The 259,048-nt window shown below is 47.8% G+C and overlaps 7 protein-coding genes and 2 long non-coding RNA genes across 22 annotated transcripts; 5 read left to right on the top strand and 4 right to left on the bottom strand.

Moving 5' to 3' along the window:
* The first annotated feature begins 2,572 nt into the window (after nucleotides 1–2,572).
* On the top strand, nucleotides 2,573–39,791 carry MED26 (mediator complex subunit 26). The gene is made up of 3 exons (XM_090289882.1): nucleotides 2,573–2,887; nucleotides 36,597–36,671; nucleotides 37,089–39,791. The coding sequence occupies exons 1-3, from the start codon at nucleotides 2,816–2,818 to the stop codon at nucleotides 38,739–38,741; spliced, it is 1,800 nt and encodes a 599-aa protein (XP_090146008.1). The 5' UTR covers nucleotides 2,573–2,815; the 3' UTR covers nucleotides 38,742–39,791.
* Nucleotides 39,792–41,713: 1,922 nt separating this feature from the next.
* On the top strand, nucleotides 41,714–54,050 carry SLC35E1 (solute carrier family 35 member E1). Its single transcript, XM_090289881.1, has 6 exons — nucleotides 41,714–42,189; nucleotides 42,498–42,568; nucleotides 44,616–44,753; nucleotides 46,252–46,377; nucleotides 50,253–50,498; nucleotides 50,975–54,050. Exons 1-6 carry the CDS (start codon nucleotides 41,784–41,786, stop codon nucleotides 51,203–51,205), a joined length of 1,218 nt encoding a protein of 405 aa, XP_090146007.1. The 5' UTR covers nucleotides 41,714–41,783; the 3' UTR covers nucleotides 51,206–54,050.
* A 97-nt stretch (nucleotides 54,051–54,147) lies between these two features.
* On the bottom strand, nucleotides 54,148–58,954 carry LOC150000053 (uncharacterized). Its single transcript, XR_016513625.1, has 3 exons — nucleotides 58,652–58,954; nucleotides 56,100–56,189; nucleotides 54,148–54,683 (listed from the first exon to the last, which is right to left on the bottom strand). It is a non-coding gene; the product is annotated as an uncharacterized LOC150000053 (long non-coding RNA).
* A 91-nt stretch (nucleotides 58,955–59,045) lies between these two features.
* On the top strand, nucleotides 59,046–78,244 carry CHERP (calcium homeostasis endoplasmic reticulum protein). 3 transcript variants are annotated; one of them, XM_090289877.1, is made up of 17 exons: nucleotides 59,046–59,135; nucleotides 59,443–59,616; nucleotides 63,458–63,642; nucleotides 64,722–64,859; nucleotides 65,141–65,292; nucleotides 66,892–67,003; nucleotides 67,090–67,179; nucleotides 68,398–68,677; nucleotides 69,431–69,606; nucleotides 70,779–71,214; nucleotides 72,557–72,795; nucleotides 73,802–73,935; nucleotides 75,134–75,220; nucleotides 75,632–75,781; nucleotides 75,875–75,991; nucleotides 76,462–76,556; nucleotides 76,815–78,244. In XM_090289877.1, exons 1-17 carry the CDS (start codon nucleotides 59,111–59,113, stop codon nucleotides 77,006–77,008), a joined length of 2,784 nt encoding a protein of 927 aa, XP_090146003.1. In that variant the 5' UTR covers nucleotides 59,046–59,110; the 3' UTR covers nucleotides 77,009–78,244. The 3 variants fall into 3 exon arrangements, with proteins under 3 accessions (XP_090146003.1, XP_090146004.1, XP_090146002.1); XM_090289878.1 differs by having other exon boundaries at nucleotides 66,859–67,003; nucleotides 76,513–76,556; XM_090289876.1 differs by having other exon boundaries at nucleotides 66,859–67,003.
* On the bottom strand, nucleotides 74,537–91,933 carry CUNH19orf44 (chromosome unknown C19orf44 homolog). 2 transcript variants are annotated; one of them, XM_090289879.1, is made up of 9 exons: nucleotides 91,482–91,933; nucleotides 87,677–88,442; nucleotides 85,683–86,007; nucleotides 84,205–84,278; nucleotides 83,138–83,552; nucleotides 82,218–82,307; nucleotides 80,422–80,588; nucleotides 78,752–78,830; nucleotides 74,537–76,053 (listed from the first exon to the last, which is right to left on the bottom strand). In XM_090289879.1, exons 1-8 carry the CDS (start codon nucleotides 91,529–91,531, stop codon nucleotides 78,759–78,761), a joined length of 1,959 nt encoding a protein of 652 aa, XP_090146005.1. In that variant the 5' UTR covers nucleotides 91,532–91,933; the 3' UTR covers nucleotides 74,537–76,053; nucleotides 78,752–78,758. The 2 variants fall into 2 exon arrangements, with proteins under 2 accessions (XP_090146005.1, XP_090146006.1); XM_090289880.1 differs by lacking the exons at nucleotides 74,537–76,053; nucleotides 78,752–78,830; nucleotides 80,422–80,588 and adding an exon at nucleotides 80,913–81,114.
* A 237-nt stretch (nucleotides 91,934–92,170) lies between these two features.
* On the top strand, nucleotides 92,171–116,254 carry CALR3 (calreticulin 3). 2 transcript variants are annotated; one of them, XM_090288882.1, is made up of 9 exons: nucleotides 92,171–92,323; nucleotides 92,441–92,542; nucleotides 95,236–95,439; nucleotides 104,669–104,763; nucleotides 107,702–107,878; nucleotides 112,918–113,025; nucleotides 113,115–113,246; nucleotides 114,391–114,483; nucleotides 115,655–116,254. In XM_090288882.1, exons 1-9 carry the CDS (start codon nucleotides 92,233–92,235, stop codon nucleotides 115,796–115,798), a joined length of 1,146 nt encoding a protein of 381 aa, XP_090145008.1. In that variant the 5' UTR covers nucleotides 92,171–92,232; the 3' UTR covers nucleotides 115,799–116,254. The 2 variants fall into 2 exon arrangements, with proteins under 2 accessions (XP_090145008.1, XP_090145009.1); XM_090288883.1 differs by lacking the exons at nucleotides 92,171–92,323; nucleotides 92,441–92,542 and adding an exon at nucleotides 92,847–93,043.
* A 4,598-nt stretch (nucleotides 116,255–120,852) lies between these two features.
* EPS15L1 (epidermal growth factor receptor pathway substrate 15 like 1) lies at nucleotides 120,853–219,061 on the top strand. Of its 10 annotated transcripts, none has more exons than XM_090289866.1 (25): nucleotides 120,853–120,923; nucleotides 148,554–148,595; nucleotides 148,794–148,883; nucleotides 149,369–149,416; nucleotides 152,850–152,945; nucleotides 154,116–154,178; nucleotides 156,781–156,906; nucleotides 159,782–159,841; nucleotides 163,288–163,521; nucleotides 167,705–167,862; nucleotides 170,182–170,338; nucleotides 170,597–170,682; nucleotides 173,512–173,584; nucleotides 177,087–177,248; nucleotides 177,841–178,038; nucleotides 179,491–179,655; nucleotides 184,322–184,445; nucleotides 185,393–185,443; nucleotides 186,565–186,701; nucleotides 191,516–191,576; nucleotides 192,344–192,426; nucleotides 201,218–201,350; nucleotides 203,760–203,807; nucleotides 213,266–213,471; nucleotides 218,426–219,061. In XM_090289866.1, exons 1-25 carry the CDS (start codon nucleotides 120,891–120,893, stop codon nucleotides 218,570–218,572), a joined length of 2,781 nt encoding a protein of 926 aa, XP_090145992.1. In that variant the 5' UTR covers nucleotides 120,853–120,890; the 3' UTR covers nucleotides 218,573–219,061. The 10 variants fall into 10 exon arrangements, with proteins under 10 accessions (XP_090145992.1, XP_090145991.1, XP_090145993.1 ...); XM_090289865.1 differs by having other exon boundaries at nucleotides 120,853–120,968; XM_090289867.1 differs by lacking the exon at nucleotides 203,760–203,807 and having other exon boundaries at nucleotides 120,853–120,968.
* A 6-nt stretch (nucleotides 219,062–219,067) lies between these two features.
* Nucleotides 219,068–222,497, bottom strand: LOC150000048 (uncharacterized). Its single transcript, XR_016513622.1, has 3 exons — nucleotides 222,293–222,497; nucleotides 221,491–221,534; nucleotides 219,068–220,777 (listed from the first exon to the last, which is right to left on the bottom strand). It is a non-coding gene; the product is annotated as an uncharacterized LOC150000048 (long non-coding RNA).
* Nucleotides 222,498–239,611: 17,114 nt separating this feature from the next.
* KLF2 (KLF transcription factor 2) lies at nucleotides 239,612–242,121 on the bottom strand. Its single transcript, XM_090288881.1, has 3 exons — nucleotides 241,941–242,121; nucleotides 240,876–241,692; nucleotides 239,612–240,283 (listed from the first exon to the last, which is right to left on the bottom strand). The coding sequence occupies exons 1-3, from the start codon at nucleotides 242,013–242,015 to the stop codon at nucleotides 240,108–240,110; spliced, it is 1,068 nt and encodes a 355-aa protein (XP_090145007.1). The 5' UTR covers nucleotides 242,016–242,121; the 3' UTR covers nucleotides 239,612–240,107.
* Between the last annotated feature and the right edge of the window lie 16,927 nt (nucleotides 242,122–259,048).

Below are 259,048 nucleotides of genomic sequence, written 5' to 3'. Positions count from 1 at the left end.
CCAAGCACAAAAGATCTTGTCCTCTTAGGATGGTGGAGCCAGTGCTCTCTGTATCTAAATAATTTCAGGAACATATCGCCCAAGATATTACAGCAAGAGGATTTACCTTGAGTCCCACCTTTGCTTAACATTTCAAGTCTCTCTTCTTCAAAGCAGAAAGTTGTCTAGGTGAACTGCAGTATCTCTCATGGACTTAATCTGTGCACTAACATTTTCAAGACTGTTCAGTGGTGATCTTTACCATGATGATCATACTTTGTATATCAGTAAGTCCTCAGTGTTGTTGATAGGTTCTGCAACTTGAAACGATGTAAAACAAAACCAAGCTTATCGTAGGCTAACTGATAAAAAGTTCCTATGGCATCTCATTGTTATAGTGAAAACATTTTCATTATACACATGCATCTTCATGTGTATATTTAATAAAATACTTTTTTTTCAATTTATTAATTATTGAGCCCCTACTCTGTGCTCAGGTCTGTGGAACTGAACTGAATAAATATGTCTGGGTGTGCGTACTTGTATACAGCTACCATGTATCTGATGCTATTCACTTATTTCACAATACTTAATAGCACTTTTCTATCTACCGGGGACATGGAGTTGAGTCATTTTAATGTTTTAGTTTTAAAAAGAGTAGGTAAGTTGAATGCTTTCCAGTTTTCTTAAATAACCTGACCCATTGCAAAACATTGCTTATTTCAGTATAATCTTTTTTTTTTTTTTTTTTTGGTAAAGAATTTTTACGAGTTTATTTGAGCCAAACTGATGACATTGGCAGGAAGGAAGATCTCAAATGTTCCCTGGTATAATCCTTGATTAAAAATAAGATACTGTACGTCTACTTAGAAATTAAAAGGAGAGGCAGGACTAATTATACTTTGGGGAGAGTTTATTTTGCTTATCTGAAGTGAGATAAAGAATATTTTAAAGTGGGCAGGTTTCCAACTTGGACCAAGTACACAAAGCACCTCATTCTAAGAAGGATAACTGAAAGAGAAGTATTTTGCCTATGTTTATTTTCTCCCACAAGTGTGATGTAAAACTTTTCACATCTGCAGAAGCAGCCACAACCACGTGCTGAAACAGCCGTTTTTACAAATAAAAATGCTTTCCAGAAGCATGACAAATTCAAGACTAACAGGTGTAGCACAGATCCAAGGCCCACATGTGGTTCTCATCAGCTGCCCTTCTCCTGTTTTAAATCTAGGTCTTCCTGTAACAACCAAAAAAGTTATTTCTCCTGAGGCTGCAGCTACTAATCCATTCAGTCTGCCTTTCCACCCCTTTTCTCATAACAGTATTTCTAACAGCTTCCAGAGAGAGAGGAAGACAGGAATGAAAGGAGGCTGTAAGGGGGCCGGAGATTGGGAGCCCTTAGACTTTATTAGCAATTCTGGGTTTGACCTATACTTTTGGGTGATCGTGGGCCTCAATTTCCTTCTTTGGGAAGTGTTTGGTTCAGAAAATGAGGGTTTCAGTTTTCCAGCCTCCACACCAAGCAGAGTGGAAGGGTCTTTTTTATTTTATTATTTTTTTAGATTTTATTATTTTTAGAGACGGGAAGGGAGGGAGAAAGGAAGAAAGGGAGAGAAACACCGATCAGTCTCGCACACCCCCAGCTGAGGATCCGGCCAGCAATGCAGGCATGTGCCCTGACTGAGAATGGAACCGACACCACACCAGCCAGTGCTGGAAAGGCCTTTTGAAACCAGTGGTTCTCAACGGGGAGATTCTGCGGGGTGGGGGGTGGGGTGGGGACATCACAATGACTGGAGACATTTTCGGTTGTCACTGGAGAGGGTGCCACTAGTATCTAGTGGGAAGACCAGGGATGCCCTGGTCAACACCCTACAACGAAGAGGACTGCCCTACAAAAGGGCGATCCAGTCACAAATGTCACTGGGGCACAGGTCTGCATCCGTGGGATCGGCTCAGGCGGCTGGGTTTGAAGCTTTTGCAGCTGGTGTGGCGGCTCCTTGGAGAGACACTTTCTCACATTTTCAGGATTCGGACCAGTGAGGAGCTGCAGGCCGCGCCCACCCCACACCCCCGGACTGGACAGGAACCGTTCCGCGCCCATCACAACGTGGACGTCCGTCTCCCTCGCCCCCAGGAACGCCGAACAAGGGACTTAGGAAGGACCCCATGGCTCTGAAAACCTGGGCGGGGAAGGCTTTCCTTCCCGAGGAGGCGTCCTGCCGCCACCCTCCTAGCACTGCAGCCCTGAGGCAGTGACCGCAGCTCTGGGTTCAAGGACTCCGCGCACACCTCGTTTCGGTCGGGAACCTCCGCCTGAGACACGGGCGGGGGCGGGGCCTCCAGGCAGCAGCCGTTGCTCTGCCCAACCGCCTCACAATGGCTCTCCGAGAGGGGGGTGGGGCTGGGCGGGGACAGTGAACCTGCGTGCGCATGCGTTCAAGGGCGGGGTGGGCCCTCGCGTGGCCCCGCCCAGGCCTGGCGTCTCCGCCCGCCTCATCTCCCAACCTCCTCAGCGTGGCGCCGACGCTGCGTGCGGCGCGGGCTACCCAGAGTGCTCCGCGCGGGGGCAGCTCACTGGAGTTTGGTTCTCGAGGCGGCGGCAGCGGCGGCGGCGGCTCCGGCAGCTCCTCCTCCTCCTCCGGTGGCGGCGGCGCCCCGGGCCCGAGCCCCGGCTCCGGCTCCCCTCTCCGCCGCCCCGCGCGCCCCCCTTTCCCCGGCGCCGCGGGGAACATGAGGCTCCGCTCTCAGAGGCCGGCGAGTGAGTGACCCCCGTTCCTCGCCTCAGCCCGCCCGCCCGCTGGCCCGGCCGCTCCCCCCCCGCCTCGCCCAGGCAATGACAGCGGCTCCGGCGTCTCCGCAGCAGATCAGGGACCGGCTGCTGCAGGCCATCGACCCCCAAAGCAACGTAAGTACTGGCCGCGCAGGCCGGGACCGAGGCCTCGTGGGCCCGTGACCCTCCCCCTCCCCAGTATCCCTCACTCTCTGGGCTCCCGGGGACCCGTCCGAGGCCCCCCTTCCCACGAAGGCCGCTGCCATCTCAGTCTCTCGCTTTCCGTGCCCGGGCCGGGGGCGATCAGTACGTGAGGCCGAGGCTTCCGTGCGGCCTGGGCGGAGGGAGCAGACGGATCTGAGGACCGAGCTTTCCATACCCTCCCACTGCAGGTCTACGACCCTCGCTGTTCCTGACGGAGCTTACCCGCCTCTCCCTTCCTCAGAGACCCGACATCCCGGGGAAGCCCTCCTGGCGGGGGGGAGGGGAGGAAGAAAGGCTGAGAGCAACTGGTGTCTGGGGTAGAAACCGGGGAGCCCTTGTGCCACCCGTGTCTCGGCCTTCTGGATGATAAGAGAAGTCCTTCCTCCTTCTCCTGGCTGGATGCATCTTGGCTTCGGAGGGAAACCCCCGGCCCGCCTTGACCCTAGCTGGGTGCCCAGGGTGCCTGGAGAGCCCCCTGGGTTCTGCGTGTGGCTATGCCTTCGCCGGATCCCTCTTGGGGTCACTGCCGACGGAAGATGATCTTGGGGAAGGTGGGATCCTTCCTGTTGCCTTTCTGGGCTCAACTGCCCATTGCGTCTCTGACCAAGTAAGAGCCACGCTCTTTGCTAGGGAATTAGAGGTGACTCTTTTCTATATTTACCCCCAAGAACCCTGTTTCCGCTGTCCTTTTTCCCTACCTGGGGTACCAGCCTGGTGGTTTGTGACCTAGAAGGTCAGAGTTAACCCCAGGGTCTTGCTTTCTCAGATGTTACTCCATCGAGGCTACTGTTTGCAGAGTGATCTCCCTTGCCCCTCTGTGTATGGGTAGGGGAAGACTCATCCTGTTCTCACATATTCTCCAAGGGGTTGTTGGCGATAGGGGTCATTTTCCCCTGTGGCAGAAGCAGGTTGAGCAATGGGAAAATGGTATCCAGGTATGAAGTGAGCCCCTGCATTTGCTGGGAGACCAGAAAGTAGCCATTGAGATCACTTTTTAACATGCTGGGGATGGAAGAAAACATCACCTTGAGCTTGGCCAGGTAACTTGGGTTTCTCTCACTGTTGGGACTTTTGCTTTTCCTTTATGTGAGCTTGGCTAATTACTCTTAGTGAGCTTTACCTTTTTTAAAAATTCACATTGGATTGTTCAGTTTTGGTAAATTGAGGAGTTATGATCTGCTCTGGTTTCTGTATCATAAATAATTCTCTTATCCCTGATCTTCAGGCCTTATTAAGATTGACTTGGTGTAAATTGCCTTTAACAAATGTTGTATACATTTTTGTTATGATCTGGGGGGTGGAATAGGCACAAGCTATATAAAATCTTAGAGAATTTTTGTGGTAACTGGTGCCACTACAATTCTCAAGACTGAAAAATTAGAGGATAAAGCAAGTGACATGAAAAATGTAAGCCTTGACAACTTCTGCATCTTTTGTGAAGTCTTAGTGCAGTTTCTTGAATTCCATGTGTTTGTTTGCCTTCAGGAGAATCTGAGAGTGGCTGAGATGTGAGCACTGATCCTTAATGCCACCTAGGCGAGTTCTGGAATCGGAAGGTGCTTTGACGGGTGGTCTTGATTTTATAGATTAGGTGAGGCAGTGACCTCAGGGGTTTCAGTGTGTATAAAGGTCTAATCTAGAGGGTTCCTAGGTGTAGGGGAGGAAGCGGGGCTAGCCAAAGCAGGAGGGAACAAATCTCAGCTTCATGTATCCTGGTGCATGCAGGAACATTACATCAGTTTGAGCCAATGACTGTTACATGGCCTAGAGTTCACATTTCATGTGGCTTGCTTTGGGGGACTCTAGTGATAGGTGTGCATATAGTCCTACTGACATAAGTGATGAATGGAATTGGGAAATTGTCTCTTTGAATATGAGTGATGAGTAAAGTACCTTCTTCTTTAAATGCTGCCATTGTTGGTATTCATGAACATTATTAATAACCATTTGACTTGGAGCAAACTGCATATGGAATCTCAGCCATGGCAGAACAGGTTGCCAGTGGAGAACATGCAGCAGTACAGCCTGGTTGTAGTTGACCTGGGCCCAGGTGAGAGTGAAGTGGCTTCAATGAGACATTGCTGCCACACAGCTGCTTTTCTCTCCCTTGCCCTATTATGAACTCCAGATAGTTAGTTGACACATATTTAAGATGCTCATGGAAAAAAAAAATGGGGACAGAGTTGAAGAGCCAGCACTAAAATTAAATCTCTTCTGAGAGAAGCGACACAGAATTGTGTCATGTAATGCTTACCTTTGTAGACATGCAGTTATGGTTAACAAACGGTTTTTGCTTGAAAAATCAGTGTCAGGCAGTTGACCTAATATCCACAAGGATCTGAAAAGTTAGGGAAGTAACAAAGTAACGTTTACTGACATCCTCTTGACAAAGGAGTTCTTACCAGGAAAGTTTCTTGCTCTAAATTCTGGCCTCTGGGGTATTTGAATTTCTGTTGCAGCAGTCTCTGAGTTAATAATTTCTACCAACCCAGTGCTGAAGTAAATCCTTTACACTCCTTTCAGAAAGCTACTAACAGTTTTTTCAGAACAATTGAAGCTTTACTCTTCTCATGGTGTGTTAGTCCAGAGTGTTGACAATCTCTGACGTGCAGTGTGGGCATTTGTTCCATCTTAATCTTGCTTCATTATGGATAAAGTTGAGGGCGGTGTCTTCTCCCACTCAGAAATCAGAGTCTGTCCACCCCAGCACAGTCTCCTCAGTAGGTGATTAGGTTCCTGCTTGTATGGGACTTTTATTGTTTCATGTAAGTTCAGGCTTTGTCTTTCTGACCAGAATGCAGGCTTCGTGAGCATGATTCATTTATCTGCTCTCTAGAGTAGAAGCATTAGAAGTGCCTTCCAAGTGCTGGTTAAACTGACTGACCTCCTAGAATCCTACTTGGACCTATGACTGAGGACCTACATTGGAGTCCTCTTTTCCAAAAAATGCCTTTTGACAGTTATAGGCCCAGGGATTCAGTCATGAAATATTCTAATGTAGAACTCTGTAGAGTCATCAGGAGCACGGATGTTCATCTGGAATCTGAGAAAAGGTGTGACTGTGATGGTGGAATGTGTATTGCAGCCCCATTCGTCGTCGTCGGCAGCCGTCCGTCTCGAGAGACGATGGTGTAGCTTCTTAAGAGTCTATCTGCACCGCCGAGAATGGCTGTGCAGTCCGACTCGGGAGTGACACGGTATCTGTCTCCTCCCGTGTTGAATCGACATCTTGCGATGGCGCTGGAGTGTCCTCTCCCGTGAAGCTGAATCTACAGAGCCTGGGCAGGGTGATATGGAGGGTCTGCTGTTGCCCATGCAGCAGACCCCCCCTCTCTTTGCAGCTGAAGGGTCCAAGGGAAAGACGGAGTCAATACAGCTTGGCTTCAGGTGCGCCGCAGGAGTTGCTGGTGTTGACTACAACGTCAAACCGCCTTAGGGACTCCGGCTCCAGATTTTCTGTCGGGGTTAACTCCCTTAGCCTTTTCCCTGAAGAGGTATGCCGCAAGGCAGCCCCATTACAAGTTGAATAACAGCACAAGGCAAGCCTTGATCAAAGCAGGTGAGCGTTCCTATATACAGAGCAAGGAGAGGCCAGAGACTGCACTACGGGAAGAGGGACTTGAACTTGCCCTGGACGCCAGCATAAATGCCTCCCAGAAGTCAGGCCTTCCAGCAGGAAACTTCAGGCATGACTTTCTTCCACACAGTTCTGCAGACATCAAGTGCTAAGGAGAAGTGACCAAGGGGCCTCTGCAGAGAGACATGCAAGAAGGATAATTTTCCCACCTAGGAATTTGGGAGTTAAAATGCTGCTTAGCTTCCCTGGGCTTGCAGATTCCTCACCTACAAAGTGGAACTGGATACTGGAGTATGTGCCCGATAAAGCTCCTTCCTGATCCATGGTTCGGGTTATGGAAAGGGCAACCAAGGCTAGTGTGAATTGTTTTAAATGTTTTTTTCTTTTAATGACTTGTGTGAACTTTCTAAAATAGCAAAGTTCTACAGAGATACACTTCACATGACTGTACGAACTTCAATAGTGTCTCTTGCTTCCCCTCACCAGCCCTGTAAGGGAGGTGGGCTGAGCGACCCATCTCCCTTTTCTGCACAGTGACAGTATGTGCTCTTCAGTGTGTCCTGTGTCCAGGAGAGGACAAGATGCTTTTGTTTCTTACTGACTTTATATGAGATGACTGCCTCAATGTTAGGGTCTTACCCCAAGTTAGTAAGTGACATACTTCTAACTCGAAATGCCACTACACTGCTCTCAAAGATGGAGCAATGACTTCTGAAGAGACCCAAGAAGACAGCATCCTTGAACTAATAAGAAAAGAAGTGGGAACCTCTTTTCTTCCACACAGGTTTATATGTGACTCCCAATTGGGTTAGATTTGCCTGTTGACAATATCAGGCAGCCTGTCCCGAAAGCATCTTAAGGTTTCTATCAGAGACAGAATCCTGGGCTAGATGACATCATGGTGTGGCAACTGCCCGCTGACATAGAACTTGTAGGAGTTTTGTTCTAGCTTTGTTTTCTGTTTTCAGAACAGCAGTTTTGATGTTAACTTAAAATACCCAAATTCAGTGACATTCCCATCTTTGCTCTTTATACTGTAGCCAGGGTCAATGAGGAGAGCCTTGTGGTGTTTTATGAGTGTGGGAGATAGGTTATAAGTGTCTGTTGTGAACCAGATGTGTGTCCTTGTTGTGACACTCCGTTCCTCAGAAGAAGGTGGACTTTACATTCCATCTTCACAGAGGTCTCTGGGTGGTCCTCAGAGGTTTCCATATGGGAAGGGGTTTTTGTCCTGATATAGTTTTAAAAGGCACCACAGTCACCTTGCCTCCTGGGCTTAAGATGTAGTTGTGTGTGGCGAGACACACACCTCAAACATTTCAAGCTGTGGGGCATCTGCTCAGATAGAGTTCCAGATTAACCAGAACCAGGCCCCAGTCTCATCTTCAGTGACTGCAGTCCAGTGGGTGGGCCTCCTGCCCAATCCCCCACTATAAATTGTCATTCTAGAAGCTGGGCATTTTGTCTCTGTCAGTAGAAGTTGTTCCTTTTTATTTCTGGTGGTGGGCTCTCCTGTGTCCACATGGGCCTTTTGAGGCCCACTAGTTAGTTGTTGTAGTGAGTGACTGAGATTGTATTTCAGTGGGTGGCAGTGTAGACATTGCATTTTCAGTCCAGCCTCAGCATGCCCACGCTTAGAGACCCCTTCTGAAACAGCTTCTTTTCACTTTCAAGGCACACGTGTAGAATGCAGCAAGAATTGACATAGGGATTCCATGAACTGGAGAGCATTTCCTGCACAAGGAAGGCCTATCGGTATTCTGTATGTTGTCTTTAAAATTATTCTCTGAACACATTCCAGGTTTTGGGAGGCAATATACTTATATCTCAATCACCAACTGATACACACTAATTATGGACAGATATGGTAAAACTGGAATTAGGGGCTTAGTAGTTGAATAAACATTTCTAGCAAGTGCTTATGTGCTGGGTGTGGAAGGTGCAGACATGCTTGGCCATTACCTTCCAGGGACCTGGAGCCTCCCTTGTCGGGGAGGAGGGCAAGCATAGAGTGTGCACATGGACTGTTTGGGCTGGGGGTATGGATCTGGGGTCAAGGCAGCCTTACAGGGCTATAGCTTTTAGGTCCAAATGGAACAGTTCTTCATGCATCTTATCCAAAGATTGTTCAGCGTTAAGAGCATGAGAAATGGCTTTCTAGGATACTTCATCATTTGACTTTTCATAATGAAAAGTTTTACAGGTGCCAGAAGTCAGTTCTTGGTTTGTCTCTGATCCCAGGGGAACAGAAAGTTTGGAGGAATAGCTGCCAAATCTTAAACAGTTTGCCCCCTCAGCAGTGGGATGGGAAAGGGGTAGAGGTTCTGTGAAGGGTCTGGGGATTGGTTTCAAATATTTGAAGTGCTGTTGTACTCGAGTGTTAGGTTTGCTCTGTGTGGCTTTCCAGGAGGGGGTGGCTAGGGTTCCTGGGAGGGAGGCATCACAGCACTTCGGGAAAATCTTAATTATTGTCAGAGCTGCCTGGAGACAGTTCAGGACCACTGTGCCAGGTTGGGGTGTAGGCATACCCAGGCTCTGCGTGTGGAGTCCACTAAAAAGGAGGTGGGGTCCTGTCAGGTGAGGTGCTACTGCCAGTCAGATGGGGTTCAGAGCCTTGGAATGTTCCTAGGATTGCAGTGAAGTTTTCTGTCTTCATCCATTGGAGGCTATGAAGTGAACAGCTGCTGTTTACTGAGCACTTACTGTGGGTCAGGGACGTTGTGGAGCGCTATGCATCCTGGTTGCTTCTCCAAATTTCATTTTAGGGGTGATCCGTCCATTGTTGCAGAGGAGGCTCTTGGAAGCTTGAGACCTTTAAACCCCATGCTGGTTGTCTCAGAAGCCAGCAGACTTAACTGCAGCAGTCAGTCTCCCACCTCCCACACAAGCAGCACCCAGCATGAAAGTTGGAATGTAGTGCATCTTCTGAGGTTTAACCTTGCACACACAAAGTTTTTTGTTTTTAATTTATTTTTAGAAAGAGGGGAAGGGAGGGAGAAAGGGAAAGAAACATCCATGTTCGAGAGAAACATTGATCAGTTGCCTCTCACATGCCCCCAACTGGGGACCTGGCTCGCAACCCAGGCATGTGCCCTGACTGGGAATTGAACCAGCAACCTTCCGGTTCGCAGGCCTGCACTCAATCCACTGAGCCACACCAGCCAGGGCCGAAGTGTTTTAAAATGTTGAGTTTTGTATTTCCATTTCCTGCCCAATTCCTACAGCCTTTTCCCCTTTAAAATCTTCTAGCCTAGCTGCTCCTAACCTTTTGTCTATCGGGATCCATTTTTATGATCAGAAATATTCAAGGACTCCTGCATAATGACAGTTGTACTTTGAGAAAATTCAAGGACAGAAGGTAATGTAGTCATGCTTTGAAATGAAGTGATATCTTGTCATCCAAGCAGCATCTACTTAATCTGCAAGCTGTCCTTACTTGTCTGTGTGTGACACCTAGGGTTGGAACCTTTGCACCACCTGTTTGTCACCACCTCCCTGCCACCCCCCCCACCACCACCACCACACCTCTCTCTTTCTCTCTCCCCCACTCTCCCTTTTCCAGAGAGCTTTCCTGCTTTAATCCAAGACAGTTTCCCTCAGGCACCACATTCCTGCTGATAACATGTCTTGTTGATCATGTTCTCCTTAGATTGTAAACTCCCTGGTACTGGGCCATGAGTAGGGAACTCCTGATTATGTATCTAGAACTTCCCATGTGTCTAGAACTTCTGTAGCAACTGGGTGCTCATATGCTTGTTGATTTTCCTGTGAAAAGGACTGATCTTGGGAACTGGCTGTCAACACTGAGTAGCTATGAGGTGCTGTACTTTCCAGCATACCTCTTGTGTTCAAAACTTAATCTATACAGCAACCCGGGGAAGCAAGTACTGTGCCAGTGTGGAAACTGACGCTCAGTGGGCACACTGCTAGAAGAGATTGCACTGGATTAGAACCCACCTTCTGTGGCCTCCCATGTCACTGTGACAGTGCAGTGGGTACAAGGTGGGATTTGGATTGTTACGCAGGATTTCTTTGTGGACATTTTTATTTGGGCTGGGAGGAAATGCTTTGTACTTCTCTCGAACTGGCTGAGGAAAAGGTATGAGGCAATTCTTCCTTTTTGTTTCTTGGCTAGCATTTTTTATTCGTGACATAAAAGATGCCTCATGATCTTAGATCCCTGCCTGCAATATTTCTGGGTGACACTGTTCAAATGCCACCTTGGGACATTTTGGCCTTTTCTGGTCATGTGACAGACTAGACCCTTTCTGGACATTCCTATCCCCTGGGTTTCATTCGTCAGGGTCAGGAAATAGGTGATGCTTTCTCCAGGACACAACTGTGCTGCTGTGGAGACTCTGGTCATTCATCTGCTATGTTCTCAGAGTGGTGGCTGGCCTTGAATCTGTGGTGCAGATGTCAGGTCAGTTACCGATGGAAGACTCAGGTGTGTGTGATTGTGGCTCATACTGAGGGCCCAGTAGGTGGCCTTGCTGTCCTCCTGGTATCTTCAGCTCCATCTCTGACCCACATCCCTGGTCACACATGGCTCTCTGGATAACAGCCTGACTCACCAAACCGACTACAGCTCTGCCTGCATACACTGGGGGCTGGGTTCTTATCCCCTCAGTGGCTTACTTTGATATCCCTTCCCCCCATCCCAACCTCTCTTGACCCCATTTGCCTTCAGGTTCCTGGCCCAACCCAGGTAGGGTGGTGGGCACATCCTCTTTTCCCCCAGGTGATCCCCAAGTAGCTAGCTAACTGCCCTCCTCTTCTTAAGGCCAGCTCTTCTAGAAGCACTTCCCAACTTTACCCCGTCAGTTCATCTTGCATCTGTGCTGGGCATGCAGTTGGCAAGCTAGCTTTTTCGCATGTCTGTTGGAGTGAATGACACTGGTATGTAGGTATGTACTATAGGAACAGTTGACCCTCCCCGCCGATTGTTTGACATTGTTCACCTCCAGTTTTCAGTTAGATAGTTGCTGGCAGAGCACCTGTCCTTTACTTCCTTTACTAATTTTGTTGGCAGATCTCCCACAGGGGGAGAGTAGCCCTGTGCTCATGACAAGAGCTTGAAAGCAAAGGAGCTCATTGGCTTGTGTCACACAATATGGTGTCTTCCCTCCAGGCTTTACAGCTGTAGGATTCACCCTTGTGGAACATCATCCAAGGGAAGAAAGAGCAAGTGATTCTTTCCTAGAAACTCCAGCAGACATTTCCTGGTGCCTTCAGGCTTTGTTGTAATGAGCAGGCTGTGTTGGTGGGATGCGTCTGGAGACATCAGGGGCCTCTTTGTAGATGAAGGGGGTAGTGGGGCAGGGAGCAAGCTGCCAATGTCCCCTGGGTGCATGCTTGTTTAATCACTTCTTTGGTGTGATAGCACCATCAGGTAGTTGGGTGAAGTGCTGGGGCTGGGTCCAGATGGTAAAATGGCTGTAACTGAAGTGTAAGGTCCAGAGTAATCAATGGGGTGGTTTGGATGATGTGAGGTTTGCAGCACAGGTGTCTGAATAACCCATTACTTCTGGTTGAACCTATAGACTCTGACTTGCCTATAGTCACACTTGAGCACCTTGTTGTTACCTTGTGTTTGCACAGGTTCGGGTTGAAACTTCCTGATTCCCATCATAGGCTGGGGAACACTCAGTAGTCCAGGAGAGTTTTCCACAGTGCTGCTTGTTCCCCTGTCCCTATCAGCTCTCCTGGTGCTGCAGTAAATGCCTGGCCTAGTCCTGACCAGGGGAGGTGGTGCATTCCAGGAGGCCTAGACCACCCAGGCCTCCTGTAGTCTTGGGAAGGCAGTGCCCATGATCCAGGCAAGAGCTTTGCTTTGGAGACTATGTCCTCTGGGCTCAGAGGCATGGACAGGCCCTGGTTGGGGTCTGATAGGTCTGGTCTGATCTGACTGTCCTGCCCATTTCCTCTTGTCTGTCCCCTCCCCCGGTTAACCTGGGTAACCATATCCTGGCCTGGCTTCTTCCTCTTAGGTAACTAAGAGGTCAGGTGATTTTCGTGGCCTTCTCCACTTTGCCCACCCTGCTCCCCTTTGCTGGATGCTGACAGCCTGGCACTGATAGAAGTGGACCACATGTTAAGTTTTAGGGAAGGTTGGGGAAAAGGGTTTGTGAATGAATATTTCACTTCACTTCTATTTTAAAGGAAGTTTTTCAAGCACTTAAATTATGACTTTGAAGGTTGATCAATAAGCCAGTGCTGCCTTTGAGTTTAGGAGCCTAACTTCTTACCAAAGGACAGAAACATCACTGCCCCCCTCCCACCCAGACACCACCAAGGTGTTATGTGAACTCATTCTGCCTTTGCTTGTAACTTTTCCCTTCCTCTCATAGCTTAGTCAAAGTGCCATTGGGATTGAAATTGGGGTAAGAGAGCTGAGAGGGAAACAGCATTTCTGTTTATCATCCTCAGCATCCTGTGTGTGTGTGTGTCTATCTTGTGGACAGACTTCTTTGATGTGGTGGGAAATGCAGCAGCTCCCCAATTTGACCTCTTGAAGGCTAGGCCACTGAAGATGAAGGGATTCACTCACTTGTTTCCAGTTTGAAAACTGGAGAATCACTCCGGGTTGACCTGAGAGTGGGGTGAAGGGAGCCTTATAAGAAAGTGGCAGTGCCCACAGGAAGTCAGAGAGGAGCTTGCAAACAGAAGTAGGGTCTCCTGTGTAGACAAAAATAATAGGTGCCACCAGCTGCTGTAACCCTCCCATGTGGGAGGACACTGGTCTGGGGTTAGGGGTAGGCTGTCTTAGGGCTTCTGGTGAACTTGCTGGTTTACCCTGCTCAGAGTTAGGGGAGTGGGCACCTGCTTGTGCCCTGAGAATGACACTCCTGTATTAGGAACATAGTGGACATGGTTTTTTATCTGGTCGGTGGTGGGCTCTCACAGTTTGGGAAATAGGAAGTGGCATCTGCTTTATAAGATGAGCCAACCTTGGGCACATGGATGTGCTGTATTTGACATTCCAGGCTGTCTTTCTGGGTCACCGTGTCATCCTTAGTGCCTGCTGCACAGTCATGCTGAAGGTACTTCCATGGAGTGAACGAGGCCTGAGGCCTAACACTGAGGTGTACCTGTCGTCCCATGGCACCCCTGCAACTTGCTGTGTTTGGCCTTTTTGGTCTCTCCAAACCCCTTGCCCACAGTACCTCTTTCCCCTTGAGCATTCTGGCTTTGCCCTGCATGGCTCAGGCCCCAGTATGGCCTTTAATGTTTTCCGCAGCTGCTCTCATAGCCGTTGCTGCCAGCAGCACCCCAACCCTTGCTCCTAGCTGACTGCTGTCCTGGATGTATAAGCAGTCTTTTCCAAAGTGGATGCATCTTCCCTCCTGCCCTTGGTGTGCTGCGCTCTGTCAGTTAGTCATGCCATGGCTCTTCTGGCTACCTCAGAGCCGCCCTGGAGTTCCCTTTGCACAGTGACTCTCTTCCCGCAAATGGGATTTCTAGGGAGGTCTAGTGCAGCCGCTTACCAGCCAGTCTCCTGCCTCCTGCTCTCCATGTAGGCTGCAGAGTGACTGTCTGAAAACACAGACTGGGATGTTTGGTGCATTCCCTCTGTTGGGACCATGTGGTTAACTGGATAAAGTTTGAGTTCTTTAAGTGGCATATAATGGAGAAGACAGTCTTTCTCTGAGTCGAGAACTTGGACGTTGTTGTCCTGTATACAAAAAGGTTGCAGGTTCAATTCCTGGTTGGGTTGCATACGGGAGGCAGCTGATCAATGTTTTCTCTCTCACACCAGTGTCTGTCTGTCTGTCTGTCTCTGTCCCCCTTCCTTTCTCTCTAAAAAATCATAAACTTATTGAAGGTGAGGATTAAAAAAACACTTGGGCTTTGTCATTGGGCAGAACTGAGTTGGAATCTTGACTCTGCTATTCACCATGCAGCTCTGGATGAGACTAGGTTTGTGACATTAGTTTACTCAGGAGGATGTACATATGATCCTTAGGAAGGCTGTGGCCCTGGGCCTGATTTGACCTGGGTGCTGACCTGTATAGCAGGCAACAGTTCACTGGCTTGGTGCATCCAGCTTGCATTGCCTTCCTGACCTCTCTCTCTGGTCTATGCCCAGTGGATGGTTAGTGGCTGGGGACTAGCCAATCATGGGGCTGCATGTTTCTGGTCCGTACTGGTTTTAGCACTTTGCTGGGATAGTTGAGCAGACTCGAATGGGAGAGGGTATGTCACTGTTGGGTTCTGCCTGAGGACAGCTTGCTTGGTAGTGAGACTAGCCCAGAGGGGTGGGGAGTACTAAGTCACCAGCAGAACTAGGTGAGCCAGCAACTTCTTTTCTTGATGCAGCCCATTCGAGCTGGCTTTCCTTTTACTTGCAGCCAAGAGAGTCTAGACAGAATTAGTGGAGCACATTATAACACATCCTTTGGCTCAGCTGTCCCCTGTACCCTCTTCCCCTAGCCATGTTCAGCTGCTCATCAGTCAGCTCTGACCTGCTTGTACACTTCCTATCAGAATGACCCACCCTCCCTCCTCTCTTCCCTTCCTATCTGTCTCCAGGTTATGGGCCAAGGGTGCCTCCTACATCAAGACCAGGGTCAGCTGTCCCAGGAGCACTGTCTTTGACTGTTTCTGGCATCTTGGTTTGGTTTTTCTCACAGCACCTTTAACCTGTCTGATATGCCTGTTTCCCACCCCACTTGGTCTTTTCTTGCTGGAACTTAGTGAGCCTGTTCATTCTGTTAGGGCCAGTAGCCAGTTTACAAACAGATGTGGTTCAGCTCTGATTTCAGGCTGCATGTGAGCACTGAGGTGGATTTGGGTAAGTTCAGTTTTGGTGGGGCTGGGTGGCTGGTTCCCCTGGAGGATGCCCACCCCCTTCTGTGATGGCTGCTTGGTCTTCTCCACACTGTAGCCCTTCCTCCTTTGGTTTGTGGGTTCTCTTAGAGCCATAGCGGCATGGTCAGCACTTGGGCACCAAGTCTGTCCTGAGTGTATTGCTCAGTTCTGGGGAGTCTGGAGGTTCTTGTTGCTGGTGACAGGACTCAAGGAAGGAGAGTGGGCAGCTATAGGTGTAGCAGCACTTGCCTAGCCCCTCTCAGTTGCAGGGCCAGCCCCAAAGGAGCATATAAGCCTTCTCCCTCCCTTGGGTCAGGCCTGGGCCGGGGCTTAACCGGCAGGGGTGGAGGTGGGGGGTGGGGTCTGAATTGTGAATTCCAGATGTGCTGTGGCCTTGGAATGAATCACTTAATGTCTCTGAGCCTTACTTTATCTGTGACAAGGAGCTGTTGGAGCCCTCACCTGGTGGTGTCATCCTGAGGGGCTGGGGCATGTTGGGTGGCTGATACAGTGTCCAGGTATTGTTTAGTCACCAAGATGACCATAAGGGAGCTGGTTCTGTCTCTGTTACAGGTGAGGAAAAGAGCACGGGTTAGGGGGTGGGGGGTGGTGATTGCTCTTGCCTTAGGTTATGCAGCTGGAAGGAGCAGAAAGGGGATTTTTTAAAAAATTGTTTTTCTATTACAGTTGTCCCACTTTTTCAACCCCATTGCTCTCCCCACCCCACCCACACCTTTTCCCACAGTCAGTTCCCACCCCATTGTCCATGTCCATGGGTCATTTATACTAGTTCCTTGATTAGACCATCCCCCCCCCCCCACGTCCCCCGTCCCCCTACTGTCAGTCTGTTCCTTGTTTATATGCCTCTGGTTCTATTTTGCTCATTTGTTTGTGTTGTTCATTAGTTTCCTGTATTAGGTGATATCATATGGTATTTGTCTTTCACTGCCTGGCTTATTTCAGTAAGTATAATACTCTTCATTACCATCCAAGTTGTCACAAATGGTAGGAGTTCCTTCTTTCCAGAAAGGGGATTTTAATGCTATCAATTGTTAATAGACCTTTAGGTGGAGTTCAGCCTGTATCTCATTGAATCTTCTGACCAACCCTACCTAAATCAACTGCTCAGTGTCTTCTGGTTGCATCTTCATGAGGGCTGTCTCTCTGCAGGGTCTTTATTTTTCGTCTATAACAAACAGGTGGACCACAGTATCAACTCTCAATGTGCTCACTCTGTGCTAGGTATTACCCCTTTTATAGATGAGACTGGGGCTTAGCAAGGTTAAGTAGCTTGTTAGCTGACCTCAGAGCCTTTGTTTTCGGCATGAGGCAACACTGTGCCCACTGCAGACAGAAGAGGGGTATGCAAGAATCCTGCAGAGCTCTTTCTCCCCTCCCAGAGCACCACGTCCTGGTGCAGCTGGTCTTTGTACGTGCTGTCCCGTATGGTAGCCACGAGCTGCATATGGAATAGTGAGCACCTAACACGGCGCTGGTAACTCAAGAAATTGATTTTTAAATTTCTGTTTTAATTGTAATGCCCACCTGAATTGGACAGTGCACTTGAAGGGCCTCAGATCACTTGGGCTTTGTGAGGGTGAGAGCTCTGGGCTGTACTTTCTTTTCCACATGGAAAGTGGGGGAAGAGGTTGTGCCTGGGTTGACATAGGAATGTAGGATGGGGCTCCTGTCCCATCCCAGTCACCCTCTGGTCCCAACCCCTCCCTGACCAGACAGCCCTGTTTCTCCCACGTCTCTGGAGCCTCTGAGCCGTGTCAGCTCCATTGATGATTCTGATCTTGTGAGGAAGAAAGCCTCCTTCTCATTTCTCCAGTGTTGATTGATGAATGTGGTTAAAGACAGAAAGGAAGGGAAAAAAGAAAAGTATTTATGGGGGGAAGGGGGTACAAAGGGACTAAATGGTAATGGGGAAAAAAATACAATAAGAAATAAAAGAAAAGTATTTAACGGGCAAGGATTTTGAGATAGATTTGTGTTCAAATTACTACTGGGGCCCTTCTTTACTTTCATATCTCAATGTCTCTGAAATGTTTGTTCTTGAACAAATCACATCAGTTCTTTGCTGTCCTGTATAAAATGAGAAGAAGCCCTACCCTACCAAAGTGTAAATAATGTCTGAAGGGAAATTTCTGGGTACATAGTAGGCACTGAACACACATCAGCCTTCTCCCCATTTTTCTGGGGGTGGGGGCAGGGAGGCCATTTCCTTGGAGTTTGTAGGTATTGAACTTAAGTTTTCACAGGTGCCAGCCATTCTTTCTCAAAGATATCTTCCCTAGTGTGAGCAATCAGCAGTTACTGGACAACATTGTATAACTTTACATATTTCTAAAAGCTCTCTAGGGGGGAAACAGGAAGAATTGGTTGTAGAATAAAATCGAGGCTTGTGGAGAAGGAAAGGCACACACCTTTGGAAGAGGTGCTTGGGTTGGAACTCCCCTGAACTATTCCAAGTCTTTCTGTACTGCAGTTGCCGATGGGGGTGATCAAAACAAATTTGTGCAAAATTGCCTTTAGGAAGCAGTATCCTTTCTGGATGCAGAACATGCTGAAAACTAACAATTGGAAGATCTCAGACATCACCAGAGAAATGTTGATATCATTAACAAAAATGTACACCTTGTACTCAAACATGTGGGAAGAATGATATTGACAGTTAATCAAAGTTGGGCCTATCTTCCACCCTACCCCCTTGAACCCACACCATCCCACCCTGCTGGCAGGACCCAGGAGCTACTTCATACTTAACCCTTCCGGATGCTGTTTATGTAGCAAGAGGCATAGCCATGTTCATGTCCTTTGATCTAGTCATTTTACTGTTAGAAATTATTAACAGTGTTAATGGATATATTTATGTAATAATAATTGTTAATGTAATTAATTAAAAGGCATGGGAGAGGCTTAGAAAGCAGAGTTGGGTAGCACAGAGCCTGAAGAACGATCCCGAGGCTCTAGAGAAATGAACAAGCCATGCCGTGATGAAGAAAGAAGCATTATCGTCAGCCAAGCACACTAGGAAGTTTTACACTAAAACTGTGTAAAATGGAAACCACTTTCTTGGGGCTGTAGGAACAGTTTTTGGTTTTGTTTTTCCTATGCTCCATTGTCTTTTCAATTAAACAGTTAAGAGAAAGAGAAAGGAAGAAAGAGAGAAAGAAAGAAAGGAGGGAAGAAAGAAAGAGAAAGAGAGAGGAAGGAAGGAAGCAAGAAAGAAAGAAAAGGAAGAAGGAAGGAAGAAAGAGAAAGAAAAGAAAGAAAGAAGGAAAGGAAGGAAGGAAGGGAAGGAAAGGAAAGGGAAAGGGAAGGGGAGGGCAAGGGGAAGGGAAGGGAAGAAAAGGAAAGGAAAGGAAAGGAAATGAAATAGATTGCTTTAGCCTGAGAGCACTTGAGAACTATTAAGAGCAATCAGGTGTGGAGGGCATAGCAGCCAGTGGAGAGGAGAGAAGTATTTCCTCTTGTGTGTTTCTGGGAGGTTCAGAGCAGGGGTGTGCAATGCTTTACTCCAGGACAAGTCCACCAGTTGTGGACCCATATTCTTCATGCTCTCAGGGGACTAGGGTCTAGCCCACCAGGACTGTAAGTCGTAGTAGCTATACTGCCAAAATGTAAGTTCTCTATTCATTCTCTTTCTTCCACCTCTAGTCTAAGCCTGGTCATCTCCCTCTTAGAAAACTTTCCTCTTGTCCCTTCTAGACCAGTATACACTACTCTGTACTTAAGACCCTATGCACGTAGAATAGACATCCCCACTCCCTTATGTCACCGTCCACAGATGCTCTGTGATTGGGGCCCTTCTTTCCTTTCCGTTCATATCTCAATTTACACTTCCCTTTCCTTCATTCATGACTGTCCAGGCCTCCTCCTCACATCTGTGATCATCAGACTTCTTCAGGCCTCTGCTAACCGACCACCCATTGTAAAGAGCCCCACCCCCTCCCTGCTGTCACCCTACTGACTCCAGATTCTTTCATGTCAGGTACACATGGAGATTATGGCATCTAGACAGTGCCCAGGGAAACTAGAAGTGGGACTGGAGGGAAAGACGAGCATCATATTTCAGTATAATTATAAGAAAAGGAAAGTATAAAGTGGACTTTCCAAATACCATTACTCTTTGTAAAAGGGAGTGATGAGTCCATGAACATTACTTTTATATGTTAGGTTAAATTTTGCTCAACTTTGGTAATCACTGGAGAAATTCTATTTGCATGCGGAGATGATAAACTTAGAACTATTTTTAAGTAAACAGTGCTTTACAATCCAGATTCTTCCTTCTTTTCATTTTTACGTGATGCTGAAATACACTAATGCAAATGGGTTCTAGTTTCATTTAAATGTTATTTCAAGTACTTTGAAATAATGAAGAACTCTTAATTTATTGTGCAGTGTGTCAGTAAGTGTTTCTAGGAAAAAGGTATGCATATAGATACACACATGTTTATAAATTTTACGGATATAAAGAATGTTTTTAGCATACAGTTTACAAATGAAATGTACAACACTATCGTCAGTTCCATGTAGCCAGTTGTTTCTCACAGACTGCTTTCATTGATTGTTGCTGAACTTTTGTATCTATAGTCAAATTATGAGTGTAGGTCTGACTTGAAGATCAGTTGATATTTTTGTTTATGTTATTGAGTTAAGTGATGTCTTTGCTGAATCAGGTAATAGTTTTCAAACACTGGCAAAATATTTCTTCAGTTTTGCTAGTCTTAATGTAACAGCTACAGGCATGACACACTGTTAAGTTTAATCTGTGTTATTAACATTTTCTCCATTACTTTCTTAAAATCTAAAACCCAGGGATTGACAAACTATTTCTGTCAAGGGTTAGATAGTAAATATTTTTCACCCTACAGTGTCACAACTCTGCCTTTATTTATAGCACAGAAGCATAGTTAAACAATATGAAAATTAATGGATGTAGCTGTGTTCCAATAAAAATATATTTGCATGGTTAATTGTATAGCATGTGAATTTCACCTCAGTAAAAATATACATAAAATGGAAAAAAAAAACCCATATTTACAAAAACAGGCATTGGATTGTGTAAAGCCCACCAATCTGACAATAAATCAAACCCTAATTTGTAGTATTTGTCAATTTCCATAGTCTAAATACTTCCATCAAGACTAATTTCAAGCTACTAACATGATGTCACAGAAAGTTTTGTGAAAGCTTAACCCTAGAATCTCATGGGCTGCTGTGAGCTGGCTCCAGTGGAATCACTACTCTTGGCCAGCTGGGACCCTGGTGCAGGGTACAGCAGCCCCAGGAGAGCAGGAGTACTGCTGTGGGTGCAGGCCACAGGCTCCTTGTCCAAGATGGCATCAGTGCCTTTGCAGCTGGGTGCTAAAAGGTTCTCTTAGTTTGAGTATTTTGTGGGCCAGGCTCAGAGTCCTTTGAGGGTACATGATGAACCAGCTGCCCTGAAGGTGGGGCTGGACCACTGTGCTCCAGATCTTCTGCTGCCCATTCCCTGGAGCTCTGGGGCTGAGGTGACCACCTCTCTGGGGCTAGTGGTTGGGAGGAAGTCTTTCTCTCACATGCCACACTGTTTATGTTCTTCAAAGTTTTCAGAACAATCACCTTGTGCCTATTTCTGATTTTTCTGTGAGATGAATATGGCATCTCTTTGGAGGGGCAGAGAGACACTCAAGCTCATCGGTGAGTTGAAGAGGCTGCCAGTGCATCACACAAAGGCTGTGGGCTAGGGGCTTAGTGTTGCCTGCCATGCAAAAGGACTTTTACTCACTTGGAGGGGGTCCCATTTTATTTTGATAGCTATGCATTTATTTTAATGGCACTAAAGAAAAAGATAAAACCTGCTCTTCAAAGCCTAGGCACTATTAATTAAGACAAGAGTAAAGTGGGAAAATGTAAAGGGCTGACTTTCAGGTGGCATTTGGAGCCTGACTAGCAACCTCTCTCCAAGGCTTATTCTCACCTCAGGACCCAGGGGAGCATCTGGGGATATGTATTCCTCATGCGTGTGGGGGCAAAATCAGAAAGTGTGAGTAGGACCCAGGATTAGGTATCAGTTGTTTTCCCACTCATTGTACTGTATTGTTTATTACTTTCGTTTACTTACTGTAGCTGTTAGATTTATATTCAGTAATGTTTTTTCAGTTTTCAGCTACTGGTGAACTTATGTTTATTTGTCATCCTGGCACATTTTATCTCCCTTCTAGTTAGTCCTAACACTTATTATAAATGATGGGCATGGCTTAGCAGGCCTGATGCACCAGTGTCAGAAGTGAGATTGTCTTCATTAGTGTTGCAGATGCCCCGGGGGCTGTGGACCTGTCAGGTGGCAGGGTGGCAGGGCGGCAGGGCAGCAGGCAAGGTGCCCAGCTCTGGAGTAGTCCAGGAGACTTGCAAGTGCCATGCAGCTTGCACAGTCTAGCAGCCATTGGAGGGTATGCAGGGAATAGTTGTTGATGTGACTTTTTAATGGTAACAAGTTTTGTGGATTTTATTTGCTCCGTTGGTGAGAGAGAAAATCAGGGTTCTGGACCCTTGAACAGAGCATGCTTCCAACAGGTGCTGCTGGGTTAATGAGGATGATAAGGCGTGTGCGGGAGGCAGGCTGGGCTATCACTGTTGTGTCCCCAGAACCCATGTGGGACCTGGGCTAAAGGAATAGTCCATTAGGTGGTCAGGCTCCCAGCAGGGAAAGTTGGGAGGAGGTGGTTGCTTTGGTCCTTGGTGGTAAGTAGCCTCAAGCATTTGGGACCTTCCACTTTGCCCTCATCCTCTACCCGCAACCTGTCACTCATCTGCCATGCCAAGCAGTGCTGCCTGTCATTTTGCAGATAATTTGGTCACCAAGTTACCATGTGGATTGTGAGGTTTGCTTTCCACATTGCTTTTCTGTCGGCTTTGCAAAAACTTCCCGTGGTTCCTCCCCTTCTCCCTCCTTATATAACTCTGGAATAATTTCAGGGTTGCCAAGAAGGTAAGTTGGAGAAAATATTTGCGGTGACTTCCAGGACCACTGTGTTGAAAATGGAAGACTTTCCCCAAAGCCATTGGGCCCTGCTGAGCAAACATGTTTGCCTGGATGAGTAACAGAGCCTGTGCCACTCTGGCTGCAGCCTCCACCTGCCCTGGCCATGACTTTTCCTCTGCCTGGCTGCCCAAGTGTGGCACCCTTGTCCTTGTCCTTGTCCTTTTGGGGGTGTGTTTGGACCACTGAGAATCATCACCCTGTTCCCATGACCCTCAAGGTGAACAGTGCAGGTACAGCTGGAAACAGGTCAAGAAATGTTTGCTTTCCAGATACTAATTTGGTGGCTGCAGATCCTGAGTTGGAGTAAACATGATAGGGCCTAGGCCTAGCTCAATAAGATGGGACCGCATTCATCTCTTCATCCGTCTGTTCATTTGTTTGTTCATTCATGCTTTCATTCATCAGTTAGCATTTATTGAGTTTATGCTCTGTGCCAGATACTGTTCCAGGCACCTAGGAGGTGACAGTGAACAAGACCAAGGTCCCTATTCTTGTGATACATACCTGCAGGTGGTAGGACAGACAACAGTGAAAGAGCTGAGTGGAGTGTCAGAGGTGGTGAAGGCACGGAAAGGCAGGGCTGGGACAAGGGCATGCTTTCCAGAGCTCTTGGCCAATGTAAGGGAGCAAGCTGGTCTTTCTGCACAGCATTGGAGGGGATCCCTATGAAATTTGCCTTGACTTCCAGGTGGGCTCCTTGGCACCAACCTCTTAATCTGTGAAGGTTGCTGAGGGCTGTTGAAGTCTTCCCCTGTTTGGGGAGTTGTGCGGACCACATTGCAGGTGCTGTGCTATTGGCCCTGCCGAAGCCCCAAGGTGGAGTATGGCTAGGTATGAATCTGGCAGAGGCAGCACCAGCCCAGGCAAAGCCAGCTTTGGTCAAGTCCTGTGGAGTGCTTGGCTGTGAGTGTAGGGTGTATGTGTGAGTTTTTATTTCATTTGACTTGTTTTATCAAAACAGGGTTTAGTGATGTCCCAACAGCTGCTACCATTTGAACAGTTGTGTTCCAAGGTAGTGGTTTGTATAGGTAGTTGACCAGAAAATGGGAAAGCATGGTTTCCCCTTAGAAAAACATCGCCAGTGTTGTAACAGTCATCAGTTTGGTCCTTGTTGGAACTGAAGCAGAATTATCTTTAAAACCCTGGCTTTGGAGTTTGGAAGAGGAGAGGTGCCTTTTGGGCAGGAACTCTGGGAGAGAATGAGGCCGGGGTCCTGGCAGCCTAAGTTGTAGAGCTGGTGTTGGGGGTGATGACAGACTCCAAGTGTCAAGGAGTGAGGCTTGTTGCAGTTGGGCTTCTGTTTGTAAGGGATGCGTGTGGCACAATTTGCTAATAACAGCTGCTGGGAGGGGCTGCCAGGTGAGCAGGGCTGAGAGCGGTGGAGCCTGCGTTTGCTAGGTGCCATTGTTCAGCATCCACCAGCCTAGCCATTAACTGTCCTTTTTCTGTCCTGTGGTGGTTCATCTGGACCTGTTACACCACCATCTCTGGGTGAGGCCCTCTTCTGGCTTGGCAAAGGATGGGCAGGGTCCCATAGCTGGGGGCATGGGACTCTGTAGCCCACCTCCAGCAGGACAGCACAGTGACCTATCTGGCCTGCAGACATTCAAGCTTGGGTACATCACATCTGTGGATTTAGAGTTGTCATTGGAATTGGATGAGATCAACCAGGAAAGGGCTCTGTGCTCTGGATAGCAAGTTGAAGGTGGCGATGGTGGCATTACTGCTGGGGAGGATCTGAATTGCCTGGGCACAAGGTGCCAAGCAGAACCCATGGCTTTGGTAAGAGTGTTTTGCCCACTCTCTCTCTGTGTGAATCTCCTCATACAGCTGGGCTGGAGCTGAGATTGTGTGAGTCCAAGTGGCTCCTGGGGACACTGGTGTGCTGAACCCTAGGACACACTTGAGAGTACTTCAGCTGTTTGGGAGGGGGCCAGGGGGGAGTTGGGATTTTAGACAAGTTCAGACACAGGAGCTTAATTTCTATTGGAGAAAACCATGCAGAGGTCAGAGGGGAAAGAAGTGCTGAAGCTATTTACATGTCAAGAGGATTGGCCATTTGCCTAAGACTTTGTGCAGATGTTTGTGGGTGTGCTGGCCTTCCCCATGTGGGCATGGGAAGTTGGCACCCTCTTCTGGGTCTCCAGTTGAAATGTGATGAAACCCCGCAGGCAGACTTAGAAGAGTTTATCTCCTTAAATTCAGCCCTTGATGTTTGGTGAGCCTTTTATAAATATTTTACAACCTATGGGACACTGTTACCCAGCTCCATCCATGGTGAGTCTCCAGTTGTTGGCTACACAGGTGTTTGGGGGCATGCAGAACATCCCAGAGGGAAAAACTGATGTCTACTACTGCCTCCCAGAGTCCTGTCTGCTATGAGGAGTGTGTTACACACACTTGGCAGTTGTTGTTCATCCTTACTATACCCTTGGGATGCCCAGGTATGACAGTCCTATTCATTTCACTGACGGGAGAAGGAACTTTCTGCCCCACTCTTCACCTCCAGGAAGGGCCAAGTCTTCTTGGGAGTCTGATGCCTCACCTCCAACAAAGAGCCTTCTTTCTCTTTGCCTACCACCTTCCTACTTGTTCTAGGACCTTTTTGCACCTATCACCTCACTCCACAGTTGTTTACAGCTTTATCGAGGTGTAATTGACATGAAGTAAACTGTGCACTTTTAAAGTGTACAAATTGCTACAGTTTGACCTATAAATACATCTAAGAAACATCACCACAAACAAGGTAATAAATATATGTCAGTCCCAGAAGTTTCCTCTGGCTTCTTTGACTCTTACAGCCCACCTCTGTCCCCAGGCAACTGCTGATCTGCTTTCTGTCACTGTAGATTAGTCTAGAATTTTGTGAAATCATGCAATATGCATATACTCTTTTTAAAATTTTATTTCAGTCTGGGCTTTTCTTTCATTCAGCATATCTATTCTGAGAATTATGCATGTTGTATGTATCAATAGTTCTTTTTTGTTGTTGTTGTTGAGAAGTATTTTATTTTATGGGTATTCTACAATTCATTCATCCATTCACATGTTGATGGGCTTTGAAAAATCTGCCAAAATGTCTTCTGAGGTGATTTTCCCACTTAAACTCCCACCCAGTGGGATATGAGAATTCTAGTTGCTCCATGTCTTGGCCCTCACTGGGTATGGTCAGTCTTTTTTACTTTAGCCATTCTAATAGGTATGTAGTGGTGTCTCATAGTTTTATTGGGTTGGCCAAAAAGTTCGTTGGTTTTTTTCTGTATGATAGCTCTAGTAGTGCTTAGTTTTCTTTAACTTAATTTGAAACAATTTTGTTAGATTGTATTGTGACAGCTGTCATATCAGTGTGCGTTTAAAAATAAACATCAAAATTAGTGAGTTTGTATGCAGCTATTTTAATATTGAAGATGAAAGGAAATATGTAACATTTTCGGCGTATTACGCTTTATTATTTCAAAAAAGGTAAAAACGCAAAGAAAAAAGATTTGTACAGTGTATGGAGGAGGTGCTGTGACTGGTTGAACATGTTAAAAGTGTTAAAAAGTGGCTAGCAAAGTTTCTTGGTCTTATTGACATTTTGGTCAAATAATTCTTTGCTGTGGGGTTGTCTTATGCATTGGAAGATGTTTAGCAGCACCCCTGGCCTCCACCATGAGAGGCCAGTAGTGGGCGATAGCTCACATACTCAAATATCCAAATCAATAAAGTTACGGGTGAAATCTTTGCCTATCTTTATTATTGAGTTGAGAGAATTTTTATGTGTTTTAAATACAAGTCTTCTCTTAGATACATAGCTTATATATATATTTCCCTGTCTGTAGCTTGCCTTTTCATTTTCATAACACTGTCATCTTTTGAAGAGCAAAGATTTTCAATTTTGGTGAAATCCAATTTATGTTTTTTCTATAGTTTATGCTTTTTGTCATATTTTATGTCTTTGCCAAACCCAAGATCACTAAGATTTTCCTATGTTTTTCTTTAGATGTTCTCTAGTTTTAATTCTTATACTTAGGTTTATGATCCATTTTGTGTTAATGTTAATCTTGTGAGATAGGGGTCAAGGGTTTTATGTTGTTTTTTGCAGATGGCTATCCAATTATTCCAGCACTATTTGTTGAAAATTATTTGTTCTCTATTAGGGGAGTAACACCTTTGTTAAAAATCAGCTGACCATGTTTGTGTGGGTCTCCTAATGGACTGTTCTGTTTCATTGATGTTTGTCTCTGCACCAATACCCCACTGTCTTGATTATGTCTTTGTCAGATAATGAGAGTCTTCCAATTTAACTTTTTTCCAAAGTTTGTTGGCTATTCTAGGATCTTTGTGTTTCCATATAAGTTCTGGAGTCAACTTGTCAGTTTCTCCCAAAGACCCTGATGGAGTTTTGCTTGAGATTATATTGAATCTACAGATTAGTTTGGGAGAGAATTGACATCTTAAAGATATCGACTCTTCCAATCCATTAACTTGCTGTATCTCTCCATTAATTGAGGCCTCTTTTAATTTCTCTCAGCCATGTTTTGAACTTGTAGATTCTGTAAGAGTTTCCATATACACTATTCTGTTATTTGTGAATAAAGACAGTTTTACTTCCTCTTTTCCAAGCTAGATGACCTTTTTTGTTTCCTTCTTGCTTTATTGCACTGGCTGGAATCTCCTGACAGCACTGAGCAGGAGTGGTGAGCTCACATACTTGTCTTGTATCTGTTCTTAGGAAGAAAATATTCAGCCTCTTACCATCAAAGTATAGCATTAGCTGTGGGCATTGTAGAAGTACTTCATTAGCCAAAGAAATTTTCTTCTATTTCTAGTTTGCAGAGAGTTCTTATTAGGAATAGATGTACAATTTTGTCAAATGTTTTTCTATATTGATTGGAATGATTATAAGGCTTTTTCATTTTTACCTTTTATTTTGGCAAATTACATTGATTTTTAAATATTACCTGCCTCTCCACTTTTAATTTCTAGTCTCCCTTTCTTTGCTGTCTTTTTCATGGTGTGGGCATGCAGACTTCTTATCCTAATTGTCCCATTGCTTTCCCTTGAGCCACCTACCCATTTCTGCCCTTGTCACCAGTATGACTTGCTAATGGCCTGTTGCATGGAGGCAGGCCTGGGCTGACTGCACAGGTTAGGTCAGAAATGTACATGTGTCCAGGTATGTAACAAATGTCTTGACTCCCTTGTGGAGGTCTGTGGTCTCAGAGAAGACCACTGTATGTTAGGGAACAGATGCCCAGGCAGTGGGTGCTGCCTGCCTGCCTGCCTGCCTTGCTCTAATAACCTTAGACTTGCTCCTCTTGGGGACACTGAGTTACTTACCGAGTGCTTCTTTTCTGGAACCTTCAGAGTGCCCTTGTCCTCCCCAGACTGACCCCTATGCAGGGCAGTAGCATGTGGACATGTTTCTCTGTGAGCTGTGAAGCATAGTGCATGCTGCGTTTCTCAGAGGTAGTCTAGGCTTATGGTGCAGCAGGTCTCAGGCCTTATTATGCAGGGACTTTCAGAGGGTTTATGCCTCTGTGGGGGAGGGGAGTGAAGGACTGGCTCACCAAGCCTCTTCCTCCTCTCAAACGCAACAGCTCTGGCATTTGTTTTTAGGACAGGGTGGCTTCTGTACAAGATCAGCTTCTAATTAAAGTATAGCATACAGCTAGAAAAGTGCTTGTGTCATAAGTTATACATTTCAGTGAATGTTTATGAAGTGAACACACCCAAGTAACCTCCACCCTGGTCAGGTCAAAAAATAAGAGTGTTTCATTAGAAGCCACTCTTATTCTATCTCCTGGTCACTCCCCACCCCCTACTTCCCTGACTTCTGTCACCACCAAGGAGTCTTGCACTCCAGTACAGAACGTATTCTTGTGTATCTGGCTTTTTACATGACAGTTTTGAAATTTATCTTTGTGTTTAGCAGTAGTTCCTTCGTTCCTTCATTCTATTTTGAATGGCTAAACCATAATTTAGTCATCACCTACTCTTTGGCCCTGAGGGTGTTTTTCACTTGGGCTGTTCTGAATACAGCTGCCCCCCACCATTCTTGGTACTCCTGTTTCTATTAGTACGTACCGTGGAGTGAAATTGCTGGGTCGTGGTGTATGTGTGTCCATCCTTATGTGATGTCTGACACAGAATGCCCAGGCTCACCCTCCTGTTTCACAGGTGACAGTGTCCTTGGTTTTCCCCACTGTTTCCCCTGTTGCAGGAATGCCCACTGAGATGGTCCTTTTGCACACTGCAGGTGTGGCCTCCTGGCACTGCAGTAGGGCCATGGAGCAGCTTGGTAGTGAGTGTGCCAGGCATGCCTGGCCTGGCCCCTGAGGATACAGGGTGTCCTAGTGCAGTGGTCAGTGCACCATTCAGAACCTACAGACATGATCTGAGCTTGCCCCAACATTCTGCCCAGGCTTCTCGGCACACAGAGAAGCAGGGCCCAGGTTGGTGACTGATCTTGCTTCAGAGTTGGGCCCTGCTGCGTCTGCCCAGCCCCACTGGCGGGTATTTTCAGTTGGCAGCACAGGAGTGTACTGTTTTCACCTTGCTGTTTTACTTATCAGACTCTTGGAGATTGGTGCTCATCAGTTCCTAAAAGGCTGGCTCATTCTTACTCTGGATCACCCACTTTTCATGTGCATGTGGGCTGACCACTGTGTGTGCCCCTCCCATGAGCGCCTCGTCATTCTGTCTTGCACAGCTGGTATTCTTACTGCTCCTACAGGAGTGAGGCTGGGAGGGAGAACCCCCCCACCCGGCATGCTGTCATCGGATACTCTGCTAACCAGCCCTTCTCTGAGCATGTCTGGCAGAAATAAATGCTCTGCTTGGCTTTCAGACCTTCCAGTTGTGTCAGTGTAGTAACAAACTAGTCCACAGATGACATATTAAGAGTTCTGAAAAAGAACTGAATTACAGCAACAGTTGTACATTCTGCTGACCTAATCAAGGGTCAGGACAGTTTAAGTTTATAGTTTTGTTGAGAAGAGCTGGTGAGATATTCAAGAGAGAGGGTGACAGCTTAGGGACTGGGGCTGCAGGAGGAGTAGTGCCTCCCTTCCCTCCCCTCCATGCTCTGCCTGCTGCCTGGGCACAGGCGGGAATTTCCATCCCCTGGGCCAAGTTACAGGGGCAATTTCATGCTCTGGCTGTAGGTGCTCTGCAGACAGTCAGGCTGTGCAGGCGGTGGGCATGCTCCAGCTATAGATGCTCCTGGGGAGCAGATGGGCCACTGATGAGGAAGTGCTATTGTGCTTTTGCAAGTGTCGCGGCTGCACCTGAGACACACACACACAACCCCACTCTGCACCCCAGTGTTGTTCTTCCTGTGAGACTTTGTTCCTGTGGCTATGAGGTTTATACGGGGTCCTGGTGGAGGATGGTGCCTTCCCCAGACAGAGTGCTAGCATGGCATGGCATGTGCCCAAGGGAGGTTCCCCTCGTTCCTTCTGTCTGGCTGTGGGACCAGGCAAGGCAGAGCAGGGCCAAGGAGGCTACATCTTCCAGAGCCAAGGAGGAGGATCAAGCTGCACTGACTTCTTTTCCTCACTCAGGAAGACTGGGTGAGACATGGTCTCTTGCACAAAATTGTGACAGAGGCAGTTTAAGTCACAGAACAGCATCAGCCAGGGAACATGTGTGGAGTTTTCAGAAGGAGGAAGACTTGCCATGGCTGAAAATGGTGCTGCTGGGACAAAATTACAGGCACACCCTCATCCAGCAAAGCCCTGTTTCATGCACCCTGTGCAAACACCCTCAGCAGACATGACTGGCACCTGCTGTGTGGCTGGCAGGGGATGGTGACGCAGCTGAGGATGGCATTAGAATGCTCAGCACATTGAAAGGCTCAAAGTCTGGTTGCCTCTGGGTGCCATCTGTGGCATGTTTTGTTTTGGAAGGACAGCTTGCTTGCTGATGAACACTTCCAAAGTCTTTTGAGCTAAGTGGTTTTTGTCAGTTGTCTAGACTATTCTGCATTTTAATAGAAGAAAAAAAGATGACTTTTGCCTTGAACTGAAATGGTATTTACTGCTAACCAGTCCTCCCTGAGCCCACTGAACAAGTTGGTATGGGCTGCCCTGCACAGATGCAGGCCCACAGGGTGGTCAGGGTACTGGCCAGACAGTGAGGCGAGGTGAGTCCACCCTCAGTGTGTGCCATTTAGAGTCAGGAGGAGAGCAGACTCTAGTGCCACCATCGTTTACTAAGCAGCTTGCGGCTCAGGGTGAGCTTGGGTGGGCTGAAGCCTCCACTTTGGTGGGAGGGTGTGGGTTTCCCTGGCTCTAGAGAGGAAAGCCAAGGCAGCCTGAAGATTGTCCGAGAATACTGCTGGGCATGAAGCTGCTGGCCCTGTGTGGCTTCAAGGAGCTTTTGTAACCTATTTCCCTGCTGTGGCAGGTTGGCAGGAGAACATATGGGTGGGATGCTGATGTAAGGCCACAGTCTACCAACCTAAAGCTGCATGATGAGCCCTGGACCCTCAATTTCTGTACCTGTAAAGTGGGGTTTCAAGGATGAAAAGACAGAGTTTGTTTCCTGGAGGGAGCCAACAAGTAGTGGTCCTGTGAGGGTCAGGCCTGCTGGTCCCACTGGTGCTCATACCACAGGGAGTGCAGGGTTTTCCCATTTTCACCATGGCTGCATATGTCCAGCTTCATGACCAAGAGGTTGGGAATTTCTGGTGGAGTGGTACCCCTTGATGCATGGAGAGAGCTGTGAACCAAGGGCTCACAAACTCTGAAGCCTGGTGTCTCGGTTCCTTGTTTCACATTAGGGTGGAAATCCCCCCCCCCCCCCCCGGTGGCAATTATTCAGAGCTTGGGGTTTACCTACATATCCCCTGACATAGAGCGATGGCACCCACAGATGGACAAGACTTTTGGTGTGGCTTGTGGTTGGCCACAACATCAAAAGCCAGGGACCCATCTTGCCATCTCCTCCCTCCGTGGCCAATGTCCTCTGGAGAGCCCTTTGTGGACCCTGTGGCACGCCCTCCCTAAGTAATGGCTATGGGCAGGAGGGCCTCTCCTGCATGAAGGAGCTGCACAGCCAGCTTCTGGCCTTCTATGCCCAAGCCCTTTTCTTCCCTAGGAGTGCAGGCTGTTTTGGCACCTTGTACTGAGGTTAAGGGAGCTGGAGACAGGCTCACTGTGGAACCACCCAGCCCTTGGCCTTCTCCCCATGCAGGCACCAGGTGGCACAGCACAAAGCCATTGTGAGGAGCTAGAAAACGGGTATCTGCTCACCACATCTCCACACAGCTGCTTTGTCATTCTAGGTCTAGCGAAGTGCCTCATCCAAATGTAAAGAAATAGGTGTATTTAATAACTGGTGGTTGTTTTTGTTTTTGATTTTTTTAGACTGTGGTAACTTTCAAACAAAATTAGAATGTAACCTCCTGGCATCAGTAGATACCTACTCAAAACCCTACTTAACCCGATCAACATTGTTTCTTCTACCCTTCCTCCTGCCCCAGACATGCAAGTGGGTTATTTTGTATCAAGTTCCAGGTGGCATCATTTCTTCAGTAAAGAGTCTAAAATGTGTCATTAAAGATTAAGATGGGCAGTGTACCTTGAGTGTTCATATGGAGCATGGCGCCCTGTGGAATTTTGCAGAGGCTCCTTCATTGCTCCCACATGACCCAGGGTGTGGGAGGATAGGGACATCACCTGAGCAGGAGTGGTAGCCTGCACTGCCATGGTCCAAACTCTTGCCCAGTCTGCTTCTGAGGGGTGCCGTCCCCTCCTTGGGGCTGTCGTCTGTGTGTGTTCAACCCCATTCTTCCTGCTCCCTGAGAGGCAAGCAGCAGACGTCCTCAGCTAAGCTGGCTGGATTAGTGACTTAGGGACTGAGTGGCTTTCTGAGTGGCTTTCGCTTCCTTTGTGCCCGCTCTTGGTTTTCATGTGATGAGAAGACTCCATAAGAGCACTGGGAACTGGGTCAGCAGGGAGGAGTATCCCTTTCCTGGCCCCTAGTGAGGATGTGCTCAGTGAGGGTTCTTTTTCTCTCCTCTGAGACGAGAAGATGCCTGCGAGTTTGATGTCGGAAACACTGGCTGCCCAAAATGTACATCCATGTTCAAGCTGTCTAAGTATACCTGATTATGCCCCATGAGTCTTCAGTATAAGAACTATCAGCAAAATGGTTATGGAATAATCATGGGTGAGTTCGTAGACACCTGCATCACACCTGGGGTGACTTCCTGCCTTGCTTTTGCAGTGGATATCTGAGGGTCCTCTCTGACTGTTCCCCATTGCCTGGCCTGCCCTGCCTGTTCTCTGCCATTCCAGAGTAACTTTGTCCTGTCTTGCACCTCCCCTGAGGACATTTAGGTATCCATGTGTATGGGACAAATGCCACCACTCTGTGGGCTCCATGGCTGGGCAATATTTATTTCCAATAAAGAGACCAGTCAAATACTGGAAACAATGGGTTGAATGAGTGGGCTGGGGTAGTGAGCAGTTCACAGGAAGTCATCATTGGTAGAAGGGGGAGGTGATTCTAGTCTCACTAATTGTTCAGGAAATACAAATTAATCTGTACTATTGAGGGAGCCCTAATGAAGAAATGAAAGGCTGCAGGTGCTCAAATTCCCTGCTGTGTGGATTCTGCACCTTTTGGGAAAGCCACTTGGCAGGTGGTTTTGAGGTGTTTTTTTACTGGGAAGAATCCCAAGGGAGACAGGCAAAGGGGGTGGGGGACTCATGGAAGTGCTGGGCTGTTTCTGATAGCAGGAGGCTGCATGGGGACATCAGCCCTGGTCTTCAGAGTTGGCCGAAAGCTGTCCAGAGGCTCCCTCCCCGTGCAGGATGGAGCAGTATGTATGCTGTGGTGATGAGAACGTGTGTTTTCATGCAGAAAGGTAGGTTGGTCTGTTGGGGTGGTGTCAGCAGTTAGCTCCCACTGAAGCCAGAGTTGATAGAAGGCAGGTTGTGTTCTCCTGGCATTCCCGCTCATGCCACTGTCTTCACTCTGTTTCTGTCTCCCCTCACTAGGGCTTTGTTGCCATCTCACCATCTCCCAAGGCCTTGCGACAGGCGTGTCTGCCCATCTTCTAGCTGACACCCATCTCCTTGCCCTGAGGATCGATGCTGGGTTTTGCAGTCATGGAGCCTGGATGGGAGGCTCACCTTGTTGTTACCAGAGAAACCCTGGTTCTTCTCGCCCATGCAGTAAAGAATTACAGATCAGCGAGCCTATTAGTGTGCACACAAAGTTTATTAGTGAATGGGAGAGCAAAAGCAAGGGTGGCCAAAGGCCCAGTGGCCAGAGAGCCAAGAGAGTGAGTCCTTTGTTTTGAGGACTTACATAGTTGGCAGGGTGGAGGTGAGAAGTTACATATTGGTTGACGGACAATGTGACTACCCAAAATTAGGTATGTGTGGGGGTCTGTTAGTCCAGATACTTATCTCGCTCCAGACTCCATTTGTTCGTCTTGTTGTAAAACACGTAAGTGAAGGGAGGCAGTTAATTAAAGTTGGGACAGTTACCCAGAGTTATTTATGGGTCTTTTCTGTAAGCATTAAGGATTCCCTGATAAAACAGATAGTGACCAGAGGTAGGCAATTAACTATGGGCTTCTTCTTTGGGCACTGTGGACCCTCTCCTGCCTTTCTGGCCTTGGGATGAGAGCAGTTTCAAAGACTTTCTTTCCCAGATAGTGGAAAGGATACATAGAATTTCAAGGACTTTCCTCCTCTCATGCTATCATAGTGTTTCTTGTGACGTTGGAACACCTGGCAATATTATCAGACCAGGCCCAGGACTGCTGAGTTAGCAGGTGAGGCATGTCTCCCTCTGCTTTTAGCCGCCTCTATTCAGTTCTTTGTTAGATTGCAATGGTGAGGGTCCTGCCTTTATTTCCCCTCTGCTACTCATTCTACCCACAGGCTCTTTCATCTAGAGTGGGAGGCCTACCGCTCCTGAGTGGGTGGGTGTGTGGATTGGTAAGGCAGGTTCAGGAGCCTTCTGTCTGGAGTCGGCCAGACTCCTGAACTTCCATGCAGCTCTGGGGCAGAAGGAGGGAGACAGAGGGCAGCATTTTCCACAGGGCCAATGACCTCTCTGTATACCATCTGAGTTATGGCAGGGCCTGCCTCAGCTCCTCTGCAGCTTCCAAAGAGGGTCCTAGCTGTGGGACGTCTGTGGCACCAGCTGGCTGCCCGGGTGTTCTGCTTCCACCTCCTGCCTGGCAGTGGGACATTGTCTGCCTAAGGACAAGGACACCGTGCTGCTGGGCTTGCTCTGCAGGGACTGTTGGTTCAGGAATGTGTGGGGACCCAGAGCTCTAAATACACCAGGGAGAGGTCACTGGGGTAGAGACAGGCCATGTGGCAAGCTTAGGACCCTGTTGGGGCTAGAATCCCAGGGCTGGAAACAGGGAGCTGGTGGCCTTGCTCTCCCTGTGGGACTGGCCTCCTTGCAGCAGTCTCCTCTTGCCATCCCTGCTCACAGCACGTTGAAGGTATGTAGGGTGTTGATTGTGTTTTCCCCACATACCCGCTCCCTCAGTCAGCTTGGAGTACCTTTCTAGAGCCATCTGGATGTGTTCGCTGCCACATCCCCAAATGAAAACATTAGATGAGGCAGTTGTTGCCAGGGTGCAGGTAGGCCCCTGGCAGAGGGGCAGCTTTGTGAGAGCTCTGTCAGGCACAGTGAGGGACAGTGTCATTGCTCTGTGGTCACTGTGCTACTTTCAGCTGGAAATGGGGCAGATAAGAAAAGCTAGGAATACACAAGGTCAGCAGAGTAACAGCCGCCAAGAATGTCTCCCCTTCTGGGGAGAACCTGGGCATGTGGCACCATAGCAGAAGGGACTTTTGTGATTAAGGGTATACACTTAGATTGTCCAAGTGGGTCCAGCCTGTTGGAATCTTTACAGAGACCATTTCCTGACTGGTCAGAGGTGTGATGTGAGAGTTCCACACAGTGCTGACTTTCAAGTAGGGGTGGGGCAGCAAGCCAAGTAATGCAGTGCCTTCCAGAAGCTGGGGATAGCCTTCAGATAACAGCCACAGAGAATGGGGACTTCAGCTGTGCAGCACCAAGGAACTGCATTCTGCCAGTTTCCAGTTTCTCCATATTTTTTCTTGGCTAGTTAGTGCTTTAGGGCTCCTAAGAAATCTTTGTATACTCAAGGTGGCAAAGGTCTTGTTTCTTCTAGAAGCATGAGAATTTTCACTTTCATTTAGGTCTGTGGTTCATTTTGTATTAATTTTTAATATGCTATAGTGCTTGGTGTATGTGGAATAGGCCATATATGTGTTCTGTCATGCTTCCCTCCCTGTGGTTTGAGCTTCATCTTGTTGGTGCACAAAAGCTATGGTTTGCTCATTTCTATGGCTCTTGAATTTCTCCGTTCCTTCAACTCTTAGAGGACACTGGTGTCGTCATAACATTTGAACTTTTCATGTCATCTCTTATTTGTAAAATGTAATAATACTAGTATCTACCCTGGGGTTGCTGTGACAACTAAACAAGGTGGTGACATACGGAAACACATACTAGTAGGATAGGGCCCAGCTTGCAACAAGTATCCTAAAGGGACGTTAATTGCTTGGTCATAAAATATACACACATATTTGTACCAGACAAAGCCCACTGCTCCCCAGTCAGCTGTTCAAAGAACTCCCTGGTATTGTCCGGTACTGTTTCTGCCAGGTGGGCGTGTGCAGTGTGTCCACTAAGGGCTCAGTCTACACTTCCTGATTACTAGGAGACTTGAGCCCTGGTGCTGCAGCCTCCTGTATTTTGCTCAGGGTCTCTGTGTGGTCCAGATTTGGATCCTTGGGGCTCTGTGGCATCTGTCTTCTCCCACCATGTGACTTTCTGCTCTCTTTATGGTGTCTTTGGATGAATTCTAAAGGTCTTGTTAATGTATCCAAATCTGTTGGATTATTATGTATCAATCTTTTAAGCTTGGTGCATTTTATTTAATAAACACTTTAGCCTTTCACCCATCAGATGGCAGAGTAGAGTGCATCTCCTGGGTCAAGAGCAGATCTTGTTTTGTAAACATCATGAGTTTCAGTTGTGTAATAGCCACTCAGGCATGTGGGTATATATATGAATGGGAGGGTAGGTGCCATGTTATCCCTGGGAGCAGATGTGGAGAGGAGGCTTCAGTGATGCTGGCAACTCCACTGGCTCTTGGTGTGGAAGAGGTGGAGTGGCCTAGGATAGGGAGAAGGGCAGGGATGTAATGAATGGCTCTTGTCTTGCAGATCCGGAACATGGTGGCGGTGCTGGAAGTCATCTCCAGCCTGGAGAAATACCCCATTACCAAAGAGGCACTAGAGGTGAGTATACCCAGCCTACAGTACAAGGAACCTGAGGTTGGGGGCGGGGGGCAGGGGTCAGTCCCAGAGCTGGGGCTCCATCCTTCACAGGATGCCCTGCATACTCGGGTGAGGGGTGCGTACCTGGGGTAGGCTGCAGTGGGTGATACTGGCCCTGGGCTCTTTGTTTGCTGTTGCCTTTGCCATAATGTGCTCTCACCCAGAAAGCTTCCTTAACAAAGTGTTCTTGTAGTGGCCTTGGAGCCAGCAGCCTACAGGATGGTGCTACTGAGAATGCTGCCTCTGGCCTGAAACCCTTGGGTCTGAGGACTAGATTTGAGAATTTAGATGTCACAAAGGACCCATTTTTCCTGTGGGTTGTGTCTGGGAAGCCAGTAGTTTAGGGGTCACAGGGTGTCATGGTCTCTCTGGTTGTAGGAGACGCGACTTGGGAAGCTCATTAACGACGTCCGCAAGAAGACCAAGAATGAGGAGCTCGCCAAGAGGGCCAAAAAGCTGCTGCGGAGCTGGCAGAAGCTCATCGAGCCTGTGCACCAGAATGAGGCAGCGCTGCGGGGGCTAGCAGGTGCCCCTGGCTCTGCTAATGGGGGTGCCCACAATTGCCGGCCAGAGGTGGGGGTGGCTGGTGCACCCAAGAGCATCCATGACCTGAAGAACCGTAATGATATCCAGAGACTGCCTGGGCAGCGGCTGGAGAGGCTGGGCAGTCGCAAGCGCCGGGGGGACCAGCGTGACCTCGGCCACCCTGGGCCGCCTCCCAAGGTCTCCAAAGCAAGTCATGACTCTCTGGTCCCCAACTCATCACCTCTCCCCACCAATGGGATAGGTGGAAGCCCCGAGAGTTTCTTGGGCCCCCTGGACAGCAGCAGGCATGTGGGCTCTGAGGGTAGCCGCCTGGAGCAGGGTGAGAATGACAAGCACAGCGGCAAGATCCCCATCAATGCCGTAAGGCCGCACACGAGCTCCCCAGGCCTGGGCAAGCCCCCTGGGCCCTGCTTGCAGAGCAAGGCTGCAGTGTTGCAGCAGCTGGACACAGGAGATGAGACTCCAGGACCCCCCCACCCCAAAGGGCCACCTCGCTGCTCCTTCAGTCCCCGGAACTCACGACACGAGGGCTCCTTTGCCCGACAGCGGAGCCCATACACACCCAAGGGCTCTGTGCCCAGCCCCTTGCCTCGGTCCCAGTCGCTAGATGTCACACAGGTGCCGTCACCGCTGCCACTGGCCCAGCCACCCACACCCCCTGTGCGGCGACCTGAGCTGTTGCCCAGTGCCACTGAGAGCCCGGTGCACTGGCTGGAGCAGCCTGAGGGCCACCAGCGGCTGTCTGGGCCAGGCTGCAAGGCGGGACTGCCACTGGCTGAGCCCCTCCTGCCCCGGGCTGGCTTTTCCCCAGACTCCAGGGCAGACAGTGACGCGGCCTCCTCTGGTGGCTCGGACAGCAAAAAGAAGAAGAGGTACCGGCCTCGTGACTACACCGTGAACTTGGACGGCCAAGTGGCTGAGGCAGGCGTTAAGCCTGTCCGGTTAAAAGAGCGGAAGCTCACCTTTGACCCCATGACAAGACAGATCAGACCTCTGACCCAGAAAGAGCCAGTGCGGGCTGACAGCCCTGTGCACACAGAGCAGCCCAGGACAGAGCTGGACAATCCTGAGGCCAAGGCCAGCCTCCAAAGCCCCTTTGAGCAGACGAACTGGAAGGAGCTGTCACGCAATGAGATCATTCAGTCCTACCTAAGCCGACAGAGCAGCCTGCTCTCTTCATCAGGCGCACAGACCCCCGGGGCCCACCACTTCATGTCTGAGTACCTGAAGCAGGAGGAGAGCACCCGGCGTGAGGCCAGGACGCCACATGTGCTACTGCCTCCAGGCTCACCTACTGACCTCCCAGGGCTGAGCCGTCAGGTTACACAGGACGATCTGGACAGAATCCAGGCCCACCAGTGGCCTGGGGTGAACGGGTGTCAGGACACACAGGGTAACTGGTATGACTGGACACAGTGCATATCGCTCGACCCGCATGGCGACGACGGGCGGTTGAATATTCTGCCTTATGTCTGCTTAGACTGACTGGCCCCTCGGCCTCTAAGTGCATTCCCACCTTGCAGTTAGCGGGAGGGCGGCTGGGGCTGGAAGCCTCCAGTGGTTTGGAGCCCAGCCGAGGCAGAAGGGAGGGGCAGGGGTCTAGAGGTCTCTCCGAGCTCTTCCCTCAAAATTTCCCTTCTTTTGTGAAATGCTGCTACCAGTTTACTAACAATATTACAAAGGAAGGACCGTGTGGAAGGAAGGCCGGCAAAGTGAGTTCAGAACTCTATAGCAAACCAGCTATAAAGAGCATCACTCCCCAACCCCAGAAGAGGTGCGGACATGTCCCAGCACCCATGAGCTGGGATCTCGGTTGCGGGCAGGCACAGACAACCTGTGGGAGATGTTACCTTTAAAACAGCAACAGGAGCACACATCTCATCTCTGCATTTTCTGTTCTCTTAATTTGGCCCTGAGTGCCTGAGGCAGTGGGCAGTCCTATGGCCTCTGCACTCCACCCAGCCAGTGTTTCTGTCATGGTGCCAGAAGCTTCTCAGATGTAGAAATCTACTGGCAGCAGGTGGGCCACCTGGCCAACCAGTTTGACCCATACTCCATGGGCATCCACACATTAGTATCTGTTTTCAGTTCAAACCCAGTTTTTAAAGAAATGCTGCAGAAATTTAAGTTTTCTAGAGTTTATTTTATTCCCCCTTACATCTCACCACCAGCCAAATAATTTTCCTTTCTTCCTTTTCATTTATCCTTTCTTGCACATATCTAGAAAACGTCACCTTTCTAGAGGCCCATCCCAAAATAAAGTTCCCGCAGGTGCTACTGGTGTGTAAAGCTGTACTCTTGGCAAGGAGACCTGTCTGTGCGCTGGAAACACTCATGACCATTCCTTTAGATTTGTTTGCCTTATGGTTATTGTCATAATGCGATTTGCAAAAACAAGGAGCCTTAGTGAATGTACAGTACCTAGACTTCTGTGTTCTCAGGATGCAGAAGGGAGCAACTTTGCTATATGGTCCAGTAAGTGGACACCTTGTGATATAAATGTGGAAATAAAAAAAAACAAAACATTTGCACAAACCAGTCTGAGAATCATTTCTAATTTAGTCCTTTACACCCAAATCAGCCCATCGTGGAATCTGGATGAGCCAAGAAAACCTGGACCCTGTGTCCAGGGTTTGGGCCCCAAAGCCAGACTGCAGGGAGGTGGGCAGGCAAAGTGACTGAGTCAGCCTGTTAGTGTTCTTCATGAACACTGACCCACCTACCTTTCATTCATTTTGGGCCACCATGTTGCCTCCCAACTCCAGAGTCACCTACTAGCTTTGGGTGACAGAGACCAAGGGTCCACATCAAGGAATGTTATCCTATCTCCATCCAGGCTCACTGCCCTCCCAAACAGGCTCATAACCTGTTTTACCCTGTAAAATATTTGTAGTTTTTATATAGCACAACACAGAGTTGTGTCTAGCAGCTTACCTCTTGGCCCTGGTCCCAGGCTGCCAACTCCCCATGCAGGCCTGGAGCTTAGATCTGATTGGTGCTGACATTTTTTTTAAATAAATTTTTCTCTCGACTATAAAGTGATGATAATTTAATCCTCAACCCTTTGTCCCTGGAACCATAAGCTGACTTTGGTTTTCTAGTTTTTTCACTCCAGGATAGGTCATCTTGGACATACCTACTTAATTTCACAGATAAGGAAGCAGCTACCGCTTAAGAGAGGCAACCTTACATATTGAGCCAAGAGGTCCAAGCACATTCAGTCAATCCGGAACAGTGGTTCCAGAGCCTTGGTGCAGTGGCTTTGAAGACAGTCTGAGATTGAAAACTCCAGTTCTACCTTCTATTAGCTGTGTGTGTGGTTCACTTTATTCTTGTGGCCTCATTTGGGAGATACAAGTGTTTACTCCAGAATGGTGAAGACTTACAAGTTTTTAAAATAAACACCTCACTGGAACCATCTGTGCTGTAGAATTAACGACTTTCCTAACTCCACTGTGCCTGTTTTTTCACCCTTAATGTGGCCAGCCCTGCTGCTGTGCTGGTGTCTCAGGAAGTGACATTACTCTGTGACAAAGGATGGTCCGCACAGCTGGGTAATAATAGTAGGACGCAGGTTTGTGTCCAACAAGTATCTCCTTTTCTCAGGCCTGGGCTTAGGGACAGGTCTCTGCTCCCTGCCCCAATGAGGGACCGACCATCTCTCCTGTCCGAGTATCCAATAAGCCCCAGTGTAGATAGTGACTACATTTGAGAAACCAAGTTTAAGCTAAGGTTTCTTTGGGAGACCGATGGATTTCCACTAAGTAGTTTGCCAAGTAAGGACACTAAAAGAATTTTTTAACACCCTTCCTCCAAAAAAGTTGTTAGTACATGACTTATGGGGCAAATGAAAGCCCTTTAAGTAGCACAACACCATCTTGCTGAAAACACCCTATTTTCCTCCGCTGGGGCCTGGGGCATCAGCAGTCGGGGCACGGCACCTCTCTCCCACAGAGTCCTGGAGACAGTGCCCGAGGAGGCTGCCATGTCTGGGCTTCGCTCTGTCCGCCTGTGAAATGGAGAGGGTCCTACCTACTGCATAGAGTACGTCGCCGTGATTCCCAGGACGTGCTTCCGAGGACCGGCCACGGGATTCCGCTCCCAGTTTGCAGAGGATTTAGCTTTTCACAATTTGGTCTTTCACCCTCAGTGTCCGTTGCTGCCCGGTGTAGCACGGATGTCGAGGCGTGCCCCACGAGCTAAATGGCTGGCTCATATACTCCGGCGCTGCGAGACTTCGCGCGCGCCCATCTATCCCACTTGGTCTCTGGTTCGAGGGCCCGGGCTCAACACACCGCTCTGCCGCCCCGCTCGCCCCTCCTTCCGCTTCCGGGGTCCGGCCCCCCACCGGATGTGCGCTTGTGGGGAGGCGGGGCCTGCGCTCGCTCCGTGTTGGCGGGAGCGGCGGTGACGCAAGGTGGTGGCGAATGGGGAGCAGCGTTGGCTAGCGTGCCCGCCCCTCCCGTCCCTGCCCCAGCTCAGCGTCTGGCCATCGAACGGGCGGGAAGGGGTGGCTGCTGGGGTAGGATGGCGGCGGCGGCGCCGGGTACCGGGGGCCCGAGCCCAGCTGGCGGCGGCGGGGCGCGTGAGGGTGCACGGGTGGCGGCGCTGTGCCTGCTGTGGTACGCGCTAAGCGCTGGCGGCAACGTAGTCAACAAGGTGATCCTGAGCGCCTTCCCGTTCCCCGTTACCGTGTCGCTATGCCACATCCTGGCGCTGTGCGCAGGACTTCCACCGCTGCTGCGAGCTTGGCGTGTACCCCCAGCGCCGCCCGTCTCGGGCTCCGGGCCCAGCCCACACCCGTCGCCCGGCCCGCTGCTGCCGCCACGCTTCTACCCGCGCTACGTGCTACCGCTCGCCTTCGGCAAGTACTTCGCGTCAGTGTCGGCGCACGTCAGTATCTGGAAGGTGCCAGTGTCCTACGCTCACACCGGTGGGTGCCGCGACCGGTCGTGGGGTGGTGTCCCACCTGGAACGCTGGGCTGGGAGTCGCCAAGGCTGTTGGCAGGGGAAGGACAAGCACGGGGGTCTCAGGGAGGGGTGGGGCTGAGAAGGGAGCTGAGGGCCCAACAGGGCGGACCACAACTGTTGGGTTAGGGGGAAGCCCCACAGAAAGAAAAGGGCTGAAGAGATCTGAGGGGCTGCCACGCTGTCCCAGTACTCGGAGGAGTGGAGACAGGCTCCCAGGGTGGATCCCAGGTCTAGGGCGGCCACCTTAGCGCCCCCTGCTTCTCTTTGCAGTCAAGGCCACCATGCCCATCTGGGTGGTCCTCCTGTCCCGGATCATCATGAAAGAGAAGCAGAGCACAAAGGTAACCCAGGAGGGCTCTGGGCAGGTGGGGACTCCAAGGGCTTCTTGAAGTTGCCCAGCTGGTGACGTGGTCCAGTTTCCTGGCTTCCTGTCGAATAAGGAAGTCAGCTTAGATGCCCCTGGTGGCCCTTTTGCTGCTAATTTTCTCAAATCACTCTGCCAGCAGTGGTGTGTGGGGTGTGTTGCTGAGTTGTCTTTCCTATGTGGTCTCATAGATGCTGCCCTCTTTCTCTGGTCACATTTTTCTCCCTGTCTGGATTCCCTACCCAGAGTATCTGCTAGACAATGACTTGGTCCCATCTTGGCCAAGCACTCATTCCCCATCCAGTGGAACCCTTGTGCTGGAATGGCTTTTTATTTCTTTGCAAAAGACAGCATGGTTAGGTTGGAGGTTTCGGGGGTCGAAGTGAGATGGTAGTCAAATGAGTCTGATTTTGGCAAAATTCATCAAAACAGCCAATAATTAAGAATGAAAGTTAAAATAACACATAGAATCCAGAACTGCATAAGGAAGATGCTTTGGGCACAATCCAGGGTCTGTTCAGTATGCCAAGCCAGGGTATTTCCTGGCTCATGGTGAGAGAAGCTGTGGCTTTAGCCAGAAACAGCCTTGCCCATGTCTTGAAGTGGAAGTAGAACTCCTGTTGTCCCAGCTGGAATCCATTTCATGCTGGACAGAGCTCCTCTTTTCTTTGTGGTTGGTTTTTGGCATCCTGTGTTTTATGTAACTCAGAGCAGCAGTACCCTGGATCAGCTTATAGAAATTGGGCCACCTCTGGCTGATGTTTATTTCAGCCTTTTTCCCTGCAAAACCTGGGTGTGCTCTGCTGCTTACCTCCAGGGTTATGTCAGATGTGACTTGTCTCCTGACTCGGAGTTGCCTGGGAGGTGTGCAGCCGCATCACTCGATATCACAGCAAGTTTATCAGGTTTCCCCGTTGTACAGGACATTGGACCCGGCTTGGGCAAGGAGCCGGAAACTTCACCCAGTGAGGGAACAGCAGGGAATGAGTTGAGCAGGAGTCTTAATAATGAGGGAATAAGTATGGATCCACCCTGTGAGCGAGATAAGGCAAGTCATTCCAGATCTTGGGGGAGGAAATTGGACTTGTAAGGGGAGAGTCATGTGGCTGAGGGCTATAGCCAGTAGTGGGGAAGCTGGGATTCAGAGCCCTTGCTCTGCCTGGGGAGCTGAGTGGGAGGGCCTCACCACCCTATCCTAAAATTTCCATAGTACTTTAAGCATGTTCTTTGTCAGAGAGATGAGCTGGAAGTCAGAAGAGCTAAACATCAAGAATGGATTCCATTTCTCCAGAAATTGGGAGCCATGTAGCCAGCAGAGCTCGGGAGCCATTCCACGCACCAGGCCCTAGAAAGCTTGGACCTTGTAGAAGGCCTCCTATCACTGCACATTATTCATTCAGTCAGCAGTTACTGGGAGCCTGCTGGGTGCTGGGCACCAGAGTAGAGCAGTGAACAAGAACCTGCCCTAAAGGAGTGCAGGTACACAGACGATACACTTACAATGGGTGGAGACCTCTGTGCCCAGGGACACTCAGCAGAGGAACCTGACAGAGTAGAGGGGTGCAGAAAGGTGAGGGGGGAAAGTTTTCTTGAAAGGCATGTGAACTGAGACCTGAAGGGGAGTGAGCTCTCCAGCTAGAGAAGGCATTTGGGGGAGTGGTCCAGCCAGGGGCAAGTACATGTTGGAAAACGGACCCTGCCAGCCTCATGGAGGACCAGGGTTTCAAACTGGTGTGTTGGTGGCTGTGGCTGAGTAGATCTGTGAGGAGCAGCCCCAGTTCGTGGCCCTGAGCAGGGGCTGTTAATGGGGGTTATAGTATAAGGAGTAGGTCTGCCCACAGTGACAAAGCCCTGCCCAAAGTACTCTGATAACCATCTGCCTTCCCCCAACCCCCAGAGTGTCTCTGTCACAACTAACACTTGTCCAAAGGGATAGTTGGTGTCTCTTTGATGAGGGAGGAGAGAGCAGCTGAGGCTTTCCCCTCAACTCCAGCCAATCAGTCCTTCCTGCCCTCCTCCCACAGGTGTACCTGTCACTCATCCCCATTATCAGCGGCGTCCTACTGGCCACTGTCACTGAGTTGTCGTTTGACATGTGGGGGCTCATCAGTGCTCTTGCTGCCACACTGTGCTTCTCGCTTCAGAATATTTTCTCCAAAAAGGTATTTAGACACTGTCTGTGGTATGCTTGGTGTTTTGGGGGTGCGTGGGTGGCATTTGAAAAAGTGGTGAAATAGGGATTTCATTGGTGTTGGAGTGAAAAAAATTGTGCTGTCCTTCTGCTGGTTTTCTATTTGTTGTTTAATTTTTAAAAAGATATTATGGGATTTTTTAATAATTTATTTATTTTTAGAAAGAGGGGAAGGGAAGGAGAAAGAGAGGGAGAGAAACATCAATCAGTTGCCTCTCATATGCTCCCGACAAGGGACCGAACCCACAGCCCAGGCATGAGCCCTGACCAGGAACCGAACCTTCAGCCTTTTGTTTTGCAGCGACAATGCCCAACTAAGCCATACCAGTCAGGGTTTTTTTTTGTTTTTTTTTTAATTAATTATTTATTTTCAAATACAAGCAAAAGTTTATTTAGCAAGACACAGAGGTAGGAAAAGTGAACCAGCTGGGCTGCGTGGGCTCAGGAAACAAGTTACAGAGTCAAAAGCAGGGCCCATGGAGCTTAGGTGAGAGAGGGAGAGCACAAAGGTACTCACCTTGTGGGAAGAAGAGTGGAAAGGTATGAGTGTGCTTCCGAGAGGGTGGAGAGAGAGAGAGAGAGGGCCTCCTTGAGTGGGGTGGAGAAAGGTTTGGGTGTGAGAGAGAGAGAGCATGCAAAGAGATAATATATTTTATTATACAATTAGCATATGCTCATTGGGAAAAAATAGAGAAAAGCGCAATGAAACAACCAAAATTGAGCACCTATTATGTGCTAGGTTCTGTAGTAGGTGCTAGAGATGAAGAATCAAGAGATGTGCCCATCTGCCCAGGGGTTTCCACCCTATTGAGTGAAGTCCCAGTACCCGAGTACTGTCCCCTAAAAAAGAACTATTAATGCTAAGGGTATTTTCTGCACAGTTTTTAGAGTTGTAATATTATAGCTACATTTTAGAATTTTGCTTTGTTCATTTACTGTTGTGACATTGCATTCTCCCGTATCATTAAAAAATATTGCTCTTAATTTCTGGAGTAATCACGCTCTTTTCAGGTACCACAATTAATGCAAATGCAGGTTATTTCCAACTATTCATTGTAAGTAACGCAATAATTCAATGTTTTTCTCTCAGGTTACTTCCTTATGATTGGTCTATAGTTCTTGGGTCAGAAGATAAGAGATCTTAGTGACTCTTGATATACTTTACCTGGTTGTATTCTGAAACAGTAATATACTAATTTAATGGATGTCAGAGTGCCTATTTCACTGCAGTTTCACCAGCATTGAGTGTTGCTGCTTTTGTTTATTTTCTTTACTAGGTCTTTTATGTATAAAACATTGTTTGTTTTGGGCATGAGCTGCATGTCTCATCATACATACACTTGGAGGTTTGGCAGTCAAGGTCGGATGTCAGAGTTAATGTACAGTCACTGTGTTTGGAGCCTGGGTAACTGGAGTCCTTTTGCCACTTACAGTGTTAGTTGGCCCTTAAAGAGATTTTCTCTCTTTAGGTATTGAGAGACTCACGGATCCACCATCTTCGGCTGCTGAACATCTTGGGCTGCCATGCCGTCTTCTTTATGATCCCCACGTGGGTCCTGGTAGACCTCTCAGCTTTCCTGGTCAGCAGTGACCTGGTGAGTTGGCCAGCACCGAGAACACACCCTTTTCTTGACTGGTTCCAAAGTAGGTGCTTTGTCAGGGAGTTACACCTCTGTATTGACTTTGGGGCATTGAAGGTCTTCAATGGCCAGATCTTTGAATACACAGCTCTCTGTCATGACTCAGGTTGTGTGCAGCTGAGGAAGTCAAGTGGGCTTCCTTTGCATTTCCTTTTCTAGCATGCTAGATTCCAGTTGCAGATAATAGTCACAGGTACACCAGTGGCATGAAAGAAAACAAAACTACCAGCATGGGGGACTTCTCTGTCCTGATAACTTGGTTCAGATGTCCCTTTGACTATTTTAAACTGTGCTTATTTCCTTTCTTGGTGTCATTTCTGTACATATTTCTGTGTACTCCAGTTGTAGCTGTAGCTTTCTGAGCACAGGACATAGTGTCTTCCCATCACCTGTGCAGGCCAGCCTCCAGAGAGTACCCTAGAAACTAATTCAGGTGACAGTGATAAGGAGGTGTGTGTTCTTCTTCAGGCCGGAGTTAGGGAGGAGTAAATGTATACTAGGGCTTAATGAGGTCTGACTGGATTCTTGACATTGGTCTTTAATCCTTAACACCACCTGTGAATGCAGTGGAGCTTATTTCCGGTTACCAGATAAGGAAACTGTGGCTCCATGTTCTAACTTCCCTTCCACATTGATTAGCTTTGATTTTTCCTGTGAATAACGTTTCATCATCAACCAGGACTACATAGTCTGTTACCTTGAAGTACAGGGCACGAGAGGCAGTTCAATGCTTCTTTCCTTTTAGTTACCATTTTCAGAGTAAAGAGTTAGAGCTGACTGCAAATATTAACCAGTAAATAAAGGGTTTTTTCCCTTTTGAGGGGGTGAAGGATGGTTGTTTTATTATTTTTTCTTTTTAGTGTCATTATGAAGTAGTGTTAATTGTACATGCTATTATTTTCATATTCCTGGCTGGGGTCCATTCTCTTGGCTCCCTGTCCTTCTAACAGCACATGACAGTCTTAGTGGCTTTTGATCCACCAGAATTTCCTCCTTTATATGTGTACCTTCAGTCTTAGACCTGCCATCAGCCACTCCTTGGGGAACCCGGTTGCTTTTAGTGGAAAGTGGTGTTTAGAAATGCAGTCTCAGTACCATGTGTGGTCACTGCTGTTGGGCTGTCATTGCTTTAAAGCCTTTGCAGTGAAATGCTTAGGAAAGAAGTATTTGGGGGCTGAAGGGAGAATTCATACCAACTTTCTAATTTCCACTTAACATCACAGAACTTATTACTGCTTTGATTTTTTAAATTTATATCTTTTCTAAAACATTTGGTTCCTTGTACCACTTCCTATTCACTTATCCTACTTCCAATTATCCACATACATGATTCTACTGTACACACACATAATTGTCTCCGAGTGAGAATCCCCAGGGACAACTGCAGGTCAAGCACTGAGAAAAGTTTAAGATTTCTGGGCAGCTCTGCTTGTCCTTAGAACATGTTCCATTGAAAATATACAGTGGGTCCTTGAATAATGTCATTTTGTTATAGCATTGATGAGATATTGGAACTTCTTGTTAATATGTCTTTTCACTTAAAGTCTCAGAACCTGTTGATGACATGAGAACTTACTGAAATACTGTGTTCTAAGGGCACTTGAAATAATTATTTTCATAATTTGTCTGTGTCAACAACTTATATAACTGGGTTCCTTGTGTTTCTTTAGTTTTTAAGCATTGCTTTCTTCCTCCTCACCCCCATTTCCCCCACTGAGTATGTCAAGTCTTTATACGATATGATATACTCATAACTTCCCTCCTCCTTACATAAAAAGCGACTCTTTAGGTATTTATAAAAGAGCAACTTGCTTTTTTTTCTACTCAGTAATATTTAGGTTTCTCTCATTCCTTTCACTGGCTGCATCATATTGTCGGTAGGTTTAGTATCCATTATCTTACACTGTCCTATGTTACAGCTCGTTGGCATCTCTGGGCACACACACACACAAACATGTATGTATAAGCTTTACTCTGATCTCTTTTCTTGGCTTTTTCTTGTATTGAGGGCATTTTTCAGTTTTCTTCTAGTGATCACCCTGCTCATGCTAACAGCAGCCCTAGGAGCACACAGTATTATACAGGAGCCATTACCCCAACTAGAAGCAAATGTCTGCACGACTTCGTGCAAGTCACCTAAGTGTATCTTGCTCACCTTTGAGAGGACGGCATGATCCCTCCCTCTCAGAAGGTGGTAGAGATGGAATCAAGCAGCCACCCTAAGATTGTTCCAGCTCCCGTCCTGGCAGGTCCACTGCTCTGGTGGAGCTAGCTGTGTCCTCCCACAGCCAAGGCCGGTGTGGCTGGGGAATTGGCCTGCAAAGAGTAGCTGCCACCAAGCAGCTGTGGCTTTGCTGCCTGACGGAACCTTGCTGGGTCTGGAGACTGCTCTGCCCTTGGAGCACTGGGACACAGTCGTCCCAGCACTGCTGTCTAGGGCACAGCCTGGGGCTGTCCGTGGCTGGTGTGCCATCTCCAGAGGTCGTTCACTGGCGTGGCAGCTCTACCTATACAGCATCGTGGTTCTCCTGCCTGGAGGACTGGGACTGAGGAGGGTGGGGAAGTGTGGAGGTTGTGCTATGTGGTTTGTGGCATCCAGCCCTGAGTAGATATAAATTGATATAGTGCTGGATATCTCCTGCCGCCTGGCCACAGTAGGGCCTACCTAGTTCTCCCCCATCTGCTGTCTGAGGGTCAGCCTGGGATCTTTAGGGTGTTCTATGATACACATACATGTCTGCTAGTGGTGGGTGATTGACTTCTTGGCCCCCTTAATCTGAGTGCATCATTCCAGTGACGGTCAGATGGTAACTGCAGTTTTGATAGTATATCACCTTCTTCTCATGTTTGTGTGGCTTAGAATTGTTTTACACCACTTTGGGAGCTATTACTGCATTTGATTCCCACAGCAGTGGCGTTGTGCAGACTCAGCAGGCATCATCCCCTGTTGCAGAGACAAGAAACCACGACCAGAGAAGTCAAGCAGCTGCCCAGGGCTTCCAGTGACAGGGCAGATGCAGAGCCTCTGGCTCCCCACCCAGGAGGTTCTTCATACCCTCAGGGGCTGCCTTCCCCAGGACCAGGACACACTGTAGAATGCACTGTGTCTGCTATGGTCTGAATGTTGGTGTCCATCCAAAATTCACATGTTGAAACCGAACCCCAATGGGATGGTATTAGGAAGTGGGGCCTTTGGGAGGTGAATAGATCATGGGGGTGGTAGGGCCCTTACCAGTGGGATCAGTGCCCTAAAGGGACCCCAGAGAGTGCCCTTGCCTCTTCTACCACTTGAGAACACCACAAGAAAACACCCCCTGTGAACCCAGAAGCCCACACCAGACATGGAATTTCCTTGATCTTGGGTTTCCAGCCTCCAGAATTAAGAAATAAATGTCTGTTGTTTGTAAGCCCCCAGGCTATGGTGTCTGTTACAGGAACCCTATCAGACTGAGACCAGGTCCAGAGAAGCAGACCTTACTCTGCTAACCCCAGAGCCCCTCACTGTCCAGGGATGAGGGAAGGATTTGGTTTACACCACACCCTGCACCCTTTGTACACCTGACTTCCACTCTCCAACCTCCACTTTCTCGGCAGACAGGGAAGGTGGTGATGGCAGTGATGACAGTAATGAGGATGATTGTAATTGTGATGATGGTGACGTTTAAGGTAGTGATGGTGGTGGTGGTGGTGGTGATGGTGATGACTGTCCCGTCATGTAGTGTCATGAGGATTAGAGGCTGTGTATCACACTAGAATCTACCTGGGTCTGCTCCCCATCGAATGACCCTGAGAAGCCACTCTGTGCCCCCAACCTCTGCTCCCATCTGTAGACCTACGTGTCCCAGTGGCCGTGGACGCTCCTGCTTCTGGCTGTCAGTGGCTTCTGTAACTTTGCCCAGAATGTCATCGCCTTCAGCATCCTCAACCTCATCAGTCCTTTGAGCTACTCAGTTGCCAATGCCACCAAGAGAATCATGGTTATCACAGTGTCCCTGATCATGCTGCGGAACCCAGTCACCAGCACCAACGTCCTGGGTATGATGACAGCCATCCTGGGGGTCTTCCTATACAACAAGGTGAGTTGGGGGTGGAGGAGGCAGTCTGTCCCCTTAACACCCAGGGAGGCACCAAGATATGATGGAGGGGAGAAAAGGGGCCTTGCCAGGAGCTTAGAGGCCCAGATTCTAGCTCCCAGTTTTGCCATACTGGTTTATGATTTTGACGCAGCCCCTCCCATCCTGGCCTTTCTTTTCCCACATTGATGACCTTGGCCCTTGCCTCACTCCAGCCATGGCTCTCGGGTCTACTGAGGTTTTGTAGGAATTTCACTCTCTCCCAACGTAGGCCCTGTTCAGGCCTCTGTAAGGACACAGAAAGGTTAACAGGGAAGACTGGTCCATTAACTGTTCACTGGCCATGTCTAGCCCTGCATGGGTCAACACTTGCGTCAGCCTTGAAGGGCTGCTTGGCTGTGGATCTTGAGCTCCCCTTTGTCTCATGTGCGTGTCCTGGAGAAGGAGCCAAGTGTTCAATTGCTCTCTTGACCCTGCAGACCAAGTACGATGCAAATCAGCAAGCACAGAAGCACCTCCTCCCTATGACAACAGGGGACCTGGGCAGTAAGGAGCACCACCGGAGCCCCCTGAAGAAGCCCCACAATGGCGTCCTCTTCCCCCAGCATGGGGACTATCAATATGGCCGCAACAACATTTTAACTGACCACTTCCAGTATAGCCGGCAGAGCTACCCAAACTCATACAGTTTGAACCGCTATGATGTGTAGAACCTAGAGGATGGGGGGGCCATTCTGCAACTCCCCCCACCCCAATCCCAAGCAGTACCAGAAACTTCTGCCAACCAGTGAATGTAAGCCTAGCCAAGGAGACAGTGCACAACCCTCAGAGGACCCTGGGGTTCCTGGCCTCCTGGAGCATCAGGATGCCCTCCATGCAGTGAGGACCACCACCCTCATGTTACTTCATGCTCTTCCTACCTGGAGTCAGTCATCTGAGGGCGGCAGCACTACGGAGATCTTGGCCAGGTTTTATTTTTCTGTGTGGACTTATTCCCCAAGTCATGTATTTCAGAGTTCTTGTTCTGCTTCCCAGATAGCATTTCCAGATGACCCCCTGGAAAGGTATAATCATGAATACAGACCCTGGAGTGGGCAAGATAGACTTAGTTTCCCCATCAGCCCTATGGCTGTTTGCAGTTACTGGCAAGCACTCCCAAGTGAATAGCTATTGCAGTTGGCATTAAATTCTTAGATGCTGATTCTTTGACCTGTAAGTCAGAGCTGTGTATTGGGATCCAGAGGGAAAGGTGTAGCAGGGCATTGCTCCTCTCAGAGCAGTAAGGAGACTGCAGGGCTGGGAGAGGGGTCATTAGAAAATCATGTTCAGTGTTTCAAGTTCTACTTCTGCCTTTTTTGTCTTTTCTAGTGGATCCTCACTGCTGTGATGATTTCAGAGGATGTTGGGGAGATGTTGATTTCAGGGGGATCTCATTTTTGTAGGGAATGTTTTATAGTTGTGTGTATTTATACCTTGGTCCCCAGGAGGGGATGTAGAAGGACTGGCTTATAAATTGAAAACTGTTTAGTTTTTAAATGTTTAAAAATGAGCAAAGTTCCACTGCTGATGCCTGTCTTGACACATACCAGCATTTGGTAGAAAACAAGGTGTTGAGAAGCACCTCTCAGATGACCACAATCACTGAAAGCAGAATAAATCAAGTATATCATCTCAGTGGTTTGTGACAGATGAGAGCAGTGCTTTGATTCCATGGCCTGTTCTTGTGGTGTTTACACTAGGGTCTGAATCATGTCCTGGTGAAGAGGAAAAAGAGGCAAGCACCAAGCTGGGATCTGGTCAGGTCAGATGCTTTGGTCAAGAAAATGTTGGTTTTTGCAGGTTCACATCATGATGACCTGCGTGCCGAGGTCCAGGTGGGGGTCTCTTTCCTGGCATCATGAAGGACTGAGCCCTCCCTCCTAGAAAAGATTACTGGCTGGGTTGGTGGGTCCTTGGTGATGGTTGCTTTCTTCCTTTAGCACCGTCCCCAACAGATGGGACAGGGGTCATACTGTACCTCCTGGTGAGCGAGACATTTTCCTGCTCAGGGGAAGTGACGTAGCTTATGCTTGATGCTTGGTTTGTTGTTGATCATTGGGATTTTACATTTAAGAGGTTCCATTTTGTCAGCTCACATTGGGCCACTCCTGGAGGGGTCTCAGATGCATTCTGGCGTGAGTTTATGACCACCAGCCTCAGGACTCCCTGTTTATTGTCTGCTGTTCACTTGCTTTCTAATTACTTTGGCCCCTTGTTTCAAGATGATTGCTATGTGAAATCCAAAAAGGCAATCCTGAAGGGCGTTACTGGTGATGAGCTCAAGAGTGCCTTCGCCAGAGATAGTCAAGTCTATAGTTGAATTTTTCTGTTGAATAACAAATGGGGATAATTTTGCACTGCAAAGATATTATGGTGGTTGTCTTTATAATTATAGTAACTGGCTCCTTGAACATATAATTGAACTCCAAAATGAATTATGCCTCCATCTGGGTTTAATGAAATTTCCAGTATTGCTGAAATTTGTATATTGGTTTGTTTTCCTTTTCCAGTGCAAGATCTGCTGGTGAGGGGAAATGACTGGTTTTATTATGGTTTATAAATTAATAAATAGGATATTTAATTCTGTACATAAATTCACAGTAAGTACATACACTGGAATAAATGAGACAATCATAGTAGATCAAAGCAAAAGACAAAGACATACTTTGGAGACTTGACAGTTCAGAGGTGACAATGACCCATAAGGGCTGGTTTTCAGCCACTTAGCAGCCTGGTCTGCCACCCCTGTCCCACACTCCCACATTCACATTTGCAGCTGCTCTTCTCGCACTCCTCACGACTGGGATTTGTGGCAGAAAGTTCAGTTTGCCTGTTTGTAGTGTGGTATGGTCTGCAACATTACCCCAACTCCTTCATTTTACAGAAAGGGAACCTAAGGCTCAGAGGGCATTTTTGAATAGTGTTTTGATCACTGTGTTGAGACTTGGTATAGAATTTTTAAGCACCATATTTTAAGTAATTCGTCATAGGGAAAATAAAACCCCTATTACAAAGGAAAGAAGCCAGAATATGTTCCAGTGAAGAAGCACTTGGACTTTCCGAATTTTGCTGTGTATTTGGCACAGTATGCAATAGGCCCTTTATTATCACTGGGACATAACCATACCTGGTTTGTTAAGGGCATAACAGCCTTAAGGGCAGAGAACATTAAATTATTAAAGGATCTGAAAATTGTGAATTTTTAAAAATTGTCATGTTTTCAAAACTTCAGTGCTACCAACTTCTGTGGGAATGACACTGTATGTTCATTGATGGCATTTACCAAAAATAAATGATGGTGTCCAGGGAATTGAGACTGGTCCCAGTTTGTCAGTGAGAGTCTCTTTCTGAGTGACCCTGTCTTCAGTGTGCCCAGCAACAAGACGAACAAGAGGTAGAAAGAGCAACTGACCTGGTTCTCTTATCTGGAGTATTGCAAACTTTTTTTCCCTGAGCCAAATATAGCACCTGTGATTTGTGAATTTATGAAATAGTAGAATAAAACTATAGAAATCACGGTGTGACAGTTAATGACATGCCTTTATTGAACATTATAACCTGGAAAACCAAGGAATGTTGTGGCAGCTTGTGCTTATCGAGCATATTTATGGTAGACACAGTAGTGGGTTTTCACACACAATTCTTTTTGTGTTGTTTTATTACTTTATAGATGAAAACGAGGCCCAAGGGGGTTAAGTCACTTGTCTTTGATCACACCGCTACTTAAGTCTGCCTTCAAAGCCCAGTTCCTCCATATGACTTGGAAACCGTTCCCTTCAATCACAGTTAAAAGTTGTAGACTGAGCACAAGTCAGGAGGCTTTGTCTAGAAATAAATGACAAAGATCTGTAGGGTCTCAGGATTTGCAAATGGAAAATACAACTAGGCGCTACTACCTAGAGTGTTCCAAAGAAGAAAGAAAAAGTTCTTGCAGTAAAAAGTACTTTCTTGAAAAGAATCAGTCGGGCATTTAAAGTCCAGATTGGTGTGTGCTGGCGACCTTCTAGAAGTCATGTGGTCTGGACAATGGATGTAAGTTTTCCAGTGTGCTTCATTCTTTTCTAACTTCTTCAGAGGGTTATCTATTAGAATGTATTTATCTCCAGGCATTGATGCACACCTGAAAAGTCCAAAAGTGTAAGTCTTCACCTAGTTAAAGCGAAATAGAATTGTTTCCTCATGTTTCAGCCTACTTAATTTGAGTAATTCAGCAGCTTGACTATACTGGCTCATATGATTTCTTCAGTCTTTCTTCAAAGGGTGTATGTTTCTGCTAAAACAATTACCCACATCTTTTTAATTCATAAACCTCTTCTGTTCAATGGTTTACTGAGCATTTAATTTATGCCAAGTACAGGAAGCACACAGGTGCTATGCTGGAGGTACACGAAAGAAAATGTGAAAGTACCAGGTAATATCTGAGGGGCATATGGGACTGTTTTGACTTGTATTTATAATTTACAAGGTAATTTCTGCACATTTTGTATTGTACATGCCTCATTTAACCATCAGATCCCAAGTGGGATATATTAATTTTATTTTATAGCAGGAAATAGAATGGCTTCGCCCAGGGAGTAGGTCTGGAACCCAGGAGGTCAGACTCTAAGCCCAAGGTTCTGCTCAGCAAAGCAGCCTTAATAGTGAGCTTTGTTTTTCTTCACCTTTGTCATATACCCCTAAGAGGAGTCAGTGTGATCAAAGGTGTAGCCTGTCACTTCACTTGCCTGGACCACATTGCTACAGTGAGACCCCGAAAGAACCCTCATGCCTGGCTGACCCAAGAGGCTTTACAGTCTCCCACTGCAATTTCAGCAAGGCCTCGAGCAGTTCTGATCTGGAATGGGGTCACTGCTGTACGATTCAGGGCCAGGTTTAGCGATGGCCCTATTTTTCAGACATCAGAGTCTGAACTCCTACCCAGGAATGTCCTCTCCCAGACACTGGAATACCTATTGGTCTCAGGGCAACTCCTCTGTGACCAGAGGTTTGCTTGGTGACATAATCAGGCCCAAGGAATGCTTTGTGCTCCAGCATGGGACAGGACCTTTGTTCCCACATCATTCCTCCCACTATGGCTTCAGCTAGTTGACCATATGGGGTTTAGTTACTGCAGGAGATGAGGTGACAGCCACACCAAGCTCTGGCTTTATTGAGACTATAGGTCTGGATATGGGCCTGGATTTCTTCAGTAACCCCTTAGTTTTTAAATAACAACTTTTATTGTCTATATATATTTACGTTTGAAAAAAACTGTTAAAGCTAAAATGTCAAAAATAATAAGATCTGTATATAGAGGGAACAATTTCCACAATGTCATTGAGATACATAATATAGTTTATCTCTTAAGCTACAGAAGGAAACTGAACACAGCAATTGCATCTAGGGCAGGGAGGAGAATATATACACTTTTTAAAAAACTTGCATTACTGTGCATATATTATTTTTTAATTCTCACCCGAGGACATGTTTATTGATTTTAGAGAGGAAGGAAGGGGGAGAGAGAGATGCATCTGTGAGAAAGAACCAAAAGGTAGTAGTCAATTGATTCCCAGTCAGGGCACATACCTAGGTTGCAGGCCAGGCCTCTAGTTGGGGGTGTATGAGAGGCAACCACACACTGATGTTTCTCTCCCTCTTTCTTCCTCCCTTCTCTCTCTGAAAATACATAAAATCTTTTAAAGTAAATAAATAAACCCAGGGATAAGTTTGCAGTGCAGAGTGTAAAACACACTTCTGATTCAGGATACATTCTTTATGACACATTCGCCAGGACCAAAGCAGGCATGCATGTGGTTTTAAACTTTCCATTTTTGTCCTTAGGTAGGTCCCTTCAGTAAGTTCATCTCACCCAGGGGTATGCAGATAACTTGTTTACTTTAAGTCTTGTTTCCAAGTCCTTCAATGGATTCTGATTGGTCCACTGAAATAAGTCTGGGTGAGGCCCTGTGGTGCTTCAATTTTTCAGTCTCAGATGATGCATTTTAAACACTATGAAATGAATTATGAATGTAGTGGTCATGGTTGTACAGTCTTTCTGGGAGGCAACTGAGGAATTACCAGTATTAAATGTGCACACCCTTAGATTAAATAAGCACTGTATATATATATATATATATATATATATATAAAGATACTTTTAAAAGTTGTTTAAAATGGAACCAACCCAAGGGACTCCATAGTCTGGCTTCAATAAATTACCATAAATCCACACCCCAAAGTCACATGCAGTCATTAAAAAGTGACAATACAGATTTAGTAACTTGTTTTGGTCCACTTGTTAATCTAATAAATGCTGTGTATCTTCAATTCACAAAAATGCATATATGTATGATACTGTGCTATTTCTAGAGTCTGTCCATGGCTGATCACAAGTTAAAACTTCCTGATATAGACCTTTATTGGCATGGGAAAATGCCCACTCTCTTCAGATCACTGAGCATCACACTAGACAGAAAAAAGTCCCACAATGTGACCTTTGGCACAGAGTGTTCACATGGCTACCTCCTGACTGGAATCTCTACTGGATAACCTTATCAGTACAGGCCCTGCCCTCTTCCCTTATCAAGGTCTCAGCACCCTGTTGTTTTCTCTAATAACACCTTTGTGCTATGTTTACTGATCTATGGGTCTCTGATCCCCACCACCACCGCACAGACTGTGGCCTCCTAAGAGCAGAGCTTAGATTTGACTTGTTCATCCATACGCCACATCCAGCCCCCATTTTTGTGAACCAAAACCAGTCATTACAGGTGAACACAGATGACAGGAAAGACTAACTTGGCACTCAAAAAAGCATTTCATTCTTCTCATTAATAGACCTATATTTTAAAAACTGTACTTGATTACATTTTGAATTCCACCAGTAAAAAAAATGTTATGGACATTTTTCTTTGGGGTTATTAAAGTACCTACATAGCCTCAATTTTGCCTCTTGGCCCACAAGGCCTAAAATATTTACTATCTGGCCCTTTATAGAAGTTTGTCCACCCCTGGCCTGAAGCAATATCTGGCATACAGGAGGCCAACCCTAAGAGTCAAAAGGAGAAATTTCTAAGAGGGTCAGGTGACAGGGGATATCCACAGTCTGCCTTAGTTTGCTGCTCTTTATTTCCCCCCACAATTAGCATGCATTAACTTCATCCCTGAGGATAAAGAAGGAGTCACATACTAAAGCTGACAAGTTCAGGGGAGGCCTGCCTGGTGGACCTTACAAACTCAGAGACTGAAAGTAACCTTACAGAATGATCTGAACATAAAAATTCCTAAATAAAGGCAGGTCATAGCAGGTAATTGTGTCCCATACCCATAACATCCCTGTCAAAGGTCAATGTTTACCTTAAATGGGCCTATTTTTGCATCTAAAATAACATACCTTCAAAATGTCAGAATAATCTGACCAACCCCACAGGGCAAGACCACACCACCATGAGCCCACAGAACTCCTTATTGTTATCTTCTTCCCCACATACCATCTCTGTGTGCTATAAATGTTAAGTCCTGTACCCACCAATATAAAAGTATATGTTTCTCCATTTTCCTTTTTAAATCCAATCCCAGATATCTACCCCCACTCCGCTTTGCTTTCTCTTGTTCCCTTTATCACCAGTGGATTACATGTAACCCTCCTTACCTCTCTTCCTTTCTTCAACATATAAAATAGGCTGCAAAGCTGCCATTCTCCAGAGCATTTTCTCAATTTTTTGAGATTTTGTTTCCACACAATTTTCAGTTTGGCTCAAATAAACTCATAAGAATTCTCTACAAGTTTGAACGTTTCTTACGTCCACACTCGTTTTAGAAGGAATATCATCCTTCCTTTTAGGAAGGTGGCCAGTCTTGCAGGACAGGTACCAATGGTCGTGGGAGCTCCTTCCAGGTGGCTTTGAATGACTGTGAGCAAGCCACGCGAGCCCTACAGTAGCGCAGTCTGAGGCCAGCGGGAGTGGAAAGTCGACACCCCACAGTTTTAAGCGCTTATGGCCTCTATCGCCTTTGGGTCCAGCGAAAGCAACAAAGCCGGGGGTCCTTGAAACCTCACTGGTACGATCCTCGCCAAGCCCGGCGATTCGAGATACTGCTTCTACAACGGGGCTAGCCTGAGAGCCTCCTGGACTCACCTGATCTCGCAGTCTCCTTACTGCAGCTCCCCCTGAGAATGAAACGCAGGTCCTAACCCAGGCAAAAACTCTGCAGTCCCCTGGCACCGCGGAGAACGCGGCCCACAAGGGATCCAAGGTGGAGAGAGGAGGAGCCCCGGCCACAAATAACGGCCACCCAGGCAGTTAAAGACATTTCAGGGCGGCAGGCAACAGGGACACAACTGCACGCATGCGTCATAAGGCCTCTGCGCCTGCGCATCACTGGTCCCTCCCGCGTGCTTGCCTCCTCGCGGCTTCTTCCCGCCCGTCTCCGACCCTCACTTCCGGGGTTTCCGGGCGACGGCCGTAAGTGGCGGGAGGAAGCAGCACACGAGGCCCGCCGTAAACGGCTCCCTCGCGCCACTTCCGGCCGGCTTCCGCAGACGGCGCTGGTGGGGGATCCAGAGGCGCCGGAGGTCGTTCTCGGCGTCAGGAGCCATGGAGATCCCGCTGCCACCCGACGGTGAGGCCCAGCCTGGGTTTAGAAACCGTTTCTCTGTCCCCCGAATCCCCTGTTGGCGTACCCCGCCTCCCGGGATCCCCGGGCCTAAGAGGGGGCGGGGCTCAGCCTCGGGTTCGCCTGCGGCCTCTCCCGCCGCTCCTCGCATTCCTGGTGCGCTTGTGGCCCCTATCAGGACCCGTACAAGGACGGCCTCTTTGGGGCCCACCCCTAGGGACCCCGACCAGGCGAACAGCGGCTGGTATGCTAGGGCCCCCGGATTTGGGCGGCCCTCGCTGACGCCTCGCGTGGCCTTTTCTCCATTCTGCAGACCAGGAGCTTCGAAATGTCATCGACAAGTTGGCCCAGTTTGTGGCTCGCAACGGGCCCGAGTTTGAGAAGATGACGATGGAGAAGCAGAAGGACAACCCGAAATTTTCGTTTCTGTTCGGAGGCGAGTTCTACAGTTATTACAAGTGCAAGCTGGCGCTGGAACAGCAGCAGCGTGAGTCCTCTTCAGCTCTCTGGCCGCACCCTCGAGCGATTCCTTTCTCTGATTCCAGTGCGGCTCTGCCACAAGCCGCCTTCTTTTGGGTCGCATGCTCTTTGAAAAAGGGGGCAGCTCGGCCTTTATGATCCCATCCTCTGTTCCCAGGCTTGCAGCGAGCGGTTGCTGAGTCCGAGTGTAATGGAGAACGAAGTTATCGATCTTCGTCTGGGCTCAAGATCAGGGATTTTTCTGTTGTTTTGCAAATGTGATGACGGAGGTCAGCAGAAGCAGAGTGACTGCTTCAGTATTTTCCAGAAAGGAAGTGATAGAGGCTGTACTGGGACTCTTTTCAGGCACTGTCCTGCCCGCTTTTGTGGTCTCTTCCTGGGTCCAGCAAGGATTTTGTGCATTTCAGTTGCTTGTGGTCCAAATCAAAAAGAATTGCCCCTCTGGGTTTCATTTCTTGGCAGATGTTTATTGATGTTCACCGATTTGAGCATCAGGATTCTGGTCCCGCCCTCAAAGTTTAAGATGGAGTTAGGAATCACAGCTGGCGTTTGACTAATGAATAGCCACCAGGTGGCAAGCTATACATCTGTCTTGTTCAGTAGTAAATTCCTGGCTTCTAAGTATGTTTTTTGAATGAATAGGGGATTGCCTCGTTGAAGGGCACTGAAAGCTAAATGTTCCATATTCTACAAGCATCAGCCTTTGTTTTGGGTCATTGATATGCCTTAATACATAATGCATAGTAGGTGTTCGATAAAGAATCTGTAAGAAACTGCAAATGTGCAGTGGCTTGAACAAGCCTGGGGTGTTTAGGTATCCATGAGAAAAGCCTTGAGAGGCCCGGCATCGCTGAACTGTAGAACATGTGGAGGAGGGAAGCATTTGGTCTGGAGTGGAAAGGGCTAGGGAAATGTTTGGATTTTCTCCCTCAGTTCAGGGGTTGTTGTGCCTAGTTACGTTTGAGATGGGGGTGAGGGAGATCAGCTCCCTGAAATTGTAGGCAAAACAGTGTATGTGCTTACGTGTTTCTGGAGCGATCACTCCTTAGTTCAGGCACAACAAGTTTAAAACCCCTTTTACAGGCAGTGTGAAGCCACAAGAGAGTTTGAAACAACAAAGAGTTGGGTCAGATTCGTATAGCCAGCGTGGCAAGGCTGGAGGGAGCAGGAGTGGAGGCTAGGACCAGTGAGGCCGGCAGGGGAGTGAACCAGGCATTTGATGGTAAGGTCTGGATTAGGTCAGTGGATTGAGTCTGAGGGACTGGGGCTGGGGGGCAGGTGGGGTTAAGGGGCTGAAGTCATGAACTGGGGCACCAGGTGGATATTGTTGGCATAACTAGGCAAAGGAGGACAGTGCTTTAGCTGGTATGACCAGGAGGTGAGAGCTGCTTCCTTTGCCTGAGGAGTCCAATCACCCCACCCTGCAGGGTCAGAAATCCAAGGCTGCTTGGGACTTAGTGCCATAACCTGGGAAGGGTAGCGTGTTTCTAACGGGAAGACTGGGGCTCATGAAGTGCTTTCTGCAGGTGACAATGTCTAGCTAGGACTAAAGAATGTGTCAGAGTTAGTGAGATGGAAACTGAGGAGAGAAGAGTGTTCAGGCAGAGGAAAGCACCTTAGGGGAGGGGCTGGGGAATGGATGGGAACAAAAACTGAAGCTCAGAGGAGGGCTTCTTAGAGTGGCCCAAAGTGAGGGTGCAGACAGAGTAAGGAGAGCTGGCTTGCCAAGAACTTAGGAATTCTCCTGGAAGCCTTGGAGGTCTCTTGAAGGGTTGTTTTCAGGTCTGTGTTCTGGATCAGTGTTAGCTACTATAAAGACTGAGGCCCAGGACTGTTCTAGAATGGCGTTTTGCAAACTGGTGAAGGGCCAGTTTTTGTTTTTTAAAATTTCCATTCCTTTGTAGAAAGTACACCTTGGTAAAATACACTAAAAATATGAACTATGAAGTGTCAAAGTACTATGAAAGCGCCAAATACTCCCTTACTACTTCTGTATTGGTTTAGTCTTGGTAGCACGTGACTCTGAGCAGCAGCACTATAGTTGCCATGTGGAGAAGCAGCAGAGAGGACAGGACTAGATGCAGGGAGACCAGTTTCAGGGGCCATGTGGGTGACAGCAGAGTTGTGGCAGTGACAGCAGGGACACAGACCAGAATGTGATGTAGGAAGCTGACTTGACAGCACAGGTTGACTTGTTAGTGTGAGGTGCAAGGGAAAGAGGAGGGTACGTGCCTTGTAGGCTTCGAGCTCGGGTATGTGGGCATAGCAATGCCACCACAGAGGTCACGGGTAGGGCCTGGTAGTGGTGGAGCAAGAGGAAATGTGTGCCTTTGGAAAGCCATGGGCTGTTAAAGCTGTAATTAGGTCCAAGGATGGAATCCAGGATGGACATGGTAGATTTAGGAATCATGATGAGCAGATTGTAATTGCAGCCACAGGAACATATCAGACTCTCCTGGGGGCTTCCGAGTAGACAGCCCAGACCTCCACCATTTAATGGCTGGAGAGAAGGAGAAAGGGGCTGAGAGGGCAGCCACATAGGCCAAGTGAGATGGGGGCCATGGGGAAAGGGGTGGGGATGGGTGGCCAAGCCAGACTTGCCCTGGGCTGAGATAAAGATTAATTGAAGCAGAATCTTGGCTGTAAAAATGTTGAGAGGGGAACACGGGACTAAGGGAGAATTTTTTAAGACAGAAGACAGGTGTGTTTAGGTGCTGCTGGGAGGAGTCAGTAAAGAGGGAGAAAATGGTGAAATGAGAGCGAGAGAACAGGTTTGCTGAAGAAGTGGCTTTGAGAGGGCAGAGGAGGGTGTCCAGAGGCAAGTCAAGGAGGTCATCCCAGAGGATGTCCTTGGGTGCAAACACAAGAAGGCTCAATCAGACCTAAGAAGCCACTGGGTGCCCATGGTGGGCCCTGGGCAACACCCTCTACCCCATTCGCTTGTCTTTGTCCAAAGGCCAGGTCCCCTTGGTGTGGGACTCAGGAGGGCTCTCCAGTGCATGGTCATGTTCAGACCAGACAAGGCCAAATGGCTGATGGAGAGACCATTTTATCCAGTGACCCTTCACATCAGAAACCCCGCTATTCAAATTTCTATTCCTTGTCATCTGACCAGATTTGGAGCACACATGCACCTGACCCAGTCTCCTACCAGCAGGATGGGCATCCCACACTGGCTGAATATGGATTGACTCCAGAATGCTGAGCAGTCCCTTTCCTCAGAGTCAGGATAAGGAAAGCTAGGGGCTAGGGGTGGTGGGCCATAGCCTATGCTCAGGGGTGCTGGCCTGCTTCTGCTGTGGGACCACAGGTTTTGGGGCTTGCTGGGCAGAGGTCAGGTGGCTTTGATGTCCTGGAATTGAAGAGTAGCAGAGGAGGCTGGGGGACTAGGAGAGACACCCTTCGGGGTAGGGCTATGGCCTAGGTTTAGCATCAGTTCAAGCCTAGGTGAGGTGAAGATGGTGGAGGGGTATGGGCTCAGGCTTGGTCTATGTCAAAGGACACTGGGCAAGACAGATGGTATTGGCAGGAGAGGCAAGGTTACAGTCCTGACGCCTCTGAGGAGAAGACTGGTACCACAGGTGGCAGATGGGACCCCAAAAGGGGGCTGGCTCTGGGGAAATGGGGATGAGGTGGGAGGGCCAGGCTGAGAGTGAGAGAAGCCTGGCAGACTTTGGTGGGGTGCTGAGGCGGGCTATGTGGCTGCAGCACAGCGCAGAAGTCCTCTTATGGATGGTGAGTATAAGGAAGGGAGCTCCTGTGACCTGGAGCTGCCCAAGAGGCAGCCAAGGAGACCCCTAGACCCCAGCCACCTTCTCACGAGGCCACCTTTCCTCCTCTCCTGCCAGTCATCTGCAAGCAGCAGGCCCCAGAGCTGGAGCCGGCCACAGCCCTGCCACCGCTCACACAGGCCCCCCTAGCTCCTGCTGCACCCATCGAACCTGCCCAGGGAGCCCTGTCCATGGATGAGCTCATCCAGCAGAGCCAGTGGAACCTGCAGCAGCAGGAGCAACATCTGCTGGCCCTCAGACAGGTACGGGGCCTGCCCTCTTCCCTTCCACTTTGCCAGCCCTGAGACAGGTGCCCTGAGTAAGCCTAGGGCCCTCCCCTTTCCTTAGTCCTAAGGTGGATATCTGGAGCTTACCCCTATGCCTTAGTTTATGCACCTGCACACTGGGACTCACAGTAGCTCTGAGGAGGACTCATTACCAGCATCAGTGCTGAGGACAGTGCCTCCCAGAGCTTGGTGCATCACCCAGCGCTGCTACCCACCACCCATGGCTGTGTAGCCCAACCCCAGATTCTGGGCAGAGGTTGCTTCTCATTCCAGTAAAATCATTGCTCATGCTGTTTGCCGGGGTGGCCACCTATAAGTGGGACTGCGTGTAAGAAATTGTGAGTGCCAGGTGGCTTTTGGTGCCATTGGCACCAGTTCTTGCTAGCCAGGTCACTCCAAGCTGTTGTAGGAAGGACCCTTCTGTCCCGATCCATCACAGTTCTGATACAGCAGCATGAATCACTAGGAGGTTGAGACACACCAGCCCCAGTTTTATTATTAGATTTAAGATTACTGTCATATTGCTGACAATAAAACATGCCAGATTATATATCCTCCATTTCTGGATAGAGCTCCTCAGAGGCTGGGTGGTCTGGCCTTGGCCAGCCCTGAGCAGACCGCCTGTCCCCACAGCAGTGCTAGATTTCAGTGAGTCTCTCAATTTGCCAAGCTCATGGGCGCACCTCTGGCATCCTGTTTTAATTTCCGATTACCTGGTTGCTAGTGGGGTTACTCTCCTTTCTCCTGATAGGGACCATTTATACATCCTCTCTGTACTGTCTGTCCACATCGTTGCTCATTTTCTTTTTGTGTTGAATTGGCCTGCAGAGGTTCCTTTTTCTTCTGGGTCTTAATCATTCCATTTGTCACCTGGAGGGTGGGAGGCAGACATTGTTTTCCCCCGTGTCTTGTCTTGTTCTGTCCTCTGCCTGCTCTGTCTTCCATGGCCGTGACTGCCCCAGAAGTGGGTGTGAGGCTGCAGACGTGAAGAACAGGGCCTCTCGGTGCTGTGCTGGAGCACTGATGGGCAGTCTTGGTCTCACCTGGCCTCCCAGGAGCAGGTCACAGCAGCCGTGGCCCATGCAGTAGAACAGCAAATGCAGAATCTCCTGGAGGAGACCCAACTGGACATGAATGAGTTTGACAACCTGCTGCAGCCCATCATTGACACGTGCACCAAAGATGCCATCTCGGTGAGGGCAGGTGGGGCCGGTGGTGTTGGTGCTCCCAGAACCTGGTGCTTTTGACGGGTGGGAGCCCACTGGGCTGTGGTTGCTGTAGAGGTACTGTGTCTACTACTGCCTTTCCCTCTTAAGCCACATCCAAGAGGGAGAAGGAAGGCAGGCAGAGGCTGTAGAATGCAGCCAAACCGTTGGGCACCACACCCTCAGCTGTGCCCTGACCCCCCTGGCACCTGCCCATACTCTGGCCGGGGAAGCCAAGCCCTGCTCACCCATTGCTCTGGCTGTTGCAGGCTGGGAAGAACTGGATGTTCAGCAATGCTAAGTCCCCTCCACACTGTGAGCTGATGGCAGGCCACCTCCGGAACCGCATCACAGCGGATGGGGCACACTTTGAGCTGCGGCTGCACCTCATCTACCTGATCAATGACGTGCTGCACCACTGGTAAGGGCCCCTCCAGCCCAGCCCGCCTTCCCTCTCCTCCTGGCCCTGTCATGGCCGCTGCTCTTCACCCAGTAGCTTGGCCTGTCTCAGGATAAGGGTCACTTGTCCAGTGATGCTGGAGGATGATCAATCTACGCCATAAGCCCCCCTGCACGCACACAGGTGCACATGCCTTGGCCCATTCCCGGACCCCTTTTCTCACCTGGGGCCACTGTTTCTTCACTCCTTGCTCTCTTGGGGCAGCTTCTAGCGTCTTTCATCATTTCTCTGTTGGCTGCCAGCTCCCCCTAAATGACACACATACACACTCCCAGTTATCTAACTGCCGTGTGTCAGGCAGTTAGATAATTTCCCCTGCTGACCGTTCCACACCTCCGAGACCAGTCCCCCACCTCCACAGCCCTCCCAGACCAGGCCAATGTTTATATCTGCACTTCCTCCTTGGGGCCTTATGAAAAAGGTTAACTTAAGGAATTAGATGGCTGGGCCAAGGCAGACCCCAGGAGAAAACAGGCAGAAGGAAACAGTGCTAGTGAGGTTGGTGTGTGGATGCCATGTTTGGCTTTGAGTTTGGCTGGCTGAAGCGTTCAGTGCCTGTAAGGGCAGCAGAAACTGACTTGCTCCCTTCGTCCTTTGCCTTGCCGTGTCTTCAGCTGTATGCGCTACCTGGGTACCCACCCTCCCCATGCCACACTCAGCCACTCCCTATGTTGTCATTCCCTTAGTTCTCTGGTGTGGGGAAATAGCCGCCCAGAACCTTCTCTTCCTTCCTGCTTTACCCCTCTTCTAACTCCAGGGAAGCTCTGCAGAGACAGCCCTGTCCTACCTGTCCTTCCACCTGGACTACTCTCCCTACCCTGACATTAGGCACTCCGTCCTGTCTGTGAGCTCCTCTGGTGAGCTCGATGTTGGGAGGGGTTTCAGCCACTCGCGACCTGTCTCTTGTCCTCCCCGGGAAGCAGCAGATATGCCATCTGGTCTCTGTCACTATCACGCTGGGGGCCCTGTGCCACCTCAGTGTACAGCTGTCAGGGCTTGCACACCCACTTGTACTCTTGAGTGCCTCCTGAAGAATGTGAGGGTAGGTTGCCTTGCCCGGCCAGCCTCTCGTCCCCAGCATGGGGCACACCCAGCACACTCCTGTCTCCTGAAATGCGGGGACCAAGTTGGAGATTTTTTGTGCACAGGGGACGACAGTGTTCAGCAAGGCCACGTAGACAAGTCCCTGAGCCCACCGCAGCACCGGCTTGTCCTTTGTTGACAGTGGGGCTCTCATTGGCCTTGTTTCTGTCCATCGTCATACCACCCCAGGAGGAAAGGATTATTTTACTAACAGGGAGACCAGGATGACAGGCTTTGCTCCGAATGTCCCCAGCCTGTGATATTTTTTTCCCTTCTCCTACTGATGTCTGTCTGTCTTATCAGTCGGACCCAAGTGCCAACACAGCTCTTGTGGGAAGCCCAGCCCTCGTCCCAGCCGGGTTGGGGGCCCGTTCCCTGAGAAGGCAGAGGGTGCCATGGCTGGAGCTGCAATGGTAACGGGTGCGTGGCTGGGTCCCGCCCCAGGGCCCTGATGCGCGGAAGGTCTCTCCCTCACAGCCAGCGCAAGCAGGCCAGGGAGCTGCTGGCCGCCCTGCAGAAGGTCGTGGTACCCATCTACTGCACCAGCTTCTTGGCCGTGGAGGAGGACAAGCAGCAAAAGATTGCCCGGGTATGTGGCGCAGCCTGGAGTGGGAGGGGGACAGGGGCCGGGCATGCTATTAGCCCCTGACGTAACCTCATCCTCCCCACATCCAGCTCCTGCAGCTGTGGGAGAAGAACGGCTACTTTGACGACTCCATCATCCAGCAGCTGCAGAGCCCGGCCCTGGGGCTCGGCCAGTACCAGGTGAGCACTGCTACCCTTCAATCACACCCCAAGGCCTAGAAGTCAGCAGCCTCTGCAGCCTAGGCTGGGAACAGCCGGGGGAATGGTGACCTCAGAGCCCAGGTAGCATTTTCTAACCTGGGATCCCAGGCATGCCTGTGGTGAGCGTTGAGGGCCGGGTCTGAGCAACAGTCTTGGCGGGGGGGGGGAGATCCTCATGCCATGTGCAGTGAGGGGCAGACCCTCCAGGTGAGACTTGCTGGTGTACTTGTGACCCAATTTCTCGATTTAGACTTTGTTCTCAGGGTGTCATTGGCCTGTTTGTTCTGGTCTTCCAGCCATGCACTCACACAGTGGGAACGTGAGGAGATCCCAGTGTAGTCTAGGCTTCTGTGGCCATCACCTCATGCAGTTAGTGCTCCCCATTCACGAGTCTGCCTTTGCCCAGAAGACAGGCACTGGGTGGGGAGGGTCTTCTTGGTCCCCTCTGCCATGGCACATGCGCAGCTACTGGAATAAAAGGCACAGCTCACACCTGTTCTCTCCGACCGGAAGGCCTGGCTGAACGTCAGGAGCTGTGTGCAGGCTTCTTCCTTTGGTGATGGTCCTAAATGCCATCCTCCCCACAGCCCACAGGCTCTTGCTTAGAAACAAACGGGGAAAGACCACTTCATACTTTGTCTATTAAAAATGGACTCATTGCCACCACATAACAGTTATGCCTACTGCTTTTTTCCTCCCGAGTTTATGATAGCCACTCGTGTTTACTGAGCCCCTGCCTCACTTGTCCCTTTCTTTGTGTTATTCACTGACTTCTCCCGGAAGTCCTCGAAAGTTAGTCTCAATGTTGTCCCATTTTGCAGATGAAAAACACTGAGGCTCAGGGAGCTGGTGACGTGTTCAAAGCCAGGCAGTAAGCACAGCTGAGCGTGTCCTAGAATGGTTGACAGCAACATGTGTTTAAAGTCTGTGTGGCCATCTAGGGCATAGCTATCATTGTTGGATTCCATTATCAGGGAGTTCTGAATTGCTCTGCACGTCACAAAGGCTGCAACCAGGTTCAGATGCTCTGGTTGTCAACACCACGTTGATTGTTTTACATGACAGTCACCTGCCTGCCTCACTGCCCATGGCAGCACCTGGACTTCCCAGTGCTTTCCCAGCATTTATCCCCATGCTTTTCCAGTTGTATGGGCCCCAAGGCTCGAACACTGAGTACCACCTCCCATTCTCTGCTAGGCAACGCTCATCAACGAGTACTCCTCGGTCGTCCAGCCAGTGCTGCTGGCCTTCCAGCAGCAGATACAGACCCTCAAGACGCAACACGAGGAGTTTGTCAACAGCCTGGCCCAGCAGCAGCAGCAGCAGCAGCAGCAGCAGCAACAGCAGCAGCAGCAACAACAACAGCAACAGATCCAGATGCCACAAATGGAAGCCGAAGTCAAGGCCACGCCACCACCACCTGCCCCACCGCCGGCCCCCACACCCACCCCAGCCATCCCGCCAACCACCCAGCCTGGTATGTGGCCTCGTCTGTACCTGCCTATGGGGGCCAGCCCCATAAAGCACCTTTCTCCAGAGAAGGACTCTGGTTATATAGTCACAGGATAGATTCTAGTCAATTTAAAGCACCAGGCTGGGGGATTTCACATATAAATGTAACAAAACTTCTACAGCTCAGGCAGTTCTTGGCTAAACTGTCCCAGAAAATGATAGGCAGAGCGGAAAGCTGCCCAAATCATTCTCCAAGACCAGGATAACTTTCTCACCAGGTGGACAGGGTCAGGGCAAGAATTAAAATATACTCTAATGTTACTTCTAAATAAAGATGCAGAATACTAAACAAAATCTTAGTAAATGAAATCCAGCCAAGTATTTTAAAAATATATTATGACCAAAAAGAACATGTCCCAGGAATGTATAGAAATGGTTTAACACTAAAAAAAATCTATTAAAATAACAGATGAGAGGAAATGATCTTCCAATTAGATACAGGAAAGTTAATAAAATTGAGTGGTGATAAAAATTCTTCAAACTAAAATTAACATGGCAGAACTAAGATACTTACTATAAAGGTTTCAGAAAAGAAGTGTGTGTCCTGTGTATGGGCAGTCTCCCTTCTTCCTGCTGCCTTCCTAGCAGTGATTAGTTTTTGGTGGGGTCAGGAAGCAAGGATTTATTGGAAAATAAAGCCCAATCTGGGCTGCCTGGGTGTTGGCTGAAGATTGTTTGGGGTTGGGCCTCCACTAACTGCCTTCTTACCTGGCTGCAGATGACAACAAGCCTCCCATCCAAATGCCCGGCTCCTCTGATTACGATGCCTCAGGAGGGGTCCAGGACCCTGCAGCCACTGGCCCCCGGGGCCCTGGGCCCCACGACCAGATCCCGCCTAACAAACCCCCCTGGTTTGACCAGCCTCACCCCGTTGCTCCTTGGGGTCAACAGCAGGTATGTCTTCTCCTTCTCTGGCACTTTAATCATTTGGGGTTCTCAGTAACAGGTCCCCACTTTCCTGTGAGTGCTGGGAAAGTCCACACAGTTAAGTACAAGACGGTGTTCCCTTTCCTTCCCCTTTTTTGATTGGTTCAACTAGCAGAGTGTCCACATCTTGTCACCCTGGAAAGAACATTGTGTTTTTATAAAGAAAGGAAGGTCACAAGTGTCAGGCTGGCAGCATTTTCTGGAGCTGAGACACTGGTCACTTCTTTCTGATTCCTTGGAGTCAGAAACTTCTAGGCCAGGGCAGGATCACTTCATCCAGTACAGCAGGACTGGGAGGCTCCCAGCAACAGGACCCCTCACTGAGGGTCTGCCCTGGTTTGGCAGTCCACAGTCAGCCATGGCCTGGCGATGTGCTTGGCCTGCCAGCCCACGTGGTGTCTTACACGGTTTGAAATCGTTTCCATATTTAAAATCTGGTTTCCTGGCTTCCTGAGAGTATGGTGACTTGGCCCGCCCTCCCAGTGGTGGTGGTCAGTGGAGCTAACCAACCATGACCCTAGAGATGGGCCCTCTGGTTGGCCTCATCTGAAGACATCCCTCCCTGGCTCTGAGTTTGGGTTGCAGTCCAGCTTTAAGTGTTCACTGCAGCAGCTGGGTGACATCAGAGCTTATGTTGTCTTTAGCCTACAGAAACACTGAGACAGGATTTGAGGGCAATAATTGATGTGGGAGATCACCCAAGAGAGGAGACAGTGCACGGTAGAGGGGAAGTTATAAAATGGGGTGTCTTTAGGGTAGGTGGTCACCATGGGCCCCTGGGGTTCAGTCACTCCACATGCTCTGGACATGGTTGGGGAGGCACCTCTGCACTGTCCACCAAGGGGCACAGGGGTAGGGGGTGTCTAGATCCCCTGTTCCTGGGGCTTGTGTGCTGACCCAAAAGAAGTTCTTGGCCAGGATGTGGGTGCAGCAGTTGGTTGACGGGTTATCTGCATGGACATGAGGTGGTGGGGCAGGTACCACAGCATCTACTGCACGTCAGTCAGTGAGGCAGCTTGACCTGCCCAGGACAGTGCCCAGTGCACCGTCAGCATACAGCACCAGGCATTGTGAAGTCCAGAGGTCTGTAGGGTACTGGATGGACCTCATGAGTGGCTGACATCTGCTTTGTCTTGCAGCCTCCTGAGCAGCCCCCCTTCCCACACCACCAGGGCGGGCCACCCCACTGCCCGCCTTGGAACAACAGCCATGAGGGCATGTGGGGTGAGCAGCGCGGGGACCCAGGCTGGAACGGCCAGCGTGATGCACCTTGGAACAGCCAGCCCGACCCCAATTGGAATAGCCAGTTCGAGGGTCCCTGGAACAGCCAGCACGAGCAGCCACCCTGGGGTGGCGGCCAGCGAGAGCCACCCTTCCGCATGCAGCGACCACCACACTTCCGCGGGCCCTTCCCACCCCATCAGCAGCACCCGCAGTTCAACCAGCCGCCACACCCCCACAATTTCAACCGCTTCCCACCCCGCTTCATGCAGGATGACTTTCCCCCAAGGCACCCCTTCGAGCGGCCGCCCTATCCTCACCACTTTGACTACCCCCAGGGGGACTTCCCTGCTGGTGAGTGCTCTGCACATTCAGAGGCCCAGTACACACACCCCTTTCTTGCCCCTGGTTCCTGGAGAAGTCCAGGTTGCCTGCCTAGAGGAGGCACCTGACAGATCTGCCTCCTGAGCAGGCTGATGGCATTGTTCTTGGTCTGGTGTGGTTCCCGATGTGCCCTGAGTCTAGGTTACAGGCAGAGGGTCATGTAATGACAGAACAGGCTGTAGTAGACTCAGGTGTCAGTGACAAGTGTAACATCCTGGTTCTTCTCCCCACACTCCCAGGAAAAGGGCACTATGTCTCTGTCCTGCAGAGAAGGGAACACTGATTCCAGAAGGAAAAGTAACCCCTGAGTGCCCACAGCAGCAGGCTGTCAGCAGGCCCTGAGTCCAGGGCCCACACTGCTGTCCCTGTTCCTTGTCTCAGTTTTCTTTAGTTTCTCTATTGATTTTTTTCAAAGAATCTTTATTTTTCTTTTTAAAATAATTTCATTCCTACCATATTATAGTCTCTACCTTTACTTAATTTTTTTTTAACATATCAATTTTAGATAACAGAAGGGAGAGAGAGACACATCAATTTGTTCCACTTTACGCATTCATTAGTTGCTTCTTGTATGTGCCCTGACTGGGGATTGAACCCACAACCTCTAATCATGGAGCTAACAGGCCAGGGTACCTCTACCTTTATTTTAAAATCCACCCTTGGTTATAAATTCAGCTCAGAAATCACTTAGCACTTTTATTGCTGGGTAGCTCCAATAACAGGCATTTACTGTATCCCAGTCTGGAGAGAGGACTAGTTTCTTCTGATGCGTCTCTCCTGGGTCTGTAGACAGCTGCCTTCTCCCTGTGGCCTCACATGGTTGTCCCTCTCTGCCTGTCTGTCCTAATCTCTCCTTAAGTCATACTGGATCAGGGCCCATTCATATGACTAAGTTAATTACCTCTTTAACGGTCCCATCTCCAAATGCAGTCATATTCTGAGGTACTAAGGGTTAGAACTGGTGGAGAATTGGGGGTGGGGGATACAGTTCAGCCTGTAACATTGCTGTTTGGAGGTTCTGTGATTTCCCTGTGGTTTTTTAACCTACGAGGTTCATCAGGTGCTGCTGTGGGTGCAGGACAGGCCTCTCCAAGCCTTGCCACCTCCCTCCCGCGCAGCATTGCCTGAGCAGTGAGTGAAGTAGTGTAGTGGGAGAGAAGGTGCCAGGCAGGGCTGCCCAGAGAGTGGGCATTAGCATCTTTGCCTCTGAGTCTTTCTGCTGTCCTTGTCACCTAGGAGATTGTGCCTGAGCCCTTGGCACCACCCAGCTCCTAACTTCCTTGCAAGGCTGAGACAAGTTTTTGTTTTGCAGAGATGGGACCCCCTCACCACCACCCTGGCCACCGCATGCCACATCCTGGGATCAATGAGCACCCACCCTGGGGGGGTCCCCAACACCCCGACTTTGGCCCTCCTCCCCATGGCTTCAACGGACAGCCCCCCCATATGCGGCGACAGGGCCCTCCCCACATCAACCACGATGACCCCAGTCTGGTCCCCAACGTTCCGTACTTCGATCTCCCTGCTGGGCTGATGGCCCCCCTTGTGAAGGTAAGGTCTGTGGTGAGTGCCAACCTTAGCAGAACATACTGGAGCCGGTACCTCTGTTCCCATGTGAAAAGTTCACAGGTGGAACCCATTTCCCATAGGCTACAAAATGGTGCTTCCCAGGCTACTTCCCTTCTCATTTCCCACTCCCCAATGAACGTGACCAAGCCAGTGAATGCACCTGAGCCAATGAGGCCCATTCTTGGTTAATTCTTGCTCCCTCTGCACCTCCCTCCCAGTGCTGCAAGTTTGGTGCCACTTGGAGCAGGCTGGGTTGGGCGTGAGGCACAGGTCCTCTCTGTACTGGCCCTTGGAAGCCACCTTGTCCAGGGGCTGACAACTGAGGGATTTTTCAGGAAAGGGGCAGGCTCTGAGGTGGGCCTTCAGGGAACTCAGGAATTTGCGAAAGTGAGGCAGGGCATGTGAGGGGTGAGCTGAGCAAGGAGGGGCTGAGGCTCCAGAGGCCCTGCTGGTCACTGCCCCTTCCCATGCCCTCTGAGCCACCAGATTAATAGAGAAGAGTCCACCAGGGCTTAGGGAGAGGTAGAGGCAAAGGAGTCAGTGGATGAGCTGGTTCCTGAGAAGGGGCTCCTGGGTCCATCTCAAGCTGCTGTGATTATGGGAGGGCCTACGAGGGAGATGACAGAACCCTGGGTAGAAAGTCGGGGGCACAGGGTGGCATCTGCAGATAGGGCATCTGGGGTTCACAGCATGATAAATGAACCAGGGGCTCTCCATTTCCTTAGCCTGAGGTCACATCTGTGTACATTTTCTGGAGAAAGAATTCTGTAGCTATTATCAGCCTCAAGGGGGAGCCCTCAACCAGGATGTGGCTGAAGCCCTACAAGAGGGTGGGCCTTAAAGAAGGGCAGGATGAGCACTCTGGTGCCTGGGGCAACCTGCACACCAAACTAGGGCCCTGTCTCCTACCCACTTTGCCTGCAGCTCTCTGGGTGGGCCTTATGGGGGCTCCAGCAAGGTGCAGTGACTACTGTGTTCTCCACTGCAGCTAGAAGATCATGAGTATAAGCCTTTGGACCCTAAAGACATTCGCCTTCCACCCCCCATGCCACCCAGCGAGAGGCTGCTGGCAGCTGTGGAGGCTTTTTACAGCCCTCCTTCCCATGACAGGCCCAGGAACAGGTACGGGGCTTGGGGAGACCCAGCAGTGGGCCAGGTGGTGGGAGAGGAGTCTCTGTCCCATCTCCCAGCCTGTCTTCCCCTAAGTTTGCCTCACAAGAAGACTCCCACCAGCCTTACCTTCTGACTGGTGTGGTGTGAGGCCCAGGTGAGGAGTGTGGTGTCTCTAAGAGAAATTGCCAGTTCGAGTTAGAGGGTCCATTTCTTCCCTGGCAATGGGTGATGTGTGTCACACATAGTGGCCCCTTTATTTTTTTTAAAGACTCCATTTATTTTTAAAGAGGGGAAGGGAAGGAGAAAGAGGGAGAAAAATATCCATGTGAGAGAGACATCGATCAGCTACCTCTTACACCCCAACTGGAGGCCTGGTCTGCAACCCGGGCATGTGCCCCAACCAGGAATCGAATGGGCAACCTTTTGCTTTATGATATGACACTCAACCAGCTGAGCCATGCCAGTCAAGGCTACATAGTGGCCCTTGATAAAAGGCTTTCCTAGCTCTGGCTGGGTAACTTGGTTGGTTAGAGCATCATCCTGATATGCCTGGTTACGGCATATAAAGAATTAACTAATGAAAGCATAAATAAGTGGAACAACAAATGAATAAATAAAAATTGAAAGATAAAGGTTTTTCTCCTTGGGACACATTAAAACAAGAACTTATCGCAGATGTGGCACATTTCAAAAGCAGCTTACTGCTGCACCCCCAAGTTTTGTCACAGGTTCCTTTCATTATACCCTCCCCCAATGGCCTTTTGGCCAGCCCAGCTGAAATTGCTTCCTGTCCTGTGCCAGGTGCAGGTGTGCCCATCTATGAGTCAGAGCCCCTGGTCCCCAGTTACAGTATGACCACAGGCCCTAAACCCTCCTCAGCTCTTAAAATAGCAGTTCAGAAAGGCCAGGAGCTGGGTGGAGGAGCCTGCTTACAGCCCAGTCCCTCCTCTTGCCAGATGCCTGACCTAAGCATGCTTCCTTACCTGAGAAAGGGTGCCATCGAAATGACCACCCAAGTGCTGTCTAGGGTGGCATGTGGTCAGCTACATAGTGGCCCTTGATAAAAGGCCATGAGGGAATGGGGGGAGGGGTGTACACCTCTGAAGGTTTGTGGGGGGGTGCAGGGAGGCCTACTCAAGATGAGCTTTCCCCGGCACCCCGTGTGGGAGGCTGTTGTGGTCACATAGGGATTGCCCCTGTCCTACAGCGAAGGCTGGGAGCAGAATGGCCTCTATGAGTTCTTCAGAGCAAAAATGCGGGCCCGACGGCGGAAAGGCCAAGAAAAGAGGAACAGGTAAATCGTCGCCTCCCTGGCTGCATCTTGTCATGAATTGGCTTAGAGTGAACCAGACACACTGTTCTGTCACATCCTAACGTGTCATAACATGTCCCAACACCTCACATCATGTCCAAACATGCCATCACCCCCCAAACACAGGCAGAGGAAGTCAGGTCCAACCTCCACCTGGGTCTGGGGTCTAACCTCTTCCCTCAGCCCGAGTCAAACCTAAAACACCAGCACAAGAAGTTAGCTCTGGTCTTATTCACCAAGCTGTTTAGGAATGCAACACCCTGGTGTGACTGCTGTGTCCTTACCCTGACATGCATCCCCAGGGTCTTCCCAAAATCTGGGGTGAGGGTGGCAGGCTCAGCCTGTGTGGGAGCTGGGTGGTGTCAGCTCTAGCTCACCAGCCTCTCCCTGCAGCGGGCCCTCACGGTCTCGGAGCCGATCCAAAAGCAGAGGGCGTTCTTCCTCTCGCTCCAACTCGAGGTCCTCCAAGTCATCTGGCTCATACTCGAGGTCACGGTCACGTTCCTGCTCCCGTTCCCGCTCCTACTCCCGTTCCCGCTCCAGGTAGGCAGGCATCGCCTCCCAGGGATTCGGGCCTGGGGTTTCCTCGCTGCTGCCGAGCTGACCCGCAGAGCTCTCCCTTCTCTTCCCCAACAGGAGCCGTAGCCGATCCCGCTCCTCAAGGAGTCGCTCGAGGTCCCGCTCCCGCTCCAGGTCCAAGTCTTACTCCCCAGGGAGGAGACGTCGGTCGCGGTCCAGGAGCCCCACTCCGCCGTAAGATTTCTGTGTTAACTGTCCAGTGATCTGCTGGTAGCACTGGAACCTCTGAGGCTTTGCTGTGAATGTTGAAACGTGTCATTAGAAGACATGCCCGCAGTGGCCCGTGCTGGGGTAGCACCTCAGGGACACCCAAGCACTAATGCAGTGACATGGGCACCTCGTCTCACACTGTGGTCTTGTCACATTGTAAAGCCTGAGGCGGTGGCTGGGCTCCGTGTTTCTAATCGTTTTTGGGTTTGGTGTGACCCACCCTTGCTGTACAGTGGGGGACAGGAGCCATCATCTTAGGGAGCCCCCTTATTTGGCTGACGAAGAGGATGAAGAAGAATGGTACAGACACAGTATGTGTGTCCATCCTGCGCTGCGACCATTCATATAAGCCACACCCTGTAATATTCTAAGAGTTCTCGTTCCAATAAATGTACCAGCTCTTTTTTAAAAGACGTAACCTGTCTTAATTTTAGTTCCTCAGCTGGTCTGGGTTCTAATTCAGCACCTCCTATACCTGACTCCAGGCTTGGGGAAGAGAACAAAGGACATCAGATGCTGGTGAAAATGGGTAAGGCTCTGGGATTTCAGGGTTTGGGATAATGGAGTCGGAGGAAATTCCGACTCACCACCGTATCTTCAGAAAAGGGCAGGCCTGCAGGATTCTGCTGGGCGTTCTTTCGTACTTTCATTAGCTTTGTGATAATAAGCACATTTATGCATGTTGTCCACCTCCCTAATTGCATTCCTGTTTAATGTGGTGCCAGGGCGAAGGCACCAGGCTACAGTTTGTGTGGGTTGTAACCACTCGCCCCTCTTTCTTCCTAAGGCTGGAGTGGATCTGGCGGCCTCGGCGTGAAAGAGCAAGGGATCCAAGACCCCATCAAGGGGGGGGACGTGCGGGATAAATGGGACCAGTACAAGGGTGTGGGCGTGGCCCTGGACGACCCCTACGAGAACTACCGCAGGAACAAGAGTTATTCCTTCATCGCCCGCATGAAGGCCAGGGACGAGTGCAAGTAGGAGTGGTGAGGAGCCACGCCAGCCACCGGCAGTTTGGCCGTTGGGACCTTCCTGGCTTATTAGCTGTGGGAGAGGGTAGGGACAGCTCAGTCCTCACACAGCCTCCATTTTTGGGGAGCAACAGAAGAAAGACAACCACAGCATGCCTAGTGATCAGTGCCATGCTCGACTGCAGGGGAGGCACAGGCCCCACCTGCACACCAGCTCTGATGTAGAAGTAAGATGCACATGAGAAGACACCCTGAAGTCATTCCATGGACAGTGAAGCAAGACACATGAGCCCCTCTCCCCTGGACAAGAATGCTTGACACCTGAAGGAATAGATGTTTCGAATCTCTACTATCAGATGTGAGTCTCCACCTAAACCAGCAGGTGTGTGTGGAGGAGGCCTGGACGAGAACACTGGCCACCCAGACAAGGGTGTGGCAGGCCAACTCCACTGCCTGCACCTGCCATGTATGTTGGTCGTGACAGCTCAGGCCAAGCGCTAGTGCTGCTCTTTAAAAATGGAAAAACAAAACCTTGATTTGCAGTTAAACAGGGTTTTCATTTTTACTCCAAATGGTTTAGTTTTTAAAAAGAAAAGATTGATTTAAGATGATCCCCAGTGAGATAATTTGAAACTTGATTTCTCCAAGACATACTGGCCCTTAGTTAATTTAGTTGATTTTTTTTTTTTTTAAAGTTAGCTCTTTGCTGTTACCTTCAGAAACAAAAGGATCTACAGAGATGGATCTGAGGCATCTTCAGGTCACAGAATGATGCTTATGGAGGACCTGTGACCTTAGTATCTACTTGTGTTTTTCACTTAAAAGGAACCCCAACACCAGCACTTGCATGTGGTAGCCCACTCAGACCAGCCATGCCTCCTGCTCTGTCACTTCCTTTTCCTACACAGCCCCTCCCACCACGGAGGTGAGGCCTGGAGGGAGCCACCTTTGCAGGGAGCCACGGGGTGACTGCACCACAATCGGCTGTGCTTGGCGTCTTCAGGCGGCAGGGTGCGGTGCCGTTTATTTGTACAGAAACATTTTTGAAAAATTCTTTTCGATAAGATGCAAAATCCTCTCCAACTTTTCAACCTGATGTGATAAAATATTTGATTTTGTTCTAGGTTTCCTGTAGCTGTGTATTGTTTAAACGCATCTGATTCAGGATAAAGTATAAATACTTGCTGTTAACAATTTCTTGTGGGTTTTACTGTTTTGCCCTCAAATAAAGACTTTTTCATAAAGACCTTTTTCTCTGTGTTAACCTCAGATGTGTGCTCAGGCTCAGTATGGAGGGAGATGTTCTGACTGATTTTTGTCTGCACTTTGTAGGTGTCTTACACCAGGGTCCTCAGCGTGGACCCCTGGCCCTGTGTCCTTGTTAGTGAATGGAACTTCTTGTCCCCTCCCCCACATTTACCTCAGCTTATTAGGAAGGCAGTGTCTGGCCAGCTGGAGCTGGTCCACGGGGCTCCACATAGGCTGGCACCCTATGTCTGGCCATGAGCTCCACCTGGGTTCCATTTCCACTGGTCTGTGGTCTGTCCTCTTGGGTGCTGGTCACACTGAGGAGGTGGGGGCTGGGAGGGATCAACTGCTCAGCTAGAAAAAGACTGCAGCTGGCATTTCACTCAGGTCTAAGTCCTGGGTGTCACCTGCCCATCTCTGACATTGAATGTGCCCTGGACACTAAGGTGTCATGGCTGGAGTACTGGACCAGCTCCTTAGATCAGACCCACAAGTCTAGCCTCACCTGGTGCTCACAGCTCCTCCTTCACCTCCTTCAGAGCGTCCTCCATGGTCAGCTGGGCGGGCCTGTGGTGCCTGATGTACTGTGGGGCAGAGGACAGACAGACATGTCACCACAAGGGCCTTAACCTACTGGGGCTTTGGGTGCTGAAGACAGTGCCTGTCCCCAGCAGTTTCTGGTCAGGCTGACCAAAATGACTGTATGCCATGTGATAATGCTGTGGAAACAGAAGAGAGGAGCCCTGGCTAACTGGCTGAGTCTGAAAGGATGAGTGACAGGGGTTGGAAGAGCTTGGGTGTCCCTCCCAGGACGCCGGTCCAGAGCAGGCAGCGAGGAGCCATGGTGGACTGCAGGTTGGCGACGTGATCAGATCACTTCAGCCTGCATCCTGCTGACATGGCCATCCAGCAGAGGCACAAACAGGCCCCGCAGGGGTGTATTCAGCAAAGTCCAGAATGTGGGATACTGTCAGACAACCTGTTTTCTTCAACAATTGAACTGCAAGAAAGCAAGATGGAAAGGGGGACTGCAGAGCAGTGGTTCTTAATGTGGGTCCCCAGTGGACCACCCTGCTGCCAACACCTGGGTAGCCACAGCCTTGGGGGTCAGATGCTGCTCACGGCAGAGCACCACTGCTCCTGATTAGGAGGCTAAAAAGAAGACAATCTTGGTGTACAAACTGTGTCTGGATCCTGATGAAAAAATAGGAATAAAATGTTCAATATTTATGAGACGAGTGGAAATCTGAACCCTGGATATCCAGTGATATGAAGAAAAGTTAATTGGGTTTGGTATGATAATGGTATTGTGGCTGTTTTTTAAAAGTCATTTTTTAGAAACATACTGAAATACTGGTAAATGATAAAAATACAGAACAGTTCATGTAGTATGCCATTTCTATAAAGAAATTATATATACTTTACATTGTAATATAGTTTATATATTGTATAACATGAAATGTAATGCAATATACAGTAGTCCCTTGCTGTATCGCAGTTCACTTATCGCAGCCTCACTGTATCACAGGATTTTTAACAATATTATATTTATTTATCGCAGATTTTTTGCTATATTGCAGGATTTTGCGGTACTGTATATGTAGTTAAAGTTATATAGGTTTAAGAGTGTAGAATAAATGTAAGGTTCCTACTTTGCGGAGGGGTCTGGAACGTAATAACTGTGATAAGTGAGGGAATACTGTAGTTCATATTTCATATAAAAATTAAAGAATATATCAAGCTGGTAACAGTTATGTCTGAAATTACAAAGGACTTTATAAGTTACACATCTCTGTAACAGTGTTTTTATAAAATAACACATTTTATATATTCAGACAAAAACTTTCAGAGGGAAAAGGTGAGTGTGACATCCCTTGAGCTTTACCCCTTGGGACAGAAGAGCAACCCCAGCTGGGTGGTGCTGGGCAACAGTCTGGAGGGACACAGCACCCCTCACCGAAGTCATTTTTGGTCCAAGGTCACTCAGCTGCACCACCCTCAGCACAAGGCGGGCTGGCTGTCCCCCACCCCACACGTGGACAAGGAGAGAAGAGATTCCTTTTGATAGGACAAAAGGTGCCTGGGCCCTGCCACCCGGGGCTGAGTGCTGTCCCCACAGTCAAGAGCCCTGCCTGCCCTCCCTGTCCCAGGAAGGGATAGCAGTGCTGCAGTCACCTTTTTGGCTTCCTCCAAGGTGTGGTAGTGGAACACATCTCGGTCCAGGGACTGCAGGAGGGACCCATGCAGGTGCCGGGTGGCCTCGATGAACTGCTGCGTTAGGCTCAGCTGCTGCTTCAGCATGTCATTGAGAGCGAACACAGCTGGGCTGTAAGCTGTCAGGGCTGCCCCAGCACTGAGTTACTAAGCGGCCGCTGGGCCCACTCCCCCACCAGTGCCTCCATCCCGTCAGGAGTAACTGCTCTGGGCCCCACCCCTTCAGCTATGTCTGGATACTTTCCAGAAGTGATGCTACCTTGGGAAGTAGTGAAGGTCTTGCTTATTTAGTGTCTGTCTCTAGTAAATGAACTGCCTTCTACTGATATGTCTAGAATGCTCAGCTCTTGGCAGAAATGGAAGTCTTTATTTCCACATCCAACACAAAGAAAGGTTAGTAAATTGACACCCAAAAGTGCAACGGCTCGATGTAAATCTTGATACTACTGAACAATTCACTTAAAAATGAGAAAGAGCCCTGGCTGGTGTGGCTCCGTGGATTGAGTGCCAGCCTGTGAACCAAGGAGTTGTCAGTTCAATCCGCAGTCAGGGCACGTGCCTGGGTTGCAGGCCAGGTCCCCAGTTGGGAATGCACAAGAGGCAACCACACATTGATGTTTCTCTTCCTCTCTTCCTCCTTCCCTTCCCCTCTCTCTAAAAATAAATAAATAAAATCTTTTTAAAAAATAAATACTTCAAAAAAATGAGAAAGGGTAAATTTGACATGCATTTTTAAACATTTAAAATAAAAACAAAATTTTAAGTAAATAAAAATACAATTAGAAATAAAAACTGCAGTGTTAAAAATTATCATTATTGCCCTGACAGGTGTGGCTCAGTGGGCTGGGCATTGTCCCGCAAACTGAAAGGTCGCCAGTTTGATTCCCAGTCAGGGCACATGCCTGGGTTGCGGGCCAGGTCCCCTGTTGGGGGCGTGCAAGAGGCAACCGATCAAGGTTTCTCTTGCACGTGGATTTTCTCTCCCACTCCCTCCCTTCCCCTCTCTCTAAAAATAAAATCTTTTTAAAATTAGCATTACCAAAACCATATAGTCACATGAGAAAATCTTTGAGGTTAATGTTAAGCTTTAAAAAATTTTCTTAAACATATAAACATTTCATTTGTTATGATTAGTATATTTTAATATCGTCTTTTAAAAAAAGAAAACTAAAACGGGGAAAAAATAGAAGGTACTAGATGGACCCTTGCTGGGGTCATGAGAGCCATCAGTAGCCCCGTGGGGACCTGGCAGAGTCTGGGCTCCCTAAGGAAAAGGCTTTCAGGTGATGGCTGAGTGCCGTCCACCCACCCCAGGCAGGCTGGGCCTCCGTAGGCCCCGTAACTCCCTCAGACTCAGCAAGGAAGCCAGGGCTGCCCACCTGGCTGGCAGCCTCGAAATCCTGGTTAAGTGTCTTCAGAGGAAAAACAAATACAGATTCTTGATTAAAAGGCTCAGAGAGGAACACACACAATAAAAATAGCCTTGTTGGATGGAGGGGCTTAGAGGTGTGTTATTTATAACCTTCCTCCTGTGTCCGACATTGGTGTCCTTGGGTGAGAGAGACCAAAGGTTTCTGGACACTCAGTCTGCTATCCAGGATCCTAGAAACTCGCAGCTGACTGTGGCCATGATAATCCCTGCCAATGGATTCCCCAAACCCAGCGCTAAAGGGGGTGCTGCACATCCAAGGCTGGGTGGGAATTTGCAGGTAAAATTCATCTACTTCACTGCAAGGACCCCCAAGGTGGGCTGTTACCTTCTATGGCATCCGCACTGACCACGTGACTGGCGATGGGTGCAGGGTCCACATAGGCACCTCCCAGGGCTGGCCCAATGGTTGCCATGCCTGCCATTGTCCCAAGGGAAAGGGGAGGGGGTGAGTGGCAGGATTTAGAGCAGTGGCTGTTGTATGGCTAAGCCCCCCAATCTAAATGAGCCAACTGGGGGGGGATTACACCCCCTTGGACAGTCCAGGATGTCATCTAGACGAGACAGGGAGCAAGACAATGTGTAAAGGAACGGAAACTTTCTGCCCAGAAAGGCCAAAGCCAACACTGAGGACAAGATAAATGTCTGCAAAGTCACACTAGGCATGATGAGAAGGGGCCCCTGCACCCCAAAAGATAATCTACCAAACACACCAAAGTGAGACAACCAGCTGGACTGGCAGTGCGCAGCCCCCAGAGACCCTGCCCTGGGCCCCATGAGCCGCTTGCAGACACTCTGTCCCAGAAGGTAGTTTCTGTCTCAACGCTGTCCCCAGGCTCACTGACATTTGGTGGGCCACCCTGGGCACTGTTATGTTGAGCAGCATTCCTGGCCTCCACCCACTAGACTATCACCCAGCTGTCACAGTCAAAAATGGCTCCAGGCCTTGCCAGTGTCCCCTGGGCCCAGAATGCCCCCAGGTGAGACCCACTGCCTTGGCCTCCAATTCTGGGCTCTTTCGTAATGTTTGAGAGCTCAGAAGCGAAGAGGACACCCAGGGTAACTGCCCCTCATCTGTGGAAGAGAAAGCCAGGGCACCAAGGTCCCCCCCAGCTAGTTAACGATGACACCCAGACCTCCGGACCCTAGAGCTCCTTGTCACGCTTCCGAGGATGCCCTTAGTGCACACCCTGAGTGCCTGTCACCACTGCCATGGCCTATACAAGCCTCCCCAGGCCACATGCTCACCCTGCGCCCACTGATAGCTGAAGGCAGGCTCGATGGTCTGCACAGCCTTCTCCTTCACCATGGCTTCTGTAACATCCCGCGCCCACTTGTTCTGAGACACACATGTTGGTGAGGCATGGTCCATCTTCAGGCTTACAGAGGGTTCAGACGAAGTGGCCAAAGTCCTGTCCAGAGACTCCCCAGAATGGGTCATTGGCTCTGATGCTGTCAAACTTGGGGATTTTTCAAAATCTTCTGAATAAGCCAGGCCCATCATGCTGGCTGTGGGTTCCTCAGACGTAGGCCTCGGGCTGGGAGCATGCTGGGGCCCAGCAGAGGAGGCCAGTGGCTCACTCAAGTGCTCCAAGACCTCGCTTCCAGTCGGGGGACCCCAGGTCCAGGAGCTTTTGTGGGGTGCCTTTTCCCTCTGACCTTTCTGAAACAAAGCACAGCAGAGCTAATTGGGAAGTGTTTTCGAATGATGAACATGCTCCAAATACCACTGCCTTGGAATGAGGTGCTTGGTATCCCTGGGCGCCCAGCAGGCAAGGGTGCACACTGATCCTTCGTTAGATTTGGACAGGCAGAGTATTTGAGCAGAATACTTGAAATGCTTTAGCCGGGGCTGCTGCACTTAACAGTGATGGTCTGAGTATGTGAGGGGAGAACACAAGTGAGATCTGTTCAAGTGTCCTTATTGTGGATTATTAAAACGTGCTTTTGATAGTGAGGTGGCCATTAATATGGCAGGAATCACAACGGGGTCCTGGAACAAGTCAGGCAGCTACTGCTATGGGGAAGTTTAAGTGGGACCCACTTTAATTGTCTGCTGTATTATGTAACTTCACCCTTTGAAGTGGCACTGAGCAGCGTCCAGCCTAGCCGCCACCAAATCAAAACCAGTAGCACACCCAACCCCAATCATGACAACTGAAAAATGTCTCCAAGTATCCCCTGGGGACACAATCACCCCCCCCACCCCGCCCCATCCCCTCACCAGTTAAGAGCCTCTCATCTAAATAAAGTGTCACAGTTGCAAGCCTTTCTATGTAATGACCTTCAATGGAAAATTAGATAGTTGTACTTACTTTCTGTTCCAAGTCTGATTTCTCACTGACAACTGGAGCCAGATCATCAAGGGATAAAATATTTACTCTAAAATCTGTAATTAAAAATGTAACATGACAATATTTACTCACTTAGGCAGTCTATAAATGCTTACCATCACACTGCAGGCAACGTGCTGGGGACAGGAAGATGAGGAAGTGTGCTGTCCCTGTGCTCAGGAAGCTAGTGTAGAGTCTGCATACTTCCTCTCTGAAGAGAGGGTAAATGTTTTTGTCCTTGCAGGCTACACTGTTTCTGTCCCAACTAGTCAGGGCCATCCTTATGGTATAAAGCCACCATGGCTGTGTGGATAAAAATGTATTTATAAAAACAAACGCTGGGCCACCTGGGCCCTGGTTTAGACAGATGAGCTCTAGATGAACCCAATGCAGTGAAGGGTGCCTGGTGACAAGTGAGCTCGAAGTGTGAGGGAGGGCAGGGACACGCCAGCCTCTGGGGCAGATGTGAGGCTGAGCCGATGCACCCTACGTTCTCATTTAAAGCAAGTGAAGCACACAGGGGCTGACACTGAATGAACACTTGGCGTGCCAGCTGGCCCAGCAGCAAGGCCCGACGACGTGGGTGCTAAGGACTGTTAGCAGGGTATTCCAGGCAGGAAGCAAGAGCTGGAGGTGGGCGAGAGAAGAAGCTCGAGCTGCCCATTTTCTTCGGAAAGAACAGCTGAGGGGCTGTATCCTGTGCCCTTCCCCACCCACCTATTGCAAGACCAGATCCAATCCAGCCTGTCATTGTGGTCCGAGGGCTCACCCCTCCGACAAGCTCCTCTAACACTGACTGTCACCTTAATTCACACGGCAGGTAGGTCCAAACATGTGCTCATGGACAAAACCTCTAACCTGAGCCATCCCAGGTGACCCAAGGGAAAGGCCTCAAGGGAGACTACAGACTTGAGCACTTGACTGAGAACTAACATTATTGTCACATCAGCCCACCCTTAAATGCACGTGCTTATTGTGAAGCAGGGCCAGCTGAGGCGCATCACATGCATTATCTCACTGACCTGGCCCTGCCCCACTTTACAAATGAGGAAACTGAGGCAAAGAAAGACCAGGACTGCACAACCAACAACCGGCGGGGACAGGATGTCTGCACCGGGCATGTCAGACCCCAAATTCAGACTTGGATTCACCATTCCCAGCTGCCTCCCACCCTGGAGACTGCATGTGGATGACGGAGGGTGGAGTCTGGCCACTAGGAGAGGCCCCTCCAGGCCAGCGGTGGGGCTACCCACTTACCAGCCCCTCAGGCCCCAGGATCCTGGCCAGTACCAGCCAGGCACCCCTGGAGGGGCCCAAGAAGGAGTTCATATCTATAGCCTAAACCCTGTCCACTGCATTCTCTGACCCTAACGAGGACAGGTGGCAGTGGTGGGCTTTGTTGGCGGCCCTTTTTCCTCCCTCACCCTTGGGGTGGCGCCTCTGCACAGGTAGTGGGTTACCATGTAGGCTGCTGTCGGAGGCATCCGAGGGCGGCTCCCACGCAGGCCCAGCCTCACCCCTCATGTGAGAGGATGAGAGCTTGCCATGTGCTGTCCTCGAGGGCACCAACTTGGACCCACTGCTGGTGGTGGAAAGTGACGACACTATGCTGAGCGCTGTGTCCCCTGGAATGTGAGTCTGTGGGGAGCGCGCCCTTGAGTGCACTCTGCGAAGGGTCCTGTCTGCTGACTGGAAGGTTGGCAGATGTGATGTCCCGGGTGGCTTTGGACTAGGAAGTTCCTCACTGGATAGTGAAAGGAGTTTTGGTTCAGTTCGAATCTGATCCTACTTTGCAGAAATTAAAGGAACAGAATTACCAAACATGTGAAAAAGAAGTCCTTATCATTCGACAATGTGGCTAGTAGGATGCAAGACACCAAGGCTTCCTGGATCAGATATTCATCCCTCAGCGGCCCTTTCTCTCCTCTCCCCTCAGTTCTGGAAGTCAAGGTACAATATTTAGACAAGATAATGTTGGAATTAGAAATACTCCAAAAATAATCAGAAATATCACTTTGCTTTCAAATACATGCTGTTAATTACACATTTCTAAACGAAGGCCTCTGAGTACATGATCTATGACAGCTCAGATCTTCCAAAGAACCGAAATGAATACGCTGAGAGTTTCCCTGTAAAACTCAGCCTTTCCAACACCTAGCATCCACTAGGATGGCTATTATCAAAAAACAGAAAGTAGTATTGGCAAGGATGTGGAGAAACTGGAACCCTCATGTGCTGCTGGAGGGAATGTAAAATGGCACAGCTGCTGTGGAAAGCAGTTTGGTCATCAATAAGTTAAACATAAAATTACTACTGGACTCACTATTTCTACTCTGAGGAATATACCCAAAATAACTGAAAACAGAGACTCAGGTACTTGTACACAAGTGCTCACAGTGGCAGGATTCATAATGCCAAAAAGGTAGAAAAAACCAAAATCCCCATCAAGGGATGAACGGATAAGTAAAATGTGGTCCATCCACACAATGGAATATTACTCAGTCATGAAAAGGAACAAAGCACTGCCACAGGCTACAATGTAGATGAACCCTGAAACCACCATGCTGAGGGAGAGAAGAGAGACACAAATGGCTACATGTTGTCTGATTTATATAAAATGTCCAGAACAGGCAAATCCATAGAAACAAGAAGGAGATTAGTGGTTGTCAGGGGACGAGGGAGTGATTATTTAACAGCTAGAGACTCCTTTGGAGGTGATAAAAATGTTCTGAGATTAGATAGAGGTGTTGGTTACAAAACATCATGAAAACACAAAGTGCCACTGAACTGTTCGTTTGAAGATAGTTAATTTTATGTGAATTTAATCTCAGTTAAAAAAAAAAAAAAAAAGGAAATACAATCCTGGCTGGTGTGGCAGTGTTGCTCAGTGGACTGACCACTGGCCTGTGAACCACAGGGTCACTGGTTTGATTCCCAGTCAGGGCACATGCCTGGGCTGTGGGCCAGGTCCCCTGTTGAGGGTACCCGAGTGTCAACCACACATTGATGTTTCTCTCCCTTTCTTTCTCCCTCCCTTCCCTTCTCTAAAAATAAATAAATAAAATCTTTTAAAAAAATAAATAAAAATTAAAAAATGGAAATACTGCCTTTCCAAGTTAATGATTCCTGTGTGGTACAAATAACAGAGGCTGGATTGCCCATGGCATTAATCACTACTGGTGTTCAATCAGTCATACAAAGTGCTGTCCTGTGGTGTACACAGTTACAATTAGTGCAAAACACAGTTACAATTAGTGCAAAGCTACCCAAATTCCATCCCTTTCAGAGGAGGCCTGCAGCCAGTAGCTGTGACTGTCTGAAACCCAACATTTCCTCGTCAAACCCTTTCCTCAGGTATCTTCTGGGTGATGGCTGCTATCTAAAGTCTTTAGCACTGTGACATAAAGGTACAAATGCAAAGGCTTTGTTGAAAATAAATGCATGCAGACCTTACCAAGAATAGTTCTGTTTGTTCTTTCTCACTGTCTCTGGTGCGAGTGAAACCCTGATTCATGCATGTTTCTTTTTCTCTAAAAGATTCCATGAAGCTTCCCAGCAACTTCTTCATTTCCTCTTCATCACTGTCTGGAGAATCCAATTTTCTAGTAGGTTCTTTCTCTTCGGGTATTGAAAAGTTCCTCTCTTTCCCAAAATGGGCTTCAGGGGATAGCTTTTCAACAGGTGGCTCTGTCTTCTTTAGAAACCTACTGTTCTTCCCACTCAGCATGCTGCTCCGGGGGACAGGCATTTCCCAGGCCTGCTTCTGGGAGGGCGTGTGTGCATTCTGTGAAGGAGGCTCAATTGAGCTCCTGGGAGGAATTTCGTCTGCTCTCCTGGGAAGACTGTCCTCGGAGGTCTTCGGGTCAGATTCCATGTCAGACAAGTCCAGCTGTACCTTCCGATTTATGATCTTGGACTCAATCTGGGCCAGCTTCCTGAGCGCAGCACTGGTCCTGAGATTTGAGGCTGTGGGTGGGGGTCTACCAGAGGACAGCCAGGGCCCACTCCCCCGGCCAGCATCCTCTTTCAGGGATAAGTGGTTTTCATCCATAGTTTGGCTTCTTTTTAGAAATCTGCTATGACCAGGAGTTCTTTTGGTAAGATTCCTACTGATTTTCAGGTTTCTCATTTTTTCCATCTTTGAATCTTCTAAGGAAATATCACTGAAATCACCAAAGATATCATGCATGGGATGGCTATTTTTTCTTGTTGAAGCCATTCTAGGAAGGCAAGAAAGAAAAGTTATAAGACTACCTGGTGTTCATATAATTCATTCAAATCTCTCAGTGTCTCCTACCACCCCAGGAGAGATCAAATCCCCCTTTGCAGCCTAGCCACACAGAACCTTCCTTCAAGCCTGATGACGACAAGGAAAATGATCAGACACTTGGTACCACTTAATGAACTACCGTCCAGTGCCAGGTCTTAAATGAGACATTACATATGAACACAAGAGCCAGGATTTCTCAGGCTCCAGCAATGTGCCCGGCACTCTGCCCAGAGCTACATTATCTCATTTAAGTCTCAGGCAACTCTGTGAGTAAGTTACTGCCATTCCCCCCCACCCCTTTCATATAGGAGGTGGAGGAAATAAAAGCCCCCATGAGTTAGGTCACCAGCCAAGGTCACCTGGCTGGTGAGCACCTGAACCAAATTCAAAGCTCAGGTCCAATTCCAGAAAACCCACTCTTCTTAACTGGGCTTCACTGCCTTGCAAGTTACTCTTCTCTACTCTGAGTACTGATCTCCAGTTGCACACAAGTCGGGGCTCCTCTTTTACCCAGGTGTTCTCAGTTCTCTCACAAAAAGCTGTTAAAACACAATCTAGCTCTGGCTGGTGTGGCTCAATGAATTAGGCGCTGGCCTGTGAACCAAAGGGTTGCTAGTTCAATTCCCAATCAGGGCACATGCCTTGGTTGCAGGCCGGGTCCCCAGCTGGAGGTGCCTGAGAGGCAACCACACATTGATGTTTCTCTACTGCTCTTTCTCTCCCTTCCTGTCTCCCTAAAAATAAATAAAATCTTTAAAATTAAAAAAAAAAAGAAAAACACAATTTATATATCTGAGCTCCCCAGAAAAATTATTATTTCACTTAAGTGTGAGAAGCACTGCCCTGGAAGGAGGGGAAGGCTATGGATGGACACAGCACCCCCACCAAATGTCAGCCATAGGTTGAGTGCACATGCTGGTGTACAGTTTTCTGGGGGGGAAGGGCTGGAGCTTTCATTATATTCTGAGTTCCTCTTTGTCCCTGAAGAACAGAAACAGCCCACTGCAAGACTTACAAAGGTTTCAAAATATTTAAAGATATAAAAAGGTGGAAAAATATGGCGTGGGTAGGTGTGTATTTGCTGCAGCCCTTTAGTGAGACACTCGGCAACAGCAATGAAAATGTGAACTTCACAGATCTCATGACCCAGAAATTCCATGTCTGGGAATTTACCTATAATTACATTCTCAAATGTGCAGAGACATATCATGGAATGTCACGGCAGCGTTGTTTGTACTCATCAAAAACCAAACCCATCTATCTATAGAGGCCTGGTAAAGCCCAGGAGACGGCATTCAGATGACGGAATGCTATGCAGCTATTAAAAGGAATGAGGGAGATCTGGGTGCATAATAAAGTCTCCAGCATAATAACAGGTGAGGCAGAAAAGATACGATGCGGAACCATGTGTCGTCTCCATACTGCACTGTAACAATGGGAGCAATTATTTTTTTAAACAATTTTTTCTTAATCCTCACCCAAAGATATGTTTATTGATTTTAAAGAGAGACAGAGACATCAATGTGAGAGAGAAATATCAGTCAGTTGCCTCCCATACATACCCTGACCCCCAACCAGGGATCCAGCCTGCAACCTAGGTATGTGCCCTGACCAGGAATCGAACTCACAACCTTTTGGTGTATGGACAACATTCCAATGAACTGAGCCACCTGGACAGGATTCAACAGCTATCTTTTTCTTTTCTTTTTTTTTTTTTTTTTTAAGATTTTATTTATTTCTTAGAGAGAGGGGAAGGAAGGGAGAAAGAAAAGGAAACATTGATCAGTGGCCCCATGCGCTCCCTAACCGGGGACCTGGTCTACAACCCAGGCATATGCCCTAACTGGGAATCTAACCAGTGACTTCTTGGTCCACAGGCCAGCACTCAGTCCACTGAGCCACACTAGCCAGGTCTCAACAGCTAACTTTATTAACATTTTTGTAGCTGAGGCTCAGGAGATGACTCAGCCTAGGCCATTCTGTGAGTCAGAGAGGAGGCCCCACCCATCACCAGGCCAGGTTTTCTTTTCCCTAGGTTTAAAAATAAGCCAATGGAAAAATAGTTAAAATGGTAAATTTTATGTTATGTACATGTTACCACGACTAAAACAGACGTATTTAAAATACACACAATTAATACTGGCTGGGTGCCTTGGCTGGTTAGAGTATCCTCCAGATGTGCTAAGGTTTCAGGTTCCATCCCCAGTCGTGGTGGTGAGTACAGAATCAATCTGAATGCATGGATGGGTGGAACAACAAATTGATGTTTCTCTTTCTCTCTCTCTCTCTCTCTCCTCTCAAATCAATATTTAATTTTTAAAAAAGGTATAAAATACACACAATTAAAAAATAAATTGAACATTAAAAATAAGTCAATGTCTATTCGTGACCAGGCATTTCTCCAAAAAGGACACACAAATAGTCAACAAGCCCATGAAAAAATGTTCAACATCACTAGCCATTAAGGGAATGAAAATCAAAACAACCATGAGATCCCACTTCACACCCACTAGGATGGCTATAAACAGAAAATACAGATAATAACAAGCACTGGTGAAGATGTGAAGAAACGGAAATCCTCATAAAACTGTTGGGAGGGGAGGAGGGTGCAGTCAACAATTTAGGATACAGTCTGGTAGCTCCTCAAAAGGTTAACCATAGTTGCCAAATGATCCAGAAATTCCACTCCATGTGGTCCAAGATAAATGAGATATATGCAAATATTCATGTTATTATCCATAATAGACAAAAAATGAAAACAATCCAAATGTCCATTAATTAGAGACTGGATGAGAACTGAAGCCCACTCATAAATACTATTTAACAATAAGAAAGAACAAATACCAATACACATAATAGCATACATCTCAAACATATTACACTAAGTGAAAGTAGCCAGATGTAAAATACCTCACACTGCATGATTCCATTTATAAGTGCTGTCCAGAATAGACAAATCTATAGATTCAGAAAACACACCAGTGGTTACCTGGGGCTGAGAGTGGGAGCCGAGATGGACTGCAAAGGGACAAGAGGCATCCATCTATCTCCTTGAACTGATGAGTTCTACAGCTGGATCATGGTAATGGCTGCAACACTTGGTAAGTTTACTAAAAATAATGGAGTTGTACACTTAAAAGGCATAAACTGTATGGTATGTAAGTGGATCCTCAATAAAACTGTTAAAGATAAACAAACTTTGAGAACACTGACGTCCCTTAGACCACCGGGGTTTTTCCCTAGGGCTGGAGCGATCCACATTGGACCACACTCCCTAGTAAATCCAGCTAGGGAAACCAGGGACCCGCAGGTAGGGGTTGCCCTCCCGTCGCCCTGCCAGTTCAGTCTCGGAGCGCGTCTCCTTTCCCCGCCACTCTTCTCCCAGGCCCCGCCGCCACCGTCCAGCTAGGCCTGCCAACCTCCACTCAGGATGTCCATCCGCGGAGGCCCCCACTGCTCTCCGCCGGACACTCTGACCCGAAAGGACCGTTGCCCCCGGCAACCGCATCTGGACCGAAGAGACTACATCTCCCGGCGTGCCCCGCGCCCAGAGGACCAATAGAGCCTCAGGTCACAATCGCGGGGTGTCTTGGGAGTGGCACAATCGTGCGCCGGGACCAGTGATGCCTTAGATCACAATCGCAAGGTGTGACGGGTGTTGTAGTTCCGAGACAGACCCGGCGCTGTGCAGACACCGCTGGGAGCAACGGGGTGGCTACTGCAAGTTCCGCACGCTTTCCATGGCCACGGCTCCGGTCCTGCTCTGTGCGGTCTGCGTGCTGCGTGTGACGCTAGCCACCGTCTACTTCCAGGAAGAGTTTCTAGACGGAGGTGAAGAGGGGTCGTAAACTCCTCCATTTCCTGCTGCCTAACGGATGGCCCGAGTCGCTTTTGGCCCACGACACAGATTAAGTTTTCAGCCCTAACCGGTTTTGTTTTCCCCCACAGAGCGCTGGAGGAACCGATGGGTGCAATCCACTAATGACTCCCAATTTGGGCATTTTAGACTCTCTTCGGGAAAATTTTATGGCCATAAAGAGAAAGACAAAGGTTAGTTTAGGGTGCCTGAGAAAATTAAGCTAAATGTTAAATCCCCCAAAGCAACCGTTCAATGTAGGTTGTGGCTCACCCCTAAGAGTTCTTACTCACCTTCACAGGTTACGAAACTAAGGCTTGTGTAGGGTGTAGCGTTATTTCTCGTTTTAGCGCGCGCGCTCTCTCTCTCTTTTCTTGCCTAGAACACCCCGTTTTGTATGCACTTCGGAAACTCCAGGCACTTACCCTGAGGAGGAGGAAAAGAGGATACTTCTATCTCTTTCTCTCTCTTTTTTTTTTTTTTTTAGACTTTACTTATTTTTTCTTAGAGAAAGGGAGGGAAAAAGAGAGGGAGAGAAACATCGATATGCAAGAGCTACATGGATTGGTTGCTTCTCACTTGCCCACAACTGGGGATCTGGCCTGCAACCCAGGCTTGTGCCCTGAATGGGAATCAAACCAGTGACCTTTCGGTTCGCAAGCCGGCCCTCAATCCACTGAACCACACCAGCCAGGGTGAGGATATTTTTCATTTTAATTTTCACTTTAAGAAGGAAAAAAAACAAAAACGAGGAAAAAGTTAAATGCTGTCAAGTGTAACAGATCTAATGGTGTCCAACAGGATGAATGTTTACATCTGTACATGCAGGTCAAGCTAGGGAACATTTTCAGTTCTTCACAGAAGCCTCCCTTATTACCCCCGCCCTCAAAGTCAGTGGCCTTCTGGTTCCAAGATAACCTCTATTCTGGATTCTCATACCTGATGATCAAAGGTAGACAAAGTACAGGTCGTCTCCGCCTGTGGTTCTTTTGTTTTTGTTTTTTGTTTTTTATACATCCAGCAAGCTGAGAATGGTTTTTTACTTTGTTGGGGGGAAAGTGAAAGGGGAATAGTATCTCATGAAACTTAAAAATTATATAAAATTCAATGAAATATACAGAATTTAGATGTCCATAAAGGTTTAAATTTTTTAAATTTATTTTAGACAGACAGAGATAGACATTGATTTGTTGTTCCACTTATTTACGCATTCATTGGTTGATTCTTGTATGTGCCCTGACCAGGGATGGAACTTACAACCTTGGCGTATCAGGACAACTAACTAACTGATCTACGCAGGCTGAGCTAATAAAGTTTTAATGGAACACAGTCATGCTCATTTGTTTGCGTAGGGTTTCTAGCTGCTTTCAATACTACAAAGGCAGAATTGAGTAGTTGAGACAGACACCAAATGGCTGACAAAGTCTAAAATATTTATTCTTTGCCCTTACAGAAAAAGTTTGCTGACCCGTGATTTAGATGAAAAATTTCACCTCTTCACCACCTTCCATTCAACTTTTATCTTGGCCCTGTTACTCCAATGTTGCCCTGTCTGGCAGCTGCTGGTTTTCAATTTTGCATGCATTGTTTTATAAGTTACATGTTGATCCAAAGAGTTGGTCAAATTTCAGGCTATATGACAAAAAAATGGAGTGAAAACAGGTGATTCTGTGAGGCTTGTTCAAGGAGAAGGTGCTCCCACTTAGAGTCACTTGGGTTTTTCCACAATGTTTTTCTTTCCTTCAATCTGGAATCCTGAGGTTCTGTGTATGGTTTTCATTCTAGCACGTGTCTACTGAGTGGGTGGGTGGGGCACTGAAAATACAGGTTAATTTGGCCTCTTCTGTTGCAGCCTCCTGGGACCATGATATAGAAGCCATTGTTGGAAAAAGAAACAGAATTTAGCCAGACAGAGATGGGAAGTGGTGAGAGACCATGGAGGTGGCTGAGGAGGGTGTTAAGATATGGAGGGGATGGTGAAGCATATGGTCTTAGGAATTGCCTCAATGGAAAAGGCCAAGGGAGGAAGAGGGGCTACAAATCTGAGAAAGGGAAAGGTAAGGAAAGAATGGAAGACACCAATAGAGGTGTGTTAGTAGGGAGTTCAGCCATGAGTTCAGGATGTATTGATACAAATGCCAAGTTCATTTATGGTGACTCTCAGTATAGGCCAGAGTATGGAGCAAGGAAGGGTGGGTTATAATAAGACTGGCTCTGTTTTCAGGTTTGTTTGATGGATTCCAGTATAAGATAAGGATTAGGTACAGAGCCTAGGGGCTACTGAAAGGGGGGTTATAGTATTGAAGTGAACACTTACATTTATAAAACAATTATGAGATGATTCACATGACAAAGGATGGTTGCTCCATAAAAAGATGACACCCATGAGCCAGCTCACCCAGTGCAATGAAGCACTTTTTTACAGCTCAGCACTCTGTCCTCCACATGCTATTGTGTCTCTTAAGTCACTGTTTTAAGACAAGAATTAAGGAAAAGAAGTAGAATGCTTTGTTTTTTAATTCAGTTGCTACACAATCTTCCTTGTATATTCCCACCCCTTGGAAGATGAATGGAAGCAAAATTAACCTTTTATTTATAATTAGAATACACATTTGTCATTCAGAGCTGAAGCATTTTTACAACATAAGACAACAGTGGTATATTAAGTACAAAAACATCTGAGTGTGTCGAATAGAGGTTCTGGGACATCAGAGAACCTGTTACTGGTATGCACATAGTATGTTATTGTACAAATGAGCTACAGGTACTGGATGGATGTGAACAATTTATTATTATTGGGAGTAGGGGGAAAACGGTCGTTTTAATTCCCTACGTCACTGAGCAACCTGTCATTCTTAATCTTTCATGAGCGTTTTTTTGTTTGAAGGTCTGCAAACCACTCAAAACAGCCGATTCTATGCCATCTCTGCACGGTTCAAACCATTTAGCAATAAAGGGAAGACACTTGTCATTCAGTACACAGTGAAACACGAGCAGAAGATGGACTGTGGAGGGGGCTACGTGAAGATCTTCCCTGCAGATGTGGATCAGAAGAACCTGAATGGAAAGTCTCCATACTATATCATGTTTGGTGAGTTCAGGTAGTCCAGTGCAGTAATTTCTGGTGACTTGGAAAACCCTTCCACCTTGTAGGATCTTTAGACTAAGATTGCTAAAATAGTAATATTGAGTATATCTGACCAAAGGTTTTTAATACTGCTAAATTTATTTACTATTATAAAAATGGAACTGTACCATTCTATTATGCTTTTGAGAAAGTTATTTATTTAACATTAATGTAGACCTAAGTCGGCAGCCGTCCGTCTCGAGAGACGATGGTGTAGCTTCTTAAAAGTCTATCTGCACCGCCGAGAATGGCTGTGCAGTCCGACTCGGGAGTGACACGGTATCTGTCTCCTCCCGTGTTGAATCGACATCTTGCGATGACGCTGGAGTGTCCTCTCCTGTGAAGCTGAAGCTACAGAGCCTGGGCAGGGTGATATGGAGGGTCTGCTGTTGCCCATGCAGCAGACCCCCCCTCTCTTCTCAGCTGAAGGGTCCAAGGGGAAGACGGAGTCAATACAGCTTGGCTTCAGGTGCACCGCAGGAGTTGCCAGTGTTGACTACAACATCAAACCGCCTTAGGGACTCCGGCTCCGGATTTTCTGTCGGGGTTTACTCCCTTAGCCTTTCCCCTGAAGACGTATGCCGCAAGGCAGCGGAGGTTTTTTGGAGTCAGAGTTTTCCTTCTCTGATGTGCCCTGACTGGAAGATCAAACCAGTGACACTTATCTCGCAGGCCGACGCTCAATCCACTGAGCCAAACCAGCCAGGGGCAATGTAGACCTAAGTATTCTGAACATATCAGGAGTCAGAAAACCTTGTCCGTGGGCTTAATCAGCTCACTGCCTGTGTCTGTTATGGCCCATGAGCTGAGAATGGGTTTTAACATTTTTGAATGATTGAAAAACAATCTTAAGAAGGATAATATTTTGTACACATGAAAACGATATGAAACTCATAGTTCAGTGTCCACAAATGAAGTCTTACTGGGATGTAGCCTCACTCAGCTTATTAGCATTAGTCTAGAGCTTCTTTCAAGCAGCAATGGCAGAGTTGAGTCATTGTAACAGAGACCATACAGCACCCAAAGCTAAAAATACTTACTGTCTTGCCCATTACAGAAAGAGCTTGGCAACCCTGGGATAACATGAAGTGTCTCCCGACACCAGGGGATCTTGATTAAAATTTGTGCTGGAATGAGAAGAGACCACATTGCGTCCCAGGAACTAGACATAATTTAAGTGTGTGGTTTATAAGCTTTACAAATTAAGAGGATTCTGGGAATATGGCAGAGTAGGAAGCACCAGCAATCTGTCTTCCAACCTAGATAACAATTGTACTGGCAGAATTGCCAGATTTAAATATTTTGGAACTCCGGAGTCTGTGGAAGTATTGCAGCTTCCAGGGGAAGACTGGGAAGGTCAGTATCAGTCCATTTCAGCCTTTAGCACAGTAGCATCTACCCATCTCCCACCCATAACCACAGAGAGTTGTACAAGTGTTCCTGGAATGGCAGGACCCAGGGTGGGTAAAAAGGACTCTATCCTCCAAATATCAAGGCTCTAAGCTTTGATCACTGATTGCTGTTTCTGGTCACAAAGGTGCAGACAAAGTGATAGGCAGTCATTGCACCTCCCCTTACTGTTGTAACCTTCTCCCGTCCAACCAGAGTGACTTCCAGGGGAATTAAAGGGTCAGCGCCCTTCTCCCTGTCCTCATTTTGTACCTTTTTCCCTAAGGAAGCCAGACATTAAAGGACATTAAAACAAACAAACAAAACAAAAAAAAAACTGCAGCCCTGGCCAGGTAACTCAGTTGGTTAGAGCATCGTTTCAATATGTCAAGGTTGCAGTTTCAATCCCCGGTCAGGGCACATGCAAGAATCAACCAATGAATGAATAAAGAAGTGGAACAACAAGTCAACGTATGTCTCTGCCTGTCTGACTCTCTCTTCATCCTTCTCTCTAAAAATAAATAAATTTAAAAAAGAAAAGTTAGTTAAAAAAACTGAATATGCAAGGAAAATTAGGAAGTAGTTACACATGTTCAGGGAAAGATTCAGAAAAGACCCCAGAAAACCTTAAGTTTACACCTCAGGATGACCCTTGGCACAGAGACAGCCTACAAAAATCAATTAAAAAAAAAAAAAAACATTAAGCCCTGGGGAAGGAGTAGAGTCTGATTTCCACAGCTATCACATTATTAGATTAAAATATTAAGTGCTCAACAAATAATCACAAGGTGTACAGACAAATAGGAAAGTGTGATTCGTTGAAATGAAAAAAAAAAAAAAATCAACACAAACTGTTCCAGAAAAAGACTTGATGGCAGATCTATTAGACAAAGACCTAAATAACTGAAAGATGCACCCTCCCCCACCCCACCCCCTAAAAAAACTAAAGGAAGATGTGGGTAAAATTAAGAAAATAATATGTAAACAAATGGAAATAACAAAAGGATACAGAAAACCTAAAAAGAAATTCTGGAGCTGAAAAGTATAACTGAAATTTTAAAAAAATCACTTCAGGGAATCAAAAGCATATTTGAACAGGCAGAAGAAAGAATCAGCAAACTTGAAGGTAAGACAATGGACATGATCAATCAAGGCTGAGAAGAAGAAAGAAAAAAGATTGAAGAAAAGTGAACAGAGTCTAAGGGACTGCTGGGACACCACCAAACAGACCAACATGCACATTGTGAGAGTCCCAGAAGGAGAAGAGAGAGAAAAGGGGGCAGAGAGAGAATATTTGGAAAAAATAATTCTTGAAACTTCCCAAATTTGATGAAATACATACATGTAAACATCCAAGAAGCTCAAGGAACTCTAAGTAAGATGAACCTGAAAAAACCCACATTGTGACACATAATATAATCAAACTGTCAAAAGGTAGAGAAGTGAATAATTACATACAAAGGATTCTGAATAACATTATCAGCAGGTTTCTCAACAGGACCTTTGCAGGCCAGAAGACAGTGAGCTGATATATTCCAAGTGTTAAAAGAATCTGTCAACCAAGAATCCTATCTGGCAGAACTGTCCTTCAAAAGTGTGAGAGAAAGTAAGACATTACCAAGTATGCAAAACCTGAGTGAGTTCATGACCACTAGACTTGCCTTGCAAGAAATGCTCAAGGGAGCCCTACGAGGTGAAATGAAAGGAAACCAGACAGTAACCAATCCTCAAACTTTTCCAAAAAATTGAAGTGAAGGACAGACTTACTAACTCATTCTGTGAAGCCAACATTACCCTGATACCAAAACCAGACAAATACTATAAGAAAAATAGCTTTTATAAACCTTGAGGCAAAAATCTTCAACAAAATAATAGTAAAGGGAATTCAGCAGCATATTAAAAGGATTGTATGTATCCCATGACCTGCCAGCATTTATTCCTGGACTGCAAGGATGGTTTGACATACTAAAATTGGTCAAATATAATATCCCACATCAACAGAATGAAGGGGGAAGAAAAGCATGATCCTTGCAATTGATGCAGAAAAAGCACTTGATAAAATTCAACACCGTTTTTTGATAAAAACTCTCAATAAACTAAAACTACCTCAACATAATAAAAGTCATGTGAAAAACTCACAGCAAACATCTTACTCAATGGTGAAAGAATGAAAGCTTTCCCTCTAAGATTAGGAACAAGACAAGGATGTTCTCTTTCATTTTTACTCAACACAGTACTCAAAGTTCTAGTCAGAGCATTTGGATGAGAAAAAAAAAAAAAAAAAAGACATCCAACTGGAAAGGAAGGGGAAAAGTTATCTTTGTTTTCAGATGACATAATCTTATATGTAGAAAACCCTAAAGATTGCGCCAAAAAAACTTTTAGAACTAATGAATAAATTCAGCAAAGTAGCAGGATACCAAGTCAATGTGGAAAAAAAAAGTTGTATTTCTATAGACAAACAATGAACAATCTGAAAAAGGAAATTACAAAAACAGTTACACTTACAATAGACTCTAAAGGAGTAAAATACTTAGGAATTAATATACCTAAGGAGACAAAAGACATGTAAAATGAAAACTACAAGATGTTGCTGAAAGAAATTAAGTAAATGGAAACACATCCTACATTTATGGATTGGAAGACATAATATTGTTAAAATGCCAATATTACCCAGAGCGATCTATAAATTCAATCCAATCTCTATCAAAGTTCCAATTTTTTTTTTTTTTTTTTTTTTACAGAAATAGAAAAACGCATCCTAAAATTCATATGGACTCTCAAGAGACTCTGAATAGCCAAAGCAATCTTAAAAAAGAAAACTGGACACAGGAGACTTCCGGCCAAGATGGGGGCCTAGAATGACATGCTCCATCTCCCTCCACAACTAGGAAGGAATACAACAGAAAAAACCAGAAGTTCCAGAAAAATAAATAGAAGTCCAACATATGAAGTTGTAAAGAAGTGGTGCTCATCCGGATGGGTAGGAGGGGCAAAGCTGGGGCAGAGAGGTCAAGCTGTACTGGCAGCGGGAGCGGGACAGTGGTAAGTACAGACACCCGTATTTAAGGGGAGGCAAGGGGCGCCTGGGGAGCACCCCCGGCTGCAAACCACACCCATCAGCTTGTGGTTCCAACACCAGGGAGGGCAGACCTCCATTGCCTTGGACTGTGAAGCCCAGAAGGTGTGGGGATGGAGGAGGAGGCTCCCAGTCTCTCAGCAGAGAGTGAACGGCAGGAATCCATCTTGGACCCCCACCCCCACAGCAAACGCCACAGCATGATGTGAGGGGTCACCCGGTTGTGACGAGTGCACGGGGCTCCGTCCCCTATAGCATAGGAGGTGTGACAGCCCTGTCCAGGAAGCAAAGGTAAACACAAAACTGTCAGGATGGCACAGATCATGATGAAGATCCTGGTGATGCAGCTGACCAGACAGCAAATATCTAATCTAACGAAGCAGCAGATAGGAAATCTTTCTGAGGCACAGTTCAGAGCTTTTGTTATACAAATGCTTACAGACCTAACAGCAGAACTTAAACAAGACAGGGAAGGAATGAAAGCTAGTCCTGCTGAAATGAACAAAAACACATATGAAACTAGTGGTGAGGGAAAGAAAACCAGGGATCAAATCAACAAATTGGAACATAGGGAAGGAACAAACAGTCAACCAGTGCAGAAAGAGGAAACAAAAAGTGAGGAAAATGAGGAGAGGTTCAGAAACTTCTGGGACAGCTATAAGCGGGCCACCATTCGAATCATAGGGTTGCCAGAAGGTGAAGAAGAAGAACTAGAAATTGAAAAAGTATGTGAAAAAATAATGAAGCAGAACTTACAGGTCCAGGAAGCACAGAGAGTTCCAAAAAAACTGGACCCAGGGAGAACCACACCAAGACACATTATAATCAAAATGCCAAAAATTAAGGATAAAGAGAGAATCATAAAAGCAGCAAGACAGAAGAAGACAATTATGTACAAAGAGATCCCAATAACACTATCAGTTCATTTCTCGAAAGAAACTCTGCAGGCAAGAAGGGACTAGCAAGAAATATTCAAAGGAATGAAAAGCAGAAACCTACAACCACGATCACTCTATCCAGCAAAGCTGTCATTCACAATAGAAGGGCAGAGAAAGCGCTTCCAGGAGAAAGTAAAACTGAAGGAGTTCATCAGATCCAAACCACTGTTATATGACATGTTAAAGGGACTTGTTTAGGAGAAAGACGATCAAAACTATGAACATTAAAATGAAAACTGTATCACAACAACCAACAGCAGAAGCTAGGGAACCGAAACAAAGGCAAACTAAGTAGGCAACGAGAGTGGGAAAAGAATGATAGGTATGGGGAACACATTGTGGGGAGGTCAGCAGGGAGGGGGAAGCGGGGAAAGGGAGGGAGATGATGCAGGAATTAAGAAGCATAGTAGGAGGGAGTGGAGTAGACAGGAAGATGTTGAGAAGAACTATGTGCACAACCAATGGGCATGGACTAAGTGGGCAGCAACTTCAGGGAAGGGGTTCACTGGGTGGAGGGGAACAAAAGGAAAAGAAATTGGGACAACTAACAGCGTAATCAATAAAGCATATTTTTAAAAAGTTAAAAAAAAAAAAAAAGACTGGAGGACTCAGCCCAAGTCCATGACAGATGAATGGATAAACAAAATGTGGGTATTCTTACATTGGAATATTACTCAACCTTAAAAAGGAAGGAAATTCTGATACATGCTACAACATGGGTGAACCTTGAAGACATTCTAAGTGAAAGAAGCAAGTCACAAAAGACTACATATTGTATTATTCTACTTAATATAGTTACTTAGATTCGTCAAGGTCATAGAGACAGACTGTAGAATAGTGGTTGCCAGGGTCTGGGAAAGGAGCAAATAGGGACTTAGTGTTTAATGAGTATAGGGTTTCCATTTTACAAGATGAAAAGAGTTGTGGAAATAGAATAACAGTGATGGCTGCACAACAATGTGAATATTTTTAATACAACTGACCTGTATACTTAAAAATGGTTCAGATGGTAAATCTTTTGTGTTTTACCACAATAAAGTGAAAAAAGCTTTAAAAATGGAAATTATTTTAAAAATAACCATCTACAATCAAAATTGGGGACTCATTCTTTAAAATTCTTTCCCCTCATCTGACACATTTGTCTCGCAAAATTTTTCTTCCCTGTAGTTTCACCATGCCTATTTTTCAATTTGTCACGATCAGCACCAGGCTGCAGACACCTGGTGATGCTGGCCTTATATTTGTATATACAGCTGGTCATGGTATCATATTATTTATATTTTGTTAGATATCAGATTATTTATCAGGTTTAGATATAACTGCTCTGTCGTTTTGGAGAGCAAGGTGACTCCTCCAAGGTCCCAGCATCAGGTAGACTCAGTTTCCTCAGATTGCACAGTCCCTAGCTCCCCTCCTAGACTCCGTTCTACTCTGCCATACCTTGCATTTACTCTTGAATTTAAAATGTGGAATGGTAAAAGTATTTTGATTTAAAAAGAAATCGAACTGTGTTGGTTTAGTTATTGTTATTCTCTCTAAAATGGATGGCAGAGATGGCTGGCAAAAAATATTACCTATTGAGTTAGAGCTGATTTCACAAACATTTGATTTAGTTTTGGTAACCAAAATATCCACCACAGTACTATTTTTAGATATCTATAGCATGTCTACTATATCTGAATTGTGAAGCAGGATACTTTGGAGTTGAAAAAAAGAAATTTTAATGAAAAAATGTAATAAAAAACATATAAATAATAAAAATAGAATTAAAAAAAGAAATTTCTGTATTATTTTTGCTTTTAACTCAAAACCAGTTTCATTTTACCCAAACCCACTATGTCACTGTTAGAACACTCCTCTGTGACGTCTCAGCTCCAGCCTGGGCTGTGAGAGCCGCTTGCTGAAGCTCGCAGTGCTGAGGGGAGGGGGGAAGTACATTTTATTGGGCTCTTGACAGGGACCTTACACATGCAATCTTAGATTATGTATAAAGCCCTGGGAAAGAGGGAACACAGCCCCCATTCTGCAAATGAGAAAACTGGCCCTCGGAATCATTACACTACTTGCCCAAACTCAGATCAGCCTGTTCAGAGTCCATCTGTCTACCCTATTTACTCAAAAAATAATAAATAAATAATCCATTATGTGTGTAAAATTTATGATTGCTGTTAACAGAAAATGTCCAGATTTTCAGGGTGTATTCTAAAGCTTAATTTAATGTTAAAAGCATATAGGTGCTTAGGAACACAGTGGGAATTTCGAAGGAAAAATAAATTTCATGTTTCAATCCTGAGGTAGTAGACTTTCATACAAATAGTTCACATAGCTTTTGTTTTAAAAATTGAACTGGAATGTTTTCCAGGGAAAACAAAACAGGAGATTACATAAACACAGTCCCCTGAGAACTCAGCTGGGAGAGGGACACGGTGTTCTTTGTCAGTCCCTCAGTGCACCACTTCCAAGCTCATTGTCTCATCTTCTCTGGCAAATTGATAATATTCTTTAGTTACATGCAGCCCGGATCTCTTTAATTTATTCTGGAGGTTCATACTGCAAGTTCTAGAAGAGATGGCAGTCATCTGCTTGTGTTTACACAGGTTTGCCTCACAGAATCCCCAGGCCGGGTGCAGGACGGGGTCAGTGGTAGAATTCAATCTGAGACAGATAGCTGCTTTAGTACCTTCCGAAGGCTTAAGGTCCATAAAGCCGTGGTAAGAGAATCCACAAAGGTCTGATGAATTTTCTCCATTCCTTCTGCAAACCTTGTTTTGTATATTCAGAAATCCTTAGTCTCCAATTGGGGAATATAGTGTCCTACAATGTTCCAGTTCCTGGGTGACTGAAACTGAACCATGTACCTATTTTATTTTATTGATTGATTTGATTTTGCAAATATTTTTAAATGAAGCTTGGCACAGTGAAACCAGGAAGGGCTTAGCACAGAAGAAGCAACAGGAGTGAGCCTAGGTGGGGCTGCTCTGGCTCACTGGGAAGTCAGAGAACAGGGGCCTTGGAGATGGGTGCAGGGGGTTAGCTGGGGATAAGCTGCTGCTGCCCATTGTCCCCCTGGTTGCAAATCTCTCATGGGGTCCCTTAGAGTTTAGGAGATGCCCGCCTGTTGGGGGAAGAAGATGGGGAAGAGAAAGGCATGCTGAACCTTGTGCCAATTAAAAATCGGTAACTTTTGAATAGGACACTCTAGATCTTACAGTTCATCAGAACCTACCTACTGATCACAGTCTCTTTTGCTTACAATTTGGGGTTATCATTGATAACATGTGTGTTGTCTTGGGGCATAACGTTAATAGCAACAAGTATTTTAAAATAATACATTAGCCCATTTAATTGGCAAAATAGCTTTGTGAAGTCCAGATTCACACTGAGGCATGGGAGGCTGCATAGTTGCAACTATATCTCAACACAGTGAATGAGAGCTTGGATTAGAGCCAGACAGTCCAGCTCCGAAGCCCTCACCTGGGCACAGGTACACCGGTCAGAGCTTTGGAGCAAGGGCCCCTGATTCAGGCAGCATGTCAGGAATGCTTATTAGCCTGTTAAACATTCCTTTTCTTACTCATGTGCTGGTTTACACTTGAGTCCACAGTAGCTGCGGGGAACAGAGAGGTGACCATCCATTTAAATATTTCCATGTACAGATCTGATTATTCCTGGACATGCAAACTTCCTGTGCCCTGGATGTGATTTCGGGAGAATGGTTGGGGTATCCTGTGGTGATGCATTATGCAAGGAAACTGAGAACAGCTAATGTTTTATTTTCTTTCTGTAGGACCTGATATTTGTGGATTTGATATCAAGAAAGTTCATGTTATTTTACATTTCAAGAATCAGTATCACTCAAACAAGAAACCTATCAGGTGTAAGGTAAATGATTTTGTATGCAAATCAGTGATTGTGTTATCTCTTGTCAGATGATAACATAAGTTTAGAGAAAATAATTTTGATCTTAAAATATTTAATTAAGCCAGGGATGGGCCTTAAAAAACAATCTCTGTCCCTGCTTTCTAGTTTAGCGGACCCATTAGAGATACTTGTTCCCTACTTTGGTTTGGTTTCTGGAGTTTTTCTCCATCAGGAGAACATACTTTTTATTGTGAGCAATGACATCAATTTATAATTTGCCCCATCAGGGTTACAACAGTATGGTCACATTTTAGCTATACCCATCATTATTAAGGAATGAAATATTCCTGATTTCATTCCTTTATTCCTGAAAATCAACCTGGAGAAATTAAAACATTTAAAAATAGGAATGTTTCTAAAGTGGAAGCATACACTCTTACCTTTTTACCCAGGGATATCTGTGAAATGAACTCTTTAGGTCTTAGGGCACCCTTTATAACTCAGTGGCCCAGCCTAGGGCTTCTCCAGAGAGGCAGCTTGTGTTAAGTGCCTAGCATGTGGGTCTGTGGAAGGGAGCTATGTTCCCCAATGTCCCCTCTTTTGACTGTACGCACCAGGAAGCAGGGACTTGTCCTCTGAGGCACCCCAGGGCCCGGAGCTCTGACATCAGAGGCCTTTGTGAATCTGGATGAATCAGGGTAGGAGGCCCCAGTGTGTTTCAAGATCATTGACAGCATGGAGTGAAAGCATTTGTAACTGCCTCTTGTTTAGTCCTAACCCAACAGGAGGCAATAGATCTATTCACAAAACGCCAGTGAGTCCCCATGGGCAGCACAGTCCCTCTTGGGGCCCCACCTACTGATGTTGTTGGTCACTTGGATTGTGAGCTCCCCTCACCCCATGCACACCATGGTCTGTTAACCCTCCCATGGAGTGATGGGAAGCTCACAATTCAAGTCTTCCTTCCCCTACTTAGCGCTTGAACCAAAGGGCAGGTCTTTACAATTGATTCCCAAGAAATTGTTCAGTTTTGCACATCAGAGTGAGGCATAGACACTCTGGAGGCTGTGAGGTCCAGCCCGGATCAGGCCTGGGAGGCCAGAGCATGACCACCTGGGGCCAACAAGACTCCAGGGCCCTGAGGGACACCAGCAGGCTGACGACTTCCTCAGATGTGTGCTGCTGTTTCTGCAACCTGTTAGAAAAATAAGGTGCATCTTCTGAAGGAGCACTTATCTGCAGCAGCTAGTTAGCATTCTGGTCTTCTCAGTGAAAAGTACCATTATTTTCAAGGGGGTTTTGATTCATTCTGTGATGCTGGAAAGAAAGGGCAAGAAGCTGTCCTGCAGGAAGTGAACAGCCCCCAAGGGGTCTGATCTGTATGTTAGAAAAACAGCTCAGCCCTGGCTGGTGTGGCTCAGTGGGTTTAGCACTGGCCTGTGGACCAAAAGGTCTCTCGTCTGATTCCCAGTCAGGGCACATGCCTGGGTTGTGGGCCAGGTCCCCAGTTTGGGGCGTGCAAGAGGCAACCAACTGATCGTGTTTCTCTCGAACATCGTTTCTCTCCCTCTCTAAAATTAAATAAATAAAATATTAAAAAAGAAAAATCGCTCAGATGTTCTGGAGAGGGTGGGTGAGTTTGTCAGGCCAAGGCTCTGGTGCAATGCAGACCATAGGAGTGTTTTGACAGATAACTCAGAAGTGGGGTCCAGAGGACTTTGTGGTGCTTGGAATGTGCATACTGAGGTTGTGGACAATGACTCTCAGCAGCATTGCTATTAATCAGGAGGGAAAACAAAGGCCAAACGGGACCAGGGCAGACTGGAGAGTTGTGTTTGAACAATTAGGTGTGAAATCCTGGCAGACATCTAGGTAGAGGTGCTAATAAATTGTTGGAAATTGGAGTCTGAAGCTCGGGCTGGTGGTTGGGATTAAAGATGCCTTTTTGCGCTGTTTGCATATATGCGTGGGAGTGGATGTGATCCCTAGGAGGCTATACCCTGGTAGCCAAATCCAGCAATGGGGCCAGAGAGCCTAAAGTGTAAATTAGGAAAAGAGGCTGAGAGAAAGGCCAGCAGAGAGCATTGGGAGAAGTGGGTGCTCAGCTGTCACATCAAGTGGACTGTAGTGTTGATCCTGGACAGAGCCATGTGTTACTGTGTGGACAGCAGTGGCCTGTCCAGTAGGGCAGAACAGACAGGAGCTGAAGAGGCCTTTAGCTTTGGCTCTTGGCAGGGAGAGCATCCCACTGCCACAGACCTGTAAGATGCTGGGGCAATGGCTGCTACGCCTGAGCAGCAACAGAGTCCCTGGAGGGACTGTGAAAACGACTGTAGAGTCTGATGCAGCAGGTTGGGGCCATCTGGAGATGTGATGCTGATGCTGTGGGGCCGCACTTTGAAAACCCCTGCTGGAGTATGTGCTGCAGCAGTCCCGTCCACTGCTGACATATCCTGGGCACCCTTGGCCTCCCAAGCACCCATCACCCACCTCCCACCCCTCCCTAATTGCATGTTTGTTAAATGCTTTCCTTGTGTCTGGCCTGGGGCTTTAACCATGACCCAGAGAGACACTGGGCCTGCCCTCATGGAGTTTCAATTGTTGGACAGCTCAGAGCATCAGCGTTTGGAATCTTTCAGAATATAGAACAGGAAGTTGTTTTACACATAACTTTTCATAAACAGCTCCATTGTCCCATGGTTTACAACAACCACCCCATCATAACTCCGGTGGGATTATAGTGGAAGCCAGTACCTTTGCACAAAAGGGAACCAGCAGTGCTCCAAAAAGGGGTGAGTCCTCTGCAGGACACCCTGTTATAGTCCAGTCAACCCCTACTCCTGGAACCTCTCCTCTTGCTGATAATAGCAAGTCTTTTTGACTGATGATAACTTCAACTCCATGCGTCACCTGCTTGAAATATCTCTTTGTCATCCTTTTTCTCCCCTAAAATGTGCAGGTTGATGGCTTTACACACCTCTACACTCTGATCTTAAGACCAGATCTCACTTACGAAGTGAAGATTGATGGCCAAACGATTGAATCCGGAGGCATTGAGTATGACTGGAACTTAACATCACTGAAGAAGATGGAGAAGTCTTCAGCAGAGTTCAGGGAGAGAGAGGACAAACCCCAGGTGTGGATTTTCCCCAAACAATTCTAGAAAATGTTCAAGTGAATTCTGTAAGTACCAGGTCCTGTACGATGCTGCATGACTCGTCGTCATGATGAAAACATCATGATGATCAAAATGCTCTCTCCAGCGCATATGTGCTGAAACCAGCCACAGATCTGCATGCTTAAAGGTAGTGTGAAAGAGTTTTAAAATATCTGAGATCAGAGCAAGTAGGGTTTGTTCTTTTTAACCAAGGTTAAATGCATCCAAAAAATGAATTTATTTTTTGTTATTCTGCATTTGAACATGAAGTATTTTTTTGAGCCTCACTCTTGTGACTGATGAGCAAGATTAGTTAATGTAACAGTTATGTATGAATTTCCTAGGGCTGCTGTAACCAAGCATTTTTAAAGATTTTTATTTATTTATTTATAGAGAGAGGGGAAGGGAGAGAGAAAGACAGAGAGAAACATCAATGTGTGTGGTTGCCTCTCCCACGCTCCCAACTAGGGACCTGGCCCACAACTCAGGCATGTGCCCTGACTGGGAATTGAACCAGCAACCCTTTGGCTCGCAGGCCGGTGCTCAATCCACTGGGCCACACCAGCCAGGGCTCTTTTAATTCTTCTTGAAGCCAGAGTTAGAAATCAATGTGTCGGCAGGGCCGCACTCCCTCTGAAGGCTCTAGGGGAGGGTCCTCCCTGTGTTCTTCCAGCTGTCTGTTCCCCTGAGGCATTCCCTAGCTAACAGACACATCACTCCAGTGTCTGGCTTCATCTCCACATGGCCTTCTCCTCTTGTGTCTTTTTTTTTTAAATATGCTTTATTGATTATGCTGTTACAGTTTCCCAATTTCTTTTCCCTTTGTTCCCCTCCACCCAATGCCCCCCCTCCCTCCAGTTGTTCCTCCACCCCAAGTCCATGCCCATTGGTTGTGCATATAGTTCTTCTCAACATCTTCCTGTCTACTCCACTCCCTCCTACTGTGCTTCTTAATTCCTGTACCATCTCCCCCCCTTTCCCCGCTTCCCCCTCCCTGCTGACCTCCCCACAATGTGTTCCCCATACCTATCATTCTTTTCCCACTCTCGTTGCCTACTTAGTTTGCCTTTGTTTCGGTTCCCTAGCTTCTGTTGTTGGTTGTTGTGATACAGTTTTCATTTTAATGTTCATAGTTTTGATCGTCTTTCTCCTAAACAAGTCCCTTTAACATGTCATATAACAGTGGTTTGGATCTGATGAACTCCTTCAGTTTTACTTTCTCCTGGAAGCGCTTTCTCTGCCCTTCTATTCTGAATGACAGCTTTGCTGGATAGAGTGATCGTGGTTGTAGGTTTTTGCTTCTCATTCCTTTGAATATTTCTTGCTAGTCCCTTCTTGCCTGCAGAGTTTCTTTCGAGAAATGAACTGATAGTGTTATTGGGATCTCTTTGTACATAATTGTCTTCTTCTGTCTTGCTGCTTTTATGATTCTCTCTTTATCCTTAATTTTTGGCATTTTGATTATAATGTGTCTTGGTGTGGTTCTCCCTGGGTCCAGTTTTTTTGGAACTCTCTGTGCTTCCTGGACCTGTAAGTTCTGCTTCATTATTTTTTCACATACTTTTTCAATTTCTAGTTCTTCTTCTTCACCTTCTGGCAACCCTATGATTCGAATGGTGGCCCGCTTATAGCTGTCCCAGAAGTTTCTGAACCTCTCCTCATTTTCCTCACTTTTTGTTTCCTCTTTCTGCACTGGTTGACTGTTTGTTCCTTCCCTATGTTCCAATTTGTTGATTTGATCCCTGATTTTCTTTCCCTCACCACTAGTTTCATATGTGTTTTTGTTCATTTCAGCAGGACTAGCCTTCATTCCTTCCCTGTCTTGTTTAAGTTCTGCTGTTAGGTCTGTAAGCATTTGTATAACAAAAGCTCTGAACTGTGCCTCAGAAAGATTTCCTATCTGCTGCTTCGTTAGATTAGATATTTGCTGTCTGGTCAGCTGCATCACCAGGATCTTCATCATGATCTGTGCCATCCTGACAGTTTTGTGTTTACCTTTGCTTCCTGGACAGGGCTGTCACACCTCCTATGCTATAGGGGACGGAGCCCCGTGCACTCGTCACAACCGGGTGACCCCTCACATCATGCTGTGGCATTTGCTGTGGGGGTGGGGGTCCAAGATGGATTCCTGCCGTTCACTCTCTGCTGAGAGACTGGGAGCCTCCTCCTCCATCCCCACCCCCTCTGGGTCTCACAGTCTTAAGGCAATGGGGGTCTGCCTTCCCCGGCATTGGAATCATAACTGACAGGTGTGGTCTGCAGCCAGTGATGCTCCCCAGGCGCTTCTCACCTCCCCTTAAATATGGGTGTCTGTGCTTACTGCCGTCCCGCCGCCATTGCTGCTGCTGCCGCTGCCAGCACAGCTAGACCTCTCTGCCCCGGCTTTGCCCCTTCTACCCGTCCAGATGAGCACCACTTCTTTATATCTTCATACGTTGGACTTCCATTTATTTTCTAGAACTTCTGGTTATTTCTGGTTTTGCAGTAGTAGTATTCCTTCTTAGTTGTGGAGGAAGATGGAGTGTGTCAGTCTAGGCCTCCATCTTGGCCGGAAGTCTCCTGTCTGTGTTTGCCTCTGAGTCTTAGGTAGAGCTGTCCCTCCTGTGACGTTGTAAGGGGCGGAACCTTAGGGATTCATCAGTACAGGGTGACCGTTTCACCACGTTGTGGCACTATATGTGGGGGAGGGGTCTGAGAGGGGACAATGCCGCTTGCCCAGCACTTGCTCCTTTTCCAGGCACTACTCCCATTTCCGTATGGGACTGGCGCCTCTCTAGCTGTTGCCCAGGCCGTCGTTCCCAGAGTGGATGGGTCTGCGGACGTTCTAGGACCGTGGGGGCCTTTTAAACAAGTGGACTCCGTTGAGGGACTGGCAGTTTCTGCCTCTGCCCCAACCACCACTGGTTTGTACAGTCAAAAGCAATGAGGCTTGATTTTCCCCGGTGCTGGGACCGTGAGCTGCATGGTCTGGTGAGGAGCTGGGAATGCACCCAGGTGTCCATCCTTACTTTTTAAAACATGTAACTGTGCTTTCCGCCGGCCTGGCCACTGCTGCTGCTGCTGCCACCACCACACTGTATCCTCTCCGTCCCAGCTCCGCCCCTCCTACCTGTCTGGATGAGTATTTCTTCTTTATATCTTTGTTTGTTCGACTTGCACGCAGTTTGATTTTCTGGAACTTCTGGTTGTTTCTAGTTTTGAGATAGTTGTATACTCCTTCTTAGTTGTGGAGGGAGACGCAGCATGTCTGTCTACACCTTCATCTTGGCCGGAAGTCTCCTCTTCCATCTCTTATAAAGACATATATCATTGGATTTAGGGTTCACCTGAATAATCCAGTTGATCTGCCTCAAGCAGATTCGATTCCCAGATTTCCAACTTTAGGATACGGACAAATCTTTTTGGGAACTACACACTACAGCTACTTTTTTTTTTCAGTCTACGTTTCTTTATTGTTGTAACATTTTGTTTTGAACATCAGATACTGCACCAAAACATGTGCCATTTATCTGAAGACAGTTATTTTTGTCATAACTAGAGTACTAGGTTGATGTTGACAATTTCTGACAACTTATAATTTATTAGTTGCATTGCTATCTAATAATCAAATACTTCATCACAGACTGAATATAATTATTAAACCAAAATGGCATCTTGTTTAGACTATTAAATTATGTGGCAATCCTTTTTTTCATAGGTAATTGAAAGTTAAGTGCCATGAATTTGGAATCCATGGTGTGCAATCAATGAGAATGATTTCAGATTAGGGTAAATCCCCTATCATATAAGGTTTTAACATCATTTCTCAAGAAAAAAAGCAAAGTTTTCTCCTCCTTTCTTACCTTAAAAACAAACCCAAAAAGGTGTTTTCACCTGGAAAGAGCACTTACTTTAAACAAGGCACAGAATGGCAAAGAAACCCTGCACCCCACCCCCCACCTGCCCCAGCAGTCAGGGGGCTAATTGGTCTTTCAGAAGCTCCTTCCTGAACTGTGTTTTATCCCTATGCTCAGTGCTTGTGAGCTCCTAAACATATTAGTTCACTATTCTACTAGGGAGCCTGCTACTCATATTAAATTGTAACCATTTTCTGTATCCTAACACAGCAGGGGTTCATCATTGCCATTTGGGGTCTGGTCAAAAAGCAGGATAGGTGACTAACTCCCATGTGTGAATTGTTGAGAAGTTACAGAATATCATACAAAAGCTGCTAAGTGAAAAACATTTACAATTTCTCAGTTCTAAAAAAGAAAACACCATTGTAAACGACTTTGATGCTTTTATGTGTTTGTCTGAATATTAATCCATAACAACTTTTTCTCATCCATTCACTTACTCAACAACTGTTTACTCAATACCTACTATGCCATATACAGATGTATATAGAAATGTATATATAGGTACATATATGTGTATAACTGTGTATATTTTTATATATTATACATAGATGCATATATATATATAAATATATGCATGTGTATAAACGTGTATATCTGTGTGCGTATGTGTTATATATGTGTGTCTATATGTGAGTGGTTACATATCTATAAAAGGACTCAATAATAATTTCTTTTCTCATGCTACCCAGGTAAGTGTTGGGACATTTTTTACTTGTCCAGCCTCTCTGGAATAGTCTGTGTGTGACTATGATATAGGACAGGCTTAACCTAACCATCAGTGAATGTGTGGCCCCTTTCCCACCATCACTTTTTGCCCACCATTTTACCTTTAGCCACTGTTTCAAGTTTTCCATGTTGCCATGTGTCTCCACAGCATGGAGAAAGTGCTGCAGTCCCATGGGTTGGGGCATGCGTGGGGGTTAGATAAACATCCGGCTAGTTCATGGCCCTGAGACCCTCGGTGGGATCTGGACCTTGATCACTCAGCCCATTAACCACCAAGTTGAGGAGATGAGGAAATAGCAACCCGGCTCACAGGCCTGCCCCTGCCTCCTGGTAGCTAAGAATTTCCTTTCTCAAATCTGAGAATCCTTTTTTTTTTCTTACATGTATTTTAAGGATTGGGAGAAGCATTTTCTGGATGCCAGTGCCAGCAAGCCAAGCGACTGGAACCACAAACTGGACGGGGACTGGCAGGCATCAATGCTGCAAAAGCCTCCATACCAGGTGCGGATGTCTTCTTCCTGTGACACTCTTAGGCTGCCGCCTCCCCTGCTGCATCACTGGGGACCACCATATATGGTTTGTTGTTGCAGGATGGCCTGAAACCAGAAGGTATAGATAAAGACGTTTGGCTCCATCAAAAGATGAAAAACACCAACTATTTGACAGAGTATGACCTCTCAGAATTTGAGAACATCGGTGCCATTGGGCTGGAGCTTTGGCAGGTCACTGGTTTCTGTTTTGTTTATTTAGAGAAAGGAGAAGGAAGAGAGGGAGAAGGAGAGGGAGGAGGGGAGGGAGGGAAGGAGGGAGGGAGAGAGAGAGAGACATCAATTTGTTTTTCCACTTATTTATGCTTTCATTGGTTGATACTTGTATGTACCCTGACCAGGATCAACCCTCAACCTTGGAATATCAGGATGATGCTCTAACTGACTGGGCTACTCAGCCAGGGCAGGTCACTGGGTTTTAAATTTGCTTTAGCTTAATTACTCAGAACTTCAGCATAACCTTTTTTAAAAAAGATTTTATTAATTTTTTTAGAGAGAAGGGAAGGGAGGGAGAGAATCATCAATGTGTGGTTGCTTCTTGTGTGCCCTCAACTGGGGACCTGGCCCACACTCTAGGCATGTGCCCTGACTGGGAATCAAACCAGCAACCCTTTGGTTTGCAAGCCGGCATTCAATCCACTGAGCCACACCAGCCAAGGCGAACTTCTTAATTTATATATCTGGTATTCCTTGAGCTCCTGCTGTGTGCCTGGCACCCATACCTGGACTTGAGACATACAGCTGTGGCCAAAACAGATGACCTTCCCATCCTCTGAGCACTTCCTGTCTGCCTCCCTGCACCCTGAAAATTGGTCACTTTTCTGCTCAAAGCTGATCTGTGGATCCATCAGCTCTAGGACAAGATTGCAGATCCTGATGCAACAGGTCCAGGGTGGAGCTTGAGACTCTGCATTTCCACCAAGCTCCCAGGTGGTGCTGGTGCTGCCAGTCCACAGCCCACAGTTGCACAGTAAGGTTCTCAAGCTGCAGTTCTCAAGCTTCTCTGAGTGCTCAAGGCATTGGGGCACTCTTCAAAGCTGGATGCTCAGGCAGCTCCCAGATCATTTACATTAGTATCCCTGAGGCTAAGACCAGGCATGAGGAGTTTCAGAAATGTTCTTGGTGATCCCGATAGGCAGCTGGGTTTGAAAACCAGTGCCCTGGAGGGAGTGGGCTTTCTAGAAACAGGTTTAAACATGTGCTGCCTCTGAGCCCTAGTCTAGTCGCTCTCACAGTACTGAGCAAAACACAGTTGTTTCTTGGTGGAAAGTTGTTACATTTCTCACATCAATAAGAAAGCCCTAATTTGCATCCCCAGGTGAGATCCGGAACCATCTTTGATAACTTCCTGATCACAGACAATGAAGAGTATGCTGAGAATTTTGGCAAGGCCACCTGGGGTGAAACAAAGGTATGATGCACTCAATCGGGTCAGGTCTTCTTTCATTATTTATTTATTTCTGTATTTGAGTCTAATATATAAGAAAGGGCTTGATAAGCTTTTACTAATGAGCACTCCACCCTGATCAAGACACAGAATGCTATCACAGGTCCAGGAGCCTCCTCACATCCCCTCCCAGCCAACAACCGCCCCCTACAAAGGATCTATCACCATAGATCAGTTTGACCTCCCTTTGAAATTCATATAAATGGAGCCATTTAATATTTACTCATTTGGACAGTGTTATGAGATACATTTATATTATCACATGCAGCACAACTGCTCATTCTTCTGTGAGAATATTCCAGAAGGTATGTATCCATTCTCTGTCACTACAGCTTTGGGTGGCTTCTAGCTCGTGGTCTCATACTTGAGGCTGTTAAAGTCATTCCTGTGTGTGTCTTTTCAGTGAACACAAGCCCAGGGGTAGACAGGCTGGGTCAGAAGGTCCCTACCAGCCAAACAGTTTTCAATGTGTCATGCAATTTTACATTCCCTGGATTTTCTCATTTAGGCTCTAAGGCCTCCTTTTATCGCCCATTCACTGGTCAGCTGGTTGAAGGACAGGGACCCACATGCTCTGGTAACAGACAAAAGGGAGTGTATTCATTTCCTGGGGCTGCCATAACAAATTACTACAAACTGGCTGGCTTAAAACAACACAAGTTTAGTTTCTCGCAGTTCTGGAGGCCAGAAGTCCAAAGTCAGTATCCATGGGCTGCAATCAAGGTGTTGGCAGGGCCACACTCCCTCTCAGGGATCTAGGGGAAAATCCTTTTCTTGCCTCTTCCAGCTCATCACTCTAATCTCTGCCTCTGTCTTGATGTGGGCTTCTCCCCTTCTGTGTGAGTTTCAAATCTCTTTCTTATGAGAATATTTATGATGGAATTTAGTGCCCACCTGATAACCCAGGGTAATCTTAACAAATTTAATTTAATCCCATTTGCAAAGACCTTTTCTCCACATAAGGTCACATTGACAGGTTCCAGGGATTAGGACCTGATAGCCTTGGGGGCTCTTCTTTAGCTGCCCTCGATGGAGGGGAGGCTTTCAGTGGAAGGCACAGGCTGTACACGAATACCCAGTTCAACCCCCAGGAAGCATAATCCCTGGCCACCTGGATCTCTGTTTCTCTCTGCAGGGCCCAGAAAGGGAGATGGATGACATCCAAGCCAAGGAGGAAGTGAAGAAGGCCCATGAGGAGGATGAGGAAGAGCTGCTGATGGGCAAGTTTGATGGGAAAGAAAGCAACTTCAGGAGATTTCACAGGAGGGATGAACTTTAGTCACCCCCGCTCCAGATAAAGATGACTGGTAAACCTTGTTTCTACTTTAATGTACATTTAAAAGCTCAAATGTCTACAAAGGTGGTAATTTGTCCAATTTTCTTGGAAAAATGTCCTACGCTTCTCAGTGGTTTCCTCAAGCCCCCACGCCTGTGCACAGGATGTTTCCTCTGTACAAACCTGAGTGCTGGAAGGCAGTGGCCGGGGAGAGGCTGGCTAAAAGCCTGACACTCTTTTCTTTCTTTTACAAAAATATTTTATTTATTTTTTATTTTTAGAGAGAGGGGGAGGGAGGAAGGGAGGAAGGGAAAGAAACACCATAGTCATCCTGTCCAGGGACTGAACCCACACCCCAGGCATGTGCCCTGACCAGAAATCGAACTAGCGACCTTCCTCTGTGTGAGATGACACCCAACCCACTGAGCCACACCAGTCAGGGCCTGATGCTCTTTTCTGAACCCCCCCAAAGTTTTATAAATAAAAGTTGGTAAAATTTATATTGACAAAGGGGAAATGGTACCTTATTTCTTCAGTTGGTAAATTACTAATAACATGAGAAAAATTTCCAATATGAAATATTTTAAAATATATATTTATTTATTTTTTAGAGAGGGGGAGGAAGGGAGAAAGAGAGGGAGAGAAACATCTATTGGCTGCCTCTCACAGGCGCCGTGAAGGGGGACTGAACCTGCAACCCAGGCATGTGCCCAACCAACTGAGCCACACGGGCCAAGGATTCAATGTGAAGTCTTTACACAACATCCTCAGCATGAAAAGGTTTTGTGTGCTCCCCTGGTGTCCTGGTTATTTTGGAGAACCTTGGCATTGTGCACAGACATTTGAAGTGCCATGAAGAAGCTGGTGCTTTTTCCTTCCTACCCTGTGACCCATTTCTGTGGCCATTAGTTCTCTGTAAGACAGAGGAATGAAATTCATTTTATTAAGTGAAAATAGTGATTACTTTCAGTTTAATGTTTTTCTTTCAAATCAAATAGCTTGCTTTTTTAAAGTCACACATAGCAGTCTTCTATTTTGAAGAGACATGTATTTATGCAGAAACTTGTCTTAGAAACAATCAAATTTAGGATACCAGAAATTTGGAATCCAATGATATTACAAATAAGCTGAATAAATTGGAAATTATATATGGCATATTGGTAGATGATCAGTGTGAAAGTCTGTTCAGAAAGTGAAATTCTGGTAAGTTTTGTTCTTGCTTTGGCCAAAGTTGGCAGAGCTTTGAACTTGGACTTTTTTAGCTGATGCTGTATTTGGTCTTCATGGTTCATCAGGGGTTGATTATCAGTCTCAGAAACTAAAAACTCCCTCTCTGTGCATGGGTGGGATTCAAATACTGCCTACCTTTTTTATCTCTGACAAGTTAGGAAGGTAAGGAGAGCCAGGTCTCTGTAGACTGCTGGAAACAATTGTATAAAGATGGGTGAGACCAGCAGAGACCCTCAGAGCATCGCTTGAAGCAGCACTATTATGGAGAAATTTCCATGAAGATGGGTTGTCTTCACCTGTGCTAGCCAATACAGTAGCCACCGGCTGCATGGGAGCCCCTGAGATGTAGCTGTGGGAGTGAGGAATGAATTTTTTTTAATTAATAAATTTTTTTAGGGCAGTTTTAGGTTCACAGAAAAACTGAGTGAAAAGTAGAGAGAGTTTCCATATACCCTGTCCCCAAATCTGTACAACTTTTCCTACCAATGACATCCCCCACCACAGTGGTACACTTGTCACAATTGATGAACTGACATGTCATTATCACCCAGACTCGATAGTTTGTATTGGGGTTCACTCCTGGTGTTATACATTCTATGGAGAAATGAATTTTTAATCTTATTTCATTGTAATTAATTAAAACTTACATAGCCACACATGGTGAGGGGCTGCCATGTTGGGCAGCACAGCCTTGTACTCTAGTGAGAGTCCCCAGGACAGTTGATCATTCCCAAGCATGGAGGCCACAGCAGTGGAGGGAATCCTAGGCCACTCAGGCTAGCTATGTGGGACTCACACAACCAAGCCTCTATTTTCAGCCAAGAAGGTGCAGGAGAGTTTGTTGTCATCATCCTTGTGAGCTCTGACAGCCAGACTGGAAGCCGCACACATTTCCCAGGTGCCCTTACCCACCAGTTTCCCATGTTCTGTTAAAAGGAGTTGGGAGGCAGGTGAAGAGAAGCCATTATTTTCAGGCTTTTGCCAACACCTTAAGCAGTGGTGACTTTAGCAACAATTGCAAAACAGCTGTGAATGGTGAGAGCCCAGTGATGATTGGTTTTGAGTAACACCTAGTTTCCTTTTGACTTTTAGCCCTATAGGGACTTGCAGCTTCCTTCAGTTATTAACCTTAGGCAACCTCACACACCCCTTCTTTTTTTCCAATAGTTCTGCATTCAATCTCCTATGTCAAATGTCTTCTGTTTGAAATATCTAGAATGACTTCTCTTTTCCTCATGGAACAGGGACTTGATAAAGTACTCAAGGTAGCTAAAAAACCTCCATCATCTCTACCTGGACCACTGCTACATCTTTTCCGATGGCCCACTCACTTCCATCCCTCTCCTCTCAGTCCACTTTGCCTACTGCATCCAGACTCACTGTTCTAGAACACAGATCTGATCATGTTTAAAACCCTCTGGCAGATTCCTGTTGTTCTTTGCACAGAGTCAAAGGAATACGGTAAAACTAGGAACTTGGAGCTCAGAGAGCAAGACAGTTTCAAGACAAGGCTGGATCACATATGGTCTTAATTCATTGCTCTTCAAACAGCAGTACTATCCCATAAGACCTATGTGATCCGGCCTCATCTTGAGACTCTCTTGCCCTCTGAGCTCCAGAGCTTCAGTCTCACTGTGTTTCTTAGTTCCTCAGCTCCCTCTGCCTGCTGTGGTCCCCAGCTCCTACCTCTGTCACCTAATGCATGTTCTACTTTCAAGCATCACACTCATGGAGTGCTCTGTAGAACCTATCCTGTCACTGTTTATAGTGGTCTGTTTGCTTATGTGATTATTTAATTGAAGTATTTTTTTCTTCACTTAGACGAGTGGTTCTCGCCATGGGGGTCTGGGACCAGATGCTTCAGCATCTCCTGGAGATTTGTTGGAAATGCAAAAATCTCAGGCCCTACCCATATCTATAAATCAGAATCAGAAGTCCAGTCTGTGTTTAGCAAGCCTTAGGGTGGTTCTGACGCAGATCCTGGGCTAGACTTCCACTCTAGTCTGTTAAGGTGAGTAGAACTTGTGTCTTCCTGGCCACCACTGGATCACCTGTGCTGAGACTAGGGGTGCTCAAGGGGCATAAGGAGCATTTGATGGGTAAATGGTTGTTGAACGAGTCACAAAGCACACTATACCCATCTGGATAGCATGAGGTACACCAAGTCCCTGAAGACACTGGAGCAGCAGTTCTTGAGACTGCAGAATGGAGCAGATGGACAAGAAGCTGTGCCCCACCCTTGAGATCACATGGCCTTCTAGCTTGCCTCCCTGAGAAACAGTGTCCAGGCACCATCACAGGGGACCAGGTAATGGTAGGGGGGCAACCTGCCCTAAAGAGAGCTTGGGCCACATTGGTCAGCTGCCTGGTTGGCCCTTCCTTCTTTTCACCCTGTTAGTGGAAACCCACCACAGATGACTGGGTGTCCAGAGCCAATGGAGGGCAAAAAATGTTGTTAAACAAAACTTTTAACTTTCCAAGGCTGAAATTCTTTTTATTTTTTAAAAAGATTTTATTTATTTATTTAGAGAGAGAAGGGAGGGAGAAGGAGAGCAAGAGAAACACTGATGAGTGAGAGATACATCGATTGGTTGCCTCTTTCATGCCTGTAACTGGAGGTCTGACATGCAACCCAGGCATGTGCTCTGAACAGGAATCAAACCAGCAACCTTTTGGTTTGCAGACTGGCGCTCAATCCACTGAGCCATACCAGCCAGGGCATCTTTTTAAGAGAAAGGGTTTATTGGGCCATTGCTAACAAGAAAAAATAGACAGGTCCTGGAGCATGGAATATAAACCACCAGTAGCAGTGACAGGTGGAAAAGGTAACATGTCCACCATCCTGGATTGGATAAGCGTTTTTTTACATATCAAATAGTGGGGAGAAAATGTAAGTTATTTTGAAAAAGTTTACATTGGCTATTGATAAAGGAGATGGGAGAAGGTGCTCATTCTGGGATAGGTGCAGAGTCCGGAAAGTTCATGTGTAAACAAGAAGCAAAGGCTCCTGGGTTTGAAGTCAGCCCAGGGCTTCAACATACACTCAGGCATGTAAGCAGTCTTGTTAGCTGACCCCCAGCTGTAACAGCCTTTTCTCTCTCTCTCTCTCACTCTCCAGCTTGCTGTAATTTAATTTAGATCACCTCAGAAATTTTATCATGTCTAAATAAATGCCCGTCCAGGAATGGTCCTCCAGTAAACATCGGATGCCTGTTCCACGCTGGGCACAGTGTGAGGCATAGAGATGGAACACCACCGAACACATATTACGATTCCCTCTTTTCAAGAGCCTAGAGGCTAGAGAGGTTACTTAAGAGGAGGCTGGGAATTGACGCCAGGCGTCGTAGGTGCACAGACGAGTTGTGTCGCAATCCAGTTTAGCCAAAGCTCTAAGGCGGCAGTCCCAGATTCGAACACTGACAGGTATTCCAGAACACAGGGCACCGTGTCTGGCACGGCGAGGGTCTCGACCTCTTGCGGGGTGGGCAACAGATCCACATAATGCATTTGCCAGCCGCACAGGGAGGCGAACAGAATCCCTAGCTGAAAGCCGGGCATCGGCAAGGGCCAGGAGTAAGAAGATAAGGTCAGGTAGACATCCGGAGGGATGTGAGGCACGGCACAACCCCCGTTAGGATTCCTTGAACCTGCGCGCTTCCCAGGCCCCGCCCCCTAACAGCCCGGCCAAGGCGCACGTGACCCTGCTCTCGATCCGGCCCCTGAAGGCGCGAATACGCGTGCGCGGCCGTGCTTTGGTCCCGCCCACTCCCAGGCCCAGCTGCGCGCGCACCGCTCCTCCCACTAGTACGCACGCGCGGTCCCGCCCCCCAGTTCCCCGGCGCTCGGAGCCGGAGTCCGTGGGAAGATGGCGGCGCCGCTCCTCCCGCTCTCTCAGCAGGTACTGGCCTGGCGGACCCGCAGGGGCGCGGCGCCAGTTCACGAGGTGGGCGCCGCGGGGAGGTCGAGGAGTGGGGGCAACTGGCTGAGCGGTGGCGGCTTGCGCTGATGGGCCCTGGTGGAGGACGCGCGAGGGTACAGGCTGTTCTGAAGGTGACAGGCCGGCTCGGGGCCTCCCGCGCCCCAGCGACCCTCGGCGTGGGGCGACCAGGTCGGGCTGCGGCGCGTATCTCCTCGGCCTGGGACCCGAGCCCGACAGCCCTCCGCCACAGCTCCCAGGCCGGGTGAGGCCCGGTGGTTTTGGACTCCCTTTTGGGGAGGTGGGCGAGGGAAGCGAGCATCTGTGCCGGTGCGGCGGCCCCGCGAGTCTTTGTCTCCTGTCCTCTCCCAGCTCCGGGACGGACAGTGTCCCCCGCAGGGTGGAGGGAAGAGCCGCACCGGAGCCAGGACCTGCCAGTAGCGGGATCCTGGACTCATCTCTCCCTCCCTTGGGAGTCGCTTCGGTTACACCAGAGCCGTGAATGGGGGGATCTCAGGTCTCCGGGCGTCTTTCTGTGTCTTCATGTCCGCCTGATGCTCTTTCTAAGGGGCAGTAACTGTGGAAAAAAGAGCCATGCGCAAGCAGCCCTGCTTTCTGGGAGAGACGTTCATTCATTTATCCTTACGTCTGATGTGCGTTGTACCAGGTGCTTGGGAGCACAGCAAGTCACCCAGACAGACAAGGTCGCTGCTCTCCTGGAGGTTACACTTTCGTGGGAACTAGAAACTACCTCTGTCTTGCTAATAACAGCCGCCTTTATTTGCTGAATATCTGTGTTCTATTTGCTGTAATATCACCGTATTATAAGCACTTTGCAAGAATTACCTAGGGATTAAGAGTGAGGACACAGGGTCACATCATCTTGTGTTCCAATCTTGGCTCCAGCACTTATTCTTCTGAGTGTCCTTAGATGAAGCTCTTAGCCTCTTCAGGCTTCAATCACCTCATTTGGAAAATAGGAAAGAAAATACTGAGATAACGTGAAGAATAAGCACGTAAAGCCCTTAGAATAAGTGCCTGGCACATCGGAAGCACTCAGTGATACTATAATTGTCATCATTTAATTCTCTGGCAGATTTGGACATGTGGGAATAGAGACCACAGCAATAAGAATGCCAAACCCTAGTAGAGCTGATAAGCAGGTTGATGTGAGTGGTCCGCCGATCCAAGGAGAGACTCACACATACCTGCTAAATCTTGCAAGAACTGCCAATTTGTAACTGTCATTAAATTGAAAGCATTAAAAGCCAGCGGTTACTAATCAACAAGTTCTTGTAACAGATATGAAAGTGCTCTGTAAACATAAGTGCCCTACAGATGTTGGGTATTACTATTAATAGCCAATTGCTACAGTTTGGTGTGTCAGGGTTGAAACTTACTTAGGCTTATTTAATGAGAAAACGCTGCTGCTGCTTTTTTTTTTTTAAGATTTTATTTATTTTTAGAGAGAGGGGAAGGGAGGGAGAAAGAACAGGAGAAACATCGATCAGTTGCCTCCAGCAATGTGCCCTGACAGGGGGCTGAACCCACAACCCAGGCCTGTGCTGGGACCAGGAATCAAACTGGAGATCTTTTCATTTTGTGGGACAGTGCTCAACTGATTCAGCCACACTGGTCAGTGCCAAGCATTCTGTTTTTTTAAGGGGAATCTTTTTTCAAATTTTGCCACTAGCCTTAATTTGAACTTGGATCACAATAGCTAATGTTTATTGAATGCTTTATTTATTTTTTAATCCTCATCCAAGAACATGTTTCCATTGATTTTAGGGAGAGAGGAAGGGAGAGCGAGAGAAACATTGATGTGAGGGAAAAACACCAATTGGTTTCATCAAGTATGTGCCCCATGTGTGTCCTGACCAGGAATTGAACTGGCATCTTTTTGGTGCACAGGACAACACTCCAGCCAACTGAGCCTCGGTCAGGACAGAGTGCTTTAGAGTTTATTAATGGCTTTCTAACATGTTGGCACTTATCAGCACAACAAAGAGGGGATTCTTATTTTACTGATGAAGGATTAGCTTCAGAGGAAGGCAGTGACTGCTGCTGGGAGGTAAGGCAAGAAAACCTGAATCAGGTCAGTCAGGTCATGTGATTCTCCTGCTTAGTACCTTTTCGAATAAAATCCAGTCACATGCGCCCCACCCCCACCCCCCAGGAAGTCCTGCTGGTGTCTGCTAGCCTCTGTTGCCTGCTATCTCTGGCACCACACTGCAGTCATACTTTATACTTGCTGCCTTTCCTTTCCTCTTTCCTCAGGGTGTCTCCACAGGTAGTTCATTTTCCCTGAAGCGCTCTTTCCTGCTTCTTCCCTTGATAATCCAGTGCCTGGCTTCTTTCTCTCCTTCAGGTGGCAGCTCAAATGTCATTTTTTCCAGAGACCTTTGCTGGTCACATCTCTTAAGACCTCTTGATCCTGGGTGCTGGGCATGGATTCAGGGACATGGGATCAAGAAGCCTGTGCTTGCTGTTATTGGGTGCCCAGTCTGCTGGGGAGACAGATAGCAAACAGACCCATAGCCACCTGAGGACTGTGACTGATGCTGAGGGGTGGTGTGAGGAAGACACACTGCTGGGGGAGGGTCCACTTATGACAGGTGCCATGAAGTAGGGAACAGCTACTTGTACTACCCAGCTCTGTTCACAGGTGGCTCTTCTCTATGTGTGGCGTAGGTGCTGAGGGCAGGAGCAAAATTGAACAAGGATTTGTAAGAGACTGACATCCTGGATCCTCTGGCCTCTGACAAGGTCAGGTCACTGACTTCTGTGCTTTTTCCTCTTGCTTTCTCTATATGTTTGTTGAATAAAGACATGGCCAGGTTTTCTTCCATTGGGTAATTATGTTATCATTGCTCTATACCTGTACTTAAGTGAAGCGGTTGCGCCAGGTGTTCCTGTCAACCCAGGTGTGAGGCACAACCCTTCCAGGCACTTCCATTCTGGCTGAGGAGATCGCATGGTTAATAGATAATTACAGGGGAAGGATGGATGTGATTCTAGGATAGTTTCTGGTTGGGGCAATTGGGGCTTAGGAGGCTGTGATCTGATTGGATTGAGGTGTAAGGCATACTTGCAATATGGGTGGCCAGTTGAAGGTGAATAAGTAGGGTGGTTAGCTAGTGGTTTTGTAGAGGGACAGGGAGGGTGTTTTTCCTCTGCCCCCAGCACTGCCTAAGCTTTTCCCATCAGCAGCTTCCTGGTCTGTTCCCTACTTTCTGATATCTTTGTGGCATCTTCCCTGTACCCTGAATATAAATCTTGTTAGTTTGAAGGGTCTGTAGTTCTTTCTCAGGGAGCGGGTTTTTTCTCCCCCTTCAACATCTCATTGATTTACATCTGTCTCGGCACAGCTTTCCTTCACCTCACCCACACTGGAAACACACCTGTGTTACCCTTTTGTACCATGTGTTCTCATAGGTTACCAGCGACTTTGCCATTCTTAACCCCAATGGCTGTCGTTGGGGTTGGTCCCCCTTGAAACACTTGTCACTATCGTCTACCCATAGGCCTTCACACACTCTCTTCTGCCCCCAAATGTCAGCCTTCTCTGCCTGCATCCTTTCTCTCTGTCCTTTGTCTTTGGCATGTTCATGCACCACACTCTAAAAACCTGCCTTCCCCCATCTTCTGGAGTCTAACCTTCTGTTTCTCCTTCGCTCCTGCCAGCCTGCTGGACTCTGGAACTGGCCACCTCCTTACCACGCCCACAAGTTCGTGAGCTAGGGCTGTTTCACTTCCTGCTAAGCCTCTCCCTCCTAGTTCATCCCACATCACTGCGGAATTCATCTTCTGAAACGGATCCTCAACCACCTGCCTGTTCCAGAAACCACCTAACAGCTCCCATTTCCCTCCTTCCAGTATGTCCGGCTTGATTGTTTCTGGCCTGGCATTCCCACGCCCCCTACTCCCACTCCACCTTACCCGTGGGCTTGTTCTCCCACTCTTCTATCATCTGCACACAAACCCCTTGTTCTTCTCAGTGCTTCTCCCAACCCCCATGGCTCTGTTACTGGAACCTCATGCTGTAACCTCCTGCTACATCCTGCCTGCTCAGCTGTTCTCAGAGGCCTCTTTGGTAGTATCTTCCCTCAGCCCCATCTGAATGAGAGCTCTTCCTCCTGTCCATCCATTGGGTCCCTTGTGTGGCCCGTGGACCTAGGAAGTACATGGTAACTGAAGGAAAGCATTGGGCTCATTGGTAAGGAGAGCCTTCCCTGTGCCCAAGGAGTTTTGTCTTCCTTCACCCACCCACTCCAGGCCACTGGGCTCCTCCCCACTTAGTCATGTGCTCCCTTTCCCGTTTTGCAAATGGGAAACAGACCCATAGAAGTTGCAGTAACTTGCTGAAGTTTCATAGCTGGCGGATGCAGAGCTGGGGTTGACCCACATCCATCTGTCTGAAGAACTCTGCTCTTTCCACTCTCCAGGCAGCCTGCTGGGCACCCCGCCCAAACAACACCCGGCCAGTGTGTCTGGAATGAATGCCGATTGCTTGGGACACTTGTCTGTCCTTCTGTCCCCTGATTTTTTTCTCTAAAATAATTGCTAGTCTCTCTATCTTACTAGAGTGCTAATGGTAATGCGGCATAAATTGGTGGGCAGAGAGCCAGGTTTGAGAGGAAAGTTTGGCCCCACCCTGTAAAATGCAGAATTACTTGGCCATCTATCTGATTGACCTGCATTTGCCTGTTTTTTGTTGACGAAGTAGCTCCAGATCAAGCAGGAACATCTAAATTTCACCTCCTCTGCCCCAATTTTGAACTTTAAAGCAACTTTCCCACTCCTGGTTCTTAACCCCAGTCAGCTGATCCGGGAAGTGGAGTGACTGTCTTGGATCAGATAATTCCCTAGAGCTAAGTGTCCACTCTAATGCCTCAGGCTGTGCCACATTATCGTGCTGACAGACAGAAACACTGCCAACACCCAGGTGAAAGGCACCTTATCAGTCCCATTCTGGGTGGTGCTTTCAGGTTATCGCCATCTGAGTAGCCAGCATCCACGCAAAAAGCTACTACATATTCTTCCTCCTAGATGACTCTTAAGTCCTGTTACCATTTGAGGTCTGTTCAGGGTACCTGTGTTTTAGTGTTAGGGTCCCCAGGTATTCTTTTTCAGTGCCCTTAGTTGTGCAGTATTTTGTGCACCTCAGTTTTCTTATTGGCAATTTGGGAATAACTCAGTTTTATATATCTGCCTCACAGCAGTAGAGTGTCAGGATCCTGCAGGGTGACGGGTGTGCTGTCAGTGTGTTTATTTATGTATCATGTTTCTCTTTCAGCGAGTATTTACTGGGCATCTTATCTTTGCTGGGCACTTTATGGGCTGTGGGATATAGCAGTGAACCTGAAGACAGTCCTTATCCATGGAGCTGAGGTTCTAAGGAGTGAGACAGAGACATAAGGAAATGAGCAGGTGTGTGCTGAGTCTGTCCCATGGCAATGGGATCGTGCTGTGAGAACTGTGAAGCGAGACCTCATATGTGAGGTCCAGGAAGGCCTCACCACAAAGTTGCCTTGAGCAGAGAAGGTGTTTTGGATTACTCAATTTATCCTCCTGGTTACTCTGGTCGGTCTTATTCTCACTTTATAAAGGGTAAATTGAGGCCAGCAGGCGTTACAGCATTTGCAAAAGGTCGCATCCAACAAGCTCTGCTCACATGGTTCTTCTGACCCGGGACTGGGCTCTGCATTGCACTGTAGTTTCCTATTTTTTTTTTTTTTTTAATTCTTATTTACTGATTCTAGAGACAGAGAGGGAGGGAGGAATACTGATCTGTTGCTCCACTTATCCGTGTATCCACTGGCTGTCTCCTGTATGTGCCCTGACGGGATTGAACCTGCAACCTTGGCATTTCAGAATGATGCGCCAACGAACTGAGCACCCAGCCAAGGCTGTAGTTTTCTTGTTTTTGAAAATTTTTTAAAGCTGCTAAGCCTTACAACAGTGTGTGATCTCATTTGTTTTTAAACACTGGTTGTGATGCCCCAGCTGGTGTGGCTCAGTTGGTTGGGTGTTGTCCTGCAAACAAAGTGGTCACCAGTTCAATTCCCAGTCAAGATACATGCCTGGATTGTGGATTCAGTTCCCAGTCAGGGCATGTGTAAGAGGCAGCTGGTTGCTGTTTCTCTCACATCAGTGTTTCTCTCCCTCTATTTCTCTCTCCTCTCCCCTCTCTCTGGAATCAATAAAAGAAAAACAAATTTAAACACTCATTGCGTTACCTGTTCACTAGGTACTATGGAGTCTGGTGGAGAGAAGATCACTTGTTTACATTTTTATTTTGTTGTTTTAATCTCATCTCATTGGAAGGTGGAGGGGAAATGGAAAGGTCTCATCGACTTGACAAGGGTTCAGCAGGTTTCCCTGTCGGAGTGGGTGCTCAGTCCTTCAAGGCTGATGCACAGTGGGTGGACCATACCTGGCCTACAAGGAGGGTCAGGCCATGAATTGGGGGAGGGGTGGATAACTTGCTTCCACTTGGGTATATTGGAGATGTTGCATGGGGAAGAAGGGGCATTTGGACTGGATTGTGGGGATGCTGGGAAGGGAGGGAGGAATGGCATCTCAGACAGGCAAAGCAGAATGAGCAGAAGCCAAAGGTCACCATTTCAGCTTAAATGGCCAAATGCAAGGCCAGGGCTAAGATTCTGGGGTCTATGTCCCTCTTTTAATTAGGGTAACTTAGGATAAAGGTTTTCTAAATGAGACACAGGAGTCTGGACCTGGCCTACCAATTAGCCTGAGACAAAAGGGATTGACTGAGTGTCTGCTTGCCCAGACAGACGTGGGGGAGGGAGACCTGCCAAAGGCTACTCCTGTGTAGGATGTTTTGCCTGCCATTGTAGTGCCAGTTCTTAGTGCCTCGAGCCATTGGAGAGAAAAGTAGAGGCACAGGTAACAACAAACAGCCACGTGCTGGTTTCCTTCTGGCGCTTGCTGGGTGGAATTCTTCTAACCTTGCTAGCAGAATCGATTTATTGATTTGATTACATTTCAGATCGGCTGCTAAAAAATCAATTCTCCTTTTGTATACACTGGTTGAAAGCAAGGAGCTGTGGTGCCAGGAAACCTGGCTGTGCTTCGTCCAGCGTGTGGCACACCTGTATCCTGCAGCTTCTAGATTTGCCCTCCCTGTGCACTCAGCTGTGGCCCCTTGGCCCTTCTTTCAGTTGCTTGCCTAAGTGACATTCCCTCTTGCCTCAGGGCCTCTGTACTTGTTATGTATTGCCTCTCTTTGGGATGTCCTTTTCCCTTTCATCTCTGGGTTAGTCCTTACTCCTCTTCACTATCAGCTGACACATCAGTTCCTCATGTGAAGCCTTTCCTGACAGACTGGCCCAGCCCCTCTGTTACTGCCTGTGGGGATGCCCTGTACTTTTACAGATATCAGTTTGTAATGTTATTTTGGGATCATTTGACTGATGGTCTCTTTCCCCCACCACCTTTATGGATTAGTTCCATAAAAGCAGGGGCTCTGCCTGTTTTAATTTATCCTTGTACCCCAGGTGCTTAATACTTATCTGTTGAATGAATGGCTGAATGGAAAGGCAGGTCCACATTATGGGAGGCAGTGAAGAGCTGTGGCAGGTTCTTGAGGTGTGAAGTGACACATTTAGACTGACCACTTACACAGGGAATGCCCGGAGCTTGCTGTGGTATGGGCGTGAAGTGATAAGAGCAACCTGGCCTGAGAGTGTTTCTGGAAAAGCAGAGGGGGCTGGAGATGGAAGGAATATGCAGGATGGTGATTGGTCAGGGGCCCTCTAAATGGGGGGAGGAAGCAGGAGAAAGAAGCTGGTGTGTGTGTGTAGCCAGCAGGATAAGACAGGCCTGCCAGGTGGGTGGCTGTGTTAGTTGAGACAAGACCCACCATCTTGCAACAGGCCTTCTGTGCTGGGTGAGATCCCCCCATTCAGGTGCAGTGGAGAAGCAGCCCAACTCCTGGTGGGAGACTCTCATGTTCTGTTGACTCGGCACCTACCGCCTGACCGAGTGAGTAAAACTAGGGCCCTCCCTTCAGATGGGCTCCTCTCTGCTAGGCACAGACACAGTGTGGCATGCTCCCTCAGCCACACAGGTGGGATGAATCCCTCCACTGCTCCAGCAGGACGGGGGGAGGCAGACGTGTGCAGCCTTTCAGACCTCTCCACCATCTGTACAGCTTCCTCTGCCTATTCAGAGCCCCTTTCTCTGCCTGGTAACCCAGGGCCCCCCAGAACAGTGTTGGGAGAGATTTGGGCCACAAGTCTTGAACAGAAGTAAGGAAGTGTGGTTGCATACCCAGTTTACATGTTTTTATCATTGACCACTCTAGGTGTCACTGTCGTCATCCCCGTGCTCGTTTCTGAACAAGGAAACTTAAGAAAGTGAGAGGTAAAACTACTGGTTTCAGGCCTTCCGGGAGGTGTGGTGCCTGATGATTCTCTTCTGTGGATGCCACACCATGGGCTCCTGGGGAGGGCAGGGGCAGGTTTGTCTCTGCTGCATCCAGCAGCTCCTGACACAGGCAAGTGAGAGTAGCATGGGGTGGGGTGGGTGGAGCAGTCTGTCTCTGGCTGCCTTCGTTGGCAGTTGGTCTCTGGGAATGTTTTATTTCTTGGGTGAAAAAACAGGCTCAGGGCAGGATTCTGCTTGCCCAGACGCACTCCCTTAGTGACCACCCATGTCCTGGTGCCAAGCTCCTACTCTTCCCCTTGGGGCTCCCACTGTCTCTTCTGCTCTCGGAGGGTGAGAAAAGAGGTTCTTTTATTAGTGATTTACCAATGACCATAATAATCGTACCTGTCCATTATTGATCAATAGAAAATTGGCTTTTCTTAATCTGCATAGGATGTGCTTTTCAATTTTACATTATCCAGTGGAAAAAGAAAACACTTTTGTAAAGGGAAATGATTAAACAGGACAAAAACTGTTGACAATGAGGCTCTCACATTGAGAACTTAACCAGGATTAGTGTTGTGGAGGTGGGCTTGCTCTCTCTATCCCGCCTACCCTGGAAAGGGCACAGTTTGTGGTGGGGGTCCCAGAACCCCATAGACCCAGGTGTGCATTACTGTAGACATTTCTCCCTTTGGTGTTTTCTGGATAAAGACGAGAACTGCCTCTGTGCTGTGGCACAGCCCTACATCTGTTTGGACACTTTCTCTGTGGAAAAGAAGATGCCAGAGGGGCTTGGCCAACATCATGGTTGCTGACTGGGCAGGTGAGCCTGGTGGTTGCCGTGGTGCCAGTCAGTTATTTTGCTCCTCGCACACTAGGCTATGGAATTGGCATTTCCTTTCAGGCCAAACTGTTAGTGTTGGCATTTGACTCTGTGGATTTAATTTTTTTGGTTGACTTTTTGCCACTAGAAAATACTCATTTTTTGAAAAAAGTTTTCTTTATTTTCAGAGAGGGAGGAAGGGAGGGAGAAAGAGGGAGACAAACATTAATGTGTGATTGCCTCTCGTGCGTTCCCAACTGGGGACCTGGCCTGCAACCTAGGCACGTGCCCTGACAGAGAACTGGGAATTGAACCTGTGACCCTTTGGTTCACAGGCTGGCACCCAATTCATTACGCCACATCAGCCAGGCTAATTTTTTTTTTTTGAGAGGAAGGGGGAGAGAGATAGAACCATTGATTTGTTGTTCCAATTATTTATGCATTGTTTGGTTCATTCTCGTTTGTCCCCTGACTGGGGATTTAACTGCAACCTTGGCACTTCAGGATGACGCTGTAACTGACTGAGCTACTTGGCCAGGGCTAGGAAATATCCTTTAATTTAGCAGTCCCGACCTTTTTGATTCCAGGGACCAGTTTTTCCACAAACGGGGGCCGGGGCGGAGCAGAGCTCGAGTGGGGTGGGGGTCAGAAGGCGGAGCTCAGAGGAGCTTCCCTGGAAGCCCAGTTCCTAACAGGCCACGATCTGGTACTGGTCTGCGGCCTGGGGGTTAGGGACCCCTGCTTTAATTCACAATCACCTAAGTGGATTTTTATAGGTATGCACTTAACCTACTGTGTGTGAAATTGTACATTTTTAAAAATTGGCAACCGAGAACTGGTAATAGACTGTTCTATTCTGGATGTTGGGCACAGCTCAGCCAACTAGATGAGAGAAAAAACTGAGTACAACATGTACTATAGTGTGTTCACTGTTTGGTGAAATATTTCATTGTTTGGCAAAGATCGTTTGTGTGGCAGGTGTAAGGACCATAATTTGACACCTGCAGCACAGTCCTGGTTAATAACCTTGCCCAACTTCCCTCCCCACCCCCTTGATTCTTTGTAAATAAAACCTGTTCCTCTGCCTCAATAGTAATAACAATAACAATCACAATAATAAATTTATAATGGCTTCCTGTAGTCTAATTTGATGTTTACAGTAATCCTTAGGGTGGCATTGCGTTATAGTCATTTCCATCCCTGAGAATACGGTCCAAGACCCCCAGTGGGTGCCTGAAACTGCATAGTAGCAAATCCTATATACACTACATTTTTTTTCGATACATGCACACCTCTCTTCTCTCTTTTTTTTAAAAAGATTTTATTTATTTTTAGAGAGAGGGGAAGGGAGGGAGAAATAGAGGAAGAGAAACATCGATGTGCAAGAGATACATCGATCGGTTGCCTCTTCACATGCCTCCAACGGTGACCTGGTCCACAACCCAGGCATGCTTCCTCTCTGGGACTAGAACAGGCAACCTTTTGGTTTGCAGGCTGGCATTCAGTCCACTGAGCCACACCAGCCAGGACATCTTTTTTTTATTTTTTTTATTTTGAGAGTATGTTTGTTAAAGCTGGGGACAATGAAACAAGGAAGTGCTTAGGATAGAAGAAGCAGCAGGAGAAATCCTAGGCAGGGCTGCTGTCAGCTCACCAAAAAGTCAGAGAAAAGGGGTCTTGGAGACAGGCTCAAGGGGTTAGTCCGGGACAAGCTGTCACTGTCCATTGCTCCCCTGGTTGCTAGTCTCGTGAGGACCCTTAGAGGTGAGGAGATGCATGCCTGAGCGGGAAGAAAGGTGCAGTTGTACTCCCGGAAGGAGGAGCCCCACACTTCTCTTAAAGGAAGCACTTGATGGCTTCTCTCTGGCACATCCAAATTGCAGGCGTCACTATTCTTGCACTTTGGGGCCATTATTAAGTCAAGTAAGGGTGACTTGAATACAAGTACTGCAGTACTGCAACAGTCAGCCTGATAACCGCGACAGCTAAGCGACTAATGGAAGATAACGTGTACAGCTTGGAGATGCTGCACAAAGGTATAATTCATATCCTGGTGGGACAGAGCAGGGATGGTGTGAGACTTCATTATGCTACTCGAAATGGCGCAAAATTTAAAATGTATGAATTGCTTATTACTGGAATTTTCCATGTAGTATTTTTGGACCAGGGTTGACTTCAGGTAACTGAAACCACGGAAAGTGAAACTGAAGATAAGGGGGACCACTGTATTCCCACTTTATGAATGGAGAAACTGAGGCCCAGTGAGGCTTTGTGGACTGCTTTTGCTCTGCTGCTGAGTGGTGGTGCTGTGTCTGCCCAGGCACTGACCACTCTGCGCTCCTCTCACCCTCTCTCTCCTGAGGCTTCATCTAAATCTTCCTCATTCCAGGAACAAGCATTTACGAAAGGCTGCTTCTGGGCCCTGCAGTGCACAAGGTGGGAAAAATGTGAAACCTCCACCCCCCCCGGAATTGAAAATGTAGGGAGAGGCAGTCATTACAGTCCCTTTTGCAAGTTATAGGCTATGGGAGTGTAGGGGAGAGAGATTTGTTTCAATTGGGAGGAATTGGGAAGTCTTCTTAGAGCAGGGTCCTGGAAGGTAATTGGCTTTCAGCAGGCAGAGCCCTTCCCACCCCCAGGCATAGGGAATAATTTGTGTCAAAGCGAGTGTTGAAAAGTGCATATTATGTTCAGTAGAGTGGGAAGGAAGGTGCGGATTGACAGCTGTGTGTGTGAAAGTGTGAGTGTATGGGCAAACGTGTGTGTGTTGTGTGCACGTGTGCGTGGAGTGAAATTTGCTTGGCAGGGGCAGGAGATGGCTGTGGGGCACTTTGAGGGCTAGGCTGAGGGTGTGAATTTCTCACTCCTTCAGCAACCATGGAGGGTCTTTTAGAGCAATGGAGTGACCGGGTGCCAATGGAATGGAGAGGGGAGTAGGCGAGGAAGGTGGGGTCTACCTGTGAGGCTGAGGCTGGGGCTGGGCCAAGGTGCGTGCAGAGTGAGGAGAGGATTGGAAGGCCAGCCCTCACTACTCTGTCTGCCCAATCTCTCCTTCATCTCCCCAGCAGGACAAAGCTCCATTCCTCTCCCTGTCTACCAGTGCCTTTGCTCTTCTCTTTGTGTGTTTCTTCCCTGACCAGACCATGATGCTCCACTCTGTGGCAGCAGGGACTGGCTTTGCTCACCTGGGAATCTGGGAGCCTAGTTTGGTGCATGGGCCACAAGGATCCCCACGCTCTATAGAAGAGCAGTGGATGCTGGGAGGCTGAGGATGCCATCCACAGAGGGGAGTGGGGGGAGGCAGCAAGCTGACCTGACCTGGCTTCAGGGGACCTGGGGGTCTTTGGCACAGAACTGCCTTGTGGCCAGGAGCACCGGAGTCCGGGTGGGGTGCTCTGTTAAGGGATGGTGTAATGTCGGGCCAGGGATCAGAAGGTAGCAGGGACATTGAAACCCTGGGGCAGCTGATGTAGGAAGGGAATTTTGGGGAGGTTCAGGATATACTTGGGGAAAGTTAGGAGCATTGTGGGTAGTGAGTGTACTGCTGTGTAGAGGCCCTTACTCCTGAGCCATTGCCCCCAGGAGTCTCCCCAGGGCCTTGCTCAGGACCTGTCTATCATATGGAGGAAGGAAAGACAGAATGGAACAAGGCTGTTCTCTGAGACACCTGGAGTAACTGTGTTCTGGGAGAGGTGTGGGCAGCCCTTGGCCGCTTTTCATCTTCAGCAGCATTTTCAGAAGAAAGGGCTGGAATCTGCTCCCTGCTCGGCCTAGGCTCCCCAGGCAAGGTCCTGGGAGCTTCTGATTGCCTGGCCCCTTCCAGTGCTATCCACTGGCCTTCTGCATGACTGCATATGACCCTGCGCCCCTCCCCCACATGACTGTCCCCATCCGTCTGGGACCCCCTTCCCCCCTTTCCATGGTGTTTTCCTGCCAGTGGTACCTCCTTCCATCTCTACTGTGGGTCTGTCCAGCACTTCAGCATGGCTCCTCAGCCTTGGTGTCTCCTGTCCCCTTGGACAGGCTCAGCTGAAGCAGTGGCCACCTCCCTGCCCTCGCAGGTATGCCTCTGACCTCGTCCTGTCTTTTCCTCACAGCACTTGGCAGCCCTCCGTGTGCGTTGTCATTGCCAATAATACTCTCCTGGCAGGGCTGGGGCAGGAGTCCCTTTATTCACTGCTGCACCTTCACAGGCCAGTGCCTAGGACTAGGCAGGTGCTCAGTAAATGCTGCTCAAGTGGCAATAAGATTTCCATCTCGATGACCCATAGGGACACCCCAGAGAAACACATTTAAAGGTGAACTGTCATCCTCTTCCTTTCTCTGCGTGTTTCCACACAGTGAACCACTGCGTTGCTTGGGCCTCATCCTCCTGGAGGACTGCAGCCTTCTCTTCCTGATCACTTCCTTCTTGGCCTGCCTTCCTGTGTCCCCTTTTGTGTAGCCGAGTGCATGTTCAGGTCATCTTCTCATGTGCTCATTTCCCACGTCACCTTCAGGATGACATTCCTGGCTTCTCAGCAAGGCTCGCACAGACCCTGCCTGGCTGAAACCGTGCTGAGTGACCCAGAGTCCCTGCCTGCCCCTCTGCCTCAGAACTCAGCCTACCCATCCCTGAGCCTCACCCACGCTCTGGAGGCCCCAGCTGTCTCTTGCTGTCATACCCCTGGGCACCCTGTGCTATAGTCCACTCTGCTCTGTAGCTGTGGGCTCACCTTACCTCTCTGTCTCTTTTTTCCTGAGCCCCAGAGCACATCCCACATATTTTTGTGTCCTCTATGCCTTCTCATAGCGTGCAAGTGTGTGTGGAATGAGAATGAATGAATTCACAAGTGCACAAGGTGAGAACTGGTGAATCCAAAGGCAGATTGCCGTTTCAGGAAGTTTCCTGTGCAGGGTAGAGGGAGGCAGTAGCTTGGGGTGGAACTGGGATGGAGGAACATTTCTCCTGCTAGCACACACTTTCACATGGAGATGTGGAAGAAGAATTACCAGGAAGAGAACAGGACTCGAAACAGCCAGTGTTTGACCAGCAATTACCCTGTGTCAGTCTCCAGTGATGGAGATGCTCATCCTCATTTTCCCAATGAAGAAACCAAGGCACCAAGAGGCTGCTCGCCCTCCCCAGGCTTGCATAGTGTTCCCGGGGTGGGGTAGGACTCGAGCCCACACTTGTCTGGTGGTACTGATGACTTCTGTGTCCTGCATCCTGCATCCTGCATCGGGGCAGTGTGTCAAGGTGGCCTCTGTTTCTCCCTCACATTTCTTTCTGGTAGATGGGGCTGAGAGTGATGGTTTCCCCAGAACACTGAAGTTTTCACACCTTCATTCTGTGTTCCTGTTCCTTCCTGGCCTTTCCAGCTCCTCCTAATGGCTCCTGGCCCTGAACTCCTTCCAGCTGTCTTGTTTATAGTGATATTTCATTGCTCACCTAAACTTTGATCTGTGGTTCTCTTGCTCCTTGGTTCTCCTTGGGGGGCTACAGGTATTCCTCCCCTGCCCCACAATGTCCCGTCCCCACTGCAGGCCCTGAATTCTGCATGGGTTGGACAGGGTCCTGTGCTGAATGATGGGCACACATCTTCAGCCGGTCCCTTCACATGGGGTCATTTGAATCCCGGGAGAATAGTGTATCTTCTTTCAGGTCCCTCTTGTGCTTCTCTCTTTTCGTTTTCTGTTTTATTTACAAAAGCAGTGTGTGCTAATGTAGAACCCTGGATAGCTCAGAAAGCCAGGAGGAGGTAGCGGTTTACCAGTCAGAATCCCTGGCAGTACACGGTATCTCTCCAGCTACATTTAAATCCACTTTGTGCTTACCAGCCAGGTCATAACTAGGAGTTGGTTTGGTCCCTCCCTCCCACTTAGCAAATATCTGACAATCTTACTCCACAGATAAATGTTCTGCCTGTACCATTCTCACTGCTGTGTGGTTTTCTATTCAGTGGAAACACAGCAATTCATTATTGGCTTCACTAGTCTTCAAAGGTTTTCAGCTCTTCACTGTCACCTGCAGTCACACCCTCAAACTGGGTGAACTGATGAAACCCTCTTGCCCTTCCTTCTCCTTCAATGCTGATCACTTCTTCAGGAGGAGACCTCACAGTACTGGGAGGGTATGCATGACGTGTGTTACCATGAGCATGTGTTTTAAAGAAATGCTAATTGTTTGACAGAAGCACAGTCCAAGTGGCGACAGAGCTGCTCTTTGTTTATCAGACTTGACTCTGAAGCAGCTTGTACCTTAGGATCCTTGCCAGAGCAGAAACGTAGCAAATGTTGGTCTTTAATTATGTAGAAGTTTAAATACATAAAAGGCACAGGAAGAGTTTAATGAGCTCCCATTTACCAGAGGCCAAAATTTTAAAAATTTCTGCACCCATGTCTATTTCCTGACCTCCCCATATTAATTTTTATTTCCAGGTTTTTAAAATCTCAGAAATCGTATTTCAATATACATCTCTAACAATTAAGACTTTTTCTTTCCATAGCCATATTGCTATATGACACCTTACACAATTAGTTTTCCTTAGTACTGTCCGATACCCAGTTCATATTAAAATTTCCCTGATTGTCTAAAAATGTCACTTTGCATTTGGTTGTGAGGTCTCCTAAGTTGTTTATTTTTTTTAATTTTGAAAATTTGAGAGGATTGTACAATAGATTTACATACAGTTGCAAAAAATAGTGCTGAGACAGCTGTGTATTCTTTACCCACTTTCCTCCAGTGGTAATGTCTTGGAGATCTGTAGTACAGTATTCCTTCACTTATCGTGGGTATTACATTCTAGACCCCCCCCGTGAAGTAGGAACCTTACATTTATTCTGCACTCTTAAATCTACGTAACTTTAACAACATACGTATACAGTACTGCAAAATTCCACGATATAGCGACAAATCCGCGATAAATAATTAAATATAATATTTTAAAAAATCCCATGATACAGTGAGGCCACAATAAGTGAACTGCGATATAGAGAGGGACTAGTGTATACTGTCACAACCAAAACATTGACATTGCTACAGCGAGGTGCAGAACAGTTCCATCCCCACAGGAATCCCGCAGTTGCCCTTTTATAGTCACTCCCACATCCCCCCCACCCCACCCCTTCCTTAACCTCTGGCGTCACTAATCTGTTCATTTCTATCATTTCAGTGTTTTAGTAATGTTATAGAATAATTATACAGAATGTGTCCTTGGGAGATTAGCCTTTTCAGTTAGCATAATCCTCTGGAGATTCTTCCAGGTTGTTGCATGCATCAGCAATTTGTTCCTTTTCATTGCCAAACAGTATTCCATGGGACCACAGTTCATTTAACCAGTCCCAGTGAAGGACATCTGGGGTGTTTTCCAATTTTGGGTGATAATGAACAAAGTTGGCACTAAGCATTTGAGTAAAGCATGTTACGGTGAATCCAAGTCTTTGTGTCTCTGGATGAATACCCAGAACAGTTGCTGGGTCGTGTGATAGTTACGTGTTTAATTTTTGTTTGTTTTTAAGAAACTGCAAAGTTGTTTTCCAGAGTAGCTCTACCTTTTTAGATTTCCTCTAGCAATGTGTGTGCAATCCAGTTTCTCTGCCTGCTCACCGATGTTGCTTTATTAGCCATTCTGATAGGTGTGTGCTGGCATCTCACTGTGGTTTTAATTTGCGTTTCCCTTATGGCTACCAGTATGGTGCCATCTTCTCTGTGCCTCTTTGCCATCCGTATATTCTCTTTGGTGAACTGTTCCTTATGTCCTTTGCCCATATGAATTGGACTATTTGCTTTTCTTGCTTTTGAGTTTTGAGAGTTGTTTATGTATTCCAGATACTAGTCCTTTGCCAAATATGTGATTTGAAAGCATTTTCTCCTAGTCCTTAGCTTGTCTTTTCATCCTCTTATCAGGGTCTTTCTCAGAGTAAACATTTTTAATTTTGATGAGATTCAAATTATAATTTAACTTCTGGTATCAAGTACAAGAACTCTGTCCAGCCCCTTGTCCTGAATATCTTCACCTACATTTTTTCCCTAAAAGCTTTATATTGAAGCCTGTTATACATTTGGAGTTAATTTTTGTATAAAGTGAGACTTGAGTCCCATTTTCTTCCTCTGGTTGGATGTTCATTTGCTCCAGCACCATTTGTTGAACAGGCATCTTTCCTCCTGAATCGCTTTTACATCTAGGTCAGAAGTCAGTTGGACACATCTGTGTGGGTCTGATTCTGGGTGCTCTATTCTGTTCCATGGCACTGTGTGTCAGTGTCTCTATCACTGCCACACTGTCTTGATTATTGTAGATTTATAGCAAGCCTTGGAATCAGGTAGAGTGATTCCTCCTACTTTATTTTTCTTTTTCAAAATTGTTTTATTCATCTTAGTTTCTTTGCCTTTCTATTTACATTTTAGAATGATTTTATTGCTGTCTACAAAGAATCTTTCTGGAGTTTAGTAGGAATTGGGTTAATCCAGAATATCAAGGGTGTGCACATTTTCCTCACCTTGTTGCATTGACCTTCAGAAAAACCAGTTAGTTTATCTTCCCACAGGCAGGGCATAAGACGTGTGTTTCCACCTTGGCTAGCCCTGTGGAGAACCTCTCTATGACTTTGCCAATCTGATGACAACCACTGGCATTTCATTTCATTTTACTTTTGCAGTACATAAATTGAACATTTCCCCCTAATTTTCTGCGTCTCTTTTTTCTGAATTGCCTTTCTCTTACCCTTTGCTCATCTTTTAATTGGCATGTCTGTCTTATTCCTTGAGCTTTGTTAAAACTCTTTCTCATATTCAAGTTCTTTTCCTTCTCTTGGTAATGCTTACCTTAGCTATGGTTTAGGGACCTCTGACTGGGCAAGCAGAGAGAGCTGTCTGTTCCAGAAAGGCTTGAGATCCGCCAGTGTTTCCTGATGATTTTTGAGTGGTGTTGAGTTAAGTCCCAGTTTCCTTACCTGCAGAATGTGGCTGGGCATACAGCCTACTTGCAGCAAGGGGAACTGTCTAAGTGAAAGGCAAAAATGCAAGGATTATTAAGCAAGCACTTCTCCAGGCCCTGTTTTTGTGTCAGTATCTGGTTTTCCACATAGGAACTCAGACCAGCATGTCTTTTGGTGTCACATGCCTAACTTCCTGCAAAACTTGGCAACAGCATTGAAAACCACAACTATTGGCTGTCAGTTTTCCTAGGAAACTAGCAGAATGCCGGTTTTCGAGTCAGTGTATATGCTCGTTGTGTCTTGTTTTTTGACCTCATCTGTTGAATAAAATGCACCATCACGTGATCACATGTGTGCATATTCTCAGGGTGAGTATGTGCTGGAGGCCATGCTGTGGCCCAGCACTTGCCTCTCTCATGTCAGGACTGCTTTTGCAGGGGACACAGTAGCTTAGGGCCACATGGCCTGACTGCTCCTCTGGCTCTGTCACTCATTGGCTCTGTGACCCTCAGTCCCCCCACCTCAAAGTTGGGGCTACAATACTACCTGCCCGTAGCGTTGTTGGGAGGATTAAATGAGTGCAGGATAGAAAACCATGAGTGCTCAATGAATGTGATTAACTATTTATTGGAACAACAAATTACAAATACTTTTCTAAATTACAGTGATAACTAATTTGCTTTAAAAATGTCATTTTGAACTGAGTGAAGTCAGCATCACTGCTTTGTTTTGCGTGAGATAGCATACTTCTGGCAGACTGGGAATTGTCCTGGTTCCAGACATAAGGATTTAGGAGTCCTGCTGTGGATGAAAGTGAGGATCAGAGCTGGGTGGACTCAATCCTGCGGAGATTAGGAGTGGCTAGAACCCCAGTCACCAGAGGGTTTTTCCTCCATAAAGGTTCTGCTGTGCCCTCATCTCCAGCATTAAAATTACATGCACTAGCCCTGGCTGCTGTGGCTCAGTGGATTGAGCGTCGGCCTGTAAGCCAAGTGTCACTGGTTTGATTCCCAGTCAGGGCACGTGACTAGGTTGCACGTCAGGTCCCCAGCTGGGAGCGCAAGTGAGAGGCAACCACGCAGTGATGTTTCTTTCCCTCTCTTTCTCCTTTCCCCCCTCTCTAAAAATAAATAAATAAACAAAACAAAATAAATAATTTTTAAAAAATTACATGCACTCACCTAACTGTGGTGTTTTAAGCCCTCCCAACAGAAGGATGTGAACTTGTTTTCTGATGTACCCTCTCTTGTCCCCCCAATTGTAAATTGCATCTGGGCTGGAGAAACTTTTCATATTCTCTCTCTTTTGTATTTTAAAGCAGGAAGGCAGCTTCTGGTCAAGGTGACGGCATAGATAAATGTGGTACTTAGAACCTCCCACAACCACATCAGAATTATAACTAAGCTATAGAGGTAGTCATCATACAGAACCGTCTGAAATCTAGCTGCATAGAAGTCCTATAACTAAGGATATAAAGCAGCAGCCACATTGAGACTGGTAGGAGGTGTGGAATGGGCTGGTCCCACACCCATGTGTAGCAGTTAAAAATCAGGAAGAATATCTTGGCCTCAGAGGTTCCCCGAAGGGCCAGGGGTCCCAGCCCCACACTAGGCCCCCCAGCCCAGGGTTTCAGTGCCAGGAAGAGAAATTCCCTTAACTTCTGGCTGTAAAAAACAGCTGAGAATGTGGTGAAATGGGGGGCTCCTGGAAGCTCAGGTGTTCCTCTTAAAGGGCCTGCACAAACTTACTCAAACTCACTTGCTCTGAGCCCCAGTGCTGGGGCAGCAGCTCAAAAGGCTCCAGGGACATGTGGAGAGGAACTGAATTGTCTGGCAACAGGGCAAGGGCTAGAGGGGAAGCTTTCTCCAGACAGAAGTGCTGGCAGAGGCCGTTGTTTGTTTGCTGAGACCTCCCCCCATAGAGCTGACAGGTGGGTGTCATATCTGAGATTCCGTCAACCTGGCTAATACTGTTCGCCCAGCCCTGGTGATTCCCTGAGACCAGGGTCCACCCAAGTCCTTTTCAGTGGCTGTTCCATACAAATGGCCTGTCTTGGCTCATGCAGCTAACATTCCTAAAATCTCTCAATAAGCAGCATCTGGCCTCTGTGTCCCCTGTACCTCTTGCTAAGTGGCCTGAGGCCTGGCACTAGCGGCAGCCGGTCTTGGTTCGCAGCTTGACCTCTCTTGGGTACCTGCAAGCCCAGCACAAAAATGCAGATTGCTTTGTAGGTCATGCCAGGTGGCCCTCGACAAGGCACAGGTGGTGGCTGATTTTGGCCTACACCTCCTTGGAGGCTCCAGAGCCAGTGCACCTGGTGGACAGCTTTAGGCCACACTGAAGCACCACCCAACCACCACCATTAGCAACAAAGTTAAGGAATGGACTTGGCGGATACCTGAGCCCTGCCAAAGTGAGTTCTGCTTTATGGGGTTGGCACCTGCACAGCAGATCTCCACAGTGGTTGCAGTCAGTTCTCACAGCTGATTGGCATGGGAATAAATCCTCCTTCCACCCCCCAATTGATGTGTCAATAGCAATCAAGGCTCAACTATAACAGGAGGGTGCACACAGCCCACACAGTTGCGGGGTGCATCTGGACACCCAGCTTGGGTGACTGGAGAGGCTTTGCCATTGAGCCCTACAGGACACCTACTACATAAGGTCAATTTACCAAGACCAGGAGACAATAGCAGCTCTTATCTAACACGTAGAAATAAACACAAGGAGGCAGCCAAAATGAGACAAACATGTCCCAAATAAAATAATAGAACAAAACTCCAGAAAGAGAACTAAACAAAATGGACACAAGCAATCTACTAGATACGGAGTTCAAAACACTGGTTATAAGGATGCTCAGTGAACTTAGGGGAAGAGTAGAGGAACTTAAAACTTCAACAAAGAGATAGTAAATATGAAGACAGAGATAGAAAACATAAAAAATAACCAGTTAGAAATGAAGAATACAGGGAATCAACAATAGAGTAGATGAAGTAGAGGATCAAGTCAACAATTTGGCAGAAAAAGGAAGCAGAAAACACCCAGTCAGAACAGCAAAAAGAAAAAAGAATCCAGAATATGAGGATAGTGTAAGGAGCCTCTGGGGCAATTTGAAGCATACCAACATTCTCATCATGGGGTTGCCAGAAGAAGAGTGAGAAAAAAGAAGTTGAAAACCTATTTGAAAAAATAATGATGGAACACTTCCCTAACCTGGTGAAGGAAATAGACATACTACAAGTCCAGAAAGTGCATAGAGTCCCAAACAAGATGAACCTAAAGAGGCCCATACCAACACACATTATAATTAAAATGCCAAAGATTAAAGACAAAGAATCTTAAAAGCAGCATGAGAAAAGCAGTTAGTTACTTATAAAGGGAATTCCCATAAGACTGTTAGCTGATTCCTCAACAGAAACTTTGCAGGGCAGAGTAATTGACAAGAAACATTCGAAGTGATGAAAAGCAAGGACCTACAACCAAAATTATCCAGCACCGCTATCTTTTTAGAGTTGAAATACAGATAAAGAGCTGCTCAGACAAGAAAAAGCTAAAGGAGTTCATCACCACCAAATCAGTATTACAAGAAATGTTAAAGGGTCTTAAGAAGAAACGAAAAAAAGAAAAAAAGAATATGAATAATAAAACGGCAATAAATACATATATGTTAACAGTTACTTTAATGAAAATGTATTAAGTGCGCCAATCAAAAGACATGGAGGCTGAATGAATAACAAAAGAAGAACCTTTCATGCTGTTTATGAGAGACTCACTTCAGATTGAAAGACACACAGATTGAAAGTAAAGGGATGGAAAAAGACATTTCATGAAAATGGAAACAAAAAATCTGGGATAGCAATACTTATACCAGGCAAGATAGACTTTTTTTTTTTTTTTTTAAAGATTTTATTTTCAGAGAGAGGGGCAGGGTAGGAGAAAGAGAGGGAGAGAAACAAAAGTTGATTGCCACTCACATGCCTCTAACTGGGGGCCTGGTCTGCAACCCAGGCATGTGCCCTGACAGGGAATCAAACGTGCAACCTCTTGGTTTGCAGGCTGACACTCAATCCATTAAGCCACACCAGCCAGGGCTTAAGGTAGTCTTTAAAACAAAGGCTATAACAAGAAACGTAGAAGGACCAAGCAATTCCATTTCTAGGTATTTATCCCAAACCCAAAACACTAAATTGAAAAGACATATATCCATATGTTTTTCGCAGCATTAGTTACAATAACCAATGGAACTGGCCAATGGAACTAGCTAAATGTCCATAAACAGATGAATAAAGAAGTAGTAGTGTATATATACAATGGAATATGATTCAGCCATAAAAAGATGAAATCTTGCCATCTGCAACAACATGGATGAGCAAAATAAGTCAAAGACAAATGCCAGATGATTTCACTTATGCATGGAATCTAAAAAACAAAATAAGCTAGCGGAACAGAAACAGACTCAGATTCAGAGGCCATTTTGACAGTTGCCAGCGGGGAAGAGGTTGAGGGGATGGGTGAAAAAGGTGAAGGGATTTAGAATTACAAATTGATAGTTACAAAATAGTCATGGGGATGTGAAAAGGGAAATAGTTAATAATATTGTAATAACTATATGATGTCAGATGGGTATTGGATTTATTGGGGTGGTCATTTTGTAAATTATTAAATTTCTAATCATGGGGTTGTACACCTGAAACTAATTTTATATTGTATGTCAACTGTAATTAAAAGTAAATTATTTTAAGGAAGAACAACTAAAAGGTTGAATCAAAACTTATTGAAGCTCATCAATAATTCAGACATTGCCAAGTTGAAGATGGCATTTTAGTACATCAGGCTGGTGAAGGAGAATGCTGTTTCTGGCTGGCTCTCTGCCTTGCTTCCATTCTTGAAGCCATCACCAAACCCTCTGCAGGCTCTTACACTGAAAGACTTACCCCTGGTCTGTTCTCTTTCTGCCTTTGCCCTGGGCTTGGCCCTGGGCTTGCTTTGGGGTCAGGCAAGGGCAGGCAGCTCAGAGGGGTTTGTCCCAGTACCTTTGATGTATCCTCTGGGAACTGCTGCCCCCTCAGCGAGCTAGATGTGGCCGAGGTCTCTGGGCAGGAACTGGCCACACAGACTGCCCATCATTTGAGAGATCCATGGCATTAGCAGCATGTGTCTTCAGTTTTGTCGCAGTGGTATTTCGGGCAGCTTGCAGGTGTGACCACTGTCCCTGCGAGCAAGTAGTGTGTTAAGAGGAAGTGCCTGTTAGATCTGGTGTTTTCCCTTCTTTCCCCCATTCTACTTTTGCAGTAGCTGAAAAATGTGTAATTAAATTCAAACCTATGTTTGCTTCATTGCCTCAGTTTACCCAAGTTGATTCCTGTAGTTAGGAGTGGCAGAGTCACACTCTGATTTTCTGTCAGTTGAGATGATTTGGGATTGACACCTGGCCCTAGACTGTCGATGGGGTAAGCCCTCAGCACAGATGGGTGGCGTTTTGGGTCTGGTAGCCTCAGACGCCTTTCTGGTCTATTAAGGGTCTTGTTTGTCTTGATCATGGATCTTGTAGCTCAGAAGCATTTGTGAAATTTAAGACAGCTGTTAATGCTGTCTGCCCCAAATACTGTTAACTTTTTCACTGGACTCATAGTAGCTTGGAAACCTTTCTTACCTGCCATGAGATCTTAAAAAAAAAAAGTCCACAAAAACCCACGGGAAATGTACTTCATACCTGCGCCTTTCTGGTTTTTGGTGGAAAGGAGACCTTTGTTGTCATAGTGGGGGCCTCTGGAGTCTGTGCATTCTGCTCTGGTGAGTCAGTGACAAGTGGTGTGCTGTATTGGCCCGGCCACTGTCACCTTGACTGAGAGAAGACAAACAGCCTGCTTGACTTAGTTCCTCTGTTGGCCTTACTCCTCTGGGGAGATGGGAGTGTTTTGAAAGCATGCAATTTTAAACCTGGGAGGCCACGCAGTGTGATGGTGGACACTGTCATCTAAGGTCATGGGGAGCTAAGGGTGACAGCCTCTCCCAGGGACAGTGTCAGACAAGGGCTCTGGGCAGGCAGCTGATGCAGCAGCATACTTATCTCTTAATCCTCATGTTGTCATCACCTTTTCTTAAGCCATTTATTACTCCTCACCTTCCAACTTTTCTTGCTTAGTTTTTTTGTTTAGTGTTTTCTGCCTTTCAGGATTTCCACCTTTCTCTTCCCTTTTTCTTTTTGTTTTGACTTTCCTCTCTTTCGTTTCAGATCTCCATGCTCTTTTCCTTCTATTTTCTTTCTGCAGTGGTATTGTTCTTGGTACTTTTGCTTCTTCGAATAATGGCTGGTGGTGCCCCCCCATCCCCACCCCCCAGAGAAGCTGACCATAATCCAGGCATTATTTTTAACCTGAAATGACTCTTTATGGCACAGTGTATGCAAGTGTTGTGCTGATTCAAATCCAGTGATTGAAACTGGAAGGAACCCACCTCCCCCCAGTCTTATTTGTTATGAAAAATCACACAATAGCACTCAAAGACTTTTTAATAAACACTGTAATCCCACCCCTCATCCAGTCATCTTTCCCACTTTCTTTTTTTTTAAGTATATTTTATTGATTATGTTGTTACAGTAGTTCCCATTTTTACCCCCTTTGCTCCCCTCTGCCCAGTACCCCCCTTCCCTCCAGCAACCCCACCCCCCTTAGTTCATGTCCATGGGTCGTGCATATAAGTTCTTTGGCTTCACCCTTTCCTGTATTATTCTTAACTTCCCCCTGTCTATTTTGTACCAACCGATTATGCTTCTTACTCCCTGCACCATATCCCCATTACTCCCCCTTCCCCTCCTTCTGGCACCCCCATGATTTGGACATTGGCATGTTTAAAGTTGTCCCAGAGGTTCCCAAGCCTCTCCTCATTTATTTCAATTCTTGTTTCCTCATTCTGTACTGGTTGACTGTTTTTTTCTTCCTTAATGTTCCAAATCATTGATTTGAACCTCTGTTTTCTTCCCTTCACCATTGGTTTTGTGTGGATTTTCTTCGTTTCACTTAGCATAGCCTTCACTTCTCTTACGCGTTTGCTGTACTCAAGCATATCTGTCAAGCCTGTGAGCATCTTTATCACCAGTGTTTGGAATTCTGCAGTCTGTTAGGCTGGCTATCTCCTTGTCACTTAGTTCTCCCACTGGAACCTTGATCCGTTCCCTCTTTTGGGCCATACAGTATTCCCTCACTTATTGTGGGTATTACATTTTAGATACCCCCCCCGCCCCCCCCCCCCATGATAGGTGAAAATTCGTTAAGTAGTAACCTTACTTCTTTTTTTTAGTTTTTATGTATATTTTAAGGCTTTATAAACCCTTCCCACACACTTATAAACCATTCCCAGTCCCTTATTAACCTTTCCCACTCCCTTATTAACCTTTCCACACTTTTATAAACACTACTTATGTTCTTAAACATATTCTACACTCTTAAACCTATGTAACCTTAACAACATACGTATACAGTACTGCAAAATCCCATGATATAGCGAAAAATCCAGGATAAATAAATATAATATTTTTAAAATCCCACAATACAGTGAGGCTGATAAGTGAACCGTGATATAGGAGGGACTACTGTACTTCTCTGTCTCCTCTTTTTGACAGGCTCCTGTGTGTGTTTGCCTCTGTGTCTTAGGTAGAGCTGTCCCTCCTGTGACGTTGTAAGGGGCAGAGCCTTAGGGATTCGAGTACAGGGCGACTTGTTTCACCACATTGTGGCACTGTATGTGGGGGAGGGGTCTGAGAGGGAACAATGCCGCTTGCCCAGCACTCGCCCCTTTTCCAGGTACTTCTCCCACTTCCGTATGGGACTGGTTCTTCTCTAGCTGTTGCCCCGAATGTCGTTCCCAGAGTGGGTGGGTCTGTGGACGTTCTAGAACCACGGGGGCCCTTTAAACAAGTGGACTCTGCCTCCACCCCAACCCCCACTGGTCTGCACAGTCAGAAGCAATGAGGCTTGAATTTCCCCGGTGCTGGGATGGTGAGCTGCGCAGTCCGGTGAGGAGCTAGGAACGCTCCCAGGTGTCCCTTCTGACTTTTTAAAACGTGTAACTGCTTTCCGTTGGCCTGTCACTGTTACCACCGCTGCCACCACACCGCGTCCTCTCTGCACCGGCTCCGCCCCTCCTACCTGTCTGGATGAGTATTTCTTCATTATATCTTTGTTTGTTGGACTTCATGCAGTTTGATTATCTGGAACTTCTGATACTCAAACTGCATTGAGATAGTTGTATTTCTTCTTAGTTGTGGAGGGAGAGGCAGCATGTCTGACTAGGCCTCCATCTTGGCCGGAAGTCAGCAGCCTTTTTCCCCACTTTCTTCTTTTTAGCTGTGCTCACATTTGTTCATCTGTATTACCATATATGTAATGGTGCCATCTTCACATTTCTTTGCTCACTAAATCAACAGGTTTGCATACTGCTTTCCTCCCTTAACGTAGTAAAATGCCAATACATGTCAGCGTTTATAGACCACATATTAGTGGTTGCTGCCACTTCCCCCAGTTGCCCTCTCCTTTCTGCTAGGGGGTAACTCACTGGAAGAGGTCCTGGACATGGTGGGGGGAAGTATAAGGGCTCAGCTGCCAACCTGGCTGGATCCATGTGTGGCCTTGACTTGCCACATGACACTGGACAAGGCACTTAATAGCAATGCCTTGGGGAACTGATGGACAGAATTTGGGGTGTCTTGTGCTGAGCTGAGGACTTTGAACTTCCTGCCTACCAGAGTGAGAGTGGTCACTGGCCATCTCTTTTCCATTAGGGGCCGGTCATTGTGTATTTCTGCGTAATCCTTTGGTGGCAGGTGTGGACGAAACCTGGGGCTGGCAACCTGGTCTGAAGCTTGTGTGTCTGGTGATTCATGATGATGTACAGAGACTCCTGTTCTGATTCTGGAGCCAGAGAACAATCTCAAAGGTTAAGGCTATGTTTCTCTGAGCTCCCATACACATTGAATCCCATCGTTCTTCACATGGAAATTGACTCTGGGCTGTCACTCCTGCCTGAACAACCATGTCGTTGACGCAGAAATTCGAACTTATTAAAGTACATTAGCATTTTGTTTTCCTAAATCGAATAAATGTAGTATCTATGTCTGAAAATAAACTTCAGTCTGTATATAGAGGACGTTTAAAGTGCATATATTTTATTTTTTATTATTGTATATTTTAGTAATGACAAAATTGAGGGATGTGTCCACTTTTAACCAATATCTATTTTTTTAAAGATTTTATTTACTTATTTTTAGAGCGAGGGGGAGGGAGGGAGAAAGAGAGGGAGAGAAACATCATTTGGTTGCTTTTCACACATGCCCCAACCAGGGAGCGGGCCCACAACCCAGGCATGTACCCCAACCAGGAATTGAACTGGCGACCTTTAGCTTTTGGAATAACAGTCAGCCAACTGAGCCATGCTGGTCAGGGCAACTTTTAACCAATATCTGGTTTTGTTTACAGATTCCCACTGGAAATCCATTATATGAATCTTATTATAAGCAGGTAAGTTTCAGTGGTATCTCTTTGGCCTGGAACTAGAGAGTGAATGACCCAGAAACCACAGGCCCTGTATTGAAGCCTGGTGTGGCCTCTGCTTCCTTCTCTTCTCTGGGTTATCAGTCCCAGTTAGTGCGGCGGGTGTTGCCTTACCTGCTGCTCCGCTTCCTGAAGCTGCACCTCAGTGTCGCTCCCCCTTTGCAGGTAGACCCAGCATACACAGGGAGAGTTGGAGCTGGTGAAGCTGCACTTTTTCTAAAGAAGTCTGGGCTCTCAGACATTATCCTTGGAAAGGTATGTCAAGACTGAGGCTGATTTCTGTGGCCACCCTTGGGGCTCCCTCAGCAGGTGGAAGGCTGCCCTTTGCAGACACTTCTTGGGGATGGGCCTCCTGGAGTGGGCGGGCCACTGCCAACTTCTCAGGGCTATAATTGGTGGGTCCACACACTCCAGTGGCAACTACCACCTGCTACTTAGGAAGCAGACAAGAGGCCCAAGTGTTTTAGGGGTCTTAACAGCTTAGGGATTTATGTCGGCCTGGTAGCGCAGTGGACTTGGGTGTTCTTGGGGCTCTGCCATGGGTTGGCAGAGGGAGGGGCACAGGTCATTCACCTGCTCCAAGTTGGAGTCTGTTCGAGCCTACCCCTCCCCTTTTTCTGGTGGCAACAGTGGGATTGACCTACCTTTAAGGCCTACATATAGTGGTGGTGGCTCCTGTTTTGTGAATAAATGGTCAGTGATTGGCGGTTGCGCTCATGAGAATTTTTGTGTTTCCACAGATATGGGACTTGGCTGACCCAGAAGGTAAAGGGTTCTTGGACAAACAGGTATATACATGCATGTATGCTCAGAGCAAGTGGAGGGTCCAGGCCAGATCCCATGCTGGCCACCTCTGCACTTCCTTCCTGTTTGTGCTATGACATATGTCACTATACAAAAATACAGTTGTCAAATTTTTAAAACGGGAAGGTTTTCTTTCTAAATAAAGGCCTTTTGTTGAACACTTGGAGCCATCTTTCATGGTTAGTGTATCTTTTCATATTTTGTGTGCTTACAAGTTATTAAAATGTTTTCAAAAATTTTATTTTGAAGTAACTTCAGACTCTTGTGGAAGTTGCAGAAACAGTTCAGAGTTCCCGTGTCTCCTTCTTCAGCTTCCCCAGTGAGAGCAGCTTATGTCACTATTGCACAATGTTCAGTGCCAGGGCAGCACTAAACCAGAGGCCTTACTCAATGCTAACAAGGTTTACATGCACTTCTTAGTGTTTTTTTGGTGTGTGCAGTTCTGTGTCATTTCATCACTCACATAGATTTACATAACCATCACCATAGCCAGGACACAGAACTGCCCCAGCACCCCAGAGAATCCCCTTCCTGCTGCCCTTGGTAGTCACACCCTAGCCCCTGGCAACTGCTGGTTCCTTTTCCATAATGATTTTGTCACTTCGAGAATATGCTATAAATGGACATTTATATTACTTACAAATGATTTTAAATGGTCATATTTTAATTAGTTCAGCTTGTCCCTAAGCTACATTCCGAGGGATGTCATTCCCGGTGTCACACTGTCAGTGATCTGATCCATTGGGAAAGTACCATCCAGTATTCCTCCCTTTCTTGAGATTTATACTGTGCATCTGCCTATATAAGGTTCTGAGGATCCTCATGGGAAAGAAGCTTTTTACCTTTGCCTAACTGAGTCCCCCTAAACTTATATCCCTTTTACTCTACATGCTATGTGGGCATTCTATGGACAGCAGCCTGAGGAAGACTAAATCTGTTGCTTATTTCTTGAAAGACATTTTTATTTGTTTATTTATTTTAATATGTTTTATTGATTACACTGTTAGAGGTGTCCCAATTTCTTTTCCCTCTGCTCCCCTCCACCCAGTGACCGCCCCCCTCCAGTTGTCCCCCCCTTTTAGTCCATGTCCATTGGTTGTGCATATAGTTCTTCTCAGCCTCTAGTTCTTCTCCTGTCTACTCCATTCCCTCCTACTATGCTTCTTAATTCCTGTACCATTTCCCTCCCTTTCCCTCCTTCCCCCTCCCTGCTGACCTCTCCCCAATATGTTCCGCATACCTATAATTCTTTTTTCACTCTCATTGCCTCCTTAGTTTGCCTTTGTTTCGGTTCCCTAGCTTCTGTTGTTGGTTGTTGTGATGCAGTTTTCATTTTAATGTTCATAGTTTTGATCCTCCTCCTTCTAAACCAGTCCCTTTAACATCTCATATAACAGTGGTTTGGATCTGATGAACTCCTTCAATTTTACTTTGTCCTGGAAGCACTTTCTCTGCCCTTCTATTCTGAATGACAGTTTTGCTGGATACAGTATTCGTGGCTGTAGGTTTTTGATTTTCATTCCTTTGAATATTTCTTGCCAGTCCCTTCTTGCCTGCAGGGTCTCCTTTGAGAAATCAGCTGACAGTCTAATTGGGACCCCTTTACACATAATTCTTTTCTTCTCTCTTGCTGCTTTTAAGATTCTCTCTTTAATTTTTGACAATTTGATTTTAATGTGTCTTGGAGGGGTTCTCCCTGGCTCCAGTTTTTTTGGAACTCTCTGTGCTTCCTGGACCTGTAAGTCTATTTCCTTCCCGAAGTTTGGGAAGTTCTGCTTCATTATTTTTTCACATAATTTTTCTATTTCTAGTTCTTTTTCTTCGCCCTCTGGCAATCCTATAATTCGAATGTTCGTTCGCTTATAGCTGTCCCAGAAGTTTCTGAGCCTCCTCATATTCCTCACTTTTTGTTTCCTCTTTCTGCACTGGTTGACTGTTTGTTTCTTCCCCATGTTCCGATTTGTTGATCTCTGGTTTTCATTTCCTCACCACTTGTCTTGTATGTGTTTTCGTTCATTTGAGTATGACTATCATTCATTCCTTCCCCATCTTGTTCCAAATCTTTTGTTAATTCTGTAAGCCACCTTATGACTATAGCTCTGAACTGAGCCTCAGAAAGATTTCCTATTTGTTCATTGGTTAGGTCCCTCATCTGCTGCCTGGTGAGCTGCATCACAGGGATTTCAATCATGGTTTGCTTCATCCTGACAGTTTTCTGTTTACCTTTGCTTCCTGGGAGGGCTGTCGGGGGCGGAGCCCCGTGCAGTCATCACTACCTGGTCAGCAACCTTGCTACCTTTTTCACCACTCTGTGGTGGTTTGTGTGGGGGCGGGGCCCAAGATGGATTCCTGCTGTTACTCTACATTGAGAGACCAGGAGTCTCTTCCTCTGTCCCTACACCCTCTGGGGCTCACAGTTGGGGGCAATGGGGGTCTGCCTTTCCTAGCGTTGGAATCTCGAGTTGCCAGGTCTCCACTGCAGCTGGGATTGTTCCCCTGGTGTTTCTCGCAGTCCCGCCACTATCCCTGCTGCTAGCACAGATAGCACCGCCCAACTTTTCTGCTCCAGTCGCCCCTCCTACCCATCCCGATTAGCACTGCTGGTTTATAACTTCATACGTTGGGCTTCCATGTAGTTTTATTTTCTGGAATTTCTGGTTATCTTTGGTTTTGAGGTAGTTGTATTCCTACTTAGTTGTGGAGGGAGACAGAGCATGTCAGTCTAAGCCTCCATCTTGGCTGGAAGTCTGAAAGACATTTTTAAAACTGTAATTGCAGCTTTAAAACAGTCCGTGGTCTTAGTTCAGTTGATCATTTTTTAAAATAGGTGATGCTGCATGAGTCCACTGAAACTGTGGTGTGACAGGTTCAGGATTGGGAGGATCCAAGGTTGCTGATGGCCTTGTTCAGGTCTTTTGTCCCTGCATAGGAGGTGAAGTTCACCTTGGGCAATGATGGTAGAAGTGGGTGGGCAAGGCATGCCCTATTCAGTGAGGCCATCCAGAGGGATCATAGTGGACCCTGAATGTAAATTCTCAAAGAGTTGTGTCTATTTCAAACTATTTTTAAAAAGTGACATATGTGAACCATAATGAATAGTGTTAAACATGTTAAGCTTGTACAGTGTAGCATTTCCTGTGTTGGGAGCTCATTATATTTGAAAATATATTTATTTGAAATTTTATAGCATTCAGAATGCAAATAAACTAAGTATATTTTAGCATATACATTTAAACATTGTCCCCAGGGTGAAATTAGTTCAACTTGATACTGTAAATGACTTTGCACATACAGTCTTCTTGGTAAAGTGAACTGAAATCCCTCTTTCCCTGAAGCCTGCTGCCACAGGCAGCTCTTCCTCTGCTGCCACCTCTGGCTGGGTGAGAGTTAACACCTCATCCTTTTTTGGATTTGCAGGGTTTCTATGTTGCACTGAGACTAGTGGCCTGTGCACAAAGTGGCCATGAAGTTACCTTGAGCAATCTGAATTTAAACATGCCACCGCCTAAATTCGTAAGTGATGAAATCCTTCCAGTTCACCTTGTAATATCTCCCATCTCTTTGTCTATCTTTCTCTCTCCATGTTTTCTCTCTCTTTTATTTTTTGAGATGAAATTCATATAAGCTAAAATTAACCATTTTTAGGGGGTGCTGGGTGGAGGGGAACAAGGGGGAGAAAATTGGAACTGTTGTAACAATATAATCAATAAAAAATATTAAAAAAAAAATTAACCATTTTTAAATGAACAATTCCGTGACATTTAGTGCATAAGCAATATTGTGCAACCATCACTTCTATCTAGTTCTAGAATGCTTTCATCACCCCAAAAGGAAACCTTCTACCCATTAAGTAATTACTCCCATTTCCTTCCCCCTCCCACCCATCCCCCGACTCCCAGCCCCTGGCAGCCAGTATTCTGCCTCTGTTTCTGGATTTGCCCATTCTAGACATTTTATGGAATCATACATCTGGCTTCTCACTCAGCATAATGTTTTCAAGGTTCATCCACATTATAACATGTGTCAGTGCTTCATCCCTTTTCATGGCTGAAGAAGATTGCATTGTATGGCCCACCCATTTTGTTTAAACTGTTCATCTGCTGGTGGACATAGCATTCATATACAAGGATTTGTTTACACCCCTGTTTTCACTTCTTTTTGGGGGCATGCCTCGGAGTAGAATTGCTGGGTCCTATGATCATTGTGTTTAAACTTTTTGAGGTCTTCTCCCCATTAAAATGCTTTAAGATTTACTTGTCTAGAGAGTACGTTTATTAAAGCTGGGGATAGTGGAGCAAGGAAGGGCTTAGGATGGAAGAAGCAATAGGAGAGAGCCTAGGCAGGACTGCTTTGGCTCCCTAGAAACATTATGGGAAAGAAGTGAGCCAAGGCAGGGCTGCTGTCAGCTCACTGAAAAGCGAGAGTAAAGGGGGCCTTAGAGACAGGTGCAGGGGTTAGCTGGGATGAGCTGCTGCTGCCCACTGCTCCCCTGGTTGCAAGTCACACACCTTAGAGGTAAGAAAGGCATAGGTGTGCTCTCGAAAGGGGGAGTGCACCAGTTCTTTCCCCTTCTCCTCCATTTTGAAAGCACTTTGAAATGTGTGTCCTTTCTGTAAACACCTCCTCCAGTAATTTGATTCTGTGCCAGCCACAGCAGAATGATTCTCTCTCTTTTTTTTCCAGCATGACACCAGTAGCCCTTTGATGCTCACGCCACCTTCTGCAGAAATCCATTGGGCTGTGAGGGTAAGTGATATGGTGGCACCCCTTGGCTGTCCTTCACATGCAGTTGTTTTAGAAGTTTATGATATCGATTCAGACATTTTATAGGATGATTGTGTCACCTTTGTTTCACAATCAGTATGCCACAGAATTTGGACAGAATACTTTTTCAAATCAAAGTCTTTGGAATACCTATGGCCTTTTACTGTAATTGTGTGTTGCCTATGAAGGCAATCAGCTAAGATTCAGGCATTAGGTTCTGAAAATTTTGGAGTTTAAATCATGCATTTTTAGGTCATGTTCTGTGGTTTCTGCTGCTTAGGTTGGTTAATCAGAATAGAAGGGAAATTGAGAACTTGCAAGCATGAGGACCTTCAGCATGTCTTTGCAGCTCTTTCTGTCATTTCCAGCTAGCCTGTGTGGTGTTATTCTTCCTTCGCTGATGCTCTTGTTGCTTTTTTAAAATCCTCACCCAAGCATATATTTATTGATTTTAGAGAGAGAGGACATTGATGTGAGAGAGAAACATTAATCCATTGCCTCCTGTACACGCCCCAATCCGGGATGGAACCCACAACCTTCTGGTGTACAGGATGACGCTCCAACCAACTGAGCCACCTTGCCAGGGCTCTTATTGCTTTTTGAAAAGTTTTGGCACATGAAGAAAGAGATGTTATGTTTCTTTTTTAGAAACAGACGTTATGGCTAGAAAACTGTTACCATTTCTAGCAAGAAAAAAATGAAGTGGCATCTTCTAGTAAGTGCAGAATTACTCCTAAAGGAAATGCACATGGGGATGCAGAGATGGTCCCCCAGATAAGGAGATCTCCTCACTCCCACTCACTGTAAGAAGATGGTCACATTTCCTTTTATTTGGCTTGAATACTGACATTAAAATGATCTTGCTATAAAATAAAGACCACCCCCCTCCCTCCCAAGTGCTTCTTTCCTGTTTTTATGTGGGTAGTTGTTTTTTCCTTGGAAAGGTTTGGATGGAGGAAGGTCTGTGCAGGGACAGGGCAGGAGGAGGCCTCATGTGACCAAGGAGTTGCGAAGTTGCCTTTGTGAGCCATGGAGCAGTTTGCTGGTGGCAATCACAGTAGCAAAGGACTTTTTCTTTGTTATCCAGTTGCATGGTGCCTAGTTTGAAAAAGGGATGTTTTGTCATGAAAAACTGCACCCAAGAGATCTTAGTCCTTGAACATTTACAGCCCCTTCCTGGTGGGGGCTGTATGGAGGCCTCAGGGGATGGGCTGGCAGTGGGGGAGCCTGTGAAGCCTTGCAGAGGGCAGGAATGGGGTACACTGTTTTCACGAGAGAATCCATTCAGAGAAACAGTGACAAACAAGCCTGAAGTGCCAAGTGTTTTTTGTTGTGGAAGTTTTTGGGCTTGAAGCACTGAGTCAGCGAGCCTGACAGATCAGCAAGAGAGGCCCAGATGCTTGAGGCGGACATTGGCTGTTCGGCTTCTTACCGCTCACAGTGACAGATCAGTGCATCTTCTCCTTTCTGTTCTTTTTCTTTTTTCTTTTTTAATTGTGGTAAAATACACAATCTTAATGATTTTTAAGCCTACAGTTCAGTAGTATTAAGTAATTCACATTGTTGTGCAACTGTCACCACCATCCCTCTTTAGAACTTGTTCATCTTCTCAAACACAAACTCTGTCCCCAGGAAACACTGACTTCCCCACCCCCTCCCTCAGTCCCCAGTCCCCACCCTTCTACTTTCTGTTTCTGTGAGTCTGACCATTCTCGGTGCCTCATATAAGTGGGATTACGCAGTATTTGTCCTCGGTGTCTGGCTTATTAACTCAGAATAGTGTCTTCCAGGCTCACTCATGCTGTAGCATGTCAGAATTTCCTCTTCTTTTACACTGAATGATATTCATTATAGGAATGGACCACATTTTGCTTCTCCTTTCTTCTTTTGATGACCATTTGTTGAGGGTGTTCTCCTGGGGCGCCCAGTGGCTTCAGCTTCTGGTCAGAGTGGACGGTGAAAGGTCTGCTGGTTCCAATTGCCATGGGCTCTATTTCTGCAGGAGGCAGATTAGAGTCCCCTACCCAGACCTTCCTCACCAGCACCTCCCTTTACATGCTGTCCTTGCATCATATTTCACAATAGCAATAGCTGTTGCCTGGCCCAGACCTTCACTCTGTTAATGAGGAACCTTTATTATTTATTCTTTCACTGTTAGACACAGGGGATTTACTAGCTTAAAGCTTATTTGGATAATTAGTTACTTAAGTCTGGCTTACTTTTATATATGATTCTTTAGTTCTGTTATTTCTGTAGATTGATATCCAGGTTTAGTTCTTTGTCTTAAAGAACTAAAACCCATGCATGCTCTTGTCCCAGGGCATAGGTGGAGTGACCTTTGTCTCCCAGGCAGTCTCTGGGATCAGATCAGTTCTCTCCTATTGCTCTTGATTGCTAGATCCTTGAGTACCAGAGGGAGGTTTCCTCCAGGGTATAAGTTTATCATGGAACTGCTATAAGACTGTCCTGTGCATTTAGATGAGGCCAGGGGCACATTCTCGCCTTTTCATTGAGCTTCCAGCTCGCTTTGGACTCTCCCACAGGCCCATGTTTTTACCTACTCAAGCTATTTCTTTCTAACCAGGTGGAAGAAAAGGCAAAATTTGATGGAATTTTTGAAAGCCTCTTACCCATAAATGGCTTGCTCTCTGGAGACAAAGTCAAGCCAGTCCTCATGAACTCAAAGCTGCCTCTTGATGTCCTGGGCAGGGTAAGTGGTTCTCTTACTTCATGCAAGGTCATTGAATTCTGCTGGCCCCCTGTTTGCTCCCCACAGACACTCTAAGCTTCACACATGGGTCCATCACGGGCCTTTGTAAGAGCCCATGTGAATGGAGCGCTTGCTGCAGCCAGGCTGGCTCAGGGCCTCATGGCTGTGGCTTACAGCTTCCCAGCCTGTAGAAAGACACTGGTATGGCCCATTGCAATGTGGGAAGGCAGCCTCAGAAATGGATGCGCTGCCTGGGACCCAGGACGGGCAGACATGGGACTCAAACCCAGACCCAGAATTTCCCTCTCTTAGTTGTGCTTCTGGGGACGAGTATGGGAGTGTGTATCTATATCTTTCTTTCCTGTTTTTAATTACTGTTTTTCCCCTTAAGGTAAAGGTAATTTCAATTCTGCAAGTTTAGAAAAAAATTTATGTGTTCTCTTTTTTTAAAAAAAGCCTAAATTTTGTTCCAAGTGAAAATACAAGTTTTTTAGATATAATTTGTATCCCACATTGTTTTCCCTCTACCAAGGCTTGTGTTTTGGCCCTAGTATTTGCTCTGTGCCCAAAGTCTGGTTCCGTGTAGCTGCCTCTGCTGAGTTTCCTGCTCTGGACTCAGAGGGGACAGTTGTTGTGTCTGTTTGGATGGGATTGCTGTGACTTGGCAGATGCAGGCCCAGAGTAGGAGGACCAAGTATGGCCCCTGCTTCCTCAGGCCCTTGCAGGTGCCATCTCTAGACCAGGCCTTTGCTGAGCACTGGTGAGATGAAGATGAAGTTAGATAAGTCCAGGAGGTCAAATAAATAAATGATGGTTAAGATCCTCATATGTATTTATCGATGGCTTAGTTTGCGCCAGGCCCTGTTCTAGTATTTTGTCTGAATGAAGTCATTGAGTACTTGCAACCACCTGTTTTAGATGGTGTTACCCATGTCTCCCAGATGAGGAAATGTGGGCCTTCAGAGTGGCCAGTAAAGTGCCCAGGGTTGCCCAGAGAAGGGAGTGAGGTCCTGGGTGGTCCCCAGAGCTACTACTATTTTCTGGTGCCCCTCACTCCCCACTGCCTCCCCATTATAGTCACGCCCAGTGAGGACAGGAGTAGAGGGAGCTGCCTGACTTACCTGAGCAGAGGGGTACAGAGGGATGGTGTCCTCCAGAGTGAAGAGAGGGGTGGCAGACTACAGGTTGAGAAGGCCAGACACATGACAGCATAATCAGAGGCAGCCTGGCATGCTGGGTAGGGCAATTTGGCCCCCAGGGGGCATTGAGCAATGTCTGGAGACAGTTTTGGTTGTCCTGCCTGGGTCAGGTGCTGTTGACATCAGGTGGATGGAGTCCAGAGAAGCTGCACAACATAGTGCCTAGGATGCCCTGTGAAGAATGATCTGGCCTCACGTCAGCGGGGAAACCCTGGGCATGGGGAGTTCTGTGGAGGGAGGGAGGCCCATTCCTGTCCTGGTTTCCCTGCACATATACTATATCTTTGGGGAAGTTACTTTTCTGATGCCTCTGCTTCCTAAATTGAAAAGTCATAGAGCACTCAGCTCAATATTGAACACCTTTATTTTTTTATTATTTTTACATTTCACTAACGTTTAGAAATTCTACCAAGTCATCAACACTAATTATAGTGAAGCTTTAAAATTAGCTCATGTCTTATGAAAATAGTTTCAATTAAAGTTTCTTATAGCCATTTTTCATAGACTTTAATGACTTCATTGTTTTTAAGGCTCGTAGCATGGCTTTACTATTGCCAACTTTTCCTGAACACCTTTAAAAAGGCATCCATATGCTTGAAGGGACTATGAATACTTCGGGATCCCTAGAGGTCAAGGTGGAGTTGCAGGAGGCTGGGCTGGGTTGCAGGACCTTTTAAGGGTACCAGGGGCTCTGTGTGCCAGGCTGAGGAGCTGTCTGCAGGGTAGGGTATGGTCAGAGCTTATTCTAGAGCAGACCCTGTGGTAACCCAAGGGATAGGACTAAAGGCAGGGAGGCCAGCTGGAGGCTCTGGCCTCCAGAATGTTTGCGAGGTCAGAGCCAAGGACACAGCAGGGTGGAGGAGGACCCACATGTGCGAAACATCCCTGAGCTGATGAAGTCCTTAATGATTGATGGGGGTGGGGAGGGGTACCAACAATGAAGCATCTCAGATGGACCCCTGGGTATCCACTTAGCTCCGGACACTGGTGCTGTGCCCAGTGTTGTCTGAGGCAGGCAGGCCCGCTGGTCCAGGGGAGCTGACTGGGGTCAGAAAGATAGTGTCTCGGTTGTGCTTTAGAAAATCCAGTGCACAGCCTTTTCTAGGAACCCATGCCTGTCTGCCTGGTCTTCAGGTGCTAGATGGGCCTAGCACATTCCGTGGCACCTGAATCACCATCTCCTGATTGGAGAGGAGATGAGACACCACAGACCTGCTCAACTGCATGGTCATGACCCTGTGCATTGAGCATGGGGGTGGGGGCTGGTTTGTGTGTGTGAGCGTGTATTGGGGGGGGGGGGTCTTATGTTTAGAGCAACACCTGTGCCAAAACTATCTTTTCTAAGATTTCTTTGTAAGGTGATAGAGAGAAAAGGGAGGATGTGATTATAATCATGATCATTTGTTAGAGAAAATCAACATAATATGATGCAATTGTTCTTGGAACTCATACTACTTCATTGGATGATGGTTTTTCAGAGAACCTGCAGATTGGTTCTTAATGTTTTCATTTAACTCCAACATGCACTCAGTCGGAGTTCTGGTGAGCTCCCTTGCCACACAACAACCCTTCCTCCCCAATAAGCCTTGGTACCTGCCCCCAGTAAGCCTTGGTACCTCCCCCCAGTAAGCCTTGGTACGTCCCGTCAGTAAGCCTTGCTGGTCTTTTCCTTGCAGGTGTGGGACCTCAGTGACATTGACAAGGATGGACACCTGGACAGAGATGAGTTTGCTGTGGTAGGCCCCACTGTGGTTCTCTTTCCTCATTCTGTTGTGCCTGTCATGGGGCGGGGTTGGGGAGGGTTCCGGCCTCACTTTTTTTCTTTTTTAATTTTTAAAAGTTTATTTTGGCATAATTTAGATTTTAAAAAAGTTACAGTAATACAGAGAATTCTTTTGAGTACCCTTCACTCAGATTCCCCAGTGTTAGTATTTTATCATATTTATTTTTTTCCCTCCCTTTTTCTCTCTCTTTATGAGTATATGTGTATATATGTACACATACATTAATTTTTTGGAACCATTTTGGAGTAGGTTGCAGACACTGTGCATTTTAAACCCAAAATACTTCTATGTGTGTTTCCTAAAACCAGGGAATTCTCTTATATAACCACTTTCCATTTCAAAATCAGGAAATGAACTTTGACATTATTTAATTTAGTATCTACTATAGGTTATATCTTATATATGACTGTATCTATTATATCATCATTATCTAATCTAAGGATATTATTCAGATTTTGCCGTTTATCCTCAAAGTGTCCTTTGCAGTGAGAGAGGCTCCAGCCTGATACGTTACATTCTGTAGCCCTGTCTCGTGTTCTCTAATCTGGGTCAGCTGTGTCTGTCTGTGTCTCATGCTCATATGGACATTTGAAGAGTGCAGTTTCTAGTGTCCCTTGGTGTGGGCTTGTCTGCTGTTCCACTGATGATCCAGGCCATGCACTTTCATGAGGCAGGACCACACCAAGGTGACTGATGTACGTTCTCCTGGGGCATCCATAGGACATTTGATGTCTTATTACATGTCATTACGAAGGTGTCTATTTGTGATTGAGGTCAGAGTGGAGGCTGTGGTTTCTCCCTGCAGTTACTCTTTTTCTTTGTGCTCAGTCTCTTGGGAGAGACACCTGGAGACTGAACACCAATACCCCTCTGATTCACACCTGCTAGTTCTCCCATCCTTCCAGGAGTCTTGGCTGCATCAGTTAGGGTTGCGGAGGTTGCAGGTGGCAATCATGTAATTCCATCTCTATCATTCCTTGTACATTTTCTAGCTGGCCTCCTCCCGTCAGGAATTTGTTTGTATCTGAGTGGACTATTGGATGTGTCCTTTGCTCCACAGTTTATAATCCTTTACTGGCCACGACTTGTTTTGCCGAGTGGGAGCTCCTCCTCGATGGCTTCTTTGTCCTTTGGTCACATCCCATCATTCTCTGACCTGCTGCTTCCTCATGACACGATAAGACATTCCTGGCTCCCCTGTATCAGTCCTTTTTCCAGGGAGCTCCAGTCCTTGTAATGGAGAATGATATTGGAAACCAGGATCTGGGCACTGGGATGCTCAGTGCCCCTGGGGTGTCCCTGCTCCACAGCCCTCCCAGCAGATAGCTGGGAAGTAGCTATACGTGTAGACGGCCCACCAGGTGCCCCAGCATACCAGCATCTGCTCCATGTCAGCTTCTGCCCATGCCTAAGTCCAGGCACTCCCACCCTCTCCTCCTCTTAGTCACCGAGGCAGTGGATCTGTGCGTAGATAAGGCTCTCCTGTTCCATGGGCCACCGTCCACACCCCTGTGGCAGCCCCCACCTCTTCAGCTGCCTGGTGGGCTGGGCTAACCTCTTGATCCTGCCCTTCTCACCCTGTGTGTCTGTCATTCTGTCCCTCTTCTTCCTCTCTTCCTTCCACCTCACTCCCATGTTGAACCTTTCTCTCCCATTCATGGGATTTATTCACTCACCTCATTCCATTATATCTCAAAGAATAAAGTAGCCCCTCGTAGTTAAGGGCAAGGCTTTAATAAACAGTAATTAAGTTCATCCCCATCCCCCTCCAAAATGAACAAAATTTAAAAACACAATTGTGAATTATCTGGGAATACCCAACCATATCCTTAAGATACATCTTCTGTTGTAGGAATTTTAAACATCTTAAAATGTGATTTTTTTACAACATATACATGAAATGAAGCTTCTTATGTGTGTTAAGCCTTCGAGATTTTAAACTTCTAGGTTAAATTGAAACCATTTTACAAGGAAATTATAGATTTCTCTTACCATTCCCTCATAATTCCTTACACCCCGCAAGTACTCAGTTGTGTTTTCCCCACACATGTCAACTCGGTTCTGCCTTTTCAGTTTGAGCATTTTCCATGTTTTTCCATCATCCTTTGGTTTTCACTGCTTGTCCATTTTTATTTGTGTGTATATGTGTATTAAAGTATACATAACATAGAATTTACCATCATAACCATTTTTATTGTAATTTTTAAAATATATATTTTATTTATTTATTTTTAGAGAGAGGGGAAGGGAGGGAGAAAAGGGAAAGAAGTGTCATGTGTGGTTGCCTCTCACATACCCCCAACTGGGGACCTGACCTGCAATCCAGGCATGTGCCCTGACTGATAATCAAACCGGCGACCCTTTGGTTCACAGGCCAGCACTCAGTCCACTGAGCCATATCAGCCAGGGCTTAACCATTTCTAAGTGTCCAATTCAGTGACATTCAGTACATTCATATTGTTGTGCCACTACCACCATCCATCTCCAGAACTCTCTACATCTTGCAAACATGAAACCCTGTCCCTATTAAACATTAACTGCCCAGCCTCCTCCTCAGCCCCCTCATTATATATATTTTTATATTTCTTCTGACTGCACTCAGAAGTATTTCATATCATTGAAATGCCCTTGGGGTGGTCCTCAGGAATGTGGTGATTGGCCCCGAGTGAACCTGGAATGTGCCTCTCTCTTCTCATAAGCCCTGAATTTCCCTTTTTGTTCTGTTTTTATCATTTCTCATCAGTCAGCTAAGATCTGTGTTCTGTTATAAATGGGTCTTAGAATTGTGTCATTTTGTGTTTCTTCACTAGCAGGCTGCAACATTTTGTAGAGTTTTTAGTGGCCTACCTGTGTTAAAAATCTGTTCTCTATGTAAATAGTAACTTAAAGAGTATTTTGAAGTGAAGAGAGTTGTAATTGTGGGTTTGGTTTTGTTACATATTAAAATAAACTTTTAATCCTTGTTTTAGACAAAGTTTCCTTTCCCTACTGGCCTCAAACAGAAAAGCCACCTGTCCTTTCCTGTAGTTCTCTGTGTCTTCAGAATATCCTGAAGTATACACAGCTCTCATGGTGTGTCTTTAGACTTCCAAATTCCAGTACTTTGGAAGTTGTTAGCTGTGGAGTCGATGGCCCTCCTTTGTAGTGAAGGGGCATGTGTGGAGTCTGGCATGATCAACTTCCTTTTGTACTCATTCAGTCTCACATGATTAAACACATGTCTTAGAAAATTTTGCTTTGGAAGTATAGCTCATTAGAAGAGGTTAAGTTTTTACTCTGTTTACTTTAGAAGCGACCTCTAAAAGAACAGTCTTTGTCTTGTCACTGCGACCCTGATAGAGCTGCCCTTTGTCTGCCATCAGCTTAGCCACCTGAGTGTGATTCTCTTTTGCACTTAGGCTATGCACTTGGTGTACCGAGCCTTGGAGAAGGAGCCTGTCCCCTCTGTTTTGCCTCCATCCCTCATCCCACCCTCCAAGAAAAAGAAGACAGTGTTCCCGGGTGCTGTGCCCGTCCTGCCTGCCAGCCCCCCACCCAAAGACAGCCTCCGCTCCACGCCTTCCCATGGCAGCGTCAGCAGCCTGAACAGCACAGGAAGCTTGTCTCCCAAGCACAGTATCAAGCAAACACAGGTATGGCACCCTCTGTGTATGTGTCCCCTTCTCAGCACAGCCGTTTTCCTGTCTAGAGGTCCAGCAAGATGTTTCTTGGGAGCAGGTACTTTGTGGCCCCCAAAAGGCAATACTTATGATTAAATTTAAAATATTTGTGATGGCTCGTCTAGTCCATTTGGGCTGCTGTGATAGAATACCATAGGCTAGGTGGTTTATAAACTACAGACATTTGTATCTCATAGTTTTGGAGGATGGAAGTTCAAGATCAAGGCATGGGCAGATTGGGCAACTGGTGAGGACTTTCTGGTTCATAGGCAGCCATCTTCTCGCTGTGTTCTCATATGGTGGAAGGGGTGAGGTAATTTTCTGGGGTCCCTTCTATCAGGGCATTAATCCCATTCATCCATGAGGACTCCACCCTCATGACCTAATTACCTTCCAAAGGCCCCACCTTTTAACACTATCATTTTGGTGGTTAGAATTTCAACATATGGATTTGGGGGGACACAAATATTTAGACTGTAGCAACAGAGATTCAGAATTAACTTTTCCATTCACTTGCACATAAATACCACCCTTCCTCAGACACACTCAGCAAGTTCCCACCTCCAGGCAGTCCCTCTCCTTATGTCTCTGCCCCTCCTGTTTCAGGCAGTCCCTCTGCTGGAAGGGGTGTCTCCACATTGCACTGTGGCACCTTTCTTAGTGAGCCCTCCACTCATGGGGGCACCTCATCAGGGAGCCTGGTGTGGCCACACCATTTCCCAGCAATCCCCAGGTCCTGGCCACTCAGTCATTTTCTTCCCTTTTCCCTCCATTCTTCTAGATTCCCACGCCTGGCCTGTCCTATAGTGAATTATGTGTGGTTTGTTCACACATATACCTTATAGCTTATGAGAGCAGAGTTAGATCTTTGTTATTAACCTCACTGTCAAGAACAGTCTGGTACTTTGATGCTCAGTGGATGTATATTGAATGATTAGGTGAGTGAGAGCCTTCATGGGAAGACACATGACTTTCCACCCACGTGATAACATCTTATATATGAAAAAGGCTTATTTTGTTCTGATAAGCGCAACATCTTTATAAAAGCATACCTTTGAGATTATCTAAAGCATGCAAGAACACGAACGTGCGTTACATCTGTAATCATGTTTTGCTTTCTGCCTCATTTGTGGTTTCAAAGGCAAAGTAATGAATGTGACAACAAAGCCAGCTAGCATCACCACGCATCTTCAGAATATGATGGAAATGAGAAGTGCGTAATCAGACAGTGATTTCTCTTGCTCATAACATATTTGTAAAGTTAAACCTCTGAATCAGGAGGCTTATTTTCAAGGAGCTGATAGAATGCAACATTATACCCCAGAGTAAAAAAAAAGATCAGAGATGGTCAGGTGGTTTGGACACAGGCTAGCACAGCTCCCAGCAGTGCCCTGGCCAGGTGGAGGATATGGCCTACAGCTGTTAACCTCTGGTTGGTGAGTTTTACATGGCTGTCTTCTGAGAAGCCCAATGTCTAGAAGGCCCAGCCAGGTATCTTCAGCAGCTCTCCACCATGCCTGCTGTGTTCTGAAGGTCCTGGCGGTGGGGGGTGCCACGGCGACTATGGGATAGGCCCCTGCCTTTATGGGAAGGCAGGCAAATGGTAAGTAAATCAATAAATTCAGGAAGGTCCAGCGGCCGTAATTAGCCGGGACAGGGCCTGGCCTGGAAGTTTCTGGGTGAATAGGGGGCCATGCTCCTGCAGATGGGGCAGCCGGACAGTCACTAATGGAGTGATGTCTGCGCTAAAATCTGCACAAGAAGCCATCAGAGGACTAGTCTGTGCCAGGGCTCTGAAGTGGGAGAACTTGGTGTGTTCTAGAAACAGGAAGAAGGTCAAGACAGGGCGAGCAAGGGGACAGTAAGGTGGGGACAGAAGGGGAGTGAGACTGGTCACTTATACCTGTACACACTGTTGTTTTCCAAGATAACCTACCACCTCCTTGAGTTTGCAGGATTCTTGCTGAGAGTCCTTGTAAGTACTGTAGGCTAGGTTAGTGGTTATGTGTTTTCCTGACAGGGAAACAAGTGGGGCAAAGTTGCTGGGGGCATAGGCCAGCCAGCCTCATAACTCCCTCCCGGGGGATCTGGTGGCTCTCCCCAGGTCCTAGGAGCAGGCTTCTGGATCCCCGCCACCCCTAATCAACTAGACTGATTTTACCAGTGGCAACTGTTAGTCAGAGGTGGGTTTGGGAGGGTGTGTCCCTCTCAGGAACAGGGTCACCTGGCAGAATCACAGATACAAGAACAGGCATTTCTGGGGACCCATAGTTGCCATACCCCCCCCAACCCCCCCCCCCCCTCCTGCCACCAACTTTTCTCATATCCACGTCAGCAGTGCCATGTCTGTGGCTCCCCCAAGGGCCAGCTGGTCCTACCTTCATGGGCAGGTGTGGGTGGAAGCCTCTTCCAGTCACCAGGGTCTATTACCATTCATTGGGGGCCTGTGGTTACTGAGCCGGCTTAAACCCAGCTCTAGGGGAAGTCTGTCCTGTGTGGATTTGTAGCCAGGCAGGCATTGGGGTTTTGCTTTTGACACTCCCTCTCCCCGATATCCTAGTAATTAGGCAGCAAGATCGTTCCACTTGTGCAGCAAACATTAGGACTCTTGTCCCAGGCAGAGACCATCTTCCCCTTCAGTTCACCATCTGACCCGCTCTTACTTGTTCCTTGGGTTTTGCAGTATCTGAATTTTAGTTTGCTCTAGCTGCTTGACTTCAGACAGCAAGCGTCTTCTTCATTACAGCTCCTGTATGTGCATCTCATCTGACCCTGTTCCACAGCAGATGGGAAGCGGTTTGCAGAAGTCACATAATGTGACAGATAAAATGCAGGTCTCTCTCACAGCCTGAAGTCTTGCTGCCAGAACCCTTTTTTAATTTGGTCCATAGATTCTGATAAGTTTTCTGATCCTTTCCTTGCTGTACTGTTATTCTGCTCCATATCCGAACCCCCAAACTGAAACTATCTGGGTGACGTAGTGTCCTGTCTTCCCAGCCTCACTTTCTGGATTCCTGGTGCTCACATCAGGATCCTGCTGGATTTGGGTAACAAGGAAGACTGATTTATGAAAAACAGATAAGGAGAAACTTCTCTAGGAAAGGACAGAAGTGCTGTGGAATTTGGTCCCATGAGAGTGCCCAAGTTCAGAGGTGACCTATCCAGAATTAGCAATCTTAGGGGTCTATCTCCAAGTGTTCAAGGGCCTTGAAGCCCCTGAATTAGGTGTGCAGGCCCTAGTGGACCCTTGGTGGCATTTGCCCTTAAGTAAACTTGAACAGGTGGTGTGGGAAGCCAAGCTCCACATACAATGAGGTTGCCTTGGGTCCGTCTGCCAGAGCAGCGCCCTTCCTCAGGAGTGCTGGGCATGCTCGTCACAGGTTCCTGTGAGTGCTGTGCACACGCTGATGCCTCACTGGGGGACTACTGAGTCACTTAGAGTCAGGGCAGGGGCAAAGTGTGGAGTACAGAATCCTGGCACCTTGGGCATCCAGACACCGCTGGCAGCTGCAGAGAAGTGTTTACAGACAGAAGATTACAGACCAGGAAGGCTGACGTGAGAGTTGGGCCAGTTCTCAGGAGACAGGCCTTCCAAAATGGGTAGTTAGGAGGATCTTGCCCAACATACTCAAAGCCCCTCTTGGAAGATCACTGGCATGTCCCTGGCAGCAGGGATGGAAGGGCTGTTAATAGATGGAACTGATGGGTCTTTACCTCCCTCTTAGCACAAGGAGAGCAGGGTACTGTGATGGAGTGCAAAGAGGTGCAGGCTGGCCGTTGGGTGAGATTGACCGAGTCAGTATTAACCTCTCAGCCTCAGTTTCCCCTCTTAGAGAACAGAGACCCTGTCTGCCCTCTAGGCTAATGGAGTCATGAGGAGGTTTTTCTGCTAAAATGCATATGAAAGCACTTGATTGAAGAGAGGAGGGTGGAGAGAGAGCAAGAGAAATATAGATTTGTTATTCCACTTATTTATGTATTCATTGGCTGACTCTTGTATGTGCCCTAACTAGAGATCGAACCTGCAACCTTGGCATATTGGGACAATGCTCTAACCAACTGAGATACCCGGCCAGGGTTGTGAAAGCACTTCAGTAGCGTATCTTTGTCGATGATGAAAAGCTTGAGGATTAACCATTAAAAAAACCCCTTTCAGCCAGCAGTGAACTGGGTGGTACCAGTATCAGACAAGATGCGCTTTGATGAGATATTCCTGAAGACTGATCTGGACCTGGATGGCTATGTGAGCGGTCAGGAGGTGAAGGAGATCTTCATGCACTCTGGCCTCAACCAGAACCTTCTAGCACACATATGGTAAGGACAGAGAGATGGACATCTGCTCTTTGCTTTGGGCTTCTCTGTGAGGGGGTAATGGCTGTGAATGGCCCAAAGGGGCCTCATGGAAATGAGGCTGTGCTGTATGAAGGGCCGGAGGGCTGAGCAGGACAGAAGAGTGTGGCGGTCAAGTGCCTGGGTAGTCAGGGTGCCTCCCCAGCCCTCCACAGTCCTCTGTGCCTGTCCCTTTATTTTCACCAGTCTGATGGTGGCTGAGCGAGTTTACAGGTGTAAAGGCCTGTACCCTCTATTTCGTGCATGTCAGTTCATTTTCCTCCAGCAGGAAGCTCTCCTCTCACATCCCCCAGAGAGCTCTGGGTGACCTGCTTGAGTAGCTGGGACCAGTTCTTGCTGGTTGTTATACTGGTTCTAGCTGGTTCAGCCTTCATCACAGTCATTTGGGGTGGAGGTCCTTGGCCCACCACCTCTGGGGGAATGTGCAGTAAGGATCCTGAAGGCTCTGGCAGGGCCGCCCTGGGCAGTGGAGGCTGTGCCCTGTGCAGGGCAGGAACTCGTGCATGCTGTTGGTCCGCACCACAGGGCTGGGTTGCAGAGCAGTTCTCACCCCAGCTTTCCTCTGGGGCCAGGCAGAGCCATGTTGATGTCACTGGGGCAGCTCCTTTGTAACTGGCCAGTGGTGAAAGTCACTTCTAGCTTTGTCTTCAGAGCTCAGGGCCTTAGGGAGCTTCACTTGAGAGTTACAAGGAGAGATGAGCCTGCCAAGTAGAACAGTAATTCCATGTCGTAAAGTGAAGGTGCTGCCCCAGGAAGTGGGCCATGCCATCCTAAGGAACACATGACATCTAAAGTCAGTCACAAAGCTGCAGCTGCAGCTCCTTCAAATCCAGTGTCCCCTTTTAGAAACCAATAAACACAGTCCCTTTATCACTTGAAATGGACCTACACAGAATTCAAAGGTAGCATGCCCCCAATCATTACTTAAAGGGACAATGCAAGAGACGAAATTTATAGCACATACCCCAACCTGTAAGTGGTGTAACAACACGTAAACAATCCAATGAAACCACAAGTAGTCTTGTATTAAAGAAGGAACGCAGAGGTCTGCATACAGTGAGTGGAGGGAAAAGACAATGTGTGAGCTCTAGAGTCACTGCTAGGAAAGTGAAATGACAGTCTAGTCTGCAGTGGCCCAGGGAAGGGGACGTAACTAAAAGGGAGAGAACAGGACAAGATGGGTTACAAAGGGAAGACAGGGAGTGGTCTTTCCCCGAACAACACCCAGCAGCACCTGGTCAGTCAGCGTGGTGTCAGAACCAGCATGGACGCTGACAGAGCGCCCACACGTGGCCCTGGAGCTGTGGTCCTTGAGAGATGGTAGGCAAGGGAGGTGCTGGAGAGAAGAAGCAGAGCCAAAGCTGCTGTGGGCTGGGTGTGCAGCGGGACTGGCCCTCTCTGGCGGACTGAAAAGTAGTTACATTGTGAAATTGTGCCCTTGAACTGTGAGGAGAATGAAGACCTTTTAAAACCAGCCCTGATGAGCGACGTTCAGCGGGTCTCCATGCTCCCTGCATCCGTGTTCACTGACTGGGCCTGAGTTTGTTCAGCAATTCTAACTCTCCTTGCTGTGCATTAGAAAATGGTTTCATTTTTGCAGTAACTGCACAGTGGGAAAGAGGCTACGTGTTGAGTGGGCCGTGATTGAGTGAAGGGAGGACATTTCTAGAAGACGTGGAGGCTGTGTCCTTACCATGTGAGGTTTCCCTTCCCATAATGGCCAGCTTCAGGTTCCTGAGGGTGTCGTGGAGCTGTGTTGCCTTGCCTGTCTGCCAGGACACCAGAAGGTCATGCGAGCAGTGACACCTCAGCAGGGAGGGACTATCATTTGTAGCACGGCCTTGTCTGGCTTTCTAGGCCCCATCCTCTCATGATGACAACCTAAACTGCTGCTGCTATTGTCTCCACCAGAAACCAGTGGTCAGGCCGTTAAGATCGCCCAGAGAGGGCACACTTGGCCCAGCTTCTGTTTCCATGGGAATGGATGCTGTGTCGTAGGTCATCATGTCTACCACCCACATTTGATAAATAGCCAAGAGGGAGCCCCCTCCTGCTCTAACAGCCCCTTCTTGATCAGCCTTTGGGCAGGAGGCTCAAGTGGGAGGCTAGGACTGGTCCCCAGAGTGGAATGTTTAGTAGAAAAGGTGTTGCTCAATGGACTGTTGTTTTTATCGTTGTTCACTTTTTAAAAGCATAGGTTCTGTGACTGGTACTAATTGCTCCAGGCGAATCCTGAATCTGAAGTCTGTGATGTGTAATTAGCCATCCCCACATTTCTCCCAGGGCCCTGGCCGATACGAGGCAAACGGGGAAGTTAAGCAAAGACCAATTCGCATTAGCTATGTATTTCATTCAGCAGAAGGTCAGTAAAGGCATCGACCCCCCTCAGGTCCTCTCGCCAGACATGATCCCACCCTCAGAAAGAGGCACCCCTATCCCGGTGAGTAGCCAGTGGTGCACCCCTGTTGTGTTTGAATCTCTTCCACAGCCCGCCACCAGGTGGCGCCGGCAGCCTGTGTGAGCCCTCCCCAGGGTCCTCTGGTGTGTCTAGACGCCCAGATAGCTCCCAGGCGGGGATGCGGCGGGAAGTGGGAGATAAATGGTTTTATCCTTCATTCTAAGCCCTATTAGTCCCTGTGGTGTGGTAAGGTCAGTTCAGTGTGGTCATACATAATCCAATACCTGAATTTGGTTCCAGGACAGCTCAAGTTCTCTTGGATCGGGGGAGTTCACTGGTGTTAAGGAACTCGATGATATCAGTCAAGAGATCACCCAGCTACAGAGGTATGTGAGTGTCGCTCCTTCCCCTCAGATTCCTCATCTCACACAAATCCTACCCCTGGTTGCTATCAGAAGTATTAGAGAGAGGCTTCAGAGATTCCTGGAAAGTTGACCATCACTAGTTTGTTCATTAAAAGCAAAGGGACACACATTTTTCTGAGTTTCTGAAGTGGCTTAATGAGCTTGAGTATGTAAGTGTTCTGCTGATGCCAGTGTGGGCTTTGGGGTCTCGGGCAGGTGGTCCCCAGGCAGCACCAGCACCTCCCTCCACCTTCTCCAAAGGCCTTGTTATCTCTGACACATAAAATGACTGAGTCTTGGGTGGCAAGTTCTTGGCTTAGGATCGACAGCTAAACTGTTAGAGGGACCTCGCCTCCAGGTCTCCTGCTCCACTCCCTATGCTCACTGCCTTGGTTTCCCCCATGTGAATGAGGGCCTGGACAGGGAGTCTGGCATAAAGAAATATGTTCCCTTCTTGTATGCCCGTGTGATCATCTTCAGAACTGCATCCTCTTTTTACTTAATTCTGGGGTAGAACACACTCTCCTTACTTCGGGGCATGAGCAGAAGGGCCGAAGGTACTTTGCCCTCCATGGAAAAGAGAACACTTTGTACCCCATGGGAAAGACAGCACTTTGCCCCAAAATGAAAATGGCAGTACTTTGCCAGAGTGGGCTGGATCCCACTCACAGCTGGGGTCCCTAAGCTCAGCAGAGCCCTGAGAAGCAAAGGCAGGTCAGGTATCAGGTAGGACCAGTTGTGTGGATCACAGAGCCTCAGCCTGGGCTTCCTGCAGAAGCCAGACTCCAGGGGACTGCTCCCGTTCTTTCACCATCTCCAGGGGCTGTGTCTTCCAAACCAGAGATCAACATGGGCAGCCTGGCAAGGCTGAGAGGGTCTGGAGATGGAGGCAGTGTCCTAGAGCCCCAGCGGGCTGTTAATCAGGACTGAGGGGGAGGAGGGTAAGGGCCCTGTAATGCAAGGGTTGGGATCTTGGAAGGGCACCAGTGTCTGAGCCAGGCCAGGGGAGCCTCTGCCTCTGTGCAGCCTCCAACAGGTGGGATTCTTTCCTCTGTGAAGATGAGAGGCCAGTGTGTGCAGAGCATCTATATACAGGAACCTTGGCTGGAGCAGCCCCCAGCTAGCAGCTTTGAGAGGGACTCAGCAGGCAGTTGCTGGGGGTGGTGTGGCAACACACACTGCCTCTCCTTTTGCAGTGTGATCCAGTCATAATGGGTTGGGTCTAAAAGGGACGTCGATAGGTAATTCTTAGGCTTGTGGAAATAAATATTCAAATGGTCACAGTTGTTTCATCTCTGGCAAAATGTCCTACAGAAGGCCGCCTTGTGCAAATGCTGGGTTCTGGTGGAAGAGGCAGGGTGTATTGGTCAGTAATGTTCCTGCCACTGAGGCAGCCCCTTCAGGCACGGGAGGAGTGTCTCAGTGTGTTTAGGGCTGCTATAACAAACTGCCATAGACTGAGGGGCGTACATAACAGACATTTACCTCTTGAGGTTCTGGAGACTGGCCGTTCAAGATCAAGGTTGCAGCAGATGTAGTGTAGGCCATCTCCTGATTCATAGATGGCTGTCTTCTTGCTGTGCCCTCACATGGCAGATGAGGTGTGGGAGTTCTGGGGTCTTTTTTATAAGGGCATTAACCCTGTTCTTGAGGACTCCATCCACCCTCATGACCTAAACCTCACAAAGGCCCTGCCTCCTAATACCATCACTTTGGGGGTTAGGGGTTCAGCATAGGAATTTGGTGGGGGACACAAACATTCAGTCCATAAAGAGGAGAGCAAGGCTGGTTTCTGCCACCAGGGGTTGGGGGAGCTGTGTGCAGGTGAGACAGGCAGGACCTGGTGTGTGCACAGTGGCCAACCACAGCCTCTTGCGAGGGGTTAGCTGGGGGCACCTCGGGGACCAGAGAGCCTCACTGTTACTTTCTGCTGCCAGCCCTCTGGATACTGCCACCTCACCTTTATCTCAAACTTCTTACCGTGGCTTCCTCAGCCAAGCTTTGCCTTCCTATCCTGTTGTCTAGAACATTCTTCCATTATGTCTCCCATTCACAGGCCGCTCCCTGAGAGTCCTTCCTTTTTCCTATCCTGTTGGATTTCCCTATGTGGCCCTTAGGTAGTATTCATTTGTGCATCGATTTGTCACCTGTATACCTCACTGGACTGCGAGCTCCATGAGGGTAGGGGCTTCTCCTGGTATGCCCCTGTGACCTCAGCACTCAGTGTTTCTGAACAATAGATGCTCACTAGCGAGTGAGTGAGTGAATATAAGATTTGGAGAGTATTACTTTTCTCATTGCAAAACAAATTGCCACAAATATAACAGCTTAAAACATCACACATTTATTCAGTGCACAGCTCTGTAGACCAGAAGTCCCAGCAGGCTTGACTGGGCTCCCTGGCCAGCATTTTCGTAGAGCTGAGGTCAAGGTGTCAACTGAGAGAGAGAGAAAGACAGAGACAAGGGGACAGGGGGAAGAGATGGAGACAGTGAGATGGGAGGAGAGAGAAGGGGAGAGAGGAAGGGAGGGACAGAAAAATCCTAGTCCGGTTCATGAAGTTTCCTTTCCCACTGAGTATGGTGAGGGGCTTACTCGTTCTGCTTCTTCCCCCTTGAAACCTCAGCCTTTAAATTCCTTCTCACTATGGGCATTACTCTAAACTTCGACCCCACTAAGAGGGGTACATCAGGGTTGGGTTCTGTAAGGACGGATGGAATTGGGTCTTGAGAAGTCAGGTGGAGGGTCTGCACTGTGATGACAACTGACTTATTCACTCTGTGCTTTCATGAAATATCTGTGAACACTCAGGGAGAAATACTCACTGGAACAAGACATTAGAGAAAAAGAAGAGGCCATCAGACAGAAAACGAATGAGGTGCAGGTAAGCAGGGTGCTGCTTCTGGTCAGGCTGACCTGTGTCAGCTGCTGCACGGGGGGTTTCCATCAGTGGTGGCAGGATAGCGGCAAGGGGAGAGTGGCCCTTGCTGTCACTGTAAACTGGAGCTCTATGGGGGCTTCCAAGTAAATCTCCTTAAATTCCCTATAATCCTAGACAGGGGCTTGTTTTTTCTTTCTTGTGATATACAATTCACTTCCTTTTAGAGTGTGCAATAATCAGTAGTTTTTAGCATATTATGTTGCTTAACCATCATCTCTAATCCTGGAACATTTTTATCACCCTCAAAAAGATACATCATAACCATTAGTAGTCACTTCCCATTCCCCTCCTGCAGAAAGCACTGATTTTTCTGTCTCTATGGATTTGTCTGTTCTGGATATTTTATATAAATGGGGTTGTACAACATGTGGCATCTTGTGTCTAACTTCCTTCACTCAGCCTGAGTTTGTAAGTTCCAGACAGTTGCCTTTAACCTGTCCTCAGGACATTAGTGCTTGAAGTGTGTCCTAGTGGCGGTGATGATGGCAGAGACTTGGGTGGTCTAACTGCCTGGGCTCACACTCTCCTTTGGGAAAATTACTTAACATCTCTGGGCCTCGTGTGGCATTGGTAATAAGTGTTATACTTTTCCTGTGTTGCGGGGCTAAAGCATGGGGTCTGGCATGTGCTCAGCACTCACTTGGGGTCGACCCAGCTAGTCAGTGAGCAGAGGGAAGGTTCTACCAGGAGCAGAATGGTCAGCACTTAGGAGCTACACTCCTGAAGAAACATAAGTTCCTGCGATGTCTCAAGTGTGAGTGGTTAGAGAGGGTGCTGCCACTGGGAGAGGATTTGAGTTGGCCGTGGGGCCCTGAGAGTGAGGCTGGCCGGGGCTGGCTCTGCTTGGGGGCCTTGAGCGCTCCAAACTCCGAGCTGTGGGGAGAGGAGCAGAGCCAAGAGGTTAGGACGCCAGCCCACCGTACCCCACCTGGGTGACTGTGGATGGGTGGCTTAGCTTCCCAACCTTCATCTCTAGCTGGGGTGGCAGTGAGAATCAGTGCATGGGTTGCTCGCACAGAGCTGAGAGCAGCATCTGGCTGTAGTGGGTGCCATACGGATGGCTCGTTTGTTCTGGGCCACTTCCTAGGGCAGGGACCTGAGCTGGACTAGGGTTAGACTCATGGAGTGCTGGGAAACCCTCCTACTTGTTCCCTGCATTTACCCCAAGGGGCTGGAGGACTTAAGAGCTGCAGGGTGGATGGCACTGGATGCCTGCTCACCAGCCCTGTGGGAAATGTCCTCTGTCATAGCAGCAGCCTGCAGATGGGTGGCTGGGACTCTCATTGGTTCATGCCATGCTGTGTCCAGACCCTTCTTCACTGGTTCCTCACTCCGCATATTGGCAGTGAGGGTTGAGCAGTGATTGTCACCTGGAGCATTCTGGACTCTCAGTTCTATCCCATTGATCTGTGTGTCTCTCCTTATGGCAGTACCACACTGTCTTGATGACCATAGCTTTGTGGTAAGTTCTAAATCAAAAAGTATGAATCTTTCAACTTTGTTCTTTTTCAAGATTGTGTTGGTTAGTCTGGATCCCTTGAAGTTCCTTATGAATTTTTGAATCTGCTTGTCAGCTTCTACATAGAAGCTACCTGGGATTCTGGCGGGATTACATCGAGTCTGTGGGTTGTCTGGGTTATTTCTGTCCTCCCTTTGCTCGGATACCTCCCCAGCTCTGACCCCAGTGCCCTTTTTAAACATGAGCTGGTGGATCTTCATCCCTGGTGCTCTTCAATGACTCCTTAGCCATTACAGAACAAGGCCCAGATTCCCTGGCAGGAACACTGGGCCAGGCCTTCTTCCCTCCTTTGTCTCCCCCTCCCCCATCACCTGTTCTCTCAGATGTGGTAAACCCACACCTCTGACTCTCCACCCCCAACCCTCTTTCAGACATTCTCTGTTATTTCCCAAACTTGACAGACTTGAGATGTGCTCTATGATTTAAAGGTCAGGGGCAGGGAGACTGGGGAGCAGAGAACCCAGCTTCCCAAAATAACTTAGAGATGCATTTTGCCTGTTGAGAGAAGTGAGAGCCATGATGTTCCTGTCTTCAATGTGGGGAGATGGAGATACTACGCCTCCTTTAGGTTTTGTCGTGAAGAGCTACTAGCCACCCACAGCTCAGGCCAGCCCTGGGGATCAGCCTTACTACCTGTACTTCCTCACCTTCCTAGGTACCCTCAAATAATTCACACTTGCCTTTGATTCCACAGCTACCACCTTGCCCAAGCCAACATCACCTCTCCCCAGGCCCAGCCTGAACCCCCTCCCCACCATCCTGGCTTCTTATGTTGGTCTCTCAGGCTGTATTTTCTTGGCCATACTAATTCAGATAAGTAAGACACTCCATATTACATTTGTCCTGCCCTTGGCCCCCAGAGGTACAGTGGATTCGCTGCCAGGAGGCCTTCCTTTGTTCATGTTTAAGAGAGATATCTATGCATATTCTCCCCTTCCTGTTTGCACAGATGCCAGGGTGCAACACCCATGTGCTCTGTGGCACCCTTGTTCATTTCATATTATAACTTGGAGCTTGAGGTGCACTGTTCCTGGTCCCTTGAGTGGGCTATGCCCTGCCTGGTTGAATTTGCATTGTTGATGATTTTGCTGTTACAGCTGTTTATGTTTTCACATACCCTGTATACCTCTAGGATGTTTTTCCTAGGAGTGTAGTCAGGGCCAAGGATTCCTGCCCTGGCCATCTTCGTAGGTATGACTGACTTGGATGGGCTTCAGCAATAGAGAATCAGCAGGTCCCACTCCCACACTAAACCACCTGCAGGGACTTCCCACTGCAGAAGCAAGTGCGGCCTATTTCCCTTTACTCCAGCGGGAGTGGACACCCGCCGCCCCACTCAGAGTCCCTTGTGGCCCCTTCCACCAGGCCTCTCTGGTGGATCTTTGAATTTACTTGAGACTGGTGAACATGGGGCATGTCTGAAATAACACGGTCACATTCCTGCTGCTTTTTCTGGCTGTCACCTACTCATTCTTCGGGTCTATCCTAAGTGGTGCTTCCACTGGGGTCTTCTCCACCCATGTAGCATCAGTCTGGTCTCACCACGCGCCCTCCCCGCCCCGCCCCCCCCAACTCTGACAGCACCCATGCTGTCTCTTGTGCCTTTTGTCTCAGTTCATTTGTGTTCAGGTGATGCCTCTCCCCTGACCACCCCTAGCCACAGGTCACTGGAGAGCTCTCGTTTCCAGGGACCTAGCCCCTCTCCTGGCACCTGGCTTCTCTTAGGCCATTGGTAAATGTTTGTTGAGGGACTTAATGAAAGATTGAGCCAGATCACCCAGCTGAGATGTATGCATTAGCAGCGGATGTGTGCAGGGTGTCACCCGAGCACAGATGTCCAGGGGGCTCCAGCCCAGGCTGTGACCTGTTATTTCAGCATGGCCCACTTTCAACAGTCTCAGGTAAATGCACACAACCCTTCCCTAGGAATTACAAAATGACTTAGACCGGGAAACAAGCAGCTTACAGGAGCTGGAGGCTCAGAAACAGGATGCCCAGGACCGCCTAGATGAAATGGACCAGCAGAAGGCCAAGCTTCGAGACATGCTGAGTGACGTCAGGCAGAAGTGCCAGGACGAGACTCAGATGGTGAGTCACGCCTGTGCCCAGCACAGGGAGCAAGCTTCCCAAGGACTTCTCTGAGCTCATGGTGACCTTGAAACACAATGTGGAGAATCCTGCTGGTTTAACAGAGTAGTTGGACATGTCATGTCATTTGGAAAAGTGTAATGCATTTGGGGCCTGACCTCAGTCTCACCTGCCCAGCTATGAGAGTGAATGGCCTCGATCCCCATGACAACCCACCCTGGCCTGTGCCCAACAGAATGGGGGTCCAGCAGCCTCTCCCTCTTCTACTGTCTTCACTGCTCGTTACAAGCCAGGGAGGCTGTAGCCTCAGCAGATTATAAAACCCGCTGAGGCCTTGTATGGGGACATTCAGCCCCTAGGGACAGACAGATTGCCTTTCTTTTTCCAGCTTGAGCTTGAGCTCCTCTTTATCCCAGAGTGACTTTCTGTCAGTTACATGGGGTGAGCGTATCTGCCTTATTGTTTCTGCCTTTATTTTCGGTGTGGAGAGAGGGCCCATGACAAAGTCAGGCAGCCGGCCTCCCTGGGTTAGCTCAGTTTAGGACGATGAACTAAGAATTCTCCCTTGGAGCCGTATTTTATCTTATTTCAGATTTCCTCGTTGAAGACACAGATTCAGTCCCAGGAATCTGACCTGAAGTCCCAGGAGGATGACCTGAACCGGGCCAAATCAGAGCTGAGCCGACTGCAGCAGGAAGAGACCCAGCTGGAACAGAGCATTCAGGCTGGGAAGGTTCAATTGGAAACCATTATCAAGTCCCTGAAGTCCACACAAGATGAAATTAACCAGGTATCCCCTGGGGAGCAGGCCTCAGCAAGGCCGGCTGTGTCCTGGGGTCTTCTGCCAAGTAGAGCATCTGCTATGAGCTCTCCTGTTGGTGTGTGACTGGCAGGGCCAAGTGTCTGTCCTGAGGCCTCTTCTTCCCTTTGCTCTTACTCATCTCACTTGCGTTAGGTTCTCTTCTTGGAAACCGTCCTGCTGACCCAGAGGTTAAGCTCTGAGAACCCCCAGCACGTCTTCCAGCATCGTGTTGATTTTGACCTCACTGTCTGTCCTCTTCCTCTGCTGAGTGCACCTCATTTTCAGGGAGTGGGCAGGGGCAAGGTGAAGGGCATTAAATTAAGTGAACAGCTCACCAGGAGAGAGCCTTGGATTCAGGAAATGATCTCGCCATCCTGGTCCTCACACAAGCAAGAGGGTGAGGGTCAGAGCCTCTCTGTCCCATGAAATTCAAAGACTCTTAGGTCAAGGAGGTCCCACCCTGTAATGAGCATTGCCCAATGCTGGGCCCTCTTCCAGCTCTTCAAACTGCTTGGGCAGCCCCTCCCCATCCTGTTCTGGTGCGAAGGCCACCTGGCCTACAGCACTGCTTACCAGCAGGAGAGGTCTCTTCTTCCCTATAGGTGACAGCCATAGGACTCCCTGCTGGCCCTTGGGTTCCCCACCTACAGAGTGTGCCCTTGGCAATATTGAAATGGCTATTATTGCTTTCTTTCTTGACTAAATAGTGCTCTTTGTTCTCCTTGTTAGTTTACAGACAAAAGTTGATCACAAACATGTATTGGGGAGGATTTAATATATAAATTGTGCTTTGTTGTTAACAGCTGTAGGGTTATCTTAAATCTTTTTAGAATTTGTAAAATCCAGATAGAAGCCAAGACTTAAATGTATATTATTAATAATAATGATGATGATGATAACATTAATGCCTGCCATACCAGACTCTGTCTTACCCATTATTTCCAATGGTCCACATTGGAGAAGAGGAAACAGAGAGGTTAGGTCAAGAGCCTGAAGTCACACCGTGTGGTGAGACATTTAAAGTACACACCTAGTCTGTCTGACCTCATAGATTGTCTTCCTTTCTTGGGCCTCACATGCTTTTTCCAGGAGAAGGAGAAGCAAATGGGGTCATCAAAACCCCATAAAAGAGAATGACTGTCAAATATCACTTTGAACAGATTGTGAATCTGGGTTTTGTCCAATTTCATTTTGTTCATAATCAACAAGTGTTTATTTGAACTCATGCCTCTCTTGGGCTGGGGGATACGAAGAGGTCTCCTGGAGCCATGAGAAGGGCCTTGTCTTGTAAACATGGTGACAGGGGTCACTTACTCCTTAGATGGGTAATTTAGTTACCCAAGTGAATCGCTCGGGGTTGGATGGTAGGAGAAAAAAATGTCGTGTTTGAAACTTGTTCCCTAAACCCCACTTGACACGAGCCATGTCTTTGTTGTGCAGGCGCGAAGCAAGCTTGCACAGCTGCACGAAAGCCAGCAGGAAGCCAGCAGGAGCCTGGAGCAGTATGATGAAGTGCTCGATGGAGCCCATGGCACTGGCCTGACCAGCCTAGCCGACCTGAGCGAGGGCATCTCCCTCACAGAGAGGGGCGGTTTTGGAACCATGGTAAAGGTTGAATAAATGTATTCTAGTCCTGGGATTAGGTCCCACATTGGGGTCCAAGGATGCCCCTCCCACTCAGTCCTGCACTTGCCATCCTTGTTCTATCCAAGTACAGGGTGTTTCTCATCTTCACTGCTGCTTTGAGAGTCACCACCAGCCCTGTGGCCCAATATATGTGGCTCTGCTCCATCCAGGACAAAGCCTGGGATAGGCCTGAATCCTTTGTAAAACCACTTTTTAAAGACTTTCATTTCCATGGATCAACCATCCAAATGTGGAAGGCTTCCCAAACTTAACCAAACTTGTCTCCCAAATTGTGAAACCCACATCCTACTAATGGAGGGGCTGAGGGAATGTGTTTGTGTCTGTTTCTACAAGGAACACCTTGAAAATCAAATGTATTGATAAAGATCAAGAAAATGACAGCCCTCCTGGGACATTGCTGTCTCACCTTTCAATTCGCCTCTGTTCTGAAATTTTGGTTATGTTTGAAACCTTGGCACTTCAGTCCAAACCTGATCAAGGCCTGAGGGGCTGTTGACCCCTTAGGTTGCAGTGGTCTCCCAGGCTGCTGGCATCTGGCAGGTGCTATTTTTTCTTCAGATTATCACATCTCCCTGTTCCCATGGAGTCTGCCTTGGTAGCCCTGAGCCCTGGTGTGTTGTTTCCTATTTAGTCCGGCTGAGGAAAGTGTGTGCTCTTGAGGGCACCGGAGGGGATGTGGTCGGTCTTGATGGATTTGGTGTGCTTTGCTCCCAAAGCATTTAGCAGCTCTCCGTACATGCTGCACCTCTCTCTTCCAGGGCTCCCCCTCTGCGCCCTCCTTGCTCCTGGCCCTGTTTGCTTCCTGGATTCCTTTCCTCCTTGTAATAATACAGTCTTTCTCTCTCTCAAGGCTCACTTTTTATGTTCATTCCTTGACATGTTTCTTTTCTCAGTAGCCAAGTAATCAATCCCAAGAATTTATGGGGAAGCTTAGCCCCTTTCCCCACATTGCTTAGAATATGCTGGTGGTGTTCTCATCTGCCTCCATCGCTCCTCCTTCAGCCATTCAGATTCCTCGTTCTTGTGGAATCGTAAATGGGTAACACTTCCCTATTCTCTCTTGGGCCCATTGTCAGCTTGGATGTGGACTACGAACATCCGTTCTTCATGACCTGCGTGAGGCAGAATTTCACGTGTGGTTGTCTGACTCCCTGGGTGTGCGTTTCAGCTTCGCAGCCCCGCTCTTAACTCCCCCCATGTCACTGGTCCCCTCGCATGGCTTTCAGCTTGTCTGGTTCTGTCCTAGTTCGGGGAATGCCTGATCCTTAAACCCTTAGCAGGTTTTGATAAAATTGGTTTCCCTGGATAAAAGTTGGCAGTGAAGTGGGTAATTTGCAAGTGGCCAGTGATTTCTTTTCTGCCCCTCCCACAGACTTTTTTACCTTTCTTTATTATTGTTCTTCTAAGCGGAGCAGTGTTTATATGATAGTCAATTCATCTTAGAATGTTGACGTCAGATATGTTACATAGAGACTTGCAACTGGTGTCTGAAAGAAAAACTATTTATCTTGTACAAATACAGTTTTTAAAGCATTTTCTGGTTTGTTTCCATTTCTTAATAAACACTTTGAAGAGGGCTTTTTTCATTTACTCCTAAACATTTCAAGACTGCTCCAGAGGAGAGAGAGCTCTTAGTTGTCTTCAAGGGGGCTGAAAGGGAGGGGTTTAATCCCGAGATTAGTGTAACCACAGAGCTGCATCTACAACTTTCTAAGCCTTCTACTAAAATTACTAAATTTAGTGTTAAGCTCACACTATGTTACTTTTTCCAAGAGACACAGGGTTCTTAAAGCCATAATTATGTCTTCTGTCTCATCAGATGACGAGTATACTGGCCTCTTGCCCTTGATGTCAATACCCAACTAACCCGTCTAGTAGAGAGTAGTTTATAAGTCATCCAAGACTTCAGCTTGCTGAGAGCTCATCCCAAAAGACTTGGTTGTCTGTTGTACCCAGTCCCAGTAGCACATGGGAGCCAGTGTTATTGACATTAACATTGATTATTAAACAGGAATTTTGTAAGCTGGTTGTTCAACTTTTGGTATCTTGAAACTGGCCACAATGGGAGTATTTATACCGTGGGAATTGGCAGAAGCTGCCCATCAGGACTTTTTTCAGAGAGCTCATTCACTATAGCACCCCACTGCCCAGCCCCATCTAAAGGGGAGGAATGTCACAGAAACCCCTTTGATGCCCTTTCACAGTTGTCACGCCTATGTCCTATGAAGTTCGAAACTTGAGACTGGTCACTGAAGGTATGATTGAAGGTATTTTACCTCTGCCAAGGGATGTACCACTCACCCTGTGCTCTTCTGCGGCACTCACATTTCCCAAGTTGGCAGATGGCTCAGTTCTCGTGGATGGGGGAGGTTATGGCATCTCTTACCAGGAGAAATCTAGTTTCCTGCTCTGAATCTGTGAAACGGAATCCAAAGCCCCTGGTGGTTACCCTAACCACATGAATCCTGCTGGGGTCTTCTTAGGCTTCTCCTTTGAAGAGGAGAGAGCAGTGGCCTCAGGGAAAGATTTGCTCCTAAGACAGAGGGCAGACCTGACTTTTAGTTCCGGGTACTCATGCCAGAGCCCCTAGAATCAGTCTTCTCTGCCATCGTCCACTGCTATTTGGCAGTCTTCCAAGTGATGATGGAAAACATTTTAAAAACCAAACCAAAACAAAGAAACCCAACCAACTTGTAAATCAGTGCCAATTAAAAATAGAAGCTTCTGTTCTGAGGCTAAGCCGTCATTCTTAACTCCCTGCTTCATCCATGTTGTCGTTCTTCTTGATCCTTCTGGAGCAGGTACCTTGCCCCATGGTCTAGTTTGAGAGGTTTATTTCGCCCCTGGCCTCCTGGCTTCCTTAGACTGGCATTCCATCATATTTTTGTGTCTGAGAGCTCCGTTGGGTGCTCGTTGGGCACCCATCTTGTGGCCATTAGCAGCACACTGTCCTTACAGAACCGCGCTCTGCCTCCAGACGTGGTGCTTGCAGACCTCTGTACTTATCTAAGAACCTGGCATGGTTCACCCACCTTGGGAATGTTTCCCCATCCTGGCTGGAGGCTCCAGATAATCTTTCCCAGGTAAGAAAAATTGCTTCATATTCATCAGAGGCCAGGGGTGTTGATTTGTTTTAACAAAGCCCATGGCTTCCTATCCTGTTAGCCTGCCACCTCTGAGACCAATCCTGCCTACTGCCCCCAGCAGGTGGATTGGCCCACACAGTAGGAAGCCTTGCCAGGAATCTTCCTTTGGCAGCTTTTATGTCATTTCCCTGTAACCACTGTTTGTATCTTGACCAAGGCTCCAGCTCTTTTATTTGGTTTTGGTCGGTTGGAATAATGGATTCATGTGCCAGCCCCATAGATGCCCACACATACATCAGAGTCAAGGACGAACTTGTGCTTTTTAATATCACAGTGAAACCTTTATGTTTTCACTGAGGATGTGTCTTTATTGATCAAAATACACTCATTATTTCTAAGCCAAGTGAATTGTTCCAATGTATATTACAAACCCCCCCTTTCAGGCCATTTGCACTATGAGCATGTGCTCTTCAAAAGCAAATATTTTTTTCTTCTGATTTAAATATGCTTGTTGTTTCTAGAAATAAGCACTTAAAAAAAATGCAAAGTAGTATATATGCTCTAGTAGTTCTAACTGCATAAGTACTCACTTCCTCCCAGCATGCAAATAGCCAGCATGTCTCTTGGTATGGAAACAGCATGTTTTAAAATGCCTGCACACTTTCTGAGATAAAGGTGACTAAGAGAGGTCACGCCTTTGAAGAGTCCCATGCTGCAGTTGGTGGCTTGTTATAATTTCTTTTTGAGATTTCCAAAAATATGACTTTTTTTTTCCTGTTTCAGTGATTTTTTAAAAACAATTATGGTAAAATACACATAACAGAATGTACCATCTTAACCATATTTAGGTGGACAATTTGGTGGCATTAAGCACATTCACATTATTATGTAGCCATCCCCACTCTCCGTCTCCAAAACTTTCTCATCTTCCTAAACTGAAATTCTGTCCACATCACACACTAATTCTCCATTCTCCCCTCCCCCAGCATCCACCATTCTGCTTTCTGTCTCTGAATCTGACTACTGTAGGGACCTCATATACGTGGAATCATACAATGTATGTCCTTTTGTGACTGGTTTATTTCACTCTGTGTTCAAGGTTCACCCATGTTGTATCATGTGTCAGAATTTTTTTGCTTTTAAGGCTGAGTAATAGTCCATTGCATGCATATACCACATTTTGTTTATTCATTCATCCATCAGTGGATGCTTGGATTGCTTCCACTCAATGATTTTTAAATAAACTAATTTTAGAAGAGTGTTAGACTTACAGAATAATTGCCAAGGTGATACAGAGAATTCCCATATATTCCACACCTAGCTTCCCCTGTTATTAACATCTTATATGGTACATTTGTCACAATGAATAACACTCTCAATACTATTGTTAACTAAAGTCCATCTTCAATGATATTTTTTAAAATTCTCTTTAGGGTCATAGCACTTAAAGAGAATTTTTGAGTTAGGTATGGAATTCTGCACTTCACTTTAAATCTGAAATAATAAAATTCCTGTCCTGTCTCTCCACAAAATTTTAGGATGATCCTTTCAAAAATAAAGCCTTGTTATTTAGCAACAACGCCCAAGAATTGCACCCGGATCCTTTCCAGGTAGAAGACCCCTTCAAATCTGACCCGTTTAAAGGAGCCGATCCCTTCAAAGGTATCTCACTTGTCTCCCACTCTCACTGAAAGTCTGTTGAGTTTGTGCCATTTAGGGTCATTCAGTGACTAGAATAGTTGGGAGATATTACCCTCTTAAATGGAGGAGGAAAAGAATTCTCTGATGAGCCTCATGGGTCTTTTGAGTTTACCCCTCACCTGTTGACCGAAGAGCTGAAGCCCTGGGGTGTGGGGGGAGGGGCTCTCAGCTGCTCCTCCCTTAGGCTCTCCACCCTTCCTGTCCATGCACCCGTGGGTGGCACATTCTTCCTCACTCCACTCAAAGGAATAGTAAGATAATCAGATACAGTAATGATTATGAAACAACCTAGTGAATGACACAGATTCCCACATAAACCCATGGTCTTAACTGGTGGCTTTACCCAGAGCCACACGCGAGTCAAAAAATAACAAAGAATTTCTAGAAACAAGGTTTCCTAGGTTTTTTTTTTTTTTTTTTTTTTTTTTTTTAGTGCAAAACAGTATTTCCAAGAAGGCTATCTGTACATTTCTGAGAAAAATGCTGAGGCAGGGAGTGGTGACAGGAACCTTCCAGTTTCAGATCTGGAGTGAAGCATCTTAGGTCCCAGGGTGAACCAGGCATCTCCCGAGACTCGGCTGTATTGAGCTCATCATGACTACAGGGCAGACCATGTGGTTGGGGACTGGCGTAGCCCCAGGTCCCCTGTTGTAGCCAGGGCATGTATGTGTGTTGGGGGAGGGGGCCCATGAGATACAGGAGTGACACATGGCATAGAAAGAGAAGAGTGAACCCTGATTTGTACGTTTTCCCTGGCCCATACTGAGCAGCCAAAAATACATTTCATTTCATGTTAAATGTCCTAGTTACGAAAAACTGCCTCAGCCAGTGGCCTTCCCTGCTCCCCCAATTTGATATGCCAGGGTCATCTTTACCAGAGAGCTAAGTGTTCTTCTTCTCTAATTTAGGTGACCCATTCCAGAGTGACCCCTTTGCAGAGCAGCAGACAGCTTCCACAGGTAAAAGCCTTTGTCAGAAGACATGTTTTGTGGACTCAGCCTCAGAATAGTCCTGTTCCTAGTGCACATTGAAGGCAGTGGAAAACACCTTCCAGGCTCCTCCTCCAGGTCCCCCACCACACAGCAGCAGGGAGGTTCATTTCTGCAGGAAACACAGTGACTGTGTCCCTCCCTTTTCACCATTTGGTACCCTTGTTGCCAGTCTCCCAACAGAAGTAGAAAAGGAGCTCCCAGTAGCCAGGTGATATACACAGCAACTCGGTCACTTGTGCCTGCTTGTGTCACATGTGGCAGCTTCAAGGAGTCCTGTGTGGTACCCACACACGGTGGGACTTTTGTCCACATGCCCCAAGAGTGGCAGCCATGTGTAGTGGGAAGGACGACCATTTGCATTGCATGAAAGCCTAGTGTCTCATTCCCTCCTAGTGGCAGTGGCTTTACCCCTTCTCCAGTCACCATGCCCGCACCCCACATTTGAGGGGAATGAACACCCTGTGGTTGTAGTGTTGGGATCACTACCTATTTCTTTTTTCTTTTTTTTTTTTACTGAGGTAAAATTCACATAACACATAATTAACAATTTTAAAGTGAACAATTCACTGGCATTCAGTACATTCCCAGTGTTCTGCAACCACCACCTCTATCTAGTTTCCAAATATTCTCATCACCCCAAGAGGAGACCCCTGCCCCGTTAGCAGCTGCTCTCCATTTTCTCTCTCCCAGGCTCTGGCAACCACTAATCTGCTTTTCTGTTTCTGTGGATTTGCCCACATTATTTATTTTTATTATTTTTAAAATCAGCTTTATTGAGAGGTATAATTTATACACAACAGAATTCAGCAGTTTTAAGTGTATAATGTGATTTTTGACAAATGAGTGTGGTTGTGTGGGATAATGAACATTTTTATCATCCTGAAAGGTTCCCTTATGCCGCTAATCTCCAGCCCCCCAGGTCCCTGTCAACCACTGACCTGCTGTCTGTCACTATGATTTTAGCTTTTCTAGAATTTCATCTAAATGGCATCAGTCAGTTATATGTTCTTTCATATTAAGCTCTCACTAAACAATAATGTTGTTTATTCATGGTGCATTCTTTCCTCGCTTTCCAAAACACTTTCTAGATCCATTTGGAGGAGATCCTTTCAAAGAAAATGACCCGTTCAGTGGCTCTGCCCCCGATGACTTCTTTAAGAAACAGACAAAGAACGACCCATTTACCTCAGACCCATTCACGAAAAACCCCTCTTTATCCTCAAAGGTGAGTGACGCAGGAAGGCCAGAGGCACTACCTGTGTATGCCCTGTGCATGTGTGAAGACAGCCTTCCGGTATCCTCCCCTACGGGGCAAGTCAGGACTCCATCTGCACTGTGCTCACTGAGCCTGACGACTGGGGCCCGTGTGAGGTCAGATGGTTCCCCAGGCGCCATGTCACAGACCAGCTCTCATTACTGGATGGTCGGGTGACTGTTTCTACGGGTCCCTGCGGGGATCGTCCCATGACCCAGGCTGTCACATTCACTGGTCCAGGGAGCCCAAGTTAGGAGGCAGCTGCGTGTCAAACAGCATTCATTCGTCTGTTCCTTTCTGTGCCCCTTTACTTCAGCTCAGGCCTGTCTGCTGGGTTCTCTGCTCTGTCCCTGGCCCCACTGCTGCTCTGTCTGCCAACAAAGACAAACCAAAATATAGTACCACACTCTTCCACACACCGCCCCATTCTCCATAGGACCACCTCTGCTGTCTTCCTAGTGTCTAGCACTGATAGTGACATTGGAGTCAGACAGCCTCAGTGGGCCCCAGTCATAGCAGGAGAAAGTCCAAACCTGCAGCCTGGCTACGCTTACGTGTGAGGCAAATGTATACCCTCCACTCCCCCCCAGCATCTAATAAACCATGTGTTTTGCACAACATTAGGTCCAACAGACAGGGTTAAATGGGTGTCAACTAGGATTTAAAAAGCAAAAGCGACTTTTTATGATCGAATTGAGAATTTTTGCAATTATGTGAGGGTCATTTGTAGCCTTCCTTAGTGTTCTAGGCTGCATCTCTGTGCCTCCCGTACACATTCCCTGGTATTCCTCTTCTCTGTGTACCTATCAGTCTGCCGCTCCAAACCCAGAGTTCCTTGAAAGCAGGGTTCATTTGTAATAGTTTTGTCTATAGGACCTGTCGTGGGATCCCTTTTTTATTCAGTTTTGTTGTCTTCTCCACAAACCAACTTTTGGCTTTGCTAATTTTCTCTTGTGTTTGTTTTCTGTTTCATTGATTTTTGCTTTTTATTATTTCCTTCCTCCTACTTATTTTGGGTTAGTATTGTGCTTTTCTATTTCTAACATCTTGGTTTTTTTAAAGATTTTATTTATTTATTTATTTTAGAGGGGGAAGGGAGGGAGAAAGAGAAGGAGAGAACCATCTATGTGTGGTTGCCTCACACCACCCCCAACTGGGGACCTGGCCCACAACCCAGGCATGTGCCCTGACTGGGAATTGAACCGGTTATCCTTTGGTTCCACTGAGCCACACCAGCCAGGGCTCTATTTCTAACATCTTAAGATCCATCCTTAGAGCACTAATTTTAGACTTTTTTAATGTGTTTAAAGTTACACATCTTCTCTAAGCACTGTTTCAGCTTGCATTCCACACATTATGATATGTTATATATTCATTGTTACTCAGTTTGAGATATTTTTTAGTTTCCCTGTGATTTCTCTGTTGAATCATGGATTATTTTAAATGAATTGTTTTGTTTCCAGATACTTGTTTTGTTTTTTAGACATCTTATAATATTGATTTCTAATTAATATCTGTTATTAGAGAACATATTTGTATGTTTTCAATTCTTTTCAATTTATTGAGACTTGTTTTATGGTCTGTGTTGGTGAATATATCATACAATTGGGAAGAATGTCTGCAGTTATTGGGTGTCATGGTCTATAAATGCCAGTTAGGTCAAAGTGGTTGACAGTATTGTTCAAGTTATACATATGTATTGTTTTTTCCTTCATATATTTTGAGGCTCTGTCAGGTGCCTATACATGTATGATTGTTCTGTGATGCAATGACCTTTTTATCATTATAAAGGGTTTCTTTTTTTCTTCTTGTTATATCTTTGTCTTGAAATCTATTTTATTGCACATTTAAAGTAGCCACTTTATCCTCCTTTTGCTTGCACTTTGCATCATATATATTTTTTCATTCATTTACCTTCATTCATTTATTTGGTGTTTATATATGAAGGATACCGTTTGAGTTGAGTGTGTAGTTGGGGCTTGCTTTTCTATCCAGCCTGAAAATCTCTGCCTTCTAAATGGAGTATCTAGTCCCTTAACATTGAATGTAATTATTGATATGGTTGGATTTAAATCTAGTATTTTATTCTTTGCTCGCTTTTAATCCTCTTTGTTTTGTACCTCTGTTCTCCTTTTCCTTCTTTTGGATTATTTGAGTATTTTCTAGAATTTCATTTTGTTTATTGGCCTTTTTTTTTTTTTTTTAAGATTTTATTTATTTACTTTTAGAGAGAGGGGGAGGGAGGGAGAGAGGGAGAGAAATATCAGTGTGTGAGAGATACATCGATCAGTTGCCTCTCACACATGCCCTACTGGGGACCTGGCCCGCAACCCAGGCATGTGCCCTGACCAGGAATCCAACTGGTGACCTTTTGGTTTGCAGGCCGGCGCTCAGTCCACTGAGCCACACCACCCAGGGCTATTGGCCTTTTAACTGTATCTCTTTTCATTATTTTTTAGAAGTTGCTTTAGGAATTAGCCATATATGCTCTTAATTTTTCATAGGCTACTTGGAGTTAATATTATAACAATTAATGTAAAATGTAGAAAATTTACAACCATATAGGTTCATTTATCCACCTCCCCGTCAACCAGCAGCATCCTTATGTTATAGCTGTCTTATGAATGTAAAGCATCTAAATTATTAAAAACTCCATAAAACAGTGTTACAATTTTTGCTTTAATCCATTTTATGTGTTTTAAAGAAACTTTAAAAAAAAAATAAAGTGGTCTTTTTTTTCTGCCTATAAATTTACCATTTTTAACACTCTTCACTTCTTTCTCAGGGTTTGATTTTTTCTTCCATTGTCATTTTCCCTTAGCCAGAAGAGCTTCCCTTGGCATTTCTTGTAATACTGGCCTACTTTGCTGACATTCTGGAAGGGTCTTTGTGTTCAACCTAGTAGTATTTCTTTCTTTGTGGCACTCCGTGGATGTTGTTCCACTGCCTTCTGGCCTTAATTGTCTTTGGTGAAAAGTCGTCAGTGTTTCTGGTAGTTGTTCCCCTATATGTAATGTGTTGATTTCTCTGACTGCTTTAAAGAGCCTCTCTTTATCTTTGCTTTCATTAGTTTGACCATGAAGTCTCTGAATGTGATTTTCTTTGTATGTATGTTGTTTGGAATTTGCTGAGGTTTTTAAATCTATAAATTATGTCTTTTACCAAATTTGGCAAGTTTTCAGTCATTATATCTTTGCATATTTTCTTCTTTTACCCTATTGTGTCTCTTTTCTTTCTTCCTTTTTAAATTTAATTTAATTTTTATTTTATTTATTTTTAGAGAGATGGAAAGGGAGGGAGAAAGAAAGGGAGAAAAACATCCATGCATGAGAGATACATTGAATGTTGCTTCTCGCACGCCCCCAACCAGGGACCTGGCCTGTAACCCAAGCATGCGCCCTGACTGGGAGTCAAACCAGCGACCCATTGGTTCACAGGCCCATGCTCAATCCACTGAGCCACAGCAGCCAGGGCTCTTTCCTTTCTTTGTGCGTTTATGGTTACACATGTATTAGACCTTTTGCTCATGTTCCCACAAGTTTCTGAAGCCCTGTTTTCTTTTCATTTTTTTCTTTTTTCTTTAGACTGGGAATTTCTACTGACTTATCTTCAGCTTCACTCACTTTTTTCTCTGCTATTTGTTGTTCAGCTAACTAGTGAAGTTTTTTCAGATATTATACTATTCCAGTTTTAGAATTTTCATTTGTTTCCTTTGTATAGTTTCTGTTTCTCTGCTAAGATCTCCCTATCTTTTTATTCAAGCATATTTTTCTTTATCTCATTGAGTACAGTTATCACTGCTTAAAAGTTGTCATCCTCTGAAAATTCCAACATCTGGGTCTTCCTAGGATTGGCTTATTGATTATCTTTTCCCTTGAGAATTGGCCACATTTTTCTGGTTCTTGTATGTTAAATAATTTGGAAATGTATCCTGTGCGTCACGTGTGCTCTGTTGTGGACACTGGATTCTGTTACATTCCTCTAAAGAACGTGAGTGGTTTTGTTTCACTAGGCCATTAACTTGATGAGACTCACACTTCAAACTTTTCCTCTCTTACTTGTGATTCCATTTCTCTGGCCTTAGCTGTAGACTGCTCTCAATCTGCAGGGGTAAGCCTGAGACTTGGGCAGAGCTGATCATGGAATTTGGGGCTTCCATGCTCTTCCTTTCCTTTTTGGATCCCTCTCCCTTCTCTGTGGGTGTGGTGGTCCCAGGCCTCTATCCCCTGGTCTTCAGGCCAGAAAAATGACTATTTTTTATTGAAGTCTTAGCCTCCCTTTACCCTCAGACTGTAGCTGTCAAAACAGAAAATTCAACCTTGTACAGTACGTGGGTCCACTTATTCCACTTATAAGTTGTTCATGGGCCAGCTGTAATTTCCATTTGTGATTGGGAATCAGCATATGTAGAAAGTAGACTGTATTCATATGATGATTTTCAGCTGTTGGAGAGGTGGTGAGTCAGTGCTCCTAACATTTATGTTGTATAAGGGTCAGCTGTACTATTTTTTCCCGCCAAGTTTTAATCTTCCTCCAAAGCCTTCCTGCTTTGGTTCACTTCCTGAGCCTCAGGTTGTTGTTTATTTTGTTCAGTTTATAGGTGTCATCTGTAGGAGGGGATCAGTCTGTTGGGGTTTTACTCTGTGAGGATTTAGTTTTAATGGTTTTATCCTTCTCAAGGCCCAGCACCAGATACAGTGCATGTAGATGTCAAGAACATTTGAATGAATGGTCAGTGCAACAAATAAACTGCTTTTCACTCTTTCCTTTCTCCTTTCACTCAGCTCGACCCCTTTGAATCCAGTGATCCTTTTTCATCCTCCAGTGTCTCCTCAAAAGGATCAGGTGAGACTGATGGCTTATTTTCCTTCTGACTCTTTCTCAGGCAGTGGAAGGAGCCCACCCAGTTAATGATTTCATTTCCAAAATTGGTGTGTCCTCAGCGTTATGTCATTAGTCAGTGGTACCCAGACTCTTGCCTGAGGCAGTTCAACCAGAGCCCCCCCGGCTGCTCATCTTCCCAAGTAAGTGCTGGCATCTTTCTGGAAAGGAAGCTTAGCAGTAGGAATTAATTCAGTAGTCACACCAACATTATTAGTTCCTCTTTACTCATTCCTCTGTATAAAGCTTTGGTTTGTACCTTGGAATTTTTTTGTAAAAGTATCCAAAGTTTGATCAAGGGTACTGGCTTGTACATGAAGGGAGGGGAGCATTTGCAGACTCCGCCTTGCTTATGGGAAGAGGCCCCACCTGGTCCTGGTGCCTTGCCTGGAAGCTTGCTTATTGGTTACAGAGTTTGATATCATAGGTGGGCATGGGGGTTACTCCAGGCAAATCATCCCAGCAAAGAGAAAGCTCAACAAAAATCTCTACCCACAGGTGGGTGGTGGGTTACTGTTAAATGGCTCCTTTTCTCCCTCTTACCTCCTCTATGAAGCAGTGGGACAGCAGGCACCATCCCGTCCAGATGCATGATCCCAGCAAACAAATGTGACCTCCTGAATCTCCTGCTTCCTGGGCTGTTGAGTACCAAGAGTCAGCACTTCCCCTTGACTCCAGGAGGTGTGTCCTGGGATGCCCTGTAACTCTGCCTCTGTTCGTGATGCTTGCAGGTCCCTTTGGAACTTTAGACCCCTTCGGAAGTGGGTCCTTCAATAGTGCTGAGGGCTTTGCCGACTTCAGCCAGATGTCCAAGGTAAAAGCCTTCCCATGGAGCACCTGTGCCTCTGCCAGGGGCCTTATGCCTCTTGTTGTGGTCTTGTTATGGCTACCAGGCAGAGTTGTTAATGCCGCATATGTATTTCCTTTGTACCTGTCGCACTTTGAAATGTACCCTCACACAAGGCCATGAGTCAGCGGACAGGGTCTATAAAGTGCCTATGGCTGTGATCAGACCCATTTTCCTTCCTCTGAGCTGAACTGCTTGAACCTTCAACTGGGGGCCACAGGCTGGCAATCGGGAGGTGTGTGGAGAAAGTGGGCTGAGTGCCTGGAGCTCCCTGTGGACAGAACCCCAGAAGGGTTTGGAGAGTGAGAGCTCAGTGAGTACATTACAGGTAAAAAGTAAACTCTTCAAGAAAGACGACATTCCTGCCATTGTCAGTCTGGACATTGTATCTGTATAGCTATAGGTACCTTAACTAACTATGACTGTAGCCTCAGATGGTATCAGAGTGCTGTTGAAAGGGGCTTGGGGGAGAGACGTGGTTAGAGCTCAGTCTTTAACGTAGCAAGCAGTCAGTAGATTATGTTCAAAATGGCCAGATTCAGAGCTAACAATAGAAACCCATGATTAATGAAGTAAATTCCAGAAGAAACTGATAAGAAGTCAAAACTGATGGCCTTGGCAAATGGGAAAGGCAACAGGCTGAGGGTCTTCTGTTCTTTTTATAACCTTTAGAGAGTCCCTCATTTTTAACTATGAGCATGTGTTTCTTTGATAAGAATTAAGGAAAGGGTTAGCCTTGGCCTTGGCCTTGATATCACCCGTTTCCATCACCCATGTGTATTCTTCTTCTTGGCAGCCCCCCAGACAGGTGAGGGGGATCTCTCATAGATAAGGAGCCTCACACTATACAGCCTATGGCCACAGAGCAGTAGAAACCTGCTTTACTCATTCTTTCTGCTCCTGCCCAGGTACATTGATCCCTGGGTGACGGGGGGTGGGGGGTGGGGTTGGCCATAAACAGAATACATTCCCATTCAATCTTATGTCCTAGTTGGGGAAGAGTCACAGCCAGATGGTACAGAGGGGAAGGGAGCGCCTGGATGTTATGGGAGCTATGCATCCTCAGTGAGGAGCACCCTGCTCATCCCTGCCAGTATCCCCGCCATGCCAGCTCCTCAAAGCATCCTGCTTGCTTGCTCCATTTTTATTCAGCCCTAGGAGCATACATTTGTCTGGGCGCTGAGTGCTTGTGGTTAACAATGTGTGATTGTGGTCTGTAGCTTCCGAGAAGCATTTGAGATTCTGTTTAGGTTTTCAAAGAAGTGTGCAAGCATAACTGTCAAGATAGCAAATCCAGCTTCTGGAAGAGGCAGAGTGCCTATGTGCCCATCGACCACTGCAGGAGGGAGCCCAGAGGTGCTGGTGGTGTAACCTTTCTTCTTCCAGTGCCTGGGGGAAAAAGGCCCCCATTCCTCATATGGAAACACTGTGATCCTGATGGTTGGGATGTTGTCTGGGATTGGCCATAACACACCCAGGTGCGATATCATCCCTCACATCTGCCTGTTGCTTAGTGGCTGTGACATGTGCCTGCACTCCATGAGTGGGGCTGTATGCCCTCAGCGTCCATCCCTGCCTAGTGGATAGAAAACTATCTGCTGAAATCAGAAAACTTCTGCCACATGGTGGCAGCAATCCCTAAGGACGGGTTTGCTTTGGATTGTCAAGCTATCAGAGTGGGTCGTCTCCCTGCAGGAGGCTTGCCCCAGAGGCAGAGGGAGTGAGAGCTTAGCAGTGGTCCAATCAGAACAGGGATGAGTACGTGAGGGAGGCCCCTATTTCAAGAAATATCTGAGTAGAAGCTGTGTGGACTCTGAGGGCCAAGGCAGGTTGGCCAGCCTGGGGGTCCCAATGACAGGAGTAGCCACCCCTCCCTCCTCCAGGCAGACTCTGCAGAGACCCCAGAGCCAGGCAGTTCCAAGCCTGGACCCTTCAGTCTTTCTTCCCATTCCCATTCTTACCTAAAGTTGCACTTTCCCTCTTGAAATTCCAGTTTCCCTCTCCTTGTTCTCGTGTCCCTATCAGGCTGCACACACACGTGCACTTAATGACTCCACCGCCAGCACCCCTTCCTGTTGGCAGCGCTGTGTGGGATGGAGTTGGATGGGGCTGTGGAAAATCTGTCTCCGGTACCCCATTGTTTTGTTTCCACGATCCCAGCCGCTCCTGATCTCGTGCTGCTGGTCCTGCTAAATAGCAAGCCCTAACCTTGTCGGTCTGTGTTTCCCTTTTGGTTCTCTTTCTGGTTTTCAAGAACATCATGTATATAAATAAAATGCTGAGGGAAACAAAAGTAAAGTGACAAGCGGTGTTGGGTTTTGTTTTTTTGGGGGGGGCTTCTTGGGGTTTTTTTGTTTTTTTTTTACATCACCAGCTTTTCCCCACCTGAGCAGGGTTGTCTACCCTCTGCTTGGCTGAAGGAAAGTGGCAGCCAGTGGTGTGACTCCAGTCAGTTCCTTGGGGAGCCTCTTTGGGCCAACATTCCTATCTGAGGTCCCCCGAGACCCAAAGACATTTTTCTGGGCAGTATCAAGCCTATCTTACCTTGCTTTCAGAACAAATTCCCCAAATAGATTTCAGGGAGCATCTGAGAATAAAAAAAAAGGAAAAATACCCATCTTAATTATTTCACCCCTCTCTCTTGCAGGAAGACCATCTATGAAATACTTGGTTAGTTGTTAGCCCGTTTTCAGTTTTTCTTTCTTTTTTTTTTTTAAGTAGGTATATCTATTTAGGGTTTAAAAACAAAAACCTCCAAATACATTTTTTTTAGAACTATGTTTTTCATAGTAGCTTTTCTGTGTTTTTTGTTTTGTTTTTTGAGCACACTTCACTGTGGGTCAGCCCAGAGAGCCCCTACTGGCTTTACTGAAACCCTTCTAAAAATAGCGACTTTCCCTGAAGTCACAGCCTGAGGAGGAAGTCTGCTTCCAAAGGAGGCTTCTTAGGAAACATGAAGTTGTGGAAATTGGGATTTAGAAATGACACAGGCTTTTTGGTGTTAGAAGTGATATAATATATTCGCTGGTATGGGCATACCAGGCATTTACCGTTGGAGCCCTTTCATGTGGGAGCAAGCTGCCTGCCTCTGTATGTTTAAACAGAAGAAGGAGCGAGAGTCAGCCTGGCCCGGGGCGTCTCCAGCTGGGACAGTCATTGCAGCACATGGGCCAGGTAGACAAGGGGGATGTGCACTCAGAGACTTGGAGAGGGAGGTTGTCCAGAGGGCTCCAGGTATCCCTTTGCACCCTTTCCCAAGAGCTGATGCGTTACCAGTACTTGGGACCAGGAATGGGGTCCACTTGGGGGGCCCTGGGGCCCATCATGTTGCCTCTCTGTTAGGTAAATGGTCTTGATGCCTGCCTGTCTATCTCAGGTTGTGGTGAAATTGTGAGTCCCATGCCGAGGGTGTGCTCTGTTGCTAGCAGAGGCAGAAGCACCAATGCTCCCTCTCTCTCCGTCTCCTTTGACCCTGCCCTATTGTTCTTTCCCAGACAACAGACCCTAAATCACCTATTTTAAAGCTAAGCTTCAGGTTAGCACTGCACCCTAGTTCTCATGTTGCCTTCCCCAGGAAAGACTCTGTGGATAACGGAGCAGCAGTGTCGGGAACTGATGGGCTGTTTGCAGATTCTGTGGCATCTAAATGAATTTGAATCATATCTACATCTTTGGCATGATGATAACCACGCTGTCTTTGGGTCGATTTTGTCTGGGAGCCAGTTGAAGTGATTTACGCACGCACGACCTTCTCGTGTTCTGGCTGCAGCCCTGAGCTAGGGCCTGTCATTATTGTCAGCTTCACAGATGAGCTACTGAGGCACTGAGGCTATTAGTAGGTGACAAGGCTGGGCTTCCAGATTCCACCCCTGACCACCATGCTCTGCAGCCTGTCCAGGTTAGACATTCTGGAAATTCGAGTAGCAGATTTTGCTGAGAGACTCCCTGACTTTTTATCTAGAAGAACAAGTGACCATAGGTCCTGGGAGAGGAGAGCAGCAGCTGCAGAGGAGGGCCCCTCCTTGCCCTGCCAAAGCCCTGGCATTCCTGTTCACTCGGAGCTAGGGTGGTCTTGGTAGAAAAATGAATCTGGAGGAGTTGCAGATTCCCATCTTCCTCAGGGCTGTCTCCTACCCACTGACCCCTTGGCCTGCTCTGCCTCTTGCCTACATCCACATGTGTCTCTTTCACAGGCCTGAGGACAGGGACACTCTGTCCAGAATGTGGCCTAAGACCTACCATGACTGATGTGGGGCAGGCTGCCAGCAGCCTACAGCAGAGCCTAGGAGCCCTGGCCCAGGATGTAGACATTGTGGGTTCCCACCCTGCCTCCACCACTGTGTCACTGGCAGGCAACATCATCTCTCTGTGCCTCAGTTTCCCTGTGTATAAAACAGAAGTGTTGACAGTAGGACTCCCTCCCAAGGTTGTTGGGAAGATGACACAAGAAGATCAGCACAGAGTCAGCATTTCCTTACCAGGGGGCATCAGAATGTTAGGGGGAGGGTTGGACCGGGGAGGAGAGGGCACGGTGTGGTGGCCGCATCAGTGTCAGGCCAGTGGAAAGCACAGTCACATGTTTTAAAAAGTTGGGAGGGACACCTGGGGAGCGCTCTCAGCACCAGACCAGACCACACAGCTCACAGTCCCAGCGCTGGGGAAAATAAAGCCTCATTGCTTTTGACTGTGCAAACCAGTGGGGGTTGGGGCAGAGAAAGAAACTGCCGGTCTCTCAGAGGAGTCCTCTTGTTTGAAGGGCCCCCACAGTCCTAGAACGTCCACAGACCCACCCACTCTGGGAACAATGGCTTCGGCTACAGCTAGAGAGGGGCCAGTCCCATACGGAAGTGGGAAAAATGCCTGGAAAAGAGGCATGTGCTAAGCAAGAGGCATTGTTCCCTTCCAGACCCCTCCCCCATATACAGCGCCACAACGTGGTGAAACAGGTCACCTATACTGACAAATACCTAAGGCTCCTCCCCTTACAATGTCACAGGTGTGACAGCTGTACCTAAGACACAGAGGCAAACAAACACAGGAGCCTGTCAAGATGAGACAGAGAAGTGTGGCCCAAAACAGGGAATGAATCAAAGTTCTAGTGGGAAAACAAAGCGACAAGGAGAGAATCAACCTAACAAACGAGGAGATAGTCAATCTAACACGCAGAATTCCAAACACTGATGATAAAGATGCTCACAGGCTTGACAGATATGCTCGAGTACAGCAAATGCATAAGGGAAGAAGTGAAGGCTATGCTAAATGAAACAAAGGAAAATCCACACAAAACCAATGGTGAAGAGAAGGAAACCAGGGTTCAAATTGATGATTTGGAACATAAGGAAGAAAAAGACAGTCAACCAGTACAGAATAAGGAAACAATAATTGAAAAAATGAGGAGAGGCTTAGGAACCTCTGGGACAACTTTAAATATGCCAACATCCGAACCATAGGGGTGCCAGAAGGAGAAGAGGAAGAGCAAGAAAATGAAAGCTTATGTGAAAAAAATAATGGAAAACTCCCCAAATTTGGCAAAAGAAATAGATACATAAGTCCAGGAAGCACAGAGAGTCCCAAACAAGCTAGACCCAAAAAGGACCACACCAAGACTCATCATAATTAAAATGCCAAAGTTCAAGATAAAGAATCTTAAAAGCAGCAAGAGAAAGCAGAGAGTTACCTACAAAGAGGTGCCTCTAAGACTGTCAGCTGATTTTTCAAAAGAAACTTTGCAGGCAATAAGGGACTGGCAAGAAGTGTTCAATGTGATGAAAAGCAAGGACCTACAACCAAGATTACTCTATCCAGCAAAGCTGTCATTTAGGATGGAAGGGCAGATAAAGTGCTTCCCAGACAAGGTAAAGCTAAAGGAGTTCATCATCACCAAACCATTATTATATGAAATGTCAAAGGGACTTACTTAAGAAAAAGAAGGTCAAAATTATGAACATTAAAATGACAAACTCACAACTATCAACAACTGAAACTAAAGAATAAAAACAAAATCCAACTAAGCAAACCAGAATAGGAACAGAATCATAGGTATGGGGATCATTCGGAGGGTTACCAGCTGGGAGGGGGAAGGGGGAGAAATGGGAAAATGGTTCAGTGACTAAGAAGCATAATCGGTTGGTACAAAATAGACAGGGAAAAGTTAAGAATAATATAGGAAAGGGTGAAGCCAAAGAACTTATATGCACGACCCATGGACATGAACTGGGAGGGGGGGGGGTGGCGGATTGCTGGAGGGAAGGGGTTACTGGGCAGAGGGGAGCAAAGGGAATAAAAATTGGGACTACTATAACTAATTAATAAAATACTTTTTAAAAAGGAATGTTAGGGGTGGGAATCAGGGTGTCCAATGGGGTCAGCTGAGTGCACAGAAGCCTTTCTTCCGCCCAAGACTAATGTCTGTGACTAGATACCAGAGACAGAGAAGGCTGAGTCCCTGTCCCTGTGACTGGGTCTTAGAGGAGGGGCAGTTGCACAGCGCAGCCTTGGTGACTAGAGACAGGCCTTTCTCCCTACTTCTCCAGTGATTCATTGGGTCCAGCTTATCAGAGAAAACCACACCAATGTACTTTGGTTCCTGCTTTGTTTTCTGTCCCTAGGCCTGCCCCACTGGGGGTAGAATTGAAAGTGCCCCTTGTTGCCCCTCCGTCTCCTGCTGTGTGTAGCCCACCCTGCTCTGCGCCACCTCTCCTTGCGTTTGCTCGTTGAGGAACATGTTAATGGTTTTTCCTGTTTCCACGAATTCCTCTTGTTTCTACTGCAGTTAACCATCCTTACACGGGGCATACCTCCTGAGACCATGGCGAATGCCTGAATCTGTACATAGTACTGAACCCTATGATATTGTGTTTATTTCTGTAAATATACACCTTTCTACTTATAGGAAGCACTTTACTGCTTCTCTTTGTCACACTGGAATTGCCAGCATCACTACACTTGCACTTTCTGGCCATTGTCAAGTAAAATAAAGTTGGCTTGAGCACAAGCACTGTGATACAGTGACAGTCAATCTGGTCTCCAAGACAGCCACTAAGTGACTAACAAACTGGAGGGATCAGCTACAGTGTAGAGACACTAGACGAAGGGATGATTCACACTACTCAGAAAGAGGCACAGTTTAAAACTTACAAATTGTTTATTTCTGGAATTTTCCATATAATATTCTCAGACTACAGTTGACCAGGGGTAACTGAAACTGTGGAAAGCAAAAACGGTGGCTATGTATCTTCTTTCTCTACTTTTTCTAGTTATTTTCTGTTTTAGTAAAAGTGGTCCCCCACACCCATGGAAGGGGATCTCCTTTGGGGTGCCCGTCATGAGAGATAAGCCGGCCTGTCTGCGGCCGGCCATCTGTCCGCAGAGGTGTATTGTGCCCAGCGCTGTGTTGGTGCTCGAGGTGGGGTGCACATAGGTAGTCGCTGCTGCTGGAGGCACGGTCAGCGGGCACCTTCCCCGTCACCTGTGCTCACTTGCAGCGGATACAGAGAAGAGGAGGGACCCAGTCAGGTGGGATGTTGTGGAAGCCTGTTAGGGTGATGTGCTGATGGGAGTCTGTGGGACATCTGCAGACACAGCTGGCAGGAAGGGGTGTTGGGGAGTGCTCTGGGGGCAGCAGTGACATCCGGCCAGTCTCCGAGGAAGTAGAGGGACTCTAGTGGACTAGGTGGGCTGAGCACCCCGCTGGAGACCCTGTGTGCACAGGGGCCTAGAGATGGGGCACAAGGGGTTTCAGGGACCAAGGAATCTCAAGGGGGATGGAAGGAGGGAGTCAGCAGGGATAAAACCAAGTAATTAGGCAATGGGGAAGTGACGACAAGTGCTTGGAGGTTACCTGTGGGTATCAGGGCAATGCAGTGCTACCTGCCTGCCCATATACCTCTTATTTCTACTCAGCCACCTACCTACTCACCTGCCTGTCACCTCTCCGTACCACCCACCTACCTACCCAACTGCCTGTTGCCCCTACCATCTACCTACCAGCCTACCTGTCATTTCTACCTTCCTGTCATCTTGATTTAAATATACCTACCTCCTACCTACCTGTGATCTCTACCTATCTTCCAACTCACCCACCCACCCATCTTCTCTGCATATGTCTTTTGCTGGGGAGATGAGGTCCGATTTGGGTTTGAGACAGTGGGATGGTTTGCTGGTGAGAACAGGACTGGCAGAGACTAGGGGAGGGTCCAGGCCAGAGGGGATAAGAGCCCCACGGAGGCAGTCTTGGCCCTGCTGACGGGTGGAGGTAGGCCAGGTAGTCAAGAGTGGGCTCTGACCTGAGTCACTAGGTGGGCATTGGCCCCTGTTGGCACAGAGAGGATCTGGTGTGGTTCTGACCCTTGCCTGGAGCTGCCTATCACTGAATGAAGGGGGTGAAAGTGGGGCATGTCTCTGAAGTATGAGAAGGAGGCCCAGGGGACCCTGGGATCAGGAAAGGTATCCCTATGCAGGCAGAACAGACGTGTGGCAGGGTGCACCCTCCTATAACATGGTCCATCAGGGCCCAGGACTGCTCTCGCCTGCTCTGTGTCTTGTTGGCATGCCCCTCACAGGCCAGGGGACCCCGGCTATTGAGGGTGGAGGAAAGTTAGGGCTTGTGAGAGACCCCAGGTCCTAGTGGGGGCCGAGCTGCACAACCCAAAGGGTGGGTGCCTCACCAAGCTCTTGGTACTCAAGTGCTGGCTCGGTGAACGTCCGCTGCTCATTGTTAACAGTTATTTTTGCCTCTCTTTCATGTCCTTTCTTACAGCCCCCACCTTCTGGTCCTTTCACCTCCTCCTTTGGAGGGGCAGGATTCTCCGATGACCCCTTTAAAAGTAAACAGGACACTCCCGCTCTGCCTCCGAAGAAACCTGCTCCTCCACGGCCTAAACCGCCCAGCGGTCAGTACGCTTTCTTCTCTCGCCGCCGCCCACCCACCCACCGTCATAGGACGGTGGGGGAATTGAGGGCCCCCTCGTTCACCAGCCCAGAGTAGAGCTTTGCTGTGAGGTCTGCACACAGAACAAGAGGGCCTCTCCTCTGCCCAGTCACCTCAATCCACTCGTGATGTATGCTTGGAGCACGCCTCCCACCGCATCCTGTGGGCCAGGCTCTGTTCAAGGCCTGGGATGGTCTCCCAAAGGCTCAGGGCTCAGGGCCCTCCTCAGTGCCAGCAGAAATGCCATACAGCCCTTGGCTGAGCATGTGGTCGGGTCTCTGTGGTCCCTCTGGCCTCTTCACCCCACTGAGCTTTTCCCAGTTTGACTTAGGGTGGTCTAGGGGTGAGGGCAGCAACTGAGCCTGCCCCCTTGATCCAGTATCTCCAGACCAGTTAAGGACTCGGGGTGAGGCGTCAGAGGTGGGGTGTCTTGGCTGCATTTGATATGAGAGGAGGCAAGATGTTCCCCCACTCCCATCCCGGTATCTCAGTAGATTGCTCCCAGCAAGGGGTTTCCTGCAGACACCACCTTTCCTGGCTGTGGCTGGTGCTGCGGTTTCACTCAGCCTTGGCCTTGGTTCCCTCTGAGGATTCTAGAGACTTATAAGTCATGTGTGGAGTCCCCATGTGATAGATGTGATAGTCATAGGCCCACAGGCCAGGTACCAGACTCAGAAGCAGCAGAGGGACGCTGCAATTTCCCAGTCCCTGGACCCATCCTCGCCGACCTTCTCAGCACCCTGGCCAGCGCAAGGCTTTCCTTCACTGGCCTTCAGGCAAAGTCTCACCGACACTGTTTGTAGGCTGGGCGCTCCCTTGGGCCTGCTTCCTGTCCCTGCTCCTTCCCTCCTGAGCCTGCTCCTTCCCTTCAGTCTGCCCCAGGGGCTCCACTTCATGTTATCATTGCAGGCTCCTGAGTCTGTAGTTACAAGTGTCGTTTTTCCAAGGCTGGCCAGTCTTCCTACACCAGGTGCACTTGGTGGCAGGAACAGACAGAGGACAAGTTATTTTTAGAACGCTGCCTTTCCCCTCCTGTCATGGGGGCCAGGGCTTACTCTCAGGAGGATGAGCACCCTGTGCGCAAAGCCCAGTTTGTCCTCCTTGCAAGCAAGTCGTGAGAGAGTTTGACCATGGGCCCGGTGACTTTATAACAGTTTTTCTGTGAGCTCTGAGCAGAAACAGAGGCATAAAGAGATCACTTCTGTCAGCCACACATCAAAGGCATTTACTATAAAACGGGGGAGAAAAGCACAAACAACAGAGGAATTCCCTTCTATCTGTGAGAGGCCGAGTGTACTTTAGAGGCAGCAGCTCCCTGGGGACCCTCGACAGTCTGATCAAATAACCTCGAGTCTCCTCACTCCGCCTCAAAGACAGAAGCCAGAGTGTGTGCACACGCACACGCACACACACTGTATACACAGTTCTCACACATACCTACAGGCAAGCACACATTTGTACTTATACATGTGCATGTGGTCACTTATTGCTGGCATACATGTAGGCATGTTCACATACATCCACCCTTGCATACACACATTCTCACAGTGCTTGCATGCACCTGCATTGTGTACTGCACAGGTGCACACCCGCAGAACCTTGCAGCAGTTATTGGGCCTCGAGGAGGAACTGCTCCCCTCACCTGCTGCCAAGTGCAGAGCTTCATTCTCCGGATTCCTTGGAGTCTCTCACCCCAGCGTCTTCCCCTTCCTGGAATCAGAGCTGGCTCTGCCTTGGACTTGCCCTCACTGTCCCCTCCCTTGGGTCTCCCATCTGCAAGCCTACCAATCCCATCTTGGCTTCTTTTTTTCAATATGCCATGGACTTAGAGACCAGGGACCTCATGACCTCCTTGGAACTGCTTTCAGGGCTTGGGCTCTCTAGAGAGCTGTCTGTACCTTGGGAGGTTTGGGCTGTATCCCAGGGTCTTAGGCTGCCTTTGTTCGTGGCTTTGGGCTGCTGCACCTGTGCTCTTCCTTGGCCTGTAAGGTGCCCCAGATATCCTATTCACATCCACAGACCTTTAGGGGGAATTCACATAACTATTCTCTCTCCAGACCCTAGCAAGATCCACAAGTGAGTCAGGGCAGGCACTGTGATGCCCTTTATTTACCATAAGAGGAAAGGGAAGTGAGAGACGTCACATGGGCCACCCAAAGTCGTGCATCGAGGTGGCAGCAGGGCCAGCCCTAGACCTGCCGACCTACCTACACCTGGGCCTCCCACCCCCCCATAGACAGCTCTGATGAGAATCACACTGAGGTTCAAAGTTCTCTGGAAAACTGTCAGCTCACATGCAGTGTTTAATCTGTGACCAGCCATGATGTATCCACATAGAAGCCTAAATGTCTTGTCTGATTCTCTTACCTAGAAGCGATGGTCGGACAAAAAAGCTCTGCACTATATATGATACTCGGTGGTAGGTACCTACTGTGCAGTGGTTGTCATTTGAGCACTTCTAGTGGCTTTTTGCTATGATTTCATACTAACCTCTAACACTAGCTACGGAACTCCACATCAACCCAGCTGTTATGAGTTGCATTTTGGGACCAACATTTAGCAATTTGGAATGCAGAGGAAGGCGTCTGTCCCATGCTTCTTGTCTGGTCGGGGAGTTAAGTCCCAACTGCACACTGCATGGAGCAAGGCTACTTAAACCAGAGCAGCCTGGTGGTTCCCTTGTTTTAGCAGGACGGTCGGCCGAGGACTAGAGGTGGAAGTCCTGCTTAGAGCACTCTGTATGAAAACACCAGGCATGCCTCTTGTTCTCTTGGGTGCTTAGAATGGGAGGCAGCCAAGAGTATGTCTCGATCATTGGGGTTTTCTTTTCTTTTTTAAAGAAAAATAGAATACAACAGGTTGAAAGTAAGGGATGGAATGTGCTTTTCTGCTCTTCTTACTGACCTGACACTTTCCTGCTTGGAGAGGCTGCGTGACCAACATGAGGAGGTGGCCGCCGTCTCCTGGGAACGCTATGTGATCACACTCAAGGGCCTTCCTGACACGTGGCGGGATGGGGGGCTGATCCCTGCATGGCTCAGTGGGGAGCAGGGAAGGGGTCGCTCTGCTCCTGGGGGCCAAGCTGTGATCCTCTGGATATAGGCAGAGTGGACAGTCTAGACTGCCCTGTGATAGTGGTTTTTCTTAAAAACCAAACTCACACCTTCATACTTGCGTTCACAGAAACCAAGGTGACGGGACATGCTTTTCCAAAATCTCACTACCCTGCACACAACATGGGTCTGAGGTCTCCACTTTCCCACCTGGGGCTTGTTTGTCCCAGGGATCACAGAAGTTTCTAGAGCCTGACAAGTCTCTGCACCTGGAGTTGATGCTATGAGTGAAACCAGGACAAGTGAATCTGATGCTGTGCCCCTCAGCCACTGAGCTGCGTAAGATGCTAGGACCCAGACAGCTGGCTGGATGAGGCTGGTTTATGGACAGATGTTGGAGGGAGGGTCTGGGTTCATGTTCTGGCCCTGCTTCTGATCTCCCTGAGAGGCTTGGAGTAAGCGTCTTAACCCTGCTGAGGCTGTTTTCCTGCCTGAGCACAGGACCAACTCTGGCTTAGCAAGTGCCCATCGAAGTGGAATGGTCACCACAATGTGACATGTATGACGTGCATCACCCTGGGGTGCAGGACCAGAACATGGGATCCCCCTTCTGTAGGCTCCTTTCCCCGGGAAAGACGAGGGTTGGGCTGTATGTGCACAGGGTTTATTAGGGATCCTTTCTCCCCGCCAGGCTGCAGTTTAGCAGAACTTTTCACAGTTGAGTCAAGTCACAGCATGGTTAGCTGAACTACAAAGAGGGCTCCAGGGGCCTCTGGCAAAGCTAAGCGTTAATGCTCATACAGGACCAAATGCACGTTTGGGCCTGAGTCATGCATGGTGTTTGCATGCACTAGAGGCTGCAGTGTAATTGTTTTTTTATTTGTTCTTTTTAGCCTGATTGAGGTTTAATTGACATGCGATAAATGCACATATTTAAATGTCAGTCTGTGCAGTCTCACCTGGGAGCCTTGTCAAAATTAGGAGAGAGTTCTGGTGTCATACTCATGGGACTGGAGCAGCTCATGGCCATCTGCTGTCGACACCAAATCCTCAATTCTCTCTTGACCCCAGCCAGAAAATACACTCTTGGGGACTGTCATGTCACCCTCTGGGACACTTCACAGGGCATTGGCACTGAATTTTCTGTGCCTGGAGGTCTTTTCTAGAAAGGTCTGTCAAGGTATTGATTAACCAGCAGGTGCCTGTTTGGGGTCAAGAGAATTGGTTTCTTCCAAGCACATGCAAATCAGACGCCTCTGAAACCTGTCAGTTGGAGTCTGTGCACACACCTCCCTAGGTAAACAGTGTGTATTTTCTGCAACGGGCAGAGATCGAGATCAGTCAGAACTCACTGCTCAAGAGTTTCTAGGTAAAAGTTGTTGATTTGCAAAGGGAGAAACAGATTTTTTTCAAGTGCAGGAAATGGCTGTGTGGGTGTCAGTGATTGGGCCTCCCGCCCCGCAGCAACAGATAGTGGGACCCTGCGCCCGGCCCCACCCTTGCCACTTCCTGCAAGTGCAGCCCTGCTTTGCGGTTCTGCAGCACCCGGGTGACACCAGCTAGCACGCCTTCACCACTAACCAGCCAGTCACCTTTAACCTCTCCACAATTTAATTGTCCTTTTATTACTGCTAATGGCCTTTTCACCCCCAGAATAAAACCATGCACACACTTATAAGGTCTTTTTGCCGTTTTCCCACTTCCCGTAATCCTTGTGATGAATGCAGGCAAACAGGATACTATTTAACCTGCATCCTGTGTGATTCAAATGATTCTCAAAAAGGAAAAAAGAAAAAAATTTTCCCCCTAGAAAATAAGTCTACACAGGGAGACGGGCTGGGGGTTCGTTTTCTTGGCTAGTTTTCTGGTTGCCACCCACTCGTGGGCCAGCCCGCTTGCTTGGCAGTCACCTTGACAGTCCTGGAGGAGCTGCCACGTGGGATGTGGTCATGGAGGAAGCCCCAATTTCCTGACCAGTGCCAGCTGGCGTGTGCTGCCTCTCTCCATGTGTTCCGAAAGGCCAGGCCCGAGGCAAAACCAGGGTGGTCGTCCTTCACCCACGTGGGTCCGACCTCATGTTTATCACACAAGATCCACTTTTAAAATGGCTTCTCCATTTGAGCCGTGCGGTTAGCACCTCAGCCTTGAACTTAACTACTTTAATTCCGTTCCCACGATGATTTCAAAGAGATAATCAGTGGGTACATGTGAAGTTCTAGAAGGGGACAAGCGGTTCCCTGCCAGCTCGAGAAGCCTGGAAAATTTTGGCACAGTTGGCCAGCCGTTGGAGCCGCCTTTTCGCCCACTAGCAGGGTCTGTGCCAGGCTAGGTGTGACCCCTGAGAATGAGCACCCAAGAGCTGGCAGGACCCTGCTAACAGCAGAGGGAGAAATGTCATTTTACTCTCAGCCTCTTACAAGTAAAATGCCTGGAGATGGGCTGTTCTTTGGGTGAATTTCTGTTCTGCAAAGTTGACTGAGTTTGAAAATAGAAGCATTTGCCTATCTTTGCACACACCCACCCTCCTGCACCCAGAAGGGCAAATTGAGTGGGAGTCGAGTGACACAGTTGTCACCTGTTGTGCAGTGTGGTGCACATGCCCAGGCTTGGGATCCTTGAGCACAGAAGTCAGGGCTCAGCTGGCTCAGCCTGCTGGGATCCTGGGGAGGGGTCACAGGGTAGGGTGCATAGAACTCTCATCCTGTACCTGAGTGTGGATATAAATGGACAGGAGGCACTGCCCTGTCCCTGGTCCCCTTCCCAACCACTGTGAGGCCTTGTGTACATGCCACCAGCCCTCCCCCAGCTTTTTGGTTTCACCTACAGCAAGATGAGGGGGCCGGGAAGGTGCTGCTCCTGCTTTTATTGATGGAGTGAATATAGTTGCCCATTTCTAGTTTTTCTTAACGTTCAAAGCACTGAGTAAATACCCCCTCCTTCCACCATTGTCAACTAAAAGACAGCACGTGTAATTAATTGGGGGGGGGGGATAGTGATAGAGTGAGAGTTGGGGGTCCCCCATTCTGCTGCAGGCTCGCCCCACTCCTGAGCTGCCCCAAAGCAGGAGGAAGTTCCTGATGGGCTCTTCACTGTGCCCTCCAGGGCACACTTGCCTTCTAACTGCTCAGACCCACTGCGGGCACCTTGGTGACTCTTAAATGTGGGTATGGTGCCTCTGCCCTAGCAGAAGTGGCATTCTGGCAGCATCAGCGTAGCGTTCCTCTGTACGGAGGAACAAAGGCAGTGGCCCCTGTGGGGCAGACCCAGGGCCCCGCCACCTGGCTGCTGTGCAGCTAGTGTCTCCCGTGTCCCCAAGGCACCTGAGCCCCTGAAGGGTGCATGCAGGCTGGCAGAGTGTGTCGAAGCTGCAAGTCAAAGAACAAACACGGTTTTTTAAAAAGCAGAACTGTGAGACCTACAGTCTATATTGTTTTTGTTGTGAAGACTAAGGATTTATAAATTCATTTGTGAATCACGTAGCCCCCTCCCTGTTTTTGCTACAGAATTAATGTATCCCATGCCAGGTTTCTTATAAGTAAATGCCATAGTAGCCTTTCCTGGTCACCTTGAAAATTGTATTTCTCACCCCAAAGGGTATTTGTTTTTGGAGGACCCAGAACGCATGGCTACTTTGCCCTTCTTTTCTCTTTTCCTTCTGACGTTGGGTGACCCCACATCCACCAGGCTTCTCACCAGTGAGGTTTCCATGACCTCTACCCACCCCGGACACCTCCCAGAGGATGGAAAACACCAGTTGTGGGGGAGCCCAGTGGATAGTAGTAAATATTTGTTCAACTTTGCTCAACAATTCAGAACCAAACCTCATCCTGTTCCCTTCAATGCATTAAGCAGGTTTTCTTAAAATTCAGTAAATATTTTTAGTGGAAAATCTCAATGCTGTGATGGTGGGACCTCAGATTTTATCTGCAGGGCTGTGCTACTTGGCACGGCTTTGATCTGCCTCTTGCCTTCTCGAATGTGCAGCAGTGAGCGCAGGGCTCTTTCTGCAGGACTCCTCACCTGCAGGTCGGTGGGACAGTCCTGTGTGTCCTTGCCCTCCACAGCCCACCATTGTGCGAGCCAAAGGCGACATGCACATGTGTGGATGGAAAGCAGTCTTTGTCAGTAGGAAGTTCTCAAGTGATCCTGAATGTGAAGGGTGCTCTGGACAGCCTGGTTCTCTTTCTCCCCACTCCCCCCAGTTCACCTGTTTTGCTGGGAGTGTAGGGATGGAAAGGGAGGAGCAAGGGAATGAAGAGTGCCCCCTTCTAGCCACAGCTCTCCTGCGTCCTGTGACTCTAGGAAGCCTGGTGGCTGTGTGGGCGTCCCTTGTTGTATAGGATGAGTAACAGTTTTGTGAGGATCCCGTGTAGGATGAGTGATGGTAGTGTGAGTCCTGACTTATGTAGTGTGTGGCAGTTACATGGTGTCCATGTTGTGTACGGTGCGTGATAATTGAGTGGACATCCATGTTGGGATAAATGGCAGTTGTGAGAGCGTCCTGTGTCTGTAGGCTAATAGCTGAGGTGGGGCTGCTGTCCTAACCACAAACCTTTGTTTTTTATTTTTTTAGTTCTGTTGTTTTTGTGTTTATCTCTCGTCTACAGTACTACATTTTCCAACTCCAGTCCAGAATTTTGTAAATAGAACCAGCAAGTGTCTGGTTGGAATGAATACACTCATTCACACTCGTGTGTGTTTTTGATGCTTTTATTAATTAGATTTGTTGAGACTAAATATCCAAAACCTCTCACTGTCCTCCTGAGTTAAGAATTTCAAAAGAGAATATGCCTTCTTTGAGTTCTCAGTGCTCACAGTTTTTGAAGTTTGATGGGGGTGTGTGTGTTTGTGCTTTGTTGTTTTTCCATGCGCCAGCTCTCAGGACCCTTCCTGGCCAGGGTTTCCTGAAAAGCATGTTGGGAAAAGCAGAACTGGGACTTTCACTGCCAACACCTCATTCTGGAGTCACTGCGCTGGTCCTGACCACTTGGCCAGTCCTGGCTCCGGGGTATCTCTGGCCTTGAGAAGTTAAGAAATAGAAGAATTAAAGACATTTCTATCAGGGTGGAGCTGGCCACCAAGTTTTTTTTTAACAGCACACACACTGTGGTAAACCATCGGGTTCATATTGTTTTTGCTAAAGGCTGTCCTGTGTGCGGTTTCGGTGCACCGCTTGGGTAACTGTTGAAACTGCTGCGGTTTGAAATAAGCCCTATTTTGCCTTCTCTTCAATCTTGCGTCCCTCTCCTTTTGTCCGTGAAAACTACTCTGAGCTTTGGAGAACTGCGGTGGGTGCCAGGTCAGCAGCCTGCAGCCCTCAGGGGTCTCTCTTTCAGTTGCCTTCGGTCACTGCCCTCTGCTGTGCTGGGCAGAAATCTAGGAACATGACAGCAAACAAGGCATGCCAAGCACCCTGGTTAGCTTTTGTGCCAATTTTCAAAAGATTTTTGTTCTCTGAAACATGCCTCAGTCCCAACCCTTCCTTTCTCCTGGTACCTGGAACCGTGAAAGGGCATAAAACTACGTAATAAGTTTGCTCAGGGACATGGAAGCAAATTAAAGTTACTCTCATGTTTGAGATAAGCTGCACCTCAGAAAATCGGAAAAACGATTAAAGAGTTAGCAGAAGTGGTTACGTAAAAGCAGGAACTAGACCTAGAATTGTTTTAAAAGTGCAGCTGCTAAAAATAATGGGGATGCAGAGAGGGAAGTTTGGGCTCAGGGCTGTCCTGGCTCGTGTCCTCCGCAGAAAGCTTCTGTTCACAAGCAGAGTGCCAACCGAACCGGGAACACTCCCCAATTTTGCAAGTGTCGTGTACAATAATAATTCATCCTCATGCTGAAGTACAAAAACAGACACCCAAGAAAAAACCGTTGTTTTCTTCCCCCCTCTGAAAACAAGAGCAGTTGATGTGCCCTGGTTTCATATTAACACAGTCATGATTTCTAAATAACAACGGTTTCGGCAACAGCAAAACCAGGCACGGGCAGTTCTTGATGTGCATGATGCTTTTCATCTCCCCACCATCTCTTTGCTTGTCAGAAACCTCAGCTTCAGATCCCAGCGGGCTAGATCCTTTAATGCCCTCTGCCCTCCCGCACCCCGCTGCCAAAGCAATTTAAAAACAAAAATCAAAAACCAAAGCAGGGAGAAACTTCTTAATTGAAAAGAAGAAAAACACAGAAGTAGGTGAAATACCTGGGTCGGCTGACCTCTTTATTCTGCTCAGACATCTGCCCTTTGTGATCAGCCAGAAGTCATGCAGCTGCCACCCTGGACTTGCCTCTGGAACCAGGGGCTGAGCTCTGCCCTGCGGCTCTCAGCCTGTCTCCAGCAGACTCTTACTTTCTCACTGTGTTAGAATTCTACTGTTTGATCCATCCTCATTTTAGTTTTTGGTAAAACGTTAGCCTGCGAGTGCGCCAGTGAATATTGCTTTTTCTTGTGAAGGAGGGGAGCAAGATCTCCTTTCTACACTCCTCGCTTCTCAGAGCAGTTGCCCCAGAGGGTCTTGAATCCCTCGGGAGGGTCCCATGAGCCTGTGTGGTAGAGCCTGGCCCATGTGTACCCCCGGAGGGCTGGCTGGCCCCAGGGACGGAGCAGGATTTACTGGTACCTACAGTTTGCTGAGCTCCACCACCCACATGGAGCTGACCCTTGGGGACCCTTGGGTGTGCTGGAGGCTAGACCAGGACAGAAGTCAGTGTCATGGAAGGTGACAAGGCAGTGGGTGAGCCTGCAGGGGAGGAGTGAGCCATGGGGCAGGTGCCGGGGAAGGGAGAGGTGTGAGAGAGACTGGCCAGGCTGTGTGCAGCACAGGGCAGTCAGGGCAGTGGGAGCGGCTATGAAAAGGAGATCAGGCGTGGCCAGGCCATGAGATCAGCACTTGTTACCTGTGTGACCCAAGCCTGCGTCCCCATCCTCTGGACACTGTCTCCCAGGGCACCTCTGCCTGTGGGCCTGGGGGTCCTCGCTCACACTGGCACAGTGCACAGATGAGAGCTGGTCTCCCTGGGTCCAGAAGTGGCTGCAGGTGCTCCAGGACACACACGCGTGCGCAGTGCACACACAGTCTCCCAGAGTGCCTTGTATGAGAACGCTTCTGTTTAGCTGTGATCAAACTTTGGGTGGTACCACGTGGGGCTTGGCACTCTCCCCAAGGCAATTCTTCGGGGCTTTAGGACCTCTGAGCCAACCGTCCCACAAGAGGACCTGCTGTGTGTCCTATCCTGTGGGTGACACCTGCGGTCCTCACACTTTGACGCTGCTCTGCAGTGGGGAAGGGGTGCAGAGGGTTGGAGGAGCCTACATGAGAGCTGGGACAGGGAACTCTGCAGATGCTGGATGGGGGGGCCTGTGGAGTGGCCCGAGGGGAGGGAGCCCATGTGTATCTGAGCACCTCTGGCAGAGCAGAGAGCTGCAATTGGGGTCCTCAGTTTCCTTCGGGAAGTTGTAGAGTCCCCGGCAGGTCTGACTTCCAGGCAGTAAAGTTGCATTGGGCTGGCTCCCACCCAGGGACCTGGAGCATCCCTCAGTCTCTCAGAAGGACCTGCCCGGCATCAGAGCTACACATCTTCTCCATGCCAGGGGACATGCACAGCTTCTTTGGTAAAAGGCCAGATAATCAGTATTTTCGGCCTTGCAGGCCTTATGTTCTCCATCCCAAGTGCCCAGCTCTGTTGTCATGGATGAAAGCAGCTGAGGATTGTAAACAAATTGGCACAGCTTACTGGCATAGGCAGGTTCAGGGGGAAGGAGGTGTTGCTCAGGCCCTGGAGAGCTGTCAGGGTTAGATTAGGTGGAGTCCAGTGTGAGCTGTAAGGGCCTTTGGGATTTGTCATGGTGCAAGGTGGGGGTGCATGGGCCCCTCTGTTGAGTGAAGCTTCAGTCATTGTGTTTCTTTCCACTGTTCTCAATAACCTGGCCCACAGATCTGGCAGATCCCAGGGTCTCCCATTGCCAAGCAGGCCTCGGGAGACATCTGATTCCTCATGGAACTTTCTGGCAGGTGGCAGGACTTCTTGGCAGAAGCCACCTGCCCTTGCCACCCCACCCCCACACACAACCATTGTCTCTCAACCTCATTTCCCTCTAGTGCTAAACACCTCTCTCTCTCTTTCTTTGCCCTGCTGGGTTTGGCCTTGCTGGGACCCAGGCCCTCTCTTGGCAAGAGCCCAGAAAGGCCCAAGCCCTGTCCTTTGGAGTCACCAGTACCAGAGGGACAGAAGCAGGAGCTGAAAAAGAATTTGCACCCAGGGCAGCAGAGCAGGGGTTCTGTCTGGTGAGGGAGAGCTGCCTCCAGACCCTCACAGCTAACATGGTTAATTTTACACCAAAGTGTGAAGTGAGTCCTCCCCCCCTTTAATTATAAATGCCCCCCCCCCAAATCTTTTTGTTGTTTTTGGAACTCTGCAGTGTATTTTTGTGCTCAGCCAGGATTTTTTTTTTTTGTTTTTACTCAGCATGATAGTGAATGTTGCCACACTGAAATGAATCACTTTGGAACATTCCCATGTGCAAACTTTAAAGACAACTATAAATTTTAACTGCAGTGGGTGGGGAGGGGAGGGCGTCATCTGAAGTGGTTTTCTGGTATCACCCACAAACCGTTAACCCTGGATAAAGCAAGAGATCCAGCAATTTCCCCTGGCGCTTGGGCTCATCCCACGAGCAGCATTCCAGATCTTTCCAGAAAAGGGGAAAAGATGTCCCAGTGGGCACCTAACCCCCAGCCTCCTCAGTCAGGACTCTGTTCCGTCTGTGGTCAGTAACTTGCATTTCTTTTTTTTTCTCCTTTTCTTTTCTTTCTCCTAAACTTTCCAGGTAAAAGTACACCTGTAAACCAGCTTGGTTCTGCAGACTTCCCCGACTCCCCCGATCCATTCCAGCCGCTTGGGGCTGACAGCAGCGACCTGTTCCAAAACAAAAGGGGGTTTGGGGACCCGTTTAGTGGAAAAGATCCATTTGCTCCCTCCTCTTCAGCTAAGCCTTCTAAAGCCTCTTCCCTGGGCTTTGCAGACTTCACCTCTGTAAGTTGAGTTCTCTGCCCCCATGCCACCCCTCCCCCTCCGCTTGCAGTTTCTTTGGGGCTATTGTGTTTTTTTTTGGCTTACATCTCCTGGTACCTCATGTCACTGCCCATGTTATTTATTCTGTACTGCTGCTTTCTGTAAGAGAAAAGTGTTTCCCAAATAAAAAAAATGCTATGGTTTGGATACTCTTATGATGAAGGCACATGTGCCTCTAGCATGGTGGCCGAGTCTGGTGGCTGCATTTGTTCGTCTCTGTCTTTCCCTTTCCTGGTCAGCTCTTGTTTCTCTCGCCCAGAGGTGGTTGTGTTCATTGATTTTTGGAAGCCAAGTTGTCAGACACTTCTGAAGTATGAAAACAAAATTGCAAAAGTTACGTTAGGGTCTCATTGTCCTCCAAAGGTCTCTGCAAGAGTTGTCACTGTCCCACCTCGGTGTGTTTTATGCAGCAAGTACAAATGGAAGAATCCAGGCAGGGTGCATGAAGGGAAGAGCAGTTTGGTTTTTTAGAAACTTTATTTCAGTTACCAGCTCTGATAAAAAGAGAAATACAACTACTCTAACACTCTCCTTTTGCAAAACAAAACAAAAACAAAAAACAAAACCCCCAAAAACCCAAATCCTCAAAAAGCCACTTGATAAATTCAGATGCCTTTTCAGAAGCTCATCCAGTAGTTTGAAAATCTGGCTCTGTTTCTTGGTGTGAAAAAATTCTAGATTATAAAACGCTGTCACTTTAGGGGGTTTTCAGCACCCTCAGCAGTACCCAGCGTCTTATTCTTAGACAACTTCAGAGTTTGTCTTCCCAGAATCGGTTTCACTGTCTGTTGTGCACCCATGTTTTAAAAAAAAGTCTTCTTCGTTCAAATTTGTCAAGTACCTTGTTTCCTGGTTAGGTGTGACATGCATTATTTATAGATGCTTTGACTCCTAGTATATCCTTCTTGAAACAAGCTCTGCCACCCAAATCTGTGCCCCGTGAACACTTCATTTGTTTCAGTGCCCAGCTATCCTGTGGCTTATTGAAGCTGCCCAAGACGCTGTTATGTTCCTGGCTCTTGGTGACCTGTAAATATTTTACAACTGCAGTGAGCTCAGTTTTGTTGACAACCTCTGCACACTGTGGATGTGTACAAATGGAGACATTGTTAATAAAAGCCAGAAACAAAACCAGCTTTATCTATAGTTTCTTGAATAGCACCACGTTTGTTTTTTTCAGTGGAAAAAAATTAAACGCTGATGAAAAAAATAGAGCCATTCACGCATGACTCAGGTACTCTGTTTTGGGCAGGGCAGAGGGGTGAGTGGATTGAACGGCAATGTGAAGAAATGACTCTTCTCTTTCTGAAGTGCATAGTTCTATTTCCTGTGTCCCCCCGCCCCGCTCCCCTCCCTGACGGCTGGTTTTTGGAAAACATTTTTTTAAAAACACACCCACATTTCAAGCTATCATTTGGCTCAACACTTCTGGTTATTCTAGAATAGTTGGTAACTTTGATTTTAAAACACTCCCGGTATTTATTCACCCTCATTTCCAGGTGCGGACCCTGATTATGCCCAGTTGAGTTTGCAGCCCTGTTTTCTGTTTCAAATCATCTTCCTACTTTGGGTGCCCCAGTTTTTCCGGAGGCTGGCTGGAAATCAGTGAGATTCGGCCCCTCTTGTGGGGTGAGGTGGAGAAGAGACAGGACACCTAACTAGTTTGGTTTGTCCGCCTCAGTTATACCATAGTCCAAAAGCATGGCTAAAACTTGTGTTTTCATGGCCTCTGGAGGTTCAGCCCATCAGCCAGTGGTTTCAGGGTTCACTGGACCTTGATTTGTGCTAACTCAAAAAAGGCCAAAGTCAGTTTCTCTGGTTTATGTATTTTAGCTCCCCCAGTAAATACTGAGGGGTCTCTAACCACACAGCAGACTGACAGCATGACTTTCAGATTGGATGTTCTGAGTGCCGCCAAGATGTGGCATTACCTGTGCAAAGACAGCTTGGTGTGTGTTGGAGTTCAGACGCCAGTGTCACGCACGCACACCGTCCCCCTTAGGTGCCCTGTCTCTGCCGCCCTGGAAACCTCTAATTTATGAGCCCCAAGTTTCCATCAAAGGGTTACTTGTGCCGGTTCATGGGAAACCTCTCTGAAATTTCTTTAAAAACCAGCCTTTCTGTCTCACGCAAATCTGTTTATTAGGAAACAGCATTTATAGGTTAGCAAAATGACCCTTTTTTCCGAAAGCCTGCACTGCGAGTGGAGCAAACATCAGATGGAATAAGCTATGTGTTGTGGAGTAAGTTGGATGCAGTTTCAACCTCAGAATGAGTGAGTTGATGGGAGGCAGCTACAAGTGTCTCCTCAAGTGATGTAGCAGCAGTGCGTTAGATGTCTCAGGGTGCAGGTGTCGTCCCCAGTGAGGAAGGGCATGCAGGCTTCATGTGAGGAGGAGTCTGAGTCACTGATCAATAAGCGCCCTGAGCAGGCACCCTTGGGAAGGAGCCTCGGAAGGGCAGTGTCCCCGTGCCCCATGCCCCATGCCCCATGTCTCAGCCCTGTGATGGCACCAAGAACAGTGAAGAGATCAGAGCTGCTCACAGGCATCCCGGGTTCTGGCCCATTGTGTGACACCTCCAGGTCAGAGGACTAGCGAATAGCCTGGTCCAGGTGTCTCCACCAGGACCCAGAAAGGATTGCCAGCCAGTGTGAGACGAAGACCCCCTTACTCTAGTTCTCTCTCGGATGACCCTGTCCACGGTGCTTCTCCAGTGTGTGTAAACCACATGCTTCATGCAAGTCTCCACGTGGGGACCTAAGCTGGCCTTGAACCAGTTCACTCTGAAGACTTCTGGAACGTTCCTATCTGCATGTTTCATTTGAAAATGCAGACCCTTGAGCAGGTGGCTGCTCCGAGACACTCGGGTTGAACAGGGACCATGGTGTGGCCTCAGTTCATCACTTGATCCCTCTGGGCCTCGGTTCTAGGCTTTGATTCATATAACCCATGCCATTACTCATCAGGCCCCAGCCACCTCTGCTTGGGCAGACAGGGCAGGGTCCCTGTCATCCAATCATCCTCTCTCAGCTCTCAGCAGCACCCTGGAGTCATTTCCACCAGGATTTGTTGTTTTTTCCTTGTTTTTCTCCTGTGGAGGTGTTGGAAAATTCCCCACAGAGTGTAGGAGGTGCTGGGTCTTATCTGTGACCAGTGGTGGAAACACAAGGGGTGGGGACCAATTTTCAGGGATGCCCATTCAACCACTGAGCATTTTTCTGGACAGTTTCTCTAAGAAACTCAAACTCAACCTTTCCTCCCAGGACAGTGCTTCATGCTGACTCCTGAGGCCAGGCTGGGAGAGGCCCCCTGGGCTGTCCCACCGCTTCCTCCAGGCCACCTCTGCTGCAGATGAGGCGCTCTCTATCCGCCCCTGCCCGATTCCCTGCCTGGCTCCCCCACCATCTGGCCCTGTCCCACCCCTACACCAGCCATGGAACCGTGAAATGTTCAAAACTGCCTATTCTATCACCCCACTCGCTGGTCCAGGGAGCCTCTAAGGGGGCTCTTCAGGTCTTTTCTGAGGCCTACAAGCTCATTTCAGGGCAGCCCCTCCTACCCCACCCTCAGTTCTGGCAGTGCCAAGGTTGGGTGCTTGGTCCCTTCATACCCAGAGCTGAAGATAGACCCTAGATGTCTGGGTACTATCCTGTACCCCAAATCTTCCTGCAGTGACAGCTGACAGCCACCCTACCTGCCCCCAACCCAAGGAGGACTCGGACTGTGTATGAAGAAGTTGCTGTGAATTCCTGTCACACTTCCTTTTCCCAGTGCCCAGGTGGCACTTGAAAGCACCTCCACAGGAGCCTGTGTTGGATGGGGATGGTCTTATCTGTCTGCTCCCATGAGCACCTGTCAGAGGGCCAGCCTGCCTCTTTATCTCTGGTGTCACCCAGTGCTCGGCCGAGTTGGTGCCAAGAACAGAGATGCTGGCCAAGGGAGGCCAGGGCTCTGAACAGGGTCCATGGGGCCAGAGGCGTCTCACCAGGAAGTGGAGCAGAGTGGGGATTTGGGGGGAACCACGCCGGGAGAAGAGCGTGTGAGATCTGGCTCTTCTTTCTTTAAAGCCAAGGGACCTCAAATGGTTTGAAATCACCTAGCTTGGGATCAAAACCATTTTCTCCTTTGTTTGAAAAAATTATTTTTAAAAAATTGAACCTTTCGGAGAAGGACCCCGGCAGTGAAAACCTCATGGACTGAATGGCAATGTAAATGCCAGGGCGCTGTCCTGAGCAAGCTGGTGCGACACTGGGCAGGAGGAGATGCTGCATTTCAAGACCGTTGTCTCCACACTTTTGGCCTCTAGACCCCTGTATACATTTGAAATGAGAGCTCTGTTCAAACCTGGCTCTACAGTCCCCGTGCCTGTCATCCACCAGCATCAGCAGCCTGTCATCAAGGCCCAGGTCTTGTAGGCTCACTGTTTGGGGTTCAGGGGACCTCTGCTCCCTGGTGGCATTTGGGTGCCCCACCAATCCCCAGAGGAGGCCGAGCACGGGCTTCTCCCGCACTCATGCAGTCTCACAGACAGGCCTGGGGGACCGCTGGAGTTCTCGCAGTGTCCCCACACTGTTGTGTTGCGTTGCCTGCTTCAGCTCCCCTCAGGGGACAGCTGGCTAGTTTCTCTGAGGTCCAAAGTGGTGATTAAGGTCAGACTCAGCCCTGCTTCTCCATGCATGTGACCCCTTCCAGACTGGGTGTTAGGGCTGGGGTGTGCATGTCCCCACCCCACCCCCCAACCAAGATCTAGGCTTCTGGCTTTTTCTGGTTCTTCATCCCAGCCACCATGCATCCCAGCATTGTGTACCGTTCCCTGCGCCCTGCCCACCTTTGACAGGACTTGTCTGGGTCTCCTCCCCTGCCCCTGTGTACCTCCCAGGCCATGTAACCCAACCTTCCTTTTTCCTTTGCAGTTTGGCAATGAGGAGCAGCAGCTGGCATGGGCCAAGCGGGAAAGTGAAAAGGCGGAGCAGGAGAGGCTGGCGCGGCTGCGGCGGCAGGAGCAGGAGGACCTGGAGTTGGCCATTGCGCTCAGCAAGGCTGACATGCCCGCTGCCTAGGCGAGGGCCACCAAGCACATGCGCAGAGGCAGGAGTGCCCTGGGTGCGGGCTTTCAAAAGGAAAAACTCCGAAGTCTGTATATGCACACACACACACACTCAGCGGTCCCTATTTCATGTTGTGACTCGCCACAGCCACTCTTAGGTCAAAGACTCGCTGGTCACAGGGCCTCAGGCTCTGGGTGGCTCATCCCAGGTGAGGAAATGTGACTCACTCTGCCAAGAGGCCTGGTAAAACACAGGCCACCGCCACCACCTCTCCACTGTGACATCCCTGTCTGGTGACAGTGCCCCACCTGGAATGAGCAGAGGGAGCGTGCAGCGTCTCCTGGCCTCCACACTCTGCTCATAACTGCTCTGAGTTCCAGTGCCAGGGTGCACCCACCCTGCTGCCTCCCCGGCCTAAGACAGACACCTGCGATGTATGCATTCATTGTATAAAAATTAAGTTTGAATGATTAATATAAAATATTTTAATACAAAACACAAGACTCTTTTTCCCTTTTATTTAAATGTTGCTCTCCTTGCATTAATGTCTATACGTGATGTCAGGCAGACCAGCCCCACAATGACATCAAGAACCAGGCTGGGTGCTTCTGTTTAAGTCCTGTTTGAGTGGATTCTAGGACCACAGAGAAAGCTCATTTTCGAAGTTTCCGTGGGTTGCCCTGTCCCCACAGGGTGCAGCCCTTTGTCACCTCACCGCTGTTTGAAGAGGATCCTGCCACAGTTCACCTGAGGCCTGACCTCCATGAGGGGCGAGGCCATGGAGCGGCCTGCTCACTGTGAGCTTGAAATCGGTACACTGGGACACAGGAGAATCCCTCTGGAACACTTCAGAAGCCTGGATATAATTATTGGGATGACCTTAGGACATGCTGAGGACATTGCAGACTTGCCCCTGCGTTGCTTTTCACTGTCTCCAGGCAGACAAACCGGCTTCTCTCAGGTAAAGATGATGAAGATTTGAACCTGAGTGACCTGAACACGCCCTTGGAACAGCCTTTATTCAGAGAAACCTCGACCCCAGAACTGCAAAAAGGAGGTGACATGCCAACCCCAAGACTAAATAGGCCCAGAATGTTCCAGAATCAGCCTTTATGGAAATCAGGGTGGGCACAGCCCCAGCCCCACCCGGTCAAGTTAGAGTCCAGAAGCCATTCTGAAAGTGTCTTCTCAGTGTGCTCTGTGCCTGGGCCCCAGTATCTGCTTCCTCCCCTTCCTTCCCCAGCCGGGGCAGGGCCTCTGCGCGCAGGCTGTCAGCTGCCTGATTCCAAATGCTCCGTGCCAGCAGGAGATCATCCTGAGAGGTACCATTGACCCTCCATGTCTGCAGATTCTGCATCTGCGGACTCAAGCAACAGTGGGTAGAAAATACTGGGGAGGAAGTGGCGCTGTTGCTGATGTGTACTGTGTAGCTAGATCCTATGCATGCGTTTGTGCTGAACATGTGCAGACTTTTTTTCTTGTCATTATTCTCTAAACAATAGTGTGACAACTGTTTACATACCATTTACATTGTGTTAGGTATTATAAATAACCTGGAGCTGACCTAAAGCATATGGGAGAATGTGCGTAGGCTACATGCAGATGCTGTACCATTTTACATAAGGAACTTGACCATCACGGGGTTTTGGTATCTGTGGAGGTCCTGGAACCAATCCCCTATGGATAACAAGGGACCACTATTTATTTGCTTGTTTTTGCACTTTAATTTTAATTTTCAGACCCAGTTTTAGATTTGCAGAAAAGTCACAGCACAAAGGTACTACGAAGAGTTTGCATAAGGCCTTCACACAATTTCTCCTATTTTTAACATATTACATCTGTATGGTACATTTGTTACAGTTAGGGAACCAATACTGAGACGTTATTATTATCTAAGTCCATACATTACTCAGACTTCCTCAGTTCACTCCTGCTGTGCTTTTCCTGTCCCAGAATCCCACATTACACTCAGTCATCATGTCTCCCTAGGTGCCTCCGGGCTGAGACAGTTTCTGGGCCTTCCTTGGTTTTGATGACCTTGACAGTTGAGGAGCATTGGTCAGATGTGTAGCTTGTTCCCAGCTGGGGTCTGCCTGGTGTTTTTCTTGTGGTTGGTTACCCTGGGGGAACAGGTGTGGGGAGGCCCCTTCTCATCCCATCATCTCAAGAGTCCATGTCATCAGCACGATTGATCACTGCTGATGTCAACCTCATCCCCTGGAGACAGATTTTGAAAGACAGCTTTTCAGACCCACTTGTTTTGCTACGTGGATTCACCTCAGGTGATAACTCACGAGATTGAAAGGGAGCCCTAAATTGAGGTTTACAACAGGTTTAGCGGGGCGTGGGGATCAATGGGGCAATAAGAGTCTTGGGTAATCTCTTTTCCAAGTTTCAGTGAGGGGCTTCTGAGGTTCTGGAGGGGATGGGGCTCCCTGGTGCCTACGAGGTGTTGGTGCAGTGGCGTGGGTCTGGAGCCTGGTGCGAGGCTCGTGGGCTTCCTGACCTGTGAGGTGCCCCCAGTGCTCTCTGGAAGAGTGAGCAGCTTCCAGAGTGTGACTGGAGGTGATTCCTAAGGCTTCCTCCTCCTGGGGCAGAGCCACCAGAAGAGATCTGAAAGCTCGGTGCCACGTGCGCCTACAATCTTAGCCCCTTAGGGAAGGCACCCTATCACCTCTCTCCAAGGTGCCTATAGCTCCCTCCTTGAACATGAGACCCACACTGTCTGTCTGTTGCAAACCTTACAGTTTTCAGAGCGACTCAACTTCTATCATTTTGTTCTAACTCAGAGCAGCCTTGTAGGTGGGGAGGATGGGGTGTTAACCCATTTTCCTGATGGGAAAACCAAGGCGTAGTGTTGGCTGTCATGTGCCCAGAGCCCCAAAGCCAGCCGGTGGTGGTGGCTCAGCGTTTGAGGAAATGTGACTCACCCGGCCAGTCTTAGAAAAGCTGTGTTTCTTGTTGCCTGTTGCTTCTTTACAAAGCCAGGTACCCAGAAGAGACACAGAAAGAGGCTCTTTACGTCTTAGAAATGGGAGACCATGCAGCGAATTGAAGACCACAAGGTGAATTGAGAGAGTTCTTACCCAGGGAAATGGGATGGGCTTCAGGGGACACCCCAATCCCTGAACGCACATTTGTATATTGCAGTTTGTTTTTGTCCATGACGTTTTCATCCAGCTCTTAGAGATTCCCAGACCCCCCAAAAAAGGTTATGAGTCCATTTTAAATCTTGTTTCCTTCTTCCCCAGCCACACATACACACAGACATGTGTACACACACATCTGCTGTGTACGTAGTCAGCCTCAAATCCACCAACCCACTCCCACTCCCACAGGCTCTATTCTGCCTCTTTCGTGGCAGAGAACACTCACACCCTTGCCTGAGAAACAGAGCATCCAATTTGAAAAACTGTTATGAAACTATCCAAACATAATAGCAGCAAGAAGAGCACGAGAAACCCCACACCCGTCACCCAGCGTCAACTCTCATTTTGATTTTGCCACTTCCGTGGCACCAGTCCCTTTCTCCCTTTCCTCCTCTCGGCAGATGTGCCTTAAAGCAATTTGGTCATGATGTCATTTTCGTCATGCAAGTTCAAATACGTATCACTAAGAAATGTGGCACCTTCCCCCACAACTGTGCCACGATCACACCTAACAAAATGAAAAGTAACACCCTCTTTCTGTCAGTCACAGACAACTTTTGATTTTGTAATATCATTGACTTACTGCCATAATGGTTGGAAGCCTTTGTCCCCTTAGGAGGTGATGAGCCCCGGCTCCCACCTGTGGCAGCTGGCTCCTCTGGAGGTCCAGTGATCCAGCTCCAGCTGCAGTTGGACCACAACCCAAGGGCTTGGGATACCTGGTCTTAACATCACTTTGAAAAAAGAATGATTATCTGCAACCTCCTCCAAGTAAATGAAATCATATCTCCAAAGTTATTTTCATTTGAAAGTACACCCAAGTTCTGGAACAGTTGTGGAAAGCTATTTTTAAAACAGGAAACGTCTGAGAAACAAAGAACCTGCCTCTAGAAATAATGGAGTAAATATTTCTGCCCTCTTATCAGATCTGGTTCCTTTGAAACACGGTCCTTTTTTTTTTCTTCCCAAAATTTTCCCCAGTCCGAGTAACCAGGAGCTGTACAAATTGTATCATGAGCTGTTGTTGGAAAAATATAAAGGGAAATGGAAATGTGATCCTTATCACAAGCTTATTCCAAAGAAATGACGTGATGTGGGCTTGCCGGGTTCAGTTGTGTTTATGTTTAGTGGGTCTTTAAATATCTCTTTGATTTGCTTTCTGTGGCTGTGCTGCGTGCGTGCCCTGATGCACAACCTTGGGCACATGACCTAACCTCTCAAGGCCTCAGTTTACTCATTTGGCTGAGAAGATTGGACCACACCATCAGTGAAGCTCTTGAAGTCCTTAAGATTATTATTCAAGTTTCTAGGAAGGCACATATTTTAGGATTTCAGATAATACAAAAGAAGAAAATGGAATGGCTGTCGTCATCTGTGCTAGCCTCGTCTTTATTTCACATATTTTGTCCACATATAGACAACACTATTATAATATAATCATTAAACTTGCTAAGAGACTACAACTTAAGTATTCCAACCACTAAAAAGAAAAAGATAATGATGTAATGTGATAGAGGTGCTAACTAATGCTACAATGACAGTCATATATACATACATATATAAATGTATCAAATTAACATGTACACCTTAAATTTATGCAATGTTACATGTCAAATACATTTCATTAATAAAATATTTTTGTTCACTCTTAATAACCATTTGATAGCTAAGGGAGAAATGCTAGTTTAAATACATGTATAATATAATACATATAATAAGTTATATCAATATTAATAGTACATAACATCGATATAATTATATAGTTCTATAAACTTGAAAAACTTGTATATTATAAGAAATACTAGTTTAATAAATGAACAAAATATGACTTTCCAATGGTTTTTCTACACTAACCTTCAACTAAAGAGAGAGAGTCCTCTGAGAATCAGAAGCAGAAGGACTTCAGAGATATTGGTCTGCAATGGATATTGTTTCTTTGTACTCAAGACAAAGGGCAGAGTTTCCACACCAAGAGCCAAAAAAGGCCCAAGAAAAGTTGTAGCTATTGTTGAACCATAAATACACTTAAAAAAAAAAATCCTCACCCGAGGATATGTTTATTGACTTTGAGAGAGAAAGAGAAACATCAATGTGAGAAGAAAACATTGATTGGTTGCTTCCCATGTGCACCATGATTGGGGATCAAACCCTCAACCTAGGTATGAGCCCTGACAGGGAATCGAACCTGCAACCTTTTGTTGTATGAGGGTGATGCCCTAACCAACTGAGCCACCTGGCCAGGGTGTAAACACACTTTTTAAAGAAAACGGGGATCCTGGTTCTAAGAGAACAATGTGGTTAACCAGAACGCTACCTGATTCCTCTCTGGTTGTAGATCCCAGGATAAGACTACTCTCCCGAGGGCGACCAGAAAGGTCACAGAGCAATGAAGAGGCTGTGGGGGGTACTGGGAAGGGCAGAGCCAGGGAGCCAGACAGACTGGGTGTAATTCCAGCTTCCCTTTTAACAGTGGGTGTCTTTGGGGAGCTCACTTCATCTCTGGGAGTCAGTCTTCCTCATCTGTAAAGTAGAGATAATAACCTGTCTCTCAGGGCTCTTGTGTGGACGCACAGCAGAGTTCCCAGCACACCCTAAACACTTAAGTCGGGTACTGAGAGCAGTAGTAGTTTTCTTTTTTAAATTACTAATTGTGGTTTAAAAAACACAAAACATAAAACGTACGATCTTAATCATTTTAAGTGTGCAGTTCAGTTGTGTTAAGTATATTTATATTGTGCAATAACTCTCTAAAATTTTTTGTCTTGCAAAACTGAAACTCCATACCAAACAACTCCCCGTTTCCCCTCCCCCAGCTAGTTGTAGTCGTTTTTGTTATTACTGATTCAGACGGTTATTATTAAAGTACAGGCTGCTATGATAGTGAGTGCTTCGCACTTAGATAGCAAGGCTGACTTCTAGTCCTACTACCCAGGAACAGGCAGAGCGGCGGCCCTGTCTATATTAGACAAATGACCACATTATTCCTCATCATGGGAATTTCATTCTACAGGGGAGGCAGGAGGCCACACCCTGACACTAACTTTCCATGAGATTGGATGAAGGTCATGCAAGAAAAGGAGGCTCAGTGGACCCCAAGGCCATGATTGGCCACTGTTGGGAAAAGGGTAGTCGCGTCAACAACCAAGATGTTACCTTTAATTCAGAGGTCTGGCCAGGGGACTTTCCACTTGAGGGGGACAGGTGCCATTGCCCTTCTGTGGCACTGCTGGACTATATCATGAGCTTGTCAGTGCTTCCACAGTGGCTATTTTTGTAGCTGACAATGAGACTTACTGGAAATGGCTTGGCACTGATGTGCAGAGAGCCTGCATTTAAACTTGAGGAGCTGGAGTGTGTGAGCCCTGGGATGTCAGTCGCCCTTCAGGCTGTGACCAAGACATTCCCACAGAACAGGTCCCTTCCAGCTAGCTAAACTTCCAGGGACCCTTGGCCTCCCTGAGGACCTGTTCTCTCAGGACATCTGTCTGAGGCCAGAGTCATCCTCTCCTCTCTTGTATCACTGTCTTCTGGCCCTCATGGCTTACCCCAGCCAGTCTGGTCACCACCGCTGTCTGGCCTTCCCGGGGCAGGCTGAGAAAGGGAGAAAATTCTCTCATTTTTCCGTTTTCCACTCCCCTTTGGTTATATGAGCTTCCCAGTTGCGTTCTCTCTCTCTCTCAAGCCTCGACCGGGCCAAGGAAGACGGTTTAGTTGACGGAGGTGACAGGACCCTGATTTTCAGCTGCAGGGGCTCCTTTCAGACATAGAGCTCATCCCTCTCATTGCAGACATCACCCTGTCCCCCAGGCCCATGTCCCAGCTTGGGGGGAAACCCTGTGTGTGGCTTTTTTTCAATATTTTGTCCTTACAGCAGTGGCCACATTTCTAGCAACTCTGTATCTCAGTCTTCTACTGCCTTGCTCACACCCACACCAACCGCTCTGAATCCCATTTTGCACATGTTGCGCTGCTTATGGTCACCCCAATACCTATGCCGGTGCCGTGTGTCTTCCCCAAGTTAACTTGCTTTGGAAGTGTGGCCGACCAAATGAGCAGGAGTTTTCCATCAGCGGGGACTGCTGCCTCCCTATGAAACAGATGAAGGGTTCCCCCAGGACTGCTGTGCTCCTTCTTGAGGGACCCCAGACAGATGGGAAACTTTTGGGCAAGGCATCTATAAGGGTTTATGTCAGGAACTGGGACTGGTGAAGCTATCCTTGTTCAGGCTTCAGAAAGGGCTGTGGTGGCGGTGAAACGTAATCTAGAAAATTCTTCCCAGTCTAAGTCAGTTACACAGCAGCAGAGCCCAATCTTGCCATCACCTCCCTCCAATTCCCTGAGAGGCTGGGATTGCTCTGCCCAGGTCCTCCCGTCTGTCACTTACAGCTTTCTCCTAGGAGCCTCAGAGAGTCTCACAAGGTGGATCTGTTGTGCTTCTTCAAGAACCAGAGGCCCACAAATGCCAGCTGTTTCCAGAAACAGGAGATGCTGTCAGCAGCCAATTCTACTTTGAATCAGAGTTAATTCAGCAAACTTTTAGTGACACTCACTTTGTTCTAGACCAGAGGACACCAAACTTTCTGTAAGGAGCTGGAGAGTAAATGTTATTGGCTTTGAGGGCCAAACAGTCTCTGTAGCAATTACTCAAGTCTGCCTGCCTTCGTAGCATATACATTAGTCAATGAATGCATGTGGCTGTGTCCAATAAAACTTTATTTACAAACACAGTTTCTGGGGCCGGATTTGGACTGTAGGCCATAGTTTGCCACCCCGGGTCTAGGTCCTGAGCTGGGTGCTAGGGAGGTGCTGACAAGCCAGACATTTTCTCTGTCTTTGAGGAGCTCTAGCTGAACTGATTTTTTTTTTTCCTTAGGGCTGAACTGTTTCTGATCTCTATGTCATTTGATTTCTGTCTTCCTCTAGGGTGCAGGTGGTATTACTCAGGAGCAAAGAAATCATTCACTACATTGTTCGCAACACCATTAAAGCAGAGATTCCCTTCTGTTTCCCCAGAGTTTTAGAGTCAGTGTGTTTAAGAGGAAATGATGTGAAACAGGAGCAGCTCCTCCTGTGAATCTAAGGATACAGTAACACTAACATCATTGCATTTTTTTTGACTTCTCGCTCTCTATATTAGTGCCTCTCTTTCCCATCTTGAATCAAGGCTGACAAATGCATCGGCTGAAAAGAATTTTTTTAACCACAAAATGGGAAGTCCATTGTTTTTCTGAAAATCACTCATGTATCCAATTGTACACATTACTAGTGCTCTTTGTAGTATTACCTAACAAACGTGGAAGGGTTTGAACTATCTCCCTTCCTGTGTGACTGGTGTTAACATAACGAGTGAATGTTCCTGACGGTCTAGCAAGTGCGAACTTACTGCCTGGGAGTCTGAGAGGCTGCAGATTAGCTCTTTGTCTTTATGTCTGAGCTTCCAAACCATCTCTTCTTCCTTCCTTTCCTCCTTTCTAGTTATAAAATGGTGGCAAAGTACACGCAAGATAAAATTCACCGCCATAGCCATTTCTAAGCGTCCAGTTCAGTGGCATTGAGCACAGTCACAGCTGGTGCAGCTGCCGCCAACGTCCGTCTCTGTCTTGCAAAACTGAAACCCTGTCCCCATTAAACACTAACTCCCCCTCCCTCCCCTAGCCTAACACCCTCCCCTCTACTCTGTCTATGAATCTGACTCCTCTAGGGGCCACATGTGAATGGAGTCCATGGTATCTGTCCTTCTGTGTCTGGCTTATTTCACTCAGCATCATGTCTCCAAGGTTCATTCACATTGTAGCAGGTGCCAGAATGTCCTTCCTTTTTAAGACTGAATAATATTCCATTACACATGTGTGTATACATTGTACTCAATGTTATACCATATTTTGTTACTCATGCCTCCCTCAATTAATTTTATTTTATAATCACATTCACAAAAAGAATTTCATTTTAAAAGTTTTAGGATTGAAACTCCTATTCCTAATTGCTTCTTTTTAAAAAACCATTTTCTTTTTCGCAGTGAAGTTCACAGTACCATTTAAATGAACCATTTAAAGTGTACAACTCCATGGCATGTTCACAATGTTGTACAACCATCATCTCTGTCTAGTTCCAGAACATTCCATAACCCCCAAAGGAGACCCTTGTCCCCATGAGAAGTCACTTCCCATCCCCCTCCCCAGCTCCTGGCAACCACCAGTCTGCTTTCTGTTTCTATGCATCTGCCTGTTCTGGACATTTCATATAAATGCAGTCACACACTGTGTGGCCTTTTGTGTCTGGCTTCTCTCCCTCAGCAGGATGTTTTCAGGTTCATCCACGTTGCAGCCTGTGTCAGCGCTTCGGTCCTTTTCATGACTGAGTAATATTCCACTGTGTGGATGGACCACATTGTGTTTGTTTATTCATTCTTTGATGGACACTTGTGTTCTCTCTACTTTTTGGCTATGATGAATAGTGCTGCAACAAACATTCCAATTGTTTCTTAATCAAACAAATCAACAACAGCAACAACAAGAATAAACTATTATGAAAACTTCTCCTAGGGCAAAAATCTTTCAGGGCCCCTCCACTTAAAAAGGCACCAAGAGATGCCTGTTTACACTTGAGAAGGGCCCACGACAAGGTCAGGTCCTACCGTGACACTCGCCCTCAGCAGAAGTCTGTTCAGGGGCAGACAATTGCTGGTGACATTGGGATTGTCACGCCAGTTCCCCAGCCCCAGTCCCACCTCCCAGTGACCAGTAGAATTAAGTGGAATGAGTGGGCTGACTCCTTTAGAGTTCCACTATCTCTTAATAACAGCCACCATTGGTGCATTGAGTGCCTGCTCTATGCCAGGCATAGTGAAGATGTGTCCATCAGGGTGTCCCCACCAACAAAGATGCTAATGACCCCTTTTTGCAGAGGAGGAAATGGGGGCTGAGACCCCAGGATGACCATGGTGGACTCAGGAGTTCTGCTCAGACCTGTCAGTGCCCGCAGCTCCTGCCTTATCACCAGGGCTGCCCCACCATCACCAAGGGCCCAAGATCCTGGCAGAGAGGGCAAAGGCAGCCCATGCACTCCTACGGCGAGCCCCACAGAAGCAGGCAGAGGGTGGTGGGAACCGACCGTGATAGATGAAACAGCCATCTACTTCTGAGATGAGAAACCTTTCCTTCAACAAACCTCCCTCTGACTCAAAACGAACAGATGAGCCCCCACGAGCTGGTCTAAGTCACCCAGCCACGTCGAGGAAATGAGACATCAGGATGTGTTTGAGGTTTGGGGTTCAACGGAAACACACTGGGAAAGTGGAGAATCCTGCTTGGAGAATGGGGATTGGTGCTGCTGGGCAGGTTTGGAAGCCCAGCAGAAGAATGCCACTGCCTGGATTCCTGATTTCTGGTTTTCCTCCTGGTTTCGGAACATCACAGAACCCTGAGGCCACAGACAAGGGGTTGGGCCCAGGAATGTGTCTTTCCGTCTTGGGACAGTCCCCAGAAGGCCAACTTGGGGTCAAGGTTGAAATCACGGGTGACTGAGGTGGAGAACAATCAGGATGTACCCAAGAAGGCAGGACGGCAGCCTCCAGAACAGCGTCTGATGTTTGGCTGGTGCATAACTATTTCCTGAATGACTGCGACAATTTAGAGATGAGTGTCTCAAAGTGTGTGGCTCACAGACAGCTGAGCCAGAGTCCCTGGGGCACTGCACACATGCCAACGTTAGGGTCCTGCTCAAGGGCTCCCAGATGGGACTGCACTTCCACTGGAGGACAGAGGGGAGGAGACAGCCGAGGACGAGCACCTGCAGTGTTAAAACGTGACTCTCTGATTTACTTTTCATTTTAATTGAGGAAACACTGGCTTATAACATTATGTAAGTTCCAGGTGTACAGCATGATAACTCGGTATCTGTGTATGCTGTAGTACGCTCACCCTCAAAACTCTAGTCTTCATGTGTCACCCTATATTTGATTTCCTTCACCGACGTCACCGCCTCCCCCCTCCATCCCGGTAATCTGTTGTTGTATCTATGAATTTGTTTTTGTTTGTTTGCTTCTTTTTTGTTTGTTTTATACTCCACAGGAGTTAAATCATAAGATTTTTGTCACTTTCCTTCTATTTCATTTAGCATAATACTCTGCAGGTTCATCCATGTTGTTGCAAATGGCAACGCTTCCTATTTTTATGGCCAAGTCATATTTCATTGTATATGTATATATGGGGAGGGACCCTCAAAACCAGAATTTATTTATAAAAAATTGTGTATTTATTCTTACATGTTTAAACTTCAGTCACCATCAAAGTACTCTCCATTCAATGTGATACACCTATTGAGACATTTTTTTCCACTGCTCAAAACAGTTTTTGAATTTGTCGATTTTGGTGATTTTTAGTGCTTCTGCTGTTTTGTTTTGTTTGTTTGTTTGTTTTTTACCTCTTCCACATGGGCAAAATGTTTCCCTATGAGGACCTTTTTCATCCAAGGAAACAAAAATAAAATTCTCTCGGTATAAGACCTGATGAATAGGGAGGGTGGGGCATGGAGGTCACGCTGGTTTTGGTCAAAAACTGCTGAACACTCAGTGCAGTGTGGGAAAGTGCACTTGTAAATCACCCATCATGAAAAGGGCAAACACGTTGAAAGAGCCTTCAAGAAAATTCACTGAAGCCAAACGCAGCCTCTCACAACAATGCCAGCTGGTACACTGATACAGATGGGTTCCTAGAACAATCACCTAGTGGGGGAAGCCTGTACTACAAGAGGACCATCCTCTAGAAGATAATTTACAATATATATAGTTATATATATGACATATATATATAAATCACATGAAAAGATGTTCAACATCACTAATTATATTAGGGAAATGCAAATGAAACCTACAATGAGATATCACCTCATATCTGTCAGAATGGCTGTTATCGAAAAGGCAAGAGATATTTGTTAGCAGAGTTGTGGAAAAAGCGAACCCTTGTGCACTGTTGGTGGAAATGCAGATTGGTGTAGCCACTAGGAAAAACAGTATAGAAGTTTCTCAGAAAATTAATAATGGAACTATCATATGACCTTGCAATTCTACTCTGGTTATTCATCCAAAGAAATCCAAAACACTGATAAGAAGATGAATGTGCCCCCATGTTCAGTGCAGCATTATTTACAGTAGCCAAGACAAGAAAGCAACCTAGGTGTTCATGCATGGATAACTGGATAAAGATATGTTTACTTTTCTGACCCGTTCAGGGGGAAGCTCTGGCTCAGAGGATGAGAGGCAGTTGCCCAGAGCTGTGGCCAGGAGGTGAGCACCAGAGCTAGGGGTTGACATGGGCCCCTGGACTCCAAGTTCCATCTACAGAGCACACTGCACACTACCCAGTATCTCTGAATCAACCTGGACCCATGGATTCCAGCATCATCTTGGCCTCTCTTGGTGTCAATAAGAAATCCTGTCACCCAACAAGCCCTCCATTTTGGATCTGGTTTCTTATGAGAACCGGGGAGCAAAGCCATTATGCCAGCTCATAGTGCTGACCCTTCTCAGCCAGGTCTTCCACCCATGTACCACCCTCACAGCTGGCTGCTTAGGCCAAGCCTGACAGGGCTAACTAGACACCCATCCCAAGGCTCCCACCCTGGTGAGGTCAGGTCACATGGTGGAGAGCAGGAGTTCTGCTGGGAGAGTCATTGCAGGCTTCCTGTAGGAGGTGACCCAAGCTAGTTCCAGAAGGGTGGACTAGGTTTGCCCCATAGACACATAGAAGGGCTTTTTGGAACCAGAGACAGCCTGTGCAAATATATAGGGTTGGGGAAGAGTAAGGGTGAGTTGGGGTGGGAGTGGGGGGCTCAGAGATTAGGATGAGGGGGTCAGGGTATAGTAGGAGTGGAGACTCAGAGGAGGGGGACTGCTGGCCATAAAGGGCCAGAAGGTTGAATGAAGGAGTCCTAGCATGTTCTAAATGAGCAAGGGAGGAGTGTATCTGGACAGCTGGCACAGGCTCTCAGAAGCAGACCCCCAGTGGGGTCCCTACTGGCAGCCTTGGAGCCATGCAGAGCCACTCTTGGGTAACACAGCAGCTAACTAGGCTCCCATTCTGGAGGCTACAACCTCACAGGAGCCATGGGAAATATCCAGGGACACCGGAGACCTCACAGACACCCCAAATATACAGAGTCCAGAGTCCTGGATGCACCCAGACCCCTACCCCCCTACATTATCCCTATGCAAAGCCAGACCTGCTGCCCCAAGCTCTGGAGCTCAGGCCCCGCACACATCTCTTACTCCCGGGATTTTCTGGTCAAGTCTCGGGGCAGGTTTCCCTGCACTGTTATTTCATTTCTGTGGATTTCCTCATTGGCCACACTTCTCTGCTCGGGATTCCTAATTCCATTCCATGTGGTCAGGAGAGCATACTTTGTGTTATCTCAATCCTTTTCAATTGACCGAGGTTGGCTTTGTGGCCTCGCCTGGGGAATGTGCCTTAGCACCTGAGAGGAATGTGTCTCCTGCTGCTGTTCGGTGGTCTGTTAAATGTAGTGGATTTATAGACTCCCCATGTAAGAAAAGGAAGGAAGGAAGGAAGGAAGGAAGGGAGGAAGGAAGGAGGGAAGGAAGGAAGGAAGGAAGACAGACGGGGCCTGGCCACTGTGGCTCAGTTGACTGGAGTGTTGTCCCATAGACCGAAAGGTTGCAGGTTTAATATCCCATCAGGGCACATACCCAGGCTGTGGGCAACTGGGGATGTGACGTTTCTCTCACATCAATGTCTCTCTCACTCTCTCTTCCTCTCTCTCTGGAATCAATGAATATATCCTCAGGTCAGGGTTTTAAAAATAATAAAATTAAAAACAGAGAGAAAGAAAGTGGGGCAGGGGGAGAGGGTGGAGAAAGGCTCGTCAATAGACTATTCTGTTCACAGTGTTCTCTGTTAAAATGGAGTTGAGTCCCGGCAAGCAGCGTGTCCTTAGCATTGGGGCTCAGAAGGGCTGAGGAACCTGGAGGCCAGGCTGCCTGTCCCCTTGAATGGCTTCTGGAATGAGGGAAGATGGTATCAGAATGAGCAAGGACCTGGATCTCTGACCCTCAGTCCAACTCAGGCCCTGCCTGCTGGAGGGTCTCCAGGCGTCTGTGGTCCTCTTAGCAAGGCTGTCCTGGGGTGTCTGGGGCCTGGGGATTGCTGCACGCCCAGCACCCTGCAGGCTGATCAGGCAGTGGGTGTGCCGGGTGTGAGTGGCACCTCCACCGCAGGCCTGTCCAGCTCCCGGTGATGCTCTGCCTCTCTGCGCAGCTCCGGCTGCTGCAAAACCCAGGTTTCCGGGCAGCCCCGAGGCCAGGCCACTGACAGTGCTCACCCCCGTTCCTGCTATTGCTTCCATTTCACTGAAGAGGAAACTGAGGCCCCGAAAGTGGCTGGCTGGAGCTGACACAGCAGTGAGCTGGTAAAGAACTGAGAACCAAACATGCTGGGACAGTTGCAGGGGCTGGTCTTGGCTAACGGCTCCTGGGTGAGCTGCTCAGGAAAGAAGAGCAGTCCTGAGTTTCTGAGTGGCAGGCAGTGATCCTTTAAAGAGAAAAACAGGGATCTAGCATTTCCACTTCTGGGTAGACCCCCAAAAGGACTGAAACTAGGGACTCGAGGAAATACTTGCACACCCTTGTTCATAGCAGCATTCGCCACAATAACCAAAAGTTGGGAGCAACACAGCGTGTCCACTGAAGAATGAACAGATAAATGAAATTATTTTATGAATATTATTCAGCCTTGAAAAAGAAGGACTTTCTGACACCTGCTACAACATGGATGAAACCTGAGGACATGATGCTCAGTGAAGTAAGCCAGACACAGAAGGACAAACACTGTGTGGTCCCAATTATATGAGGTCCCGAGAGGAGTCAGAGTCATAGAGACAGAAAGTAGACGGTGGGCGCCAGGGCTGGGGGGTGGGGTGGAGTTAGTGTTTAGTGGGAACAGAGTATCAGTTTGGGAGAATGAACAAGTCCTGGAGATGGAGGGAAGCGGCGGCTACACAACAGTGTGAGTGTGCTTAATGCCAGTGACTTGTGCACTTAAAATGGTTAGTTTTATGTTATGTGTATTTTACAGCAATGAAATAGAAAGAAAACAAAGGCTGGAATGGAAGGAAACAAGACAAGGGGGAGCTTGAGACTGCAGACAGTGTGCAGCTGGGAGCAGGGCCCGGGAGCCTCGAGATCGGTCTCTCGCCTCTGCCTCCCTCATGAAATGGGAGAAAAGCTGGCCCTCCAGCCGCACAGCTAAGGGAAAGTCCCACCTTCAGGGTGCAATCCTAGCACCAGTGTTTGGCTCTGGGAAACACTTTGGGGCCTCAGTTTCTTCTTCTGCAAGGATAGGAGGTGACACCTCTGAGGGGCTTTCCCCAGGACATGGCCCACAGAGGGAATGACGTGATGTGGGTCAGCAAGGGGCCACTTGCCCTCAGGCACAGAGCAGGAAGCAGAGGTGCTGGGAACGGACTCTCCAGGGCCAGCTTCTCCCACCTCCTGCCTGGCAAGGGCCACTGGGACCCCAGCCCTCTGTCCAGCAGCCTCCTTTCTCACTTGAGGATCTGGTGTCTGGCTTTGAGGCTGCAGAGATGCCCCGTACATCTTGGGATGGCTGCTGCCAGTGGCTATGGAGAAAATGCAGGGAACCACAGTCCCAGCCCAGGGAACAACTAGCGGAAAGGTCCCGAGGCAGGACTGAAGGGGAGTGTGTCTGGGATGCAGCAAGGAGCCCCGTGTGGCTGAGTGAGCACAGAGAGTGAGAGGAGAGACACTCTAGAATAAACCTTTAGATTTATTCTAGAATGATGGGGACACCATCTAATTTTACTGGGGAGGCAGAATTGTCCCCAATATAGGGTCCATGTAGAGAAGCTATCAGGTCCAATGCCCTTGTTTTCAGATGGGGAAACTGAGGCCTGGAGAGACCCGGGAGCTGCCCATTACTGAGGTATCCCAGTGGGAAACACTTTCATTTCAGGTAGATTCAGGTTTAAAGCTCAGTTCCATTATGTGGACAGTGGCCTTGCCCCCAGCGCCCCATTTTCCCACCTGTAAGATGAGCACAGACACCTAGAATACACTCATCCAGGCTCAGACTCACAGGAACCTCACTCCCTATTTTCCACCTATGGAGATGCCTGAGCCTTTTTTTAAAAAATTGTGGTAAGATATACATAACATAAAATTTACCATTTTTAAGTGTTCAATTCAGTTCTCTTAATTCCAGTCATGTGGTCATGCAACCAGCCCCACTATCTATTTCCAACGCTTTGTCATCACCCCCAACAGAAACTCTGTCCCCATTAAACACTAATTGCCCATCCCTGCCCCGCCGCCTGGTGCCAACCCTTCCACTTTCTGTCTCTGCAGATCTGCCCACTCCAGACATTTTGTATCAATGGAATGACACACTGTGTGACCTTTGATGTCTGTAGCCTTTGCCGGTGCTTCGATCCCTCTTACGGCCGAGTGATGTCCCACTGTGTGGTGGGACCACATTGGGTTCATCTGGTGGTCTGCTGATGGACATAGGGGTTGCTTCCACGTTTGCCGAGGATGGGGGATGGCTGGGTCACATGACAACTCTTTATTTAGCTTTTGGGGAACTGCCACTCCAGGCCTCCTTCTGCTTCCTATTGCAGCCTCTCAGGGAACTCAATTCACCCAGCCAGGCTTCGCCAACACCTTTGTTACCTGACCCTATTCCTTCCAGTACGGGATTTTATTAGAAAATGAGCTTTCTAGGGTGTTCAGATGGAGGCCTCCAGGGGACTCACTGGGGCTTCCAAGAGCCCCCAGATCATTTTCATGGAGGAAAGCTGGGCCAACTTTATGCAGCTCAGCGTATAGATGTTTCTAGGCTCAGGTAGCAGCTGTGACGTCAGGACCGGCCGACCTGGGTTCGAGCCCTGGTTCTGCCACCTGCACCAGCCTTGAAATCAGGGTAGCCTTCTCCTCTCTGAGCCCCACTGTCTGCCTCTGGAAAACAGGAGCAGCTATTCTGCCACTCCACCAGCTTGTGGAGGGTCAAAAGCAGGGTTTGTGCAAATGCCTGGGATAAAAGCATCTTCTCTAATCCTGGAGGTCAGTTCAAGGTCACCAGATTAGCCACTCAACAACCACCTGTCAAATGGCTCTGGGGGAAGGGCTGAGGCTGAGCCACTTCTGAGTCACTTCTGCTTGCCCAGGACTCCATCTGGGGCTAAGGCATCCAGAACATGAGTGAATGGGTAGGAGGAAGGGAGGGAGAGAGGGAGAGAGAAAGACAAACAGAGAAAGAAGCAGGGAAAGAAGAAGAGATTGAGAAATGAAAAAAGAGAGAGAAGAAAGAGGAAGATTGAAAGACTATCTATCCATCTATCTACCTAGACAGAGATAGACAGAAATAGAGACCTAGAGAAAGATGGTGGGGGGCAGGGAGACTTAAAATGCAAGCACACCAACCTCATCAGGGGAGACCCATGGTGCTGACCACACCCCACGGCTGGGCACTGGCCCCTATTCTGTCATTGCATCCTGGCTGCAGCATCCTTACCTTCTGACAAGGAAACCGGCCCACAGAGCAGACTTGAGGGCTTCCATGGGAAGAATGGTTTTGCTTAAGCACTGGTCGTACCTGTGGGAGATTCTGTCCCCTCCCTCTCCAGGGAACACTTGGGGATGTCTGCAGACATTTTGGTTGTTCTGATGGGGGCAGGGGAGCTACTGGCATCTAGTAGGTCAAGACCAGAAATGCTGCTCGACACCCTACAGTGCACAGAACAGCCTCTACCCCATAGAATGATTGGGCCCCAGATGTCAGCAGTGCCGGGGTTGGAAAATACTGTATTAATTATTTGGAAAAAAAATTGATTTAGGTCCTCAGCTCAGAATACACACCAGAATAAATTCCTGATGGGTTGAATGGTATAAACCAGGGTGACCGTCCAGCGTCTTTGGATCAGTTCCTCCCTCCCTTTCACTTAGTTTGTATATTGCATCCTAGACCCTCAGTAGTTCAGATAACTACAGAGGCCAGGTCCTCGGGTGTCTACAGAACCCCTAACCCAGGGGTTACCAATCTGGGGCAACTCTGCCTCCAGGGAACACTTGGTGCTATCTGGAGACATTTTTGGTTGTCACAACTTAGGGAATGGGTGCTGCTGGCATCGCGTGGGTGGGGCCACAGATGCTGCTCAGTATCCTACGATGCATGGGACAGTCCCCGCCCCAGAGAATAATCTGGCCCCAAATGGCACACACAGCCATCAGAGAGAGCTGCCTGGCTCTGGTGCCTGGCGGGCCTGGGTGCTAACCCAGCTCTACTGCGGGGACAGGGTGCTGAGTCAGGCATGTGCTGGGCCCAGCTCACACCCTGACAGCTCTCCCTCCCCCACGTCACACCACACCATCCTGCAGGATGCTGGGTCCCCTGACAAAACCACTCCTGCGCCCCACCCCCACCACCGGAGTCACTGCTGGGAAGACATCTTGGTGTTTCCCAAAGGCCCCGGCCTGTATGCCTTTCAATGCTTCACCACCCCTCCCCCTGGGATGATCTGAAACATGGCCAAGGGTAAATATATATGCTCAGTGCTTGTTTGCACAAGTGAGTCCTGGCACATCTAAATGGAATATTATGCAGCCATTTAAAAGAATAATAAAAACATATCATGGAGGGGAAAAAAACATGAAAAAATGGCTATAAGCTTGCCTGGAAAAAATAAGGGATACATTAATAATCACAGCTATGTGAAAGGAACTCAACCTCTGACCGGCAATCCCTCCCTCCAAAAAAAGAGATTGGAATTGGCTTGTAGAATGCAGGGTGAATGTTTTTTTGTTTTTTCGACACTTAACATGTTCTCAGATGGACTCAAGGACTTCAGTCATGGGGAGGAAAAGCATTTGGGTTCTGTGTCTCTGCATGGAGATCTGGGACTGGGCCTATAGCAGGCATTCATCTACACTTTTCTCCAGGTGCCATCTGCCATGGAAGCTTGCCTACAGGGACAGGGCCACCTCCTTGTCCATAGAAGCCATGAATGATGACAATCTTTTGGGGACCAGAGCAGATTTCTCAACCTTGGCACTGTTGATATTTGGGGCCCTATCATTTTCTGTGGTGGAGACTTGCCTGTGCATTCTAGCATGTTTTGCAGCATCCCTGGCCCCCACCCATGAGATGCCAGCAGCACCCTCCCAGCTGTGATAACCAAGAATCTCTCCAGACTGGGTCGCCCCTGCTTGAGAACCACCCTTCCAGAAGCTATTAGATGGGAGTTGACAGACGGGTTTTGAAACGAGGAGGGCTATCTCTGCCTCGATCAGCGTTGGCGGCCCTTGGCCTGCAGGAGTGTTTTGCGCAAACAGCTGTGCTGCAGTATGATGGAGTAGGACACTTTATTCTGCCAGTGGGAGGCACTCAGGACACAGAAATTTGACAACTTCAGCCTTTCATTGGACTCAGAAGCCTGCGGGGACTGGGGACACCTGGGAGCTGTTTTTGAATAAGCGGAAAAGTGGCTTTCCTCATAAGTTTAAACTCAACAGGAAAGACTAGAGACCCTATGGAAAATGATGAACACTTCCTTGTCTTTCTTCTGCCCCAGTGCCTCCAAAGCCAGCTCTGAGCAAAGAGGGGCATTTCTACATATCAGGGGGCTTCTGGAACGGTTCTTTCAAAAGCTGCAGAGAGAGGGGGTACAAGAGGCGCGCACACAAACACACTCACGTGCCCCTCTTCACTGGTGGAAGCAGAGCCAGGTTATTTACCCAGAAGGCTGAATCAGATTGTCATCTTCCATTTCTGCTTTTTGGATTACCAAATGCTCTCAGCTGTTTCCAGGGCTGCCCTGGGGCTGGGGGGAGGAAGGACAGAGGGAGGGAGGAAATCCCAGCCTCTGTCGTAATGGGTGAGAGTGTTTTAAGACCGGCTCTGCTTATGAGCTATTTTCACTTTCTGGAAAACATTTGTGCAATTCTTGGTGGCCATGGTAACCCACCCAGGGCACCAAGAAGGAGGAAGACGAAGGGTGTCAGGGCAATGTGTCAGGGAGAGGCACCTCCTTGCTTGACTGAGACAGTAGGGCTGGAAGACAGGGGTCACCCCTTGCTTACAAGGTGGGTTTCTGGAGGGGACACCTGCATCCACTGAGGCTCTGATATGATTTCTTCACACAAGGGCACCTGCAAGTGTGAGTCAGGGAAGGGGAAGCTCATGTCCCTCCAATGCCAGCAACAGGTGGGCTACTTCAGAAAGCCTCCAATCCCCTCTAGGAGGGTTGGGGGACCCTTGGGAAGTACTAGAATACCACCACCTCACAGCTACCTCTCCGGACCTCAGTTTTCCCATCTGGAAAAAGAGAACCCACCACCCTTGGCCCTCAAGTGTGGATTTCATTTTTTCCTAACAAAATGGGAAACTCATTCCTTAAAAACAAAACAAACAAAAAAGAAAACAAACCCAATCATGCTTAAAGGCATGATTAGTAAAACACAGAGCATGTCAGAAACTTAACATTTTGTCCCCCCTCGAAAAAGAAAAAAAAAAAAAAGGCCTGCATAATCTAGAAGTTTGACTAAAACCTCAGAAGCTTCAGAAGTCACTAAGGCTTTCTTCAGCCCAGAGAGGCCACGTCAGTGGGACCAGCACTTTCCCCAGCTCTGGGGAAAAGGAGGCAATTTATGGCTTAGGGAACAACCTTAAAATAGCTCTCCCTCAGTCCTAAAATGCAGTGTTTAAATTTACAGAAAAACCCACACGGGTTCCTGGCAGCTGGCAGAGAGCTGGCCAGGGCAGAACCCACTTTCAGCCCCACCCCTCTGCCAGGCTGCCCCCCCCATCAAAGCTGCCTGTTCCCCAGCCCTTTCCAAGTGCCCCAAGCCCCCAGCTTCCAAGCAGCCAGACCAGCACTGTGATTTTTTTTAAAAAGATGCAAAATTTTTTTAATTAAAAAACAAAACAAAAAAACAGCAGAAGTCTTATAAAAAAATGAACCAGGCAGCCAATGCCCACCTGTCTCCTTATTTACAATAATACAATATCTGTCACAGTCCCTATGTACAATATTATAAAAAAAAATATTGCAGACAGTACAAATTAAGGCTGTATTTTTTCACAAGGCATCAAGCCTTGATCCTCTAGTGTAGACCCGGTGGGCGGAAGACAACACTTAATTATTGCACCATTTTGAAAACAAAACTCGTCAAGGAGGATCGTGGTCTTCTCCAACGGGGCCTTCAGTCTCTGATGGGGGCCAGGGCGGCGGCATCGTCGTCGGGGGAGCCTCCTCGGTGGTCACGCAGTGCCCGGCCGGGTCCTTTAGGCCCAATAAATACCAGTCACAGTTTGGGAGGGGACCGCGCCCAGCGCGTGGGACCCGCCACGGCCGCGCGCGAGTGGGCGTCCAGGCTACATGTGCCGCTTCATGTGCAGCGCCAGATGGTCAGAGCGCGAGAAGGCACGGTCGCAGAGGTGGCACTGGAAAGGCCGGTGGCCCGTGTGCTTGCGATAGTGGCGCGTGAGTTCATCTGAGCGTGCGAACTTCCAGCCACAGCCGTCCCAGTTGCAGTGGTAAGGCTTCTCGCCTGCAAAGGGGCGGGGGGTGGGGAGGGTGGGCGGTGAGAGCGGGCCTCAGTTTCCCTCCCAGTGACCTGGCTGCGCACCTGTGGCTCTGCTGCACACAGACACTCATCCATATAGTGGCCACTTATGAGCGCGCAACTTACCCCAAACCAGCTCCCTGAGGCGACCCCCCCATACGTTTTGAACATTTAGGGATCCTAGGAACTTGTCTCCCCACTCCTGATTCTCGCCCCCAGGTGTTCACTGCAGAGTGTTTGGAACCACGCCCCCAGCGGAATCCTAAGTTTGCATACTCTCCTCAACATTCTGAGACAGTCTCCCTAGGGTTCCTAAGCACTCAACCCCTTCCGAAAGTCCTGAGCCACACTCTCAGGAGGGTCCTAATTGTGTGCACCCCCCATATTCTGAGACAGGGTTCCCCGAAGTTTCCTAAAAGCACGCCCCTTCCCCAACTTTCCGAGCCACGCCCCTAGGGGAGTCCTACACGTGCGAGCCCCCTCCCCAATATCCTGGGTCACGCCTTCTGAGAGGTCCTTGATGGCGCCCCTCCTCCCGCACCCGGCGCGGCGGCCCCGGCTCACTCTCGCCTCTCACCTGTGTGCGTGCGCAGGTGCGCCTTGAGGTGCGAGCTCTTGGTGTACGTCTTGCCGCAGCCCGCGTAGCTGCAGGTATGCGTGGCAGTGCGCTTGCGGGGCCAGGAGCGGCGGCCACGCTTTGGCTTGGCCTCCAACAGCTCCAGCGGAGACGCGGGAGGCGTGAGGAGACCTCGGGCAGCGGGCGGCGCCAACCCCAGAGCTGCGGCAGCTGCGGCCGCGTCGTCGAAGAGCCCGAAGGCGGCGGGCGCGGGCGGTGCGTAGTGCAGACCGGGCCCGGAAGCTCCGAAGCCGGGGCCGCCGAAGGGCGGTGGGAAGGGGGCGCGCGGGCCAGGCGCAGGCAGGCGCGCAGGGCCGTCGGGGCTAAGCGGTGGCGTGTCGGGCGGCGGCGGAGGGCGGCCCCCGGGGCCTCGCAGGCATGCGGCAGCCTGGCCCGGGGCGCCCTCGCGCTTGAGGCCTCGCGGCCCGCGGGCCAGGCCGGGCGCGCAGCCGTAGCCACCTCCGCCGTCTGCCTCGGGGGGCTCGGCCTTCACCAAGCGGCCAGGTGGCGCCAACAGGAAGCGGCCGTGCAGCGCGGGCCCCGGAGGCACATCTAGCTCTGGCGGCAGCAGCTCGGACACCAGACCGCCAGTGGAGGCGCCGTAAGGCGGTGGTGCGCCGGGCTCAGGGTAGTAGAACGCAGGCGGCGGGGGCGGAGGCTGGGGCTCCGGGGCTGCCTCCGCGCCAAGGCCGTCCAGCCCCATGGACAGGATGAAGTCCAGAACACTGTTGAGGTCCTCGTCGGTGCCGCCAGTCTCCGGCTCTGCGCGCGGCCAGCGCTGCGGATGATAGGGCGATGGAGTGCGGGCGTGAGCGGACGGTGGGGCCCGGGGCCACCGCCCACTGCCTGCGTTCTAGGACCTGAGCCTGCTGTCCCCACCGCCTGAGCTCAATTCCCTGAGCTCGCCGTTTTCGCTTCCTAGGTTCTCCTACCTTGAGCCCGCCAGCCCCGCCGCCTGAGTTCTACCCCGCAGCCCACGTTCTACTACCCTGAGCCGGACGTCCCCGTGGTCCCTGCCGCCCTCACCTCCTGCAGGCCGCGCTCGCGGCACGGGCTGGTGAAAGTGGAGAAGGACGGCAGGATGGGCTCGCTCAGCGCCATGGCCGGGACCCCGGGCTGACGCGGTTTCGGACACCGGTGAGCAACTAGTGGGGCGCAGGCGGGCGGGGACGGCTCTGCGGGCCGCGGCGGTCCCGCCCAAGCCTTATAGCCGCGGTGCGCGGGGGCCGGGCCAAGGCGGCGGCGGCGGAAACGCGTCCCGGATGGGGACGAGCTCCGGGCGCAGCCTAAATTTAGCCGCGGTATATAAGCCGGCGGGCGGCGGCGGCTCTGGCCACTGCGGCCGCCAGGGCCCAGAGCCTCGGGCCGGTCCCTAGCGCCCCGCCAGGCTGCGCCCCACGCCCGGGCCCGCCCCCGCGTCTCCTGAGCAACGGCGTCAACACGTACGCCACAACAGCCGCGGGACGGCATCCCCGGGGCACCCCGTGGGCTCCCGCCTGCGCGCTGACAGGGAGGACCTGGAGCGGGGGTGGTATCCGGGACCCGGGACTCTGAGCTGGGCCCCGCGGCCTCCCGGAATCCCTGATGGATGGGGTGAATGGGCCCCAACGCCTCAGAGGGGTCCCTAGAATCCCTGATGGGTAGTGCGATTAGACCCACAGCCTTAGAGGGGTCCCCAGAATCCTAGGTGGATGGGGTAACTGGACCCAAGGACCTCAGAATGGGGTTCCCTGGAAACCCTGATGGGTGGGGAGATTGGGGTTGTCAGGACTTGTGATAGATGGAGAGACTCAGTCCCTCATTTTCTGGGGGCCCACTTAACCTGACCCACTGTTATGCCCATCAGCCTCAAACAATCTTGCATGATGATATCACGAAATGTTGTCTAGGAGACACTGTCCCTCAAGGAAGCCCTCCAGAGCAGGGAAACTGAGGCCCAGGGGGCACTGGGAGAGGCTTTAGGTCCTGCTGTTGCAGGCGGGGCTGGTGACCTTATTGACTTGCATGAGTGAAGAGACTTAAGACGAGCACTGTTGACAGTCTCTGCTCTAACAGGGATGTAGCACTGGGTGATGGCACAGGAAACAAGCCTGCCTGGTAGGCATCTTAAATATACCACCTGGGTCCCCCATACCACAGTCCTGCCAGCAAGGGACTGCCACTCCCTTTGTCACTGTATGGGCACTGGAAACACAGCAGCCAACAGGCAAATAAAGTCCCTTGCCCTTGGAGTCTTCCACGGGGGTGGGGAGCTGAGGGGATGCTGCTGCTGCTGCTGGTAAAATAAACAAGTATATTGGAGATAGGTATAGTTTGGAAAAATAAAGCAGGGGAGGGAGATAGGAAGTGAGTGTGTGATGGAGGGGGAGAGAGAATGGTGAAATTTTGAACCTCACCCAGGAAGAGTTGTGTGAGTTAAGACCTGGAGAAAAGGGGAGCCAAGAGGTATTGGAGGGATAGCACCTCATGGTATAACCTGGAGCCAGCATCTGGCCTTGATCTTTTGGCTCCAGATCCCATATCCAGGCCTGGGTCAACAGGCAGGGTTGGCAGTAGTCCCATGGCCAGGTGGCAAGAGGCACAGGCTGCTCCTGCCCTGGGGCCTTCCTTGGGAGCCAGAAGGGCTGACAGCAGCTGCAGTGCCACAGACCAGGGACATAGCAGCGGGGTGACCTCGGCACCACAAAGGTGCCAAGGAACCCCTCTTGGGCCCACAATGCTGGACTCTCCCAGCTGGAAGGAGCCTTGGAGGGATGTGACATAGGTTAGACAATTGCGTGCTGATAAGCCCTGTTTGCCAGGCAGTGGGAACAGTGGGAACCCAGAGGTGCTTCAGTGCCAGGCACAGTTGCTGGAGGGGCATAGACCCCCTGTGCAGCTTTTCTAGGCTGCTGGAGGCTTCAAGTTGAGCTCAGACATGTTCCCTATGACTGCCACCATGACAGTTGAGAGTCAGCTTGGCTGTTGACCCCTCACTGTGTGACCTGGAGCAAGTGGCTTTGCCTCTCAGGGCTCGCTTCTTCATCTGTGAAATGCAAGCAATAATAGTACCTTACCCCAAAGGAATATGGTGAGGGTCCTGTGGACTCTTGCTTCTTTTGTGTCAGTGCTGACGACATCCCATGAGCTCTCTTCAGTTGCTTTTCTTACTGCTTTTTTCTGAGCCTCAGTTTCCCCATATGATAATGAGGAAAAGATTTAGAGAATTGAATCTGGTCCCCAAGATGTATGATTCTCAGGCAGTTGCAGGCCCTGGTCTTCTCCCCCACCTCCAATAGCCCCTGCAGCTCAGTCCAGCCCATCCCTGTCCCCACTCTGTTTCCTTGCAGGACCCGGAGCACACCAAGCACCTTCCCCTTCAGGCCTCTGCACTTGCTGTGCCTTCTTCTCACTCTCCACTGGCTTGGCTCTGGCTCATCTCCTCCCCACCCTTTAACTATGAACTTAATTTTTTTTAGAACAGTGTTAGATCTATAGAAAAAAAAAAAAAAGAGCAGATGGTACAGAGAGTTCTCACATACTGCCCTCCCCTTACACACACAGTAGCCCCTGTTGGCAACATCTTGCATTAATGTTGCAGATTTGTTACCATAAGAGCCACTATTGATTCATTATTATTAACTGAAGTCCACAGTTTACTTTAGGGTTCACTCTTTGTATTGTATATACTATAGGTTTTGAGGGATGCACCATGTTTATGTATCTACTGTTAAACTATCACACAGAATCACTTCACAGTCCTAAAAGTCTCTTGCGCTCCACCTCTCCGTCCCTCACTCCTCTCTAACCCCTGGTTGGGTGGGTTCCACAGCTGACTCATACAGGATGTAGCATTTTCAGACTGGCTTCTTGCACTTAGCAATATGCATTTAATGTTTCTCCATGTCTTTTTGTGGCTTGATAGCTCATTTCTTGTTATCACTGAGTAAGATTCTATGGTCTAGATGTAACAGTTTATCCATTCACATACCGAAGGACATCTTGGTTGCTTCCAGTTCTGGGCAGTGGTTGCTATATTGAATACGCATTGAATATGGCTGCTATAAATGTTCATGACTTTTGCTAGGACATAAGTTTTCAAGTTAACTTGGCAATTACCTAGGAATGCAATTGATGGTTTGTAAGATAAGACTATGCTTAGGTTTTTTAATCAACTACCACAAAGTCTTCCAAAGTAGCTGTACCATTTGCATTCCTATCAGCAATGAATGAATGAGAGTTCCTGTTGCTCCACATCCTCGACGGCATTTGATGTTGTCAATTTTTCATATTTTACCCATTCTAATAGGTGCGTGGTTGTAGTCATTGCTGTTTGAATTTGCAGTCCTCCCATGACAGGATGCGGAGCATCTTTTCATATGCTCTTTTGCTATATGCATATCGGAGTCAGAGCTGCCTCCAACACCCCAGCTCGGTTGGAAACTTCTCTGTCTAGCAGAGGTTTCCTGACCATGGTGGAACAAGTTTATCCAGACACTGTATTTTGTCCGGGGGGGAAAAGGAGGTGCTGTTTCCTCTAGTGGAGAAAGCACAAGACCTTCATTCCTCATGCTTTTTATTGAGAGGGGTATGTGTGGGAGATACAAGGTCAAAATTCATAAAATCGTCAATAGCTTTTAGGTGCCTAGATTACAGCTGACAGTTACAGAGTATAGATATCAATATAGAGGGCACAGTGACCAGTCTGTGTCAGGGTCTATTAAACATCCTGAAGCCATGCTGACATCAGGTGCAACACTTCATACATTTTTAGCTACAGATTTCTTATAGTTAACTAAGAGATAAGAAAAACAGAGCAAGCTCTAAAGCATAATATGCATTCTTTAAACCCAGTTCCCATGGGAACCCTCTGAGTGACCTTTGCTCCTGTCTGCCTTAGCCTTCCAGTTTTCTGTTGAGACTTAAAGGCCTTTTGTGGGGGCCTGGCTCATGACTTGGGCTACAATTCCTGAAACCACAAGGAGCAGTCCCCCACACTTATCTTCTTTGGTGAGGTGTCCATTCAGTTTTTAATTGGGTTGTTAGTTTTATAATAGAGTTTTAAGAGTCCTTTATATAGTTTGGACACCAGTCCTTTGCCTGGTAGGTGTTTTGCAAAGATTTCCCCCCAGGCTGTGGCTTGTCTTTTGCGGAGCAGAAGTCCTTCATGTTAATGAAGACCAGCTCATTGAATTGTTCTTTTGGTTTTGTATCCAAAAAGCCATTGCCAAGGTCATCTCCATTTCTCCCTATGTCATCCTCTAGAAGATTTATAGGTTTGCATTTTACATTTAAGCGAAGGCTCCATTCTGAGTTATTAATTGCACGTACATACCCTGTGGTTCCAGGACCACTTGTTGAAAAGGCTGCTCTCAGCTCATCTTCTGTGCATTTCAGCCTCAGTGTGTGTGGGCTTTCCAGGCTCCCTCACCCCACCCAGCCAGCCCTTCCCCAGGCTGGACAGTTCCTTTCTCCAACCCCTGTTTTTCACTATTGGCCATTATTTTTACCCGCTCCTTCGCTTTTTTCCTGACTCCCCAGCAAGTAGTGTGTGAACTGTGTGGAGGGTGGGATCTGGGTCTATATTGGATCCACTGTGCTCCTCAAGCCTATCCCAGCATACGTAGGTGCTCAGTAGACATTCACAGATGGACGGACAAGCCAATGAGAAGACCTACCTTTTGCAGGTTCTTAGAACTCCTGAGAGTGGCTCTCCTCTCCTTCAGGATGGTCCACCCTTTCTCCTTCTTAGCCCAGGCTCCTGTGAACTTTTTTATTTTTGGTCACCATAGATAATAGGTTGAATATATTTCCCAAAAGTCCTTACCCCTGGTACCTGTGAATGTGACCTTATTTGGAAAGAGGGTCTTTGCTGATGTAATTAAGGCTCTAAAAATGAGATCATGCTGGGTTAGGATAGGCCCTAAATCCAATGAAAAGAGTCCTTATAAGAAAAAGCGCACAGAGACACAAGCACAGAGAAGGCAGCCATGTGAAGACAGGGGCAGAGGCTGGAGCAATGGAGCTACAGCCAAGGACACCACAGATTGCCTGGAGCCACTAGAAGCTGGAAGAGAGGCCTGGGATGGCATCTCAGAGCCTCCTCAGAAGGAGCCAGCCCTGTTGACACCTTGATTTCAGACTTGTGTTGTTTTAAGCCACCCAGTTTGTGTCTGTTTGTTCTGGCTGCCCCAGAAAGCTCATTTATCATGGTAACCAGCTGTTCTGCCTGGTTTCCTCTCCAGAGAGGGAACCCTGCAAGGCAGGGACATCCCTGGATCTGTCTCTGTGCTGTGGACCTGGTGTTGAAACAAACATGATACGAGGATGCTGGCCATGCACCAGGCTTCCAGGGCAGTGTGGGCACTTAAGATCACCCATTGAATGGAACCAGCACACAGACACACCAATGAATGGAAAGAACATGAACTTTAGGTGCTCTTTTTGCTGTGTGACCTTGGGCATGTCACTTGACCCCTCTGAGCCTCAGTTTTATTGTGAGACATGAGTTGGCACATGTAGATACACAAGAGTGCTTGCTACCCAATTAAGGACATGAGCCAATGAGACAGAAAGGGGATCCTGAGCAGGGTACCATTGGGAGTGGCTCCATGTTCGGGGTGGGAGGAGGGTTGCTTGGAGTGTGGTGCCTCTCACACTTGCGGTCCTATCACTCTGACATCCAGGCAACACCTGCATGTATGGTTGATGTCTCAGGTGATGATGCTGTTGGAGAAAGGCTCTAGACTTGAAGTCAAGTTCCCAGTGCTGCCTCTTACTAGGTGGGTGACTTACCCTCGTCAAAGTTTTGAAGCCTCTGAGCAGCCTGTCTCATCTGCTGCTGGAGGGCAGGGCGGGGAGGATAAGGCACATCTCTGAGGGTTTTGTGGTCAATAAGTGAACTGATGGTGCTTAAACACAAGGAGGGTGCCAAGGGTCATGGATAAATTCTGAAAGGGTAGGGACAGGCTCTGTGTCTGTACCTTGCTCTCCCCCTCTCCCATTTGGGTCTAAGCCAGGGAGGCAGATCATTTTCCTCTAATCCATTGATAATGTTTTTAGCACTGCTGGCACAGATTCTGAGAGTGCATCCAGGTCCAGTGCTGGGAAACACTACTGTGGTTGATTAGTGATGTCTGTCTATGGTTGATTGGTGATGTCTGTCACTGGCAGAGGCTTATATGAATGGCATGTATGTCATTGCACTTACTGTCTCCTGCCAGGCTGTGTTTAAGGGCTCAGGAAACTTGTGAATGAGCAGTTTTCAGTTTGAGCAACAAATAAACATTAAGCTCCTCTCCATGCTCTGCTGGACATGGAGAGGAGCTTAAAGAGTACACGGCTCATTTCTGCCTGCAGAGAGCTTATCATCTCCTTGAACTGGGTCTTGGTCATTTCCAGTTTCCTTTACTTATTTGAACTTTTCTTCTAGAGTTTAGCCCGCCTCTCCCTTTACCAGCTGTTCCGCCCCCAAAAGCTATTGTGTATACTTGGCCCAGCTCCCAAGAGCAAACACTCAGGAATTCTACAGAAAACACGTCACCTAAAATACAGCTGAGCTTCCAAGACAAGTTATGAACGCTCTAGAGGAATTACAGTCACATGACAGTGCCAACTGGACAACAACTTCCAGCTGGGTCGATCGGGGTGTTTCTGCTTAGGTTTGCGCAACTCTTACACAGTGTGTTGCCAAACTGGGCTCCCCATGTTGCAAAGATGTTTGGCAGCTCGGCATTTCTAGAGGATGGGAAAGTACTTCGGGCAGGAATGCCCCTGCAAGTGGGCTGCTTATCAAGGTCACCACCTTGCTGCTGCCATGCATAGAGTCAAGGTCCAATGAGACAGGGCGCTTTCCCCTTTGTCTTGCTGTCTCTGGGGCTTTCTTGCTGCCTGTGAACAATTAAGTAGTGACTATGTGAAGAAGTTGCAGGGCTTATCTGGTTGATGATTGATGGATACCTAAGAAAACTCATCATCTCTTCACTAGCCAGATAGGACTGTTTTAGTCTAGTTCACCCAGAGGACAGGAGAAGGGGAGGGAGCCACATTGATTAAGCACCTACTGTATGCCAAGCCCTGCATTGAAGAGTGCCTATATTTTCTTATTTAATCCTCACAGCAGGTCTGTTCTGCATAGCAAGTGATGGACATAACAGGGGGGCTCAGCCAGGAGTCCCAGGTCAGTTTCTGGCCTTGGCACTGGCTGCTCAGAGACCATGAATGAATGACTTTCTCATTTTGGACCTTAATCCCTCATGCAACAAAGAGGCATGAGAATGCCTGCCTTGTCACCTGTGGATTAGATAGGAGACACCATGTATAAAGGATTTTTCCTAGAAGAGTCCTTTCATTCCTGGTAGCAATCTTTATTTACCTAAATCAAGGGCTGGCCCACCCTGGCTTATACTTTTAAAAAAATCAAAATATCTCCCTGACCGATGTGGCTTAGTTGATTGGAGCGTCATCCCATAAATGAAGGGCTCTGGGTTCAGTTCCTGGTTGGACCACACGCTTAGGTTTTGAGTTCAACCTCCAGTACGGCCATGTACAGGAGACAACCAATTGATGTTTCTCTCTCACATTGATGTTCTTCTCTCTTCCTTCCTCTGCCTCTAAAAGCAATGAAAAAATGTCCTTGGGTGAGGATTAGAACAAAATTCAAAATATCAATAGTATTATTTTTTATATTTCATGTATTTTCCAATGTTAATTATGCATATGGATGTGTCTAAAATTTTCTTTTTATCAAGGGGAAATTCACATACTACAAAATTAACCATTTTAATGTAAAACATTCAGTGGCATTTAAGACATTCACGATGTTGTGCAACCGTCACCTCTGTTTACTTCCAGAGCATGTTCTGTCACTCCAAAAGGAGAACCTGATCCCATTAGCAGTCACCCTCCATTCCCCTCCCCCAGCCCCTGGCAACTACCAATCTGCTTTCTGTCTATGGATTTGCCTGTTCTGGACATTTCATATAAATGGGATCAGACCCTATATGGCCTTTTGTCTCTGGCTTCTTTCACTCAGCATGGTGTTTTCAAACTTTACCCTGTTGTCACATGTGTCCATTTATCAGGTGCTGGACATGTAGGTTGTTCCCAGTTTTGGGCTGTTGTGAGTGATGCTGCTGTGAGCATCATGGACAAGCATTTGTTTGAGCCCCTGTTTCCAATACTGCTGGATGCACATGTGGGAGAGGAGTTTCTGGGTCATGTTATGATTCTATGTCTAACATAGAATCAGATCCATTTTTAAAGGCTCTATGGGCTGGAATGAATGCTGGGGTCTTTTAATTATGCCCCCCCCCCAACTTCTGGAGATATTTAAACTTCTGAGGTTTATTTTGAGCCCTGTATGCACAATCTCCTCTGTCCACCCCCCCCCCCCCCATGATGGCTTGCTCTCTGCTACATGAGTTCACTCTCTCCCTGTTCTGGGAACACCAGGCTTCTCCAACCTTCCACTGGAGGCCAAGCCATGGGCTGGTTGAGGACTGGGGAGACCCCCATCCCCTTGTCCTTGCAACTCAGCAGGATGTATCTCACCTGGATAGCAGACTCAGCCCCCTTTACAGATGAGGCAGCTGTGGCTGGTTGGGGGCTTGGGACCCCTATCCAACCATGCCAGCTTACCCTTGTTTCTCATTCTTCACCATTTGTGCAGCTTTGCACATTTGGCCCTGGGTGAATGGCTGGCATGTTGTCCCTGCATGAAGAACGCTTTTCTAGCTGAATTTTGGGGGGGAAATCTTAAAGAGAGACTCTTGGAAAAATAGCTGCATTACAGTGGGGTGAAGGGTGTCACTCCAAATATGCCACATCCTAACCTCCCGTATCTGTGACTGTGAAATCCTCCTTGGAAGCAGGGTCTTTGCAGATGGAATTAAGTGGAAGATCTTGAGATAAGACCATTCTGGATTTAGGGTAGCCTTAAGTCCAGTGACAGGTGTCACCAGAAAAGAGAAGGGGAAGCAGAGAAAGGAAAGCCGTGTGAAGAAGGAGGCAGAGGCTGGAGCAGTGCAGCTCCCAGTGAAGGAAGGCCAAGGGTGCTCAGCAGCCCCCAGGAGCGGGGATGGGGGCCTGGGTTGGATTCTCACCCAGGACCCCCAGGAGGAGCCGACCCTGCTGACACCTTGGTTTCAGACTTCCACCCTCCAAGGCTGTGAGAGAATCCATCTCTGTCATTTAAATCCTACCCCACCCCCACCCCCAGTTTGTGGTCATTCATTCCAGCATCCCCAGGACACTCATGCACATGGTTGGGCTGGCCAGAGAGGAGAGAGCGGAGGTCTGCACACAGGGCGCCTGGGGCTGCAGGTGGCAGGTGTCCCCAGCCTGGCAGGGAGTGGGGCCTGCCCCCAGATAGCCAAGGTGGAGTAAGATAAATGCTCAGAGAGAGGTGTGATTACTATTGTTATCATCACCATTATTATTAGTAAGAGTCATTATTCACCTCTGTGGAATAGGGACTCATTAGGCTCCCCGCTCCAGCCCTCGCCCCGGTCTCCCACTCCAGTTAGTGGAACCTCTTCTTCGCTGAGAGCAGAGCTGCCAGATCAAACACAGGACGGCTGGTTACATTTGAATTTCAGATAGATAAGGAATGACGTTTTCACCTAAGTATGTCCCCTATGACTGTTTTTCCCCTTCCCATCTTAGCTTGGCGTCCTTGTTGTTTTTAGAAATAACCTTATTTAATTTTTGAATGACAAATTTAACTGCAGGAAGGCTGCCAAGATAAGATGCAGAGCTTTTGTATCCCCTCTGCCCAGTTCCCCAGGAAGTTGACCTCTCACAGGACCACCGCATTTGTGGAAACCAAGAAATTAACGTTGGGAGGATGCTATTGACTGAACTCCCAACTTTATGCAGATGTCCCCAGATATTCCACACATGTCCCCTTTTGGTTCCAGGATCCCACATTGCACTGAGTGGTCCTGTTGCCCCAGTCTCCTTGGTCTGTGATGATTTCTCAGACTGCCCTCGTTTTTCTCCTGGCTTTGGCAGAATTGCAGAGTGCTGGCCCATATCCCCTGGGGCATCTGAACGTCCCCCAATCTGGGTCTGTGTGATGTTTTCCTATGTTTAGATGGGGGTGGGGGTGGGGGTTGGGTTTAGGGGGAGGACCACAGAGACAAGGTGACCTCCATGCCACATTATACCAGGGCACCTGCCGTCTGCATGGCCTTTCTCTGTGACATTCATGAACTCTGTGCTTCACAGCGGGGCCCCTGAAGGAGCCTTATTCCAGCCTCCTCAGTACCTTGAAACCAGAACGTGCCAAAAGCCTGTGCCTGGCCCAGGGCTGGGTGCCAGAATGTGCCCCCTTCTCAGTGCTGCTCTCCTAGAAGGCGAATTTTAACGGGACAGCCTGTGACCCCAAAACGGCCCTCTTGTCTTCCCCTCAGTTTCCCCATGTGGACACTTGACAGTGTCGCACATGAGAGGAGAGGCGGGTGCTTCAGAGCGGTGTGCCTGAGGTGTCCTTCTCCAGTCTGCAGCCTGAAGAGTGGCGACTGAGCCATTTTAACGCTCCAAGTTCATTTAAGCTGCACAGAAACTCTGTGAGGTTATCTGAATTACCTGATGAGAGTGGAGGCTCAGAGAGGCTAAGATACCTGCTGAAGCTCACACAGCAACTCGAGTCTGCTTACACCCACCAACTCCAGTCCCTGTTGCTCTGTGGGTAAGGTGCATCCTCCAAAGTATGAGGGGGTAGGCAGGCCAGGAGAACTGGCTTACAGGATTTTCCAGCCTTGCTACTGCTGACGTCTGGGGCTGAATCAAAGCACAGTGGGGCATCCTGTGCATTGCAGGATGCTGAGCGGCATCCCTGGTCTCCACCTGCCAGATGCCAGTAGTATCATCTCCTTTTGGACAACCAACAGTGTGTCAAAGTTTTCCTGTGGGGACAGTGGGGAGACCCTTTATGTCTAGGGGAAGCCAGGCTGCTTCTCACATCTTTGATTTGCATTTCCTATAAACTCCGGGGCCCTGCTGGGTGGTTGGTCCCCTCCTCAGCTCTGGAACCTCCTTGCACTGTCACTGGCCAACATGAAAGATGTCGGACACTCGCAATTTAATAAGAAAATTCGGAGCTCCCCTGACCCTGGGGAGCCTTGTGCTCGGTGATCTGTACTGTTTACCCCAAACAGTGACTTATGAACTGCAGAAAGGAGGCCCGTCACACACTGGAATGTACGGAGCAAGAAAAACCAGAGGGGCAGTCAACTCCCAGCCTGACTCATGCGGCGTCCTGCCGGGAGCTCATCTAAGGCCTGACTCATGGCCTGCAATGTCGCACCTGTGCTCGCGCCCCTCTGAGAAAATATTGGCTAAACCCATGGCAATCAGGCTCAGTGCTGGGCTTGCTTGCACATCAAGGGTGGGAAGGGGTGTGGGACCCATGTTGGTCCACACACTTGGGGCCCCTGGCTGTTCTAGGAGAGAGGCTGAGTCAGTCGGGGGGGCTGCTGCTGGGCAGAGACCCCTGGAGAAAGAGTGAGGGAAGCAGAATTTCAGATATGTACCTTCTGATCCTGATCAGCATTTATTAAGATTTTTAAAAATCCTCACTTGAGAATATGTTTATTGATTTGAGGGGGGATTGGAGAAACATCAATGTGAGAGAGAAACCTGCATCAACATGAGAGAGAAACATTGATCAGCTGCCTCCCATATGTGCCCTGATCTGGGATCAAACACGCACCCTTTTGGTGCAGGGGATGATGCTCCAATCAGCTGAGCCACCCGGCCAGGGCCTGTGCATTCCTTTTTGTTTTTAACTTTTTGTTTATACTTGAGGTGAAATTAATATAACAAAATATTAACCTGTTTTCATCTGTTTGGGCTGCTATAACAAAACTATGACAGATGGGGATGCTTGTAAACAACAGAGATTTATTTCTCCAAGTTCTGGATGCTGGATGTCTAAGATTAAGGGGCCGGCAGGTTCAGTTCCTGGTGAGAGCCCCCTTTCTGGTTCATCGGCAACATCTTTTCTCTGTGTTCTCACATATTGGAAGGACGAGAGCACTAATCCCATTCATGGGGGCTAACCCATGACCTCATGACCTAACCACCTTCTGGATGTCCTACCTCCTGATACCATCATTCTGGGGGCAGGTTTCAATTTATGAATTCTGGGGGGACACAAACATTTGTTCTGTTACATAACCATTAACCATTTTAAAGTAAACAATTCAGTGGCATTTAGAACGTTCACTGTGTTGTACAGCGATCACTACCAGAACTTTGTCACTCCCCCAAAAACCCTATCCCCAAGAGCAGTGACTCTCTGTCCCCGTCCTCCAACCCCTAACAAATGCTAGTCCACTTTCTATCTCTATGGATCTGCCTGTTCTAGACATTTCTCATGGATGGAATCATACTCTATGTGGCCTTTTGTGTCTGGCTTCTCTCCCTCAGCATGTTTTCAGGTTCATCCATACTGTAGCCTGTGTCAGTGCTTCATTTATTTTTATGTCTGAGCAATACTCCATTGTGTGGATGGAATATGTTTTGTTTATCTGCTCATCCATTGATGGACATATTTTTTGGCTATTATAAATAGTGCTGCTAGAAACGTGTGTGTACAAGTTTGAACATCTGTTTTCAATTATTTTGGGTCTATACTTAGGAGTGGAATTGCTGGGTCTTGTGGTGATTCTATGTTTAACCTTTTGAGGAACTGTCAAAGTGTTTTACATAGCAACTGCATCATTTTACTTTCCTACCAGAAATACCCCAGGGTTCCAATTTCTTCACACCAACACTTGTTATTCCCTTCCCCTTCCTTGTTTTGCCAACCTAGTGTGTTTTATTTAAATTCATTTTTAAGCATTTTCTATGTGCAGGCTCTGTCCCAAGCACTGGTGGTTGTGGTGGTGGTGGTGGTAATAGGACAATTTTCAGTCCAGGGTTGATAGTTCTTCACTTGGAACAATGGGAGTATATGTAACTTCATAAGACCCGGAGGGGCATCCAGGAGGACTTCCTGGAGAGGGTGATGGGTAGGAATTGATTAGACCAAGGATCTCAAACTATGGCCTGTGGGATGGCATGAGCCCCTACCTCATTCCCTGCTATTACCCATGGGTGGTTATGAAAGGATCGCTGATGTGGCCTGTGGGTAGAATTGAGATGGGGCTGTCCCTTGTTTCCTATTAGAAACACAGTCCAATGCCTATTTGCCAGGTAAAGACAACATGCATTGAGAAGATGTAAGTCCTTTGTCCTCTGGGCTATGGGTCTCAGCACCCTTGGATAACAGAAGTTCCCCAAAACAAGAATGGAGAGACCATATTCATGCTGAAGGTCCTCTGTCTCCACACATAGAGGTGGCTTTGTTCACTTACGAGTACTCTGGGAGGTGATGGCCATGGGCTTGTGAACTCATTAGGTCCAAAGTGGATTACTTGGAAAGCTTCCAGAGGGGCTGGCCCGGCGACTGCCACGGCCTTTTATCAAGCTGACTGATTTGTGGCGACAAAGAGCCTCGTCCCCATGATTCACATGTCCCCGTTACCCTGAGGCTGTGTGCTAAGGGTGGTGGCCCTCGAGGGAGGCTGCATTCATGCGGACAGCTCCCAGACACACCTCATTCTGGTACATGCTGAGTCACCAGGGAAGCCAGCAGGCAGTGGAGACCCCGCCACCTTTGGGTCTGGTTTGGGGACCTCGGGAAAATCCATTGCTACCCTTGCAAGTAGAGCTTAGGGGGGTGTTGGGAGGGAGCGCAAGATGAGGGCTGTGAAGTGCCTGGCACACAGGGCACACTCACCCACAGTGACCACTGTTCCAGGTGAGCTCATCCTGGCAGGGAGGTGGCCCCTGTGACCACAGGTTCTTTCAGACCTTCTCTTCCACCATTGTCCACCCCTCCTTGGCCTGCAAGGCTCATCTCTTCTCTGTGGGGTCCCTTTCCCCCTCCCCACCCCCTGTCAGAACTGAGGGCTTTTTCTTCCCAGACAGAGCAGGGGTTCGCTGGGCCACAGGACGGAAGGTCATACCAAACTCTCCTGCTCTCCCTCCACCTGGTACTTCCACCTGGTACCTGAGCAGACAGGAGGAGTGGGGTGTCTGACATCACTGCCCCCTTCATGCACGTACTGGGTGCTTAATAAATAAATGCCTGTCTGATCTTTTCAAATGAAGGTAAAACTTGCGTGCAGCTGAGTGCACACATCTGAAGTGTATGCTCAGTGGATTTTGCGGATGTGACCATCACCTAGATCAAAACGTGGGGACATCCAGCACCCCAGCAGGCTCCCTCTGCTGGTGAGGAAAACTGTATCTTGGACCTCTGTCATGGGAGATGAGTTTTGCCTGCTGTTGATTTCACCGATGTGGAATCACAATTATGCTGTCTTCCACATCTGGCTTCTTTGCTCAACATTGTGCCTGCTGGTTCCTCCACAATAAGTAGTTGCTGTTCCTTTTTGTTGATGTATAGTATTCTGTTAAATGAACACACTGTAGTTCATATGGCTACATTTCTTTTGTGTGAACAAATTTATTTCTTTAGGGGTGGGATTGTTGGGTCTTAGATTTAGCAGATACTGACAAATGCTTTTCCAAAGTGGTTGTTATTGATTTATCGCTTGTGAAAGCAAAATTACCACCTGAGGATAAGCACGGAGCATGGCCCACAGTGTCTGGAGAAAGGTGAACCATGTTTGATAGCATGCCTCAGCTGCCTTTGGAGACCAGATGGAAAGGCAGTAGGTGAGTAAATAATGCTCAGGTTTAAATTTTATGAAATGAGGCATCCCTGCCACAGCTGACCTGGAGGACTGTTGTCAACCCCACTTTACAAATTTCTCAGGTCCTGATTCCAACAACCACACCCCCATGTTGTTGGGGGATGGGCGATCTTTAAAAAAAATATTACAAATATTGAATATGGCATCAAACAGAATCTAGCCTCAAGGTTTCTGTGCTGTGTGTGACTTTCCTGGGGCAAGTTGCCTCCCTGTCTGCACTTTGGGTTTTGTTTTCTCTAAAACTGGAAGGGGCCCAGGCCAGTGAGGCTTAGTTGGTTGGAGCATCGTCCCATACACCAAAACATTATGGTTTCGATCCCCAGTCAGGGCACATGCCTACATTGCGGATTTGATCCTGGTTGGGGCACGTACTATAGGAGGAAACTGATTGATGTTTCTCTCTCCCCTCCTTCTCACTCTGTGATTAATAAACATATCCTTGAGTGAGGATGAAAACAATTGGAGGGGTTTTCGGGGAGCAGCGGATTCCCCAAGGGTGCTACGAGGAATAACAGAGAAAGTGACAACAAAGTCCTGGATGGCTGAGGGAGACCCGCAGATGTGCCTGGGTCACCCCCGCTCGTGACTGCTGGAGTTGTTTCCACAGAAGGCCTGTGATGGTTTACAAGAACTCAGCCTTGCGAACATATTTCACATACACACTTGACCTCCCCAGCGCAGCCCACACTCCCCTATCACCCCCACGGGGAGCCCTGGCAGCACCTGCCTTACCCGCTTCCCTTCTCCCACCTTGCTGCTGCCCCCTGCGCCGCTCCCGCCCTGCACGCGGAGCCTCGGCAGCTGGAGGAGCTGCTACATCAGCCACTAGATCTGTGTCCAGGGGCCAGTTGCAAAAGCTCTGTGTTACGTAAGTCCCGAGTTGAATTTTGGAAAGCTTTTTTTCCCCCTTTTCCGGAAGATTTTCCACTGCCGCCCAGCTGGCCAGCTGCGGGGGCAGCGCTCTTTTGCCTGGCTTGGTTAGAACAGTGTGTTTGAGGGCGAGAACTGTGTGAGCACTTTCGATTGTGGAAAAACAAGTGTGATCTGAGAAAGGAAGGAAAAAGAAGAAAAATGAAACAGAAAACAAGGGTTCGCAGGGCTGGACTTGCAGGCAGGGCCGGACCTGCAGGCAGGGCCCTGACTGTATGATTTTTGACAACCCGAGGAAGACTGTTCTAGAAGACTTACTGTGCCTCACCCTCCACACCAACCTCATCACACGGGCCACTCCAGTGTGCACGGAGGACACACAGATTCCTTTTATGGGGTTGCAGACACGTGTCCCCTCGATAGCCACGTGTTTCTTGCAGACAAGTCAAACAGGTTTTTCTTAAGATGTAAACACTGTAAACACTTTTTCACCAAAGGGCAGGTTTTCAAAGTATGTATAGTATGTGAAAGTTTTCCTTTTTTTTTTTTCCAGAAGTAGATGGGAAGGTCCCAAGTTTATAACAGTCAGCCTAGCGCACACACACGCGCATGTGTGTGGCAGCGCAGGGCAGGGGGTCAGGAGTGAAAAACTAATGTTGCTTGAAGTCCTACTATGTGTCAGTCCCTGCGTGGAGCCCTCTTGGTCCTCCGGACTTGGAGAACCATAAATACTCCCCCCACTTCATACTGAGGGAGGCGAAACTGAGGCACAACTGATTATTTGTTGAGTCAGGAGCCCAAATGTCTGATTTGGAAACTTCTGATCCTGACCCAGGCTTGTTTCTCTGTATGAGCTTCAGAGACCACCCCCTGAAACTGAAGACAAGATCCTGGGACATTTCTCTACAATGAAATATTTACAACTTTCATCACACGGGGTCCACACATCAAAAAGATACAAAACCATTGCCCCAGGAGAGGTAAGAGAACCACACCTGCAAGCTTGGTCAAGTTGCTTCTCTTTTCCAACCCCGGTTTTGTCATCTGAGAAAAAATGGGTTGTATCTCCAAGTATCTCCCAACATTTACACAGGTAGAGTGGAACCCTCCAGCTGTTGACACGTCCCCAAGTGAAGAGGCCTTTTCCTCACAAATATCTAATGAGATCCGCTTGATCTATGTGGGAGAGTCTGAAGGCTGCAATATGACTTCCAGGGGCAGGGGACCAGGCACATCGGCTTTGCCTTAGGCTATGCTGGCCAACTATTGCAGAAAGACCAGGCTGCCAGATTTAGCAAATAAAACACGGTGTGCCCAGTTAAATTTGAATTGCAGACAAACAACACATTTTTAAAGCATAAACATGTACCAAATAGTGCATGGAATGGGATCTACTCCTTTTTTTAAAAAGGTAAAATAATTGAGCCTATTTTTATAGGCCCTAAATATTTCATTTATTTCCCCTGGAGGCAAGAAAATAAAAATGTGTTTTCTGCCTTAGACATTCTTTTCCTT

Source organism: Furipterus horrens, unplaced genomic scaffold (assembly GCF_987537825.1).
Source record: "Furipterus horrens unplaced genomic scaffold, mFurHor1.1.pri manual_scaffold_10, whole genome shotgun sequence".
In the NCBI taxonomy this organism is placed as follows: domain Eukaryota; kingdom Metazoa; phylum Chordata; class Mammalia; order Chiroptera; family Furipteridae; genus Furipterus; species Furipterus horrens.
Note: the sequence above shows the minus strand (reverse complement) of the source record. Positions and strands in the feature narration are given on the sequence as shown.

What these genes read in the sequence shown, in the direction of transcription:
- KLF2 (XM_090288881.1), bottom strand. Translation starts at nt 242,015, where the DNA reads ATGGCGCTGAGCGAGCCCATCCTGCCGTCCTTCTCCACTTTCACCAGC. An exon ending in GCGAGCGCGGCCTGCAGGAG is followed by an intron (nt 241,693 to 241,940) that starts GTGAGGGCGGCA and finishes TATCATCCGCAG; the next exon opens with CGCTGGCCGCGCGCAGAGCC. An exon ending in GCACCTGCGCACGCACACAG is followed by an intron (nt 240,284 to 240,875) that starts GTGAGAGGCGAG and finishes GCCCCTTTGCAG; the next exon opens with GCGAGAAGCCTTACCACTGC.
- SLC35E1 (XM_090289881.1), top strand. Translation starts at nt 41,784, where the DNA reads ATGGCGGCGGCGGCGCCGGGTACCGGGGGCCCGAGCCCAGCTGGCGGC. An exon ending in TCCTGGTCAGCAGTGACCTG is followed by an intron (nt 46,378 to 50,252) that starts GTGAGTTGGCCA and finishes TCCCATCTGTAG; the next exon opens with ACCTACGTGTCCCAGTGGCC. An exon ending in GGGTCTTCCTATACAACAAG is followed by an intron (nt 50,499 to 50,974) that starts GTGAGTTGGGGG and finishes TTGACCCTGCAG; the next exon opens with ACCAAGTACGATGCAAATCA.
- CHERP (XM_090289876.1), top strand. Translation starts at nt 59,111, where the DNA reads ATGGAGATCCCGCTGCCACCCGACG. An exon ending in GGCCAAGAAAAGAGGAACAG is followed by an intron (nt 75,221 to 75,631) that starts GTAAATCGTCGC and finishes CTCTCCCTGCAG; the next exon opens with CGGGCCCTCACGGTCTCGGA. An exon ending in TACTCCCGTTCCCGCTCCAG is followed by an intron (nt 75,782 to 75,874) that starts GTAGGCAGGCAT and finishes CTTCCCCAACAG; the next exon opens with GAGCCGTAGCCGATCCCGCT.
- MED26 (XM_090289882.1), top strand. Translation starts at nt 2,816, where the DNA reads ATGACAGCGGCTCCGGCGTCTCCGCAGCAGATCAGGGACCGGCTGCTG. An exon ending in CCATCGACCCCCAAAGCAAC is followed by an intron (nt 2,888 to 36,596) that starts GTAAGTACTGGC and finishes CTTGTCTTGCAG; the next exon opens with ATCCGGAACATGGTGGCGGT. An exon ending in TTACCAAAGAGGCACTAGAG is followed by an intron (nt 36,672 to 37,088) that starts GTGAGTATACCC and finishes CTCTGGTTGTAG; the next exon opens with GAGACGCGACTTGGGAAGCT.
- CUNH19orf44 (XM_090289879.1), bottom strand. Translation starts at nt 91,531, where the DNA reads ATGCCTCTTGTCCCTTTGCAGTCCATCTCGGCTCCCACTCTCAGCCCC. An exon ending in GCTCCCACTCTCAGCCCCAG is followed by an intron (nt 88,443 to 91,481) that starts GTAACCACTGGT and finishes TTGCCTTCCTAG; the next exon opens with AATGGCTTCAACAAGAAAAA. An exon ending in AACAAACAGAACTATTCTTG is followed by an intron (nt 86,008 to 87,676) that starts GTAAGGTCTGCA and finishes TCTGCAAAGTAG; the next exon opens with GATCAGATTCGAACTGAACC.
- CALR3 (XM_090288882.1), top strand. Translation starts at nt 92,233, where the DNA reads ATGGCCACGGCTCCGGTCCTGCTCTGTGCGGTCTGCGTGCTGCGTGTG. An exon ending in TCCATACTATATCATGTTTG is followed by an intron (nt 95,440 to 104,668) that starts GTGAGTTCAGGT and finishes TTCTTTCTGTAG; the next exon opens with GACCTGATATTTGTGGATTT. An exon ending in TGCAAAAGCCTCCATACCAG is followed by an intron (nt 113,026 to 113,114) that starts GTGCGGATGTCT and finishes TTGTTGTTGCAG; the next exon opens with GATGGCCTGAAACCAGAAGG.
- EPS15L1 (XM_090289865.1), top strand. Translation starts at nt 120,891, where the DNA reads ATGGCGGCGCCGCTCCTCCCGCTCTCTCAGCAGGTACTGGCCTGGCGG. An exon ending in AAATCCATTGGGCTGTGAGG is followed by an intron (nt 154,179 to 156,780) that starts GTAAGTGATATG and finishes CTTTCTAACCAG; the next exon opens with GTGGAAGAAAAGGCAAAATT. An exon ending in ACGGCCTAAACCGCCCAGCG is followed by an intron (nt 201,351 to 203,759) that starts GTCAGTACGCTT and finishes TCTCTTACCTAG; the next exon opens with AAGCGATGGTCGGACAAAAA.